The following is a 261,310-nucleotide window of genomic DNA, read 5'->3' on the forward strand; positions in this document are numbered from 1 at the left end:
CAGAGTAGGAATGAATTTCTCATGGAGAAGTGGATGGTTGTACCAGAAGATTTTAAGTCTTTTAGGTAAATATTAAAGCATTTCAAATATTGTAACTTTGTGCCTTCCATATGCTGGGATTTTTGCAGAGTCTACAGTGGAAATATTGTTTACCACCCTTCCCAAAACTGGCTTTGGATTCAGCTTTCTCTGATAAGCCAAATCATCTATATGATACGTAACTTTTTAAATTTTGTTGCTGTGCCACTTCTTCCACAGGCCTACCCCTAACATCAGGACTGAGGCAAGAGAACAAATAGAGGCCTACATACCACATGCCTAAATACTTAAAATTGAGTTAATAAAGTACTAAATAAAACGTGTTTTGTTTTTACCTTGAAAAATGTAACTTTGGGGACGCCCGGGTGGCTCAGGGGTTGAGCGTCTGCCTTCGGCTCAGGGTCCCAGGGTCCTGGGATCGAGTCCCACATTGGGCTCCCTGCAGGGAGCCTGCTTCTCCCTCTACCTGTGTCTCTGCCTCCCTCTGTGTGTCTCTCATGAATAAATAAAAATCATTTTTTAAAAAAAGAAAATAAAAATGTAGCAATGTAACAAAAAATAATGATCAAATCTGTAAAATGATTGTTTCAATGTGACTGAAACCTGGCAAAATGTTGAAGACAACTAGATTTAATTATTGCACAGGTCTGGGTGGGTCTGTTGATGGGTCAGTTCATATTAGTAATAAAATAGAGATATACATAAATGATAAGTTATTATATATTATATATAATTTTTCTGTCTTTTCAGAAAAATTACTAAATGCCATATAATAATCAAAAGTTTACATTATTAGTGTTCTATTGACAGGAGGGCCGAGTTAGATAATACTTCTTTTCTTTCTTTCTTTCTTAAAGCATTTACTTTGAGACATGATGGAAAAATCTTACAAGTACAAATGGAAAAGTAAAACATGATTATAGTTAATAGTGAAGACAATCTAACCAGGAAGCTTTAACGTCTGTCGGCTAATGTGGAAACTAAAATTCTGAGTGACATGCTGCAGGGCTGAAAGGAATGGTAATTCATACTCTTCTCCTTCTTCTTCTCCCTCTCCTTCAACAGAATCCATACAACCTCCTCATAACCTTCTCAAGGGCAGCCATGCCCTCATGGGCCTCAGAAAACTTTCCTTCTTCCATGCTCTCACCCACATACCAGTGAACAAAGACATGCGTGGCACACATCAGGTCAAACTTGTGGTCCAGGCAAGCCCAGGCCTCAGCAATGGCTGTGGTGTTGCTCAGCATGCACACAGCTCACCGTACTTTAGCCAGGTCTCCACCAGACACCACAGTGGGAGGCTGTAATGAATGCCAACTTTGAAGCCCATGGGGCACTGGTCCACAAACTGGATGGTACAGTTGATCTTGATGGTGGCAATGGCAGCATTGACATCTTTGGGAACCACATCACCACAGTGCAACAGGTAACAAGCCATGTGTTTACTGTGGTGAGGGTCACATTTCACCATCTGGTGGGCTCTCTCAAAGCATGCGTCGGCGATCTATACTACTGAAAGCTGTGCAGGGTAGCTTTCTCAGCAGAGATGACAGGTGCATATATGGCCAGAGGGAAGTGGATGTGGGGATAGGGCACCAGGTGGGTCTAGAATGCCATCAGATCAACATCCAGGGTTCCATCACACCTGAGGGAAGCAGTGGTGGAAGAAATATCTGGCTAATAAGGTGGTTAAGGTCAGTGTAGGTTGGGCATTCAACATCAGGGTTTCTATGACAGATGCCATAGATGCCTTCATTGTCTACCAGGAAGGCTCAATCAGTGTTGCAGGGTGGGCAGTAAGGAGTTGCAGGGCTCAACTACAGCTGTGCAAATCTGGGGAGCTGGGTAAATGGATACCTCCAGCTTGGACTACTTGCCATAATCGATAGAGAGATGTTCTATCAGCAGGGAGATGAACCTGGAACCAGTGTCCCCTCCAAAGCTGTGTAAAACCAAGAAGCCTTGAAGACCCACACACTGGTCAGCCAGTTTCTGAATTTGGTCCAAGACAAGGTCAATGATCTCCTTGCCAATGGTACAGTGCCCTCAGACATAGTTATTGGCAGCATCTTCCTTGCCTGTGATGAGATGCTCAGTGTGGAAAAGCTGGGAATCGGTGCTGGTGTGAACTTATCAATGACTATGGGTTCCAGGTCTATAAACACTGAAGAAGGCGTTGATGGTGTGCTTGCCAGCACCCATCTCACTGAAGAAGGTGTTGAAGGAGTCATCTCCTCCTTCAGTGGTCTTGTCACTTGGCATCTGGCCATTGGGTTGGATGTGTTCCAGGTACTAGAGTTCCCATTGGGCACTGCTGATCTGGAAACCAACCTGGCCAATGTAGATGGAGATGTGTTCATGTATAGTAGCTGCTTCATAGCAGGTGTCGTGACAGGAGCAGACACCAATCCCAGTTATCATCCCTGACAAGCTAAGAGTCACAGTAAGTAACACACTCAAGTTAGATCGTACTTCTTGAGTCATTGTAGAGTTTATATCGTGTTATTAATTTCTGTGTGGGCAATCTTGTGCTGTTTGTCAATACAACTCATAAAATTATACTTATATTCAGAAATGAATCATAAATTTTAAATATCATGTTCAAACATTGCATTTGGCTCCTATAAATCACCTATACTATGGACTTAGCTTTGGTTCCTGACAATGTAGCTTGACTCCAGACTGGACAAAAGATATGAAACAACTGTCTTCAAAATACTAGACAACAGACAGCACAGGCATGTGATACTTGAGAGAAGGAAAGAAAATGAGTTGAACCCTGTCCAGAGGTAATTTCTGAACTGTGATGGAAGAAAAAGGAAATCAGGCAGAGCCTAATGGTCTTGCTTAGTTGAGGAGGCTGAAATATGGTCTTGGAGACCAAACTGACTAGAATTTACAGAACAGAGTTCTAGTGAGGAGGAAGCTATGCAGAGAAAGAGCTCCAGAAATCTGCAGAGGGGTCTTCTCAAGTCTTTGATGGAATAAAATAAAACATCTTTATGTCATTTATAAGAAATGGGAAGACTCCTAACTCTGGGAAATGAACTGGGGGTGGTGGAAGGGGAGGAGGCTGGGGGGTGGGAGTGAGTGGGTGACGGGCACTGAGGGGGACACTTGACGGGATGAGCACTGGGTGTTATTCTGTATGTTGGTAAATTGAACACCAATAAAAATTATTTTATTAAAAAAAATAAAGAAATGGGTTTTTTTAAGATTTTATTTATTTATTAAAGAAAGAGGGTGTGTGAGTTGAAAGGAGAGAGAGAGAGAGAGAGAGAGAGAAACTAAAGCAGACTTTGCACTGAGCACAGGGCCCAATGTAGGGCCCAATCTCATGACAGTGAGATCATGCCCTGAGCCAAAACCCAGTCAGCTGCTCAACCAATTGAGCCACCCAGGAGCCCCATTTGTAAGAAAGGTTTTAAATATAAAGATAAGTTAAAGGTAACGGGATAGAAAAAGGCATAACATGTAAACTCTAGTAATAAAAGAACTGATTTTGCTATATTAATATCAGAAAAAGTAAATTCAAATAAAAAAGTATTACTAAAAATAAACAAGAACATTTAATAATGATTAAAGTGTCAATTCATGAAGAACATCTAACAATCCTACTTGTTTATGCATCTAATGACAAATCTTCAAAAATTCATTAATCGAAAACTGACATCATTGTATTTACAGACAAAGTCACAATTATAGGTGATTTTAACACTTCTTTCTCAGCAACTGATAGAACAAATGTAAAAAAAATAATAAAGTAGATTTTGAGCAACAAATTTAACCTGAATTTTATGTAACACTATACCCAACAACTGCAGAATATAAACTCTTTTAAATTTTACTTGGAACAAAAATAAATGAATAATTTAAATAAATAAATAAATAAATAAATAAATAAATTTTACTTGGAACATTCACCAAGATAGGCCATATGCTGTGCCAGAAGCCAAATCTCAATAAATTTCAGAGGTCTATCAGTATAAAGAATATATTCTGTGTTCAAAACAGAATTAAATTTAAAAAAAAATAGAATTAAATCATAAATCAAAAGAAGGATATCTGGAAAATATCTCCAAATATTTGGAAATCAAGAAACATACTCCTAAATTGTCCATGATCAAAGAAGAAATCACTAGGAAAGTTTTGAAAATACTTTGAACTAAATGATAAGAACACAACACATCAAAATTTGTTGTATACAGCTAAAACAGTATTTGAAGGCAAATTAGTTTTCAATGTTTGAATTAGAAGGAATAAAGATTTAAAATCAATGATCTATGTTTCCACCCTAGAAACTAGAAGAGTAGCAGTTAAAGTCAGTGTAAAAAGGAAAGAAGTAAAAATAAAATAATAAATATATATATTAAATACAATAAGAATACATCATCATAATAATAGCAGAAGCCAATGAAATTTTTAAAAATCCGTAAAGAAAATTAATAAAGGTAAGAGTTGGTTCTTAGAATAATTAATAAAATTGAAAATCTCCTAGGGGCTGAACTGGCTCAGTAGATAGAACATGTGACTCTTGATCTTAGGGTTTTAAGTTTGAGACTCACACTGGGTACAGAGATTACTTAAAAATAAAATCTTTAAAGAAAATTTAAAAATTATTGAAAATCTTCTAAATAGACTTGGAAGAGACTCCAAATTGAGAAAAAAATAAGGGATCACAAATTCTCAGCCTTAGACTTGGCCCAGCCCACCAGTGGGCCAGTTGGGGATTTTTCAATGTCTTTTTTCTGGGGGGGTGGTGGGGGGTGGTTACATAAACACCATGCTTTTTCTTGGGAATAAAAATCCCCCAAATTAATGTCACTCAACACAGTCTATGGTGCTGTAATAGCATAATATCCAAAATCATCTAGAAATAGGCCATATAAAGTTCTGCTAGGCAACATTTAAACTGAGAAAACAAGGATCCTAAATCAGTTTAAGTATTTTTTCCTGAGTGTTTTTCTCCTTATTTTCAGAAATGAAAAACAAGAATTACAGCAAAGTGCCTCCTACCTAAAATAGACCCAAGTAAGAAACTGGAATTCAATTCTTAGAAGAAATGATCTGGGTGGTACGTTTTTAGTGTTGTTGTTTTTGTTTTGTTTAAAAAAAAATGCAATCAGCAAATGGGTTAAGAGCATTAGTTAGCATCCCAGCTCCACCACTTGCCAGCTAGGTGTCCATAAACAAGTTAATTTTTATGCGCCTCTCTTTCCTTATCTCTAAAGTAGGGATTAATATTCGTATTGTATCAATCCATAATGATGATTCAAAAAGCAAATATTTATAAGTGCTTAGAATAGTGCTTGCTCACATAAATGCTCTATCACTGCTAAATCATAAATAATATTTTAGATCACATTTACTATCATCAACAATCATTTTTAATAAAGGCAAAACTTTCAAGCTTGATGTTCAAACAAAACGTTTAAATAGAAATCCAAGTTTTAAGCTTATTATCCAAATTTGGCATAAATCTCCCTCTCTTCCAACTTTCACCCATTCTCCCCATGCTATTTCTTCCCCATCAAGCCATCCACATGCAAAAGTGTGTGCCTTGTTTTGTTGAACTGACTGTTCTTAACTCTTCTTCATCAGCCTAGGAACAAGAAAAGCAAGATTGAGGCCGCTGCTATGAAACTCTTAGGTAATAAAGTTAATAGCACTGTTTATACATAGAGCAAAGGCAAGGTGAGCCGAGGAGAGACTTTTTTCTCCTTTGTTGAAGTCCCAGAGCACAGAGGCACCTCCTTCCTGCCAGGAAGGTTTTAGCAGGAATGATACCCATTTCGCTTTGCATAAGGACCTACTGCTTAAACTAACTAGTTGGTTAAGTTACTTAACCTTCCCTTTGCCTCTGATCCCTCATCTGCAAAAAGTAGCCATTTATAGACTAGATTGTGAGATTTAGGGTTAATACAAAGTGCCTACGTATGCATGGCAAGGCAAGAATACCAGAAATGTTAGCTATTACTGCTTTGTGGGAATAAGCCGTTTGAACTTGAGCATTGCCTCTGCTTTAGGATTTATTGCAAATAACTGCATGACTTCAAAAAAGGGAGTGCGGGGAGGTGTTGGGGGACGAGTTTGAAGCTGAGGGATCGCGGGGAGAATCTGATTGCAACAGGCGTGCAAAATCTGTTAAAAATAATAATAATCAATATTAGCATGGTACCCAGAGCAGAAAGCCAAAGGCCAGCCACGTACCTAACGTCCGCAGCAGGGCCTCGGCAAAACTTTTTTGGACCGCGGGAGAAGCTAGAAAGGGGCCGGGGCCCAGCCGGGGCCGCCCTAGAGGGAGGGAGAGTTGGCCCCGGGACCTCCGCGGCCCCAGCGCGTCTCCAGCCGGCCCCGCCCCCGCAGCCCTGCAGCCCCGCCCCGGCGCCCGGCCCCACCTCCCAGCCTCGGCCTCGGGGGCGGGGCTAGCGCGGAGGCCACACCCCATTGGCTGAGGCTGCCCGGGGGCGGGGCCAGCGCGCCCCAGTCGGGGCCCCTGCAGCTCCGCCCCCTCGCGGGGCCGCCGGCGGAGCAGCCCCGGGAGGAGGAGGCGGAGGAGGCGGAGGAGGCGGAGGAGGCGGAGGAGGCGGAGGAGGCGCAGGAGGAGGGAGCGTCTGCTGGGAGAAGCCCCGACTGGGGGCCATGGGGGGACAGGTGAGGCTGCCGCCTGGAGAGCCCTGCCGAGAGGGTGAGTGTCTGCCCCGAGCCCGGGGAGCCTGCATCTGGGTGGCGATGAGCCCGCGCGGGGCGGGGGGGGCGTCCCGGTACCTGCAGGGAAGGGAACGACTCCCCCGACTCCCCCGACTCGTAGCGCATCACCCGGCGGTGCCCACACGCAGGTGCCCCGCGCCGACAAGACCGACTTCCGCGGCTCCCGCTCTGGCCCAGGGGGTGGACCCTTCTAAGTGACAGCGTGCTGAGTGTCAGACGGGGAGACATCAGGGTGCTGAGGCGGATCCCCGAGACACGCCTGCCAAGGACGCTGGCTCCGGCCCCCCGCCCCCCGCCCCCCGCGGCGAGAAGTCACCGGCCGGCAGAGCGCGAGCCCCGGGGTCGGGGGGGGGGACGGTCCTCGGGGGGGGGGCGTGGGACCCGCATCCCTCCTGCGCCTCCAGACGCAAACCTTTGCAGCCCTGCTGGCCTCGCGTCTGACTCGCCGCGGAGTCACTTCTTGGCTCCTTAGGACGAGGGACCAAGCGGCGGGGGGACGGGGGATGGGGACGGGGGAGGAGGACGGGGGAGGAGGACGGGGACGGGGGATGGGCACTGGGGAGGAGGACGGGGGATGGGGACGGGGGACGCGGGAGGAGGACGGGGGACGGGGAATGGGGGACGGGGGATGGGGACGGGGGAGGGGTTCGGGGGAGGAGCAGGTCCGTTCCTGCCCGCGCGGCCGCGGCCGGGTCCTGAGAACTCGCTGGGCGAGGCCACCTGCCCTGCGCCAGGTGTTTACAACCCAGGCGGACTTTCTGGAGTCCCAGGGCAGAAGGCGCGCGGGGGCCAGAAGGAGCAGGGGCGGGAACCCCTGGGAGCCAGGAAGGTTGTGTCTCAGCCGAGGTGACAGTTTTCGCCGAGCCCGGGCGGGGGCGGATCTCAGATTTACCTGGTGCAGGACCAGGAGCGGGAGGGGTGAGGGGCGTGGCGAGAATGCCTTTCCCGAGTTGCTGGCAACTTCCCGGGTTTCCTCCCATCTTGGGCTTCTCCAGATTGTTCTTTAAAAAAAAAAAAAAAAAAAAAAAAAAAAAAAAGATTTTATTTATTTGTTCATAAGAGATACATAGAGAGAGAGAGAGGCAGAGACCCAGGCAGAGGAGGGAGAAGCAGGCTCCGCGCAGGGAGCACCACGCGGGACTCGATCCCGCGTCTCCGCGGTCACGCCCTGGGCTGCAGGCGGCGCTAGACCGCTGGGCCACCCGGGCTGCCCCAATTGTTCTTTGATGCCTAAAAAAAAAAAGGAGGCCAGAGAGTTGGGGGGCGGGGTGGCAGTGACCTAGTCAAAACTTTGGCAGCAAGGGCGGTGCGGGGGGTGGTGGGGGACACAGGGAGAAAATGCCTGGACAATTCAGGTGCCGCTCAAAAGCTGAGGTTTGGGAACTGGTTGCTAAAGCGGCTGGATCTGGAATTATTTCCTAGATAGGTTGCATGACCTTTGTCTAAATAATTCCTAAAGCAGCAAGTCAGACTGTGGTAGCCGTCCACCCTGTTTACCCAGGGATCTGTAAGTAAGGAGGCTTTGTGAATTACACTCGCTTATTCCAACTTCAGTGTTTTTCCTGCTTTACTCAATGCATTTAGTTCCAACAAGGTATACTCAGGCTCAGTGCTTAATACCTGTGATTAATTATAATTAATTGTGTGGGAAAGACAGTCCTTATCAACAGTGGGAAGAGATTAGGCTTTGGCATCGATCTCAGCTATGACTTAACCTTGGGCCTTCATCGAGATATGGGAGTAATTTGTACAGTTGTCAAATGACATGAAGCACATAGTTCAGAGCTTGACGTGGAGTAAAGCCTCGATTTTTTCATTTATTTGTTCAGATGACAGGAGTCTATGTGCCAGGCACTGACGTGCTTGCGGCTGTGGAGGGATCCTCAAGATAGTCTAGGCCTAGGCTCTAGTAAGCTTCCCATGCAGAAAGAAAGAGAGAGAAAGCATGAGCGGGGGGTGGAGGGAGCAGAGGGAGAGGTAGAAGCAGATCCTCACTAAGTGAGAAGCCCCACAAGGGGGCTCGATCCCACAACCCCATGATCATGACCTGAGCCAAAGAGAGATGCTTAACCGACTGAGCGCTAACCCCCCCCCCCCTCACCGCCCAGGCACTCCAAAAGTCTGTTTCTTGGTGTATCTCTCTTCTCTTTTTACCTCCTTTGCTTGTTTGTTTTGTTGCTTAAATTCTACATATGAGTGAAACCATATGCTATTTGCCTTTCTGCAACTGACTTATTTTGCTTAGCATTATGCTCTCTAGATCCATCTATGTCATTGGAAATGGCAAGATTGCATTCTTTGTTACGGCTGAGTAATATCCCATATATATACACACACACATATATGTATACCATATATATATATATATATATATATATATATATATATATATGCTCCATTTCTATCCATTCATCAATCAGTGGTCACTCATGCTGCTTCCATAATTTGGCTATTGTAAATAATGCTGCTATAAATATAGGGGTGTCTGTTTCCCTTTGAATTAGTGTATTTATATACTGGATTGTAGGGTAGCTCTATTTTTTACATTTTGAGGAACTTCCGTACTGTGTTCCACAGTGGCTGCACCAGTTTGCATTCCCACCAACAGCGCAAGAGGGTTCCCCTTTCTCCACATCCTGGCCAACACCTGTTGTTTCTTACGTTGTTAATTTTAGCCATTCTGACCGGCGTGTTATCTCGTAGTTTTGATTTGCATTTCCCTGATGATAAGTGATAATGAACGTCTTTTCATGTGTCTGCTGATTATCTCGATGTCCTCTTCAGAGAAATGTCTGTTCATGTCTTCTGCCTGTTTTTAACTGGATTATTTGTTTTGCAGGTGTTGAGTTTTATAAGTTCTTATCTATTTTATCTTTAACAATTGAATAACTTTAGTGATATTCAGATTGTAAAGTATGAAAAGAGCAGCAGTTTATGTAGGAAGTCTGATGGTCAGCAGTCCTAGAATACTTGGCTTCCAAACATGTTGATAGTGGTAAGACCTTGTTTATTTATTTTTTAAGATTTATTTGTTTGAGAGAGAGACTGCAAGTGCTGGCAGGGAGAGGCAACGGGAGAAGGAGAGAGAGAGAATCCTCAAGCAGACTAGGCTTTGAGTGTGGAGCCTGACAGGGGGCTCAATACTAGGACCCTGAGATCATGACCTGAGCTAAAATCAACAGTTGGTTGTTTAGCCAACTGAGCCACCCAGGTGCCTCAGGAAGTGACATTTTAAAGTGAGACTCATGGGACACCTGGGTGGCTCAGTATGTTAAGCATCTGCCTTTAGTTCAGGTCATGATCCTAGGGTCCTGGGATCGAGCCCCACTTTGGGTTCCCTGCTCACTGGAGAGCCTCCTTTCCCTCTCCCTCTGCTGTTCCTCCTGCTTGTGCTCTCTGGCTCACGCGCGCACGCTCTCTCTCTCTCTCTCTCTCTCTCTTAAATAAGTAAAATCTTTAAAAATAAATAAATAGAGACTCAATGAGGAGGGGTTAGCTCTGCCTGCAACAACCAAGGCTTTGAGGTGAGAAGGAATTTGGCCTATGAAAGGAACAGGGCAAATTAAAAAAAGAAAAACCCACAATTGTAGGGAATGTGGTTAGAGAGATACCTGGAGGCAGGATTCTGTAGGCCCTTTTTGATTGTAGTGGAGGTTTTAGATTTTTCCTAAATGAGAAGGGAAGCCATTGTAAAATTTTAGAGGGAGAAATGACAAGATTGGACCTACTAATCTAAAGATTCATTTCACCTGATCTTGCCTCCTGCTATACTTTGACCTCATCTCAGGCTATCACCCCAGTCAGCCTCAAGCACATTCTTGCCTCAGGGTTTTTGTTATACATAGCAGTGAGTTTGTCCATTTAATTAAAAAAAATTCTTTTATGCTACTTTTACTGCTTTCCATGGCACTCAACGTTTTATATAGTTATTAGTTCACTTGTTTATTTTGTTCCCCTCATTAGAATAAATATGAGAGCAGGAATTCTATTTTATTTACCATTGTATTCCCAGTTTCTAGAAAATGCCAGACAGTGCATACTCAATAATGGTTGAACTAGTGAGTAAGAAGACAGCTAATGTTATTTCAGAGAATGAGTGAGAAAGAGGTATCAATATGATGTCAGAGGTGAGCAAGCTTCAGCGCATGGAAAGCTTTTATTTATTTATTTATTTTTCATGGAAAGCTTTTAAAGAGGCCAGGATTAGTTTAGATTTTCTTATCATTGCAATGAAAAGAAACTAAGCAGAGGAGTGACATAATCTGATTCACACTGGCTGATGTTTGGAGAATACATTTCAGGAGATGTAAAGAGAGTCATTGATTTTTTTTCCCTATGCTAATGGGAATAGGCAGGTGTATCAGTCAGCTATAGCTACGTAATACACAGCCCCCAACTCAGTAGCTGAAAACAATCATATATTCTTGCCTATGAGTCTGTAGGTCAGCTGGTGGTTGAATGATCTAGCCTGGGTTCACCTGGGTGTCTCTGCATCGGGCTCCTTCGTGTGGGGTGAGCTTGGATCTGCTCCATGTGTTTCATTCTGGAGCTCAGGCTGAAGGGGCAGCAGCTCCTTAGGGAAGCTCTATTCCTGAGCTAGACAGAGGCACAAGAGAGTAAATATAAGTACATAAGTGCATGTGAAGCCTGTCCTCCTATCACCTCTGTGGCTGTCCCATTGGCCACCAACTCACTTTCAGCCTTGACATCAGGGGAAAGAATAGTCTGCCCACATCAGGAGGGGTAAGGGAGTAACTATTTGCTGAATAACAAATTAAACAAACACGTAAAATAGATGATGAGACAATGGTTTCCTCAAACTGGAAATATCTTGCAGTGGTTAAAAATGCAAGTTTATGCCATCATTGACTTCTTAGGAGTCAGCTTTCCTACCGTATGTAATAAACTGAAAAAAAATTATTATTCTCTCTCTATAGGCAAATCGTACTTGAAAAAAATTATTCAAAGTTTTTCATCTTTGTATAAACATTAGTAATGACTTTTAACTGACTTTATTTGTACTTTATGTTTTTACCTTTCTGACATAAAAAGAATACTGGCCTGGGAATTGGGTTGCTGCTTGGCTGTGATTTTGACAATTATAGGGCTTTGGCAAGTCACTTAATATCTTGGCATCAGTTTCTTTAAAACGTCTTTCAACTACAAGTGCCCATGAGTTTAAATCTGGTGTATCAGCAACATTTATGAGCCACTGGGATTGTAAGTAAATTACTCTGGGAACAGAGATAGCACATGATCAAATCACAGAATTATAGAAGGCATCAATGGAATCACTGAGTCAAACTCCCTTATTTCAGAGATGAGGAAACTGAAATCAAGAAGAAATATTCAACTTGTCCATGATTATAGATAGTAACAGAGCTCAAGGTGAGGCAAGGCCTTTTATATGGACGATATGTATTAAGTTCAAACGAAGCTACTGTTTTTATGGAGTCAAAAACTGTCAAGTATCATTAGTGCATGTGTTTCATCATAACGAAGAATGTTAGCAGTGCTCCTTGTGAGAATAAGAACATCGTATATTGCTCAGATATCCACCAATTGTAAAATAGGAAAATCAGTTGTGAGATCATCATCCAGTGGAGCTCTGTAGAACAGTGGGCAAAAACAAATCCTACAGCCACATGCATCAACAGTGATAAATCTCAAAAACAAGCAAGCCCCCCCCCCAAAGAATACATACTGTATAATTTACATTTTATAAAGTGCAGGAGCAAAACTAAACAATTATTTAAAGATATAGCCATAAAAGGGAAATCATTTTTTTTTAAGAAAAGGGATCTTATGCAGGAAATCAGGATAGTTATTACTTCTGAAAGGTAATATTTTATTTCTTAAACTAGGTGGTTGACACATTGGTGTATATTGAATTATGTTTCTTTATAACTGACACATACTTCCTAAATATTAATTACTCAATATTTTTTTAATTACTCAATATTTAGAAAAACTAATAATAACTATACCAAAGAAGTCATACTTGCTCCCTGGTGGCAGGAGTATAAGTTGGGACAGCCACTTGGAGGGCTATTATAGTGTCTATTAAAATAAAATATAGTGAATGTAAAAATATATATATAATGAATGTAATAGTAATAGATTTTCTCTATGTTGAATAAAGTTTAAACTCCCTGGATAATAACTTTGCTTACTAGAATCTTAAGAAGCCAACTCCACTATCTCCCAATTCCTCTGAAACCCTGTGCACACATTCTACTTCACCCATCGGTTTGTATCTGGCCTCCCATTCCACGGCCCCAACCCATCCTTGTCTCCCCCACTCCCTCCTTCAGTCACATCTGCTGTAGCACCACTCCTCAACAGTCACCCAGAACATAAAACAATTTAAGTTCTAAGGTCAAAAACTTGATACAATTTTTATTATTTTTCCTGCCATAAAACTTACAGCATTAATAGCTACTGTTTGCAATAGGAACTTACAAAATCCAACAAAGATTATTTGCTTTCCCTTATCACCCTCTGCCCCCACACCCCCTGAAAGGTTGGAAATAGTTTGCTATGTCAACAGCCTAGAAAGAATATTGTTCCACTGGAATGAGACCTTCCCACACTGTTTTCAGAGATGGAGTTTTGGAATGGTTATGTTAAATACATAATAAGTAACACCAGTGCAGTCATGGAATTCACTAGCAGGTCAAGTCAGATGTTTTCTCAGGAATGAATGTAATGGAAATTCTTACTATGAAAATCCATTCTTGGGTTTAGATGAGCTGGACAGTGACAGGAACACGATTGCTAAGGGCTGGCTTATTTGAAAATTTGCAGCAATTCTTATTAAAACAACCTGCCTGGAGATCCCTCAATGTTACTGAATATCCCTAAAGTCACATAATTCTCCTTGGAATATTTAGAAGTTTTGACTTAGAGTTTCTTCTGTACCTTTGAAACAAAGTTGATTCATTTTCAATTTATCGAAATAAGTGAAATAATAATCATGAAAAGCTTGAATTCAATTATTTTACCTTTTTAGGGACCTGAACTTTATCATTGTTTCTTAACTTTGTAAGTGGTAAATTCAGATAACTGCATAATATTTTGCCAGGGAGGCATAGGTCCAGTTACCAAAACTTTGTCCCTAAGATATCATTTGATCAAACTATCTTTTGTTGATCATATGCCTTCTTAGGATTTTTGAGATGTAAAACTAATTTTTTTCATTGCATTCTAAAATTGGAGTTGATTCATTATTCTTTGCCTTTTTTGTTTAGAATAATTCAGAGTGGGAAAATGTGCTTTTTCAAAGAAAAAATAAAACTAAAAAGAAAAAGAAAAAAATGAATTAATGTAACACGTATGTTAATTATACTTGAAATAAAATAATGGGACACCCAGGTAGTGCAGTTGGTTGAGCATCCAACAATTGATTTTGGCTCAGGTCATGATCTCAGGATCATGAGATTGAGCCTTGTGTTGGGCTTCATGCTGAGCTCGGAGTCTGCTTGAGAGTCTCTCTTCCTCTCTCTCTGCCCCTCCCACTCATGCTTTCTCTCTCTGTAAAATAAGTAAACAAATCTTTAAAAATAGAAAAGTAAAGGAAATGGATATTGGGACTTCATCAAGATAAAAAGCTTTTTGTACATCAAAGGAAACAGTTGATAAAGCCAAAAGAAAACCTACAGAATAGAAGAAGATATTTGCAAATGTTTTATCAGATAAAGGGCTAGTATCCAGATCTATAAAGCACTTATCAAGCTCAACCCCCCCAAAAACAAATAATCCAGTCAAGAAATGGGCAGAAGACATGAATAGACACTTCTCCAAAGAAGACATACAAATGGCCAACAGATACGTGAAAAAATGCTCAGCATCAGGGAAATATAGATCAAAACCAGAATGAGATACCACCTCACACCAGTGAGAATGGCTAAAATTAGCAAGTCAGGAAGCAACAAATGTTGGAGAGGATGCAAAGAAAGGGGAACCCTCGTACACTATTGGTGGGAATACAAACTGGTGCAGCCACTGTGGAAAACAGTATGGCCATTCCCCAAAGAGTTAAAAATAAATACCCTATGACCTAGCAATTGCACTACAAGGTATTTATCTAAATGATACAAATGTAGTGATCTGAAGGGTCACCTGCACCCCAATGTTCATAGCAGCAATGTCCACAGTAGCCAGACTATGGAAGGAGCCCAGATGTCCATCAACAGATGAATGGGTAAAGAAGATGTGGTGTCTATATATATACAAAAGAATATTACTCAGCCATTAAGAAAAATGAAATCTTACCATTGGCAACAACATGAATAGAACCAGAAAGTATTTGCTAAGTGAAATAAGTCAAACAGAAAGACAATTATCATATGATCTCACTCATATGTGGAGTTTAAGAAACAAAACAAAGGATCATAGGGGAAGGGAGGGAAAAATGAAATAAGACAAAACCAGAGAGAGAGACAATCCATAAGAGACTCTTAGCTATAGGAAACAAACTGGGGGTTGCTGGAGGGGAGGTAGAGGGAGGGATGGAGTAATTGGGTGATGGGCTTTAAGGAGGGCACTCCATGAAATGAGCACTGGGTGTTATATGCAACTGATGCGTCACTAAACTCTATCTCCAGAACCCATGATACACTATATGTTAATTAATTGAATTTAAACAAAACTTTAAAAAATAAAAGGGGAAGAAAAAAGTTGAGAAGAGGGTCAGAAAATCTAGTCACAATATCACCTTGTTGACAGCTACCTTTTCAAGTGGAGAACAGATTTAAAAGTTCCTTATATTGTCTACAGTGGGTTCATTTTGCGTTTTAGGGGTTTAGATGTAAAATTCCAAGGCCTTTATAATAATGGGTCTGGTTCAGTAGATTTATATGTTTATTTGAGTCTTGGTCTAAGAAAAGCCTACCGATGTTTAATTCTTTTTTTTTTTTTTTCTTTTTACTGGATTTTATTTTGTTTAGAAGGCAGATTTGGAAAGCTAAAAAAATCATTCTTTTCAGGGAAAGTGGTACGGAAACCAAACCCACTTTTTTTCCCCAAACCCCCTTTTAAACACATCTTCTGAAATGCACTATCACCCCACCAGATGGGTTAGCTAAATCTTCTGTTACATGCCCACCGGTGGATTGCCATGCCTGGCCCTACACTCAGGCATCACGAACACTACTTTCCTGGAGCTGTGCAGATCATGTGAAGGCCGGAGGTGGGTCTCGGGGGCTGTGATGAATTAGCTGAGCCCACTTCAGGTGTAGACAGCTACATGCTACTCTTGCTACTCTCATACGTTGCTGTTTTGCTGGAACAAAGAGTCAAGCAAGTAAGGCCAGATTCTCCAATTTATAAGAGGAAGGGAGACTTTCAGGTGAAATCTCTCATTTTGAAATGATGACAACTGAACAATTTCTCAAACGCTTTTAAGAACCTGTGTGAGGGGATCCCTGGGTGGCTCAGCGGTTTGGGGCCTGCCTTTGGCCCAGGGCGTGATCCTGGAGTCCCGGGATCAAGTCCCACGTCAGGCTCCCGGCATGGGGCCTGCTTCTCCCTCCTCCTGTGTCTCTGCCTCTTTCTCTCTCTCTCTGTGTCTATCATAAATAAAAATAAATAAATAAATCTTTAAAAAAAAAAAAAAGAACCTGTGTGAACCAAACTGGACATGTCCACAGGCGTGTGGACCGCTGGCTGAGAACTTTCCTCCACGTGGTTAAGCGGTGTCAGTACTGTCCACTCAGGTTTCTTTCTTGCAGAAAAGGAGTACATTCAGTGTATCTTTCTTTTGTGTTTGTTGATGTTTCCTTCTTTCCCTTTTTTCCAGGCTACGTGCTGTCTCTGGTCTGCCCCAACTCCTCCCAGGCCTGGTGTGAGATCACCAATGTGTCACAGCCGGTGGCTTCTCCCATCCTCTACGAGGACCTGAACTCCAGCATAAGCAACTTGGGCATTTCTGCAAAAGTAGAAAACAAGTACAGTCTGTATGTAGGCCTGGGGCTGGCAGTAAGTTCCAGTATTTTTATTGGCTCCAGCTTCATACTGAAAAAGAAGGGCCTTTTGCAACTGGCCAAGAAGGGCGTTACCAGAGCCGGTAAGAAACGGATGCAACTAGCCAAGTCAGGCCTCGGCAGCAACTGCACAAATAATCCTGTTGTGAGACCTCAGTGCTACCGTAATAATGCTTTACTGTCTCTCTCTCAGGCCTGTCTCTGTGCTTAGCAAATCTGCCCTGCAGCTTCCAGGATTGAGCCAGCTGGGGCTCCTTTCGGGTGAAACTGAAGTTCCTGTTTCCAGAGGTTTAGAGTGTGGTATGAGTTCTTCTTTCATAGCTTTTGCGTGCAGTTTTCAGTGTTCAAGGTCAGACGCTGCCTTCCTGCTTAAAACGTCGGTGGCTTTTCTTTGCACTCAGAATAAAACCCTAACAGCCTTCAACAGTCTGTGCAGCATGGCCCTTGCAACCTCTCCAGCTGTGTCCTCTGCTACCCTCCCTGTTACCTACTTTTCTGTGGTTCCTGGAGTAGACTGAGTTCTTTGTCGCCTCAAGGTCCTTTCCCTTTGTCTGGAACTCTCTTCTCCCTGCCTTCCTTTGGCTAACTCATCCTTCAGACTTCAGCTTAGGTATCATCACCTTCGCTGGTCTTCCTCTCTGGGGAGGTGCCCCTCACCACCATCCCCGTTACTCTCTATCATGGCTCTAGGGGTTTCCTTCATGGTACCCGAAATAACCTGTCACTGTACATTTATTATTTGTTTATTGATAGTAGATGCACAAGAGCAAGAACCTTTTCCATGGGACCCAATAAATATTTCTTAAATCAATAAATGGATAGCAATAGAATTAGGTTGCTATTTATAGTGACAGTTCACATGCTGCTGAGTAACTCAGTTTGACTCCCTTTCATTAACCATGAATTTCTACTCATTCTTTTTTTTCCATTTTATTAATGTATAGTCATAAATATTTCACATGTTTATCATATACAATTTGAGGAGCTTGGACATAAGGACATACCCATGATACCATCACCATAATCAAGATAATAAACATATATAACCTCTAAAAGTTTCCTTATCTCCCTTTTTTATTTTTTGTTCATCAGAATACTTAACATGAGGGCTACTCTCCTGTATTTTTTTCTCTTTCAGACATTTCTTTTTATTTACAGCTTATGTTCAATGCAAATCAATTGTATAACATGAAACATGAGAAGTTACAATGAATCAAAGCATAAATACACAAACACAATATACAATCCAAGATAGATATCCAGCATCCAGGTGTGAAACAAAACAGAATGTTCATTCACACACACAGTAGCTTGACATCTCTCCATAGGGTTGTTTTGGTGTAGGTTCCTAAGGTGGGAAAAAAATGACTTTGGCTATCAAGACCACTGTGGCCATATTAGATATTAGAACATCTAAGCATCAGTGCATGACCATGTAAACAAAAGTCCTTACTGTGTCTATTTTTTTTTAAAGATTTTATTTATTTATTCATGAAAGACACAGAGAGAGGCAGAGACACCGGCAGAGGGAGAAGCAGTCCCCCTCCCCCCACCCCGCCCCACCGTCCCATGCGGTACTCGATCCCAGGATCCCAGGATCATGACCGGAGCCAAAGGCAGATGCTCAACCACTGAGCCACCCAAGCACCCCCAGTGTCTATTTTTTAAAAAGCTTTCTGTGCATCAAGGCAAACATTCAAGAATAGTTAAGAGATGATTTCTTTAAACGTGGCTTAAGAAGTATGGACGTGTAAAGTTCCACCTTGAAAATGAGAATAGATTTTATCTTACCTAGATATAAAGGATGGGATGTGAACAGATTCATCAGTTTTCATTTGGTTCGTTAAATCCCTAAGGCCATGAAACAGGTAATACAAAAATCTTCCATGATTGTATTTATATGCACATTAGAAGGAACTTCCAGGTGTCACTGTAAATCTTCAGTGCGTTGTTTCCACAGTCCCACCTTAATGCATATGTATTCCAGATAAAGGTTTACTTTGTTAAGCTCTCACTGTTTCTTGGGAACTGAACTCTTTCCTCTGAGATTCTGTTCATTCTTTTCAAGAATATCATAAAAGAGCTAAGTATTATTCAAAGGTTCATATAGAAAAATGACTACAAGTTGCAAACAAATGTATAAAAGTACTATTGGAGGAGATTTGCACTATCAGAAATAAAACATACTATAATGCTATCTTAATTGAAACAGTTTGGTACTGGCACTAAAAAAGATAAACAAAATAGTGAAAGACAATTGCCAAGTATATATAACAATTTAATATGCAATTTTTGAAAGCGGCATTTCAATCCACTGGAGAAAGGATGGATTATTCAATCACAAGTGTTAAGACAATTGGCAAAAATTAGAGGAAAAAAATGTAAAGAGTTCTACTTCTTACCATTCAGGAACTTAAAATGAAATGATTTTTCTCAAAAAAACTAAAAGAAGGTCTTTCTAAGCATTCAGATAAAGGAAGAATCTATTCTGTATAAAGGAAGAGACTATCTGGATTGATAAAAAAAAAAATCCTACATGGAAACACCTTAACTGAAACCAAAAAGCAAATGACATATGATATATATGGGGGGGGGGGGTGTTTCCAAAATATATGACAAAGGATATTAAGACCCACAGCACAGCATATAAAGAGTGACCATAGTTGATAAGAAAAAGATTAGTACCCTAAGATAAAACAGGCAAATACATAAACAAGAAACCCACAAAATAAGAAATACAAGTGGCCAATAAACATATATAAATAATTGTTATTTTACTAGTACCAAAAAGACATACCGTCATATAACAATGAGCTCCTGGGGTTGTTGTCTACTATTTTTTTCTTTTTTTTCCTTTTTTCTTTTTCTTTTTCTTTTCTTTTTTTTTTTTTTAGGGAAAGTGAGGGCAGGGACAGAGGGAGAGAGAGAGAATCTTAAGCAGGCTTCACACCCAGCACAGAGCCGATCATGATCCTGAGATCGTGACCCCAGCTGAAATCAGGAGTCAGATGCTTGTACGCTTAACCAGCTCAGCCACTCAGGCACCCCTGTAGCCTACCATTTTCATAAAGTTTTGCTTTTTCTTTAAAAGGCCCTATATTGGTAAGGGACTTTGGGAAATAATTCGCCTTCCCAAACATTGCTGAAGGCAGTATAAATGGGTACAAACTTTCCTAAGAGCAATATGGTAAAGCTTAAAAATGTCAATGTCTTATAACCTACTAATTCCACTTCTGGAAATTTATCTTAAGATGTGAACAAGGATGCCACCTATAGTTACACACCAGAATATTTATTTAAGGTTTTTATATAACGAGAACAAATGTAGACAGTGTGCATGTGTGTGTATGTGTGTAGCTGCACACAGGTTAAGTAAATAATGATATACTAGATTTTGAAATAACATTCAACCATTAAGGACATGAGAAACTATTTATGATACATCAAGTTTTTTAAAGACAGATTGTGAAATTGTAATACTCATACTCCATTTTAATCATTTGCACATTCTGTAAGAAGAAAATCCTAAATAAACACTTTGCAAGATAATCTTCACCGCTAATACATCCTGTTTAGTTTAATTATAACAAAATCAGAGAGGTCAAATACATAGGATTGAGTGTATTAAAATTGGTGAGAAAATTCCATTTCCTATGGCAAACATAACAATGACTTTAGGTCACAGATTACAGTCCAGAGAATATAACTCTTTAAATACCTCAGGAAACCTTTTTGCCTTTTTGTCCTTGTCAGTGGATTAGAGAGAAACTCAATTTCATAATGCCAACCAAGGTAAGGAATAAGGAGAGTCCAGCTGGCTAAAGCTGGTTATTCTCTGGTTGACTATCCAAAATCTCAAGAGCTCTTATGTCAACTATCTTCTTCTTCCCTTTGAGGTCCTCATTAGGTACCGATATAATTTACAATTTATGGGTTTCTGTATTTAATTTTAACTGTAGCTGAAATAAAGTATGATATTCTGTGTCCACACCTGTGGCTGGCATAAATATGGTAAGCCTAGTGATTAAATAAAATTTTCTTGCAAATGAAAAAACTTAACTTTCTGTAGAAAGCAGTCCAAGATCTTTAGAAATGGCCAAGTAAGTAAGCTGAAGACTAGCTTTACTGAGTTGGCCTTAATGTGAGGTCTGAATGGCGTGTCTCTTGATCAGATGGGGGCCCCCAGATGTGGGGCAATGATAGGGTGGAAGCCAATGGTGTGGGAGGTGAAAGGATCCACCTGAAGCAGAACAAAGGAGACAGAAGTTTATTAAATACATCTCAAGGGAGCAGCGGGCAGGACAGCAGAGGAGAGGCTGTCTGCCATGAGGTAGTGGGGGGCGGGGAGAGGGCCTGTTTTTAAGGGGGGAAGATGAGAAGATATGGGGACGTGTGGAATTCTCTCGTTTTTGGTTAACTGTGCTTAGTTGTAAGTAGCCCAATGGTCACGTGGGGCCTGTGGATGTCCTGAGGTGGGTCACCTGATGGGCCTTTTCAGGCTCAACACTGCCTGAAAGTGGCTCCACATTTAAGTATTGGCTTCTCCAACCATATTCCAGGCCCTCTCCTAGTGATCAGTTTTGCGAGCATTCTCCCTCCAGTTTAGAATTTAATTGTAATTTTTATTATTTTCTTAGGACAAGGTGGACATTCTTACCTCAAGGAATGGCTCTGGTGGGCAGGATTACTCTCAAGTAAGTCCTTACTGGTGAGAATAGCATGTGCTTGGAAAATTGATACATAAATCACCCTGGATTGTTCAAGATTGATTATCTTCCTAGGAAGGATGGCATGAAAGTCTAGAAATTTTTGTGTGGGTATAATATCTTACATATAAAATAAGTCATATATTTTTAGAATTAATTCCTCCTCTTTTCTCGCTGCACCTCCATGTTCTCGACACTGCCTCGGAATGCAAGGGGAAAAGTTAACATTTAAAATATCTTATCACCCACTTCTCCTTCGGTCTTCCTCCCCAGAGCAATTGAGGAAAATGCCTTCTTCCCACATTTCCCTGCTCCTAATTCGAATCTGTGACTATTCTTGCTGCATGTCTTCTGAGGAGTGGGTACATTTTCCTGGTCAGGACCAAAACATGGGTATATTAAAGTCCCCTCTGGCTGCTTAGCTCCGAACAAATGGAGAGAAGATGAAGGTTGTCAGCGCTCCCTCCTCCCAGACTTGCCCTGAGGACTACATGAGACTGTTGGATGGAGACCACTCTATGAATGCTCAGATGGGGTGCAAAGGGAAGACAGTGTTCTCTCTCTCCCAGGCACTTTTGCAGATTTCTGTCTCCTCCCCTAACTCCCCTGATTTTTCTTAAATCCCAAAGACAGGAGCTCATAAACTATAGTTTAACCTCACCACCCACTACCTGACTCCCTCTGCAGCAAGAAGCCTTCCGACTCTCATTGATTCCCACACCAACTGAAACAGTTCAGGACTTGTGTGGTCCTCTTGTGCAACAGAATTGGATGACTTTAATGTTAGAATCTAAAAAAATGATAAATAAAAATATTTAGATTTAAACCTGTATAGCCCTTTCAGTTGTTTAGGTGTTTTCTGTTTTCTTATTTCATCGGAATAAAAATTGACAGGGAATGTACTGAGAAGATTCCCGATAGATATTTTGGATGATTTCTTTTTTCTCCTTTTCTCTCTCTCCTTGTGTCTCCCCACCCTCTACCCGCACAATAGGATGAAGATCTAAGGAGAATGTTATGTGGCTACATTTACAGTTTTATTCTCATCATGTACAAAGTTCATGCTAGTATTGAAGCGAGAAATAGCAAAAGTCTACGACATTAGAGATTTTGCCTAGTGACAAACATACAGCACTTCAATCCTGAAATTAATATTTTCCTGGAAAGCTGTCTGTAGAGATAAAAATATAAATAATATCAAGTATTCAAGATAGGTTCATATTTGAAGAAAATTGCCATGACTCGTCTTAGAAGAGCAGTCTCCCAATTGTTCTGTTCTGGAAGCTTCTATCTGTTTCATGATATTTTCCCTAAACCTGAGTACTCCTGCAGATTTGGCCGGGGGAGAGGGAAGGCTGGGGAGCATAGCAACCAGAGGGAAAAAGAAAAAATATTCTGGTGTCTTTTATCTGTCCCAGAAGCCCTCTCTACAATGTTAGTGTCTTCTTGGCATAGGTTGCCCTCATGAAATACTACATTCTGTGGGCAAATGTACAGTTGTGACCCATAAGAATAATTTAGCTCCAAGACAAGAATCCTGTCCTTGGAGTTTCCCTCTAGAAATCATCTCACCAAAGTCTAGAGTTCCTCAGAAAAGACAAAGATCGCAGGAGCTCATCCTTATGACTTTAAAACAGCCCTTTGGATCTCCTTGATACTTCTAAGCACACTAAGGTGCTTCTGGATCATCTACAGTTCAGAGGCGCTCGGCTGCCTGGGCCTGTGGTAGGCATTTCTGGCTATCCCCTGCCAGGTCAGTAGATCTGTGCAAAGCATTCTAATTTGCCAGCAGGTATGCTTGAGCAAATAGAATAGTTCTTTGCTTAGGCCCAAACTACCTCTAATTAGATTCTGTAGAAGTGACCAAATACGGTTTTGGTTGCGACATAACTAAATCTCTACTAGAAGTCACTTACAGCGTGTATTCATCTGTCACCCCTTTTTGCATCAGCTGAGTTCCTATCACCAGGTAATCACCGTTTAGCTACATCCCTTAGTGCCAATCCTCCCCTACCCTCCATGACAAACAACGTCAAATGGTTCCTTTTAGTGGCCCCGTCAGTATCTTTGGAACAGAAGTCCACCACTTTGCCTATGTCATTCATTTTTCTTTCCTGACAAGTCCATCTCTCACATGACTACCATGGCTTGCTTTCCAGTGGGAGCCGGAGAAGCGGCGAATTTTGCAGCTTATGCTTTTGCACCTGCCACCTTGGTCACCCCGCTGGGGGCTCTGAGTGTGCTCATAAGGTACGTGAGAAAAGAGCTCGGCTTCTGCAGAGATGTCAGGGCCATGATGAATTTAAACCACAAGAAATACGTTGCTGAGCGTATCTCAAAATATCATGCAACTCATTTGAGAAGACACAAGAAAGAGCGGTAGGAGCGGGGAATAAATTGTGTCATTGTTATTTAGAAAACCTATGAGAGTGGTCCTGGCTTCCTGCTAACATAAAGTAATCATGTGTTATGTTTGTGTTTATTCAACTAAGTCTAGTGGGTTTTTCTCTCTCTCTCATCTGAACACATGACCACAGTCCATTCAGTCCTTTCTGTCGTCATAGTGGTTAACGACCATAGTGATCAGAGGACTTTGAAAAGCATAGTGTTTGGGTTAAATTTCAACTTTCACTTAAAGTCTTTCATTATTTGCTGGATAGTTATGTTTGGAGACCTTTTCGTTTCTTTTAGCCCTGGAAACAGGAATAATTTTCATATTCATAGAGTGCAGATCCCATTTTTTTTAGTTGTCTTTATTATGATCCCAAATGAATGTGTTCAATGGGCACATGAACGCTTAGAACTGAGCGACTGTGTTATTCGTTGTGTTTTTCTATCTCTTTTGTCTTCATTCATTATCCACCTGTAGTAGAAAGCCTATGACCAGGCCAACCGTCTTCACCTTCTTTGTAGGACTCTTGTGAGAAGTAAATGAGTCAGCACACCTAGAACACTAGGTTCCACTAGCATAGCACTATGCGTGGAACCAGAACTCTTAGTAATAGCAGTGTTTTGGCTGAGGCTAGTGTCCTTACAAGTGGCCACATGAGGATGACTCTAAGAAGGTCCCAGGTAACGGACCACGGTCTCAGGTGCACATTGGCATAGGTAATACCCTGGTGGGAGTGCCAGGGCATCAAGGGAAGGAGGCTGGTGTGCGGGAGCCACAGCAAACCTATTTGGAAGAACAGCAGGATAGCATAGTCTGGAGTCCATGGTGGTGCCAACAGAACTTCCTGGGGCCATGGCACAGTAGTGGGGACTATTGGATAAATGTAGGTATCAGGGCAGTAGCAGCTGGTAAGGAAATACTTCAATATTTTGACAACCTGCATGGTAGTGCCTTACATACTAGCTAAAGATCAGCCCTGAACAGAGTGACTCTTCTTTAGACATGTATCTTCCTTTGAAGCTTTCATGAACACACAGATTCTCAGTCATGCCAGTAAGATGTAAAAGATCTTCCATTTTGCTTGGGTTTATGGGAGAAGATGGGGAAACTGGAAGTTAATTGAGTGGGACCTCTCTTGGGAAGATGCCATGGGTACAGAATGTCTGTTAAAACTCTTTTGATAGAAAAGCAATTAAGCAGATTTAATTGACCATTTCTGAGTATTAAGACTAATTAGGTTTTTCAGCATCCTGGGGCATATTCCGATCAGTTGATTGGCAACTGGGGTAGAGTGGCCAGTACCACAGTGTGACTTCCGAGCTGCTATGGAATCCAATGTTGATTAAATAAGAGTGATTTTATTTTCTTCTCCCAACAGTGCAATATTGTCTTCCTACTTTTTAAATGAGCACTTGAACATTCATGGGAAAATAGGCTGCATACTAAGTATATTGGGGTCAACTGTGATGGTTATCCATGCCCCACAAGAAGAGGAAGTCACTTCTTTGCATGAAATGGAAATGAAATTGAGAGACCCAGGTCTGTGATTCAACCAAAAGAAACACTCTGATTCTATTCCACTTTCTCTCCTCATCAAATGAATTTGTAATAATACTGTAAAAAGCTCTCTTCAGGCCCTGTTGTGGGTTGTGAGATGCAGTAAGGTTTGACTGGATTACAAGTCTTGTGTAAAGGTGACACACAACTTAGCATTCCATCCATGCGCGTCCTCTACACAATAAAAGGAGATGGGACTAGGAGAGGCAAAAGCATGTACTCCAACTCAAACTTTGGCCACTTTCCCCCTCTGAAAATAAAGTCATTCAGGGACACCTGGGTAGCTCAGTGGTTGAGCATCTGCCTTTGGCTCAGGTGGTGATCCCAGGGTCCTGGGATCCACCTGATCGGGTCCACATCAGGTTCCTCATGGGAAGCCTGCTTCTCCCTCTGCCTGTGTCTCTGCCTCTCTCTCTCTCTGGATCTCTCATAAATAAATAAATAAATAAATAAATAAATAAATAAATAAATAAAATCTTAAAAAAAAAGTCATTCGGATGATACCTGCCACGGTGTTATCTGTGAAATTCAAATGATATGTTTGTGAAAGTCCATTGTAAAATACAGAGAGCCATGCAGTAAAATGTTGTTTTGTTTTTGTTGTTCTAATTTAATCTCACTTCCCTTCCTGAAACACCTACGCTTCTAAACTCATGACTAACAAGATTTCTCAAAGATAGGATCCTATTAGCATTTTCTGAAGTCTAATTCTTTTCTCTTCCAAACAGGATTTATTTCCTTTGCTGTGATCATAACTGTGATTTCGTTAGTGCTGATTTTGATCGTGGCTCCCAAGAAGGGACAGACCAATATATTGGTCTACATTTCAATCTGTTCATTGATTGGAGCATTTTCAGTTTCTTCTGTCAAGGGCCTGGGAATTGCCATTAAGGAACTATTGGAATGGAAGCCAATTTACAAGCATCCTCTGGTCTTTGTTTTGCTGGCCGTACTTGTGCTTTCAGTGATGACACAGATTAACTATCTCAACAAGGCACTGGACACCTTTAATACAGCTCTTGTGACTCCCATTTATTACGTATTTTTCACATCCATGGTAGTAACTTGCTCTGTCATCTTATTCCAAGAATGGTACGGCATGAAAGCCGGAGATATCATCGGGACCCTGAGTGGATTCTTCACCATTATCAATGGCATCTTCCTTCTACATGCTTTTAAACACACTGACATTACCTGGAGTGACCTGACATCCACTACTCAGAAAGAAGTCCTTTCTCTGAATGGTAATGAAGACAAATATGTCTTACTAGAGAACACAGAATGTTCTACCCCAGGATTCAGTGATGACATTACCTTGTTTAGTAGGACTGATGATCAAAGTCTCTAGAAACCTTGAATTTGAACCAATATAAGATACTTGGAGAGAACAAGGAATATCTGATTTCTTGAAGAAATATTAGGAGAGCTGGCATTTTTAAAGTTCTAACTAATAATCTAGATGTGAACCCCCACCACCACCCCCAAAAATGCCTTCCTTTTTGGCCATCAAATTTCAAAATCAAGGTTTGGATCCTTCTCCAGAAGACCTCTACTGTTTCGCATGTCTACAAACCGGAAATATTCCCTAAGCACAAAAGAAGTTAAAGAGTTACAGGAGTCTCTGAGTAATCTCTTCTGGTCATAATATTTTAGCCTCTGCCAGGTGGCTCTTCATTTCTTTGGCTGCTATTCTTAGTAATTCATAGATAAACTTAACTGTGTGCTGATAAGTAGAGCATCAACCATCATTCTCTGATGAGTCATCGTCTCAAATTATTAAAACTGAGAAGTGAGATTATTGATGCTTCCCCCCCACCTTCTATAATGTCCTTCTTTCTAAACTAGATAGCTAAAGAGTAGATAGAGCATTAAAAAAAAAATTAGGCCTGCCTTGGAAATCTGCTCCTTGGTGGGCTAGAATGTGCAGGACACACAGCCCATGAAGGACTTATGAATTGTAATTTATTGCCATATGAGAAAAGTTTATTACCAATTCAAAAGAAAAGAGTGGAGGAGGGAGAGAAATAGTTAAATGAAACACAGTGGGGTTTTTTGTTGTTTTCACAAAAACAAAGGCAAATGGATTACATTCAAGGCTTCTTTTAACTCAGACCTGAGCAATGTAAGACAAAATTGAGTTTCTGGAGAAGTCCAAGTGATTTCATGTTTGGAGTTCCTTATATTCACTTTGTCCCTTTCTCTGTTATACCAAAGGCCATTTTTCCTGTTGACAGAGAGACTTTTGTAAAAATAACTGGCACATTACTTTAAGATTATATTGTACACTTCAATTTTTCTCAAATGTCTAATCCCCAAAGGGTTAAGTTTTTCACAGACTGTTTGGAAACAATTAGAAAAATCTTTGCCAAAACCTGAATGAGTTATCATAATTGTTCTCTTGGAATTTGGCACTTTTCACGTTTATTAAGGAAATTCTAGTTAGTCACTAACCTTTTTAAAATTATACATATCCTACCACAATAAGTGGAAGATTGTCTTTTTCTGTTGAATTTCATCCTGACTATATTCTCCATATGTTTTATTGATAAGCATTTTGGGAGAATAGGAAGGAATGTTTACTTCCTAGAATACAAAATATTGAGGCCTCAGGGAATGCTACAGGAAAATACCTTTCACATATAATTTTACCGTCTCCAAGTGCAGCAGGAATAACATTGTTGGCGGGCTTTAATGTTTGTGGACACTTACCACTCACTGATTTCATGAGAAAGAAATTACATATTTCCAGGCCAAACTTATTTCTGTTAAAACAAAAATCCTAGCCAAAAAGTTACAACATTAAGGCAAAAACAAAAACAAAAAACTCTTCAAGTTGATTTAATGTTTCTGTTCCAATATAAGATGTTATTAGTTTTGCTTGTTTGTAATCTAGCTCAAGTCCATTCCAGGTAATAATAGTAAATTCTATTATCAAGAATCCTGTTAAACTGACCTTAGCATTTCCCAGTTCTGTTGAGCTCTGACTGATGTTCCCAGGGATGTCCTGAGATGACCGTGAAGTTGCAAAGGGCTGTCAACGTCTCTTCCAGCACAGCTCAGTGTTGAGTGCACTTCAGTGCGTTCTCATTTTTGAAAATTGATAATCCATGAAAGATACATGGGTTGATACCTCAGGTCAAGTATGTGTTTACTCTGCTGATTGCCGTTTCACTTTAATTGTATATCAGATATATAAGCTATGAACTCAAGTTTGTAGGAAAAGTGTTTTTGGAAAAGGTAGTGTTTAAAAATGATAGGAATTCTTTTAAGTTTTTTTTTTTTTTCTATTGAAAACTTCTACTGATTCCTCCAGGACACTTTCATAGTGAGGAAATTAATGGCATCCAACCTGAGACTGTGGTGGTTCTCCACTCCAGGGAGATCCAGTGTCAGGTATTTCTTAAATGTCACCTATTACAAAGCTTTGCCCTTGGTATATTGAGCCCAGGCTAAAGGTTCGTGGAACACAAGAACTCATGTGTATCCTGGATTGGAAAATGAACCAGTGTTGACATATATGCCCAGGAGAAAGGCTGAGAAAGATTTAACAAGTTGAAACATGTTAGAGAAACAATGAAATATTTTTAAAAATCTAAAAATCCCTACTGGGTATATGCATTGAAAAGCCAAAGTGTTATCGTAAATCTAAAACTCATAATAAAAATAAATAAATAAATAAAACAATAATTTTTCCCAAATAGGAAGATATTATCTAAGGAGGAAGAAAATGCTGGATCCCTGTATTCAGACTATGTTAGTCTTAACTCACATAGATACGTCTTTATCTCACATAGATATCTTAAGATTTATTATGTGAATATCTGCATATGGGCTATTAGGGGTTACAAAGCTGTCTTCACACAGCCAGATTGAAAGCTTTCCCTAATTCTGTGAATATCATGGTTTTATTTTAATTTTCAACATTAGGTCAATGGTCATAATTTTATTCTTAGGTCAATGGTCACTTTTAGTTCAGATTGCAGAGAATGTTCTTAAAAGTCTTTAGATTTAGCAGCATGCAATTAACACCTTTAAGAGTACTAAATGACATACATGGAAGGTATCCTGTATCATGCTTGATGTGTGAGGCACTTAATAGAATTTAGTTCTCTTTGAATCAACATTTTGATTCTTATAGTCTTATTACTAGATAAACACCGTTAGTCGCCAATTTTCATACAGTCTTCATCTTAAGTCGTGTCACATTAGCTTGTTTTAAATAATCCAGGAGAATATGAACTCCATCATTGTAACTGTCTCAACACCAAAACAAAATGAATCCAACAAAAATATTTTTCCTTACAGCCCATAAAACTGAACTGAAAATGCAATTGTCACCTTCTAACAAAACTTTGTGGAAACGTGATTTGTAGGAATACATATGAAGATACGTACTTAAGAACACTTGACTGTTTTGAATAAACTCTATAGTCTTGCAATTTTCTATTTTTCAAATGTTTATACGTACTGTTCATTTTTAAAGGTTTATGAATTTTAAATAAATGTTTCTGTATTTTTTATTTGCAATAAAATGTGGTTTAATTATGCTTGTTGGAGTTCAAGGTTTCATTTATTGAAGTTAAGTATATGTAATGGCAAAAATATCCCCATTCAGATTTGAGATTCTTTTTAAGTTTTGAGGTTAAAAAAATAATCTGCACTTAGGTTAATTTTGCTGTCATTTTCCTTGAAATAGAAATCTGTCTTTTAGAAGGAGATTCTCTACAAAACCATTTCCTGTCTAATTGATTTGGCACCTGAACCAAAGGTAGGAGAAACGGTCTTATCTTTACATGATTATATTGAACAAGACAGGTGTTCAAAGCAGTCAGTATAACGAGATCTCTCAGTTCAGAAATTTAAAAGGAGAAAGCGTTATAAAACTACTTGGCACCATTGCATTCATATTAAAGTCATATTTGCAAACTCAGCAAATTGAAGAAGCAGAGGAAGAGGGAGAAGGCATTATAAAAATATTTGGTAGCATTGCATTACTTTAAAATTTACATTTACAAACCCTCAGTGAATTTCCCTCTAGCCCCACCCTAGGGAACGGACCCCCCCCACCCCCCCCCGGGGGGTGGTGTGTGGCTGGCTCAGTCCCAAGAACATGAGACTCTTGATCTCTATGCTGTGAGTTTGGACCCTGGGTTGGGGGTAGAGTTTACTCAAAAAAAAAAAAAAAAAAAACACCTTCACGTATGGACCACATCACTATGACTTTATCAATTTTCCCTATTTTGATTTGAGCTCATGTTTAAGAACAACTCTCTCAGTTGTTTCTATGGAAATGAATGGTCTGGGGTACAAAAGTCCTCTTTCTTACGGTCTCCCATGCTCCCTCTGTCCCACCATGGTATAAATAAAGAAGTAACACGCAATTCCTTAAATCACACAGTTCCTTAGGGCCAGAATGAGGACCAAAATGCAGGCTTGCCAACACCTCGACCAACTCCATCTACTGAATGTAAGCATCTCTAAGGAGGGCCTGCTGGAGTTGGCTGTGTAGAAACACTGCTCTCAGCAAAGGGTTCATCAAATGTTCATCAAACATTTCAGTACCTGGCTTCGGTGTACAGGAAGCCTCTCAGAGGTAAGCAGAGGTAAAAGAGTCTTAAATGTTATGTATTCCACCGGCCAACGTATTTTTCTCAACTGAAAGCTCTGATTGGTTGCAAAAAACAACAGAAAGCCTTTTGAGAGAGTTGGCGGCCTGAACCACCCTTTTACCCCTTCAGCTACAAATCATGAAAGACCTCGCTTCTGGAGGGAAAAGTGCATCCCTGTAAATGCCACGTGTATGGGAGAAAACCTTTGAGTGGGAAGGCAGTTTAGTTTCCATCTGTAGAACTGCCCCTGTGGCCCAGGGGAGAGTAGGGCCTCTGCAGGCCAAGCTCTCCCAGTCCTTGAAGACAAGTGTCACACCAGCTGTCTGTACTGGGGCACTCGGAAGACCCCGTCCTCCCTGCCACCCAGGCAGGAGTAGATCCCAGCAACTACTTGACTAGGGAGAAGCCGATGCACAGGGTTGGCAGCAGAGGTAACGGAGCCGCGCTCTGACTGCCGTGTCCCTAGAATCCGCTCCCATTTTCTGCTTCTGTGATCCAGCCAGGAACTCCTGAGTGCCAGTAAACAGCACCCACGCACCCTGGCTGGGGAACTCGTGCACTGCTTTGCATGGCTTCTCCAAGGACTCAGGGACCACAGAAAGCATATCTGAGGCCCTAGTCTCTAGGGAGAAAACCTGTGGATCTTCCCTAGAATGGATTCTAGGGGAGTCCTAGAATTGAGGCTACTCCTCATGACTTGAGGCTACTCCTTGAGTTCATTGCACCTAATAAACATCCAGACGGTACAGTCAAGGACATGCATGGTCTAAGCTCAACGAAACAGATTATTTCATAGACCACAAATGGGCAAAAGAGCCCTCTGTCTGGCCCAGGAAGCCCTCCCTGTCTCTCAATGAGCTTCTGTCTTTGTTTTCACCATTCACATCTCATCATATCACTAGAAGAGTTTTAAACAAAATACACTTGGATAAAGGAGATTTCTCTTCTCCTTAACTCACGGAACCAGAAAGCTGGGTTATAATGGGCGAGCCTTGGCGGAAGCAGACACAAAAATCCCTATCAGTAGAATCAGATTTTATTTACCCCGTTACCTGGATTGAACCTAATTCCTTCTGAGTAGTCTTGCGTGCACAGGGGCAAAAGGACAAGGCTTTCTACCAGTTTGGAGTCTAAGTTCAGGATCACAAGGTGCAGGCTTTGTAACGCAGCCGCTCAATCTTTCCAGCAGCGCTGAGGTGCACTGGCAGGACGGGGAACCAGCGTCTCCAGCTCCACGACCTGGTCTTACTGGGAGAACTGGTCCGGCTTAAGGAATCCAGCGCCATTCCAGGCTCACGGAGCAGGTCCCCTGCTGGGCAGGTGCCTGCAGATTGAAGATTAGCCCACGGCCAGAGGACAAATAAAAAGCGTGGAGGAACTGGTCAAACAAGGTCAAGTGGCACAGACGCCACAGGAGTGGCCGGGCCGCCCGTGACCGGCCTGCGGGCAGCCGGCGAGCCCAGGAGCGGAGAGCTCACTCGCCCACCCGTGGGGCCCGCATCTCGGACGGGCCATGACTTAGAAGCGTCGAGAAACACCAAGGATGAGCTCTGATACCTGTAGCTACGCAGAAACACGTTCGATTTTGTCACCGAGCGCACAAGACAGCGAGGCGCCCTTCGGAGTCCCAGGTGAGCTCAGCTCGCTTGCACCTGCACCAGCTGGACCGCACAGCGCATGGTCTCCTGTGAAAAGAGCTGTCCTCAGGTCCCCCGGAGCTCACATGCAGCGGGCTCCCCCGATGGGACAGAGGAGAGCCCACCCCTAACCTGCTTCTTTAAGTTCTCCTGCAGAGCCCCGACAGCAACGGGATCCTGTCCCCAGTGAGGGGACCCTGCAAGCTCCCCGCCTCTGTGTCTCAGGCTCTTTGCAGAAATGCATTGGGTTTCCTGGACCCCCAGCCCTGGTTGCACAGCCGCTCAGTGAGGGGACCCTGCAAGCTCCCCACCTCTGGGTCTCGGGCTCTTTGCAGAAACGCACTGGGTTTCCTGGACCCCCAGCCCCAGTTGCACAGCCGCTCAGTGAAGGGACGCGGGCGCAGGTGAGCGAAGGCCCATGTCACATCGGCAAGGGGACAGCGGCAAGGGGACAGCCTGTGGAACAGCCGTCTGCCAGCAGGCATCAAGGGGACCCCTCTCGTTCATTGTTCCACCCCTCAAAAGCCTTCGTAACAAGGCTTGACTCCGAGGAAACGCGTGCACCCACACATGAAGCATCTTACCAGGTGCGATGATTTTGGGGCCCGGCCTGCATAATTACTGACCCTGAGGAGGCTTTTAAAGATTACCCGGGACCTGGGCCCAGCCCCAGACCAATTAAATAAAACTTCTGGGGGAGGACACAGGCCACAGTGTTTGTTAAATGCTCCCCAGATTGTTTTAAAAAGCAAACAGGGCGGGGAACCACTTAGATTGAAATCTAAGACCCCACCTATTATTATTATAAGTCACATCCTGATTTCAAAGTTGTTGGGTTTTTTATTATTTATTTATTCTTCAAAGATTTTATCTATTTATACATGAGAGACACAGAGAGAGAGAGAGGCAGAGACACAGGCAGAGGGAGAAGCAGGCTCCACGCAGAGGCCCGATGCAGGACTCGATCCCAGGACCCCGGGGTCACGCCCTGAGCAGAAGGCAGACGCTCAACCACTGAGCCCCCCAGGTGTCCCCAAAGTTTTTTTTTAAGTGCTGAAATAGACCCCTATTCTATGGTTGTTTTCGATGTCTTGGGCTGATTTCAACAGTCTTTGGAGTCGGTACCTGTAGCAGGTGCGTAATCTGCACGGAGTCGGAGCGCGGAGGAGGAGCTGCCCACGGAGCCAGCTGAGCTGACCTTTCGGAATGGGCTTGGCTTTCGGTAACTGAGCACCAGGCTAGTCGTGGCTTAAAGAAATAAAGGTTCATTCGTGTCATCTAAGAAGTCTGGAGGTGGACAATTCAGAGCTGGAGCAGGGGCTCCTCCAACCCTAGGAGGGACCCAGGCTTTTCTTTCTGCGCCCCGGATGGGATTGCCAGATTTAACACAAACAACAAAAATGCAAAGACAAGCAGTTAAATTCGAATTCCAGACAAACAACAAACAAATTTAAGATGCATATGTCTCACATGAAATATTCGCGAGTACTTGCTGGGATGGCTTTCTGATGTCTGCTGACAGCTCTCGAGCCCCCCTACTCCCCTGGCCTCTTCCCCCCTCCACACCTGAGCAGGCCGACAGGCCAGGCCGGCTGCTCCCCAGCTTGGTACCAGCCGGAGGTTCGACCCACAGCACCTCCAAGCCCTTCAGCTCAGCCGCACCCCCATCACCAGGAAACTCCAAGGAGTTGCCCCATCCTGCGCCCCCAAGCTGGTCTTGGAGCTCCTGGGGATGTCCCAGCAGATGTCCCCGGCAACCTTCATCATGGGAGTCATTCACCTTTCATACCCTCTGGGTACAGGTATGGTGTCAACGGCCTCAACATCTGAACCGAATTTGGGATGGGAGGGGCCCACCCATGTCTGGGGCTGAACGTGACAGGAGAGGTAATCCCAGCATTCAGGGTTCAAAATTATCTGTTGTTGATCTGAAATTTAAGTTGGACCGGACATCCTGTATTTTATCAGGCAACCCCATCCACGGGCCCTCACCTTCACTCCTGTTTCCTCAGAGTCACTGTACCTTCAGGTCTCAAAGCCGTGCTCCAACAGGAAGGGACAAAATCTTTCCTTTCTGATGAGCCTTGGCTTTCTGTTTGGGAAGGGAGGGTCTCCCCGTGCTCCTGGCTGCATTTCATTATGTGAAGCTTGCCCGTGTAGGAACACCTGCTGCCAGAGAGCCTCGGAAGCTGCGTAATGTCCCTAACGGGCACAGTAAAGGGTTGAGGCTGGCTTTTGGAAGATAAGCCCACAGCACTACTGGGAAGTTGTCTGTTGCCATGTGTAATGGGTATATTGTCAAGACATCTTTACTTTTCCATAAGTCAGTGTCCCTCTCCCTGACTCCTGTTAGCCTGCAGGCTATGGGGGTGCAGAAGGATATGATCCAAGGAGCTGCACCTTTGACATTGGCTAGGAGCTTGTAAAAATGCAGGATTCAGGACACCCAGGTGGCTCAGCAGTTGAGCGTCTGCCTTCTGCTCAGGGCGTGACCCCGGGGTCCTGGGATCGAGTCCCGCATCGGGCTCACCGCAGGGAGCCTGCTTCTCCCTCTGCCTGTGTCTCTGCCTCTCTCTGTGTGTCTCTCGTGAATAAATGTCTTTTAAATCTGAGGTCCCACTGAATCAAAACCTGCATTTTAACAAAGTCTCCAGGTGGTTGTCTATAAAGTATAAAAACAGAGACAGAAGAACACTGCAGAAGTGAGGAAGAATGTTTTCTGAGCTATTCTCAGTCCCCCTGAGATGTGGATGGGACCCAGAAGCTTCCATATGTGCTCCAGGTGGGACTTGGAAAGCTCCTGAATTAAGACCCAGAAATGCTGTCGTGGCACCTGCCATACAAGGGAGACGACCTGCAGCCTCTGCTGCGGGCCCAGCAGCCCAGGCCCTGGGACCGTGGAAGCCACGGTGGAGCCCACGAGGGGCCACTGGGGCAGCAAGGCCGGGGGGAGGTCGAGTCAGCCAGGAAGGGCTTCTGGGCCCTGACCGCTCAGGAGAGACCACCCCGCAGGGCCACCAGCTTGGTCGCCAGTGCCAGCAGGGTGAGCAGCCAGCAGGTTGATGAGAAGGATTGTGGAGACCAGAGGGGCCAGGAGGCCCTGCTCCAATCCAAACAGGCCTCGCACCCACAGCACCAGCACAATGTCACCTTCCCGGGCTGAGAGCCCCAGTCTGCACCCAGTGGGCCGGACGGATGACTGGCGGACAGGGACCCTGACCGGCCTGGGCCTGGGCCAAATCAGTCGTTGAGTACTTTGCATATCGCCCCTGGACAAAGCCACCCCTCTGCCTTCTACACCCAGATACCACCTGGGCAGACCCAGAGGGAGGGAAAGGCAAAATCTGAGCCGCTACCCGATTCACTTATGGAGACCATTTCCATTGGCATGCCGGGCTGAAGCTAGGAGATGGAGCTGAATTGAATTTCCCCAGCATAACCCAGCACGCGGGGGAAACTGAGGCAAACCGGAGAGCTGCAGACACAATAAAGTAGCTACAGGTTGTCTGCATTTGGCAGTAGAGGGGGGGAAATTTCCATCGCCGCCAGGGACATGAGGATAATCGACTTCCTCTATTAAATACGTCTCTATCTCTATGAGTTTCTATTTTTCCGTGGACTTATTCACAGGTGTCCTTTTTCTCGAATAATCGGATGTCAATCCCTAACATAATGTATTTTGTGTTTTTCTGTACGTAAGGAGGGGGAAGGGGACGTAGAGAATTATGTGCAAGGTAGATTGTTCTGGAGAAGGACACAAGAAGAACGGGTGACTCCCTGAGGTTACCCGGTACAACCAGAGGGGAAAGCAGTCCCGGGCTGTGCGGAAATGTCCCCGAGCCCCCAGCTGCCCTGCCCGCGCGGGAAGAGCAATACACCAAAGACAGGCTTTGATTAGAAAGGCACTTAGCAAAAAAAATAAAAAAATAAAATAAAAAAAAAAAAGGCACTTAGCTGTTGGGGAGGCCACCTGGGGGAGAGGTGCAGCGCAGAGGGCGGTGCCGGCCCGGAGGACTTTAAAGGGGTGTAGTCAGTTAGGGGAGGACAGTGGTCCCCGACGCTTCTGGCTGCCGAGTGACTCGATGGCACCAGCCGCGGAGACTGCTCGGAGCCCCGAGGCCGGGCGAGGAGGCCTGGCCCCCCGGGCCCCGGGGCTGTGCACACCACTCCGTTCTGCGGAGGAGGCAAGGGCTGCCTGGGCAGGGCGCGGTCCGTAAAGTCGTCTGTGTGACCTGCGACAGGACAAGCATGTTGCTGGGGGATGGCCGGGCTCATCAGAAAGCTGCCAAGGTGGCTCGCAGGCCTCCGTGGCCCGGGAACGTTCGGGTCCTTTCCTCCCCAGGGCCAGTGGTGTGCAGATCCCAAAGAAAGCAAACGAGTTCCCTTACAGATCGAGGGCCTTAAGCCATGGAGCAAGGAGGGTGCTAACTTGAAGCGAGTGAGCCCTCCAGACCACGACGGGGCCGGGCTCCCCCAGAAGCCCCGAGGCCAGCGGCTTGTCAGACTCACCTCCATCTCTGGCAGATGAAGCTTCTGGAGAGGCAAGCTACTCTTCCCCCCCCCCCCCCCGGGTCATTCCATGAATATTTATTTAGCTTAACTCTGTGCTGGGCCCTGTTCTGGGACCCGGGGATGAAGCAGTGAATGAAACAGAAACACCTGACCCAGGCAGCCCCGTGGCTCAGTGGTTTAGTGTCACCTTCGGCCCCAGGCCTGATCCTGGAGACCCGGGATCGAGTCCCACGTCGGGGCCTGCTTCTCCCTCTGCCTGTGTCTCTGCCTCTCTCTCTCTCTCTCTCTCTCTCTCTCTCTGTGTGTGTCTCATGAATAAATAAATAAAATCTTAAAAAAAAAAAAAAAGAAACACCTGACCCCTGTTACCGCTGCCGAGGGTGGCGGGGGGGGGGGGGGGGAGAAGGAACAGACAATAGGCTAATTAAATAAGTAGAAATATATGGTTTGTTATGTAGCGTTCAGAAGAATAGAGAACAATTGTGCAGAAAAGGGGGACAGGGAATGTCCGCGGCAGAGTTATGATGTCAAATGGGGCGATTCGAGAAAGACTTGAAGGGAGGATAACATTTGAGCAACAGCCTGCAGACCTCGAGGACGCGAGGCGGGCGTGCACGTGGAAGGAGCACCCCTAGTAACGGGGCTAGCAGGTGCAAGGCCCGGGGGTGCCAGGCCGGGCACAGGTCGGGGACCAGGTCGGGGGGCCCCAACCAGGCAGCACCTTTGCCCACACTCTCCACCTTCCGGGCGACTGGTGGGACAGCAGAGGTCCCTGCCCGGCACCTGGCCCCACAGGAAAGCATCTGCGGGGGCTCTCCTGCTTCTTCCCGGGAGCGCCCCGCGTTGCTAAGCTCTGTCTCTAACCGTGAGAAAGCTTACTCGGGATCATTTCTAGAGGTTCAAGGCCTGGGGAAAACTCTTAGCATCAGCAAATTCCCCAGTTTTCTTTTGTTTTAAAGGATGTTATTTATTTATTCATGAGAGACACACAGAGAGAGAGAGACAGAGACACAGGCAGAGGGAGAAGCAGGCCCCATGCAGGGAGCCCGACGTGGGACTCGATCCCAGGACCCCAGGATCAGGCCCTGGGCTGGAGGCAGGTGCTCAACCGCTGAGCCCCCCCAGGCGTCCCTCCCCAGTTTTCTAACCATGTGGGAGCTGCTCTAGGTCTAAGAAACCCGGATCGTGGCAGGACGGCTCCAGGTGGCGACCAAGGCCGTCGGGCCACACGGTGCACGGCAGGAAGCGGAGCCTGGGCCATGCGCGACTTTCGTGCCAGCTCTGTCCACAGCCCCGCCGCCCCGCCTGCTCCAGAGCCCACAACGGCCACCTCCGAGTGGTGGCGGGCGAACAGATCCGTCCCTGGCCCTTGTGGGAGGCTGAGCCAGCCGAAGCATTCTACTCCTCGAGCTGCAGGGATTTGTTCCAGGAGGCGTGTGGCCCTGAGCCGGTGCGAGAGACCATCGGGCTCTGGTATAAATGCTGGACGAGGATGTGTTCTCCCTTTGGACCTTTGGATGCTCTTGGGGGTCAAGGCAAAGCATGTGGTTACAGCCGCCACTTTTCATCCGGGGGTGGAGAGGGGAGGCAGCCTAAGGACCAAGCAGGGGAGCTGGAAGTATGATGATGTGGTGACTTCTGCACCCCTGGACCTCACGTCAGATGGTCCGCTAACCCCCCACTCAACCCAGCACTATTGACCTGGGGCTGCATGATTCTTCTTTGTAAGGGAAGGTGCTGTGTCCTGGTGAATGCTCAGCAGCATCCCTGGTCTCTAGACGCCAGATGCCAGGAGCGCCTCCCTACCAGGGCTGATAGTCAAAAATGCCTATCTCTCTGGGATTGGGCTTTTATTTTCCCACCTCTTGTTTTGGAAGTAGAATGGAGCCACCCTGGCCTCCCGGGAGATGTGAGGCATTCACCTCTCTCCCTCCAGCTAGCGAGGTGTGGGAGCTCTGGAGGGGAAGAGAGCCTGAAATGCTCGCCTGGAGTTGGAGCCCATGGAGGTTGGAGGGGCCCGTTGCTGTCCAGCTTCCCTTTCTGTGGCCAAACGTGGGAGCGGTTGATACTCCACTCATCGGCCCCCATCACACTCATCATAGAAGTAGAAGGCAGGTGGAAGAGAGGTCGTGCAAACCAGAACTGAGGACCAGCCCTGACAATGCCTGGGGGAGGGGGACAGAGCCGGGTCTGAGGACGGAAGGCGCCCGGGGGGGAGGTGCACACTGGGGAATCAGCCCACAGCACCGGCCAAACTGAATCCTCAAGAGGCTTCTGTTAAAGCAACGATAAGCAGCTGGTCAGTTGTGTGTGGTCCAGCAAAGACCTTTCCAGATTCAGAGACTCAGTTCAATACAGGGGTTCTTAGCTTTTTTATGCTGCAGATCACTGTGGAAGCCTGGTGAAGCCTTTATACTCCTTCTCTGAACAAGGTCTCTAAATGCATAAAATAAAATTACATAAAATTAATAAGGGAACCAATTATATTGGAAACGTTATGAAAATATTTCCAAAACACATTTGTCCCTTAGTAATATGTCTTTTTTATTGTGTTAATTCACCAAAAGACATGTAGAACGATGGTCATAGCAGCACCTACCCTATTAGCCAAAGACTGGAAATAACCCAAATGTCCACCAAGAGTAGAAAAGATAAATGATCCGTGGTGTAATTATACAGTGGAAGACTAAACAGACATGGAATTGGTAAGATATAATCATGCAACATGGATGGATTAAACACATATTAAGTGAAAGAAGCCAGGCACTAAAGCGTGCATACCACAGGATTCCACTCACAGAACGTTCAAAAAAACCCCACACCAATTAATCCGTGGTGTTGGAAATTAGGATATTGGTTACTGTTGGATTAATGACTCGAAGAGGAAATGAGAATGGATTCTGAAACTCTGGAATGTACCATTTCCAGATCTGAGTGCTAGTTACGCCCATCTATTCGCTTTATGACAACTACGCCACATCCACGTGATTCGTGTACCTTATTACGAGCAAAGTGTTTGCAGCAGAACTGTATTCTTTTTCTCCCAGACCTAGGTCCACCCGGGAGGGTTTAAGGTTTGTCTTCTCCCAGCATTTGAATAGCACAGTCCCTTGACCATGTCCCAAGGTCAACCGGGAATGTTGGGTCCCAGGGCCAGGCACGTATGTTGAACACCGTGAAGATGTCTGATCTGTGAAACGGCACGTGGGCTGGGAGACCTGTGAATTGCAGGCCTGCACGACGGGTGGGAAAGCATCTTTGGTTAAAGATGAACTGCACACACCATCGCCTCGCACCAGCAGTCGTACACACTCTCTCTCGGGTGAGGAGGGACCCAAGCCTCTAGGCACATGGACAACTGGGTGGCTCCTTTGAATCTGAAGGGTGTGCATGCTCTTTCCTGTCCTGAACCCCTCTAACGAGCTGAGCAAACAGTGCTGGATCAGATGCTATCGTGTCATGTGAGTCAAATGTGTTGCCAGTGCGACCCGAGGGACCATGCATTGTACTGATAAAAAGTCTACTAAGGGGAAAAAAAATCCTATGACTGTTCTTGCCAAGTGGGTATTTACACTGAACATAGTTTATGCTTGGCTCCAAATCCTTTCCATTTTTCTGGGCTTCCCCTCTCTCCTTTGACCCCCCTGTCTTCTCTATTTCATGGCTCTCACTCACAATCAACCCCTAAGCTTCCTGCCCATTTCTTTTTTTTTTCTTTTAAGATTTTATTTATTTATTCATGAGAGACAGAGAGAGAGAGAGAGAGGCAGAGACACAGGCGGAGGGAGAAGCAGGCTCCATGCAGGGAGCCCAACGTGGGACTTGATCCAGGGTCTCCAGGATCACACCCTGGGCTGAAGGCAGCGCTAAACCGCTGAGCCACCCAGGGATCCCTTCCTGCCCATTTCTTATGCAGAGCTGTGTCTTGCACTCTCTCACCCCAAACCACGTAAACTATCCACAGAGAACGCCAGTTGATCAATAACTAATACGAAGATTGGTTGCAAAACGTAGTTCCCTCCCAGGAGAAGCTGTGTGAGTGCTTCTTTAAAAAAATTTTTTTTCTCATTTCCTCTTTAGTCTTTAAGAGATTTTTGTCTTTTGCCAAAGAACGCTGAATGTCTGTCTAGACAAAGACATTCCAAATTCACACATCATCTGGAGCCTCAGTTACGTACATGATGGCTCCAGTTACTCCTGCTTCTCGGTACCTCAAACTTTCTAGAAGTGTTACAACAGAAGGAAGAGAGCTTGACTACCGCCACAAACGTATGTGCGTGGACGTGCCAGCGGCTGTCACCGACCTCCAGGAGTGACTCATCTCTGGACTCATTCTTGGCCTGTACTCTGTCTCCCTGCATTGCCTTGAGGGCAGATGCTCTCTAGTTGACCCTAAGTTTCCAGTGTTTGGGTTCTCTGATTGTCATAGCATTTACCCTCCCCCGGCCTTGGCTTTTGCTGTTTGATATTCCCATGCCCTCTTGCACTAAACTTCTGCATATCTTACTCGATCTAAGGTCTCAGTCATAGGAGCCTTATCTCACCTCCCGTAGTCATGAGAGAAAGTGATATGATAGTCTCAGAAACACCACAGGGTCTCGTACAAATATTTCTGAGACCACTTCTTGCATTATCAAAAAGTTGAACATTCTCGTGCCTGGTGCTCATTATTTCAGTGCACATTGCCCAAGTACCACTGATAGTCAACAATCTCATTTTCGGAGTGGGGAAATATGACTTAAAAGCCACAACTACTACCGGCCAGTGACTTAGACCATGATGCAGGATGGATGGCATACAAACACGAGGCTGCCGTTGTGAAACCCGATGGTGAAAACATTTCTACTTTCTGCCACAACCTTCTTCCTCCAGCAATTCTGAAGCACTCACAACGATAGAGATAAATTTCCAGTCAGTCCTACAAATGATGCATGAGAAGTTAAGATTGAGTTATGACAACTGGGTATTTTATCTTGAATTCAAAACCCTGGACTTCAGAAATAATGGAATGTAGGTAATATTTGGATTTCTCGGTTTTTCCCTCACTCGTGGAAAAAAACAAGTCATCTTCTAGAAATTTACTAGACGTACTTTCTACAAGAAAAATGAGGCTTCTTACAAAATCAGACGCATAATTACAGAGAATGAACTGATGGTTTCCATAGGGAAGGGGAGGGAGGGATGGGCAAAATGGGTGAAGGGGAGTGGGAGATACAGGCTTCCAGTCTGGGAATAAATAAATCATGAGAATAAAAGGCACAGCATAGAGAACACAGACCATGATATTGTAACAGCATTCGTGGTACAGGGACAGCCGGTAGCTGCACTTGTGCTGAGCACAGCATAACATAGAGAGATGTTGAATCACTACATTGTACACCCAAAACTAATATCACATGTGTGTCAACTATACTCAAGAAAGTTTTTTAAGAATTTAACTTAAAAAAAGAGGAAACCTCCAAAATGTAGAACATTTCTTTACCTAACTGTGCAATAAGCATTCTTTTACACCATGAGAAAAACAAAAGATACACGACAGATGTTTTTTAAAAGGCTTCTGAAATTGTTCACCTCCACGGACACAAATTTTAGACTGAAATTCAGGTTCTGAACCAACCCTGACAATGGATATTACTGCAAATAGAAATGTCACCAGGGCCCGTTCAAAGAACTTTGCCTTCGCAACGCTTAAAACTGGAATGTGGTGGGGGCGCCTGGGTGGCTCAGTCCGCTAAGCATCCAACTCTCTATCTCAGCTCAGGCATTGATCTCAGGGTGAGGAGTTCAAGCCCCACGATGGGCTGGCTCCATGCCTACCTAAAACACAAAAACAAAAACAAAAAAACAAAAAACCCTGCAATACAAGAAGCTATCTCCAAAGGAATCCGGTATGGGTAAAACTGATTAGTTAAATAACATAGAGAAGATTATAAAAGACAGTTTAAGAATGTTCACATTCATGTGGTTTGTAAAGGTGCATTTTCCATAAGGATCTGTACAGCTCAAAAGCATTAAATTCTTCAGGGGAGGTTCCTTTATTTCAGGAATTAGCTGAATTTCTTTATTTCAGCAAGTCGCTGAAGTAACGAATATCACTCCTCTTCAAAAAAGAAATGTCTTCAGCCCTGTAATGGGTCAGGTCTTCATTTACCCTCAGGGGCTCTCAGGGCTATTGTCACAAAGAGCACTGAAGACTGTGATGAAGCATTTTTCCCTTTTTCGCCTTTGGGACATGAAGAACATTACAGAAAAACCAGAGTTTAGAAGCCCCTCTCAAACACCTGTGCAGAAAAATTACTGCCAGACTCATCTTAAGCCTTAAAGTTTGAAAAGTCTGTGATCTCTGCACTGTTTCCAAGAGTCAGCAGCTCTAAAGGAAGGTGTTCACCATCAGTGACCCCACACAGGATTTCCTCTTGTGATAATTTTGCAAGATGACCCTCCGGGTGGGCATTCCATTCAGGTCACCAGGTTTCTGCGATCTCCGTGAGAACCTGCAGTAGCTCAGCAAATGTGGGGCGGCTTTTAGGTTTCTGGAAAAGGGAAATAGAGATGGTTAGCTCAGCCTGAAGCTCACTCAGGAATCAGCTCTGGAATTTGCAGGCAGGGACCTGGATCAGGCTGGTTCTCCACAAAGGGAAGAGGAAGAAACCTGGGCTGACCCATGGGGTGTGATTGGTAGTTGAGTGAAAAATTCTAAGAGTAGAGAGTGCTGCCAAAATAAAATAACTTGAGCTGCAAACCCAAGCCGCCTGTGGCCATTTAAATTTAAATTAATGAAAATCACATACATTTTTAAGTTCAGTTCTCAGTCACACTAGGCACTTTTCAAACCTTCAGTAGCCAGGCATGAGCACCATAATGGATGCCACATTTCCATCATCACAGAACATTCCATTGGACCACACTGCCCTAGGGATCTAGGTGGGTGACTTGATATGCATGGGGTAAAAAGGAAGAGCTGGGAGAGAATGGACCCCCAGAGTTGCAGGCTCTCAGGCTCTGCCCACTTATTTGCTGGACTTGATCCCCTGTAGAAAGAAGGATTTCAGTCAGAAAGCAAAAGGTGTGTTTTCATAAGGGACTTTGCAGGTCCTGGAGCACACACTGTGCTGTCTTAAAGGCTCAGTCAACAAAATCCCTGGTCACGGAGACAAGGATTGGAACATTTTTCCTATTTCACCATGGGATGTGGTTTGGCTCCATGAGGAAGAAAAGATGACACTGTTGGCATCTTTAAAATCCATGGGAAATAGGGCACCTGGGTGGCTCAGTGGTCATGATCCCAGAGCCCTGGGATCGAGTCCCACGTGGGGCTCCCCGCAGGGAGCCTGCTTCTCCCTCTGCCTGTGTCTCTCCCTCTCTCTGTGTGTCTCCATGAATAAATAAAAGAAAATTTAAAAAAATAAAATCCTCAGGAAATAGGACCACTTTCGTAGCCACATTCTCACAAAGATTACTGGCAGCAGGGTTTGTGGGGAAACACCACCCCCAGTGGTTTATAAACAGAGGGCATCACAGTGAAACGCCGGGACACCTGCACCCCGATGTTCATAGCAGCAATGTCCACAACAGCCAAACTGTGGAAGGGGCCTCGGTGTCCATCGACAGATGATGGATAAAGAAGCTGTGGTCTATGTGTACAGTGGAATATTCCTCAGCCATTAGAAGCAATACCCACCATTTGCTTCAATGTGGGTGGACCTGGAGGATATTGTGCTGAGTGAAATAAGTCAATCGGAAAAGAACAAACTTATATGGTCTCATTCGTTTGGGGAATAGAAAAATTAGTGAAAGGGAATGAAGGGAAAGGAGAGAAAATGAGTGAAAATAACAGTGAGGGTGACAAAGCATGAGAGACACCTAACTCTGGGAAATGAACAAGGAGTGGTGGAAAGGGAGGTGGGTGGAGGGGTTGGCACTGGGTGACGGGCACTGAGGGGGGCACTTGCTGGGATGAGCCCTGGGTATTATGTTAAATGTTGGCAAATTGAACTCCAATAAAAAAATTAAAAATAAATAAAAATAAAATAAACCAAAAATAAAAATAAAAAATAAGCAGAGGGCATCAATAAAAAGGTCCGAGCAGAAGGGTGTGTAAGCACACATTGGAGTTCTTGAGATCCCAGGAATAATTTCTGGAATTTTTTGAGGAAGCTCATGTTCTGCAGGTAGTAGAGCCTATGAGACACTATGTGTGTATCAGTGTGTGTGTGTGTGTGTGTGTGTGTGTGAGAGAGAGAGAGAGAGAGAGAGAGAGAGAGATAATATAATCACATTTGAATGTAAAGGTGCTTAAGCACCTAGGGTATTTAGATCACCTTCAAAAGTTGTAGCAAATCACCTTTTGCAAACAAATATATCAGCATAACCAAAAACAATGTTTTAATCAATGCTCTGACTACAATTTGAGACTCGACATCATTTACTCTGCCCTCCTGCCAGCCACCCATTTGCTCCCTTTTCTGTTTCCTCTCCACAGATAAATAAAATCTCAAAAAGTATTGTGTTTTGTGCACATGGACATGGATGCTGTTCCACATGCAATATATATTTCTGAGCCACTGCGTTGTTATTGCGGAGAAGCTCTCAGGACAGCCGTTTGCTACTAATGGCTCACTTGACACTTGCCTATGTTTTCAAGGCCCCTTACAGAGCAGTTCATCACACGTAAGATATTTTCATACATCAAGGATCTTTATAAGATTAATACTTCTCCGTAATGTGAACAACTACATTGCTCCTGAAATATTGAGGTTTTCAGGGTTCATGGGTTGTGGATCAAGTGACTTCTTTTTCAGCCAGGAGGAAACTCCTCACCCAGGTGTGGGTTTTCTGGACAGATACTGTCAGCTAGAAAGAGAAAGCTGTCAGAAATCACAGAGGAGTCTGATACGAAGGGGAGAGGTGTGTTGAGTCTGTGCCCAGAAAAGACAGGACACATCTGACTTTATTTTTAAGCTTGGCATTTCAAGAGGAAGAAAAACTAAACAGACACCCTTCCCTCCCCAGAGAGAATTTCCTGAGTACAAGCTCCTGGCACACTTTCTGCCTTTATTCCTAATCTATCAGGAGTCTTGAGTGCCAAAAAAAGAGATGAAACCCATTACTGTTAGCCTTGGGAAAGCAAGACAAAATACAGAGGAGTCAAGTAAATAAAAACAACACCTTTCTCTTTCAATGTGGAAGTTTACCAAACCTGATTCTACCCTTAGTGTCCACCCACCAGTTTTCAAGGGGAGTAAAACATCTCATCACTGAGGCTCCACTAACATCAAGAGTTTCCGCAAGAGCCAGTCTCAGAAAAATAAGACTTGAAAAATGTGCTGAAAAAAAAAAGAAAGAAAAAAAAAAAGAAAGATGTGCTGAATTCCTCAGATGAAAGGAAAACAAAATGGGTTCATGACTTTGTAGTGTGAGTGTCAGATAGAAATAGCACTTCTGACCCTTAGTGGTCACTCTTCAGAAACAGACCCCTTTTCCTGCCGTGATGGAGACCTGGGGTCACATTTGACCCTCAGGTCTGTTCTCAGTTGCTGGGACTGCCAACCTACCCAGGAAAGTAGGGGACACTCACCTCATGCCAGCAGCTGTACATGACTTCATATATGGACATTGGCGCCAGTTGAGGACGGTAGAGCCTGAAGCCTTTGGAAATGGCTTCCACAACTTGCAGATTCGACTTATTTTCAAACGGCATTTTTCCTTCTGTAAAAACTTCCCACATCAAAACTCCTACACACGAAATGCATGCAAACAAGAGGTTGCTTGAAAGAACGGTTTCAAACCACAAGGCCTTATTTTCCTCTTCCAGCCTTTGAATTATAATCATCCAGAATGAGAGCAGCTCTATCTAGGAATCAGACCATGTGCGTCTCCATTTGTGAACAGGCCTGACATCTGAAAATACTCCAAGTGAAAACAAGGCCTTTCTTTTCCAGGCCTTAACTGCCTCCCCATAGAAAGAAAATGCTGCCAGTGTTTTCATTTCTAAGTATGTTCGTGTCTTCGCACCCTGAGATCAACAAGCCTCTCTTCCATCCCATAGAAAACGATGGAATTGTGCGAGCGAGCCTCTGATGCCTGCCCAGGCCAAGAGTTTACCAGCCAGTAGATGGCACTTGTTCCCCTCTTCCCACTGAAAGGTTAGACAGCTGGGTAGAGCAGACTACCTAGCAGGAGCTCCGGACCCATGTAGGTGTTCTAAAATCACTGATAGGTTGATTAGTGAGACTTCCTCAAACTCCCATTTGGACTTCATTTCATTATTCACTTATTCTAAGATGTATTACATATTGATTAGAGGTCAAGCATATGCCAGAGCCAGAAGATTCTAAGAAAGAGGCCGGTCCCTGTGCTCAGGAAGCTCACTGTCCAGAGGGAGATGGAGACAAGTGGTCAGATAAAACTCAGAAATTCTAAATTGTTCTGCAACCACTTGATGAGGTCCCTGTGTTGCTACATGTTAGTCTGATTTAACTGCTCTCCTGTAGAGCTTAAAAATCTCACCTGTCAAAACCACCAAAAGGCAGGGGAGAGCTAAAGGGATCAATAATACACACTTAACCTTATGTGGACAATAAAAAATATTCGCGCCCTTTTGAGGGTGCAGAGCTCTCTCCAAACCAAAGAAGCCATCCAGGGAGGTCTGGGCTAAAGAGAATAGATAGCTTATTGAACATTTACTGCCACCTTTTTGAAAATCAATTCAAAGAATGAACTCCGCTGGACATAGGTCTACAACATCTCTTTCTCAGTGAAGAACATTACACAATATAAACTCCAACTGACAGTTCCCAAGGAGGCCGACAACTAAATTCCACAAAATTTAAAGGTAATGAAGCAAATGCAGTTGGTGCTGCTCAGTAGTTAGAAATGAAGTTTATTAATGACATGTGAAATTCAGTGACACCTTAAGATCTATTTTTCTTGCAAGTCTCTGTGGTGTATAAAAGGTGGCTGCACCTTTTGCTAGATCAGTAGACTCTATGTTATGGCTTTACTGCCATACGTAAGTTCATTGGGAAAGGTAAGATCCAAAAGGCAGACTTATATAAGAAGGTGTCTGACACCAGTTGCCAAAGACAGCCTGGGTATGTTTAGAACACCTTAGACAGTTACATGAAGACCTTTCTAGAATGCCGCATCATGCTAAAAAATCAAAGCTTAAAAAAGATTGTCTTTTTCTTAAATCAATCTCCAACAAATGAACATCAAATTTACTCACCAAATGACCAGACATCAGATTTGCTGCTGTACTTGTTGAAATGGAAAACTTCAGGAGGGGACCACTTGATTGGGAACTTGGCTCCAGAAGAACTGATATATTCATCATCCAAAACGTACCTGAGGTCATGAGATTCAAAGCACATTGTGCTAATTCCCTCCAAATTCTACTTCATTCCAACTTCCTTCATCTACTATAAGTTCTAAAAGAGAAAGCAGGGGATGCCTGGGTGGCATCTGCCTTTGGCTCAGGACGTGATCCTGGAGTTCCAGGATCGACTCCCGCTTCGGGCTCCCACATGGAACCTGCCTCTGCCTCTGCCTATGTCTCTGCCTCTCTCTGTGTCTCTCATGAATAAATAAATAAAATCTTTAAAAATAAAATAAAAGAGAAAGCAGGGTTCCCGGGTGACGCTATTGGTGAAGTGGTCAGCTCTTGACTTTGGCTCAGGTCATGGTCTCTGGGTCATGGGATCAAGCCCCCTGTCGGGCTCCATGCTCAGTGAGGGAGTTAGCTTGAGGATTCTCTCTTCCTCTCCCTCTGTTCTTCCCCAACTCACTCAATTTCTCTCTCTCTCTCTCTCTCTCTCTCTCTCTCTCAAATAAACTCTCAAATAAATAAATGAATCTTTAAAACAGAAAGCATTTTTACCCCTGAAAATTTCTCTTCTGTTACCAAAATGGGAAAATATCATATATAGTGATTCCTCCCCAAACCAAGCCTCATTTGGGTTTGAGTCTCAGAAAACTAGAACAATTCTTCAATCCAAATCAATTTGAGTCAAGAACCCACTGATTATGTTAGTTTACAAATTCTTAATTCTCAAAGGAGCATGCTGAGTAGTCTAACAACCAGTGTCGTAAAAAGTACATAAGAGATAAATATATATGGCAAAGAATAAAGTCAAAGTTGGATGCCTTATTTTTTTCTTCATGCATATGTGTTTTATTAGGCAGAGAAATGAGAGTATTGAACATAATACATTTAATATGAAAAATGTTCAATGCATTACCATGGCCCTATATGAAATCAGGAATAACTACCACCTCCTTTTAAAAACTACAACAATATTAAACCTCTCTCTTTTGAGAATTGTAGGCAGGAACATCAAGTATGAGATCTAGAGAGAAGAGAGCCTGGAGTGTGCAGTCTGGTATTTTTGAATTATTTATTAGTGCTTCCTCACACCCTCTTTTTTTTCCCACATCCCCTACCTCACACCACCTTTAAGTGCTTTCTTGAGCCAGAAGCCATCCTACTAAGGGGGAAAAGTAAGTAATAGAAAACAAAAGGGAAAGAGCTATTTTTCATAGCTTTTGAGTTTCAAAAGTCTAGGCTTTCCAGAGAAGGAGGAGGATGGAGCTCTTAATAAACTATTTGAGAGAATGGCTCATAAAATAAGAGTAATATCACCCCCCCACACACACTCCTGACCACCACCATTCATCCCCCTAGAAAATGACCTCTGGAGCTGGGAGGTGGGAGAGGATAAAGGAAAGGCGGAGGAGTGTTAGACATCTGTGGGTGGCTGAGGCAGGGTCTTATATAGTCTTCACTCTACCAGCACTGCCCGGCTAGCATGGCAGGCAAAGAAGTCCCCACTACAGATTGCTGGGATTTAAGAGCAAAACAGAGCCTATGCCTCTTCCCCAGGTCAAGCCCCTGGAAAAGCAAAAAAGATTCCAGAAAACAAATAGTTGCAGATGTGCCTAAGGCAACAGGGCCTTGGATATCTCCAGGCATTTTCCTAATCATGGAGAATGATGCCAGTGCAACAGCATCTTGCAGACAGAAATTGGAGATGAGTCAGCAGCCACCTATGCAGATGTTCAGCCAAGGACAAAACAGGAAGATGGTGCCCGCAGGCTACCAGTTGTCAATGGGTAACAACAAGGACCAGACATGCCATCTCCAGTACGTGGCCCCATTAGACATACAGAATCTGAATTTGACCCTAAAATGAGTCAGAGAGAAACCCTGGGTTCACGGGCACTGAATTTTTAGCAGCCTGAAGGAAAGGGCATTGCATTGAGTTGCAGAGAATGAGGTTAGATTCTCCACACTTGAGTTGTCATCTTAAAGTCAACTGTTACCCTTGATAATAGAGTATGAAGATGACATAGAACAATCAGAGCTAAACCAATTTATTTTTTTTAATCTTTCAGAAATACACATATGTCAGAAAAGCTTTTCTCCTCAATCTTATGCATATGATGAGTAGATCGAGACATTTCTAAAAATGTTATGACTGAGAATGACCTTTTGAAAAAAGATAAGAGTTGTCTCAAGTGTCCATTTGCCTCACAGCTAACATGGGTTTGTGTCAAATTCAAAGCAGGGCAACACACCAAGCAACCACATCAACATTTTCCTCACAGGATTAAAAAAAAAAAAAGAAAAAAGAAAGAAAGCAATGCTATCAACATCTTAAATCTGTTAGGAGACAGATCTAAGATTCCCTCTTATGAGTAAACAGGAAATATTTATATATTATACCTCGTCATTCCAAAGTCCGATATTTTTACTATACTTGCAGCACTGACCAGACAATTCCTTGCTGCCTATAAAAAAAGAGAGAGAGAGAGAGAGAGAAGAATCCATATTTGAATATAGTTTTCTTTCAAGAGTTTCTACTCTCCTTTTCCTCAGTTTACCTGGACCCCCACACTACTTCTCTGTGTGAGCAGACATGTTTCCTTGGTAATACCCATCATGCTATATATGATCAATATATCTGCCCTCATGATGGATTGTATTGATTCTTCAAAGAAATAACAAAAAAAGTAAAAAGCAATTTTAATACTTTTCCTTTTAAAAGTTTTTTAAACCCTCTCAAGAAGGATCTTCAATAAATTGGAAGACTACAGCAAAGAGATGTTAAACTATGAATCCTGAAATTTAAAAGTGTGCATTTTTAAATATGCGGAGACCATGTATTTGATGCCAAAATAATCCATTTTCAGAGACCTTCGTCAAAGAAAATCATTGATTTGGTTATTAAGCCCTATGTAAGCCAATAGTTTTATAGATTCTGTTCTCTTCTAAGATGATATGTGCTTCAGTTAGTCCAAAAACAAAAGCAAAGAACTTAAAAATGGTAAGCCAGGAGTCAGTTTAGAAGATTTTGACAAATGCTAGCAAGGGTTTCAAAACCAAACCAAGAGCTAAGCCCTTGACAGGGGAAAGGCTCATGCTTAGCTGATATATTTTAAATGGCATGAAGGTGGATAAAATAGAACACAAAAGAAAGCAATCAAGGAAGAAACCAAGGGTAGGAGGATCTGAGAGAAGCCACTTGGAACAAATAGAATGACCAGAATTATCACTCAACTAGGTTTTGAATTCTAATCCCTGTCAGGAAATACTGACCTGCAGGGACCAGGAAAGTAAGCTAGGTGGGATTGATGCCACATTCATCCATTCAAAAATGTGTTCGATAGCTAAGATTGGGAGATTGGGAAATGTGGAGATTGGAGATTGGGAAATGTGCCTTGACGGATACAGAACAATGGTCTCAACAGCTGTGGAAAGGTCTCAATGGCTGTGGAACGGTCTCAGTGGCTGTGGAATGGTCTCAATGGCTGTGGAACAGTCTCAATGGCTGCGGAATGGTCTCAATGGCTGTGGAGTGGTCTCAACGGCTGTGGAATGGTCTCAATGGTTGTGGAATGGCTATTGCTGTGAAATACAGACTATTACTATTCCATAGCAATAGTTAGCATTGCTGAGCTCTTCTATATGCCAGGTGCAATTGTAAGTACTTACACCTGTTTATTCATGTGATCCTCCCAACAAGCCCACAGGAGGAAGGTGCTGTAATTGGTGCCACTGTACTAGTTAGTGAGCTTGCCCAACATCCCACAGCTAGTAAGAAATAAAGGCAAGATTTCAACCCAGCCAGTCTACTTCTAGAGCAGTGGTTCTGAGTCGTGGCTGCCTATTGAACTCTCCAGGGCATTTGGGCTAAGACAAGCCTTAATTTTTTTTTTCTTAGGATGTAACATCCTGAGCATTTCAGAACACAATGATTTAACATTTCCAGTTCTCCTCAGGAATGCCAGGAATGCCGCTGTGATACTATTGCAACCAAATCACCTCCACATGAAAGTAGTTTCATCCCTGGATGGGAGCCAGTAGAGCTATCCTTTACTCCTGTCATCTCCAGCTCCTGGCAAGAGTGCTTGGCATGTACTGGCATTCAATATGTATTCGATTATTGGTTGAAAGGAAGAAAAGTAGAAGTTAATGAAAGAAGAGAGGGAAGGTGAGAGGAAAGAAAAGTAAATTAGTTTTGGTTAGTTGGTTATCATAGTAGTTAATTAGTTCAAGGCGTATTTCGGGTAATACCTTATTTGGCCACAGCATCAATGGGCAATTAAAAATAAAGCTACATTTCCCAGAGAATCACATGAATAGGAAAGTGGTCAGAAATTAAGCCAAAGAGGGGCGCCTGGATGACTCGTTTGGTTAAGCGTGTGCCTTTGGCTCAGGTCATAGTCCTGGTGTCCTGGTATCCAGAATCGGCATGGATGGAGCCCCCATCAGGTTCCCTGCTCAGTGGAGAGCCTGCTTCTCCCTCTGGTCCTCGTCCCTCCCCTATTGTGTTCTCTCTCTCTTTCTCAAATAAATAAAAATCTTTAAAAAAATTAAGCCAAAGATATTTTATTTTAAACACTGAAAGTCCTCAACTGTCATATTCCTCTGAATATAATGAATAAAATAATCAGTGAATTTGTATCATACTTACTAAATCCCTATGAATAAAGCAGTTCCTCTCCAGATACTCCATCCCTTCACAGATGTCCTGGCACATGCTCAGCAGCATCTCCCTCTTAAGCGCTCCCCTCCTGTCTCTGAGATAGTTCAGCAGGCAGCCGTTCTCCATAAACTCCGTCACAATGTACAGGGGCTTCTGCTGTATGCACACCCCATAGAGCTGGACTAGCCTTGAATGAGATAATTTCCTGTGGAGGAAAAAAACACACCAGTGAGCAGGTTGGCTTTTCTGCACTTTCAAGTGCTCAGACTCAATGGGTGATATTCACAAACTCTATGTAATTTTCAACATCAAGATATGATAAAAATTAACCCAACCACAGAGAAAGTAGGACTGTTTCCTTTCCACTCTAGGCACTGAACAAGCGGGGTCACAGAGTTCAAGCAGTAGTTCCCAAGTCACTGCAGATAAAGAATATTACGTGCTCTGTATTCTATTTTTTCTGTTTGTCATCCTTGTAAGTAAGCCTTTTGCTTCCTTATTGTGCCTTCTTGCTCAGGTCTTAACAGAGCTCCTGATCCTTGAGTTTCAACTTTCCTAACTGCAGCTGCTCAGACCAAAATTCAGGACAGATTGAAGGGAAGAAACCGTGATTGGTGTATGAAGGAAAGGAAAGGAAAGGAAAGGAAAGGAAAGGAAAGGAAAGGAAAGGAAAGGAAAGGAAAGGAAGAAAGAAAATGAAAATTAAATTCTAAAAAATAAAGGCATTAAAAAAGAAATATTTAGATAAAGTTGGAGACTGAAAAACACTGGCCAACTTGAAACCCTGCTCTGTATTTAGCAATCACACACACACACACACACACACACATGCCCTTGAATATTATCTATTAAAATACACATGGAACTTTTAGTCATCTAAAATTCCAAAGTTTATTGTTCCTTCTGAAGTATAGCATTCAGTCCCTAAAGGCCTGTTATGCCAACTAGGCATCATGGAAAACAATATTCAAGTTAGTGTTTGTAATTTTTGAAGATGTATAATAAGCCAATTTCTGTTAGTCAAAAGTAACTTGAAATGTCACCTCTTTTCATTCATAGAGGCAAAATAAAAATCAATGACTCAGGGAGATTATTTATCTTAAAATAATGTATATGAGTGATCAATTGACATATTACCATATAGTTAGCATGCAAAAACACTACCAGTTTGTGGGAAAGAGGAGTTCAGAGAATCTATACATGATTTTAATCTGTAGACATATATCTTGTGTATTTTATCTGATTTATCTCTCTAGTGTATAAAGATATTTTATAAATTCGAAATTTATAAAGAAAAATTTATTTTCAGTTAAGAGAGACAATTCATATGTATACAGAATAATGGCAGGGAAATCACTCTTAACATAGAATATTGATTTGCCATGAGAAAACCATAACACTGATACCCACGCATAAACATCTGAGAACTGAAACATTACACTGTGTTTGCTTAGCAGTATCACGGGAGTAGTGACAAGGACGGCGAAGGAACTAACAAGTACAGTGAAGGTAAGACAGTGTGACCCAATTGGGTATTCTTGGCAGATGGAGCTCAGTGTGTGTCAGCTAGGTAATTTTGTAAAGATGAATGGATTTGCAACAGGGAGTTAGAAGGAAATCCTTCTGCCTCACTTTCAAAAAACAAAAAAAAATCAGCAAAAAATAGACTGTGTTCAAACCTAAGAACACAGAATGTCTATCTGAACTGACTTAAAAATAAGCCATTAGCTTCATTCTTGCCTCTGTAAACATCCAGGAGCCAATGATACTTCCACATTCTGCACGTCTTCCACCATCCTCAAAATACCATCCCTGGAAAACTGTGCCCCCAAATGCCCAATAAGGCTTGATCCTTTCAGGAATCCTCTCACCGTAACATCGGACATCTCCAATTCTTTTTTGTTTCATAGAAATTCCAGTATGGCTTCAACTTTCTTTGAAGCACATTCTTATAACACCTATCTAATCAACACAGGAATATAATGATTTGTCTCTCCTTTAGATGTAGGAAAACTAGGGTCTGATGCAGGTGGTATCAAGGAATATAGGCCAGGGGCCACCTAGGGGCACGAGATCATCTTTGGGAAGCTGATATCACTGGAAAATTGTGTTTAGCATAACTTCCCTTGAAGCTCATTTTGTTGTAACTGACTGGAAAGGGTATTTAAATAGTACATTTGGGGTACAGGTTGAGAGTCCCAAGAGATAGCATTGCTCTGCTGTTAAAGGAGAATGGGTCCAGTTAATCCCTTCTAGTTTTTTGGTTTGTCTGTTCGTTGGTTTGCTTGTTTAGTTGACATCTGTATTTTTAGAACAGAACTAAATTTCTTTGGATAACAGAATCTAGGTAATGCCATCTGGGGTTCTCGTTTTTCACCACATTGCTGCTCCTTTAAGTGTTGAACAAATACTTAAAGAAATTTGATGGCTTTTATCTGTACCAAATTGTTGACTTGTCCTGATCCAGCCCAGATTATAGACATACACCACGGCCACATATTCAGCTGAGTCGAATATGTTGATCTGGGAAATCACAGAAGTGATCCCATAGGAGCGGCGTCCAAAGGGCCACAGAAGTGACTGTTAGAACTCGGGATTCTTAAATTTTCTGAAAGCAAATGCTTTATCCTTATATCACTATTTGGACAGAATCAACATTTTTGCTTCCAGGAAAAGCCAAAGAAGGAGGAGGAGGAGGAGGAGGAGGAGGAGGAGGAGGAGGAGGAGGAGAGGAAGAGGCAGGGAAAGGGGAACAAGAAGGGGAAGAGGGGAAAGGGAAGAGGGGGAAGGAGAAGGGAAAGGGGAGGAAGGAGAAGGACAAGGACAAGGCGAAGGAAGGAAGGAGCCCTGAAAAGAACATGCAGGCTTGTCACTTTCGTGAATTATCTCATTTAATTCACACGCTGATGCAGTGACAAGGTTACCATTATCTCCATTTTGTGGGTAAAGAAATCGAGGCTTGGCAAGGTGAAATAACTCACCCAGGTCACGCAGAGGTCAAATAATTTGCCCAGGTCACACCACTAGCTTGGACAGAGTTGTGACAGAAATCCAAGTGTGACTGCCCCAAAATCCATGTTCTTTCCATGACACCCCAATGTTGTCTGCTATTTATCTGGGTATTGCTTATACTTACATCATCACTTTAGCCTCTTCGATGAAATCCTCCTCGGACATGGAGCCTTCGCTGATGGCCTTGATAGCTACCCGGATGTGCGCTCGCCATTCACCTAAATGGACCACCCCAAACTGACCGCTTCCAATCTCCTTTACAAAAGCCAACTCAGTGGGATCTATCTCCCACTTTTCTAGAAAAGTAAAACATCCATGTTACAAAGTAGGGAAAACTTTCAGAGCTAGAACAGATTCAGGAATTATCTAGACCTACTCTCTTCTTTTATACAGAGGTTAAAATTTTTATAAATGTAAAGGGGGCGGGGAACTGTAACCATTTTCAATACTCTCATGGTGGAATTCCGTGTGCAATTCCAGAATTCAGGTTTAAAGATACAAACTTGACTTGCTTGGAGAGGAAATTATGGATATCAGAACATTCTTGCTCTTTCCAGAGACCCCACATGAAAGGCCTTTCGAAACTAAACCTACCTACCAGAACTAGACCTGGCCCCTTTCGTCTGTATGTCCCCATCGGTTTTTGTCCCGCCAAGTAAACTTGTGAGGCAGGAACATATGGCCCTGCTTCCCCATTTCACTTCCTTCTATGCTCCTCTGCCCATTCCCACAGCTAAGGGGCTTTTCTTGCCTTAGTAGGGTCTTCTCCTTGGGGAAAAGTCTAACAAATTCATCTAATAACTATGACCAACGCTAGGGTTCTAACTTGCATGTATCTACATGTACGTTTGAAGTGAAATTTGTGTTATGGTATATATTTCCTGGAAACCAAAAGAACTTTTAAAATAACCCTCTTGGAAACACTTGTGAAGGAGCAGATCTTTCCTCTTGTAGTATGTCTTTTTCTACAGCAACATTGCCATCTGCTGGAACTTTAAATAATGCGTTTAAAAGAATTGGGACACCTGGGGGTCTCAGGGGTGGAGTGCCTGCCTTGGGCTCAGGGTGTGACCCCTAGGGTCCAGGGATGGATTCCCGCATCAGGCTCCCCCTGGGGTGCCTGTTTCTCCTTCTGCCTATGTCTCTGCCTCTCTGTGTGTGTCTCTCATGAATAAATAAAATCTCAAAAATAAATAAATAAATAAATAAATAAATAAATAAATAAATAAATAAATTGCAAAGGCTAATGACCTTCAAGCCAGCTTTGCAAAGGGCTCCCTCTCCCAATAATAGGTATGTTTTTAAAGGAACATGGGAAAATATATTCATGACTTTGATATTGGCATAAATTTATTCAGCAGAATACAACCATAAAGGAAAATATTGACAAGTGACGCTCCATCAAAATCCTGTTTGTCAAATATGCCCCATTAAGAGAGGGGAAAGGTAAGCTGCAGATTGGGCAAAGATATTTCTGAAACATGTAACCAGTAAAGCATTCCTATTCAAAATATGAAAAAAAAAAACTAGAAAAGGGCAGATTATATTTTTAAGGGTTACAAAACGTGAATATTTTTTCACAAAAGAGAATATCCAAATAGCCACAAAACCTATAAAAAGTTCATCATAATTATTAGTCACCAGGGATATGCAAATTCCAACCACAGAGAGATACTACTATTACACACATCAGATTGCCTAAAGTGAAAACCAAAGAAAAGAACCCATGAGAATACTAAATATTGGCCAAGGCAAAGGCGTGGGGCAGCGGGAACTCCCACATGCTATTGATTGAAGTGTAATTTGGTACAAGCTTTTTTGAAAACTAAATCTGAGTGTGTACGCACTCTGTGACCTAACAATTCTACTCTCAGGTGTGTGTCCAGCATTCCTGGAGCTTAAACGTGTACTGAACTTCATCAAAAGACATGTAGGAATGTCCATAATGATATTAATTATGAGGTAAAAATTGGTTACAACCCAAATGGCCACCTAACGAAGGATGGGTAAACGGTGGCATTGTCAGGCAGTGTCGCACTACACCACAGTGGAGATGAAGCAACCACACCAACAACCATGGGTGAAGCAGAAGAAGCCAGATACAAATGCATGCTGTCTTATTCATTTCTATTAAATAGTCAAAACCAGGCAAAACTAACTGAGTTGCAGGGTTATGAGTTGTATGCCATTCTACATGTTAAAAATTGAGACGTTTATTTTTTAAAAATTTGAACAGGACCACATGTAACTTAAATAAATTGTTAATGGCAGAATTTTATTATCCACATTGTCTTTAGGGACAGAGGAATAACCCAGGACCCATAATATCCTGAATCATTCTCCCATTCCAATTAAAATAGAGCCCCTGGTGTCCTGGCACAACATAACTATGTTATCATTTTCTCAGGATTTTCTGATTCTCATTAATGAAAGAAATTTAAGGGAATCGGGTGTCCTCAAATCACAAAACAGAATTCCTTGGCTCTTATTTGTTCTCACAGTTTGCAGGTATACATCTGCTAGAAGATAGTTCGGATTAAACCTTCTACAAGTTCTATTTTCAAAAGGAGAGGACGACACTTTTAGCAGCTCTTTAAAGCAGGTTCTCCTGGAGGGCGGTCATTTCCCAGCCACCTTTGTACCGGGAGAGCAACAGCTCAAACACCCAAATAAAAATGAACTAGGGGTGGTGGAAGGGGAGGAGGGTGGGGGGTGGGGGTGAATGGGTGACAGGCACTGAGGGGGGCACTTGACGGTATGACACTGGGTGTATGTTGGCAAATTGAACACCAATAAAAAATAAATTTATTATTTAAAAAAAAGAATCCTAATTTATCAAAAGAGCTCCTGCTAACGAACAAAGGGTAGTGGATGGGGAGGTGGGCGGAGGGATGGGATGACTGGGTGGCAGGCACTGAGGGGGGCACTTGACGGGATGAGCACTATATGTTGGCAAATTGAATTCCAAATAAACATATATATTTAAAAAAAGAGCTCCTGCTAATGTGTAAGGAAATTTGAAGTCAAATTGAAACATTTCTTTCCAAAGTTGAAATTGCTGTTGCGAGATGAATGTACTTAAGTATTTCAGAAAGAGGATTTAAACTTTGAGAGGAAACCTGTCTAGGCATCTCAGAAAAGCGAAGGAGTTAAAGAATGTAGAGGGAAGTTGGGACAGGTTCTTTACGGGATTTGACATTGTACTTGGGTACGTGTGCATACATTACCATAGCTAAAACCAGCTGTGGCTGGCAAACAGCTGCCCATCAGTCCAACTGGGTAGCGGAGACGGGTCATGAGACCTGGGGAGGGAGAGAAATCAGCATTTCAAGTCTACTAATTAACATAAAAGAAAAAAAACAAATATACTAGAAGACAGTGCCAGGCTTCAAATAAATTAGGCAGAAAAATATTCTACAGTATTCTATTTACCTATTTTCCCCACTTTGCATAAAGCAACATTTGCTTATTGGACATACATTTTAAAATCCAAGAAAATTTAAAGACAAAGTAAAGACCTCACAAAATCTCAGCAGCCAGAGATGCACTGTTATCATTTTGGTGAACACCTTTGCAAAAATCTCTATATAAGTGTTTGAAAGCATATACACACCCAATGAGCTTTCACAGAAAAGTAAATGTTTTGCTGTAAACTTTTTATACTCAGTATGTCATTGATATATGTTAGTGACTATCAATAGAGCTTTAAGTTATTTCTAAGATTTCACTACTGTAAAATATGCTGTATGTTCTTGAACATAAATCTTTATGTACCTCTCAAATTACTCTCTCAGAATAAATTAAAATGTGATTTCTTGAGCAGAGCATGTATAGAAAAATTGTACTAATTCATTCAACCACCAACAGTGTTTAAGTGTACTCGTTTCATTACCCTATTTTTTGAGAGTAGTTTTGTTTAGTTTTGCTTTGTTTTATTATTATTTTTTTAATAGCGTGGTAGTGGGAAGCCTGGGTGGCTCAGCATTTGAGCGTCTGCTTTCAGCTCAGGTCATGATCCCGGAGTCCCAGGATCCAGTCCCACATCGGGCTCCCTGCAGGGAGCCTGCTTCTCCCTCTGCCTGTGTCTCTGCCTCTCTCTGTGTGTCTCATGTGAATAAAAATAAAAATAAAATAAAATAGAATGGTAGAGTAAATGAGACTTCTTTTGATTGGATCAACATGTAGTATTTTGTTACATCAATTTCAATTTAGTTCAACAAGCTTTTACTATTTATTTCTTCAACTAATGTTGATTAGGGGCCCGCTTTGTGCCGAGCACTATCTAGATGGTAGGAGACAGCAATGAAGCAGTGAATAGGACAGTGACAGTCCCTGCTCCCATAGAGCTTACATTGTAGCAGGGGAAGAGAAAATAAGTGCACACACACACACGCACACACACACAAGAAGAAGCAGAAGATGATGAGTTGCAAGCAGAGTAGATAAAATATAGCTTCCAGAGAGTGGGTGCTCAGGGAAGGCCTTTCGGACAAGATGACAGCTCTGCAGACATTAACTGACAAGGAGCCATCCTACAGAGGTCAGGAGGAAGAGCATTCTGAGCAGATGGAACAGAAAGTGCAAAGGCTGGAAGACAGAAGCAAACTTGGCCAGTATAAGAACAGAAAGAGGCATCATTAAGTGCCTATTGTGTGCAAGCCACTCTTCTAGGTAGATCTCAAATATTCTGAAGGACTAAAGATGAATAAGGTGAGGACTCTGCACACAGGGGCTCCATCTCAGTGAGAGAAGACAGGCAGAGAAAGGCAACTGCAATATAGAAGGAATAAGTCCTGTGCTGGAGATACACAAGATGCTCCAGGACATAGCACCTTACACACTTTTGGATTCAAAGTAGTCTTCTAGAAGGAAATGATATCTGAGATGAATGTGACAAATGAAGTTAAGCCCTGAAGAGAATCTATGGAAAGCACTCTAGACAGAGGTAACAGATGAGATGATACCTAGAGGTAGGAAGCAGGATGGGCTATTTAAGCAAAAGGTAAGAGATAGAAGAGGCCAGAAATTATCCTTGAGAGGTAGGTTGTATTCTGGTTACGATAGGCCTTCTAAGCCATTTTAGGGAACATTACACCATCCTGCAGGTAAGAAGGAGCCATTGAAAGTCCCCAATATAGAAGTGACATCATCAGGTTTACATTTTTGGTAGATCATTCTGGCATCAGCATAGAGGATGGATTGAAGGGAAGTCAACACTGAAGATAAGACTAGTTAAGAGGCCATTACAATTGTCCGAGTGAACAATGATTAGAACAGCACTAGGAGACAGAGGCAGGAACCTATATGAGGCATACTTGGGATATGAAACTCTTTGCACTTGATAATGAACCAGAAGTTCTAGAACAAATAGTACTAAAATTTGTCTGGAATCACAAAAGGGCCTGAATAACCAAAGCAATCTTGAGAGAGAAAAACAAAGCTGAGGTAGCACACTCCCTGACTTCCAATTATATTACAAAGCTATAGTAATGAAAACAGTATGACATTGGCACAACAACAGATTGATAGATCAATGGAACAGAATAGGAAGTCCAGAAACAAACCCAAGCTTATAGGATCAATTAATCTTTGATAAAGAAGGCAAACACCTACAATGAGGAAAAGATGGTCTCTTCAATAAATGGTGCTGGGAAAACTGGACAACTATACTGCTTTTTTTACACCATGTACACATACACACAAAATGGATTCAAGATTTAAACGTAAGACCAAAAAACATCAAACTCCTAGAATAAAACATAGGTAGTAAGTTCTTGGACATCAGTCTAAGCAATATTTTTTTCATCTGTCTCATCAGGCAAGGTCAACAAAAGCAAAAATAGACAAACAGGACTATATCAAACTAAAATGCTTTTGCACAGTGAAGAAAACTCCCAATAAAACAAAAGGCAACCTACTTGAATGGGAGAAGATATTGGCGAATGCTATAACCAAAAAGGGGTTAATACCCAAAATACATAAATAATTCATACAACTCAATATAAAAAAATTTGAGTTTTTAAAATGGGCAGAGGACCCAAAGAGACATTTCCCCAAAGAAGATATACAGATGGTCAACAGACACATGAAACCTACTCAGCATCACTAATCATCCAATGAGATCTCACCTCACACCTATCAGAATGGCTAATATCAAGCGGACAAAAATTAACAAGTATTGACAAGGATGCATAGCAAAGACAACCCTCCCCACTGTTGGTGGGAATGCAAAATGGTGAGCCACCATGGAAAACAGGGTGGAGGTTCCTCAAAAAAATAAAAATAAAACTACCATACAATCCAAGAATTCCACTTCTGGGTATTTCTCACCAAAAAAAAAAAAGTTTGAAAAAAAACCCCACTAATTTGAAAAGACATATGCACCCCTATGTTCATTGCTGCATTATTTAAGCAGCCAAAACACAGAAGCAAACTAAGTGTCCACTGATAGACGAAGGGATAAAGAAAATGTGGCGGGAATAATAAAATATTCTTCAGCCATAAGAAAGAATAAAGTCTTGCTGTTTACAACAATGTGGGTGGACCTGGAGGGTATTATACTAAGTGAAAAAATCCGGGAAAGAAAGACAAATACTGTATGAATTCACTTATATGTGGAATCTAAAAAAAAATGAAGCAAGCAACCAAAACAAAACTGAAACTTACTCATAGAAGCAGAACAGTCTGATGGTTGCCAAAGTGAGGCGGTTAGGGGGTGGTAGGATGGGCAAGATAGGGAAAAGGGTTTAAAAGGGACACACCTTTTAGTAGGACATACAATTTTCTTGTAGGAGATAAAACGCATAGCATAGGGAATATAGATAATAATCTGTAACGACTTTGTATGGCAAGAGATGGTAGCTAGAGTTCTCCTGGTGACCCCTCTGTGACGTATATACATGTTCAATCACTATGTTATACACCTGAATGTACTATTGTATGGCAACCACACTTCAATTAAAAAAAAAAAAAGTTTTCAATAACTAAAGAAGGAGGAGAAGGAGGAGGGCAAGGGGAAGAGCAGGAAAGGAAGGGAGGTGAAGGGTGGGGAAGGGCAGGAGAGGAGAGGGGGGCAGAGGAGGGGAAAGACATTATCCTTTAGGAAGAGTGGAATTGTCTCTTGTGACTCCTATGTTTCCAGCCCCTGTAGCCAGCAGGATGGTGACACTCTTATCTGAGATGGGCAACAGGAAGAACAGGGAGCAGGCTGGGAGGGAAGGCAGCGGTTAAGATGAAGAATTCCATTTCATCGCTGCGGTTCAGGGCCTGTGGGACTGCAAGTGCCTGGGACTCCCAGATGGAAGAGTCCTGCAAAGGGAAATGTCTAGGGCGAGGAGAGAAGAGATCGGGGACAGATTCCTGCAGCATGCCAACGTCTAAGAGTAGAAGTGAGACCCGTTGGGAAGAACTTCGAGGAATGATCTGAGTTCAAGAACAAGAAAAGGCAGTGTCAAAACATCTGGAAAGCAGGGAGCTTCAAGGGGTGACACTGCAAATAGAGCAGAGAGGGCTGAAAATACAAGAACTCAAAAGCATCACCCTGTAGGTCAATTCGGGGGCCACCCGTAAAACAGTGGGCGATGGAGGCAGAAGCCAGGTGCAGACGTTTAAAAAGCAAATGGAAAGTGAGCAAGTGGAGAAAGGGGATGTGGACACATTTTTCCAAAAGTGTCACTTGGAAGAACAATGTCTAAAGGAAGAAAGGAGGGCTTTGTGGGTTTGTTGGGCTTTGGGTTTGTTGGGGTATTTTGTTGTTGTTGTTTGTTGTTTGTTTTGTTTTGTTTTTTGGCTTTTCTAATAAGAAAGTCTTAAGCATATTTACAGGGTAAAGGGAGAAGGTAAGAAGAAATGGACAAGCTACAGGAGAGAAAGGGTGTTGGGTGGTCTCAGCAGCAGAGGAGTGGAGGGAGCAGGGGCCTAGGCTCGTCCTGGCTACTACTGGAAGGAGGGAGGTGAGGCTGAGAGCTTGGCAGTGGGAAGACAAGGTTGAGGGAGCTCATGTCAGGTGACTTCAAATTTCTTAATAAGGTGGATGGCAAGGGGTTTGCTGATAGGGACAGTGAACAACACTGGAAGTGGGGTCTTGAGGAGAATGGTGAATGTCTGAAGAGAAAATAGGAAAAGCTACTTCACTAGTGACTCTGAAGACTTAGCTGAGGTTGGAGCCCTCATCGAGTTGGGATCCTATAATGCATGATCCAAACGAAGAACAAAATGAGGAATTTCTTTAAGACCCTGATACTTTCTTCTAATTTTCCAAGTTCTTGTTTGCTCAACATTTTTATTCTGTGATTCTCTACCAGTGGTTTAATGAGAGTCTATCTCTCTGATAGAAGGAAGCCTGTCACCCTCTTGGCATTGTCCTTACTTCCGGGAAAGAGATGGATTGTCATGAGCTAAATAGACCAGAAGTCAAAAAGTAGACAGGATAGTCATGGGCTCTGATTCACAGCCTCCTCTGAAACTGGACCTTCCCAAGTACCATCTAATGATAGGATGTGTCTCTTTCTGGAGGCTACAGCAGCCATTGAGTGCAGACTCTGGCGCCAGTGGGTTCAATGGCTCCAATGGTCTCAAAGAGTCCTTGAGTTCCAATCTCAGCACAAACACTTTTTAACTGTGTAATTGTGAGTACCAATCATGCCTCAGTTTCTTCATCTGTAAGATGGAAATACCAACAGCACCTACTTCATAGGATCGTTCTGAAGATTAAATAAATAAATAGACATAAAAGCACTCAGAACAGGGTCTGGCCCAAAGTAAGTCTTCACTAAGCATCCACTATTTTGGGGTCCCATTCCTTTCCTCTTATCATCTTTCTTTCTCATTTTCTTCTATTTTTTTTTATTTTCTTTTCTCCCTAATAAAGAGCAATTAGAGTTGGAAGGTTTTCTTCTGTTGTTATTTTGTTTTATCCAGCTTTTTCTTTTCTTCTTCTTCTTCTTCTTCTTCTTCTTCTTCTTCTTCTTCTTCTTCTTCTTCTTCTTCTTCTTCTTTTTTTGTATATAATAACCTCACACTGTCTTCTTCTTCTTTTTTTTTTTTTAGATTTTATTTATTTATTGGACAGAGAAAGAGAGAACACCTGCAGAGGGAGGAGAAGCAGCTGAGCAAGGAGCACCAATGCAGGGCTCAATCCCATGACCCTGGGAGATGCTTAACCAACTGAGCCACCCAGATATCCCTGATCCAGTTTTATTTTTTAAGTGATCTATATGGTATTTTATACATTATAAGAATAATCATGTATGCTGTAACAAAAAATATCAAACCCTAAAGCAATCTTATAAGGCAGAATATATAATCTTCCCTTACCCCAGTGTCATTCTCCAGAGGTAAACATTAAGTTTGTAGTATGTTATAATCTTATTAGTTTGAAAATTATTACCTATACTTTAAACAAAATTTCTCTACACACACGTGTGTGTATTTTTGTTTATAAAAGTGGGACTATATTCTGAGATATTGCTTTGCACTTTTTTCTCTTTACTGAACAACTTATCATTACCATCTTCTCATGTCAGCACATCTTGATCTACGTTAGTAATTTTTTTTTAACCACACTAGCATAACCACTCTGTTTCTCAAATTTTTTCTTTGAAGGGAAGGAAAAGAGGACTGTAGAGAAAAAAAATTCAGGACTGATCTGATTCTATTTCTATCTCTAGACACAAATATGTCCTCTCTGGCCCCACTCAGACTCACTGCTACTTCCTCTCTAACCAAACTCCCAGTGACCATCTGGAATATCTATGCAGATTCATCCCATAAATGTAGAAAAACTTCCTTCGATTTACTCTTGATATTTAGAACCTGTGTAGTGGAAAAGTAGCCACTTTCCAAAAGGATTTTTTTGTAAACAACTTTTCATGAGAGAAATCTAAAAAAGTACTGTATGGCAAGAAGTCAAATAATATGAAAAGTTACAGTAGGTTTCAAATTCTATAATGTCGCAGTTAGAAGATTCCCCGATGGCTTCAAAGTGGTCAAGGACAGGTTGAGTGAGGGCTGAAGGCTAAAGCTGTGATGGTCATTGTGGTGAAACTTTCTAGAATCCTAGATCTTTCCATAGATGATACATTTGCAAAATTATTGCTAAAGTATTGCAAACACTTGGGGAAGAGGTCAAATGATGATGCCTCTGCTTTATTTAAGTCAAATTCTGACTGTGAAAGGCTGTGTCCTCTACAGCTTTTTGTGTTCACCAAACAAGAAAGAACAGAGAAGGAGATATTTTTTTAAAAATATTTTTAATTTTTTTTCAATTTATTTATTTATGATAGTCACACACACACAGAGAGAGAGAGAGAGGCAGAGACAGAGGCAGAGGGAGAAGCAGGCTCCATGCAACGGGAACCTGATGTGGGATTCGATCCCAGGTCTCCAGGATCGCGCCCTGGGCCAAAGGCAGGCGCCAAACCGCTGTGCCACCCAGGGATCCCCGAGAAGGAGATATGTAAGGGTAATTTTCCTACAATTGAAGTAGAGAGCAAATTTTGGGGAGCAAAGATAAGGAGGCATGATTATTTAGGACACTTGAAATTCCATTACACTTCACCCTACATAAATTTCAAGAACTAATGCATTGATGATTACATTGCCTTTTGCTTTTCTGCCAGCTATCATTTTTCTAACCTGACAGAAATGTAAAAATCAACTTACCTCTTGTCCCCTGACTAGAAAAACAAAGAAGCATCAGTGAGGAGACCTGTTCAGAACACAAGTTGTATTTCAGGCTCTTATGCATTTCTGCAGGGGGTGGGGTATTTGCTCCTGTTCAGTGTTTGACACCAAAGATGCATTGCCTGTCTGGGGCCTGGCTCCCTGCCTCCCTTCACCTGAAGCTCCTGACTTACCTGCTGCATTGTGCTGGTGATACCAGATTAGCTCAGGGATTGATGGAAAGAGGTGTCTTTCAGCCACGTACCACTGTCCCGAGTCATTCTTTTTAATCTGATAATGTTTGATGGTAGCCTCCATATTTCTACAATCAATAAAATGTGAATTAGTAAACAAGCAAAAGATCACTCTGGAACTAAGTCAATTCGTTGAGCAATAGGATTCCACCTTTAAAACTTTTTATTCCAGTGACACTACACACTGCAGAGTGGGTTAGATTCAACTGGTGCCTCACAGCCCCTGGGTAAATTCCTTAGTTATCTTATTGGGTCCATAGATTTGAACATAACTTCAGCCAAAGTTGTCTAGCTGACAATTCCAGTGTCCAAAAATGTAGAGCCCATTAGGGACACGTATAAGCATTTGAGGAATGCCAATATCAGTTCAATGAGTGAATAAATGCACCGCAAGGGGTGTAAGGAGAAATCAAACAAAGAGGAAAACTGATAGAGGGTATATGGATGAGCAGGTTTGCTATGAACTACCAGGGCTCTAGGAAGACACAAGAGACTGTGGAACACATCTGAGAATTGTCCCACTAAAGTGCAAAGGAGCTGAGGGGTAGATCTTCTATTCCTCATTGATGGAGAGCTGCTCCTAGGGTGCTGACTCTCAGGCACTCCCAGTCTACCCAGGGGGACCATGAGTTCCCACAGCCAGAGAACATCCTCCAGCAGAAAGGCACAGAAGCTTCCTGAGTGCAGGAGAACTCTCTGCAGGAAAACCCCAAGGTAAGCCAAGGAACGTGAGGAAAGCACCGCCACTGTCTACAACTAAGCCAACTTCCTCATGGTTAGGAAAAGGAGACGGCAAAGTCACTGCCCACACACAGAGCTGGTTAGGGATACAACTTGAGAGGATCAGATGTACTAACTTCCAGGCCAGCAACCTTCCATGCTAAGATCTCTCTTTCTCTACGTGATGGTGTCTCTGTAAGAAAGACTGTCCCAAGGAGTGTTACCTCTAAAGTGATCAAAATCATAATTGCTTACCTTCTAGCTTTTATAAACACAGAAATTGTGTAGGATCCCAAATGTCTTGAATCTCTGACAATAAATGCACCTTCTTTAGACTGCAAAAAACAATTCATTGTACACATTTATTCCTTATTAGGAAGAAAGACAAATCTACATCTCAGGAATGAAAACCAAACCGTTACTAACTTACTATATGTGAATGAGACTGTTTTCACAAATATAGGCAATCTTATCTCCCTTATACATTAAGAAGTCACACCTCTAAAAATACATAATTGGGACAAGAATTTGTAATATATGAGTATTTTTAAAACCTCGTTCCTGGGAAGCCTGGGTGGTTCAGCAGTTGAGCACCTGACTTTGGCTCAGGGCCTGATCCCGGATTCCCAAGATCAAGTCCCACATTGGGCTCCCTGCGTGGAGCCTGCTTCTCCCTCTGCCTGTGTCTCTACCTCTCTCTCTCTGTGTCTCTCATGAATAAATAAATGAAATCTCAAAAATAAATAAATAAATAAAACCTCGTTCTTGATTTTTCTAAAAATAATCTGCATTTTACAATCGTGTACCCCACCATTTATTTTGGTTATTTTTAATTTTTTAAATATTTTTTTATTTATTCACGAGACACAGAAAGAGAGGCTGAGACACAGGCAGAGGGAGAAGCAGGCTTCCCACAGGGAACCCAATGTGGGACTCGATCCTGGGACCCCAGATCACACCCTGAGCCAAAGGCAGATGCTAAACCACTGAGCCACCCAGGCGTCCTCATTATTTTTGTTATATTGATCAAGATAATAGATAAACATAGCTAATGAATAGGAAGCACTCTGAGACAGATTGGCAGGTTGTATTGTGGAAGAAAAACAACACAGAAGGTAGAGTGAGGGAGGCAAGGAAAAACATATCTGGAAAAGCAGGAAGTGGGGAAAGTGAGCAGAATCCATGCTAGGGATGGAGAGAGAAGCTTTGAGAAAGTTTGGAGAGAAGAGCATTGGGAATCATCTTAGTTTCTCCAGAGTATAGGAGAGACAGGAAGAGAATTGCAGGACAGAAGAATATTATATGTTTGGTGTTAGGTTATGAGTTGGATTCCCATTGACATCCTCTGGGAAATTCCAAGAAAACTGTGGATTGTTTTCAAAGGGCGTTGAATGTTTGGTTTGTGTTAGTTGTTGATACTGTAAGAAGTTTTCATCTTTACTGAATATGTTTACACTTGTGGAGAGTGAAACACCTCAGAAGCTTGCCGAATGTGTGAAAGTTGACACTTAAGAAGTGCCAAGAAGTTAAGAACTGTCCAAACCAAACACCATGATGTGACCCTTAAAATGAACACCATACATTAAGCAGAGTCTTCTCTTTCTTCTAGATGTTCACCAAGGAACAAACCTCATTTTCCAACCAAACTTTTAAGCCAAAAAACCTCTTATAACCATTTAAAATAATAAAAATCTAGCTTTTATTGAATTCCTACCATGCACAAGGATTGTGTTATATACCATAGAGGACACAAGATGTAAAATACTAAGATATATAAAGCAAAGTTTTATGTACAGTATATAGTATGTACTGTATATACATAGACACATATGCATCATGCATTTAGTCAAGTTGTATAAGTAGTGACCTTCTCTTCAAAGTGGAAAAAGTACAAATAGTCATGATCACAAAGCAATAAAAATGGAAATTAATAACAATCCCCAAAGGAAAAAGCTACTACTACCTGTATATTTTTAAGTTCTCTTTTATATAATTCAAGGAAATTCAAATAAAAATGAAAACATCTAGAAAATAATAAGGAAATGCCATATATTGGAAACTCTGCTATTCAGTCTTATTACTTGCATCAATAAACAAAGGAGATGCAAAGTAAATGTATCTACCTCAAGAAGTTAGGACAAAAACCAAGTCAAGTAGAAGAAAGAAATGAAAAAAGACAAAAGCAAAATAACAAATTATAAATACAAAAATATAATAGAGCTGGTAATTAAAATCAAAATCTTTTATAAAGGGAAAACAAGGAAATAGGTAAATTGCTGACCAATCTAACCAATAAATAATGTGGCTTCAAAAAGTAAGCGACAAGGATCCAGAGAAAAAATGAAAGCATCACCTTGACTCTACACGTTTGAAAACTTGAACGAAATGAGTGATTAAGTAGCAAAACATAAATTTTATCAAAATTGATTCCAGAAGATCTAGAAATGTTAATGGATCTACTACATGGGAAAATGGATACGGTTTTAAAAGAGCTACAACATTAAAAACACCACAGAGACATACTGTAATGTTGCATAATTCCAGAGCATGTGAAATAAAGAGAAGCTTCTAAATTTTTACATAAAGTGGGTTTACTATCAATACCAACAACACAGCAAAGATTGTGCACAAAACGGAAATCTACTAACAAGTTTCATGTCTGCTCAAAAATCCTAACTAAATATTAACAAACTGAATCCAGTAGCACAGCGGAAAAACAATATACTATGATCAAAAGGGATTGCAAACAAGAATACAAGAGTAATTCAATATTAGGGATTTTATTATTAGAATTCCTTCTATTAATTGATCTGAGGAGAAAAATCCCATGAACATCACATAGACATTGTAAAGGCATTGAAAAATTTCAACTTCTAGAATCAGTTTTCTTTACATTCTCAGTAAAATAGTAATATATACAACAGCCCTAATTTACATTTATTCCCCAAGTCCAGCATTATGCTTTCTGTGGCACCATTCCAACTAAAATCAGGAAAAAGAAATGCCCACTGCCAGCACTGGTATTTAATACTGTTCTGAGATACCAGCTCATGCAATTAAATGAGAGGCAAAAAAATAAAAGAAAGAAAGAAAGAAACACACCAAGAAATATTGTATTAAATTGTAAACAAAAAAAAAAAAGCAGTTGAAATCATACTGTTTGCTGTTGATAAAATTCTACCTGAAACCCATGAGAATCAACTGAAAGACTACTAAAAAAAACTGTGAGTTCACCAAAGTCGTCAATTACAAAATTAATTCACAGAACTCAAGAGCTTTCATAAGTAAAAAAAGATATACCCATTTATAATAGCAACAACAACAAAATATGTTAAAATAAACTTACAAATAAATGTGCAAGAGCTATACGAAGAAAGCTATAAAATGCTCCTAACAGGGCACCGGGGTGGCACAATCAGTTGGGTGAACACACACTCTTGGTTTCAGCTCAAGTCATGATCTCAGAGACTTGAGATCGAGCCCTGTGCTGAGCTCCATGCTCCTCCCAGAGTCTGCTTAGAGTTCTTCTCTTCCTCTCCCTCTGCTCCTCCTGCTCCTCACCTACCACATGCTCTCTCTCAAATAAATAAATAAATCTTAATAAATAAAGTGCTCCTAAAAAATACAAAGATATTTGCGTTTCTCATTAGGTTTTCAGTCTATCCAAGATTTATTTTTGCTTGAAGTAGGGACCTAATTTTAATTTTTTCCATATAAATAATTAATATATGGGTTAAATAATTAATATATGGGTTCCAGAACAAATTGGTCCCAAAACCCCACTAATTTTTTAATGTCCAAACAATTTCCCCTAGGTTATTCTGTAAATTTAAAGGACCAGCGAGAAGCTTTTTAAAACTAGGCAAAGTAATTGTGAGATCTGCATGTATAAAATACATCTCCAGAGTATTTCTGAAAAAGAAGAGTGAGGGAGGCTAGCTGTACAAAAGAAGCCTCAGTATTTGAAATATTATAAAGGCATCACCAAAATGCACGAGCTGATTAATGAAACCAAGTAGTGAGGCCGGATGTAGTCCAACACGGGAGCTGCATTTATGATGAAAGTGGCACCTCAAATCAAATATGGAAAACATAGACACTTGGTAACCATCTAGAAAAACAATAAATCAGATCCATACCTCACTCTGCATCATGAATAATTACAAATGAATCAAATATGTATATGTAAAAAATAAAACCACTAAAGTAATAAAAAAAAATAGGAATTTTTTTTCATCAGCTCAGGATGGGTAAGACAATTCTAACCTGACACAAACCCTAAAGCTTTACAAAAATTTGTATGATAAATTCAAACATATAAAACTCAAGCACTATTCACAGCAAAAAAAATAATAAATAATAAAATAAAATAATATATATATGACAGTTGAAAAACTGGGAAGAGTATTGCTACATATCACAAAGAGCTAACATCCTTAATGTCACTACGTAGTCCTACAAATTGTGAGGAAAGCATTTAAACAGAAAATTTGCAAAGGATATGAATAGACAGCTTACAGAAAAAGATAAAAATATATAAACTTTCCTATGCACAGAGATGCTTAGCACTCCTGCGAAAAGAGATGTAAATGAAACCCACACTGAGGCGAGATGTCAGAGAGCAAAGTGCCACACGTTTCATTAAATACTTGCTGGACAGGTTGTGAGGAAATGAGCTCTCTTACACTTTTAGGAGGGATGTAAATTGTACAACTCCTATAGATGGCATTTTAACACCTACCAAAATTAGAAATGTACATTCCCTTCCACCCAAAATTTCTACCTTGGGGAATTTATCCTACATATATACTCACATAAATGGGAAAAGCTGTGTAGATAGGTTACTGATGGCAGCACTGTTTTAATAGCAAAAGAGTATATACCATATAAATTCCCATGAAATTTCTTTTTTTTTTTTGAAATTTCTTTTTTTAAAAAGATTTTATTTATTCTAGAGTGAGAAAGAGAGAGAGCACAAGAGGTGGGAGGGGATGAAGAGGAGGGTGAGAGAATCCCAAGCAGCCTCCGGGCCAAGTGCAGAGTCCCACACAGGCGATCCCAAGACCCCATGATTAAAACTAATTGGAAACCAAGAGTCCAACACTCAATGACTGAGCCACCCAAGCCCCTGTCCATTAAATTTCTTAAATAAACTGTGATATGTCCAAAGTAAGAAATACTATGCAGATGTAGACACTTTCTGTGTACTGACATGAAAAGTTTCCTTTCCAATACATGTTGCTAAGTGAAAAAAGTAATGCACACAAGAATATATATAATATGTTACCATTTGTGTAAAAATAATGATATAAGAAAATATATTTCTATTTGTGTGTGTATAAAACATCTCTGAAAGGGCACAAAATAAACTAATAATAGAAGTTTGTCTCTGGGGAAAGGAATTGGTGTCTTGGGGACAAGGATGGAAGAAAGCTCCAAAATTTTTTTATTTCTTTTTTTTAAGATTTTATTTATTTATTCATAGACACAGAGAGAGAGAGAGGCAGAGACACAGGAAGAGGGGGAAGCCGTCTCCATGCAGGGAGCCTGATGTGGGACTGGATCCTGAGTCTCCAGGATCACACCCAAGGCTGCAGGCAGCACCAAAGGCTGCCCAATTTTTTGATTTTTAAACTCTATGAACATACTGTTGAAATATGAATTCAGGGCAGCCTGGGTGGCTCAGCAGTTTAAGTGCCTGCCTTCAGCCAGGGTGTGATCCTGGAATCCTGGGATCAAGTCCCACGTCGGGCTCCCTGCATGGAGCCTGCTTCTCCCTCTGCCTGTGTCTCTGCCTCTCTCTCTCTCCCTGTGTCTATCATGAATAAATAAATAAAATCTTAAAAAAAAGAAATATGAATTAAATTAATTTATAAGATACTTCTATAAAAATTAATGCAATAAATTTGAAAATAACTATAAAGTAGGCAATTCTTCACATAAACTATCAAACATCTCAAGAAGAGAAGAAAATTAAATCAGTAGTCAAATATCTATTTGAAAAAGCAGCATGTCCATACTCTTTTTATGAGAGATATATATTACTTCAAGGAGCAAATAACTTCTATTCAATATAAACTATTTTAAATATTGGAAAAAGAGACAAAACTTCATGTCAAAAACAAAAACAAAAAACAAAAAGCTTCATGTCCCAACTCATTTTACGATGCTAATATAGCCTTTATACTAAAACTAAACAAAGAGTGTAGGAAATTAGAAGCCAGGCCTCCTTGTGAGCATAATAGGACAAATGCTAAATAAAGTATTAGAAAACTCAAACTATCAATATATATGTTTTAAATGCCTCATGAACAAGTAGGGTTCAATCCAGATATTTCTCAAAAAATAGAAAAAAAATAGAAAATACATAAATTACAAAAATATGTGAAGATATATACAGGAAAAATATGCATATTTTTTTAAAAATCCCAACACATAACACACATACACACTTTAGACAGATTAAGACCTAAATATGAAAAGCAAATCTTTAACCATTTAAAAGAAAATACAAACTTCCTTCATTACTTCAGGAGAGAGAAAAATTTATTATACTAAAAGAGGAAAAAAAGAGAGATCACAAAAATTGAGACATTTGACATTAACATATTTCAAAATTTAAAATAAGAGCAGAAAAAAAAATTTAGGGTCAAAACTCAGAAGAATATCCTGGTACATGTAACTGACAAAAGATTCAGGATATACTTTAAAAATACATATTAACCAGTTACAAACGCAAGCACGCTGTAGAAGAATGAGCAAAGGGTGTCAGCAGAGGAAGCCCGACGGCCAACACACATATGCGAGGTCACTCGACTGAATGGTTAATCAAGGAAAGTGCACATTTTTATATATTTTTATAAATATATAAAATATATTTACAGCGTCTCTGAGAATCAAAGAAAAGTATGAAGCTACCAACTGTTGGCAGGAGAGTAGGGGACCAGTCTTCCCTTTCCTTGTATGAGTACAAATTAGCACAAGTACTTTGAATCACGATTTCAAAATATCTAGTAATGTCAGATCTACGTGTAGTTTCCGACCAGGTCGTTTCTGGGCCTAAGCAGAAGAAATCCTGGCCCCTGTGTACAAGAGGACGTGTGCAAGAACGTTCTCGGCAGTGTTGCTCGTAAGGCGAAGCGGTGAGCAACAATCCGAATGTTTATCAACCAGACCTGGTTTACTCCTGTAATCAAACACGGCAGCTAAAGCAATGGGTTGGCTCCAGGTGTATCCATGGCAATTAAATGGAAGTACAATGCTTCAATCAAAATCGACACACCAAAAAAAGAAAAAAGAAAAAAAAATCGACACACCTATGATCGACCTCATGTTAGAGGTTAAAACACACAACCCCGTAGGTGGCTCACGCACCTCTGCATGAGAAAAGTATAAGCACCTGGCCATCTCACCTGTCACTAGCTTGCTCACCAGGCACCTAGTGGAGAACTTCCCTTCTCTAGCTCTGCCTCCTTGGCACAACCTCTTTGTCCGTTCCAGGCCTACTAGCGTCACTTTACAGAAGCCCACCTGCTGGCACCGTGCCAGGCGGGCCCACCTTTCCCCCCAGGCAGGTGAGATTGGCTCTGGGTCTCCCTGACTCCATGTGACCAACATACTTGCCGCGCACTGACCTCCCCCGGTGTCTTGAGCCATTACTGGCATTGACTTCTTAGCTACAGAAGCGATTCTCACTCATATTTCTAGATTTCCTCAACATCCGACGGCAGTGCAAAACGACACACATACGGCTTACCTAGTTTCTAGGTTTGACTCTACGTTTACCCACAGATCATATTTACCGGCCGTTGGAAACTGTATGCAGTTTTGTTTTGTTCTGACCTAAAAGAGCAGTTTTGATCTGAGTTTGATATGCTGGCTACCCTACTGTTCCTTTGGTTTCCAAAGAACAAAGAAAGCGCAGCCCTGGGCTTGGGTCTGTATCTGTGTCCCTTAGCCCAGGTCATGAAGACAGAGTGCAGACTGTATGGTCTGTGATGCAAGGTGCACGGGCCGGTCCCCCGCTGACTCGACTGCAAAGTGCACTTTGGGGGCACGGGGAGTTTCGGTAGGTTGGATCTGAAACCGGTTCAGGAAAAGCGCGCCTCTGAAGTTACAATGAAAGTCAGTGAAAAACACGATCTGATACTAATACATCTGGTTTACAACTTCTCGGAAAATGTGCGGTACAGAGAAAGTTGTGATCGTATTTTAGGACTGAAAAGAACAGGAAGTAATAAACCTTTTCAGTTTGGTCGTATCTTTACAATGCATATCTCTGGGAAATTTCGAAAATACACGCAGGATATTCGTGAACAAACTGAATTACCTCTTGTCTCAAAACACGTTCTGCTTGATTTCTGGTAATGTTTCTGTGGTACCACCTGCGAAAGCCGTAAAAAGTCATTTTAAAAATTTATATTCCATTTTTTCCCCAAGAAAAAAAAACCCTTGCTTTCATTTCCTTCATTTGTAAGAACTTTACTCCAGAACTGATTTCAGAAAGTTTAGTGTTTTTTAATTCTGATAGACAACAAATGTATTATTCTGTGTCATTAATTCTGCATCATACAGTTTAATTAACTATAAGCCCAATACCTTATTTATTCTATTATATCTGAATTCAACTTTCTGACACATACTTAGCATATGATTTGGAGTGGTTTGATCCCCTAAAAATTTTCATAAAAGGTATGTGGTTAAGAAGTCATCATCTTCAAAAAAAGAATTCATCATCTTCAATAAACATTTGCCGAGGTTTGGTAGACAAACCAAAAATGGGTGAAAATTGGGTTAAAAAATGGGTATAAAATACCCATTTCTTTCTTTGCTCTCAGGAATTTCCTATCTGCATGCTTTTATATGTGCTGTGTTACCTTTCCAAAATTAAAACCCACTCCGACCCATCTAACTCCCCCAAGAATGTCACCTTGTAGTAAAGTTAGTGGTTTAATAACTAGCATACACCTTGCTCCCAACACCCTCTTATCCTTCTGCTTGTTCATCCCTCGTTGCTAAGCTCCAGCCACACTGGAGTTTTCCTTCCTCAAATTCACCGAGCCGCTTTCTGCCTCCTCTCTTGCTGTTTCCTCTGCAGGAAACATATCATTAAATGACTTCAGAATATCAGAACCACGTATGGTAAACATAATTAAATGAGTATAATTGAAGCCTATAGTTTGGTCGGACAAGATCTAGTCAGTAAGCAAATATTGTACAGGAAAGAGAGAGGAAATGATAGAACAAAGGGGACAGAAGACAAATGGAAAAGCTTTCATTTCAAAATAAGATTTTAAAAAGGAGTTAATGTAATATTACCAGAAATGCTATTTTTGTGAACAGTGAAAGGAAAAATGCATATATAACCATACGTTGAGGTCACAGTGGGTAGGCCAGAGAGCGGCTACATGAAACTCCTACATCTGCCTCTGAGGATGGAATCTATCATATCTTGTGGATTTCGCCTTCAGTAGTAAAAGGCTGCCACTAAATTAGAATGGTCAGGTATTAAAAACACTAATGGCCTCAAGTTAAAAATGAACTTTTAAAAAGATAAGCATAGAGGATGATTATAGGTGATTCTAGATGAAGTAATTGGACTACCCATCACTGGTGGGAACAGGACTTAATTGTGATGTTGGACTGTGAATATCAGTATTTTTTAATGAATGTTCACATTGAGGGAGGGACTTTCAGAATGAGTCTGAGACCTCTTGTAGAAAGAAGAAATTCTTTCAAAATAAATGAGACAGTTAAAGACATGGGGTACTAGTTTATTTATTTATTTTTAAGATTTTATTTATTTATTCATGAGAGACACAGAGACACAAACAGAGGGAGAAGCAGGCTCCCTGTAGGGAGCCCAATACGGGACTCAATCCCGGGACCCCAGGGTCATGACCTGAGCCAAAGGCAGATGCTCAACCGCTGAGCCACCCAGCTGCCCCAAAGGGACTAGTTTAAAGATGCTCCCACTCGCCAAGTTGTGAAATGTAGGTGCTAAAAGGAAAATAATGATTACCTCTCACTAAAATATACAACAGGCTGTGAAAAGCTTAGACTGCATAATGATACTCAGAAAGTTCATATATGAGGCACCTGGGTGGCTCGGCCTGTTGAGCGTCCAACTGTTGGTTTCGGGTCAGGTCATGATCTTGTGGATCTGCGAGATTGAGCCCCATGTGGGGCTCCGTGCTCGGCAGGGAACCTGCTTGAGATTCTCTCTATATACCCTTCCCCCTACTCATGCTCTCTCTCTCTCTCTCTCAAATAAATAAATAAAATATTTTTTTAAAAAAGAAGTTCAAAAAAAATAAAAATAAAAAAGAAGTTCACTTAAATTGTTTTTCTCTAAATGTTTCTCACCTGCACTCACACTGGTGTTAATTGTGTTGTTTCGTACTTATTTACTGTCATGATACATAATACAAGCAAATATATTAGTTTTGCCTAAATGTAAGTTAAAAATACATCCATATGTGGATGCCATTAGAACGACTTCAAAGTAGTAAGAGGAGAACCAGAGACAAGTATATGATGAATTTAATATCCTTTAAAATAATGCAGAATTTCAACAGGCAGAAAAAAGAATAGAGGGATATGATATAGGAGAGATGGGAGCATGGTGTTTCAGAATTTCATCCGGATAAATCAGATAGTGAAAGAAGAATTTTGTGGGGTTTTTCAGTAGGTAAGGCTGCAACTCTTAGACCTAGACGACACTGATAGTAAAGCCCATACTGAATGATGTGGACAGAGGGCCTGGGGCAGGGCTGCTACTGGCTTATAAAACCATCCAGTATGTAAGGAGAGTACAAATGTCTTGTATACACGTGGGCCTCAGGTTCCCAGTCTGTCTTAGGATCAACAAGTAACAGTACCGTGGCCTTGAGACTTCAACCGAGAAACCCTATTAGATCTAAAACAGTAAATCTGTGTCTCTTTAGTCATTTTCTAATCCTGAGAAGATGGAGTCAGTATAGACATAATACAATAAATCAGGCTCAGACTTCTGTAAAATTCAGCATAAGCAATATGTTTGATATTTAAAGTATTTTTTGGAATGCCTGGGTGGCTCTATCTGTTGAGCATCTGCCTTCAGCTCGGGTCCTGATCCCGGGGTGCTGGGATGGAGGTGTCAGGCTCCCTGTTTAGAGGGGTGTCTGCTTCTCCCTCCCCCTCTGCAACTCCCCCTGCTTGTGCACTCTCTCTCACTCTTTCTCTCAAAAAAAATCTTTAAAAAAATAAAATATTATTTTAAGAGAATCTGACATATTAGGTTTTTGCCTCTGATTTTAAATGCATAATTAATTTTAAACTTATAATTGGAAGTTTAAGGGAATTTGACTTTTAAAATATTTGTATGATTAAGAGAATTTGCTTACCACATTTAAGTTTAATTTATTAGATTTCCGGGATCACATGTGGACTTACAAAAGGCTATTGAAATTGTAAATTTGCCCTGCCAGGCATGTAAAATATTTAAACAGAAAATTGAATTCATTGAGTTTATTGATGCAAGTGAAATGTTTCAGGAAATTTAATTAACTGAGCTTATAAATAGGACTGATTGTTTAAGGACACTGTCAAGTTTGAATTAAAGTGACTGTTCTTATTTTTTTAGGTTTATAAACAGACTATCAAGATTTGAAGACTTACTGAAAACCAGATTTTCATGTCGTAATGTTGATAATTTGGATATTAATTTAAAACCAAAGTAGCTGGGATGCCTGGCTCAGTAGTTGAGCACCTGCCTTCAGCTCAGGGTGTGATTCCGGGGTCTTGGGATCGAGTCTCCTCGGGCTCCCTGCATGGAGCCTGCTTCTCCCTCTGCCTATGTCTCTGCCTCTCTCTCTCTCTCTCTCTCTCTCTCTCTTTGTGTGTGTGTGTGTGTCTCTCATGAATAAATAAATAAAATATTTTTTAAAAATATAATAAAACCAAAGTAGCCATAAATATTTCCAAATATAAAGGTTCCCCTGAGTGGTCAGAAGCCTATGCTAGGACACAGCATTCCCTCCCCATTGACCCCCTGACTACCTCCTACTACCTTTAGGCCTCAAGTCACTTCCTCAGGTCTTCCCCATCCCAACATCCTCACCTCTGAGCCTTCCCCATTGATTTCTCCTAGTGTCCCATCCTGTTCCTTTATAACACCACAATTTAAAATTTTACATTTATTTGTGAATTTGAGGTTAATATTTAAAGTCTATTTCCCCATGAAGCAGAAAGTTCCATGAAAACAGGGAGTGCTTCTATGCATTCCATGTTGTATCCCGAGTACCTAGAACAGCTAATACCTGGTACACCATAAGTGGACAAGAAATACAGACTGAACAGATGAAGTGACGTGGGCTGAAGTAACTATGAAATGTGGTACATCTGTAACAGCAGGAAAACTGGAAGTGCCCTTCCTGTTAGCTTCACAGTTCTAGAATGCATCAAATATTTACTACGTCCTATATGAGATGGGTATCATAGTTCCCAGTTTTCATATCATTTACAGGTTTGTAGATATTTGGTAATTTTGCCCAGAGCCCAATACTGGTCAATGGTGATATCAGAATTTGAACCCAGATTTCCCCAATTTCTAAGCCACATTCTAGTATTTCAGTGGAGGGCAGTAATTTCTACACAGTCATTAGAATGGTGCTTGGAACATAGCAGGGGTTGATATATTTTAGTGATTTATATTGATAATTGTTATATCTATATTTTAATGAACCCCTTTAAAAAGAAACAGAAATAAAAATTAATTTTCTCACCATTAGATAATTTTAAAAGATGACTTTTACAAACAGTCAAGAAAATGAGATGATTGTTCTAAATTCAGGGTAGTTTCATTCAAACTACCCAGTATCTACAGTATGAACAAGCTCTTAAGGGCAGACTACAAGCCTCATCTAAACTAAGGAAGCAGCAAGCAAATTAATTGATAATGAAAGGAAAGAAAGTCACATTGTTGATTAGTGAGCAGAGAAAGAGACAGAGACACAGGCAGAGGGAGAAGCAGACTCCCTACAGGGAGCCCGATGCGGGACTTGATCCTAGGACCCCGGGATCATGTCCTGAGCTGAAGGCAGACTCTCAACCACTGAGCCATCCGGGTGCCCCTTAATGGGAGATTTTCAAACCAAACTTCTCCAGACAGGCCTTCAGAGAGACCTATTGTGTTGTGCAGCTTCAGTTGGGGGCAGTGGTGAGCCCTCCAAGGGGTACGCTGAAGTCACAGTAGATAATCGCGAAACTTTTCTCAGGATGGTGTGTTTGGCCACAAGGGCCTTCGTCCTACTGAGCGGAGACTAGAATTTGGGGGCAGCTGAGCTAAATGACTCAGGTCAAGAGAGGGGACATGACAAGCTGAGTGCAGGAGGAAAAAAGGGTACTGAGGAGAGAGCTTTGGGACAAGGTACAGAGTGGCTAATAGAGAGGCCTGGCAAAGTCATGTGGAGGTGTCATAGGTCCTGTAGTCATCCCTTTGCCCTCTTCAATAAAGTCTACATTATTCACCAATGCTTTTAAAGATTTATTTGAGAGAAAGAGAGGGCATGTGTGTGCATGTGAGCCGGGGGCAAAGGGGAGGGAGAGAACCCCAAGCCTACTCCCACTCAGGGCTCCATTGCACAACCTGTTAGATCATGACCTGAGCCAAAACCAAGAGTCAGGTGCTCAATGGCCTGAACCACGCAGGTGCCCCTCACCAACACTTTTAGAATTGGATTTGCTTTAGGGGAGGGATAGGCTGAGTCTGGCCACCAGGTGGGGCTTAAATTAGTGGCAAAGGCAGACAGACACCTCGGGGCTAGGAGGAAAGGGTTGGTTCTCATTCAATTGCTATTTGCAGCCTGGTTCTCTGATGTTTTAATGTTTTAATGTTTTAATGTTTCAACCCGCATCACCTACCTCCTCACGCTGGAAGCCCGTGCTAGTTGCAAAGCAAGGACCTAAATTGGGGGAGGAGGCCCTCAAGTGCTCAAACAGCAAACCTGAATTTATAAGAGACTGGGCCCACTCCCAGCTTTGGCACTCTCTACATGCAAATTATCCTCACAACCTCAGTTTCTGATCAGCAGAATGAGGGGGCTAGAGGAGGCACTGCTAAGATCTCCATCTTCCAGACCTATCATTGTAACCAAAAATAGGTTTCTAAGCAGAACCTAAGCAGGGGATGCTGAAGTGAACACTCCAAAAGCTCCCCCAACTAACTACAATCATTAGCCTACTTCTCATCTTCAGCTATTTCTAAAACATTTCAAAATATGAGCCAAAATAGTTGTGTGTCTCTATTTGCTACTCGTTAAAAAACTAAGGTCATTTTTGAAATAATTATTTCTCCATTTAGGACATAGAGTCAAACAAAAGCAAATGAGTGTTTTGTTTCCATGTGGCACTGTTAAACCAAAAAAAAAAAAAAAAAAAAAAAAAAAAAAAAGTGGTCATACAAAACAAAAACAAAAGGAAGTTTAAGAAAAAGAAGTTTCTGAATCAACCATCCAAAGGATCAAAGATCTCTTGAACTCAAGCAGCCAAATGTGTTACTTTCTTTTCCTTTTGTAGACCCATACCAGCTTCTATATACATCAGCTGCCCAAATGTACCTGATTTTCATAGATTAACCATAGAGCATATTTCGGAGGAGACTTACTCATATATTTCTAAATTGGTTAGTTTGTTTTCAGTGACATAGTTGCTGGGGATTAAGCCTTCATTCCTACAACAAAAGACAAAGCAAAAATCAAAATGCTTGGCACATTTGCGGCATCATCGTGACAACAATCCTTTTAAAACCCCAAGGACATAGGGGGGAAGCAAATTCGTTTCACTGATTTAATTGCTAAAAAAAATAAAAATAAAATAAAATAAAAGAAGCAAAAGGGTTTTTCATTTCCATATTTAACCAGAATCTCTGTATGATAAATACTAAGATTCCAACTTACAATGGAAGTAATCTAGGATGTTTTGTGACGTCAAAATTCTTCAGAGAGGAAAGGTGGCACTTATGAGATCACAGAGGTGTCATAGTAACTGGATGAAAAAGCGCAGCAATTACAAAGACATCAACTTCATTCTTTGTAATTGCTGCAAATAGAATAGATACTTGAGTTTAGCCATGTCCCTATTATAGCAATGCTGTACAGAAATACATGAACATGCTTTCCTGGGCACAGAGAGAAGTATTTCTCTAAGACAGATACCAAGCAGGGAAATTGCTGGGTCACTAAATATGTGCCTCCCCCAGGAGATGCAGCAAATTGCCACTGAAGGGAAATATATCAATTTACACACCTGTCAGTAGGGCAGGGGTTTCTCTTTTTCTATACCTTCACCAATGAAATTTGAAATTATAAAATAACAAAAAGATCTCCATGACATTATTTGAGAAATCCAAGCAAGTTTCGGGACAGTGCATAAATCATGGTAAGAATCAGGTAAGCTAAATCTGCAAACAATAACGTATATATCAATATGTGCATGAAAGCGCACTGAAGATTTTCCAGAAGGGTACTCACTCAGTAAGTGAGTAACGGTGCTTGGGTTTGGAGGCATTATTTATCATGGTTGCATATTATAAAAAATGATACTTACTAATTTTGAAATGAAAATTAATCAGTTTTTTTTTTTTTTAAGTCTGAGCAATACCAACATCCACCTGCAGGAGGACAAATTACATGGTCCTGAACTACTCATACCTCTTTGCCCACTCAACAGTCTCCATCATGTTAAGTCCAAACTAAAAACTGGTAAAAGAGACAAATCAGCAGGAAAATATAACTAAAGAAAGATATTTAATCTAGATCCTTCTAATATTTAGATACTTCTAATCTCCAAATCATCACAAAGAATAGAAATCAAATGCCAGCGTTCTCTCCCAGGCAGCCCAGATCCCCCTCAGGATTGTCTACCTCGGACTCCAGTCAGGTGCTACAATCTGTTGTCAACAATGACAATCTATTGCCCCTGACATGATGAAGTCTGTTTGCATCCCAAGGTATTCTTTTACCTTTGGCAAGGACTGCAATGTTTACCTCCAAAACTAGTTACTGCAGAAATACAAAAGTTAGCGAGATACTCTTTCTATTCCCATCTTAGAACTTAACCAAAAAAAAAAAAAAAAAGAAGAAGAAAAAGAAAAAGAAGAAAAAGCCGAATACTCAAAGAAAGTATCAATCAGAAAAAAGAAAAAAAAAACAAAACCCTATATGGTAGAAATTTTTATCCCCAATTTACAAATAAAGAAGCAAAAACTCATTAAAAATAGAACTACCAGGGATCCCTGGGTGGCTCAGCGGTTTAGTGTCTGCCTTTGGGCATGATCCTGGAGTCCTGGGATCGAGTCCCTTATCGGGCTCCCTGCATGGAGCCTGCTTCTCCCTCTGCCTGTGTCTCTGTCTCTCTCTCTCTCTCTGTGTCTCTCATGAATAAATAAATAAAATCTTTTAAAAAAAATAGAACTACCATATGATCCTGCAATTCCACTTCTGCTATTTATCTAAAGAAAATGAAAACACTAACTCAAAAAGATGTGTGCACTCCCCATGCTCATTGCAGCATTATTTATAGTAGCCAAGATATGGAAACAACTTGTGTCCATTGATGGATGAATGAATAAAAGATATATACATATATATTATATATATATATATATATATAATCAGAATATTAGTCCTAAAACAGGAGAAAATCTTGCTATTTGCAACAATATGGTGGACCTCAAGGGCATTATGCTAAGGGGAATAAAATCAGACAAGATAAAGGCAAATACTGTATGATCTCATATATGGAATCTTAAAATTTTTTAATTAAAAAAAAATCCCAAGGGATCCCTGGGTGGCACAGCGGTTTGGCGCCTGCCTTTGGCCCAGGGCGTGATCCTGGAGACCCGGGATGGAATCCCACGTCGGGCTCCCGGTGCATGGAGCCTGCTTCTCCCTCTGCCTGTGTCTCTGCCTCTCTCTCTCTCTCTCTCTCTCTCTCTCTGTGTGTGACTGTCATAAATAAATAAAAAATTTAAAAAAAAAGAAATATAAACATTAAAAAAAAAAAAAATCCCAAGCTCAGAGATACAGAGCGCAGACTGGTGGTTGCCAGAGGCAGGGAGGGGAGGGTGGGTGAAATAGGTGAAGGGGGTCAAAGGTACAAAGTTTCAGATATAAAATAAGTCATGGGGATGTCATGGACCCCAGGGTGACTAGAGTCAATGACACTATATTGCATAATCAAACATTTCTAAGAGAGTAAATTGCAAAAGTTGTCATCACAAGAAAAACTTTTTGTGACTATGGGTAGTGATGGAAGTTGACTACACATATTGCGGTGATCGTTCCCTAATCTATATAAATAGCAAATGATGATGATGCATGCCTGAAACCAACATAATGTTACATGTAGGTTATACCTCAATTTAAAAAAAAAAAAAAAAGAAGGAAGGAAGGAAGGAAAACTCAGGGCAAGTGGCTTGCAGAAGGACACACCACAGCAAGTAAGGGCACTGAGATGTGAAGCCAGGTGGGTGCAGCTCTGTGACTGCTGAAATCAGGGTGCTGGGATGCTCTCACACATAGGAGGTGTGGGGACAGCTTCTCCTCTGTGCAGGGGGAGGGATGACAAACCGAGAGAAGTCGGGCCAAAAAAACAGATTTTATGCTTCAGGAGTCCTCAGAGGATAAAAGAAGGGGGATTTGGTGAGGACTGTGGCACCAGGCTTACCCCAAACGGTCTCTCGCCTTCCACCAGTGCGGGTTATACTTCTCCAGTATCAGGTACTCCTCTGCTCTCTTCAAAGCTAAATCACATGGCTCTCTGGGCACAAAATCATAGAGCGCCTTTACTTGGATCTTCTCTTCGGTGACCTCAGAGAGTGGGAGGGGAGGCAGAGGCTTGCGTTTGGATGGCTGCGTGTGGCCTCTGTTGGACTGCAAAAACCAAGGAGTGGTTTGTGGTACTGATGTTCTAGTAATCTGCACGAAAACAGACTAGGGACACAGTACATTTCCCTGCTGCCCCAATTCTCCCCTCACCCCACCCCGCCCCCCAGCTGCACCAAAGCAAAAACCAGAGTAGGATCAACATAGGAAATGACTACAAAACAGCTTTTGAATCCAGCAACACACTCATCATTTTGTATGTTTTCAAGATCGCAAATTGTCTTGCCAACATTGCGTTGCATTCTTTAAAAACATTTTTTTTTTAATTTAAAAAAAAATTTTTAAAAAGCTCTATGCTCAATATGGGGCTTGAACGCATGACCCTGAGATCAAGAGTCTCAGGTTCCACCGACGGAGCTAGCCAGGGGCCTCCTGAATGTTTTTTAAGCCACGATTCTTAAAATTTGATTTCCACTCCAAGAGTTTCACTTTGTTTTATGAGTTTTTCTCTCTTGAGAAAAGAAAAAGAGCCCTTCCCTTTCACAGGCTGCAAACTTGTGTTTGGGTTTATCGCGCTTCTTAAGAGCAATGTTGCCTCCAACACTGAACTGAAAATGAATCCTGGGTTCAAAGTGGCAGTAGCCAGAGTACATTTTCCCCCCATTCACTGTCTAGTTTCAAGTTCTGCCGAAACATCGCCCAGTTGGCTATTGTAACTGGTCTTTTTCTCTTGGGCTTTCCTCTAAGGCATTTATTCACGACGTGTTTATTAAGCACTTGTTACCTGCTGAGCAGGACACTAGATTCTGGGTTTGGCAGCAAACAGTACCCCGAGGAGGGCAGACCCTAAACACACAAGTCTCCTCTGTTCCTTCTCCCCCATCAAGACGATACTCACTCGCTTCTTACTTGGCAATTCCCTGAACCACAGCCTGCGATGCGGAGTGTATTTTTCTGAAAATTCTTCATCTTTGCTCAGGCTTATTTGTGTTCTTACTTGTCTGAGATTGAAAAACAACCATGTTACCAGCAATTATCTGAATTCAGGGTATCCACACGTTCACCACATTGTCATGAATCTAGTCATGAAAGCTCCTGGTGTCTTTCTAACTTTTTTCTTACTCAGGAGACCTTCCATGGGCAACTTACCACCTGGAACTGCGTTTTCCTTATTGAGGAGCTAGAGGTGCTAAGAGCATGTGGAGTTGTTATGGGATAAAATTAGGAAAACATATGTCCCATGCCCACACCAAACCTGGTGCATATTGAAGTCATAAAATGATGATCATGATCATGGAAAACTCACTCGGCAGCATGCACAGCGTTGATCATTTTACATGCATGACCTCAAATGAGATATTTGATGGTATCCATTATTAGAAGGAGACATGGGGTCGCGATTAAGAACATAAGTTTGAATCTCTGTTCTACCATTTCAAAGTGTGGCCTAGGGGAAGCAATTAGAACCTCTCTAGGCCTCTATTCCCTTGTCTGTAAAATGGAGATTATAAAAACCATAGGTGTTTTTGAGACTTTGAGACTTACTTGAGCTCAAAAATGCAAATCTTTGAGCACAGTCTTACACAGAGGACACTCCCATTAAATGCTAGCTGTCCCTATTATCACAGTACATTGCATTTATTCTATACAATGGTTTGCTAGGCGTCGAAGTGCAAGAGACCCTGATCACCTGAGGGAGACAGTCAAATGAATAAGACAGGATTCTCACCCTTAAAGGGTAAAAATTATTGAGCAGAACACAGATAGACAAAGAGCACACACAAAATAATATATTAAATACAGACCCAAGCCACATGCTGGGGGAAGGCAATGGAAGGAGCAACTCATGCCAAAGGGATCCAGGATGGGTAGGGGAAGACTTACGAAATTTGACTTATGCCTTTAGATCAGTGGGCGCTCGGCAGGGAGGACACGGGAGAGGGGTTTTCTGTGCAAAGGGAACAGGAGATCCAAAGAGACACGGAGACTCAATAGGCAATGAAGAAACTGGAGGAGTTGATTTCCAGGAAGTTGCCCTGGGAAGTAGACTTACCGCTTCTGCAAGGAACAACAGCAACAGCAACAGAAAATGGACTGGATGGTGTTATCTGAAAAGCAGATCATTGCGAGAGGCCTGTAAGTCCATGACATTGGCTAGATGAGGCTGGTGGTGCTACCCCAAAGGAGGAAATTCCCAAGGGAAATTCCCAAGGAGTGTTGGGAATTATGAAGCAGAGGCTAGGTCTTGACTCTGCCCTCCTTTACTCCAGTGGCAGATGAGAAACTGTCACAAAAGCAAAAAGAAGTTACTGGTACCCTGGCTGGTGTGGTTTCCCTTCGCAGACTCCTCTAGCCGGGTCTGGTTATGCATTTCCTCTGTCTGTGAATGGCAAGTGACCACTGTATTCGACTCTACCGTGATCACAGCTAATGTCAGCTAATAAATGTGCCAAAATATAGGATTCCGAAAGCAATGTTCTCCCGGGAAATCTGTTAGGGATTTTGAGTTAGGTCCGTCACATTTCTTTTAAAAAATATTTTTAAATATTTTGTGAGTTAATATGTTGTGTTCCTTAGGACCTGGATTTCCCAGTCAGCTCTTTCTCATAAAGACGGCTGACAATGACGCAGTAAGGACGCAGAGTAGGTTAGACACGAGTTCTGAGGTTAGACAGACCTAGCTTTGGATCCTCATGGTGCTGGTTACTATATCTGGGACGAGCCCCTTTACTTCTGTAAGTCTTTCTCTTCCTGCCTGCAAAAATAGGACAATCAGATCTAACCTCTTCTAAGAGAAGCCTGAGGGAGTAGAGGTTAATCTCTAACTTTGTGGGTTTGAGGAAGTTACTGAACTGTTCTGTGTTTAAGTTTCCTTGTCTGTAAAATGGGAATAATTGGATACTTAGCCCAAAAGGCTACTGGGTGGATTAACTGAATCAATTCTTGGAAAGCACCTAGAATGATGCCAGGTATAGGGAGGAAGGTAATCGAGAAGACCTGTTATTCGTCTAGGGTTGATGAGAAGATTAAATTTGACATCATTTCAAATGTCCCAGGAAAATAGAAGAGAGTTGCAAACAGAAGACGCGCAGTACAGTCTACTCCCAAGCATCTACCCTGTGCCCCCAGAACAGGGGACCAACGGAGTTTCATCAGCCGTCATGTCAGCACCCGGTGATGTACTGCCATCTGAAGCTTAGTGCATTAACCATTAGGATACTTTAAGTAAGGTTAAGGGGCCCCGGAGGGGCTCAGTGGTTGAGCGTCTGCTTCGGCTCAGGTCGTGACCCGGGGTCCTGGGGTCAAGTCCCAGGAGCCTGCTTCTCCCTCTGCCTGTGTCTCTGCCTCTCTCTCCATGTCTCTCATGAATAAATAAATAAATAATCTTAAAAAAAAAAAAAAGGTAAGGTAGGGAAGGAAATAAAGAGAAAAGAAGAGTACATAAAACATAGCTGCTACAATCCCCACATCTACAGCTGTCCCGAGTCCTAAGCTGGTGATCACAGATGCCTCTGTCACTATCCAGCCCATGTTCCCCTTCGCCTTTGCCAACAAAGGTAAAGAAGAAGGTGCTCTATCTGGTAGAATAATGTGCGTTCCTGTGGGATCCTTGTTTTTGGTCTTGTTTTCATGAGGCTTTTATAATTTTCCACTGGCCGGGACTATTTTGAATATTTGGAAATACAGCTGGTAAATTCTTGGAGCTCCAAAGTCCTCTTTGTCCTCTCTGTGAGGAACAAACCCAGTTCCTTCCCGGTAATCAGGATACTCATCCCAGCTGCACTGACCCCTTTCTGGTCCTATCAATTTAATGATACAAGGAATCCCAAAATGGCCAAAGGGCAGTCTCAACTTCCAGTATTCCCTAAGAAAGGGATCCTTCTCCAAACCCACCGAACCCAAGGTCACAGATAAAAAGATCAAGAGTATTCCAGTGGGTTATTAGATGAAGTGGTGAGGGGGCCACTCCTTAGTTCCCCAACTCACACACGCTGGCTACACATGTGCTGCTAGTTTAAGACATTTATTGCATCTGGGGGCACCTGGGTGGCTCAGTGGGTGATCCCAGAGTCCTGGGATCGAGTCCCACATCTGAGTCTCTGTTCAGTGGGAGCCTGCTTCTCCCTCTGCCTATGTCTCTGCCTCTCTCTCTGCCTCTCTCTGTGTGTCTCTCATAAAAAAATGAATAAATGAATGAATAAATAATAAAAATTTTTAAAAAGACATTTATTGCATCCTATAGAATACCACTCCAACAGTGCAAGATGTTACCTCCCAGATGTTATAGTAATAACCGGGCCTTTAGCAGACTCTCTGTCCTCTATCCTATTAAGCCAACTGCTTCTGAATTATGCAACATCATGGTTAAGAGTATTCAGAGAACCACCGAAGAACAAATGAAACTGAGAAAAGGCTAACAGAATGGATCCTTGTGTAGACTTCAGATTTTTATCTTCCCATTCTGTCCCCATTCCAAGGGTTTCAGCCATACCTCTCCCCGGATCTTGTCACAAATCCCCTAACCTTGTACTTTCCATGTTCCCAACTAGCAAACCAGCTTTTGTTTTTTTTGCCATTGCCCATTAGTTGTTATAGATCAGTATCTCAGACTATCTTTTCCTAACGAAGTATAAACAAACTAAGGCATGTTTTGAAGTGCTGGGAAGATTTTATTTCAGCACCGTCTTCCAGGAGACCTATGAATGTGGCCTAGCACAATGGCTGTTTATTTCCCATTCACATGTGCTCAGGATGCAGATCTGTCTACACATCAGGCTTGTTGAGGAACTCCTCTTGCAGCCTCTTGTGTGAGTTGAAGAAGAAGCAGAAAGAACAGGTACTATGTGAAGATAAGTCACCTGCTCAAGAACTATCTTGAGCCCTCTGGATCTCCTGGGGCCCACTTTCAAATATACTGCTTCCCTATTGTAACGGATTACTGCTGTTCGTGGCTAATTTAATGGTTCATTGAATCAGATAACATTCTGTTTATGATAGGTGGTTTGAATTCCATAAATGTTTCATGATCCGTGGTTGACCATTCAGTCTTCACCAGTAGCAAGCCAGCACCTACTTTTCTAATTAAAAATAATTGTCAGCACAGTGTCAAGGCATTACTCCTAATTCCTGGGGATTGTGCTATGATTTTCATCCTGAGACTTTACAGAAGCTCCACACAGCTAGCGTTTTGCCCTTCATTCCAGGCTGCGACCAATGATAATTCCAGTAATTGACAATTGAGTTATCTTCCACAACAATGAGGTTTCCTCTAAATATGACCAAATAAATCTGAGATCCAATTTTGACTCGTTTTCCTGGGGCCACTTCTGATGCCAATTACTGTATCAGTCAGGGTTCCAATATGACACGTGACATATTTAAATTAGAATAATTTTTAAAGGGTTCATACACAGAGGAACTAATAACAAAGGTGTCGATGGGGGTAAGGGAACCACAAAGGATTATAGGAAACTGGGTCTAACAGTAGTGGAATTGTCACCATCCCTCGGTCCAAAAAAGACCAGGAAAGTGAGAGAGAGTGAAGTAGATCCAAGACCTCTTTGATAGGAGCAATGATCTGTTGGTGAGGGACACAGCCAACTCAAGGCAGCCTCACCATAACTTCCTTCCAGGACTCCCCATTAGTGTAATCCAACCAGAAGCCAGGGCTTGGAAGCATATTGATCCAACCTTTCCAAATTAAGTTCTCCAGGTGGAGAAGAAGGAATACCAAGAGACTGGGCTCACTGAGCCATCTTGGAAGCTAGCCACATATTTAATCCCTGTGGATCATCTTTCCAGGGTAATAGGATAGAAAAGAATAAAGATATTTAACACTATAATAAGTGTATGTTAGCTCCATTTCCTTTCACAGAATTTGACCTTCCAAATCTAGATCCATGCATTAGTTACTTGCCTTTCTCTGATTTGGGCTACAGAAACAGTGGTGGTCCAGTGGTAAATGTCTCATTTCACTGTGGAGACATAGTTTCAGTGCAAGCCCAGATAAAGACTCATCTCTCCTCCCACTGCTTGCTTATCACTCACCCCTGACTTCATAACTTTCTCACTTCTTTTGCCTGCACCCAGAAATCACCCATTTTCTAAGGATCATTCCAAGGTTTCTAGACATGAAAATAAAAAAAAATGACTGAGCTCCCCAAATCTGCATTATATTGTGTATTATTAGGTTTGGGGATTTCAACTGCTTCTGTCAGTTTTCTGGTAGTGTCTGCCAAATGGCCAAATGGCCAAAACGCTCCAGAAAAAGAGGGTACATTAGCCCTAAGGGGCTCTATTTTGGTAGGACTGGGTCTAATTTACATTCTGGTCAGTTGATTCCAGTATTGTTTTAGAGCCCCGTATAGATCTGTATCTAGCCAGGCCAAGAGTTGCAAAGTCAAATGTAGGTTACACAAATGAGTGAAGTGGGTCAGAGTATGGTTTAGAATGTGGCAAAAATCGCCTCTCGGCCTCTTGTCTAAGATCAAGTGTAGAATGTGGCAAAAACACTGTGGCCTCACATAGAGGTATTCACATTCAAAGTTTTAAAAAATACTTCTCCCCTCTCTGGTACCACCATTCCCCTCTCCACTGCATTCTTGCCATCAGCATATGCATATGCTGTGACTTCCCTCATTAAAAAACAAAAGAAACTACTCTTGATCTTATTTCCTTGATCATGTTTGCTCCCCATTGACAGTAAATTCTAGAAATGAGTAGTCTTTACTTGCTGCTTCCAACTTCCAGTTCTTCTCTCATTTTCTCTTAACCCATTCCAGTCAAGCTTTTGGGCCTCCCACTTCCCCCAAACTGCTGTCGTTAGGGTCACCGGTGACCTATGCACCACTCTATCCCATGGTTAATTCTTTGTCCTCAATCTTACTTGACCTCTCAGCAGCACTCGACACTCTTCTTCTCTTGATTTTCTCTTTTCTTGGTCTCTTTTGCCGCTTTCTTCTCTTCCTTCCTACCTTCTCGGCCTGCCTCAAAGCTTTTGATCTCTTCTTTTCTCTGTCATTCACTTCTTTGATTATCTCATCCCTGTCTGTGTCTTAAAAACCATCTGTCTGCTGATGCATCCAAAAGCATACCCAGTTCCACAACATTCCAGCCTTGCGTACTCAAATGCAGTCTCGTTTTCTGCACTTGGATGAGTAGTGGACACCTCCAATTCACACGAAGAAATCTGAGCTCTTTCTCTTCCTTCCTTCCCAGACTGGCTCCACCCATCCTCTCCATTTTGTCAAGAGCAATTCCATTTTTCCAGTTGCTCAGGTCAATAATCTTGGAGTCGTCCTCGACTCTTCTCTTTCTCTCAACCCTAGTCCAATCTGTCAGCAACATGTTGACTCTGCCTTAAAAAAGTATCCAAGAGTTTCTGTTTGGGATGATGAAAATGTTCTGGAGATGGATAGGGGGATGGTTGCATGATAATTCAAACGTACTTAATGCCACTGGACTGTACACTTACAAATAGTTAAAATAGTAAATTCTGTGTTATGTATATTTCACCATGGTTTAAATCTCAATCTCTCTCTCTCTCTCTCTTTCACACACACACACACACACACACACACACACACACACACACACACACAGAATTTTACTGCTTCTCCCACCCTTCTGTTCCTACTATGGTCTAAGCCATCATTCATCTGGATGATACCAAGAGCCTCCTGACTTCTTCCTGCTTCTGACCTAAACTCCCTATGGTTTCTTCTCAGCATAGCGGCCAAAGTAATTAATTTAAAATCTAAGCCGGATAGTGTTGCTCCCTGTCTCCAAATCCCACAGTGACGCCTCATTTCACTGACAGTTACAGCCAAATTTCTCACACTAGCCTATAAAACCGTCTGTGATCTAGACTCTGGTTGCCTCTCATTTCTGTCCAATATGCCCTTGCTCACGTCACCCAGCCACACTGCCCTCCTCACTGCTTCTGAGGCACGCCAGGCCTGCTGTCCCCACATTCTTTGCTTTTGACCACTTTCCCTTCCAGGCGTCAACCTTCTTTTTTTAAGATATTTTTTAAATTGAAGTATAGGTGACATAAAATATTGTATTAGTTTCAGGTGTGCACCACATTGATTCAACAATAACATACATTATGTAATGTTCATCACAGTAAGTGTAGTCACCATCTGTCACTATACAGAGTCACTACAATATTATTGACTATATTCCCTATGCTGTACTTTTCATCCTTGTAACTTATAACAGAAGGTTTGTACCTCTTAACCCCTTTCACCTATTTTGCCTATGCCCCCATCTCCCTCTCTTTCTGGCAACTACTAGTTTGTTCTCTGTATTTATGAGTCTTGCTGTTTTTGTTTGTTCATTTGTTATGTTTTTTAGATTCTACATGTACGTGAAATCACATGGTATTTGTCTTTTCTGTTTTGTTTCACTTAGCATAATACTCTCTAGGTCCCCTCATGTTGTCATGTTGCCATGAACAGCAAGATTGCATTCTTTCTCATGGCTGAGTCATATCCCATTATATATATTTACCACATCTGCTCTATCCAGTTACCTATCAATGGACACTTGGGCTGCTTCCATATCTTGGCTGTTATAAATAATTTTACAATAAACATAGGGATGCATATATCTTTTCAAATCAGTGGCTGTTTTCTTCAGGTAAATATCCAGAAGTGGAATTCCTGGATCATATGGTATCAGGAAAGGACCAAAAAAAAAAAAAAAAAAGAAAAAAAGGAAATCACTGGGACTACATCAAACTAAAGAACTTCTGCACACCAAAGGAAACCATCAACAAAATAAAAAGGCAGCCTACCAAATGGGAGAAGATATTTGTAAATGATTCATTGGATAAGGCGTTAATACCCAAAATATATAAAGAACTCATGTAACTCAAATCAAAAAAAACTCACATAATCCGATTTAAAAATTGGCAGAGGATCTGAATAGGTATTTTTCCAGAGACCCATGAAAAGATGCTCTCAACATCACTAACCCCAGGGAAGTGCAGATCAACACTACAATGAAATGTCATGTCACACCCATCAGAAGGGCTATTATCAGAAAGACAAGAAATAATAAGTGTTATAGAGGATGTGGAGAAAAGGGAACCCTGGGCACCATCGGTGGGAATGTGAATTGGTGCAGCTTTCATGGAAAACAGTATGGAGACTCCCCAAAAATTAAAAATAGAAATACCATCCAACTTTCTTAACTCTCTCCACTCCTATCTTCTCAATGAAGAGTAGGTACCTTGACTGATTATGGCTGCCACCTGCACTCCCTGACTTGGCTATTCCTTACTTGGCTCTACTTTTTCTTTTCTTTCTTTCTTTCTTCTTTCTCTTTCTTTCTTTCATGGCATTTCTTACCTTCCAACATACTATGCAATTTATTTATTTATTTATTTATTTATTTATTTATTTATTTATTTATTTATTTAACTATCTGTCTCCTCTACTGGAATGTAAATGGGGATCTTTATCTATTTTGTTCAGTTATGTCTCAGGAGGCTAGAACAGTTGTTGACATATAATATATATCCAGCAAATATTTGTAGAGTAAATGGATACATTTAAAAATTCGTTTGAAGGAGCATAAAATTACACACCTTTTCAGAACCCCCGCCCATCTTGATTCAGTCCCAATGAGAAAATGAAAACTGTATTTGAGGACAGAATAAGCAGGTACAATAGGAAGCAGTGAACAGTTAAGAGGGGTGATGTACGATTAGATCATGAAAGTCCTTGAAATAAGGGAGGATAAGACCCCAGGTGCCCTGAGTAGGAAGTCTTTTTAGATACTGAAGATGAGAACAATTTAGCCACGGGCCAGAGCAGAATAAACTCTGTACTCCATCTATAAACCTTTGTAAGATGGTCCAGCAGGGCGAGCGATGACTATCTATGGCCTCATGCTCTAATATAAAGTAAAACCATTTAGTATTGTCAAGGCCAGGAAGGGTCTATAATGGTCACTTTACTCCTTGAATAGTCACTAGCATGCTATAGTATTCTCTTTATTTGTCCAAATGCTCGAAATATCTCAAAACTAAAATTTATAGATTAAAAAAAATTATAGAAAATCAGATAGGTCTGTGGTTCAATAGTCAAGTGCCTATTTCAGGACTGAGAACTTTTTACATGTACATGATTTTTAATGATAGTTGAAAGTCTTATTTCTCTAATTCAGCCACTGACTCACCGTTTGCATAACCCGAATTCTCATCCTCCCCACGAACTCCAATAAGGAATCTATCCTCCCCACTCCCCGTGCCCCCGTCTCTCTTCTCTGCACTGGGAACTGCTCTCCTGCCACAGCCCCTCATCTCCCGAAGATCCCCTCTTAGATGTTGAGCCGGTCAGTGTCCACAGTGGTGCTAAAACCACCAGAGACGCTGATAAATGAGGGTGTCAGCAGCCTGTCAGCCCCACGTCACCTGGCCTCACTTATTCCCAGCCACAGCTTCTGAACCAGTGCCATTTCAAGGGACACTGATAAAGCAGCCAAGTCCATGGGGGCTGGTGGGGCTGTGGTAGGAGTGACGGGCTCTAGGACTGGTATTGGGCCTGTGTTTGACGGCTTCACATTGGTCATGCCAAGAACCCCCTCTGGAGCAACAACTCTTCTACCCCATTCTGGGCTCTGTCCTCTTGGCGGTCATGGGGCTCCTTTGCTTGATGGTGGCCTTTCTCATCCTCTTTGCCATGTGACAGAGCCGTCTCCACCTCCCCATAGGTCTTTTTCCTGTGTCTCATCTGCCCTATATATCCCATTTCCTATACTTCTCCAGGCAAGCTGGGGAAAGTGGTTGGCTCAGGGTTTGACAGAGAGAAGACAAATAAATACTGTATTAATAGGGAAAGAGAGAAAGAAAGAAGAAAGAAAGAAAGAAAGAAAGAAAGAAAGAAAGAAAGAAAGAAAGAAAGAAAGAAAACTACACTATTGATTCTCCTTTCTAATCTTCCCAAGTCTGAGTATGATTCCGCCACACAAATCTTGAATTATTCCTAGCCCCATCCCTTATATCCAATCTGCCACAAATCTCTTCAAATTGTTTGGTTGTTTACTTCTTCTCTCCCCCGCTACCAGTCTGGTGCAAGCCCTCATCGACCCACACCTGCATTTCTGTGAGAACTCACTTAATCCTCATTTAACCCTGTGAAGTAGGTGCCACTTAACAGATGAAGAATCTGAACCACAGAGGGGATCCTCCCTGCCGAGAGCCAAAGCGCTTTCACGTTGACAGCCAGGATGGGACCCAGGCAGCCCGACTCCAGGGACTCTGCTCTCAACCTCTGGGCACCGTGTTAGCTCCATGACTGAATGAATGAAAGTCCCTGCCTCTGAGCCCTGCTCTTGAGTGTTCTCTCCTTCACTCCACCCTCTGAGTTCATTTCCCTAAAACTCTGTCTCAGCCAACTGCTCTCCATCCTCAGCTCCTAAAAAGACTCTCAACTACACATGGCATCAAGATTACACCTTCCTCTATGTCCCTTATGTCCATTGCCTGCCATGACCTGGCCAACTTCCCTCTGACTCTCCATGTTCACTGTTCCTCTTGCACCAGCTTCCTCCACTTGCTCTGTTCTCACAAACATCTTGAATAGTTGTGCCTCCAGCCTGAAAAGGACTTCCACTGCAATGCACTCCCATCTCACGGCCCTCTGGGCTCCCAGAGCACAAGCGATCGGTCCTGCCCTGTGGCTTGTAATTGGGCGCCATGTTAGATGGCCATTTAAATGACCGTCTTTGTGTAGGCTCCATCTCTCATTGGGTTTCTCAACCACACCACAATTGACATTTTAGATTGGATGGTTCTTGGGGGGTTGGGGGATGCTGTTAGTTGTAGGATGTTTAGCAGCACCTCTATGCACTAGGTGTCAACAGCAACCCCTCTCACCCTTTTCACACCCACCCACCCCCCTTCTCAGTTGTGAAAACCCAAAAAACTCCTAGGCATTGTCAAATGTCCTCCTGGGGCGAGGGAGGTAGCAAATTCCTTTGATTCTGAGAACCACTGAGCTACGCTGTAAGCAATTTGATTTCAGTGCTTCCCCAGAGCATCCAGCATTGGTGCCTGGCCACACAGCAAGAACTCAAAGAACAGGCCTCACCAATACCTACACCACCACATGACACCTCTACTTTTCAGTAGCTCCTTCTACCACAGGACATCTCATGGCTCGATGCCGGCCACAGAACAGGCTAGGTTGACCACAACCTTTTGACTAAGTAGAACAGCAAAGTTGAAGAAAACAACTTCCGGAGCTCTGGCTAGTACTTGTAGGTCATAAGTCCGACGTGCTGCCCCAGAAACATTAAATTAAAGAAGTAACTTAACCAAAATCAAGCACCCATCCCTGAGATGAGAAATGAAAGAGCGAAAACCCCTCTGGTGTTCAACTGTTTTTTCCATATTAGGACAGCGCATGGGGTGGAGTGGATTTTAGGGTCAGACCACCCTGCAGTCAAATCATGGCTCCATTCTTTTTGTGGCCACAGTGTGATTCCTGGGCCATCACTCAGCAGCCTTATCTGAAAAATATAGGGATGAGACCTATCTCCTAGGAAAGGCAGTTCCCCAACACAGCCCTTACTGTAAGCAGGCGCCCTACTAAGATCTCACCATACTAACTCAGGCCCTGAGGTGAAGGCAGACGCTCAACCACTCAGCCACCCAGGTGCCCAGAAACTTATTCTTGGTAAGGTAAAAATGACATCATAAACAGATATAATAGTAAACAGGTTGTACTACCTTGTGCTTCTTTTAAAGGCATTTTCGTGTTTGTAAGCATAGCACCTGTGTTAGGGGGAACGGAGAGGTTCATTTGCAAGGGATTGGTCCACATGACTGTGGGGACTGGCAAGTGCAAAATGCAACGGGGTGGGCCAGCAGGCTGGAGACTCCACGAAGAACTGGGTTTGGGGCTAAAAAGGCACCGCTGTCAGAGTTCCTTCTGCTCAGGAGAGGTCAAGCTTTGTTCTTCAACTGATGAGATAAAGCCCACCCACACTGTGGAGAGGAATCTGTTTTACTCAAAGACCACTGGTTTAAGCCTCGACTTAACTCTTCATCCCCCAAACACCTTCACAGAAGCATCCAGAATAATGTTGACCCACCATCGGGGCCACATGACTCAGACAAGTTGACCCATAAAATTCCCTGTCTTGATACTTCCCATCTAAATACAGAGAACCTTCCCGGAGGAACTGCGGGTGTCAGTCCACGGGTAGGAAAGCTACCTGGGCACTAGGATAAGGCCTTCCCCTACTCCCTGGAAGGACTACATGCCCGCAGGGTGGATTATGAACCCCACAACATCCCCAGGGTTACTTGTGCTCTCTTCTGCAGTCTGGGATTTTCAAAAATACTTCATTTTCCAGATTCAGTGGCGAAGACAGTTCCCTTCAACTAAAGGTGCAGACCCTCTGCCGCCACTGATTTAAGTATGAGAAGGTTCTTCTTCTCCCCTCATAGACCAAGAGCCGCTGTGGCGGGAAGGCCAGCCCTGCCTGGGTTCCGCTCCAGCCTCCTGCCCAGCTCAGCTGCTGTCCAAGACAATTGTTGAGCAAATGAAAAAACAAATCGTGACCCCTGAGCGGCTCCCCGGTGGCCTCTCGTTTGGCACGACTTTCCAAGCCCCTAGGCATCTTTACTTATAGATTGAAATACCGATGCCCTCCAAAGCAGGCATCCACCGTAGGAGACTCGCAGGCGTCTTCAGTTTGCAACAGGACACAGGTCTTGAGGTCTGTGAACACGCAGGGCCCCCTCGGCCCCCCTGATGACAGAAACCCCAGCGAGCAGGCCGCCTGCAGGGAGAGAACCCCTCGGTGCCCTTGGAAGACGCCCAGGTTAGGCGGGAGCTCCTGATGTCCCAGGCCTCTGCGAGACTAAGATGCCCCAGGGACAGGCTGAGGCTGAGGATTACCTCGGGAGGCAGCGTTGCCGCCTCTCTCCATCTGCGCGGACCTTTCTCACCTGCTCCGTATTCCCCAGCAGGTAGCTCTAATTGCACATCGGTATGGCCAAGGCAGGAAAAGGGCACTGCATCCTGGCCTAATCCCTGTGACCTTTCTGGACGCTGGCTCTGTTTCTCGCGCCCCTGCAAGGTGCGGCTCCCCACCTCCCCTGGGGGCTGGGGGGAGGGGGGGTGGGAGGGTTAGGCTGTAGGAGAACGGGCTTCCAGCAGGGGGCAGTGGAAGGGAGCAGCTGAGAGCAGCTCCACCTGTCAGGACAGCTCTGCGGGAGGACGCCTGTCCCTGCCTGGCACCCACACCTGTCCTGCGCACCAGCACCTGTCCTGCTTACCAGTACCTGTCCTGCACACCAGCACCTGTCAGGCACCAGCACCTGTCCTGCGCACCAACACCTGTCGGGCACCAGCAACTGTTCTGCTCACCAGCACCTGTCCTGCGCACCAGCACCTGTCCTGCTCACCAGTACCTGTCCTGCACACCAGCACCTGTCAGGCACCAGCACCTGTCCTGTGCACCAGCACCTGTTGGGCACCAGCAACTGTTCTGCCCACCAGAATCTGTTCTGCTCACCAGCACCTATTGGGCACCAGCACCTGTCGGGCACCAACACCTGTTCTGCACACTAGTGCCTGTCGGGCACCAGCACCTGTCCTGCACACCAGCACTTGTCGGGCACCAGCACCTGTCGGGCACCAGCACCTGTCCTGTGCCCCAGCACCTCTTGGGCACCAGTACCTGTTGTGCACCAGCACCTGTCCTGTGCCCCAGCACCTGTCGGGCACCAGCACCTGTTGTGCACCAGCACCTGTCCTGTGCCCCAGCACCTGTCGGGCACCAGCACCTGTTGTGCACCAGCACCTGTCCTGTGCCCCAGCACCTGTCGGGCACCAGCACCTGTTGTGCACCAGCACCTGTCCTGTGCCCCAGCACCTGTCGGGCACCAGCACCTGTTGTGCACCAGCACCTGTCCTGTGCACCAGCACCTGTCGGGCACCAGCACCTGTTGTGCACCAGCACCTGTCCTGTGCACCAGCACCTGTCAGGCACCAGCACCCATTGGAGGAAAGCTGTGACCCCGCCGTCTGCGAAGCAGCGCCGGCGCCTTCCCTCCGTTTCTAAGGCTTGAGGTTTACACCAGCGTCACGGCGCCCTCCTCCCCCGGCCTCTCCGACGTCACTGTTGCGTTTTGAGCCAGAGCCTCAAGTGAAATTCAGTCCCCCCGAGTTTGGTCATAACCGGCAGGTGGCTGCCGACCTTTATTCGAGAACGTGACTAAGTGGCTGGGCTTCAAGAGCTGCCTGAACCAGGGACCAGGCTGGCGGCCCGACGCACACGGCCGGCCGTGGTGTTCAGGCAGGAATGGGGGCGCCCGCGGCCCTCCGCTCGGCCGGGAGAGGGAGCCTGTGGCTGTGGGCGCGCACCGGGCCTCCACCTGCCCTTCAGGACGTGCGCCGCCGTTGCCAGAAGGAGAAGGCCAAACTCCGGACGATCACAAATCCCCACCAGGAGATCTGTTTCTTAAGGACCTTTTAAAGTCAGACACATTGTGGGGCTTTTGGGGGACCCTGCGGTTGAGTGTCTACCTTGGGCCCAGGGTGTGACCCCGGGGTCCCAGGATCGAGTCCCACGTCGGGCTCCTGCATGGAGCCTGCGTCTCCCTCTGCCTGGGTCTCCACCTCTCTCTCTCTGTGTGTGTCTCTCATGAATAAATACATTTAAAAAATAATTTTATCAGACACATTTGAATTGACTGAAGTGACGTCATCTGGGAGGTGTGACACCAGCTAGCTTTTCCTTAGCGTGAAGTTCCACCTCTGATCAGTTACCAGAAAAGGTTTTCCAGATGCCAAACCAAGAACCCACACCAATGAGGGAGAGGGAGGGAGGGGGGGGGAGGGAAGGAAGGAAAGGACAGGGAAAGGACAGACAAACGGACGGGCAGGAGGGAGGGAGGGAAGAAGTAAGACACCGAGAATTTCATAGAGATGATTATTCGATTTAGAAATCGATCCTTTATCCTGGGTGTACACTTAATATACCTGAGGTGTCAGATTATGCCTGTTTTGTGCATACACTTCCTCTTGATATATTTTTTTAAGGTTTTATTTATTTATTCATGAGACACAGAGAGAGAGAGAGGCAGAGACACGGGCAGAGGGAGAAGCGGGCTCCACGCAGGGAGCCCGACACAGGACTTGATCCTGGGACCCCGGGGTCACGACCTGGGCCCAAGGCAGGCACTAAACCGCGGATCCCCCAGGTGCCCCTCTTCTCGATATTAAAAAGAGGCCCCTTCTAGGACAAATCCTCTAAGAACACTCCAGTGTGTTGCCTTTGGACATTAAATTGTCCCTGCTCCTAAGAAATGAGGGTCACCAGAGAGATCAGCGCTTTTGAATGTATTGACAAAACAAGTTAACAACCCTACGTGAACCCCCAAACCAGTGGTTTGACATCATCTCGGCCCGACCTTGAAGGAGGACAAGTAACCACTCGAGGGGGTTCATCGGTCACTAATAGTTAGTGGGTTCGGAGCTCATGGGACCCTAAACTGGTCAATCTGGTGGAAGACAGAAGGGGCCCTCGGCCCGGCGGGGGAGGAGGTGCTGGCGCGGGCGAGGCCTGAGGAGACCGTGGAGGCCTGAGACGCTGGGTGGGGGCTGTGAGGGAAGGCAGCGCCCCGAAGGCCGCCCGGCTGCCCCCCAGCCCGGCCTCCCTGCGTCCTCTGTGCAGGAACACCCAGCTCTCCCCGGAACGGGCTGACGTGAGGCCGGCCCTCGTGCACAGGGCCCCTCCCGGCCCCCACATCCCAGAGCACTTTCTGGAAGACTCACGTCTGTGACCTCCAAACTCATGGCGAGCTCACAAACCCCGAGCCAGCTTGTGGGGCGCCGTGTTGAGCCCCCAGGCCCCGGCAGGGTGGCCCGGCGCGGGGGGCAGGAAGGGGCAGCAGGGCGGTGGCCGCACGAGGACGACGCGGGGACCCGAGCGAGGCCGTGGGGGCGGCGACGCCCTTGGCACCTGGACCCGCTCTCCGCAGGTGCGGGGCAGGAGCGCGACGACTCACCAGCCCAGAGGCCCCCGGAGTGTCCGTGATGAAGGCGAAGCGGCTCTGTTCCCAGGGGACCGGCCGCCGCCTGAAGCGCTGTCGAAGCGGCCACGTTTGACTGTGGCCCGTGGCCCTCGTCCCTCTGCCTCGGCACCCCGCCCTGGCGGCGGGGACAGACCACTGGTACCCCCGGTCCCCGGGGCCGCAGTGAAGGCGGGAGGTTCCTGAAGGCCGCGGCGCGGCCCATCCACGTCCTCGCTCGCGGGCAGCGCGGGCAGGCCTGGGGGCCGAGGGCCTGGCGGAGTCTCGCAGGCCGCGGGGCCCCAAGGCCCGGAGCTGCCAGCCGAGCCGCGGCCCTGCTCCCCTGCGCTCTCCTCTTGAGAAGGGGGCTCAGCCCAGAGACTCGGGGACACGGGCTGCCCAAGGCAGCAGCGCTGGGGCCTTCTCGGGGAGGCCAGGCAGCTGCCCCCCGTCTTCATGCTAATAAGAAGGTAAGGACAGAAGACGGCGGCTTGTAGGGTTGGTGTGGAAATCGCATACAAGGAGGAAGGAGAGAGGGCTTTACAAATAGGGGCCCTACATGGGGCACCCGGGGCGCTCAGCGGTGGAGCATCTGCCTTGGGCCCAGGGCGTGACCCCGGAGTCCGGGGATCGAGTCCCACACGTCGGGCTCCCTGCATGGGGCCTGCTCCTCCCTCTGCCTGTGTCTCTGCCTGTCTCATGAATAAATAAGTACAATCTTAAAAAAAAAAAAATAGGGTCCCTAGAAAGGCAATCAGGGGTGCTTACCTCACCCCCAGATCGAACCATGGAGGGGAGTCTGGAAACCGGCGTTTTATTGGGATGCGTGCACCCTCCAGGCACGCTCAGACTTAAGAATCACTGATACACATCATTATCTTTTTTTTTTTCCCCTTCTACTTCATAAACAGAGAAGAAAAGATAGGCAAGGAAATTAGGTGAAGGGGAAGGAAGCCGTGAGTCTTCGAAGCCCCAGTTCTTCTCCCTGGGCTTGGTCTTCCAGATAACTGTGCTGGGCGGGATCTGTCCTCAGGGCCGCCGTCGGGGGGTAGAAACCTTGACCGTACCCCACTATGCTTCACCAACTGAACTTCTCCGGCGCAGGCCCCCGAGGGCTCGCTCGGGCTCTCCCACCACTCAGGAGGGCAGCATCTCACCTCGCCCACCGTCTCCTCCCGCCTACTGCAGCCTGTCAGGCCAGGCTCCTGGGGCCGCTCTTTTTTTATTTTTTTTTATTTTTATTTTTTTTAGGGCCGCTCTTAAAACAGCAAACACGTTCGCCAAATGACCCTGGCCTGGCAAACACACACAGACCTTTGCTGATTAGCAGTAATACACCTGGAAGCATCTCTTGGCTTTCCCTTATCAACGGGAAACACTTAGTGTCTGACCCAGAAGCAAGTAGGGCCACGTCTCTGTGTGGTTCACGGCAGGAATGCAAAAACGATTCTCACATCGAACAACTTACCAGAAGCTGGAAGGAATGGTGAACATTCATCAAACCATGCCCTTCCAGGCCAGCCAGAATGATCCTCAAAACTGTCTCACCAATAGGCAGGCTCCTATTTAATTCCCTGGGCCAAGCAATCCTGTCCCAACCCTCACCATCATTTATTTTACGTATAACCAAATCTTTCCTGTTAAAATTAACAGCCTTTTCTCTAGTTCTGACCTCAGGAGAAATGAAGAACAGATGCTCACATAGCTTTTAATAAAAAGGTTATGAAGTCACTGCTCACCTTTGTTCTACCATTGGAGGCGGTAGGGACACAAACTGTCGCTCCTTAGCTCTGTTTGCTTGGCTGTGGTTCACCGTATTTCTTTTTCTTTCTTTTTTATTTTATAAGATTTTATTTATTTATTCATGAGAGACAGAGAGAGAGAGAGGCAGAGACACAGGCAGAGGGAGAAGCACGCTCTATGCGGGAAGCCCGATGCAGGACTCGATCCTGGGACCCTGGGATCACGCCCTGGGCTGAAGGCAGATGCTCAACTGCTGGACCACCCAGACGTCCCAGGTCACCGCATTTCTGATAACAGGCAGCCCCATTTTGTCTTTGAGTGGATCAAAACTGTAAGTTATACTCAGGTCAGCACAGCTGCAAGAGTCTGCTTTATTTTTTTTACAAATTCTACCAACAAGTGTTGGGTCCCCTGAGGTGATGTGGCTTAAACAGATGACATTTAAAAAACTGCCATCAGTTTCTCCTATTGCCTCTTTAAAGATCAGAAATGTAAAAACTTTGCGAGCTGGTCCCTGATTGCTTTTATCTGGTATGGCCGAGCTTCGTTAAAACTGGGTGCTATAGTCCTTCAGAGCTAAAAGCAAAGACAGTATTTTCCTTCCTTATTTTGTTAAAGGATTTTTTTTTTTGCACCTTAAGGCCCTCATACAGAGCTAAATTAATAAGCATTTTCAAAATTGCACATGGAACTGAACAGTCTTCCAAAGCAACTCCAAAATTACACTCAGGAAGGATGCGTCATTTTTTAGCTCCTGTTTATGGTACCTTGTTGGGAGGTGGGCAGAAAGAGGGCACCACTTTACAGATAAGGACTCGATAGGAGAAGTTGCCAAAGGTTGACCCAGCAAGGCGGCTGCAAATCCAGAAACTAAAACTTGGTCTCCCAGCCCTCAGCATCTGAGTTCTTTATGCACAATATCCCTCTAAAACCCAGCACTTTTCAAACTGCAGTTCCACGGAGAGATTTAAGAACACGGTTTTGTCTCCCTTTGCATTCTCAACGCTGAACACTATAACTGCCTCGCTGTGATGGTCATCTCGAACACAAAACCCCGTCACTGCATCTGGGAAAATTATCCGCAAGGCTCCACAAGCCTCAGCTCAAGAGTAAGTAACACCCCCAGAACCGGCCCTGAAGGTGCAGGACAAAGTCATCTTACTTACAGGTGGAAAGAATCATGGCTGGGCTTCTGCAGGGAGCAGACCAAACAGCCTTCAGTTCTCGAGCGGCGCTCCAGTCACAAAAACACATCTTTTAACTGAAATCATAGCTCGCCCGAGATGTTTCTCACAAGCAAAGTTAACCCCACCTATTTTCCTGTTCTGAAAACCTCAGAGAAGTGTGTGAATGACAACCCGATGGCCTATATAAGAAAAGCTCAATAATCTACATCCAGATCTGTGAGGGTAGTTGCGATGGGTTCCTCATTCCCAACTGTGTGGGTGACTCCAGCAAACAACATTTTCAAGAAATCACAAAAATATTCATGAAAGGGACCTTAAAAAATAAAAAATAAAAAAATAAATCAAATCCAACTGCCCTCTCTGGACCGAGAAGGAAATGGATACGCCAAGAGGATGAGGGACACAGTGGCAGAAACAGGACGAGATTCTAGGTATTGAAATCTAAAATCTAGAATGTTCTGTCCTCCCACTCAGTACTGACAGTTCAAGGACCGTATTATGAAACTTCTTTGTGTGCGTGTGCGTGTGTGAGGATGGAAAGCCAATGCAACAATACACCTAAAAGGGGAGTGAGCCATGGCTGGGAAATGCAAAAACAACATCGATAAAAATTGCACTTATGGGTTGCACTTCATCCCCTTGGAAAACACAACCAAAAATTGAAACTAAAGGGAACAATTCTAATGAGCGCGTAGCATCTTCGTATTGCTGCCCTTCCTATTTCCTGCTTTATAGATTAAGATCTCTTTAAGCATTCGGGGTGGATTCTTCTATTTTGACTTCGCTGTTTGCCTTTGTTGTGCCTTTATACAAAAACGGTTTTTAAGTCTTGGTGAAAAATGGAGAGAGTTTTGAGGACCACGTGTCCCAAATGTTGCCAGGTATTGTCCATCTCATGTCCACATCAGTAGTGTACGTAACAATTAGTACAAGGACTATCCTTTGGCCCCGCTTTCTCCAGTACCATCCGGCACTCTGAATGCAGCTCCTCCAGCTGAAAAGGGAAGTATGGGACTGGACAGGGATGTGTGGGAGGAGGCAGGATGAAGGAGAAGAGGAGGAGAAAGACATCATAGACGGTACTGAGACTCCAGGCTAACGAGACTGACCAACTCCAACGAGTCAGTTAAAAGGTGCGTATGTTTTTGCGATGGGGGTACAGCTACACAGGAAGGTGAGGAGGAAGGTGGCAAACAGACTGTAAAAAGCCCTAAGATAATTTTTTTTTTCCATTATAGGGAGGTTAAGGAAGGGTAGACAATAGTTCTCGGTGGATGGGCAGGCCAGGAGGGGAAGAGATGGGTCTCCAGGGTCGCAGGGAGACGCTGCTCAGAGCAGCCAGCAACAGCTCTACGTTCACACAACAGCTGTGCTACAGGGGACACCACGGCAGTCTCCAGAACAGTTCAAACTCCAGAAGAAAGGCCCTACATGTTGTGTGCACCTCGGCTTCCTACCCCCCAAATACCAAGAAAAATGTGTGGGGCCGTGCACGGCCTTGGCTACTGACGGCAGAGGCTGTTTCTTTCTCCTGGGCTCAGGGGGAGAAATGAAGGTTCCAGCTCAGCTGGTGTCTTCGTCAGTGACCGTAAGGGTAAGAAACCCACTCAAACTTGACCACAGGGTCTACCATGAGTCTCTAATAGGCCATCTCACGGATCCAGGAACCTAAGTCCATCCAGATCTCCCTAAAGCCGTCCAGGAGACAGCTCAATAAGCCATGCTCTCCATTTTCCTCTCTGCCACAATGGGAGCTTGCTCCTGGGTCTTGCTGGCAGTGGAGGCGGCTTTGTTGGGAACATCACCTCATCATGCTGCCCCAGAGCCCAGCACCTCCACTGATGGCATCTATGTCCTGGGGCAGATTCTTAAGATGTAGAAAGTCACTACTGGTTGGGATGCTTGGGGGGTCAACGGTTGAGTGTCTACCTTTGGCTCAGGTCATGATCCCGGGGTCCTGGGATCAAGTCCCGCATCGGGCTCCCCACAGGGAGCCTGCTTCTCCCTCTGCCTGTGTCTCTGCTTCTCTCTGTGTCTCTCATGAGTAAATAAATAAAATATTTAAATTAAAAAAAAAAAAGTAAGTCACTGATTGCCCTTCATTCAATTTTTTACCTAACTCCAATTAGTTATGTATACTAGGGGCAGGGTCACTCAGCCCAAACATGGGGCTGGTTGGGGACACCCCCAAACGTGTCTGCCTAAGTGGGGAGGAGGCACTAGTGTAGAAGGGTCCAGACTTCTTTCTCTTCAGTAAGGCATATTCGATCCCTGGGGGAAGAGAAATTGACAGCTGCAAGGCACAGCCCCTAATCCTAAAAAGGTAAACTCTTATGTTACAGAATTAGAATTTTTAATTAAAAGACAACTCATGTTTCTTATAAATATATATCTTTATATATTATATATATTTACAATATATACAGCATACAAATATTTTTTAACGTAATACTCATGGCAGTCTTGAAAACAGATGTTTTCAAAACAAAGGATGAGTTCTTATCCAAGGTGGGTTCCTGATTCACCCAGAACCCACATTCTAGACAATGCCTCAGGCCCAGATTTCTGTAGAAGTCGAAGGAAAGAGAAAGGCTGGTGGAATAAGATTCTAATTCCCTTTTCCTTCCCAAATAGCCTGACCTTCCAGTGTACCGGTGTACCAGCTAACGTGGCCCTCCATACACCCCTAAAATGGGCAAAGCGTGGGGCCCGGGCATAGTACCTAGCACACGGTGGGCACTCAAGTACTTGTGGGATGGATAAAAGCGAGTGTTCTTAATCACCCTCCCTAGGCAGCATTTCCATAGTTGGAAGGATTCAGTCCCAGAGCTCCCATTTGGGCTAGAAGCAAATGCTTTAGGTGTTTCCACTTTGTAAGTAAAACCATCTACATGTCCAAGTACTAAATAAATTAAAAGTTAGCCACAAAGGGCCATCTCTTCCTCATGCTTCGGAAGCTGGACGCCACGGATCACAACACCACTCATCGTCCAAAAGTTTCTTCGCACTCGACTAGTTCATCTATCGTGCGCAGCAAATCTTCAAAGGAAGGCCTTCCCTCTGGTTTCTATAATTAAAAATCAAAGAGAAGCTGTGGGTTCCAGAATTCATCCCCCAAATAATTTCTCACTGCTCAAACTCACGTCACATAGCACACATTGCTTCGGGTCTAGAGCACTCAGGTGTCTCCAAATGGGTCTACTCTACCCCGCACGTACTGTGGCGAGTGGCGAGACGAACCTTTCTATACGCTGCTTGTGGGTCTCCGTTCAAGGTCTGACAGAGCTCCTTACTGCCTGCAACACCAAGACCTGCTGACCTGCAGCGCCCCCTATAACTTGTCCCTCCTGCACCCTCTTGCTGCCCAATTTCATTTCCCACGAGAACCCTCATGTGGGCTCTCTGCTCACTCAGACCAATCTGTACACACCCTGCACTCACTACCACCATCTGACCTTTGCTCCCACCGTCCTCTCCCACCCCCAGCAACACTTCCTGCTCAGGTCTCTCCATCCCAATCAGTGTTCTTTGGAGACATTATAGCAAGAGTTCAAGAGCATGGGCTCTGCTTCTCTATAGCAAAGTGGCCTTGGGCAAGGGTCAGCTTCAGAAGCCCTGGTCTTCTCATCCACAAAGTGGTCACAGTAAAAATCTCTGCACCTCAAAAGGTTCTTCTGAGAATGAAATCTAAAGCACGTAGTACAGTGCCTAGCACACAATACATGTGAGCTGATATTATATAATCTTTCCAAAATCATTTTGGTGTCTCATCTATGAGGTGACGTTTCAAAACACCAGGAAGGAAAACTTCCAAAGGCTGTGAGGAAAGAGACCTGGGGGAAGTCGACGTTTGGTGAAAGAAACCCTCTCTGGTTGAAGAGTTTTATACTTCAAAAATCCAAGCAGTCCGGTGAAAGAAGAGCTACTTCTCCGGACTTATTCCCTGAGTCCCTAACTCGGGCAACTGTGACAGGATTTCCACTTGGGCGTGGGGAATTGTTGACTGAATGTCCACAGTTGACTGAATTTATGATCTTAATTATTATCGTTTTCCACTTCTTCACCACCTTCTTCTCGTTATTCAGAACTGACTTGAGAGGATTGGCTTTCGACCTAGAGTTTGAAACCATATACACCACGTACTAACTCACCAGGCTGCAAAGACTATACACTCTTAATCCACCAAGCCCAGATCCCTAAATGTTTTAGAGATTCAGAAAGAAAGCACAAAAATTTTTCTACCTCCTGCCAACATCTCAGCATCACCTCGTATACATATTTGGACGCCAGCTTCGGCCTGTAGAGTCGGTGGCCCCGGGTAACCATGGTTACCACTTCATAGTTGGTGTTTTTCTCAAAGGGCATCTTGCCTTCAGTGAATATTTCCCACATTAAAACACCTAGGAAAGGATAAGGATTACAAAGGATGCATCCACTGTCTCATCCGAGGAGAGCTGAGGAAAAATGAACCGTGTTCTTACCAAATGACCAGACGTCCGATTTGCTACTAAAGCGGCTGTAATTAAACACCTCGGGTGGACACCACTTCACTGGAAATTTTGCACCAGAAGAACTTGTGTATTGATCATCCAGGACATACCTAAAGTAAGACAAACCATAGGCTTACGCCTCTGAGTTACGAATTACATGTTGTACACGTTCTTTACATTTTTTTGTTCCTCTTAGAATCAAAAACACAGTTGACTGAAGTCCAAGAAGCATCCGGTTGAAGCTAAATGTTTGCCTCAGTGGCCACGCCTGGTGATTTCCATCTTCCTCTCAACCTCACTTATGTGCTTGAGATGGATGCCCTGTAACATCAGAATCTACACTTTCATTTTTCTGTGCGTTTTTCTTTTTTATAAGGCGATAGGGGCAGAACACATTTAAAGAGTTAGCAAAGTTTTTTGTTGTTTTTTTTTGGGGGGGAGGGGTTAAGCAATTTTGTTCTTTAAACAGAATTTAACCCAAAGGCCCCACATGTAAAACATCTAAAGCGGAGCTGCTCTAAAGGAAGTGGTGCAGGGCGTTTGGAGACACACGTGCTTTGGGCCCCCACGATTCCACAGAGTACAATTTACACCTACTGCAAATGAAAAAAGCAAATTGCAAAATGACATATGTCAATGGTGGCGTATATATTTATATACCATGACATCCCTCCCACACACGCACGCACACTCACACACTCACACTCTCACATACACTTTCAAAACAATACTCTGTGATCTTTGCTATGCAAGCACACTTACATCTTTCTGGAAGGACACACGCCACCTGCAAACTTCGGCTACCTCTGGGCAAGACCCGTGAGCAGGTGGGAGATACGGAGAACTCAGCCCTTCCTGTGATGTGCTCAGTATGTATTCACAAGAGGAATGCGTTTACGTAGGATTGGAATGTGTAAAGCTAATTTCTAAAACCTCCGTGAGAAAACATTCAAATAATGGCACAAACTTCCTTTGCTGCATGGTAACCACGCTGCCACGAGTTGGCTTAACTTGCCTGTCTGTCGGGGTGGGGGGCGGTTCTGAATTTAATGTCTAACGAGTGTTTTAGAGGGGCTGGTGCAAAAGCACACATTTTCTGAAAGCCAAACACATAAAAAAAAAAAAATCAAACGTGAAACTAGAGGACTGTCAGGAGCTAAACGTGGCCTGTGTGTCCTGGGGCCGACGTGCCTGGCCCTGGACCAGCCGCCCTGGCCCTCTCTCGGCTCCTTGAGTAGGCCACGCGGGCCCCAGATTTTAAGCTTTTATACTCGCTGTTTCCTCCACCTGGAAGAGTTTATCCTCAGATCTCCACCTAACTGGCTACTTCTGTCTTTTCGGTCTCTCTTCAAGCATCCCAGTCTCGAAGGGCCTCCCAGAGCTCCAGATCTGAAGCAGCTGCCACTACCCCGCCCTGCACCATCGCTCAGCACTGCACCCCCCCAGCCCCATGTGCCCCCTACCTTAGGGGTGAGAGCATTTTTTCTGTAAAGGGCCAGATGATGAATATTTCCTATTTCTCGGGCCATACAGTCTCTGTCACCGCTATCCAACTCTGCCTTTGTCGTGTGAAAGCAGCCACAGACAATACCCAACGAGCGGGGCTGGGTCCCAATAACATCTTATTTATGGACACTGACACCTGAATGTCATATGATTTTCAATGTGTCCAAAAATTCTTTTCATTGTTGCTGACCATTTAAAAATTGGCAAACCACTGTTCGCTCACAAGCTGACAACAACAAAAAAAAAAGGTGTTGGGTCACAACCTGGGCCAGAGGCCTTGGTACACTGACCCCTGCACCGGCACATCACTGTGTTTTTCCTCTCTTGGCCATCTCTCAGATCTTCTGTCTCTCTTTCTCCTCCTGAATATGAGCTGCATAGGGGCAGGGGCTCATATGCCTTATTCTCTGCTATGGGTCAGCCTAACACCTGGGTACATGGTAGGCACCTGATGTTCTTACAGAGGGATGTAGGGATGAGTGAATAGAGAGGAGGGAAAGGACAAACAATACTTTCTAAAGGTCTCTTCTAACACTCTTTTAAAAAATGACAAAAATTAAGAGAATGAAAACACAACAGACTTGGGGATTCTAAGGACGTTTACCTCTTAACACATTTCTGTGAAAAAAGACTAGGAACCCAACTCAGGTCAGGGAGAAATGAAAGTAGTATATTTACCAGGCTCTGCTACCACCTAGTGGAGAAAATTACTAACATCGCAATGTATATACGCCTTTTTTTTTTAAACAAATTTATGTATCTCGCAGCAGCTAACAAGATTTCCTTGCTACTTCATCAGTGCAGATTACCCCCCGGGTTTATTAATTCTACAAGCTAATGTGACTATTACCGGACGCCACATAATAAAGCATAAAGCAGTTATTATTTCTCAACAATTTGTTTACCTGAGAAGCAGCCCATGGTAACAGTCAAAACGGATACATTCAGCAAAGAAATTTTTCAAAATACAGATAATCTAATTTATTTTATTGCCCTACATCAAAAACACACGAAGAAGCAGAAAAGTCAATTAGTTTTCCCATGAAAATGACGGATCCTACAAATATTTTGCTAACAGAACAAAAGATGTGGTTTAAAAACAGCTCTTCGGCAGCCCTCAGAGAAAGAAGCTGACACAGTCAAACTCCCAAAAAAAAAAAAAAAAAAAAAAAGGTCAGGCTTTCTGTGCCTTCAAAGGTACGTATTAATTTAATCCAAAATTGACAGAAAATATTCACATAGACTCAGCCTTACCTGGCCATTCCAAAATCTGACACTTTCACAACTCCTGCCTCATTTACTAGACAATTTCTGGCAGCCTGGAAAGTAACATTTCAATGGTGTATTAGTTACAAAGCTTTACAGGGTAGAAAAATATAAATTCCATTTATATTAAATTTAGTACATCCCAGCCAACATGGACAGAAGGTGGAAATGTCTCTTGATAAATTGTATTTATCGCTATGGAAATGTCTTCAACATATATTTGAAACAATGGGTAGAAAAATCAGAAAGACATAAGTACGATAAGACTTGATTACATGACTTTACCAACTATCACACCTAAACGAAGACTAACCTGCTTTCCCCCCTCCCATTTCTCTTTTTACTAAATTGTTAGGTTTTCTTATTGATGATGACATCTCTTGAAGTCCTTGATCCAGGTTCTCACTAGGTGAGTTTAATAACACACAACAAAGTGATAGGTAACTGATCTTTTACCCAATAGGTTTTGCTCAGTGATTGATCATCCTGATTTCAGTCAAAAAAACAAAAACAAAACAAAACAAAACAAAAAAACGCCAGCCACATGTAACATAGTTGCCTTGTCATTAAATAATCCAGTATATTGTGATATGACATACGAAATTAGTCAAATGTAATTCTTGATTATTTAATGTATATTTTCTTACCCATTCTTTAAGGGTACAAGACTCAAGAAAACAGTTTGGTAAAAAGACATATTTCTCAGAAGGAAAATAATATCTTTAATGCCATAACCTGTGGACTAAGACACATTTTTATTCCTGACACTTCTAGCATTTTACTCTCTGTAGGTGGCAGTTCCACTTATATGAGATTATTCCTGCTGAATGTATTTTAAGAGTCTCTTCTCAAGTTCCCCAGATTTGCCCCCCGATCTTCCTATGGAGATACCTTATAATTACTTCACTTCATGGTCAACAGCATTCTTTGCCCAAAAGGAGCATCACAATCCTCCCCTCAAGGGTGATACAAACTTACTATTGTGATGTCAGTATAACGAGCGCAAAATTATCAGAACTGCTTCCACCAAGATATGATCTGTGTGGACAGATGCAGTCTGCCATATGCAGGTAGGCACTGGACTTTCAGTAGTTTTGAAAGTATAAAATAAAAGAGGAAGGTGCTCAGTTCACAACTTCATTATTTTTTTTTAAAGATTTTATTTATGTGACAGAGAGAGGAGAGAAAGAACAAGCAGGGGGAGTGGCAGAGGGAGAGGGAGAAGCAGGCTCCCCACTGAGCAGGACCCTGGGATCATGACCTGAGCGGAAGGCTAACACTTAACCGACTGAACTACCCAGGCGCCCCAGTTCACAACTTTCAATATGACAAAGAGACATTCTTTATCATCACTGAGCATAACAACAATAATGAATGTTATATATATCGCATCTGTTTTACAGACTCTTTGCCCCAATCACATAGTTCGATCTTTAAAACAGTCTTGTACGGGAAAAGCCCAGGGCCAGATAGCTTCACTGTTGAATTCTATGAAACATTTGGAGAAGAATTAATGCAAACCTTCTCAAGCTCTTCCAAAAAATTGAAGAGGAGAGATTATTGTCAATCTCATTTTGTGAGGTAAGCATTACCCTGACACTAGAACTAGATGAGGATACTACCAGAGAAGAAAAGTACAGGTCAATATCCCTGATGAACACAGATAAAAAGAAATCCTCAACAAAATATTTGCAAACGCAATTCAACAGCACATTAAAGGGACCATACATACCTCATGATCAAGTGGGACTCATCCCCAGGACACAAGGATGGTTCAACATATGCAGATCAATAAATGTGATATACATACCACATTAACAAAATGAAAGATAAAAATCATATGATCATCTCAATAGAAGCAGAAGAAGCATTTGAGAAAATTCGACATCCATTTATAGAAACTCTCAACAAGTCAGTATAGAAGGAATATACCTCGACAAACCAAATAAAGGTTATGTATGACAAACCCACACCTAATGTCATACTTAGAAGCTAAAACCCTTCCTCTAAGATCGAGAACAAAACAATGATGCCCACTTAACCACATCTATTCCACATCACTGAAAGACCTAGCCAGAGCTACTAAGCAAGAAATAGGAACGGCATCCAAATTGGAAAGCAAAATTCAAGTTTCTGTTTGCAGTTGACATGATCTTAGGTATTGAAAACTCTAAATACTCCACCAACAACAACAAAAAAAATAGAATAGATGATCTCAGTAAAGTTGCATGATACAAAATGAACACACAAAAATCAGTTGCATTTCTATACACTAACAATGAAATAGCTGAAAGAAATTAAGAAAACAAGTATACTTATGATAGCATCAAAAACAATAACATACTTAGGAATAAATTTAACCACAAAGGCAAAATCCAGACCCTGAAAACTATATGACTTCTGATGAAAAAACCTGAAGACAACACAAATAAATGGAAAGCTCCATGTTCATGGGTTGGGAAAATTGATATTAATTAAAAATCTGTACCACCCAAAGCCATCTACAGACTTGATGTAATCTCTTTCAAAAATCCTTTGGCATAGTTCACAGAAATAGAAAAAACAATCCTAAAATTTATATGTAACTACAAAAGACCTCAAGGAGCCAAAAACAATCTTGGGAAAGACTGAGAACAAAGCTAGAGGCATCACATGGTCTGATTTCAAACTGTATACAAAGGTATAGTAATCAAAACAGTATGGTACTAGCAGAAAAACAAATACAAACCATTGGAAAAGGATACAGAGTCCAGAAATAAATCCATGCATGCAACTAATCTTTGACAAAGAGGCCACAAACACACAGTGGGGAAAAGACAGTCTCTTCAACAGATGGTGCTGGCAAAACTGGATATTCACATGCAAAAGAATGAAATTGGATCTTGATCTTATACCACACAGAGAAATTAACTTGAAGTGGATTATAGACTTAAATGTAAGACCTGAAACTATAAAACTCCTAGAAGAAAACATGGAAAAAACTCCCAGACACGGTCTGGGCAATGAATTTTTGGCATGACACCAAAAGCACAAGCAACAAAAGCAAAAATAAATAAGTGGCCTACATCAAACTAAAAACCTTTGCACAGCAAAGGAAACCGTCAATGAAATAAAAGGGAAACTATGGAATGGGAAAACATATTTGCAGAACCATATATCTGATAAAGAGTTAATATATAAAATACACAAGGAACTCATACAACTCAAAAAAGTAAATAATCCAAGTTTTACAAGGAGCAAAGAGCCTGAATACACATTTTTCAGAAAAAAACCCACATATACAAATGGCCAAGAGGTACATGAGAAGGTGTTTAACATCATTAATTATCAGAGAAATGCAAATCAAAATCACAATGAGATACTATCTCACACCTGCAGGATGGCTATTATCAAAAAACGCAAGAGATAACAAAAGTTGGCAAGGAAGAAAAAATGGAGAAGGGGGAGCCCTTGCATACTATTTTCAGGAATGTAAACTGGCACAGCCATTATGGAAAACAGCATGGAGTCTATTAAAAAAAAATTGAAAGTATGATCCAGTAACTCCACCTCTGAATATATACCAAAGGAAATGAAATCAGAACCTCAGAGAGATCTCTGAACTCCCGTATTTATAGGAGCATTACAACAGCCAAGCCAGGAAATAATCTAACTGTCCATCAACTGATGAGTGAATAAAGATGTGGTATATCTATACAGTGGAATATTATTCAGCTAAAAAAAAAAACTTTAGGGCAACATGGATGAACCTGGAGGGCATTTGCTAAATGAAATAAGCCAGATAGAAAGGCAAATATCATATGATACCATTTATATGTGAGATCTTAAAAAAATGTAGAAGTCAATATGTTCTGAGGATCTAATGGATAGCATGATACCTATAATTCATAATACTTTATTGTTTACTTGTAATTTACTGAGAGTAAATCTTAAGCATTCTCACCATAGTGAGGTATGGATACAATAAATATGACTATGATAATCATTTTACAATGCATATATATAAATTGTTATTATGTTGTTTACTTTAAATATAAGCAATTTCATCAATTATATCTCAATAAAGCTGGGTGGGGAAACAGTCTTGTGAGCAAATGAATATTATAACCCACTCACAACTTATAAATACAGAAACAGATTCTAAGAGACATTCGGTAACTACACTACAACACATCAAGAAGTCAGGCCTTCTATTTACAAACTTTCAGCTCTTAATTATGCCCTAAGTTCAGAGAAGAAAAAGAGAGGAAAAAAAAAAAAAAGAATGGAGGACATAGGGAGAAAGAGTAGGAGAAAGGAAAGATTGTTTCCATCACCATATTTTAGAACCAATAATATTCCTTTCTCTAGTATTCTCAGGAGTTAACATGAGTTTCCATGTTTACCAAGTGATTTGAGAAATCAGAAAAATAAACCAAGGATTTCTGTTATAGCTTCTGCTTACACTGTGTAAGGTGGAAAAGAGGTCAGGATTTAGTGAAAGGATTTATACTCCCACATTTATCACCTTACACAAGTCATTTCACTTCTCTCAAGCTAATTTTCTTATCTGTGAAACAATGATGATCAGAAAGTCTGTTGCGACTATCACATGGGATTCTTTTGGAGACCAAATAGTTAATATATGTTTAAGTTGCTCAGGAACAGTGACCTATATAATTATGTATTCTTTATAAAACTGCCTATGTAATTATGTATTATATGTATTAGATTTAATCAAGATTTTTCTGTCAAAATTATGAGGCGAGTTAAATTTCCCAAGTTTAAAGATAATGGTAAAACAGTGTTGAAAACAATTGGAGGGGAGCCTGGGGTGGCTCAGCGGTTGAGCATCTGCCTTCAGCTCAAGTCATGATCCCGGGGTCCTGGGATCCAGTCCCAAATCGGGCTCCCTGAAGGGAGCCTGCTTCTCCCTCTGCCTGGGTCTCTGCCTCTCTCTCTGTGTCTCTCATGAATAAATAAATAAAATCTTAAAAAAAGAAAACAGAATATTGGATATTAACACGTCATTGCTCATTTGCTGCCCCAGTGTGACGAAGGACTTCGGCCAGGGATGAGAATACAGGTGGTTATGATTACCAGATCTCTGTGGATGAAGCTGTTTCTCTCCAGGTACTCCATCCCTTCACACACATCTTGACACATGCTCAGCAGCATATCTCTACTCAAATGACCTTGTCTCTGTCGGAGGAAATTCAGAAGACAGCCCCTTTCCATGAACTCAGTGACGATGTAAATTGGTTTCTGCTGGGTGCACACACCGTAAAGCTGCACTAGCTTCGGGTGTGTCAGCTTCCTGGGAGGGAAGTCATGCATACATACCATTAACTATAGGAAAAGAAAACCGCAGGCCTATTAGGCTGGTGAGGGGCTACTTTCTGATGCAAAAAGAGGAATCAGAAAGCACGTGGTCACTTACATCATCACTTTAGCTTCTTCTATAAAGTCTTCCTCACACATGGCACCTTCCTTGATAGCTTTGATCGCCACCTTGTACTGGGCTCTCCACTTGCCGAGCCTCACCACTCCGAACAGTCCGCTCCCCAGTTCCCTCATAAAGGTCAGCTCTGAAGGGTTGATCTCCCATTTTTCTGTCAGACAGAGGGGGAAGGTGATAACGTTTAATAAGGAGAACACAGCGTGAATCAGCGGGAAGCAAAGAAACTACAACCAAGGGCCATGTCAAAGTTACAGGATAATGCAATTAGCAGTAAAACATAGACTTGCAACCTGCATCTAAACTACAGAAGGTGGCTTTCCACCCCCTGGGGAGGATGCGTCCTTCAAAGCTGTCACAGTGCAAGTAAAACAAACAGGAGAAGGCAAAAGATGCTGAGTAATAGGCTAATAATAATAGAGCTTAAAGGTACTTAGGAATAAACCTAAAATCAAATACTACCTTCTTACCATTCTTCCCCCACCCCCACCCCCATGACATCAGCTTGGAAAGAATTTAATCTTCTGTTTAAAAGGCTTTTTGCTAGAAGCAGCAAAGACAATCAAGCTGGATGCCTTCTTTATTACCTTGATCCTTACTTTCCTGTGAGTAACCAATCAAGCTGGTGAGAACCACAAAAGGATTTGATTTATTTTAGAAATGACATGGTAATGCTTATTCTTCACCCAGAGGAAGTTTTCTGCTGCATTATGAATAATGATGAAAACAGAAAACCTAGGGTTACCATAGCTACTAGTATAATCCCCTAAAAACCCGTATTATAAAACTATAAAAGCAGTTTCACTTATGTGGAATTCTAAACCTCTAAACTGGTCTTGTGGTAATGGTTTTTTTTTCCTCCAAGGAAAATGCAACTAAAAAATGAGTTACCATAGCTGAATCCTGCAGTGGTTGGTGCATTCTTCTCCTTCGTACTAACTGGGTACCGCAGCCTCGTGACAAGTCCTGGAAGTCAGAGAAAGCACTGTGATTGAATTCATTCTAAATCATTCTGCATGGAAATGCACAAACTTAGATGCTCATGTATAAAAGTCGTTCATTTATTCACTTAGTGCTCATCCACTGTGTGTACACGCAGCACTCTGCTATATGCTAACAAAATATGAAAAGAGCAGAAGGCAGGCACAAAGATGATCCTGTTCTTTGAACTGACAATTTCATATTTTTATGGAACATAAAAAACTTTTTAAAATACATTTTTATTCACCCAACAAACATGGCCTTTTCAATACTAAGTGTTTATCGAACACTCTGCTAGCATATTCTCAAACATTTTAAAATTCTTTCATGTTCTTTTCCAATGTGATCTAAACTATGAAAGGGAATTACAGTAGTCTCAAAAATTAACATGAGTCACCGTGAGTAACTCAACACTAGCAATCTTATCATAAATATGGAGCTCTAAGATATCAACAGCAGGGACCCCAAGTCGCCAAAGTAATGCTGAAAAAGAAAAGCAAAGCTGGAGACATCACGATTCCACGCTTACAAGCTATATTACAAAGCTATAATCATCAAGACAGTATGGTACTGGCACAAAAACCAACACACAGATCAGTGGAACAGAACAGAAAACCCAGAAATGAACCCACAACCATATGGTCAACTCATCTTCAACAAAACAGGGAATAATATCCAGTGGAAAAAAGACAGTCTCTTCAACAAGTGGTGTTGGGAAAACTGGACAGTCACATGCAGAAGAATGAAATTGGACCATTTCCTCATACCGTACACAAAAATAAATTCAAAATGGATAAAAGACCTAAATGCAAGACAGGAAACCATTAAAATCCCAGAGGAGAACACAGGCAGCAACCTCTTTGACCTCGGCTGTAGCAACTTCTTATTAGACATGTCTCTGGAGGCAAGGGAAACAAAAGTAAAAGTGAACTACTGGGACTTCATCAAGATAAAAACTTCTGCACAGCACAGGAGACAATCAACAAAACTAAAAGGCAATCTATGGAATGGGAGAAGATATTTGCAAATGACATTATCTGGTAAAGAGTTAGTATGCAAAATTTATGAAGAATTTATCAAACACATAATCTAGCAAAGAAATGGGCAGAAGACATGAATAGACATTTCTCCAAAGAAGACATCCAGACGGCCAACAGACACATGATAAGATGCTCAACATCACTCATCAACAGGGAAATACAAATCAAAACCACAATGAGATCACACCTCACACCAGTCAAAATGGCTAAAATTAACAACTCAGGAAACAACAGATGTTGGCGAAGATGTGGAGAAAGGGGAACCCTCTTGTACTGTTGGGGAGAAAGCAAACTGGTGCAGCCACTCTGGAGAACAGTAGGAAGTTTCCCTGAAAAGTTAAAAATAGAGCTACCCTATGACCCAGCCATTGCACTATTAGGCATTTACACAAAGGACACAAAAATACTGACTCAAAGGGGTACATGCACCCTGATGTTTATAGCAGCATTATTAACAACAGCCAAACTATGGAAAAATCCCAAATGTCCACTGACTGATAAACAGATAAAGAAGATGGGGCGTATATATACAATGGACTATTAGCCATCAAAAAGAATGAAATCTTACCATTGGCAATGACATAGATGGAGCCAGAAGGTATTATGTCAAGCCAAATAAGTCATTTGTCAAGACAAATACCACATGATCTCATTCATATGTGGTATTTAAGAAACAAAACAGATGAACACATGGGAGGGAGGAAAAAGAGAGAAGGAAACAAACCATAAGAGACTTAACAATAGAGAACAAACTGAGGGTTGATGGAGGGGGTGAGTGGGGGGAATGGGCTATATGGGTGATGGGTATTAAGGAGGGCACTTGTTGTGATGAGCACTGGGTGTTGTATGTAAGAGACAAACCACTTAATTCTACTCCTCAAACCAATACTGTATGTTAACTAAGCAGGATCAAATTAAAATTTGGGGAAAAAAAAGGATATAAAATATCAACAACTGGGAACACCAACTACTGGAAATCAGTGAGGTAGGTTAGACACACAGCACTAAACATGAAGAAATGGCAGGTATCTCTCCTATAAACACCCAGAGCACTCTGTATATTTTCGGTTACGACATATCTCACAGTAACTTTAAATTGTTCTATATTTCTGTGTCTCCCTCACCAGATGGTAAGATGAGAGACAGGATCAGTGACTCCACCATAATCTCCCTAGAGCCAGGCAACAGTTCCTGGCATGTAATGGGCACTCGATACATGTTTGCTAAATGAGTGAATTTAGATAATGGTGAAGAATAAAATTTATACAGACACATAAAGAAATAAGGGAATGTGAACAGTAAAAAAAGAAAATAACAGAAAAAGAGATCACAAAAAGTTCTTTGGGGGGATAAATTGATATATAAGTAGCTCCCCACATGTTAAACACAGAATTAACACATAACCCAGCAAAATCACTCGTAGGTAAGCCACCAAGAGAAGTGAATGCAAAAACTTGTACACAAATGTTCACAGCAGCATTATTCAGAACAGCCAAAATGTGGAAACACCCCAGATGTCCACCAACTGATGAATGATGACAAAATGGATAAACGAAATTAACACAGTGGATTCTTATTTTTCAATAAAAAGGAATGGAGCACGTACAGAGGCTACAATATAGACAAGTGTCAGAAACATCACGTGAAGTCACACAAGCCAGTCACAACAGACCACATATTGTATGATTCCATCTATATGAAATGTCCAGAATTGGCAAATCTGCAGAGACGGCAGGTAGATTACCGGTTACCAGGGGCTAGATGAATGAAAGGGGGACAAGGGGTGACAGGTGATGGGTACAAGATTTCTCTTGGGGATGACAAAAATGTTCTTAGATTACGGTGGTAGTTGGCACCACTCTAAATCTACTAATGACCATTGACCTGTATAGTTTAAATGGGTATATTTTATGATATTTAAATTATGCCCCAATGAACTAGTCCTATCATTAGCTAAGGAAATGGGTACCAATGCGGCTTCTGTTTTTGGTGTTTGGTTTTTTCCCGTTCTGGTAGTGAGTATAGCAGAGATTCAAGGAGATGGAAAACTTCATGTCCAGGACATGATGACTCCAGTCTTTGGAAGCCAATAGCATAACCCTAAACCCTGAGCTTGTCTGGCAGCTTCGGTAACAACTCTAACATGGACATACCTTGGGTGTTCATTTCATACCGCTGAAGAAAGGAAACTAGTCAACGACACTTCTATAGGCGGTAAGGCACATTTTATTCAGGACCACTGTGATTGGAATATGGACCACTGCAATGGGGTTTTAGAGCTTGAGAGAGATTGGGCTCAACTCCAAAGCATGGACAAATGGGAATTTATAGCCAAGGAGCAGAGTAGGAGTCAGTGAATGGAAAATTACTAAGAGAAATGTTGGGCAGTAGGGGTTTCTGGGATACACCAATCTAACAGGATCTTGCTGAAGACAAGCCAGGGTGACCAGACATCACCTGGTGGAAAATAAGGAACCTGATCAGATATTGACAATGAGCGGACATCAGATGTCAAGGTGGGAGTTCTGGTTCAACGGACTTAGCAGAGTTATTTTGAAAAACTGGATTTTACAAGAAAGCGCACAAATGGGTCAGGCAAAGAGCCTTTGTCAGCACCAAGGGTATAAATCACAGAAATGTGAACATTTATCATATATAACAAGAATAACTCATGTCATAAGGTCAAGACAGCTTTTTATGGGATTTAATATTACTTCTATTTTTCTTTGTGTGTTGAGATATATATATATATATATATATGCACTTCCTTAATATGCAATGATTTTTAATCACATTCTAAAATTAACTATAAACTGAAACTGCTCAAGGCAGAGTTCATCACAGTGTCTGTTCATTTTAATCACTACCCTCTATTTGAAAAATGTTTTAATAGATCACTTACCTGCTGCGTTGTGCTTATGATATTCAATAATCTCGGGAATTGAACCAAAAGCATGTTTTTCGGCCAGATAATACTTCTTTGGGGATGTTGTTGTTTCCTTTATATGATAATGCCTGAAACCTGATGAGCCCTCCCTGAAACGGAAATCCAAATGTGTTAGCACCAAGCTGGAATCACGTAACTTCATTCTTAAGATATTTTCCACCAGGCAGCCACAGGTCCCTACACAGAGTCCCTTCTATTCTCTGTACGACTTTATTTTTCCCCACATTCTTCTTAGCTTCACCTTTCACATTAACAGGTGGAAGTTTTTAAAGTGGTCACTGATAGTGTACTTGGCCCTTGCGTGAGATTATGAAAGAAAAGATTTACCAATTCCATTTACCAACAGTTAAAAGTCTTAAAGTCGCTATATTAGCTGGCTACTGTTCTTTGCCTTTGCTATTTTTTAAAAGATTTTATTTATTTATTTGAGAGAGAGAGAGTGCACGAGTGGGGAGAAGGGCAGAGAAGCAGAGAGAAGCAGACTCCCCACTGGGCAGGGAGTCCAACCCGGAGCCGGATTTCAGGACCCCGGGATCATCACCTCAGTGGAAGGCAGCCACTTAACCAACTGAGCCACCCAGGTGCCCCTGTCCCTGCTATGGAGGCAAACCTGCAAACATCTAGAAGACCTATACCTCTAAAAGTGAAAAAACAGACTTATAAAAAGTGTACAAATTCTATTTTAGAAAGCTTTCTAGAACACAGATCAAGTCATCCCTGGCCAAAAATCCTTTCAAGAGAACTGCCTCTGCTCTTAAAATAAAGCTTCTTGACATTGACGTGACCTGACCTCTACTTTTATCTCTTAGGGTTCTCTTTCCTCCCTACCCCACCCCTCCCATTCTGGCTATAATATGTTTTTGTCAGTTCCTGGAACTCACCATATTCTCACTCAATTCTGGGTCCAAGCAGTTTCCTAAATCAGAAACACTCTTTCCCCTCCCTCCGACTTCTGCCTGCATCACCCATCAGGTCTGGCTAGATGTCTTCAGACAGCATTGGCGACTGACTGGGATACCTCTGGGCTATGGTACCCCAACCCCCTCCTGCCGCCATATACACACATTCTCTCCAAGCATAGGACTTTATGTACTACCTTAAGTGCCTGTTTGCTTGTCTGAATCCCTCACTAAGCTATTGGAGGGCAGGGTCTTGTGTCTACTTTGTTCACTGTGGTATATTTAGTGCTTAGTGCAGCACACGGTAATTATTTCTTGAATGTTGCTAAAGTTTCTGTAGACATTCTCAACAGATATGAATGGAAAACCATAAGAAAATTACCAGGTATAGGAAATATGGATATAAGGAAATATGAATATAAAAAATAGGGCAGACTTTAGAAACCAAGTTTAGGGGATCCCTGGGTGGCGCAGCGGTTTGGCGCCTGCCTTTGGCCCAGGGCGCGATCCTGGAGACCCAGGATCAAATCCCACATCAGGCTCCCGGTGCATGGAGCCTGCTTCTCCCTCTGCCTGTGTCTCTGCCTCTCTCTCTCTCTCTGTGACTATCATAAATAAAAAAAAAAAAAAAAGAAAAAAGAAACCAAGTTTAGATTTCCTTGTTTAATGCTGAAATGCAGCATATTTTTTAAAAATTAGGAATGCATACAAACTATATAGGAACTTCATACAAAAACACTTAGAGAGAGATGATTGATTGATTGATTGATCACTTACCCTCCAAACTTTGTATAAAGGGAGACGGTGTACATGCCTGGTTGACTGGAATCCCTTACCATAAAACCACCTTCTTTATCCTAAAATCCAAGTCAAAAAATTTTTTTCAACCCAATAACAAGTATCAATGCCATAGAGAAGATTCAAGAAACCAATCTTACAATTTCACGATTATTCTTTGCCTAGAAAATCTGCTTTGGAGAAGCACAATTTACAAACAGGGTGCATCTGCATGACTTTCCCCTTCACGTTACTGTGCTACGAGATTAGCTAAAGAATATACTCTCCCAATTCCCCACAATCACAAATCTTCACATACACCAGCATGAGACATTTCATCAATAGATCTCTCAGGGACCTTCCAGAACCAATAGACAAGATTTCGCAATTCCTTTAAGTTGTGGACATGTGGGGAAACATTTACTAAAAAATGCATTTCTTAATAACAGGGTTTCATTTCATATACTTTTCATGTTTGCTATAAGCTTTGAATCCTCACTCAATATCATCTTCTATCCACATAGCATTTTCCCTGTAAATATCTCAGTGCTCTTTATAAGAACATTTTTAAAAAATCCCTAATTCCCCTGGAAATCAATGTTAAATATCACTGTTCGGAAAAGGAGAGATGGAAGCACAAGTAAATCAAGCAGAAAAAGCCAAAAGCCAAAACAACATGGAATGACTAAAAGATAAGTCCTCATCAGGTTTGAAGCCAAAGAACAAGAAGCAGAAGCTAGGAACCTCCCATAGCTCTCCACCAATAACACCACAATCAGTCTCCAGCTCTGCAATTGCTTTAAGATGAGAGTGTGTTTAATAGTTGAAAAACAAAATAAATTTTATCATTCAAAGGAAAGACAATGAATTAAAGCCCCACAAATAAATCTGATGAAAACAATTAGGTGCAATTAATGATCATAATAGTTTACCGATCAGTAAAAAAGCATAATAGCTACCATATATTTATTGAGAGCTTACTATGCTTTGGTGTATGTTCTAATATGTGGATCTATTTAATCCTCATAAATGTCCTATGAGACAGGTATTACTATTAACCCTGCTTTACTTCACAGGTAGGGAAATGGGGCACAGAGAGACTGGATACCTTGCCCCAGATCACACGGCTAGTAGGTAGCAGAGCCAAAATCTGGACCCTAGGCTTTTTGCCACCCACCCACCTACAGCTGCCTCTCATTGCGAGGGGTCACAGGCAGGCATATAAGGGGAGTAGGTATGATAACATATCATTTGAATCAAGTAGTCACCTGCTTTTGCTCTCTCTCTCTCTTTTTTTCTTTAAAGATTTTATTTTTATTTATCCGAGAGACACACAGAGAGAGGCAGAGACACAGGCAGAGGGAGAGGCAGGCTCCCTGCAGGGAGTCCAACCTGGAACTTGATCCCAGGACCCCGGAATCATGACCTGAGTCAAAGGCGGATGCTCAACCACTGAGCCACCCCTGCTTTTGCTTTCTTAACATAAACTACAGATATAAGTGTCTAGCAAAACCCTGACTGGTGGTAATAAGCAGGAGATAAAAAGAGAGCATGGGTTTAAAAAAATTGAGAATTACTAAGTAGAATAACAAGATCATAAATGCAGATAATTATACAGATCATCATCTAATCCAACCTCCTTATCTTACAGATGGGCAAAAGAGACTAGAAAAGTCACAGCTAGACTCAGGTCTCCTGACTTGGTCCACTGTAGCTTCCTCTATACTATATCTTATCCTTTCATTTATTTATTTTTAAAGTGTAAGAATATTAAAACACTTATTATTATTATTATTAGGCATATTTATCTCTAAAGGTAACTCAATACTTATTAAAACTTTATTTATAAAAGATATCAGGTAATACTGATGTAAATTTTTTTTAAAAAGTAACTTCAAACAAAAGGGAAAAACACATTTAAGTACTAACATCAAGGTAGCAAATAATAAATCAGTGAGAAGGTAAGTAATGAAAATGTTACCAATGTATTAGCTGGTACCTATTTTTCAAATGTTGGTCATTAAGCTTTAATTAATTAGCCCAAATATATTAATTCAATTAACCTACTAGGTATAACGGTATGGGTTCATTTCCCCCTCAAAAGAGGTACACTGGAGCCCTAACCCCTAGTACTTCAGAATGTGACCTAATTTGGAGATTTACAGAGGGAATAGGGCTGAAATGAGATCTTTAGGCTGGGCCCTAATTCAATGGTGGGATCCTTAAATGAAAGGGAAATCTGGACACAGAGACAGACCTGCATGGAGGGATGAAATACAGGGGAAAAGGCAAGAAGCCTAAAACAGATCCCTCCCTCACAGCCCTCAGACGGAGGAACCCTTCTGGCATCCTGATTGCAGACTTCCATCTAACTCTAGAACCATGCAACAATACATGTCTGTTGCTTAAGCCACTCAGTTTGTGGCTCCTTGCTTTGGCGGCCCCAGAAAACTAACACTACACCGATCCTCCATTTTAAATGATTAAAAAGAACCACTTACATCACAGTGTTTTTTAGACTAGACAAACAGTTGTGTGAAATCATTTCTCAGAGATTTGTCATAATTATTTTGTGCTGAAACCAAACCCACAAAACAAGTACAAAACACTTACTTCACTTCTGAGAAGCTGCTCTGCTTTGCTTCTGTTCGTGTTTCTGCAATACCACCTGAACAGAAAAAGGATGTTGAAAACCTCGGGTTTTTAAAATTATTTTTTATTCTTTGTAGGATTAACAAGGTAATACTGCTCATCAACAACAAATAAAATTAATAAGAACAGAATGTTACTCACAAGCTCAATAATATAAGCAACCGCTAGTAACATTTGGATACATATGCTTTCAGACTTCTTCTACCCACCTCTTTTTATGAGGATACACACACATGCCAACATTTGTATTTTTTTATTAAAGTGGGATCAAATGATACTTGCTATATCATAACCAGAATTTTTTTAATATAACAGTATATGAGACATTGTTGGAAAGCAATCTAGTTTTCTACATCATGGTATGGATATGCCATAACTTATTTAAGCTATTCTTTATTATTTAAAACAAAAATCATTTCCAATTTTTCACTATGGTAGGGATAACAAGAACAAATTTCACTGCACAAATTCCAACATGTAGGAAACATTGCCTTCCTTTCATTATTGTATTTAATTCAAAGTAAATCTTACCCAAGCCCCCATCTCACCAATAGGCTGTAGATTTCATCTCAAGTCTAAACGGAGGCTCCTCCATTGAATTTCACAAAGGTCCCAAGTGCCAAAAGAAGCAGAGCAAAATAGAAGAGTAGGCTTCCTGGGTCTTCTAGACTTACTAGTTGCAACACACCTCCCACCCCTCGGAGGACATCCGAGGCTCTACTGTAGGGATCGTGCCATAGCCACGCAGCAATGCCTGCCCTCTCGCCAGTCCTGCCACCACTCCATGCTACAACCCCAAACCCTTGCAGCTCAAAGCTCCTTCTTAATCCTTGGGAAATCTTTTCCAAGGAAAGGTGGAAACTGCCATGGCCCACCTCATCCTCAGAGACGCTCGGCCCTCTCCCTGCTTCCCCAGCCCAGTCTTTCCATGATATTATAAGTCGGCCAAAGAACATGAACTCAGACCGTCTTCTTTGACTTTCTGTTTTAAACTTTTTATTGTTGTTTGTTTTGGTCGGCTTGCTTTAGATGTCCTTTAGTGAGCAGAGAACCTTCCACCACAGTCCAATTTCTTGAGGCTTCCAATGTTATGAAACCAGAGTGACCCCTCTGGACATTTTTGTTTCCCATCACTGGTTCAGCCTTTTATAAAAGAACCAGCACCTGTCTTTGACCCAGCAAGCACCCTGAGACAAGCGAAAATAAAGGCCTTCCCTGATTGTGGAAGGGAAAATACAAAGAACAAAATATAAGATCTTTTTTTGGCCTAGATTCTTTATGCACTTGTAGCAGTCAAGCTACAATCTCAATACAGTAACTCTTATTTTATTTGGAGCCTGAGGTGATTAACTGGAGTTGTGGGCATTAAGATCTCCTTGCGGTGGACCCCACTTTATGAACTGAGACCGAGTTTAACAAAAGTGCAGCTGTAATCAATCAATTTCTGGATGCAACAGAGATACAGTAAATGAGGAGAATGGAATGGATTCTGTCCCTAAGCTTTTCCACTGATACAAGACACATTTGTCAGAATGTCAAAAAAGTCATAAAAATTAATTAAGGAAAGGCAACTAGAGCTCTCACGGTGTATTGTAAACCAGCAGGACCTGAAAGACTGGGGGGAAAATTATCTTTATAAATAACAAAGACCCAACCCCGTATCTTCACAGCAAGAGTAAGCAATGGAGGTTTAGGGTTTAGTCTCGCATTCAGATGGAAGAAATCAGCAAGGCTATCTCAAGAGGAAATTATATTTAAGATATTCAGAGACAGAAGGAGGTCCTTTCCCATCTAGTACATTCAGCTCTTGGGAAGGACAAGGGAATATAAGAAAGAAAAGGAGAGACACCTGGGTGGCTCAGTCGTTGAGCGATTGCCTTTGGCTCAGGTCGTGATCCTGGGGTCCTGGGATTGAAACCCACATAGGGCTCCCTGATGGGAACTGCTTCTCCCTCTGCCTGTGCCTCTACCTCTCTCTGTCTCTCATGAGTAAATAAATAAAAATCTTAAAAAAAAAAAAAATGGGAAGAAAGAAAAGGAATCCATGCCACAAAAGGCAGGTAGGCTTTTTAAAATCCTAAATAGGATCATTCTTTATGGCATTTGCAGATTCCCTGGAAAGGATATTTTTCCCTTCCTAGGCTATAAAACCAGACCTTTGAGAATATGTTGAAGGAAGGAAAGGAGGAAGGAGTGATAAACAAAGAGATGAATCAATTCATGGTGTTTCCCAATGGCCTGTTGTGAATTCCCTCCCTCCTCTGTGATACTTCTCACTAGGGGAGAAGGGAGGGACAGTGGTGCCTCTGCAGCACTCATCCTGGCAAGAAGAACTCTACTCAGAGGTAATGGTGAGGGAGCCCACCTGGTGAGCAGGAGCCTTGGCGCAGATGCCAGCCCACCTCCATCTCTCCTTGCCCGTCGCAGAGACACCTCTTTGAGAGAGAGTGTAGTGAGCTCCCCCTGATGAAGGAACTCACTCTACACCTAGAAAGAATAGCCTAGGATCTGTAAATAACTTGTCAGTGCATCTGTCCCTAGATATCAAAACCCGATGTGAATGAGGTTTTTAGATTGGCTAGTCATTTCAAAAACATTCTAGAGGATCAGGACTTCACAGTGGTGTCCGAATAGAAAAGGAGATGTGGGGACACTCTGTGTTTTCTGGGAAGTTCGGATGCTTGGCAAGCTTCTTGGGGAGGATGTGTTGAATAAATCACAAAAGGAAGACAACCAGTTTAAATGAGGGAAAAACAGAAACCAACAAACCAACCAACCAACCAGCTATAAACCTTTGCTGGTTCTCTAATTTGACCCTTTCCTCCTGAGCCACCCGCTCAAAAGCCTTATCCTAGACTTTGCCCTGTTCTAAGGCCCTTTCCTGTCTGTCACCTCCTGCCTTTAACATCTTTCCATCAAGAACATGTCATGACCATCACCAAGATCCCACTTTGTCTCCTGCAGCAGCTCCTCTGACCCTCTGCTCTTCAAACAGGAGGAGCCTGGGTGTTGCCTCGGTGTGGAGATCAGAACTAGATTCGGATAGCCCTGGGAGCCTCGGGCCTGGCAGTCCTGTGTCCAGCCCTGTGGACAGTCTGTTGCCTGGGACTCCCAGGCCCAAACAAACAGCAGAAGAACTCTTGATTCAATAGCTGGCAAAAGGTTTTTAACCCTGGGGACATTCAAGACGTGTTACAGCAGGGGCTGTAGCAAAGAACAACACAAATCTTGGCATGGGAAGAGAGTGAGAGAAGACGGGGGATCTCCGATGTTCCACTCTGAGAGGAGGTTTCATCTTTCTCATTGAGCGAGGCACGGCACATGCCATGTGGAATTCCTGACCCTGGGTGGAGGGCTGCGGGTATTCCCACGCCAGACCCTACACAGCAAATTCACTTAGTCACACTGAGGAAGAGGGGAGTCCCTTAGAAGAGAGGAAATTTCCAAACTAAGATAAATCCAAAAAACTCATGGCGATGAATCATAACCTCCATAAAATCCTTATTTGTAATCCCATGAGTCCAGGGAGTTCTCAGTTAGATAAGGATTATGTGGCTTCCAAGCACAGCCCAGAAACATTATTTATTTTACATATTTTTGTGCTGTTACCTATTTCTTAAACAACTTCAGGGGAATCACATCACTGCGTGCTATTCATCTTTTTCTAGATTTTAAGGTACACTCACATTACAGAAAGTGCTATGGACGGAAGACACAGCTTTTTAGTGCTGGTGGTGGTGGTGGTATTTTTTTTTTAAAGATTTTATTTATTTATTCATGAGAAACAGAGAGAAAGAGGTAGAGACACAGGCAGAGGGAGGAGCAGGCTCCCTGCATGGAGCCCGACATGGGACTCGATCTGGGGACTCCAGGATCATGCCCTGGGCCAAAGTTGGTGCTAAACTGCTGAGCCACCCAGGCTGCCCGGTGGTAGCATTTTTAAATAAGTGAATGAAGCATCAGAATGACCACAAAAGTCTATCTGGTGTATATTAGCCTCTTCTCATGCACTACTAGTGGGTATAGAAATAGTATGCCCATTGCTTTCTCTGGAAAGTAACTGGACAGCAAGTATTAGGAATCTTTTTTTTTTTAATATTTTATTTATTTATTCATGAGAGACAAGGAGGCAGAGACATAGCAGAGGGAGAAGTAAGCTCCTTGCGGAGAACCTGATGTGGGACTTGAGCCCAGGACCTTGGGATCACGACCTGAGTCAAAGGCAGACGCTCAACTGCTGAGCCACCCAGGCATCCCAATGCATTAGGAGTCTTAACAAGTTCATAACTAGCCTTTAGCCCAATCCATGTTTTTAGAGATCAATTTAAAACAATAAGCAGAAAGAGGTTATCCTGGTTATTATTACATAGCAAAGATGCCAAACACCACAATACCGTACAAATAAGGAAATGGTTACACAAATTATTGCACATCCATGTGCCATGTGCACATCCATGTGCCATGTTCCTGGTTTTATCTGCTAAGTCCTAGCACAGTGCCTCAGACATCCTAAGACCTCAGTAAATACTTGATGAATTTATGACTGAATGAAATATAATGCAGTTACGAAAATATTTTTGAAGACTATCTAATGGCATGAGGAAAATTCACATTCTATATACTGTGAAGTAGAATAAAGGTGATAGGACACATACACAGCATGATTCCATGCTGTAAAAAAATTGAAATGAAATTCTCATGTTAACAGAGGTCAACTCTAGAGGTCAATACACCCTTGAGTTAGGGGTAATTTTTCTTATTGACATTTTTCATATTTTGAAACAATTTTAAAAACAGTACTCATATATTGCTATTATAGTTAGAAAAAAAGCAACAAACATTTTTTTTAAAGATTTTTTTAGTAATCTCTATACCTAATGTGGGGCTCAAACTCATAATGCCAAGATCAAGAGTCACATGTTCTACTGACTGATTCAGCCAGATGCCCCCAAAACATGTTTTTTTTAAAGGCTACTCTTGGAAACTGTATTCTGATTTCTTGAATGAACAACAATCTGTATTTCAAAGTCAGCTAAACTTGATTTGTTTACAATCAGTTCAATTGTATTTGCCCGTGTAACTCCATTCATACACAGTTCCTTCAGGTAACATGTATTGCAGGAACTAATTCTCACATCTTTTACCACTCTAGAAAACTGAGTTAATGGAAACTATCCATTAATCTCCCAAATGCCTTAAATAACTAGGAAAATGAAAACATTTTTTGGTTCTCCACATTCACAAAACAACCATTTACTTACTCATATTGGTCTAAGTTGTTTGATTTCTTTCCTGTTACATAATTACTTGGGATATATCCTTCACTCCTGGAAAAAAGGAAAATGCTTTAGGTAAAGTGAAACTATTTTACTGAGAGGTTATTAAAAGAAAAAATATTGCTCTTACGAAACAATTAGAGCATTATATTGCTTAAAGCTTTAAGTAAAACTAGTCAATTCCCAAGAATTCAATATATCTATAGCATTTGATGCTTTACAAAGTATTTCCTCATTTGACCTTCCCTACAATTCTGAGGTAGGCAGGCACTACTGTCCCCACTTCCTGGTGGCCAAATCAAGGCTTAGAAAGATTAAGGGACTTTCTCCAGGTCCCAAAGCTAGCCAGTAATAGGGCCAGAACTTAAAATCTGAACTTGTGACTAGGTACGGAGCTCTTCTGAATATTCCATGATGCTTCTCTGGAATTTACAATCTCTTGGGATGTTTGAAAGAAATCACTATTTTAGAAACATTGAAGTGTCAGAAAAACACCCATTTTGCCAATACTCCAACAAGTGCATGTAGAACACTATTTCATAGAGGGTAGTCCCTGGCCTCTACATCAGCATCATTTGGGACACTTGCTAAAAAGACAATTCTTGAGTCACACCCTAAGAAAATTGAATGAGAAGGTCAAGGAAACTTCAGTTTTACCCCAGATGACTATTACACACGTTAGAGTTGAAGAAGCCCTCATACTTGAAACTTGCTAGAGAAAAATCTCAAATGCTCAAATGAGGGCTCTTTTCACTTGATTGTGCAAATCATTTCGCAATGCATACATACATCAAAATGTCATGTTGTACACCTTAAATACATGTAATTTTTATTTGTCAATCTTACTTCAATAAAACATAACATTTTAAAAAATTAAAAAAGAAGCAATCATAATAGGTAGAATCTTGGTTAGCAGTCAAGATTTGTAGTGTAAAAGACATACATGTATAAAATTTTAAAACTGAGTAAAATCCTTGTAATCTTAAATTTGAATTGGAACTATTAGTAAGAACTCATAATACACAAACACACACACACACAAGTACATATATGTAGCTCTGTTGTACTGAGAAAGGCCTAGAAACAATGACATTCTAGGAGTAATTAGAATCCTAGCAATCCAATTGTTGTCCAAACACTATCTCACTAAAGAAAAGCCAGGATTCCTTGGGAAAATGGCACATTGAAGGTCTGGCCAGGCAAAATACAAGATGAACTTGAGCTGTTTCATTTTACCCAGAAAGCAAGGAAGCTAAGAAAGATCAAAGGGGTCCCAACTAAAACCAGCTATCACTGACCTAAGATAGGTCAATTCAAGCAAAAAAGAATAACGACCACAATGGTTGCAATATGCATCCATAATAATCTTTAAAACAATTATTGGTTACCACTGTTATCACTAGAGGAGGCTCAGTCATCAACCGATTATCATTCTGAAAATTGGTAAAAGGAAAAAAATCAAACATTTTTCTTGCCTTTGTTGTATAAACTAAATAAACTGGTTGATGAGGCAGTTCTTTAGAGAGTCAATAAATGCAGACAGAATGACAGAGTTAGAAAATTACCATTTTACAACCCCTAATGAAATAATGGATCTAAGCACTAATCACTAATGAATGCCAAAATCATTAGATGAAACCCTGATGAAGAACTTTATCATCACCTGGACCACTGAGTCATCTTCACCTCATTAGAAGTGGGACAACCAGATATCAACTTCTAATGATCAAGCCTCTAGATTACAAGTTATAGGAAATAGAGGCAGAGACATAGTAAATGACACCATGTGAAAGCAATTAGCTTAATCTAGATTGTGGCTCATTTTGTGGGGTAAATGACCTGGTTTCATCAATAAGTCAAAAATGGGGGGAAAAAAAGGATGACCAGAAGGTCCCCTGCCATGACCTCACACTTTCAAGAGATGCTAAAGTCTGTGTTCTCTCAGCCCTCTTCTAGATCATCATCTGGGTAACGAAGACCCCCAAATTCTCTGTCCATTGCTAAGGCCAAAGCAGACCTTTCCACCTTTCATACTCTGAAAAGCAAATTATGCTGGTTATGTGCAACTCCATCTAGCCCAAGTCCAAGGAGTGATCAAGCTGGGAAGTGGATTCTACAAGAGTTGTGGACAGAGCTTGGACATATGGCTGGGAGATCCACATGGTGCATGTGGGTAGGTGCTGGGGAAGAAGGGAACAGGGAAGGAAAGCACCCCAGAGAGCCAGCCCTCCATGCACAGTCACATTCAGGCATGGGACTCTAATTCAAACCTTGCTTCCTTGTCATTTGGAAGGTATATTTGTCAAGTGAAAGGATAAATATTATTTTATTTACCAGTTTGTTAGCCTGACTTAGGGTTTCAAAATATTTAGATATATGACATGCAGACTTTCATTTGTATTCTTCCCCCAGTCCTGAAAATGTTAGGGGAAAATCTACAGGTGGTATTTATTTGATTATTATTAAGTATGATAATGACATAGCAGTTATTTAAAAACATCTTTAGTAGTTAGACTTAGGGGTGAAATGACAGAATGATTTGAATTTACTTTTAAATACTCTAAAAAAAAATCACCAAAAAACAATTGGGAGGATTGGGAAATAAGTCCAGAAGTGAAGTGAGGAATAGAGAATTATAATTGGGGGATGAAGCAAGGAGGTGAGAAAGCAGATTTGGAGGGAGGGTATGCTCTGGCCAGGACAAAAAAAATTCCTCCTTTTTTCATCCATAAGAACTCAGAATTTAAACAGGATTATATTTCAGAGATAGGCACAGGATATTGTTTCTTTAATGAAGCCTAAAAGATACCCCTCTCCTACATTTACCCATATTTACTCATCACTTACCAATGCTAAGGTTGAAACGACTATTCCCTTAAATCCAAAATTATCTTGTACAAATAATGCTTGTTTTTAAGCATTTCTTTCTCTTTTTTAGATTTTTAAATTTATTTTAGAGAAAGCAAGGAGAGGGAAGAGCAGAGGGAGGGGAAAGAAACTCAGACTTCACGCTCAGTACAGATCCTGATGCAGGGCTTGATTCCACCACCCTGAGATCATGACCTGAGCTGAAATCAAAAGTCAGACACTCAACAGACTGAGCCACCCAGAAGGCCCATTTTTAAGTGTCTTGCTTATATGTGTATATATGTATTTTATACAAACACACACATGCACGTATGTGCACATACATATACACATATACACATTCTCTATCTCAGAAAAATGTAAGATTACTTACCTCAGGTGAGAAAAACCTACAATGTCACTCCTCCAGGATCAAAATAATCGATTAAACATATAATGAATGAGAAAGAGACAAATGTAATACATTCTAATTTCTAGAAAGAAGTGGCTGATCCATTTACATTTATTGAGTCATGACTAAGAATACGTTGTGTTACTGCAAAGTAATAACGTGTACTTTCATTTACCTTTGGCTGAACTAGTCTCATTACATAATAGTTACAGATGATCCTTTTCTCACTCAGCACTTAACTTCCAACCCAACCCACCCACTGCGTGTCATACACAGAGAGGAAACCCTTACCCGTATTTATCTCTTGCTCTCCACCAATGAACATCATTCTTTTCTAATATAATATACTCTTGTCCTCTCTCTAATCTGAGATCATGTGCCTCTGTTGCTTGGAAATCGTACATGGCTACAACGATTTCTTCACTATTATCCTCTTCTTCAGGTGGAATTGGTGGGGGAGGCCTTCGCTAAGGAAAGACAACAACATATGAAAATTTAGTCATTCTGTTTGAAACTGGGTGTGAAGTAAAACATTAAATGACTCACACACCACCAGAGAATAAAGCAGAAACTTCAAGTCTACCTAATACAATTTGGGGAACCCTCTCGTGACTTTGATGATATGGGTGCTACTGGGTTTCAGAATACAAGACATGAGTAAAAACCCTCTTTAAACATTAGAAAGCCTTTGTTCGGTGTCAGGGTAGCCCTCCCAGGACAGCAATGCACAGTATGTGAGTAGAAACCAGAGGACTGGGCAGCCCCAGTGGCTCAGTGGTTTAGCATGGCCTTCAGCCCAGGGTGTGATCCTGGAGACCTGGGATCGAGTCCCACATTGAGCTCCCTGCATGGAGCCTGAGCCTGTGTCTCTGCCTCTCTCTCTCTCTCTGTGTCTCTCATGAATAAATAAATAAAATCTTAAAAAAAAAAAAAAGAAAAAGAAAAGAAAAGAAACCAGAGGACTAAAGGTAGACCCACCATTCAAATGGCCTGCAAAGAGGAAAAGGTACACTGGAAAATGAGTCTTTCATCAGGTCTCCTCTCAATCAGAGCAATCTGCATTTCTTTGTGCCTACTATGTGCAAGACATGCACTTAGTACCTAAGACACTTTTTCTCATTTATTCTTAATATTGATCCTACGAAACAGAGCATATAATTCCCATTTTACAACTGAGGAAATAGTGGTTTAAGTAATCCACCCAGAGTCACTCATACCACATCACATTGGATCAGGTGCTATCTGGGTCCCAAGTACATGTGTTTCCAACCCTCCCCCACTCTTCAAAGGCATATCATTAAATCACTGAAGTCACTTCTTTGTCATAATACTGTGGTCTTAAGACTGAAATATTCCTTTGAAGTCCCACACTTACAATTCCTGAGGCCAAAATACAAGCAAAATGCCAGATGAAGAGAGGGCTCCAATGATAATCTCTGATATAATTAAGTTAATATTATTTGATACCAAAAAAAAAATCAACAAATCCTTAGTATATCTGTTTCTGATATGATATGTGGGGAAAAAGGGGCAGAATCATGTGAATGAGCATAAACTTAATTTATTCAAGCTGCAAATACTTCCGAAAGGTAAAGACCACCTACCTTCTTTGTTTCTGGTGCTGGAGGTAGTGCTTTTTTTATACCTGAAAATGACAACAACAAAAGTAGGTTAAAATGCCAGCTACCAATGACTGAGAGTTTTAACAAAAAATGAAAATGAACACATAGACAAGAAATCGACTTGGAATCTCTCACTCTGGTGCACGTTGCTTGTATCACTATTTCAGAGAAGAATTTAAAATGCTATAAGCTTGTCTGTTTTTTGCCTTCCTGAATGGGCTAAATGCCAGAGGGATCAGGGCACCATTCTATTCTTGGTAAACAAGTGAGACTGCGACAAACTAAAAAGCTTCTACTCGGCAAAGGAAACCATCAACAAAATGAAAAGGCAGCCTACAGAGGAAGAGAAAATACTTGTAAACCACATATCTGATATGGGGTTAATATCCAAAATATACAAGGAACTCATGTAACTCAAGAGCCAGAAAACTCAAATAACTCAATTAAAAATGTTGCAAAGGGCCTGAATAGCTATTTTTCCAAAGAAGACATTCAGATGGCCAAGAGGTACAGTAAGAGGTGCTCATTGTCATTCATCATCAGGGAAATGCAAATCAAAACCACAATGAAATGTCACCTCAAACCTATCAAAACAACTACTATCAAAAACACAGGAGGTAACAATTGCTAGGAAGGTGTGGAGAAAAGGGAAGCCTCGTGCACTTTTGCTAGAATGCAACCACTATGGAATACAGTATGGTGGCACCTCAAGAAATTAAAAATAGAGTATCATATGACTCAGCAATCCCACTCTGGGTATATACACAAAGCGAAGGAAAGCAGTAACTTGAAAAGATATTTGCATTTCCATATTCATAGTAGCATTATTCACAATAGCCAAGGTATGAAAACAACCTAAATGTCCAACAACAGATGAATGGATAAAGAAAATGTGTGTGTGTGTGTATGTGTGTGTGTGTGTGTGTGTGTGATGGAATGCTGCCCAGCCTTTAAAAAGAAGGAGCAACAGCACGGAGGGCATATATTAAATGGATAAGCCAAACAGAAAAAAAAAAAAAAAAAGACAAATATTATATGGTATCACTTACATGTGGGATTAAAAAAAAAAAAGTCAAACTCATAGTAACAGAGAGTAGAAAAAGTGGTTGCCAGGAGATTGGCAGTGACGGGAGGGAAATAGAGATGTTGGGAGAGGGCACAAAGTTTCACTTTTAAGTTGAATCAGGTCTGAGGGTCTAATGCATAACTTGGTGACTCGAGTTGACAACACTGTAATGTGTAACTGAAATGTACTAAGAGAGTAGAACTTAAATATTCTCGCACATACACATAAAAAGGTAAAAACATGTAAGGTAATGGATGTCGTAACTCCAAGGAAGAGTTCTTTCATGACACATAAGTATACCAAATCATCACACTGTACACTTTAAATAGCTTGTAATTTTATTTGCCAATTAGACCTTAATAAAGCTGGGGGGGGGGGAAAGCTGCTGATGGTGCCACACTAGGTTCACACTTGAATAGGGTCGCTTTGAGCAGGCTTCCATATTGTGATAAAAGCTCTAGGGGCACCTGGGTGGCTCCGTCGATGAAGGGGCTGCCTTCAGCTTAGGTCATGATCCCAGGGTCCTGGAGTCAAGCCCTGCACTGGGGCTCAGCAGGGAGCCTGCTTCTCCCTCTCCCCCTACTTGTGTTCTCGCTCACTCTGCACACTCTCCAATCAATCAATCTCTTGAAAACAGACCTTTTTATTCCATGGAGACAGCCCCACTGCTAAATAAACATAATTATTCATACAAAATACACCCACTGGGGATCCCTAGGTGGCTCAGAGATTTAGCACCTGCCTTTGGCCCAGGGTGTGATCCTGGAGACCCAGGATTGAATCCCACGTCAGGCTCCCCACATGAAGCCAGCTTCTCCTTCTACCTGTCTCTGCTTCTCTCTCTCTCTCTCTGTATCTCTCATGAATAAATAAATAAAATCTTTAAAAAAAAAAAAAACACCCACCCTACACTTACATGGTGCTATAAGGTGTAAAGGTCATAGTTAACCAACATCAAAATCAAAACCAAGCCACTTTCACGCTATACCAATGGTATGTATATCCTGCACACATATAATTACAAAATAAAATAAATACTTACTACTCTCAAAAAGATTATATTTTTCACATCCAGGGGCTAATTTTTCAGTTTGTCTGCAACACTGATAACTTCCGTCTGCCCAGAATTTAGGATGATATTTAATCATGATATTATTGTTGTTCTTTATTTCTGTAATTCACAGACACATTAAATGATTAGTGATGTAAAAACAGAAATGACAGAGTGTTTTGTACATAACACTGTCAATCATTCTCGATTTCTCAGATGCTACATTTATTAGGAAAACAGCTCATAACATTATACAGCCTCGCATGCAGAAAATCTCTATGCTTCTCTTTGACCTTCTTATTTTCACAAAGCCCCCTGTTAGCAGAAGCGACCTCTGCTCTACCATGATGGATAAACACAAAAGTCAGCCTACACCATTCTGTTCAGCAGAAGAAGGGATGGGACCGGCCCGGTGCAAATCACCCATTTAGACACTCTACACGCAAGTCAATTCATCCACACTAAACACTGACTACATAGACAATTTCTTAGAAAATAAAATCCTATTATCTTAAAAGCCCAGGGCTTTCTCATCTTCAAATGTATTAGACATTAAATGAAAGCAGGCATTTTTTGGAAGCGATGTGTATACCCCTAGAAAGAACCAGATTATAAAAAAAGGAGGTGGTCTTCAACATGGATCAAAGTTGCAGGATGTCCTTAAGAGAAACACTTATCATGGATTAAAAGATTATAAATGTAAGATACATTAGCTGTATTTCTCTTTTAGTGGTAACAATGTTATATCCTAAAATTATGTGCAGTTAATATTTCATTATGAGTTTTACCTTCTTTTAACTTCTTCACCCACCGGTCCCTGCTTTGTGCACTAGGTGCAAAAACATAGAGTGTGTTGGCATCGTGAACCACCTAAAATAAAACAAACGATGGGATAGGTGAGAAATACTTCGACACAGCACTACTATCTAGCGCAGAGCCCTTGGAACCAAAGGCATCCATAAATGATTCTGAAGTGATCAAATACAAGTGACTTACCTCGGATCCAGAGAACCTACATTCCTTTCTTACGAAAGCTCTATTCTTCGTGTCTAGATCAAGTGGGAAACACATTTTGCAAGGGACTGTGTTTTTATAGAAAAATAAATACACAGAGGCCAAGAAGCTTCACTAATCTTATTTCTTACAATCTAATTAACTGAAGATCCTTGTTTGATGTAGCCTGGCATTATTCTAATCTTGTATTTTTCTGAATAATATTTTACACGAATGGACTACTCTTTCAGCGTCACTGCTATACCTCCCTTTTGCCACTATAAATAATGGCAGTAGCTAATTTTACTAAACACTATCCCGACTCTATACTATGTGCTTTATAGGCATTAATGCAATTAATCCTACCAGTGAGGCATCAGTATTTACATTTTACAGAGGAGGAGACTAAAGCTGCCCCCCAGACCTTCCACTGCTGTCTAAATCCAGGCACCATTCATGTACAATACACTGCACAGGGTGCTCCCTAATGTTGTGCTACTTAACCTGGTCCATCTCATCTGGCTAGTAATCCAGAAAACCAGGATCCTGACTGCACAGCCCACTCTGTGAACCACAGTACCTCTTTTAGAGGTAACTCCTGATGCGAAAGTCAAGTCTTATTCTTAATATATATTTTTTTAATATTAGTAATAAAATTCAGCCTGGGAAACTAACCCCCACATTTTTCTTTGGTCTGTCACTTTACGCTTGATCACAGTCACAAGGCAGGAGCACCCTGACTGGCTAACAAGAAATACAAGGCTAGAAACCCCCTCCCTTCTGACACAGAAGGACAAATACTACATGATCTCACTCTAGGTGGAATCTAAAATAGTCAAATTCATAGACGCAGAGTAGTGGTTTTCAGGGACGGGGAGGAGGGGTAAATAGGGAGATGTTGGCCAGAGCATACAAAGTTCCAGTTAAGCAACACGAATGAGTTCTAGAAATCTAATGTACAGCATGGTGACTACCGTGAACGGTACTGTATTGCATATCTGGAATCTGCTAAGAGGGTAGGTCTTAAGTGCTCACACAGTAAAGGAAGGAAGGAAGGAAGGAAGGAAGGAAGGAAGGAAGGAAGGAAGGAAGGAAGGAAGGAAGGAAGGAAGGAAGGGTAATTATGTAAAGTGATGGATATGTTAATTAGCTCAACTGTGATCATTTCACAATGGATACATATATCAAAACATCAAGTTGTACACCTTAAATATATACAATTCCTATCTGTCAATTGTACCTCACTAAAGGTGAAAAAAAATTTTTTTTAATCAACCAACAAAGCAATGGCAGGAAACTATAATGTCAAATAGTAAGCATGACTTAAAGCCCAGAGTTACACTGTGGCAAAAAAAAAAAATTAAAAAAAAATAACATGTCAGCTCACCTGAAATGGGTATTTATTTTGGCAGGGAATAACAACATCATCATTCTTCACTATTTCCACACACTTGATTTTTGAAACATCAATAAATCCCTTCCTGTATTTTTTCTGTTAAAAGAAAAAAAAAAAAAAGAACTATTGCAATCATAACATCTAAGAAAAAATATTAATAGAAATGTTTGTTAATGAAATCATGGATTCAAAATATTACAATTTTCTCAATAATTATTACCTAAATCATGTCTCCATTTATTGTCAAAACTGTTCAAAATACTAACATTGTCAGAACTGTAATAAAAGAGATTATTTTTTTTAAAAAAAGCGATTATTTTCATTTATTTCTAAAGATTAAATTTTCCTATCCTTGCCCCCCAAACACTCTAGAACACAGGAATGGACTCCTTTTTGTCACCTTCCCCTCTTAATTCAATGCCTTGATGACAGCACTCCATCCCCACTCCCCCACGCCCAACACTGAAGACCAAACCAAGCAAAACTCCAGGTACTTGCAGGGGCGCCTGGGTGGCTCAGTTGGTTGCTACCTGACTCTCGGTTTTGGCTCAGGTAGAGATCTCATGGGTGTGATCTCAGGACTGTGAGGTCAGGCCCTACCCTTGGGCTCCATGTGCAGTGTGGAGTCTACATGAGAGTCTCTCTCTCTCCCTCTGCCGCTCCCCCCGCAACCCACGTTCTCTCTCTCTCTCTCTCTCTCGCTTGCTCTCTCTCAAATAAATAAATTAAAATAATAGGGATGCCTGGGTGGCTCAGTGGTTGAACATCTGCCTTTGGCTCAGGGTGTGATCCCGGGGTCCTGGGATCGAGTCCCACATCAGACTCCTCGTAGGGAGCCTGCTTCTCCCTCTGTCTGTCTCTCTCTCTCTCTGTCTCTGTGTGTGTGTGTGTATCTCTCATGAATACATAAAATCTAAATTAATTAATTAATTAACATAATACTAAATCTTAAAGAAAAAAAAAAAACTCAGGAGGATGTGAGGTGGACCTGGGGTATTCACATAGAACTTCCATTCAGATTCTATTGTTGGATGTTCTACTTTACTTCTCTATTGCCCTCTTTCTGCTCACTGCAATTCTACCTGCATCAAATAACTAAGGACATATCAAGACCTCCCTCCACCCTTAAGCATAGTAATTTCACACCAGAGAATTTATCAAAGGGAAAAAAATCCATAAGGATACATAGTAGCATGTGCAAACATAAGTTGATAAAATACACCCATTAAAATCCCATTACAAACACAATGTAGAAATAAAAAATGTTTACTGCACAATAGTAACTGATATATTCCACACACACACACACACACACACACACACACACACACAAACTGTATAAAGACTAAAGTTACCTTTGGGAAGAGGGCAGTAGATATTCACATGATAAAGAATAGAAGGAAAAGTAGAGAAAGGAAGATCCCTGTAATATTTGGGGTAACCCAGCCACCCCCTGGCACTAGTCATTCAAAATTGCTTCACTGAATATTCTAAAATTGTCCTCTGGTCACAACCTTTGGGCCCCCTATCTGGCTCCCAGGAGCCTGCTCTGGGAGGTCACCCTAAGACTTTCAGAGCTTCCCACTCTCCCAGACCACCAGCTCCCATCTGACTGACTAGACGATTCCAGAGGTCATTTCATCATTTCATCTTTCTCTCTCTTTCCTCCCTCCCCCACTCCCTGCACAAATCCCATATATCCCTTGACTATTTTGTCAGTGCCTAGTTCTACCCACACCGTCCTTATTCCTTCACACCTGATTGCAGAAGGTCAATGATAATCCTAATTTTCTTTTCTATGCTTACCCAGGCCCTCAGTGCTGCTCCTCATCTCCTTTGTCTATCTCTAGCGGAGAGAACCTGGTGGCCTCCATGGAGAACACCAGTCTTATCAGAACTACAAACCCTTCCCATTCCCTTTGTCCCAGCAGATGAACTCCCTCACTGCTTTATGGGGAAGAGAGCAGCCATCCCACAAGCACATCCTCCAACTTCTTTCATCTGGAGATCAAAAGCATTCTAAGATTTATCTTTTTTTTTCTCTCTCTCTCTCTTCTCTTTTATCCTGTCTCTTGGAGTAGTTAAGGAAACTGCAGCTCAGACCAACTAAATATATTACCCAAGAACCCCAGCGGACTCCAAAGCCTACTGGACCCTAGCATATCCCAACTGCAAACAAGTAACAGCACGAATGGAGCCAAGTCCCCAGGGAAGGGCAACAAGGATTCTGAGCATGGACCAAGCTTCAGTCAGGGTAGAGAGAGGAACATTCTCCCCAGCTGTGCTTTTCTGAGGAATTTCCTTCTACCTATAGACACATTTGGGCCTCCCATCCATACCAAGAACCCTTCTTCTGGTCCTGCTATCGCCCTCACTTTTCTCTTCCCTTCCTGAAATAGAAGACGACTACACCCTTAGCCTTCATTTCCTTCCTGCCCACTCCTCCTCCTTAGCCACTCACAATCTACCTCCCACATCACCACAGCCTGCTAAGCCGGTCTCAAACACATCACCAGTGATCAAACCCAAAAGCCTTTGCTTGACTGTCACCCACTCACATGAGGTCTTTGAAAGTGCCACCACTCTATTCTCCCTGAGTGGCCTTGACTTTGAGTCATCCTAGGTTTTCCTACTCTCTCTTTCCTTCTGTTTCCCACATGACAATACCTGTCCTGTGTCAGCAACCGTGTCAAGGAATACACAGCCTGAGGGGAGCTCACTTCCTGGGCCTGTAGCTCAAATATTATGCCATTTAGTCCTCACAAACTCTGTGAGGGAACTATTACTAGACGCATTTTACAGAGGGAAGGAACTAAAATGAAGGAACTTGCCCAAGAAAGACAGTATTGAGTATACCATGTTGTAAGTACTATATATAAAAATGATGCACAAAAAAAGAAAAAAAAAAAAGATGCACATGGACACAGAGGAGCTGGAGCTGAAAGGCCAATTCTGGAAGAGAAATGCTGATACGACAGGGAGGGACTGAACAGCACAAGACAAGGAAGGAGTAAACAGCACCTACGAAGAAAAACATAATCCAGAGTGACCTTGGCTGCCTCATATGGAAAACAGGAATAATAGCAGCTAAGAGAATTAAATGACTTAGTATTTACCAAGTGCATAGAATAGTGTCTGGCTTAGAATATGATGTCTGTAAGTTTGCTACAGGAAATAAGTAAGTAGCAAAAAAAGGCCAGCGTGGCTGAAGTACAGGGTGCATGAGGCAGCATGGAAAGGTGAGCAGGCCTGAAATACCTGAGACATGGCGTTAAGAGGTCTGGTCAGACACCTGACCCACCCTGCTCCTGGGGCCTGTGCCGGGCAATGGGGTGGAAGAAATTGCCAGAGCATCATCCTCCTATTAACAAATCACATGTGTTCACTGTAGAAACCTTAGAAAATACTAACAGCCTGAAGAAAATCAAACGGCCTTTAGTCTCCCAACCCTGGAGAAAATCACTGTTGACATCATGGTGTTTTTCCCGACATTGCTCTCAGGGGTCATTTATCACCTGACAGCCTCTTCACCCTTGAGCAGCAGGCTATATATGGTCTGTTTCTGAGATACTCATCTCTACCCACCACCTGCCCTTGCAACTAAACACAGTCGTTAAATGCAGATCAATCTATACCAGAAAATTTAGGATGGCCTGTATATTGGGTTGACTTATGCCCCCTAAATTCATGTTCTGTGATATACAATCTATTCATGTACTGTACTAATATTGGGATTTGCAGATAAAGGTTCAAATGTAAGCTGCTCATCCATGTTTTTAACTACCGCTCCAGCAAACCCTGATCACACACCAAGCATGACATTGTGTGCTGGAGCTTCAAAGTTACAGAAGGGGGTTGAGGGTCTCTCTAAGAGGGGTTTACAATAATATACTGGGTGAAAGGAGAAGAGACAAATGATTCATATCAAATAATGACAAACCCATGTGAACTCATGTGTTATGGAGTGGGCCAGTGATTGGGCCAAGAGAAGGTGGAGAAGTTTCAGGGGGGAAGTATCACTTTGATTTGGTTTCTAAAGGATAAGTAGGAATTTTCCTGTAGAGAAAGTAGAGGGGAAAAAACAAAAACAAAAAAAAACTTCAGGCAGAAGCAAAAAAGCACTCATTTAGGGAACAGAAAAAAATTCATCGTGGCTCAGGGTGGTTGAGGGGAAGTGTAGGAAACGACACCAAAAAGATTATTTAAGACCAAATTAGGAAGATGCCGACATGACCAGCCAGATTTAGGAGTTTGGAATGAAGAATGCTGTGCTGAGGTTTGTTTTTGAAATGGAAACGTTAATGGCAAGGTGACAAATGGATGGAGACAGGGAGGCTAGCCAGGAGCCTGCTGTGGCAGTTCAGGTGACGGATGATGAGGTCACGAACCCAGTCAATGGTAATAAATCGGGTGAGGAAAGCAGGGTCACCCGAGCATTAGAAGAGAGAGTCCACGAAACTCTGGCATCAATTAGGTGTGGAGATTAAGTGAGACGAAGGAGGCAGGAAACCTCAGGGATTTTGAGCCCGAGTGACCAGTAGACACCAACACCATGAACCACCACAAGGAACACAGAAGAGTCAGATTTGAGACAACGTTGGGACATGTTGTCTGAGTTGACTATTGGACAGCCCACTGGAAATGTTTGGAGGGAATTGAAAATATGAGGCTCGTACTCAGTAATGCTTATCAAAATCTCTACAGTAAAGAGAATTCTCAACACATATGTTGTATATATAGCAGAACCTTTTTCTAGTCATACCTCAGGCAACCCTGGGAAGTTAGGTAAGGTTGAGGAAGAAAAGGTTTGGAAGGATTAGGAGACCTGCCTTAGGGAACCCTAAGAGTTAATGAAAGAGCCATGTGCCTGCCCTCTTAACACCTGGTCTTCACACTCTGGTGAACCAGAGTTTACACTGAGAAGAGACATATAACAGATTTTTTTCTCCATTCAGACTATTTATCACTGCTTCGTGATTACTGAAGTATGCTATACAGTACTGTTACTATTGTGGCCCAAGGAGAAATACCCAAGGTCGTTACAAGTTTCGTGAGAAGTTTCCCTTTTATTTCTATACCCTCATTGCTGCCCAGATTGAAAATCACGATTAAGCCAACACGTCACCTTACTCATGTTTGAATCACGCAAGCTGAAAAATCTATCTGGCACTTAGCAGATGTTCATTAAACGTGTGTGCTGAGCTAGCGTGCAAAGAAGTCTGCGTGACACTGTGTGTGTGTGTGTGTGTGTGTATAACACAGGAGATATATATCTCCTCTCTTGCATGCATATCCTCTATATACTTTACCAAGCTTGAAAACGAGTTATGTAATAGCCATTTTACACATTTCTAAACTAGCACAAGTGGGGAAACTAGATCTAGAGATGAACTATAACTTGCTTCAAACTATGCATCAACTGAATGCCAGAACTAGGAGGTAAATGCAAGAGATCCTGTCCCCCAGCAAGTCTTAAAGGTATTCTGTTTCCCTTTAATTTCCAGAACACTAGTATTTTAAGAATATCAATCCTAACTTAATGAAATGACATTTTTTTTAATGTATGCAAGCATCCAGGGCTGGCTCCAGGTAAATTTGGGAAGTCAGCCATTTATCTTCAGGACACCCTTTGTCCTCCCTACTCCCCAGGCATTCGAGTCCCCATTAGGCACAGTGAAATACCCAACCAAAAATGTCCTCCCATCTTACAAATGATCCCTCCTCTTTTCCCATCACAGCTTTTATTCCTAATGGGGCTATTCTCAGCTGCATGCCACAGAAGAAATGTGCTGGATGAATCACTCTTACATTGCCATGGGATCTCAGGAAGAGGGCACGAGCTATGGAAACAGGGAGACCCTGAGAGCGGGCTCTGCTTTGCCACTTAGAAGCCGTATGGCCTAGGGCAAACTCTGTCCCTCTCTCTCAGTTCCCCTGTCTGTAGGAAGAGGACACTACTATTCACTTTGCTAAGCTTTTAGCAGGAATAAAGTTAATGCACATAGGTGCTTAGTACAGAGTATGGCATATGAAGTCATTCCCCTAAATGCAGCATTTACTATTAATTAGTTTTCACAACAACTCTGGGAAGTTGTTATGAAACTATGAGCAGTTACAAGATTGGCTAAGAGGTGAGCCACAACTGAACCTAGAGCTCTCAAAAACAAGAATGCGTTTACTTGACTCCAGGTCTCTCAAGCTAGAATATTTTTCGACTCTTATGATAAAAATTAAAATTATGTCAAAATCTAACAATTGTGGAGCACTCACTATGAATCAGGCACTTGTTAACCTCTTCACAGCGATGATTCAATGAATTTTCACAGCATTATTTGAGAACTGTTGTCACCGCACTTAACAGATGAAGAAATCAAGATTTAAAGGGCATAATTGCCAAAAGTCACACAATGAACCAGGATTTGAACTCTTGTTTAATTTCTCATCTTGTCACACACACTTGAGTAACTTGATATCACTTTACTAACTACACACATAAAATAAGTGGAAATTTCTTATGCTTATGGCTCTTAATGCCTTTAAGACCAAAGCTAGTTCATAAATTAAATACAAACAAAACTACACAAAAAATAAGATTTAAATTACCATTACTTGAATGTGATGCATGGATGTTTGCTGGAGTTGAATTTCTGTCCCAAAGCCAGTTCTTTTGGCATCTACAAGCTTGTATTACTATAGCCTGTGTGACAACCACCTCCACCCTTTCTCTCAATTTCAATACGGGAACCTCTGCTTATACACACACTGCCATCCTGGCATTAGGCCTCCATTTGGCACTACTAAATTGCTTAGTGTTCAATCAGCCACTGTTTCTTTCTCAATAGACCACAACAATTAAAACATCATAAATACAAACCCAAAGATGGGCTGCTGACATGGCATATTCAGTGACAAGGAACTACCCAAAAAATACAGACAAAAAAATGTAGACAAAATACAGACAAAAAAAATTTTTATACATGTGTGTGTGTGTGTATATATATATGTATATATATACACACACACACACACACGCACACACACCTATTATATTGCTGGGGGAGTTGTATAAAATATTGCCATCAAATTAAGAAAACAAAATTTTAAATTCCTAGAACCTGCGGTCCTCAGCAGATAGGTAGCACAAAAGCTGCTGTTAGCACTCACTGCATTCCATCAGGAGGGTGCTTTCATTTAGCCACATTCATCAAAGACAGGTTTGGCTTCCCCCTACCACCCGCAAGGCACAGATACCAAAGAACCATGATGGAGATGAACAAGTACAGAATCTCTTGGTTTTAAGGCATTTACAATCAGACATTTGCTAAAGGTCAAGGAGAAGAACAACAGTCGTTCACAATGAAAGTCCAGATGAGTCAATACGACATAGCTAAACAATTCCTGTCAACTCTTAAAAAGGAAAGGAACAGGGCGCCTGGGTGGCTCAGTCGGTTAAGGGGCTCCCTTTGGCTCGGGTCATGATCCCGGGGTCCTGGGATGGAGCCCCATAGTAGGTGCCCTGCTTAGCAGAGAGTCTGCTTCTCTCTCTACCCCTCCCCACTGCTTGTGCTCTCTCTCTCTCTCTCTCTCTCAAATAAATAAAATCTTTAAGAAAAAAAAAAAAGGAATGAAAATGACGTAGTCTACAAAAAATCTCCAATGAGCAAGGCCCATTTTATTCATGAGGGTAGTTCTTTTCCCTTTCCCCTCAGGACACAGTTCAAAGAATGGGCCTAAGAGCAGCAGGACACATTAATCATGAGAAACAAAGAAAACCTCAGGATAGATTTGACTTTTGTGTGTATGTGTGTGGATACTGAGAACAATTTGAAGTAGATCTCTATGGCATCAGGAGAAGTAAAATAAATAAAATTTATGGCATTTCTGACTTGATGGCTGTATGATAAAATGCCTCCTTCTTTACCAAGGGCTGAATTCTATTGAAAAATGAAAAAAAAAGTAAAAATGAAAACTTGGCATCCTTTTTTCCCCTCCCTTTTAAACAACTTATAATAGCAATTGACCTAAGTGCCTCACATTTTGTAGAGTGCTTTTAAACACACACACAACAAAACAAAACAACAACAACAAAAACCCACAAGGTTTCTGGAGATACTATTTTTACCGTATTTAAAAAGTTTTTTTCTTTTCTTTTCTTTTTTAAGATTTTATTTGTGAGCCTGATGTGAGACTCGATCCCAGGACCCAGGACCCCAGGATCACGACCTGAGACAAAGGCAGACGCTCAACCACTGAGTCACCCAGATGCCCCCCAAAAGTTTTTTTTCTTGAATAGCCATTCCCTCTTAGGACTTTTCTATACTTCTGGCAACCCCCTTCCCAAATAACTTTTGTGACCCAAAAACATTTCTAAAAACTATTACCAGCTAAGTTTATTACAGTTGAAAGCAAAACTTATTAACATGTGTGTTTTGAAATAATTCTAAAAGTGATTTTACTAGTTTAATTTTTTCAATAGACAAAAATTAGAATGAGTTAGGTAGAAACCAATACATATGGATCCTTTAGTTCATAAATTTCCTCTTAACAGACTTCAGAATTCAAGGAATTCCAGACTTACTAATTCAATCCAAAGATTATAAACCCCTGGGAGCAGAGACGATGCCAATGATCTCAGGTCGCCACATTTTCTTCTTTCTGGGTGCCCAGCTCTACTGCATTTTCTCATCATCATGCATTTAGGTGAGGGCATAGAACTGAACTCTAGCCAGGGGAGTGCACGTGGAAGTGATCACTACCTGTCCTTTAAAACCCTGCATACCATCCTTCATGTTTTATCACCTCCTTTGTGATCCAGTTGGATGAGAAAATCCAGTGGAAGATTCAGGGGACCACAAGACAATGGAGTGCTGACAGGCATAAAACTTCTTTTTAAGAGGCGTGTGCCTGGGTGGCTCAGTCAGGTCAGCATCTGACTCTTGATTTCAGCATAGGTCATGATCTCAGGGTCCTGGAATCCAGCCCTGTGTCTAGCTCCATGTTCAGCCAGCAGTCTGCTTGAGATTCTCTCTCTCTCTCTCCTTCTCCCGTTGCCCCTCACCCTAGGCACACGCACGCTCTCAGCTCTCTCTCTCTCTCTAAAATAAATAAATAAGCCTCAGCTACCTCTCTCCTCAAAGATACACATTCCTACACAATTCCCAATGCCTACTTGTTCCTATTCCACCGAGTTTCAATAGTCCTTACTGATAAGATCCAGAAAATGCAGAAAATAAAGAATAGGTTTTTACAGCAACATTTGAATCGTGGGGCAGTTCTCTTGTTCAGACACATTTACTGCTGAGACTTGTGCACAGGTATATCTTTTAGTGGGAAGTAAGAACTTATCTGAAACTCGGTGTTAGGATTTGGGTTCTGAACCTGACAGCATAGGTGTGAAATGATGAGACGCCCTGGGTGAATAATTGCATAATAAACACAATAATAGGTTATTTGAATAATAAACATATTTGAAAAATGCAATAATAGGTTGACATGCAGAACTATGTGCCAGCGACTGTCCTATGAATTGATAAAGGCAAACTCAGTTAAGCTTTCTAATAACCATTAGAATAACCATTATTATTATTGTTGTTATTGTTGTTATTGTTATTAACCATTATACTACTCCATCTCTCCAAAAATGTCAAGAGCAGAACACTGGAAAATCTGCAACCGGGCCACAGAGGCAGAAAGGGCTCCCACATAGCAGAGTGGTCAGAAAGGACAGCCCAAAAAAAAAGAAAGGACAGCCCATAGCCAGTACCTAATATATGAAATACCATATGTTTGGCGTGCTGATCTAGATACCATGGGATTCAGGATGCTTACCACTGCCCAACGCAAGTGATGAGGAGTATAAAAAGTGACTTTAAATATAAAGTCAGAAGTTATGGGGCACCTGAGGAACTCAGCGGGATCAGCATCTGCCTTTGGCTCAGGTCAGGATCCCAGGTTCCCAGGATTGAGTCCAGCATGGGGCACCCTGCTCAGTGGGGAGTCTGCTTCTCCCTCTCCCTCTCCTCCTCCTCCTGCTCATGCACTCACTAGCTCGCTCTCTCTTAGTCCCTCTTCCTCTCTCTCTACCTCTCAAATAAACTTTAAAAAAAAGAAAAGGAAGCATCCAACTCTTGATTTCAGCTCAGGTCATGATCTCAGGGTCATGAGATGGAGCCCTGCTGTGTATCTGGCTCCAGGCTTAGCAAGGAGTTTAAACGTTTAGTTTAAATGCCAGCTCTAAGGCTCCATGCAAATGAATTAACCTCTTTTAGTTTCCATTTCCTCATCTGTCAAATGGGGATATTAAAATGACCCAACCTAAACGAACTAGGGGTGGTAGAAGGGGAGGAGGGCGGGGGGTGGGAGTGAATGGGTGACGGGCACTGGGGGTTATTCTGTATGTTAGTAAATTGAACACCAATAAAAAATAAATTAAAATAAATAAATAAATAAAATGACCCAACCTACATTATCACAAGGACAAACTGTGATATGCTCATAAAGCACTCAGCATAATATCCAGCCTGTCATAATCATTAATAAAGTTTATTTTGGGGCAGCCCCGGTGACCCAGCAGTTTGGCGCCACCTTCGGCCTGGGGTGTGATCCTGGAGACCTGGGATTGAGTCCCACGTCAGGCTCCCTGCATGGAGCCTGCTTCTCTCTCTCCTTCTTCCTGTATCTCTGCCTCTCTCTCTCTCTCTCTCTCTCTCTCTCTGTCTGCCATGAATAAATAAATAAAAAATCTTTTAAAAAAAAGTAAAAAAATTTTCTTAGGTTTATTTTTACATAATTATTTTTTGCCTTTAAAAGTAAGATTTCTAAAAAAAATTTAAAATTCAAAAAAAATAATAAAAATTAGATTTCTAAAAATTTTCAGCATTGAAATTCTTTTTTCCCCCAAAGATAGTCTCTATTTTTGTTACAGATTTCAATAAGAAAAAAAAAGATTTAATGGAGATCTTTTGAATATTTTACTAGCTTTTACATTATTTCTTTGGGTAACATACCAATATTTCTTCACTTTCTCCATTGAGGAATTCAGTGAATTCAAAAAAACTTTGAAAGAACTTCAAAAAAAATTTAGGAGTAGACAATTAAGCTTGACTCTAGTGTATAAAATACCACAGAACATACTAGGGAAACAGGACAATAGCAGAACTACTCTTTCTCTTGAAACAAAGCAATATTTTAGGTAGTAATTTTTAAAAGTGCGTGAGTCTTAACCTATCAATTACCACAGAAAAGTAGGAAAAATCCAGCAAACTCTTAGGACAACATTTGCTGGTATCTACTAGATGCTAGATAATGTGCTAAGCACAAGAGATATGGAGATTAATACAATACAGTCATTGTATTAACTCAAGATAAATGAAGGCATCTGAGCGCACAAAGATATGCACAAGAATATTCATAGCAGCTTATTTCTAATAGCTGAAAACTGGAAACAATCCAAATGCCCATCAACGGATGAATGGATACACAAATAGTGTTACATCCATACCGTGGAATATGACTCAGTAATAAAAAATATAATATTGACATAACAAAATAGATGTATTTCAAATTAATCTGCTGAATGAAAGAAGCTAGTTTAAAAAGAGTACATGGTAAATGACTTTATTTATTATAGAATACTTGTACATGCAAACATGCTAATCTATAGTGTCAAAAATCAGATCTGCAATACCTAGGGAAAGTGGGACTACAAGGAGAGGTAATGAATTACAGAGGGGCACGAAGAAGCTTTTGGGGATGATGGATGTGTCCATTATTTTATTACAGTGATGGCTTCACAGGTGTGTACATATATCAAAACTCATCAGATAATACAATTCAGGGATGTGTGGGTGGCTCAAGTCAGTTAAGCGTCTGACTTCGGCTCAGGTCATGATCCTAAGAGTCCTGGGATCGAGCCCCATGTCGGGCTCCCTGCTCCAGAGGGAGTCTGCTTCTCCCTCTCCTTCTGCCGCTTTCCCCTGCTTGTGTTCACTGTCTCGCTTGTCTCTCTCAAACAAAATCTTTTTTCTTTTTTCAAATAAAATCTTTAAAAAATAGATAAATAAAAAAAAAGAAAAACCAACAAATTCAACAAGAGAGAAAAAGAGAGGTGTCAAGATGAAGCAAAACAACCTCACTTTGGCATTTATTCCAATTTGCAAACAACTCATCTGCCCGTCTAATTCATCCAGCATTAAATGAATTCCTGATGGAGAAGTAGGATTGATTTTACATCTTCCCCAAAAGTTGGTACCTGGCCCTACCACTTTTTTTCTTCTTTCTTTCTTTCTTCTTTCTTTCTTCTTTCTTTCTTTCTTCTTTCTTTCTTTCTTTCTTTCTTTCTTTCTTTCTTTCTTTCTTCTTCTTTCTCTTTCTTTTCTCCTTCTTTCCTTCCTTCCTTCCTTCCTTCCTTCCTTCCTTCCTTCCTTCCTTCCTTCCTTCCTTCCTTCCTCTTTCTCTCTCTCTCTCTCATTACTCCCCTCTTTGAGGCAGGCATGGTGAAGGCTACCAACCGGAAGCTCAGAAGGGACAGGCACCCTGCCCCGCAGCACCTACACGATGCTGGCCTATGAGCCTGGCGCGGGTCAGGTGCTCACTGACCCCGGTCGAGCAAGTCATGAGCCAGTGAGGACACACATGAACAGAAGGGCTGCAGTCCTAAGCAGGACTTCCTTGGATTGAACTTGCATTATTCAGCCAGAACCACTACCGGACTCTCCGAGTTCACAGGACAGTTGGGCTGCCTGTCTTTTTGCCACAGCTCTCTCGGGAGCCGGCCAGGCAGCCGGTCGCAGGTGCCCTGCTCCCTCGGCCCCTTGCCCAGCCCAGCGAACGCTGCACCAGTGAACACCCAGTGCACAGTGAAGGTCCCGTCACCACCGTCAGAGGCACTCGTCTACTGTCAAGGGATCCGTCCTCGACCACGGATGGTGATCACTGGCTACGTCACTGCAAATCTCTCTGCTGTCGGTTCTTGTGTCTTGGGGGTTAACACCGACCAGCAGCACTTGGTGTCAGGACTAGGGATGCTGAGAGCCGTGTGTACGTGCGTGTGTGTGCGTGTGTGCACACGCACGAGGCTCTCCAGCAGACACGTCACATGTGCAGGCTTTTTTTAGTGACACTTTTATCTATCTTTATGACAGCGGAAATACCTAGAATCACACAAACATGATCTCTTGTTAAAAGGCACTTGCGAGAGGGAAGCTTTGGGAGCTTCACACGGGGGAGGGTCAGGGAGCCGACAGGGCAGGACAGAAAGTGCAATTTCCGGGATAGGTGGCGGGTGGTGGTGGCGACTGGCAGACACGCAGTGGCACCTCTGTGGCCTCTGCCTGCAGCACGAGCGGCACGATGCCCACCCGACCCCGCACCCCCGTCACGGCCCAGTGGGCTGATGAAAGCCAAGAGCGGAGAAGGGCAGCCCTGGACGTGGGAAAGCCCTTGGCGGCCGCCCCACAGCCGCACCCGAGGCCACGCTGGGCCTGAGACACAGCACCGTGTTTCTGCACAGGTGCAAAGTGGGGAGGCCCCCCAGGACGCTCCTTCCTCACTGCCCACACCCGAGCAGTTCCTCCACTAAGAGCCCCCCCCCCAACATGAGCAGGGAGGGCAGAGCTGCCTGCACACCCTTAGGAAGTGGAAATGCGAATTATTTAAAACTGAACTAAGCTTTGCTAGGATCCCCCCAAAACAGAACATTAACTTGGTCTTTAAATCAACTTCTCTACACTTCTCTAGTTCTCTCGAGTGTTAAGAGGATCACTCTGCAGTTTGTTTTCTAAATCTCTCAAATGTTAAGCTGCACATATTGGCAGCTTCTCTACACAGGGCCAGTCCCATTTCTTCCTTTTTTTTTTTTTTTTTTTTTTTTTTAAATCTCAGTGAAGACAATCAGCCACGTTGGGAACAATACCTTCCTTTTGCTTCTACCCAAGCCTGGGGGGTGGGGATGGGAGAGAGGAGAGGGTGAGGGGAGGAAGGAAGATGGGGAGGGAGGTGTGGAGAAGAAATCACCACAAGAACAAGGGCAAGAAAGACAAAACATCAGTCTTAGTCTGAGGTCTCTAGTAAGAGAAGAACTGCGACTCTCCCCTCTGAGAGATACTCAAAGGAAAATGCAGAATGGCCTCACTATGGGTTTCTGTGGGCCTAATGGGTACTAATCGTTCCTTTACTATGGTTTCTATAGGAATATTCACTTTGTGTTGCAAATAATTTGCAGAAAACTTTTGTAATACAACCTCTCGACTGGGAACCCTCTATAGATAAAATTATTTTTTAAATAATTTCTTCCGATGACTGGGTGCATAACGCCATCAAGGAAGCTCTGTTGATTATGTTTTGGGGTGAGAGTATTATAAGTTTCTATGTAAGATGGATGCTGCCTATCTTCTAGAGATGGGTACTGAAGCATCTGTAGAAGAAATGACATGACTTCTACAAGGTAATGGGAGCGGTGGGATTTGCTACAAGGCAATGAGGGTGGAGTGAAGTGTGAGTCAGGGCTAAGGTGGCTGGGTGCTGGTACATGGGGGTCACTGTGCCACTCTGCCTATTCGAGTACATTTGAAACGTTCTGTGATAAAAGGCAAAAAAATACTTTATTCCATCACATTTTTCTTAAAAGCCTTTTTGAAAAAAAAAAAAAAAAAAGGAAGCTCCACACAGGGCTTAAACTCATGACCTTGAGATTAAGGCCTGAGCTGAAATCAAGAGGCAGATGCTTAACCAGCAAAGCCACCCAGGCACCCCTACATTTTTGAAAATCATGATCAAAGTTGTAGGATCTTCTAATGAAAAAATTTTTTGTGAGAACACAAGCAGCACCCATTACGAATCGGTAAAAAGGCAGAGATCATCACATCATTTCGTCGCCACTAATAAAGCCTGGGCTACATTTGTGGTAATGGGTACACTGGGATTCAGAAGTGGAAACAATCCCAGATGTTCACACAACTGCTCTCGAGGTCACAGGTACACAGCTTCCTGCATCCATCAATCTGAAAGGGCTCAGCAATTAGTTCTAGAACTGCTGACCCTGCTGCAGTAATGAGTTATTTAGCCATCTGCTTTTTGCAATGGAGTAAATAAGGCACTAAGGTCAAACAACTGACCAAGGGCAAATGGAGACACAGAAGTCCAGGTTGCTCCACCAGGCCCTTCGTGGCTATCACAGCTGGGGGCCATCGTTACACTATTCACCCCTTCCTACTTCGCTATTGCTAATGCAATCAGCTCTCGAATACTCTGGCAAAAGTTCATTCGTGTCGCCGAATGCATTCTAAGAGATTCTCCCAATGCCAAATACAGGATCCCCGTGGCCCAAGTAGCCAGTCCACTCTCTGCGAGTCCACCAGCACCTGCAATGGGGACGATATCTGCTTGGTTTTCTCTTCTTCATTCCCTTATCTCCCTTCTGGAAGGACAGAAGCACATCACACCACCCAGACACCAACCAGCCTAGGGAGGCTTTCCAGGAATGCGTAGGAGTCTAACTACAGTAACTCCAGTGAGTAGATCTGAAACCTCCATATTACCATGCACGGGCTTTTAAGTGGATTCAGAAAGAGAGGTGGCATTTCTCATCAATTCACTAAGGTAATATATCAAACCATAAGAAACTGCCAGTCCAAAACGATCAGAGTGGTGTTTCCTGATTGTTCAACTTAATTACATTTCACATATTTAATACACTTTGGTCCTACTCACACACCTCACACTCTGAAATACAAACTGTTTGTACTGTTCCTAATTTCTACTTAATCATAATGGTAGTTACGATGTGTGGGGCTCTCAGTAGGTACCCGATGCCCATAACAGACCGAGCAATGCATGAGAATGGGAACAGTGCCCCCCTGTAGTGATCACCACCAGCACTCAGCGCAGTCAGAACCCAGTCAATAATTCATACTGACGACCCAGGAAAATGCTGGAATTTGAATTAGGTTTAAGTTAGACAAATTTTAAAAATCAGTTCATCTAGAATAACAGCAGTTCTTCTAAGTCATACACTATTTTGATCACCAACTTGATAGGTCTTTCACCGTTGCGTGTATCATGGCTACCGCGACTATGAACTTTGCAGTTTGCAAACTTTTTATTTGTTTTTTAGATTTTATTTATTTATTCATGAGAGACACAGAGAGAGGCAGAGACACAGGCAGAGGAAGATGCAGGCTCCCCGCAGGGAGCCCAATACAGGATTCGATCCCAGGATCCAAAGATCACAACTTGAGCCAAAGACAGATGCTCCACACTGAGCCACCCAGGTGTCCAATGTGCAAACTTTTTATTCCCAGTTACGGATGGAAGCAGGTCACACTGAATAGTTTATGTCCCCAAATCAAATATCTTATATGGCCCATAGACAAGATAATAAGTAAAGTCAGAAACTAACTGAAATAGTCTCACGCCTTCTATTGTCTCCCTGATGCTGCCACCTTGCCCTTTTCATTCTTCTGGACAACATTTATGTAGCATCTGCTGCTCTCGCCCTAAGGAATTTCCAGTGACTGGGAAGAAATGATTACTCATAAGGAAATGAAGAAGACGTTAATTCCTCCAGAACAAGAGTCAGAGAAGGCTGCATCAGAAGGTGCCTCTTTGAGCAGAGCCTTGAATCACAAATAAGAGTTTTCTCAGCAAAGAAAGGAGAGAAGATTGTACAAAAAAGAGCATCACAAGCAAAGGCCTGTAGTTGCAAAAGAGCGTGGCAGGTTTGAGGACTGCAAGCATGTCAGGGTGTGGTGTGTTGAGATGCACTGAGGGGCAGGCCGGAGAGGCAGGAGAAGAAATCGAGAGGCTGAATCGGGATCATCTTATGAATGGCTCTGCATGTGGTGCTAAGGAGTTGCATTATTAATCTTCCAGGCAATGAGGAACTGTGGCCTCATGTGATTATATTTTAACTACTGCCAAAGAAGGAAAGCTAAGCCTGGCTCTGTTATTTGGGGTGCTGCTATTCTTCAGAGAGAAGAAAAACTGGGTAGCTTGTTGACAAAATTAAAGGATGAACCACTTTACTTTGTCTTACATATCCTATTATTTCCTTAGACTAAGAACCAGCAGGATTCTGCAACAGAGCTCTTAACTGCTTAAGGGCAAAAACTCTGTGGCCAGACAGCTTGAGTTTACATCCTGACTCCTCTGCCACTTATTTACTTGCTGTGTCTCCTCAAACAGGTTACTTCACTTTTTTTTTTTTTTTTTTTACTTCCCTTCTTTTTGCTTCAGTTTCCTTAGCTACGCAATGGGAAGGAATGATAGCAAATAACTTCATGCATTTGTCATAAGAATTTAAGAAGTCACGTCATGTTCAGCTCTTGGAACAAAATGGACAAATGGTTAAGTGCTCAATAAATTTAGCTATTAGAATATTTTTTAAATTTCTTTTTAAAGATTTTATTTATTTATTCATGAGAGACAGAGAGAGGCAGAGACACAGGCAGGGGGAGAAGCAGGGTCCATGCAGGGAGCCCAATGCAGGACTCGATCCCAGGACTCCAGGATCACGCTCTGGGCTGAAGGCAGGCGCTAAACTGCTGAGCCACCCAGGCTGACCATAGAGTATTTTTTTCAAACCATATTAACCATAGGGAAAATAAAGGCAAAAGCCACTAGTTTTGTTTAAGGCAAGTCCCTCATACCCACCTTCTAGGCTCCAAGAAAGATCTTCTGGGAATGATATCAAATTTGACTTATAAAATAAAATGAGTATGAATGAGATTATTCCTTGGGCTTTGACAAATATCAGTACCCTAAAATGACAGGACACAATAGAACCGACCAGTATCTATCAATATCTACTCTTTCCAACCAGGAAAAAAAAAAAAAAAGAGAGAGAGAGAGAGAGAGAGAGAGAGAGAGTAACCTTTACGGTTTTACAATTCTGTTTTTAAGAAGGACGGTTGATGCTTCATGTGACTGTGCTATTTTTACTCTTTGAAGCTGTTATTTTAGTTCTGTCTTACAGTATGAAACCAATACTGAATCAGCAAGCGACTTATATTGGCACTTCCTTTTTACGTTAGAAACAGTTAATCTCTGGTAACTCACAGCCTTAACACACAACAGCAGAGAGCACATCTGGTCAAAATTTGGTCAAAGTTTCTCTTCCTACAGAACGTAATAGTAGTTTTATAAAAACACACCTTTCCCAGTCATCAGGTTTCCCTAGAGGCTAATTCATGGTCTAATGACTATAAAGATTAATATGGGTCTGATCCTTACGTAAATACACATTAAGCTAGCCAGAAAGTCACAGAATTAACCCAGAAGCAGTGCAGTGTAATAGTTCAGAGTCTGAGAATCAGACAGCCTGGGCTGGGCTCATAGTAGCTGCTGTGAAATCTGGAGCAAGGTGTTGGACCTCTCAGGACTTCAGTTTCCTGAGCTATAAAATGGGAATGACAACTGTATCTTCCTGACAAAGTTAAAAGGATCACAGTTAATGACTAGGAGGCCCACAGACCCTGCAGGATACGTGGTAAGCACTATGGAAGATCTTGTAAATTAAAAAAAAAAAAAAAAAAAACAGTGAAAAAAAATTTAATTTAATTTAATTTAATTTAATTTAATTAAAAAAAAAAAAGGCTTACAAAAATCTCCAAATCCCTCTCCTCCCAAGACCAAACAGCAATCTTTTATGTTCGCAATGCAAAAGGATGTATGCTCTGGAGGACCAGAAAGTGACAGAAGGAATGTTCTCATTGTCTCTGCTTTTAAAATAGGAATATCTTCCTTCTTAAGGTTGGTGGGTTTTGGTTTTTTTTTTTTAACCAATCAGACAGAAAAATTTGCAATATTGCCACCTGCCAGATACTCACATACAAATGACCTTGCAGGCCAGGTATTTTCTCCAATGGTAGACAAAGAAAATGAGACTCAGAGGGTTTTATCAACCGTCCCATGTCACAGCTGGTAAAGGACAGATCAGGTTCGGAGATCTGTCTGGCTTCAAAGCCCACTGCACGTCCCATCAGGAAGCTGCCTCCTTGTGGGACAAAGGGCACTAAGCGGACTAGATCTGACGATTTCAGATTTATTTCTCGAATCCCAGCTTCTCACTTGCGCCTGATTCTGAGCATCTGACTCCATAGCAGATACCTGTCCTTCGGTCGTTCTCTTCCCTCTCTGTAGCGCGATTCAAAATAAACCTGATATATACATCCTTGAACCTAAATCCCACTCAGTCACTCAACAACCAGTGATTACTCGCCACAGGTTGCTACGCAATGCCCCCCCCCCACCTGCCCTGTGAAGTTTACAGATTACAGAGAGACTGAAAACAATTTTTTTTTATGTAGAAAGAGGTGATAACAAAGTAAAAGTGAAAGATGAAATTCTACAGGGAAAACGGATCTAAACTGGAAGATCAGAAAGACTGTACGGAGGAAGTGATATTTAAGTTGAAACCCGAGGATGTCAGCCAGTGGAGGGAGGGGAAGCGTGCGTTCTCGACGGAGGACACAGCAAATGTACATGCTGTGAGGATGGAAAGGAGCAGGATGCCTTCCAGGAACAGAGGCACTGGTGAGCTGGCAGGCTGCAGCGAGGAGCAGAAGGGACAGCTGATGACCACCGACAGGCGGGCAAGCCGCTGGACCACAGGCCATGTTGAGGACTTTCAAGATTTGACCTGGGGAAATGAGAAGCTCCCAAAGGGCTTTAAAAGCAGGGGAAGGACATGATCATATTTGTGTTTTTTAAAGATTACTATGGCCTCTGGGTACAACAGACCAGAGAGGGCACGCACGAAGAGAGGGGCCTTTTAGGACATGACGGAGATTCCCAGTTGCCTGCCCCCAGTACCCCCTTCTCATCGATAATGGAACCCCGACTTTTTGTTGGGTACGCTGATACTGAGACTAAAAGATACTGACACTGTTTCTCAGCTGCCTTTGCAGCCAGGTACGGGCCATGCGGTTACACCGTGGTCACTGAGCTCTAGGTGGAAGTCCTGTGTGCGGCACGAAGCTGGTAAAAAGGGACTTCACTCAGAAGGGAAGAGTCCTTTCTTGCTTTTCCATTCCTCCTTCCTCCAGCCTGCAATACAGTCGAGATGGCTGGAACTCCGGCAGTCATCTCGAGCCAAAATAAAATCTATAAGCTAGAGATGATGGAAGGGAGAGGCAGGATCCAAGATCCCTGGGTTAGAGCCGCCACAGGAGAGCCTGCTTCCAGCGTTCCCACCAACAGCAACAATCCCCCACCCCACCAATATTGAAAAAGAAAAAAAAAATCTGTTTTGTTTAGGCTACTATAATCTAGGGGTCCTATGTGCTCTCTAACCTCAATCAAAACTAACCAACACAGAGGCTGCTGTGTTCACTCAAGAGGAGGCAGTGGCAGCTTGGATCGCGGTGGTAAAGAGATGAAGAGAAGGGCCAAAGTGAGATATATTTGGGAGATAGAATCGGCAAAGCCTGTCGAGGGTCCAGACATGAGAGAGGCGGAGGGAGAAGGGTCAGTTCAGACCAACTCCCAGGCTTCCGGCACGAGCGACTGGGTGGACAGGGTACAGTCACTGAGCTGGAGACGGCGGGGACAGCTTGAATTTCTTTTCAGATATTTCGAATTATTTGAGATGCGAAGGAAAAAAAAAACCACCAACCTCTTAGACCACAGAATAGCTATCAGGCTGGGAGATGCGGACTGGAGAAGTCATCAGCACACACTGGCCGTCCCCAAAGCCACCGGAAGGGATGATGACACCCAAAGCGAGTCCAGAGCGAGAGAAAAGGCCATGGAAATGGACCCTCGAGGGAGGCCAACTCCCGAAGGAGACAAGAACGAGCAGCCAGAAAGGAAGCCCGCATTAGGAAAGAAAGGCCAGCTCCCCGTGGCACGAGCAAGAGGGCTTGGGGCTCTCACAGGGGCAGGGGATCACTTCCACCTGCGGCCCTAAGAGCGCGTCAGCAGGATCTAGGAGACACAGGGAGCCGGAGGAAGGAAAAGGAAAGAGGGGAAAGGAACAGGGGGCACCCGGGTGGCCCAGGGGTTGAGCGTCTGGCTTTGGCTCAGGGCGTGATCCCGGGGTCCTGGGATCGAATCCTGCATCGGGCTCCCCCACGGAGCCTGCTTCTCCCCCTGCTTGTGTCTCTGTCTCTCCTGAATAAATAAATAAATCATCTTGGGAATCCCTGGGCGGCTCAGCGGTTCAGCGCCTGCCTTCAGCCCAGGGCGTGACCCTGGAGTCCCGGGATCGAGTCCCACGTCGGGCTCCCTGCATGGAGCCTGCTTCTCCCTCTGCCTGTGTCTCTGCCTCTCTCTCTCTCTGTCTATCATGAATAAATAAATAAAATCTTAAAAAAAATAAAAGTTTAAAAATAAATAAATAAATAAATCATCTTATTTTAAGGAAGGAAGGAAGGAAGGAAGGAAGGAAGGAAGGAAGGAAGGAAGGAAGGAAGGGAAGGAAGGAAGGAAGGAAGGATGTTCTGAGTCTGGCCTGGCAGGAGGGGGCTCGGAGACTCGAGACTGGGAGCGGGTGGCACCGCTGGGAAAGGGGTGGAGAAGTGGCCTCCTTTCTCCGCCAGAAAACCAGGAGCCCAGTCAGGGGCTGCCCAGCTCCCAGGGCAGAGCCGCAGGCGCCGTCCTGGCCTGGCCGGTTCCAGCACACGGTGGCTGGTTGTCAGGTGAGCGCACGAGAGCTTCTTTCAAACAACAATCTTAGGGTTTCCGTGGTTAATTCCATAAAGTTTTAAAGGAGTGTGGGGCCCAGGGTAAGGGATTCAATGCACTCAAAGCAGCAGAAGCAGTCAAAAAGAGCAGATTTTTACATTCCCCGAGGGTCTAACCCTAACAGCACCGTCACCAACTTTTCTTCCAGGCCCACCCCAGCAGGTTCTGTTTTACATTCCTTTAGTGCAGGTTTTAGATGCATATCTCAACTGAGTCCCCTAACAGCCCTAGGAGGTGGTAACCACTAGGGTCCCCATGTCACAGAGGAAACTGGGGTGCAAAGTACTGAAGGTTCCCTTTAATCTTGACATATACACTAGTGAGTGTCAGAGCCTGGGATTTGGACACCAACGGGCTAACATCAGAACCAATGTTTCTGGTTTTACTCAGAAAACTCACTTCTCATGGGCCCCCCAGGGGGGCTCAGAGGTTGAGTGTCTGCCTTCAGCTCAGGGCGTGACCCTGGGGTCTTGGGATCAGCCTGCTTCACCCTATGCCTGGGTTTCTGCCTCTCTCTGTGTCTCTCATGAATAAAGAAATAAAATCTTTAAAAAAAGAAAGAAAAGAAGAAAGAAAGAAAGAAAGAAAGAAAGAAAGAAAGAAAGAAAGAAAGAAAGAAAGAAAATTTGCTTTTCTTAACTCTTAAAAAAGAACATTTCCAGCCATTATATTAAAGAAGTTAGTGGAAAAATAATTATGCAAAACCATTGGCAAGAAAATAATTTCTACTTCACTTGAAAACTGAGATAACTGGCCAAAGAGAAGGTAAGTTGTTTTTCTTTTCTTTAATCGGTCTGTCTGGTAACCCAGAAAAAAAAGGGAACCCAGGTCTTAGTCAGCTCATGGTATCCTGGTCTGCTCTTCCCCAGATCTGTTCCTCCAGAGCAAAGCCCCCCCTGGAGGTGCCTGTGACAACCGGGGACCGTGCACACAATTCGGTCACCCCCCGCCCGTGGGAACAGGAACGTGTGAGCCCATCGCGGGACCCAGACGCGGAGGAGGCGGCCAGGTGCAGGAAACCGTTCCACTTTTAGCCAAAGTACACCGATGTAAAAGTGAGTCTGAAGCAGTGTGTCTGGGGCACTGGAACAAAAGAAACGATGTTTCCACCGGAGACCCAAATCGCAAGGCTCGGTGTGTCGAACCAAGGCCTCCATCTCGGGGCAGAAGAGTCGCTGAGAGCTCAGAGTCGGGTCACCAGGCCACAGTGCGATGCCGGGGCTACACGGTCATAACTGGGCATGATCTGGGTCAAGACAGAGAAATTTGCAGGCAGCACCCACACGTGCACACACACACACAGAAGCAGAGTATCAGACTGAGGACGTGCACAGCTCCGTGAGCCATTAGTAGAAACCCACCACACGTCGAGTTGTACGCAGGCGCTGGGAGGGGGGAGGCAGAGGCAACAAGACACAAACAGGCCCAGTCTCTGGACTTTTCTCAATCTTCTGTTTTTGCATTTAGTTAACGTGCTGAGAAGAGTTAACGGTGCAGGCTTGAGCAAGACTGCTACTCTTAGAAAGGCCTCCTTGCGTTGCGACAGCAGGCCCTTGGTTGGCATCGGGGGACGCAGGCCCTGAGAAGCTCCCACCATTCCCAGCACTGGGAGCACAGCTCACTGTGCCTAAATCGATGCTACAGACAATGTGGCTTATGCTGAGCACCTGCTTGGCCTTTGGGACTCTGGAATTTTGGTACACGCTAGACAGGGGGTGCCCCTATCCCCAACTAGTCCCCAGTAAAAAAAAACCTTGGGCACTGAGGGAGTCTCCAATGAGCTTTCTTGATAGACAATATTTCGCACATTGTCACAGTTCCCTGCTGGAGGTTTTAAGCATGTCCTATGTGACTCCACTGAGGAAGGGCTCTCGCAGGCTTGCATCTGGTCTCCTCTGGACTTGACCCCCTGTGCCTGTTCCCTTTGCTGATTTTGTGTTTGCTGTAATAAATGATAGTAATACAGGGAGTCCTGTGAGTCCCCCCAGCAATGAATGGAACCTGAGAGTGGTCTTGGAGACACCCCCTCCATCCCTCTGAAGCCGTTGACGAACTGGTGTAAGTTTTAGAGTAAGAAAGACCTGATTTAAATCCCAACTTTGGGGGCACCTGGGTGGCTCAGTCGGTTGGGTGTCTGCCTTTGGCTCGAGTCATGATCCCAGGGCCTGTGATGGAGGCCTGCATCGGGCTCTCTGCTCAGTGAGGAGCCTGCTTCTCCCCCTGCCCCCGCCTGCCGCTCCCCCCTGCTTGTGTACTCTCTCCCTCTCTCTCCCCCTCTCTCTCTCTTTCTCTGTCAAATAAATAGATAAAATCTTTACTTAAGGAAACAAGATCCCCCAGGGTGATGGGTGTTAAGGAGGCAAATTGAATTTAAATTAAAAAAATAAATAAATCTTTAAAATAAATAAATCGATCTTTAAAATAAATAAATGAATAAATGAAGAACATCCCAACTTTGATGCTTATTCAGTTGTGAATCATGAGTTAATCAACATGTTCTCTAACCCTTGGATTTCTCTGACAGTAAGATAGTAAAATCTGCTTCAAAAGACTGTGGTGGGGATCCCTGGGTGGCACAGCGGTTTGGCGCCTGCCTTTGGCCCAGGGCGCGATCCTGGAGACCCGGGATCGAATCCCATGTCAGGCTCCAGGTGCATGGAGCCTGCTTCTCCCTCTGCCTGTGTCTCTGCCTCTCTCTCTCTCTCTCTCTGTGTGACTATCATAAATAAATAAAAATTAAAAAAAAAACACTGTGGTGAACATTAAATATGTGGTAGATGGTCTATGTATACAATGGAATATTACTCATCCGTTAGAAACGACAAATACCCACCATTTGCTTCGACATGGATGGAACTGGAGGGTATTATGCTGAGTGAAATAAGTCAATCGGAGAAGGACAAACATTATATGGTCTCATTCATTTGGGGAATATAAATAATAGTGAAAGAGAATAAAGGGGAAAGGAGAGAAAATGAGTGGGAAATATCAGAAAGGGAGACAGAACATGGAAGACTCCTGACTCTGGGAAACGAACTAGGGGTGGTGGAAAGGGAGGTGGGCGGGGGGTGGGGGTGACTGGGTGACGGGCACTGAGGGGGGCACTCGATGGGATGAGCACTGGGTGTTATGCTATATGTTGGCAAATTGAACTCCAATTTAAAAAAAACATGAAAAATTAAAAAAAATCTACGTGGTAGACACTCAATGATATTATATCCTTTCCTCTTGAGACTAATGTGAATGGCAGCCCTACAGTTGGGCAGTGCCCACCCTGCACAATACCAGGGAGCCCTAAGGAGGCTCACTTTGCTCCACTGATGCACTAGTCAGCTCATGCCAGCTCATGAGAGCCTACTGTGCATACCACTCCCCTGTTCCACTCTCAATGTCCTGTTGGTGGCTGGCAATCTGCCATGGTGGGAGCATAGTCTCTGGACTATACTATTTTCAGCAAACGCTGAAAATCAGAGCTTCTCCCTCAACTATCATTGCTAAACATTTACTAGGACACCACTGTGCCCTTCGTTCCTCTCAGATAGGTGGTTGTGTGTGTGTGTGTGTGTGTATGTGTGTGTATTTTTTTGGGGAGGGGGGGCTAACCAAAGATGGCAAGTATATATGCATTTTTAAAAGAAATAGGCTGCATGAAAAGATGTTCAACACAATTAGCCATAAAGGAAATGCAAATCAAAACCACAACAAGCTACCACTTCACACCAAGTAGGATGGCTAGAATCAACAAGACCGATAATAACAAGTATCTCACCGAGGATGTACAGAAATTGGAACCCTGATACATGCCTGGGGGGGAATAGAAAATATTGCAGCCCCTTTGAAAAACAGCCTAGCATTTCCTCAAAATGTCACACATAGTTAGCCAATGGCCCAGCAAAGGAAATGAAAACATAGGTCCACGCAAGAATGTGTACATGGATATGCAGAGCAGCTCTAGTCACAACAGCCGAAAGGTGAAAACAATCTGAATACCCATCAATGGATGAATGAAAACATGACAGAATATTATTTAGTCATAAGAAGGAAAGGGGCACTAATACATGCTACAATATGAATGAACCTTGACAGCATTATGCCAAGTGAAAGGAGCCAGACACAAAAAGTACCATATGAGTCTATTTATATGAAATATTCAGAAGAGGTAAATCCATAAGGACAGGAGGCAGACCAGTGCCAGGGGCCGGGAGGAGGGGGAAATAGGGACTGACGGCTTGACACATATGATCGAGCTTTCTTTCTTTTTTCTCTTTTCCTTTCCTCCTTTCTGTCTTTCACTTCTTTCTTTTCTTTCTTTTCTTCCTTTCTTCTTCTTAATCCATTGCTTTCCTCTCCTGGCCCTCATTGTATCATCTTTAGGATTCTATAATATTTAGTATATGTGTTTACATGGGCAGCTCTTCCCTTTGAATATTTTAGTCACCTTCTAGATAGCTTCCAGCTGTTTTCTTTCTTTCTTTTTCTTTTCTTTCTTTCTTTCTTTCTTTCTTTCTTTCTTTCTTTCTTTCTTTCTTCCTTCCTTCCTTCCTTCCTTCCTTCCTTCCTTCCTTCCTTCCTTCTTTCTTTCTTTCCTTCCTTCCTTCCTTCCTTCCTTCCTTCCTTCCTTCCTTCCTTTGTTTTGAGTAATGATCAAAGCTATACGTAGTTTTTTTTCAAGTGTTAATTATGTAATTTTGTGCCATCTGGATTTACATGATCTAATATTTTCTGACTTTTCAGATGATTGATAGATAATGGCAATCAAATGAGCATTAATAAAACTTTTTTTTAAGATGCAAAATATTCTCATCAATGTTTTTTAATACGATTTTCACAACTGTGTGAAATAGGTAAGGCATATGTTACTCCCCCTGCCCCTGCTCTTTAGGTACAAATGATTGAGGTTCAGAGTAATCATGTGACTCCCTGGTCCCAAAGACCAAACCAGCATGAGACCTCAAGTTAGCTGACTCCTGATTCTTAAAATTGATAATCATAAAGACTCTCAAAAGCTAGAGGTAAAAGGGCAGAATGTTATAAGTAGAGCTTAATAATTTAAATTGAGGGACTAGAAATAATTAGCAAGAGTCTATACCTCTTTCTAAATAAAAACAAAAAATATTTCTGGTGATGGGCAGGTATCCCGATAAAGGTGAAAGCTACATGTTGACATGCTCAGGAAGCCTCATTTACTCTTGTGCAATGTTTGTGAATCTTAGTGCTGAGAGAATTTTACTGCAATTTAGGAACCAATGGATCATCTCACAGAATGTATGGGAAGCGGCTCGTTTTTACTTTCAAAAGATGCTTTAATGAATTTTTTATGTAAAACAAGAGAAACTATGAATTCTAAGTGTGGGTGTGAATTTTTTTGCTCCCGATCACTTTATTTAAATGATTTTAAATATCTCACCTCCTGCTGTCCTTCACCATTTCTCCCACCCCAAACTCCCACCTTGGGCAACCACCAATCTGTCCTCTGTAGCCATAAGCTTGGTTTTCTTGTCACTGTTGGGTTTTGGGTTTTATTTTTAGATTCCACATATAAAAGAACTCATACAGCATTTGTCTTGCTTTATTTCACTTAGCACAAAGCCCTTGAGCTCCATCCATGCTGTCACAAATAGTAAGATTTCATTCTTTTTATGGCTGAAATACTCCACTATATATACATACCACATCCTCTTTAGCCATTCATCCATTGATGACTACTTAGGTTGTTTCTTTACCTTAGCTATTGTAAATAATGCTGCAATGAACATGGGGGTGCCTATGCCTTTTTGAGTTAGTGTTTTTTCCTTCAGGTAAATACCCTGGAATTGCTGGGTTATATGGTAGTTCTATTTTTAATTTTTAAAGGAACTTCCATATTTGTTTCATAGTGTCTGCACCAATTCACATTCCCACCAACAAAGCACAAAAGTTCCCATTTCTCCACATCCTCATTAACACCTGTTACTTCTTGTTTTTGTGATAATAGCCATTCTAACAGGTGTGAAGTGATATCTCATTGTGATTTTGGTTTGCATTTCCCGATGGTGAGCATCTTTTTCATGTACCTGTTGGCCATTTGTATGTTTACTTTGGAAAAATACATTTTCAGATCTTCTGCCTATTTTTTTAAAAATCAGATTGGTTTTTCTGCTACTGACTTGTATTTATATATTTTGGATATTAACCCTTTATTATCTACATGACTTGCAAATATTTTCTCCTATTCAGTAGATTGCCTTTTCATTTTATTGATGGTTTCCTTTGATGTGCAGAAGATTTTTAGTTTGATGTAGTCCCCTTTAGTTTTGATTTTGTTGCCTTTACCTGTGGTGTCATATCCAAAAAATCATTGCCAAGACTATATCAAGGATTACTACCTATGTTTTCTTCTAGGAGTTTTATGGTTTCAGGTTTTATGTTCAAGTCTTTACCTATTTCGAGTTAATTTTTGTGTATAGTATAAGAAAGTGATCCAATATCATTCTGTTGCATGTGGCTGTCCAATTTTCTAAGCACCATTTATTAAAGAGACTATCCTTTCCCCGCTGTATATTCTTGCTCCTCTTCATAAATTAATTCACCACATATGCTTAGGTATATTTCAGGGATCCTATTCCCTATTAATCTGTATGTCTATTTTTATGCTGTACCATACTGTTTTGATTACTATAGCTTTATAATATAGTTTGGAATCAGAGAGGGTGATGCCTCCAGCTATGTTCCTCTTTCTCAAGATTCCTTTGGCTATTTGGAGTCTTTTGCGTTTCCATACAAATTTTAGGATTGTTCCATTTCTTGAAGAATACCATTGGAATTTTGATAGGAGTTGCACTGAGTCTGTAAATCACTTTGGGTAGTATAGACATTTTAAAAATATCAATTCCTCCAATTCATGAAGATGGAATATCTTTCCATTTATCTGTATCTTCTTCAACTTTCTCCATTAATGACTTATAGTTTTCAGCAAATAGGTCTTTTACCTCCTTAATAAAATTGATTTCTAGGAATTTTATTCTTTTTGCTGTAATTTAAATAGGATTGTTTTCTTAATGTCTCTAATAGTTTGTTATTAGTTTGTAGAAATGCAACAGATATTTTTATTGACCTTATGTCCTGCAACTTTGCTGAATTCATTTATCAGTTCTAACAGTTTTTTCATGTACTCTTTAGAGTCTTTTACACATAATGTCATGTCATCTGCAAATACTGATAGTTTTACTTGTTCCTTTCCAAGTAGCATGTCTTTTATTTCCTTTTCTTGCTAATTGTTCTGGCCAGGACTTCCAATACTATGTTGAGCAATATTGGTGAAAGTGGACATCCTTGCCTTGTTCCTCATCTTAGACGAAAAGCTTTCAGCTTTTCACTACTGAGTATGATGTTACCTGTAGGTTTGTTATATATGGCCTTTATTATGTTGAGATATGTTCCCCCTATATCTGCTTTATTGAGAGGTGTGGGTTTTTTTAAGATTTTATTTATTTATTTGAGAGAGTGTGTGCATACACACACGACTGGGGGTAGAGGGAGAGGGAGAAGGAGACCCCCCAGTTGAGCAGAGAGCCTGATGTAGGGCATGATCCCAGGACCCCGAGATGGTGATCTGAGCCAAAGGCAGACTCTTCACTGACTGAGCCACCCAGGCACCCTGTTGAGAGTTTTTATCACAAATGGATGTTGAATTTTGTCAATGCTTTTTCTGCATCTACTGAGATGATCAAAGATTTTTATCCATCATTTTGTTAATGTGGCATATCACATTGACTGATTTGAAGATGTTGAACCATCTTTGAGTCCCTGGAATACATTCCACTTGATCATGGCATATAATACTATAAATATACAGCTAAATCAGTGTACTGATATTTGGTTGAGGATTTTTACGTGTATGTGCATAGGGATATTGCTCTGTAATTTTCTTTTCTTGTGACATTCTTGTCCAGTTTCAGTATTAGGGTAATGCAGGCCTCATAAAATGAGTTTGGAAGAGTTCCTTCCTCTTCTACTTCTTGGAAGACTGAGAAGGCAGTTTAGCGCCGCCTTCAGCCCAGGATGTGATCCTGGAGACCCAGGATCGAGTCCCACGTCGGGCTCCCTGCGAGGAGCCTACTTCTCCCTCTGCCTGTTTCTCTGCCTCTGTGTGTGTGTGTGTGTGTGTGTGTCCCTTATGAATAAAAAAATAAAATCTTTTTTAAAAAATTGATAGTATATAATTGTTCATAGTAGTTTCTTAATATTCTCTGTATTTCTGTTTTTACTTATTAATAGCACTTTTGTTTCTCATTTTATTTCTTTGAGATTTCTTTTTTCCTGATGAGTTTAGCTAAAGCTTTGTTGATTTTATGTTTTCAAAGAACCAGCTCTTCACTGATCTTTTCTATTGCTTTTTGAGTCCTTATTTCCTTTATTTCTGTTCTAATCTTTGTTATTTCCTTCCTCCTAACTTTAGGCTTCATTTGTTCTTCTTTTTTTAGTTCCTTAACGTATAAAGTTAAGTTGTTTGTTTCAAACTTTTCTCATTCTTGAGTTAGACATTTATCACTATGTATTCCCTCTCAGAACTTTTTTGTTGCATTCCATAAATTTTGGTATATTTTTATTTTCATTCATCTCAACATATTTTTTATTTCTCTTCTCATTTCTTCATTGATCCATTAGTAGTTCAGTAGTATTTGTTTAATCTCCTTATATTTGTGCCTTTTCCAGTTTTCTTTACGTAACTGATCACTACTTTCATACCACTCTGGTCAGATGCCTGATACGATTTTAATTCTCTTAAATTTATTTAGACTTGTTTCAGCAGTTTGCAGTTCATAAGAGAGTGACACGATAAAATCAAAGAGCTGAAAGAAAAAAACTTCCAACCAAGAATATTCTACCCAACAAAGTTTCTCAGAATCTTTGGAAAAGCCAAAGGAGTTCATCATCACTAAACTGGCCTCAAGAAATGTGGGTTTGTTTGTTTGTTTTTTCAAGATTTTTTTTTTTTTTAGATTTTATTTATTTATTCATAGAGATGCAGAGAGAGACAGAGAGAGAGAGGCAGAGACACAGGCAGAGGGAGAAGCAGGCTCCACACAGAGAGCCTGACGTGGGACTCGATCCAGGGTCTCCAGATCACGCCCTGGGCTGCAGGCGGCGCTAAACCGCTGTGCCACCGGGGTTGCCCTGTTTTTTCAAGATTTAATTATTTATTTGAGAGAGAGTGAAAGTAAGAGCAGAGGAAGAGGGAGAGAAAGAGAAAGAGAAAATTTCAAGCAGATTCCTCCACTAAGTACACAGCCCAATATGGTACTTGAGCCCAGAACTCTAGATCATGACCTGAGCTGAAATCAAAAGTTGCTGCTCAACTGACTGTGCCACCCAAGCACCACATGGCCTTACAAGAAATGTTAAAGGAACATCTTTGAGCCACAAAGAAAGGGTACTAATGAAGAACAAGAAAATATATGAAAGAATAAATCTCACTGGAAAGGTACATATATATTAAAAGTAATGGGTTAATTATTTACAAAGGTAGTATGAAGGTGAAAAGACAGGAGTATTAAAAATAACTACTTAATTGTAATAATTGATTACAATTACTAGTAAGGGATACATAAGATTAAAAGAGTAAAAGGTGACCTCAAAAACATGAAGCATGGGGGAGAGTAAAAATGTAGAGTTTTAGAATGTGATCAAACTTAAATTGTTATCAACTAAAAATATATAAGTTGTCATATGTAAGCCTTGTGATAATCACAATGCAAAAACCTACAGTAAATACATAAAAGATAGAAAGGAACATAAGTATACAATTAAAGAAAGTCATCAAACAACAGAGAGAAAAGAAAAAAAAAAAAAAGGAACAGAAAAGGAACTACAAAAACAGCCAGAAGACAATTAACAAAATGGCAATAAGTACACACCTATCAATAATTACTTTGAATGTAAATGAACTAAATTCTCCAATCAAAAGACACAGAGTGGCTATTTGGATTTAAAAAAAACAAAAAAAAAAACAAAAAGAAAAAAACAAGACCTATATATATGCTGCCTACAAGAGATTCACATTTTTTTTCTTGGCTCTTTTCTGTTTATTGCATGAAGGAGTTACACCATTCCAAGTTAAAAGCAGATCCCAAATGGTAAGAGTCTAAAAGCTGTGAAGTTTTTAAACTTGTGACAAGAGACAGAAGGGAAATTTGACCCATTTCAAGGAAATCCTCACTTAAGCTTCAGTGAGCCAAAAGCACTTAAAACCATGAAGCTTCAGCTGGTTGTCCTCAGCAAGTCCAATCTCTGTGAATTAGCATATGTTCTTGTGCATTGATCATCTTGGAGCTGAATTACTTCTCCATATTCTGGATGCTCAATTACAGTACCATTACAAGCAAATTTCTTCTTAAACACCTTTTTATGGTAATCATAATGGATCCCTTGGACAGTAGTAAGGGTCTTCCTGCCGTTTCTCTGTTGAATTCGTATATGGATATAGTCCTCAGTGTCAGCAGGAAGCAGATCATCACCCTTAACTTGAATCAGAAAAGAGGTCAAGAGAGTGGAGAGTCCAGATAGCAGACATAAGATATGACTAATTTTTCTGGATAGAAATGGCCTGCAGAAGGTGGTGGCAGGAGAAAGCCAGCATGGGGGAAGAAGCATCAAGAAGCAAGAAAGCTCAAGTGGGAGGCTGCTGAGTCCTTGGAAGTGGCTCAGTGACTGGGGCCAAGAGACTCACTTCAGATGTAAAGAAACAGACTGAAAGTGAAGATATGGGGGACACCTGGGTGGCTCAGTGGTTGAGTGTCTGCCTTCAGCTCAGGGCATGATCCTGGGGTCCTGGGATCAAATTCCTCATCGTGCTCCCCGCAGGGAGTCTGCTTCTCCTTCTGCCTACATCTCTGCCTCTCTCTCTGTGTCTCTCATGAATAAATAAATAAAATCTCAAAAAAAAAAAAAAAAAAAGAAGAAGAAATGGAAAAAGATATCCATGCAAATAGGAACCAAAAGAGTGTTGGGCTAACTATACTTATATCAGAAAAAAGACTTTAAAACAAAGACTGTAATAAGAATCAAAGAAGGCCATTACATAATGATAAAAGGGTCATTCCAACAAGAGGATATGATATTTGTAAATATTCATGCACCCAACATCGGAGCACCAAAATACATAAAGCTCCTACAAAATCCAAATACAAAATACATACTAATCGACTTAAAGGTAGAAATACAGTAATAGTAGGAGTCTTGAATACCCCACTTGCATCAATGGATAGAGCATCTAGACAGAAAATCAATAAGCAAATGTCAGCTGTAAATGACATGTCAGACCAGATGGACTTAAGAGATATTTACAGAACCCTCCACCCAAAAGCACCAGAATACACACTCTTCTCAAGTGCACACAGAACTTTCTCAAGGTTTCTGTTTGGGGTGATGAAAAGCTTTGGAACTAGAGAGTGGTGATTATCACACAACATGATGAATGCACTTGCTGCCACTGAAGTCAAAAACGGTTACAATGGTAAATTTTATCTGTATTGTACCGCAATAAGCCAAAAAAAAAAAAAAAAGGCAGTAGGAGACTTCAAACACAAGCCACAAAGTGGAAATAAGTATTTGCAAAGCATATATGGGCAAGGAGAAAATAAAGAAGAAAAAGTAGAAAGTCTAATTGAAAAAAGGAGGAAAAATACCTAAATGGGCACTTCAAAAGAGAGTACATACCAATGGACACTGAAAATATGCAGACTTGCTCATCCTCTGAAGTAATCAGAGAAATGCAGGTAGAAAAGACAGTGAAACACCACTGTACACACACCCACACATGGCGGCTCAGAGGCAGGGGTGAGGCTCAGGGCTGAGAGCAGGGAAGTTCCAAAGTCTGAGCAGAAAGTAGGTCTTCTATTCCCCATAGCCAATAACTACTGCCAATATGGTGGACACTTAATAGCTATTTAAAGATCTGAGAATCATATTTGGCCATGAAAAAGATTCTGGTGAACTATTTGCATAATCCAGAATCCTTATTTTAAGGTAGAAACTGGGGCACTGAGTGGATTAATGACCTCCCCCAGGTCAAATTGGCTAGCAGAGCTGAAACTAAGCCTCAAACCTTCTCACTGCCAATTCATCTCCCCCTGTGCCACAGAGTCTTGATGTGCAAGGGCCAAATTTTGTCACTCCCCACTCATAACCCTCTAAAATCTTCCTATCACATTAAAAAAGAAAAAAACCCAAAGTTTTTTCCGTGCCCACAAAGCCATTCATGCGTGGGGTGTGGTGACTGGGGGCCTCCTCCCCAACACATCCCACCCCACCCCTGTTCCACTTCAGGCTCTCTGCAGTTCCTTGAGCAAGGAAGCACCTGCTGACCCTCTTGAGGTCTTGCATTCCTGGCTTCCCCTCCCCCAGGGCTTCCATGTGGCCTGCCTTGCTCTTTTTAAGATCTCCATTCCTCCCACCATCACCTACAAAAACAAAAACAAAAAAAAAACAAAAAAACACACATGCATGCAAGGCTCCACCTCTCCTATCCTGCTTTGCTTTACATCATGGCAGGAGATATTTATTGGCTTCTTTTGTGCTACCTTTCTCCTCTAAAATTTAAGTCCAGGAGAACAGGACATATGTCTTATCTACTCCTTTGTGGTCTCACAGCCTAGAGCAGTACCTGCCACAAAAGAGGCATTTAAAATATTTTTGTTAATTTAATTTTTTCAAGTAAGAAGTTTTGCTGTTGTGGTTGCTGCTTTTAGCTAGAAAATTAGGGTAGAGGTGTCTGGGGAAATGGCCCAGGTTTGAATCTTATTACCCCACTAATTGGTAGTGATTATGAATTACAAATCTAGATTTCTCTGCCTTTACATTTTATATTTCAGTCGATTCAGAAAATTTGCAGATATCGGTTATGTACATTCTTCCACCATCCCCCATCAATCTTTCCCTCCAGCATACACCATTTATAGCTTGCTCAGCAAAGAAATATTTAATCCCACCCACCCTTTTGAATATTTGTACTTGGAATTTAAGATGCTTTTATTTTTGTTAACTTTTTAAAAACTGTTTTCTTCTCATTATTTGGATTAAATGTAACAGAAAATAACCCTTTTCTTTTCAAAAGATTTTATTTATTTATTCATGAGAGACACACAGAGAGAGGCAGAGACACAGGCAGAGAGAGAAGCAGGGTCCTTGCAGGGAGCCCGATGCGGGACTCGATCCCAGGACCCCGGGGTCAGGACCTGAGCTGAAGGCAGATGCTCAACCGCTAAGCCACCCAGGTGCCCCAGAAAATAACCCTTTTATAGCAAAATTGGCAATAGAAAATTGTGCCTCTATGTCATATTTAGAAATAGCACAGTATACTGGTTAATTACACAATAGATTTATAAAGATCCAGAGCTTGATTATATGTTCACAATACCTAATTCAAACATTCTATGAAGACCTATAACCATAAACACTCAGGAATTCATTTAACAAGAAAAGTACGGTACTTTAAAAAAACAACTCTGAAAATATTAAAGAGAAATAAATGTAAGAGAGGTGGACATATATCACTCTGCTCTTGAAAGGAAGACTTTTAAGAACATAAGCTAATTAGAAATGTGCTTGATTCCTTAGTGATCGTACAGCAGAGACGCCTGCAAGTATTTCACTGACAGAATTTGTAGACACGGTCAGATATTAGAGCAAATAAAGCCTTCTCTGCTCTGCAGAAACAGATCCAGGGTTTGTTATTTAAAAAAAAATTTTTTTATTGAAGTTCGATTTAGATCCAGATTTCGAGTGGCCTGATGCTTATACAGGTTAAGTAGAAGGCTCTCTTTTTTTCAAGTGCAAAATTATGAGTAGAAAATTGCTAGGATCTTTCCAGGACCCTGAAAAAGGGTTCTGGAATTAAGCCTCTAAGGCTTGCTTTTCTCTAACTTCATAGTAGATCCACCTGCGGTATATGAAAATGTCAGACTGAAGGAACAGTACGTCTCTCACGAGCACTACGCTGTCACGTGCTCCACCAACACACACACCCAGGGGAAAACATTCAGAGCAGACGGTCCCCAATGAGAGTCCTACCAACACAGGCCCCGAGATGCCTGGAACGTGAAGTAGCCCTGCTCTGCGTATGCATTTCCACCAGTTACCCCAGTCCCAAAATGCAACTGAGATCAATGGGAAGAGTGGACCCCCTGCGACACCAGGAGAACGGCACAGCTATACTTATTGCAAAAATGTCTGGATCTGGGAAAAGTCAGATTCAAGAACAAAAACCCTGAAATGCATTCCAAAAAAGGACAAAAGCGAGTGACCGGGCAACCTGTCTTGTGTGTATAGCTATTACAGCAACTGCAGGTGATTATATGGCACTTGCTGTATGCCAGGAGCTGTCCTGACCATTTCACTTGTAGTGACCCATTCACTCATCAAAACCTGGGATGGGGTACTACTTTCTCCCCAGTTTGAAGATGAGAAAAGTGAGGCATTGACCTTAAGTAACTTGTCCAATTATACAAGCTCAAAAGTAAGAAATTTAGGATTTCAATCCAGGTAATTTGGCTCCAAAGTCCATGGTAATAATCTCTCACTTGCAAACACAAAGAAATTCTTGTTAACTTGGAAATGGGCTGCAGACCACTACTGAAGTTCCCTATTATTAAGAGGGAACAGAAAACTGCTGATAGCAGCTGATTCCAGAACCTCAGGAAATATACTATTTCATCCACTGGATGTTGGTTTTGTTTCCTGTAGATATTTCAGTCACAACCTCTATCCTTAGAAAGTGATTAAATGTGACATGTGAAAATAATGACCCTGTTAAAAAGAAATTCTGAATTACATATTTGACCTTTAGCATAAAGCTACTCATTCTTTTTCCAAAAAAATTCAAATCTCTACCATTTATTTTGATGATGTACTATAATCAATCCTAGTCAGGACTGAACTAACCCCAAAATCTGCTTACTCTTGTAAAAAAATGTTAAACTTAATAATCTATTATAGAAGATTTAGAGAAGGTCCTTCTCAGTGGTGACACTGTTCTCTCCTGTTAGGGTTGACTATGAACGTGAATACATTCATACTGAATTGAGTTACTTGAAGAACAGCTTTAAGTATTTCTGCAATGAACTATTTAACCAAATCCACTTTAAAGTTCTTAAGAGTTACCATCTGAGTATAACCCTTTTTTTAAAAAAAATTTCATTTATTTATTCATGAGAGATACAGAGGCAGAGACACAGGCAGAGGGAGAAGCAGGCTCCCCGCGGGGAACCCGATGTGGGACTCGATCCCAGGACCCTGGGATCATGCCCTGAGCCAAAGGCAGATGCTTACCCAGTGAACCACCCAGGTGCCCCTAAGTATAACCCTTTTCAACTTCTTTCATATAACCATTCCCAGAAATATTTTCTTCCTTCTCTTCCACAAACTCCAATTTACTTGCCTGCATAGACTCCCACCACCTCACAGTGGAACAGTGACGAAAGAAGAAACACAAACCAACAATATTAAAAGAACTCCCTTTTCAAGGGCTGATACATAAAGCCAAAGCAGGGAAGGAGGAAGGAAACTATGTATACAGGTGGTCAGTGGAGTTATGTTTAAGGAAGTCCCCCTTTGCGGTCAGTAGCACAATGTGGTTTAACAGATAGCACATTAGCCAGAAAGATAAGACATGTTGGTTCACCTACTCAAGTGGGATGTCGATTCAGAGAAGCTGACCTGACTTTGTCCCCCAGTTTCTTCACTTATAAAATAAGTGGTGGGTAAATGGGTTGGTTATCTACAGATACACTTAATGGGGAGGCTACAGAGAACACAGCATTGCAAGCATGCATGCAAAACCCTTGTACTTTTGTGAAATCTACAGAAAAATGGAAAAACAGAAGGAAACCCTGAAATCCTGTATGTGTAACTACTCCATTTACACCTGGAAACCCAAGGGCAAGTGAAGTGAAAAGTCATAGGCCAAGGCAAACAATAGGTGGAGCAGAAGGATGAGAACTCCAGCTCCAAAGTAGAGCAGATACAGCATAAGAAAGTTGGTCAGGGGGCACCTGGGGGTGCTCAGCGGTTGAGCGCCTGCCTTAGGCTCAGGTCATGATCCTGAGGTCCCGGGATCGAGTCCCGCATCAGGCTCCCCACAGAGCCTGCTTCTCCCTCTGCCTATGTCTCTGCCTCTTTCTGTGTCTCTCATAAATAAATAAATAAAATCTTAAAAAACAAAAAAGTCAGTCATTATGAGCCTATAAAAGTAGAGCTATCTCTTACCCAGACTGTAAGCTTAACAAAGCCAGAATCATGCATCTTTTAATTCCCCAGTCCCTAGCATACTATACATAGTAAATCTTTGTTGTACCACTAATGAATAAACTAAAACAAATAAGGTGAGTCCCACATAACAAACAAAAGTGTATGGACTTATGGCCTCTCTTCTGCCACAAAATATACAAATAAAAAACATATTAATATATATTTAAATAAATATATTTAATAAATATATAATTCTTTGATATATAAGTTCTGTAACTTATAAGTACACAATTCTATATATAATTTATAAATATACAATTATATATGTAACTTACATATCCCTCTAAAATAAGAAAAATTCAGGGGATCCCGGGGTGGCTCAGCAGTTGAGCGCCTGCCTTTGGCCCAGGGTGTGATCCTAGAGACCCGAGATTGAGTCCCACATCGGGCTCCCAGCGTGGAGCCTGCTTCTCTCTTTGCCTGTGTCTCTGCCTCTCTCTCTCTCTCTTTCATAAATGAATTAAAAAAATCTTTAAAAAAATAAAAAATAAAAAATAAAAATAAAAAATAGATAAACTTAAATAAATAAAAATTAAAAAAAAAATAAATTTAAAAAAAAAAGGGATCCCTGGGTGGCGCAGCGGTTTGGCGCCTGCCTTTGGCCCAGGGCGCGATCCTGGAGACCCGGGATCGAATCCCACGTCGGGCTCCCTGCATGGAGCCTGCTTCTCCCTCTGCCTATGTCTCTGCCTCTCTCTCTCTCTGTGACTATCATAAATAAATAAAAATTAAAAAAAAAAATAAATTTAAAAAATAGATAAACTAAAATAAGAAAAATTCACATTACAATCTCATGAGCCAGGAATTATACCCATTCATGTTCCTTTTTTATGGCAAATAAAATTAAGGCACAGCTGTACCTATGTGGTTATGTGGAATCAAGATAGAATGGAAAAACATTTTCTCATACAACTAGGATAATGAGGGGGAGGGGATAATTTTTAATCTATTAAAAATCTTGAGAGATTTAAGTCTCTTACACATTTAATTTTATTTAGCAAGCAACTACATTCGGTACAATTTTTCATTTTAGGTGTTTAGTAGTGTGGAATCATGTAAGCATTATAGACAATTCTCTATGATTAAAAATTTTTAAAGTAAATGGCTTTAGTAATAAGACAATATCAATGTTTTTAACTATCTCAAGTAGTAATTATCAAACTTCAATATTTTATCTGAGAAGAACACTGTATTCACAAAACCTAAATGCCAACAATGGCAGGAGTTCTCCTATTAGTCAGAATTAATTGCTGAATAACACAGGTGTTTCTAAGCTCCCTTCTGCAGATAATCCTCTACAGGCACCTGACCAGCATCGACCAATGGCTAAGACTTAGCATGTCCTGACAGCCCAGAAACAACTCAACAAGCAGTTTCACTTTCTTAAATTGCTGGGTGATTTCTTCTGACAGTTGAGACTCTGGTTGTTTAAAATAATGTCCACATTTCCATTTGGGGGAGAGGATAACACTAATAAATACCAAATTAAGAAAGAAGTTTTGTTTCTACACTTAAATAATGCATCTCCTAACTAAAACAACAACAACAAAATTGCATGAGAAATAACTATCACAACGTCTTTAAAGATCTCTTTGCTCCTCAGAACACTAACGGACCACCACCATCATAATTATTGCCAACAAAGACTTTTTTGAGACCCCAATGGGTACAAGGCATTGTGTGATATGTTTCAATTATGAGGCAACAACCTTTGCCCTTGAGAAGATTATTATGTAGTTCATGAGGGGGGAAAAGGCTATAATAATAAAAATATAAAGAAATTTAACAATAATTTTAAAAGGGCAAGACACTTTCGACTGATGGGGGTGGTACTACAGTTACAGGGAAGAAAACTATTACGTGCAGCAAGAGCCTTTGCTCTTTCTCTGCAAAGGCAGAGAAGTGATCAGTATTTTTAAGCAAAGGTACCTGAAGAATCACTGGATAGTGTCTAGTCTGTGAATGACCATATTTTACCATCTGTGTAAGTGCTCTCACCTACTTGGGCAACCCAAACACATCCCTTCCCGAACTAAGGCAGTACAATCAGAGGCTAACTCAGGAACATTCAGATCCGGGTCTTGGTCCAGGCTTAGCAATCAGCTTACTGGGTGAACTCGAGCAGATCACTTCCTTAACCTCAGTTCTCACAAGTGAAAAATTTGAGGGTCATTCTTTAAAATACCTTCAAGCTCTAAAATTATATAATTATTACTAACAAACCAACTATCCCCTTGTATGGGCAACTGTTACAGAAATCTATATAGTTCTAGAACAGAGCAGTTCCACAAACATACCAAATCCCCTTCTACCCCATGGCCTTTGCACATGCTGCTCCCCCTGCATGGAATAGGCACTCCCTGGCCAACATTGCTCATACTCCAACCCTTGGCCAAGTAGAGGCCTCCAACCCTTCCCCAACCTCCGCCACCCCCTAAAATCTACATTTCTGCCACCTCCACACATATAATTTAATAATTTAATAATATAATTTAATAATCCACCTTCAGCTTCCTCCACACATATAATTTATTTGGCCTCTTCTTTGTCCCTCAGGATAAGTGTCATCATACTTATCTTCATCAACAAACACTAGAAACTACTAATTACAGAAGTAGCTTCAAAGACTTCTAAGAATCCCCAGCCCAGTAGTTCATGATGCAACAGGGAAAAAATAAAACTCATATGTTACAAAATTCATGATGTCAAATATAGTTTTGTTTTGTTTTTTGTTTTTTTCAAAAACTGCAACAAGTTTGACACACTTCCAATGAAGAGAAGTTTCTTTCAAGATAGGCAGGTGGGAAACCAGAGGTGAGAAGAAACACTATGTTTATTTCTTCAACAGTGATGCCATTTCCAAACATTCTGGGACTTGGTCTTTTCCCAACTGCCTTCAGTGCCTATGGCACAAGTCTTTTAAATACATTCAGTGGGAAAGTCGCTAAATAAAACTTTGAGGGAAATCTGATTTTTTGATATCACTAAAAAATGCTGAGAGCTAAGTCTTTCTTGAAAGATTTATTTATTTATTTTAAAGAGAGAGTGAGAGTGTGTGCACACGCGCACATGTCGGAGAGGGACAGGGAGAGACGGAGAGAATCTCCAGTAGACGCCACACTGAGCGCAGAACCAGATGCGGAGCTTGATCCCACGACCCCAAGATCATAACCTGAGACAAAACCAAGAGTTGGACACTTAACCAACTGTGCCCCTCAGGCACTCCGCTGAGAGCTAAGTCTTACGAATAAAATAAACTAGGTAATAGCCTATCTGAACAAAAATACTGATTTTCCTTATACTCTGTCTCAAATAATCAATGAATAAAATACGGTGAGGATAGCCAGATCCAAGAATGTTTTGCAAAATGTGAACTATTTTTATTATTTCTACTTTTAAGTAGCACAAGCACCAAACCTCTGATTAAACTCCTACTTCATTGACTAATAATTATTAATACTATACGGTCCTTCATAATATGCCTTATGTGCCTAACAACTGTTTTAAGATGGTGGAATAAAAACTTAAAACTGAAGGTGGGAGGAACATATGGAAACAAGAATAAGTCATTTTTACTCATCCTAATGGACCAGGCTAAAATAATCTCTTTGTCAGGAGGGGGATCTTCATCTCCTAATGATGACCATGAGAATGAGAGAAGAACAGACTATAACGGTGTTTAGATCTGATTTCATGTTTATGGACGTTCACACACAAAAAACCTGATTTCATGTTTATGGACGCTCACACATAATCACTGAGTATTTGTAAGATAGCTGGCATTCCATAGTATGTAACCAAAAAACAGCATTTCTTCTATACAACTCTTCTCCTTGCACCACGGACATTTAAAAACTTTGTCTTGACCAACAAAATGCAATATGTAAACTGGTATTGGATCTTGAACTTGGCAAGGGGAGGAGGTTGAGAAATAGCTATGAAGTCATTAGTGGCATGATGAAGGAAATTTGACCACAGACTCTGGATTTGATCAAAGTGTTATATCAGTGTTAAAAGTCTTGACTTTGATCATCATACTGCGGTTATAAAAAAGAATGGCTGTGTTCCTAGACAAAACACAAAGACCCTTTCAGTGGTAAAAGGGGCAATGTCTACAACTTTCTCTCAAATGGTTCAGAAAACAACACACAAAGAGAAAGAGACCAAGGGAACGAGAGAGCAAATGGGGCAACTGAGATTCATGAATCTCAGTAAAGGATACTTGAGAATTCCTTGCACTATTCTTCCAATTTTTCTTTAAGTTGAAACTACAGCAAAATAAAAAGTTACCCAAACAATTTCACGAGTGGCATTTTCCCCCTCTTCTGTCTTAAATAAGTTTCAGGATGCGTGGGTGGCTCAGCGGTTGAGCATTTGCCGTCGGCTCAGGGCGTGATCCCGGAGTTATGGGATCGAGTCCTGCGTTGGTCTCCCTGAGAGGAGCCTGCTTCTCCCTCTGCCTGTGTCTCTGCCTCTCTCTCTCTCTCTCTCTCTCTCTCTCTCTCTGTCTCTCATTAATAAATAAATGAAATCTTAAAAAAAAAAGTATTATATAAGTTTCCACTTCCTAGAGAAAAAAATAGTAACTTATGACATAAAAATAGATTAATTTGGCAAATTAAGGAGGTAAAGGACTTCAGACCTGCATCTTCCCCCTTTAACATGACTAATGATGAGGAAACTCAGATCCAAGTCAGTAGAATATAAAACAGATACAACCGAGAAGTAGGAGAAGAGACACAAGAAAGGAAACTGAGACACAAGACATGGAACTGCTACAACCTAATTTCAGAAACAAGGAAGCTCAACTGCCAATAAGAAAATGAGTTTTCATGGGATAACATAGCTGAGAATTTCCAAAGCCAAAAAAAAAAAAACCCTAGTACACTATTATATTGTCTGTGGAGTATTTAGAGCTATCCCATTTTTTACAAGCTGGTTGAACTACCTAGTAACCTCTAAGTCTGATGCAAATGCTTCCAATTGACCTGTAAAAGAAATGATTTTCCCCACTCCACACCCACTCCCCAGAATCCTAAAGAAATGCTAGAAGTCATACATGTTCAGATAGTCATTAGAAGGGCCCTGTAATGCTATGCTTCCCACTGGGAGGTCTACCTCGCTTAAGATAATAAATAACTAAAAAGGAAACATCACATCATCTCAGAACCTTAATAGGCTCTTATCTCTATATCACTAAGAGTCTCCAGGTTCCCAGGCTTGGTCAAGAGAACAACCCTATATGACCCAAAAGACAGAAATATGGGCGGTTGACCAGGGTATTCAAGGAACGTGTGTCATTGTAATTATATAACTCATTGCCTCTACCATCCTAACAGTTAACCTGTGTAAAAGATTAAAATTTCAATAATCTCATTACAAAGGGTACGTGAATAAAGCACGGGAAGCACCTGTGCATTATAGGAGAGCCTCAAATCCTGTCTCTTCTACATATGAGCAGTGTGACAACCTTTCTGGTTGATCATGACGTATGTTTAAGATAAACCTGTCCTGCCTGCTTCTAAAGGATGAGGCTTGCCCATTCCTCCTTTGATCCATCCAGCCATCCATCATGTACTTAGTAGTCAGCTCTACACTAGACTCTCAGAAATACAAAGATGGAAAAGCTACTAGCCCTGCCCTCAAAGAGCTTCAAGTCCAATGGGAGACACAGATATGTAAATAAAGTCAGGTAACCAAGATGCCAACAACAAAAGTATGTACACACAGGGTGCAGAGAGCTGAGGTGGGCAGAAGGGATTCCCCCTTTGGTGAGAGGGATACAGGAAAGGCTTCAGAGAAGATAGGCACTGAGGTGAGTCAGAAAAGATGAGCATTTGCTAGGCACTCAACACATTTCTGATGGATAAAATAGATAATGGGATGGACAGATGGATCCTCACAGGCTGGTACAGAAATACATCACTCCAAGTACACTGAAAAATATTAACAAAGGTATATTGAGAAAGAGAAACTGTAGGTAGAAGACACAATAGGAGGTGGAGAATGGAAAGAGGGAAGACATGGAAAACTGGTATCAAGTACTCTGTTCTCCAAGCTAAGGAGTTTTTACTTGAATCTAGGAGATGAAAAGCTACAGGTTTTAAAAATCCCAATGATGGCTGCATAAATAAAATATTAAGGTCTAAGAGGAGAATCAAATAGGGAAGTAATCCAACAAGAGAATGGAGTTGGGAATGGCTATAAGGTTGTAGCTAAAGGAGGGTGAATTCATGGCAGTAGGTTAAAGATCAGATGTGTGTTGTGTTGAAATAGAAATGACAAAGGAGGAGTTGAGAGTGTAAAGAGATATATGGGTTGAAGAATATTATTTATAAAGTCCAATTAGATAGTGGCAGAGCCAGGACAAAAACCTTGCCTAGCAGTGATTTTCTTCAACCAAAAAGAAGTTTTTTTTAAAATTATAACCAAAAGTAGTAAATAAAAATATTCTCAGGGCACCTGGGTGGCTCAGTCGGTTAAGTATCTGACTCTTGATTTCAGCTCAGGTCATGACCTCAGTCATAAGATCAAGCCTCACATCAGGCTCCGCACTCAGTGTGGAGTCTGTTTGAGATTCTCGCTTTCCCTCTCCCTCTATCCCTCGTCCCACTCGCTCTAAACAAACAAATAAATCTTTTTTAAAAATTCTCAAAAGCTTTAAAATAAAGCTTATCTGTGTTACAGAGAAACCTAATAGATTTTTTTTCTTATTTTCCCCAGAGTATCACGGTTGTTTCAAAGATAGACTTTAAAAACATATCCCTGCAATTCACTAGTGAATGACCTTGTACAAGTTTTTAAATTTTCTAAGCCTTGGTGCATTCATTTTTTTTTTAAGTGGGAGCACTGATAAGATGCTTGTTTTGGAGAATAAATGAAATAATGTATATAAAGTACTTAGCAACTGGTCTATATGTGATACTCAATAATTTGTGTCACTATTACTACTAATGTGCAGACAATGATCCTAAGAGACTGCTACCTGAGAAAGGCCTGCTTATCAAGTTGGCCCTTGACTGACATCTGGTAACCTGGACTTTGAGAGGGTCCTACTACTCCCAGCACTGATAAAAAGAGCTCAATGTGCCTATGCTGCTTGTACAAATAATATGGTTTATGCTGAACACCTATTTCCCTTCTGGAGTCTAGAATTTCAGCACATGATAGAGACAGGGTGCCTATGTGACCAGCCTCCAACAAAAACCTTGGATGCGGAGTCTCTAATGTGTCTCCCTGGTAGCCAACATTTTATAATTGTCACAATTCAATGCCAGAAGATCTCTGCACACCCTTTGACAACTCCACTGAGAAAAGACTCTTGCGAGGCTGTGCCTGGTTTCCTATAGATTTGCCCCATGTGCCTTTTTCATTTGCTAATTTAGCTCTATCTCCTCCCATAGTCACAAATTCTAGCCATAGCGACAACTATATGCCAAGTACTGTGAGTTCTGGTGAATTAGGGATCCCCAAGCCTTTCCCTGACAAAACCAGTCTCCCTACTCCTCAACTTTATGAATTATTTGCCAATTTCCATACTGGGGAAGTATTACAGACAACAAACCAATGAAATTAGTAGTACCAAAGTCCAATTATAAAAATTTCCTGGGGCACCTGGGTGGCTCAATGGTTGAGCGTCTGCCTTTGGCTCAGGTCGTGATCCTGGGTCCTGGGATCAAGTCCTGCATTGGACTCCCCTCAAGGAGCCTGTTTCTCCTTCTGCCTGTGTCTCTGCCTCTCTCTCTCTCTCATGAATAAATAAATAAAATCATTAAAAAATAAAATAAAATAAATTAAAAGTTCCCGATTTCTTAGCTAATGATAATTGATTTACACACCACTTGAATTTTTTTATTCCAAATCTCAACACCTAGAAATCTCTCCACCCCTTGTTTTCTCACCATTGTTTGTTTATTTTACCATTGTTTAATATACCTTTTTCCTGATTAAGCTCCAGCCCTGCTCTTCCCTGAATTCCATCTCAACTCCACATGGAGGTTCCCCTACCATGTCAGGGGGTCTAACCCATGTGTCATTTAGTTCCCTGGCCAGAGAATAAGATCACTTACAAAACCCCTAAACTTACTCATAATAACAGCTCTGGGTATTATGAGTAAGATCAAACAGCATTAATGCCAAGAAGATCTCTTATCGGTTCATTAAAAAATGCAGAAACATGAGCTAATTGAGGGCAGTAAGGGCAAGGAGAGAAAACCAAGAACAGCCCACAGCAGAAACACAACTTTGCCAATATCTGACTTGGAAGAAACAGCTTGGCTGAATTTCTCATCATTTAGCACAGAATTCCTTAGCATACTTTGAAAAGCACAATAAAATATATTTAATAGGAAGAAAAGCTTGTTGCCATCATGTTGGAGGAGCTGGGTTCAGAGAACCAGGGGAGCATGGATGTCTGAGTCACAGTATGATTAACTGAGAGTTTTCATAAAGCATTAATGGCACTTAATTGCCACGAAGACACTAGGAATCATAGTGACTAGATCAATCAAGAGCCTACCACTATTTTTCTTTTAAAAACAGAACCATGAACAACTAAAACATCTCTAGGGCTATTTATCCTCACCCCTGAATGACACCCAGGGGTTTTTTTTTGGGGGGGGGGGAGTTAAGATTTTATTTATTTGACAGAGAGCGCACAAGCAGGGGGAGCAGCAGGCAGAGGGAGAGGGAGAAGCAAACTCCTCGCTGAGCAGAGAGCCTGCTGCAGGGCTCAATCTAGGGACTCCAAGATCATGACCTGAGCCAAAGGTGACACTTAACCGACTGAGCCCCCCAGGTGCCCCTCCCATGGTTTTTCTAATCTACCTCTAGTCTTACATGTTTCAAATACCTATGATTCTTACATGAGTTACCTACATCACAGCCCCTTTTGGGTCAGAGCTTCTAGGGCTGGGAAGATGGAAACCGGAACATTCGTCCATGGAGGATGAATGAGAAAGAAAGAAAGAGAAGACATTAACTGCAACCGGGAAGAAACACGACAATGGAGCACTAGGGGGCTTACCCAGAAGCCAGGCCAAGAGAGTTGTCATGCAGGAACTCAGCCCACTTTTGTCAGACTTTTATCTTTACAAAAATTTGAATACTTATCTTAAAATCCCTTACCTTTTTAATATGGACAATGATGGGCAGCCCAGGTGGCTCAGTGGGTTGGCGCCTGCCTTGGGCCTAGGGCATGATCCTGGAGACCCGGGATCAAGTCCCATGTCAGGCTCCCTGCATGGAGCCTGCTTCTCCCTCTGCCTGTGTCTCTGCCTCTCTCTCTGTCTCTCATGAATAAATAAAATAAAATCTTCTTAAAAAAAAAATATGGACAATGATTTGTTTTTAACTGTGAGAGGCAAACAAATCTGCAACCCCGTTTCAAGCTGAAAGTCCTAAATATATTAGTGACCTGAGAAAAAGTAATTCAGGCGGGATCATGGGATGAGAAAGGGTTAAAACAGGACTAGACTCCCTGGGCTAATCAGGTCAGAAAGGAGGTGGATCCTGATGCTAGGTGTCAGGAGCGGGGTATTGTGACAACTTCCTCCTCCTGTCCTTTCTGATTCTCTTAGTGGCTAAGGTTGCTCCCAGGCAAGACAGTGGGCCAGGTTCTGAAATAAAAAAAAGGTTCCACTGTTCTCTTTATTCCACTTAATCTAAAACAATTAGGGCACTTTTAATTTCATATATTTACCATTTTCAAAGTGACCTAACAATTGAAACATCTCAAACGTATCAGTCCATATTTCTAAGCAGGTAATATTGGCTTCTGAGGTTTTTTGGTTAAGAAACTATTAGGCTTTACCACTTCCATAGTTATATTTCTATTCTTTTCTTAGACTTGGTACATTAAATTCAAATTATAACAAATAATTGTCATACAGTAAAAACATTATTTTCCCTGAAAATCTAAACTAGATTTTAAAATAATTTTATTTCTGTTCTTATATGAAACCCTTTTGGAACTCTGAATTTTTCAGATTTAATAAATGAAATATAGCACAAAGGGGCACCCGGGTGGCTCAGTGGTTGAGCATCTGCCTTTAGCTCAGGACGTGACCCCAAGGTCCTGGGATCGAGTCCCGCATAGGAATCCCCCTGGGGAGCCTGCTTCTCCCTCTGCCTGTGTCTCTGCCTCTCTCTGTGTCTCTCACAAATAAATAAATAAATAAAATCTTAAAAGAAAAAAAAAAGAAAAGAACTATAGCACATATACAATATACATATACTTCCAGTGGGGACTGGGATAGCCCCACATAAACAAACACATTAATATTTCTGCATACATACGTGCAAAAACACCCAAAAAGTCCCGGTGACTAGGATAAATTAAGACCAAAAATAGTTTTACAACTAAAAGAGTTTTTCCAAGTTTGTGTCTTCAGCATTTCAGGGATTTAGGAAGTTTCATAATTATATGAACCTACAGAATTCCACAAGTTGGAATGACAAGCCGCAGCAGAAATTAATTTCAGGACAACCAGAAAGAAGCAGATGCCATTCTCCCTGAAGTAGGAGAACATAAATACAGAGAAATCAGTGGGAGTTAAAACAAACAAACAAACAAAAAAACAAACAACGAAAAAGCAAATCATTTTCTGAGGAAGGCACTCTTAGGTTTAAAAAAAAAAAAAAATCAGAATTAAATAAAACCAAAGAATAGGATCACCAAAAATCCGCTGTAACCAACTAGACAATAGCATGTGGTGAACGAGGACAACACATTCTCAGTCATTCCCTGGAATCCAAGAATATTTGTGGTAGGGAGGAGCATGGCTGGACTTGTGGTCCTAGATGCTGCACTCCCAAGATGTCAGGAGAAAAAAAAAGGTTGGCCAGAGGCAACTATACATTCACATGCCTCCTCTAGTGGTAAAACCAGAGGCTAAAACAACTAAAAAGCAAGGAGCTGAGTGACAACTTGCCCTCACTATGCCACATGCTCACTGATTAGGCTTTCAGCAAGCCACTTCTCCTTCTCCCATAAAAGGTACTTTGTGGTAGCTGCTTATCACACACAAACACACACACACACACACACACACACAAAGCAGTTCTGCTTTAGCTCAACCTCAGTAATGTGCTGGATCCACCTAATCACTAACCAGTTTTAAATAATTTCCACTTAATAATGAAGAACCGTTCATATAAAGTAATGGACACAGACACAGTGTATATGTACTAAAGAAGACTTTGATACCAAATACAGTCATTTATGGGAAGGAGCCACGTGTATACAATATATTTAATGAATTCCACGAGGATCTAAAACCAATACGGAAATCTGTATCCTTGAACAGATTAATTCAGTAGGCTGATATAAAATGTAGACCTATAACTACTAAACCGTAAAAAGAGACTTAGGAATAATTTCTCGCCACACTCTAAGTTCTAAGCTTTATCATTCAGATCCAAATGATAACAAATTATTACCTTAACTTCTTTTACTTACAGCTTATTCCATAAGATTTGGGGGGAAGGGGGAGATATGATAAAATATTACCCACATAGAAAGCCGCAAAGTAAATTTTTATTGTCTCCTACCTCTGCTCGACCCTCATAGTAGGTTAACATGGACTTTGTTAGCACAAAAAGTCTCTCTTTGTAGTTTAAGGGCGATGTCTTCTTTTTCTGCTGTGACCTTTTAATAAGAATCTCTTCTAGAATAGTGTTAAAATTCATCTCGGTCTTCTGATCACTCTGTCTCCTGCCATTGAAGATCCCAGTATTCTAAAGTGAGAAAATAAACAGTTGAAATAAAATGCAACATCTTAATTTTCCAAAGCTGTTCTCATCCCAAATTACCAAACTAGAATTTACCCTCACCGCAGCTGGAGCTAGTGAATGTTAGTCTACGAACCAGGACTAAAACTGCCCAGGGCACAAAAGCTCAACCTCCTCTTCATCCCCAGGCTTATCCTGTTCTTCCATATCCAAGCATCTCACAAGAAAATCAAATCACGGATTGCCGTGATGATGAGTCACTCCTTTGTACCTTCCCAGCATCCCTTAGGTTTCTGGCACATTCTTCTGCTATCTGACTGCAAGGAAACAAGCATCTCGGATGAAAAAGTACATTTCATCACCTGCTCAGCTGATTTAGGCTGGTATTTAAATTCCCTCAGGATCCTGGTACACAAAACAGATGAGCACACAGACCCAGTGGACGTGTGAACACAGTGAATTTCCACAGTGGTGGATATGAGTCAATCTCCAGCTCTGATAAGAATGTAATCTTGATCAAACATCCTAGTTGCCAGAGCCATGAGAATGTTCTCTAGTGTCTACACCATGCTCCATAGTTCTCCTTCCTATGGCTCCTGTCTCAATCACAAGAGAAAAGGAAATCCACCTGGTCACAGCTAACCTACTCAGAGAAGAACCTATCTGGACAAGGTCCTCAGCCCTATATTTGGATCCCCACACGCCGATGAAGCCTTTTAAATTCAACAAAATTTAGGTATCTGAAAAACCCAAAAATACTCAGAAAAAATACATTAAGATTCTTATTTGGTAGAAATTGAATTGACAACAGCCTTTCTTTTCTTCCTTTCACCACACATTAGAGTCACTGTACATCAAACCATACAGGTAATAGGAGTCACGCGAAGAACACAAACACAGGTTTACCTGGGAGCACAGCCAGAGCCTTGACACCGAGTTAGCCACTAGAAATGCTACCATCTCCACATCCAACCTGATGCCTTGGAAGAACCCTGCAACTCCCTATTCCCAATCTCTCATATCCAGTCAGGACCCCCATTTCTATAAGGTTACTTCACAACAGTTTAACCTCTGTAAGAAAGAACTTGATTATAATGAAAACTCTATACAACTGTTTACTATAATTGTTATTTTTTTTAATTCCACTACCTTTTTCCTAGCTCAGAGCATTATAGTCTGGACCACGGTAGCAGCTTTCCAACTGGTCTTTCTTTTCACAAGCTCTTGCCTCATTTTGTTCAAATGATTATACCCCTCATTCCCATTGGATCAATCTTCAAAGACACTGCTTGCACCATGCCAGTTCATTCACCAGAAATCCTCAGTGCCTCCTCAGAAGCCTCCCTACCACCTGTAGGATTAAGTTAAAATTCCCATACTGACACAGACAATCACAATCTGTCTACAACCTATCATCCAATCTTTTCTTCCACTGCTCTTCAAACAGTTCCACACCCAGTCAAAATAGTTGGCATGAAAAGTCCACTAGCTCAAAACTCACTTCCTCGATGAAGGGTTTCCTGATGACTCCAATTAATTAAATGCCTTCCAATTCATGCACCCATGATCTCTGTATCACTTATCATAGAGCTCATTATAGTCTTCCATATTCTACAGCAATTAATGTACAGTTTTTAACTTTCACCTAGATTTAAAGCTCCTAAGAAAATAATTCTCAACCTTAAGTGCACATTAATATCACCTAGGGAGGGGCATCTGGGTGGCAGAGTCAATTAAGCATCCAACTCTTGGGATTCAGCAATTCGGTTCAGGTCATGATCTCAGGGTTGTGAGATTGAGCCCTGGGGTGGCCTACACACTCAACACGGAGTCTGCTTAAGACTCTCTCTCCCTCTCTCTGTGCCCCGCCCTTGACCTCGAGCACACTCTCTCACTCTCTCAAATAAATAAATCTTAAATAAATAAATCACCTAAGGAGATGTTTTGAAATGTTCAGGCCCCACCCCAGATATTTTTATTCAATTGGCCTGGGGTGGGGCCCAGGATATTATGATTTAATGTACAGGTGGATAGGAGAGCCACTATCTTAAAGGAAGAGATTGGGCTCTCGAACTAACTATATATTTATAAAAAGCACTGTTTGTATTTATGGTAGCCTCTCAGTAAGCAGCTGGATAATGGACCAAGGAAGCCATCATTATTCTAAGAAGTCATAGAAAAGCTCTTGCTTCAGAGAAAAGCTGTGTTCTTTTGCATCTCAGTTGATCCTCCTTATTCTAAATTAAAATTTTAGTACTCTTTGTTTTTTTTTTTCTGAGACACTGGTTGACATGTAAATACCACTTCAGAAATCACCTTTTCATCTTTGTACAACACATTTTTAATGCAGGTTGAAAACGACAATTCAAAGAATGGATTGTAAGCGAAAAGCAGGCTATGCCCTGGAAAACAGGCCATATGCAGACATGTAGTTCCTAGGCCAGCGAGTAATACCAGAGTTACCAAATAGAAGGTAGATTTTTGGAAGGCAGTCATAGGGTGTGGTTCATCTGGAGTTTTAGAAGCAAAAGATCTCAACATCCAGGAGCAGGAGAAAATACATCATGTTAAATGCATTGAAAAAAAAAAAAAAAAAGCCCCTTATCTGACTTATAGGAGATATTAGTAGTCTTACAAAGAACACAGTTTGAGTTGAAATAAGTGTTAGCCATCATCTAGCTTACTCATTTTGCAAATTAAGAAGCTGAGGTTTAGAAAAGTTTAGCAACTTGCCCAAAGTCACACAAACCAAGACTAAAAGAAAAGTCTGGGCAGCCCGGGTGGCTCAGCAGTTTAGCACCACTTCAGCCCAGGGCCTGATCCTGGAGACCTGGGATCGAGTCCCACGTCGGGCTCCCTGCATGGAGCCTGCTTCTCCCTCTGCTTGTGTCTCTGCCTCTCTCTTTCTGTGTCTCTCATGAATAAAATAAATAAATAAAATCTTTTTTAAAAAAAAGAAAGAAAGAAAGAAAGAAAGAAAGAAAGAAAGAAAGAAAGAAAGAAGAAAGAAAGAAAGAAAGAAAGAAAGAAAGAAAGAAAGAAAGAAAGAAAGAAAAGTCTCCTGGCTCCAAGTGAAGGGCTCTCTCCACCATTTGATACCATACAATTAAAAGCTCACTGTTGTTTTAATAATTCATTGTTTAATGGTAAATCCTGGCTAAAGGAAATTATTGAGGTCCACAGAGGTAAAAACAAAGGAAAATTCTCCTCATGTAGACTTCCAGCTAAAGACAGAGGGTTGTATGTGCACAGTAGCATTAGCTCCCTTCTGAAATCCCATTAAATCAGTCCTTTGTTGTTGTTGCTGTTGTTGTTCTTGTTGTTGTTGTCATGAAGAAATTAATTCTTGTGGAAATAGAAAACAGGACAGGAGATAACAACAAAGTTTGGGAAACTGATAAGCAAATAAACATGTGGTAGTTCCCAGCTGCAAGGAAGCCTAGAAACAACCCAACTTATGCTGCAAAACCTCCAAATAATTCAAGAATCAGTAGAACTTGGTATGTCTGTAAGTGGTGGTGAAGAAGACTTTAAACAAAAGGATTGTTTTCAGGTCTGTATAAGAAACAGGCTCCCCTCTCCCATGCCACATTACAGCTAGGTGACTAATCCTCCCCAATCCTAGGAGAAAATTGCAGGGTTATTTTCTGAAGGCCATAAAACAGAAGGTCTCTATCCTGGGAGAAACTACAGTTGAGGTGGTACCTCATACTGCAAAGGGGGGCTTAAGGAAACCTGTACAATCATATATAGTCAATGTTGAGACCACTCAGCTCTCTTCTTCCACCTGACTCCACAATACTGGATAAGGACCAGACTAAGAGGAAAGCCCTACCGATACAGACACAGGAGAGCTCCTGTGGCCAGAAATGGCCCAGCCAGATCACCCTATAGGAAGTCAGCAAGTGCCACCCACAGCACAAAGCTTCCAATAGACTTTTGGAGCTCAATTCTTGAATGAGAGAAGGCCAAGAATTACCAAACTAAGGAAAGATTCTAATATGAATTCAAGCTCAAACAATAAAAGGTGGGGGGAGCAACTTGTAGGAAACAAAGACTGCAGAGAAAAGAAAATGATTTAAAAAAGAAAAGTAATAGGGGCAGCCCAGGTGGCTCACCGGTTTAGTGCTACCTTCAGCCCAGGGTGTGATCCTGGAGACCTGGGATTGAGTCCCATGTCAGGTTCCCTGCATGGAGCCTGCTTCTCCCTCTGCCTGTGTCTCTGCCTCTCTCTCTCTCTCTGTCTGTCTCTCATGAATAAATAAATAAGATCTTTTAAAAAAAAAGTAATAAGAGTTAAGGGAAGATACTGTGTACATGAAATGAAGCGAGGATACAGCTAGAATAAAGAACAGAGAACCAAAAAAGAGGAGCATTGGCAAAAAATAAAATAAAAAGCTCAATAGAAGGAGAATATAAGCTGAGCAAATCTCCCAAGAAATAAAACTAAAAGCAAAAATATATATATACAAAACTGGAGAGGGGATATAATAAAATTAGAGGACCCATCCAGAAAGTTCAGCAATTGAAAAATAAAATAAAAAGGAGTTCCAGAAAGAGAAAGCAGTGAAAACTAATCAGAGAAGAAATTTAGGAAAATTTCCCCACAGAGAAGGTTATTTTCAAATTAAAATAGAACCAATTCAAGGCACAACTCAAAAAAATTTCAAAATCATGGAGACAAACAGAAGATTCAGCAGGCTTAAATGTAGGTTTCATGGAAAGGCTCACACTTCAGAATGGCAATCATCAGGCAACATTGGAAGCTAGAAGATAACAGAGAAAAATGCCCCTCCAAATTCGATCTCTAACCTAAAATTCTATGCTCAGCTAAACTATCAATGTGGTAATAGGAGAGAAAAGACACTTTACAAATATGCAAGGCTTTACAAAATTTCTCTCTTTTTACCCTTTTTAAAAAGCGACTTGAGGGGTGCCTCTGTGGCTCAGTCGGTTAAGTGTCTGCCTTTGGCTCAGGTCACAGTCCTCGGCTTCCCCTGCTCGTGCCCTCTCTCTGTCAAATAAATAAATACACTCTTTAAAAAAAAAAAGCTACTTGAGAATGTAGTCTACCAAAATAAAAAGTAAACCACAAAATACCTGGAATCCAGGAAACAAAGGGTTCCAGCACAAAAGAGAGGTTAAGGAGGGGGCACCTGGGTGGTTCAGCCAGTTAAGTGTCTGCCTTCAGGTCAGGTCATGATCTCAGGGTCCTGGGATTCAGCCCTGCATTGGGCTCCCTGTTCAGCTGGGAGTCTGCTTCTATCTCTCTACTCATGCTCTCTCTCTCTCTCTCTCTCAAATAAATAAATAAATAAAATCTTAAAAATTTTTTTTTTAAAAAGAAGAAAGGTAAGAAGAATCTCCTGGATGATGGTGAAGGGACATCCTAGGATGACATTCAGCTGCAGGCCAACAGAACACTCAGGCCACACTAGATCAAGTTAGAAGGTTCTCGAAAAAAATTCTTCCAGGATATGAACTTGAAAGCACTGGGAGAAGATCTGTAATGAATTAGTAAAACTTAGCCAACTTAGGAACACCTGGGTGGCTCAGTGATTGAGCATCTGCCTTCAGCTCACAGAGTGACCCTAAGGTTCCGGGATCGAGTCCCTCATTGGACTCCCTGCAGGGAGCCTGCTGAGTCTCCCTCTGCCTGTGTCTCTGCCTCTCTCTGTGTGTCTCTCATGAATAAATAAATAAAATCTTAAAAAAAAAAAAAGCTTTGCCAACTTAAAAAAATAAAATCAATGCATCCCAGTGAAAACAAAATACTGTGCAGAAATGGAAAAATAATCATTCTCCAGGGTTCATAATAATGTAAATAATAAATAATATTCTTCTTACTGGTATAAATATATTGAGGGTAAGTGAGTGCAGGAAATGTGCTCGTGTGTGGGTGGGAGGGTAACTATGAAAGAGCTGTATTCTCCATGGTACTAGTAGGAAGTCAATAGATCATACCTCAAACAGAAAAAGCAAGAAGTAGCAACTTACATATGTTACTTAGAGATGGACAGTACAAAAATATTATTAAAAAATAAGAGTGATTGCCTCTTAGAATGATTGGAAGATGGCAGTGTAAAGGCATGTGTTCTCTACTCTCTTCCCCTAAAAAAACTCTATTAAAACAATAAAACATGAAAACCAGAGGAAAATAATCCCATCGTCCAATGAACAGAAAGATGGTCTTAACTCCAAACTTCAAACTGTGAATACATATTCCTGAAATACTCTGAAAAGTGGACAAAATTGGGAAGACAGCTATATAAATTTCCCTAAAAATAAACATCACTGTCCTAAAAGGTCAATCTAATGAAATTTTCACAAGATCAGTGAAATCCAGAGAGATAAGCAGATCATGGGAAAATTAGGAAGTATCCCTACAGAATGACTATTTATACAGAAAAATAAATAAAAATTATTATAATCACCATTATCAAGCAAAATAGTATTTTGCCATGTGTTAGTACTATTCCAAGCACTAAGCATTTGTGATGGATTAAGTCACTTAATTCTCTCAACAAACCTTCTCCAGTAGGTACTATTGCTATTTCTATTTTACAAGTCACATTGTAAGAATAAGAGCCAGGTTTTAATACAGCCAGTCTAACCACGGAGACTACTATTAACAGAAGGAGAGGGAGAACCCAAGGAAAGAACATAGTTAACAAGTCACTTCTAGCCTCCTAGTTTAGAGAGATTGCTAAAAGCAAATTACTTCAACAGAAATAATTTATGACTTCCAAGGCATCACTAAGAGAGAGTGCACCATCCACTCAATTCCAAAAACTGAAGGGAAATGTTCTGAGTGAAGGAAATAATTGGTTTGATAGTCTAAATTAGAAAGCAAAGATGAAACAAAATTTCAGAGTTCCCCAGCTTACTCTCCCAGCTATTCTCCACAAGACAAAGAGCTGACCCACTCAGAAGTAAGAATCACGGGGTGCGTGGGTGGCTCAGTCAGTTAAGTGTCTGCCCTCAGCGCAGGTCATGATCCTAAGGTCCTGGGATTGAGCCCCACGACGCCACCACCACCACCACCACCACCACCACCACCACCACCACCACCGGGTTTCCTGCTCAGCAGGGAGTCTGCTTCTCCCTGTGCCTCTCCCCCACATTTGTGCATGTGTGTGCACATACTCTCTCTCCCCCAAATAAATAAATCTTTTAAGAAAAAAAAAAGAAGAAGAATCACAAAGGAACCAACGCTAGGTTACAAATATCTGCTTAAATACAAGGCAAGGCAGAGCTGCAACATAAGACCCTTGTATCTGTCCCATTGGAGATGAACAGAAGAATGCTATTCTCTTTACCCTGGGTGCTAATGATTAAAAGTTTAGAAGACTTAAAGAACAATTCTAAAATCTCTGTGGAACCATAAAAGACCACACATAGCAGAAGCAATCTTAAGAAGAACAAAACTGGACTCATCACACTCCTTGATTCCAAACTGTATCGCAAAGCTGTAGAAATCCAAACAGCATGGTATTGGCACAGAAATAGACACAAAGATCACTGAAACAGAATAAAGAGCCCAGCAATAAACTTACACAAATATGGTCAATTAATTTACAACAAAGAAGCCAAAAATATACAAAGTGGAAAGGACAGTCTCTTCAACAAATAAATGGTGTTGGGAAAACTGAAAGGCCAGATGCAAAAGAATGAGATTGGACCACTGCCTTATACATACACAAAAACTAACTCAAAATGGATGGAAAACTTCCACATAAGATCTGAAACCATAAAACGCCTCATAGAAAACACAGGCCCTAAGCTCCTTGACACAGGTCTTGGTGATTTTTTGGATCTGACAAAAGCAAAAGCAATAAAAGCAAAAATAAACAACCAAGACCACATTGAACTAAAAAGCTTCTGCACAAAAAAAAAGGAAACCTTATCAACCAAAGGAAAGGGCAACCTATTGAATGGGAGATAATATTTTGCAAATTGTAATTCCAATAAGGGGTTAACATCAAAAATATATAAGGAACTCCTACAACTCGGTAGGAGAAAATCTGATTAAAAGCATGGGCAGAAGATCTGAATAAACATTTTTACAAAGAATACATACAGATGACCAAGGGGTACATGAAAAGGTGGTGTTCAACACCACCAATCATCAGGAAAATGCAAATCAAAATTGCAATGAAATATCACTTCACACCTGTTAGAATGGCTATTATAAAAAAAATGAAAATAACAAGTACTGGCAAGGACATGGAGAAAAGAAAACTATTGTGTAGGAATGTGAATTGGTTCACCCACTATGGAAAACAGAATGGTGGTTCCTCTAAAAATTAAAAACAGAACTACCACATGATCCAGCAATTCCATTTTTGGGTATTTATCTAAAGAAAACAAAAAACACTAACTCAAGAAGATATATGCACCCCCATGTTCACTTCAGCATTATTTACAATAGCTAAGACACCAAAACACCTAAGTGTTCACCAAATGATGAAGAGATAAAGCTGTGGCGTATGTATATATACAGTGGAATATCACCCAGTCATAAAAAGGAATGAAATCTTGCTACTTGCAACCACAAGGATGGACCTCAAGAGCATTATGCTAAGTGAAATCAGGCAGAAAGAGAAAGATAAATATTATATGATCTCATTTATATGTAGAATCTTAAAAAAAAAAGAAGAAAGAAAAGAAAAGAAAAGAAAAGGAAAGGAAAGGAAAGGAAAGGAAAGGAAAGGAAAGGAAAGGAAAGGAAAGAAAAGAAAAGAAAAGAAAAGAAAAAAGAAAGAAAAGAAAAGAAAGAAAAGAAAAGAAAAGAAAAGAAAAGAAAAGAAAAGAAAAGAAAAGAAAAGAAAAGAAAAGAAAAGAAAAGAAACCCATCCCAAGCCCGTAGATACAGAGAACCCACTGGTGGGGGATGAGTGTGGGCAAAATAGGTGAAGCGAATCAAAAGCTACAAAGTTTCAGTTATAAAATAAATTAGTCCTCAGGATATAATGTACAGCATGATGACTATAGTTAATAATGCTCTATTACATATTTAAAAGTTGCTAGAGAATAGATCTTAAAAGTTTCCATCGGGGGGGAAAAAATGTGTAACCATGAATAGTGATGGATGTTAGCTAGACTTATTATGGTGATCATTTTACAATGTGTACAAATACTGAATCATTATGTGGTACAGCTAAAACTAACAAAATGTAATGTACTCATTACACTTCAATTTAAAAATTTTTAGATAAGTATATTTTTAAAGTTTGGAAAACTTAACACATCACTCATTGAAGACCAATATTCCAAAGTAGACAACAGGACCTGTCACTGTTTCACAAATGAGAAACCCAAGCCACCAAGAAGTTATATTTTTTTGTCCAGTGTTATAAATCTGAGTACCAGACTAATGGCTCTCAATTTCATGGTCTGGTAATTCCAGCCAAAAGATCTTAGAACCTTTTTCCATCATGAAAGATTCTGTCTGAGAAAAAAAGGATTTTTTTTTAATTTAAGTAAGAATGTACTAGGACTGGCCATCCTAATCCATACAACTTTTCATAATATTTTTAATCAAAGAACAGAGCTGCTAACCCAGAAAGGTAGTCAGAGACAGACGAAAACAAAGGTGATTATGAGTTATCAAATGATAGGATGGTAAAGAGCCCAGGAAACAGGAAACAAATAGCCTAGTTACCAGAGGAGGGAAAGGATGCACTCCTTACAGGGAAAAGCAAAGAGTGACTTAAGGTCATTGAAATTCTCATCTTATTAGGTTGAATCATGAAATGGTCAGTATCCAGCAGTATTTCATCTACAAAATCATCAATATGATGCAATTCAATCTAATACTCGCTGATGCCCTAAGGTTAGTAGAGCACTAACCCCCCGGTTTCAGAACTTCATCAGAACACATTGCCTATTACACATCTCCTCGTAGGTTTGTGACAAGGTTTCTATTTGTGATTTTGGGAAAGCAGCATGAATACACATCAGAACACATCCATCTGAGAAATCAAATACTCTGCGCCTGCCAACAGGATCTGTAGGTTTTATTTCAGTTACAAAGTACCTAAAATAGGTAGCTATTATACAAGAACCGGTGTAACCATGTTCTCTCCTGCAAGGTTTCATCTCAGCATAAGCCCCGATTTCCTTTTGTAAAAGGAGGAATAAGTAGAAGTAATACAAGCAGAAGGAAAAAAAAAAATATTAGGGACGCCTGGTGGTTCAGCAGTTGAGCATCTGCCTTTGGCTCAGGGCATGATCCCAATTCGGGGATCGAGCCCCACTCTGGGCTCCCTGCAGGAAGCCTGCTTCTCCCTCAGTTTCTGTGCCTCTCTCTCTCTGTGTCTCTCATGAATAAATAAATAAAATCTTAAAAAAAAGAAAAACATGTTAGGATGACTTCAATCAGAATAAAGAGTACATTCTCGGCTCCCCATTTAACAAGACAAATTGGATCTATTCCTAGATTAGGCAACACTTGAGCTCTCAGAAGAAAGCAACCCTCTGTCTTCCTAATCTATTAAAAGAAGGCCCCCAGACAACCTGTATGTTCTTAAAATCTTAACTATTCTCCCTTTCAGCCATCTGACATGTAGTAGACTACACAGTTTTGAGTACTTGACCTACTGAAGCTGAACCAGTGAGGAGGAATCCAACCATCAAGACATCTAGCAGGGGTGTCTGGGTGGCTCAGTCTGACTCTTGATTTTGGCTCAGGTCATCGTCTGAATGAAGGTCATGAGATGGAGCCCCCATTGGGCTCCACACCAGGGGTCGTACCTGCTCAAGATTCTAGCTCTCCCTCTCCAACCCCTCCCTTCCTACGTTCACACTCTCTCACTAAAAAAACAAAACAAAACTAGTAAAGCCATAATCACTTAGTATTAACAACATCTAAAAACAAGGTAAGAGGAGACTCGATGGGTGAAAAGGCAAGAGGCCAGCTGACTTGCCTCATCTCTCCTGGCAATCCCACCCCAGCCCACTGCCATGTGGTGGATGATTAAGGCACCAGACTGGGGCAAGGGAACCCAGAAATAGACTAAACAGGGCCACACTAAGGACAGATCTTGCGCTCTGTCCATATCACACTGATATACACATTGATCTAACACACACTCCTTAAGAGAGGTTTGGATCTCACGTTGTAGTTTCCTCTTGTGGTCTTTGGCTGTAATGGGGTGGGGAGCCTCCCCACTGGAAATAAAGAAGGAAAAAAAAAAGAGATAAAAGGAGTAATGAATAGAGAAAGATGTCTTGAGAAAAGAAACCATGTGTGATACCTCTATGCACTGAGAAATATAATTACTACACAGGAGATTCATAGTTAAGTGGTTCTAGAGAGAAGGAGAAATTGTCGGCACATGAAAATATTCATTAATCAGCTTGCCCATGGGCCTCAATCAAATAGTCCTTCCATGGTACCAGGTTCTGCTTCTTTGCTGGTCATTCTGTCTCACTGAATGAGGAACTGCAACAGTCAATAATATCAAATATTCAAAAGATAGGGGTCAATATGGGAGTGATGGTGGAGAATTGCTTTTTTTTTTAAAGATGTTTTTATTTATTTATTCATGAGAGACACAGAGATATAGGCAGAGGGAGAAAGAGGCTCCCCGCTGAGCAGGGAGCCCAATGTGGGACTTGATCCCACGACCCCAGGATCATGACCTGAGCAGAAGGCAGATGCTCAACTCCTGAGCCACCCAGGTGTCCCAGTGGAAAATTGCTTTAAACATACTCAATGCCACTGGCAAATGAGGACCTTGCAGTTATAGTTAACTTGTAAAAATAATGAAATAATGAAATGAAATGAAATGAAATGAAATGAAATGAAATGAAATGAAATGAAATGAAATGAAATAAAACAAAACAACAGAAGTACCAAAACATGATTTAAAACTAAAATGCTAAGATACACCATGACAGGCTATCTCTTGCATCCTCTCTGCCCTACTCCCTCGCCCCCTCCATTCCATCCTTCCTGGACAGATGGGCTAGAGGTATTTCCCAGCCTTCTCTGTAGTCAGGTGCGGCCATCTAAGTTACAGCCAAAGGGATGTGTGCAGAAGTGGTAAGTGGGCCATCTTCAATTTAAACACAAGCTACTTTCCCTGGATTTGGAGCATTCTCTACCTTCTCACAAGCTGGCACATGCACTTAACAAACTCAACTCTCCTGAGGCATTCAAGACATTTTGCAGGTCCTTAAATGACTCCATGGAGCAGCGCTGTCCCACCAACCTAGATTCACTAACCTACTTTGGAAAAGAGGAATATACTTCTATTTTATCTTAGAAACTACATATAACGGTTTCTCTGTTATGGTGGCTTAACTTTGATTCTACTCCACAGGTATACCTTTGTAAAAGCCAATAAAGCTTTCTAATGCTTTTTTTTTGGGGGGGGAGGGGACGCCCTCCTTAGAACTGTGCTGATGAATTCAAATATTAAGTGGTCAAATTTTTGGCTGTGCATTTTCATCGGATAAATTATCTCAAGGAAACAACTAATACTTGATTCACACTTTGTTCTAAGAGTTAGCAATTATAATCTAAATGGTGCCACATAATATGCTTTCATTTGTGAAATGAAATGAAGGAAAAAGTCTGAATCATAACAGTTTTTTTTTCTTTTACTACTTACTATGTTATGTAACTAGTAGATTCACTATAAGCGACAATACTCTGGCACTGATTCTCCTCCCATGAGGCATTTGCTGATACCCAACACATGTTTCTCTTTCTGCTTCTTGCTGCTTCAGAGGGAAATAATCACCAGTAGAAACAAGCCATAAAATAGGTAGATGATTTTTAGCACCTTTTACTAGGAGAAAATGTGAGAATTCTTTTAAAAAGTAATTTGGAAGTTATATATAAATACTCAAATACCAATATGTGTTCCCTGGTTGTGGTATCCTAAATTGTTTTTGCTATGAAGCATTCATCTGTGTCAATTTATTCTTTTCTTATTGCATTCAATGTTTTTACAGAGTGAGAACGTTTCTTAACAGAAAGTTTCATGGGGGCACCTGGGTGGCTCAATGGTTGAGCATCTGCCTTTGGCTCAGGGCGTGATCCCGGGGTCCTGGGATCGAGTCCCACACTGGGCTCCCCACTGAGAGCCTACTTCTCCCTCTGCCTGTGTCTCTCATGAATAAACAAAGTCTTAAAAAAAAAGTTTCATGAACAAAAGCAGAGAGAGATAAAGGAGGACCCAGGAGATTTTAAAAATCTTCGGAGACATCTTAGCCAGCTGAAATGTAAAGGATGACTGTGGCAATGGTGAAATGAAGCTTTGCTGGTAAGATCTGTCTGGTGGCATTAGGAGTTGATAATATTAAGATAGTTAGGTTGTTTTAGAGTTTTCTGAAGTGTGGTAATGGTATTGCAATTGTATTTTTAAGAGTTCTTATCTTTAAGAGACACATACTAAAAAATTTGCAGATAAAATAATGTCTGTGACTTGCTTCATAATCGAAGGGGAATCCCAGGGTGTAGACAAAATAAAATTGCTCATGAGTTGCTAACTATTGAAGCTGAGTGAGACATACGGAGTTCATTATGCTATCCTATTTTTGTTTGTGTTTGAAATTTTCCACCATAAGACGTTTCTAAAATATTCTTAAGGAAATAGCCCGGTTTTCCATGTGCCTGTTATTCAACGCTTTGCAACCGGGTAAGAAAGAGAAGAGAAAAAGGTAAAAAGAGGAAGAGAAGGAAGAGAAGGGAAGGAGGGGGGAGAAAAATAAGAACCGAACAGACAAATAGAAGCAGAAAAAGGTGAGTGGGCTCTTCTTCCTCTAAGATGTTATTACTTCCTATAGGTAGCTCATCACAAAAGCTCTTCCACTGATTCCTTGAGTCAGCAGGGCCCCACGATAGTATAACGTGATACCATTTCTTCTCTGAAAAACAGGAATATGTGGTCTGCAGCAGCCAAACATAAAACCACAGTCCACGCAACATTTGTCTTTGTTATAACTCCTCTCTCTTCTATTTCCATTCCTTTCCCCTGTTCAAATTTTTTTTTTTTTTTTTAGTGGTATCTCGTTATTTTTTCCCCCTGTTCAAATTTCATGGAGGCAGAAGTTAGCTTTCCAAGTCTACTGCATGGTAAGAGGAAAATCCTGTACAAATTAATGAAGTACCAAAGCACAGCGAGCAGTCAGGTGAGTAAACTCAAATTGCAGCCTTTTTGTAAAAGAATCCTCAGAGGGGCACTGGTGTGGCTCAGCCAGTTAAGCGGTTAAGCGACTGCTTTCAGCTCTGGTCCGTGATCCCAGGGTCTGGGATGGGGCTCCACGTAGGGCTCCCTCCTCATCAGGGAGTCTTCTTCTCCCTCTCCCTGCTGCTCCCCCTGCTTATGCTCTCTCTGTCTCTGCCAAATAAATAAATAAAATCTTCAAAAAAATTATTAGAAAGATCACGACAGTATCACAACTGAAACACAGAGCACACTAAAGGAAGAAGACAAATTTGACCAGAGAAATATCTACCCTTGGGGGGTTGGGGTGACTGGGTGATGGGCACTGAGGGGGGCACTTGATGGGATGAGCACTGGGTGTTATGCTATATGTTGGCAAATTGAACTCCAATAAAAAGAAATTAAAAAAAATAAGAAGAAAAAAGAAATATCTACCCTTGCTTCTAAAGCTTGTGGGGCTCAGTTAATGGGGAATTCCCAAAACTGAAATGCCAAGTACTCTACACTTGATCTCTACAAGGAAAATTAGTAAACCGATAAAAATGCTAATTTCAAAGAAAATATTTTCATACATCACTTGTAACAAATAAAAATTATAAACCACATTCAAAAAGTATCGTGAATATAAGTCATGTTCTAATGATTGTTTGAAAAATGTCCAATGACCGTTTTCATATGTCCTATCTCTAATAAATTGATCACTGATAATATACTTTCCTGTTCTTTGCTTTATCCAACGTCATCATCATCTGGCCCATTTGTGATATTGTAATGAGGCAGTTTTAGAAACAGATGCAAATTCATTGACACTCCTCCCATTGAGAGTCAGGGTCTACATCTCTTCCCCTTGAATCTGAGTGGGCCTTTGACTAATATAGGACAGCAGACAGGATACAATACGATCCCTGAGGCTGGGCCAGAAAAGGCCAAGTACCCCGTCTGGCTCTTTTGGACTTCTTACTCTGGACAGTTCATCTTGGAATGTAGCCACCATACTGAGAGAAGCCCCTGCCAAGTGAAGAAGCCACACGTAGGCGTTCTAGTGCTTAATTCCCACTGAGCCCAGTCTTCTAATCATCCTAGCCCAGGAGCCAGGCAAATGAGAGACATAACTCTCAGATGATTCCAGCTCCAAATGGTCCAAATCATCCCCAGCTTTCAAGTTTTCCAAGAAAAGAGATATTATGGGGTAGACCCAAGACATTCCCACTGCACTATCCAATTCTTAACCTACAGAATCCACCCATGTGATGAAACGGTGGTGGTTGTGTGTCTGTACAGTTCAAGTGGTTTGTTATATAGCAACAGTTAACTGGGACATATATATACCATATCATTCTTGACTAGCCCATTCCCTCATTCCATTCATCTCTAATCTGTCAGCCTTCTTCCTTCCCTTAGCATGTTTCCTCTTCCTCACTCATCCTCTTTTTACCATTCTCGGTTCATGAGCTAATTTGTCCACAGGAACAGTTTTAGACATTCATGTAATCATGCATTCTGATCTGACATTTATAGCACAGTCATAATGTATGAGGAACTATGCATTACAAAGATGAACAAGACATGATCTTTGCTCTAGGGAGGCAGGCATAGGAACAAGTGACTTGAAAACAAAAAGCCACAATATAGTCTGTTAAAGGCTAGAAAAGTGGTATGGGCAAAGAGTTTCAGGACACAGCCCCCAGAAATCGCTAATACATGATCACTGAAGGGGAAACCATTACCCCTCTTCTAAGTATTGTGGATCACTTCAATAAAGAAATGACATACGAACAGGATTTTGACAGTTGGCTAGAGATACATCAAACATATGAATAGAAGTAGATACTAATGTTTGGCCTTTATGATGACTTTCACATATAAAGCATATAAAGATTCTTTCCTAAAAATAGTTTGACGTTAGGGGTGCCTGGCTGGCTGAGTCAGTAGAGCATGAGATTCCTGATCTCGAGGTTTTAAGTTCAAGCCTCATATTGGGTGTAGACATTACTTAAAAAATCTTTTTAAAAAGTTGTTTGATTTTGATAACAACTATTAAGAGGAAATACAAGTTAAAAATGGCGAGTGTATGGGTGGCTCAGTCAGTTAAGCATCTGACTTTTGATCTCAGCTCAGGTCTGCATCTCAGGGTCATGGAGTTCAAGCCCAGTGCTGGGCCCCATACTGCATGTGGAGCCTACTTAAAAAAATTTAAGGGACGCCTGGGTGGCTCAGTGGTTGAGAGTCTGCCTTCCGCTCAGGGCATAATCCCAGGGTCCTGAGATTAAGTCCCACATCGGGCTCCCCTCGGGGAGCCTCCTTCTCCCTCTGTGTCTATGCCTCTCTGGGAAATAAATAAATAAATAAATAAATAAATAAATAAATAAATAAAATCTTTTTAAAAGATGTTTTAAAGTTAAAAATGGCACGTGTTCACTATGTCATACTCAAGTTTTATAGTGGCTCTCCACCATGAGTTTTAATTTGGAGTATTTTGTTAATGTAGAAAAGAAAGAGAAAATAGCCCTAGTTATGGAAGAATGACTTTTTTTGAGTATAGATGGAATGCAATGTTATACTAGTTTTAGGTGTTAAACATAGTGATTTGACAAGTTTATACATTATGCTACGTAAGTACAGCTATCATCTGTCACCCCACATCACTATTACAATATCATTGACTATATTCCTTATTCCTATGACTATTCACTCCATAAGCAGAAGCCTATATCTCCCACTCCTGACTTCACCCATTTTGCCCAAACCTTCATTTCTCTCCCCTCTGGCAACCATCAGTTTGTTCTCTGTATGTTCAGGTCTGATTCACCTTTGGTTTGCTTATTCATTTTTTTAAAAGATTTTATTTTTGTTAAGTAATCTCTATACCTGACGTAGGCCGCAAACTCACAACCCCAAGATCAAGAGTTGAATGCTGTACCAACCGCTCCGGCCAGGTACTCCCATTTTTGGGGGTTTTTTGTTTGTTTATTTGTTTGTTTGTTTTGTTTTGTTTTTTGGTACTCCCATTTTTATTTTAGATTCCACTTATGAAATTATATGGTATTTGTCTCTCTCAGTCTGACTTCTATCACTTAATATAACATCCTCTAGGCCTGTCCATGTTGTTTCAAATGGCACAATCTCATCCTTTTTTATGACTGATAAGGAATGACTCTTAATTATACAGATTCTTCACTTAAGAGACCAGATGCCTTCCAAATACATGGCTGAAAGATTAAAATAAAATTTAACTAGAATAATTTTCCTATTTGGATTCAACTACATTCCCATAGGAAAAAACATTTATTCAGTACACATGATAGAAACCTTCAGAAAGAGTAAATAATGTTGGAATCCAGGCCATCTGCATGTTAGAGAATTGAGGAATGGTTTCAGAGAACTTCCAGGATTTGTCAAAGGCTTAAACTGAAATCTAGTATTTTACAGAACTTTCACTTCATCATCATCTGACTACTTTCTACTACATTCTCCAGAACAAATATTTCTCACTCATAAATATCACGTAACCATACAAAGATTTTCAAGCTAAATACTTTTTTAGGGTGATATCTGAGTATTAAATCTCAATCTTACGTTTTGCCAACAGAGGATCACATATTTCAGTGAGCCTGGAAATTTCGATTATTTGGGAAGCCATCTTCTATTAAAAAAAAATTAATGCCCAATTTTTTCCAGTGTGAGATGAAATTCTGAAAATCAAATTTACCTAAATAAGAAGAAATGTGTGGGAAATATCAGAAAGGGAGACAGAACGTAAAGACTGCTAACTCTAGGAAACGAACTAGGGGTGGTAGAAGGGGAGGAGGGCGGGGGGTGGGAGTGAATGGGTGACGGGCACTGGGGGTTATTCTGTATGTTAGTAAATTGAACACCAATAAAAAATAAAAATAAATAAATAATTAATTAATTAATTAAAAAAAATAAGCAGCACAGATAGCCCCACAACACAACTTATTAACACAGGTTAATACCTGCATATACATATGTGTATACCTGCATTACATACACATATAAATCATTGCTTCACAGAAATTTCTCAAAAACATATTTCCAAATTGTTTTTCCCCTCTGAATACTCTTACACAAATCAAACACAGGAAAATATAATAGTTGGCATGATCTAGCAACCAGTTCACTACCTGAAACACAGCATATATTCAGTAGGTACTGGAGGACTTAATGATGTCGCTTTATTTACGCCTCGATGGTATTTACTTCAGAAGCCAAACCTCAAAGGCAACGGAAGGATCTACTTCAGACCCTTCACTATTTTTAGTTGCTCTTATTGTCACTGGACAGACTTAAAAGAAAAACTTCATATCAAAAGTATATCCATCTGCATTTTAAATCAGCAGGGTCGTAGAATCACAAATGATCAAACAATAAACAGGATCCTTTTCCACTCAGACAGGCTCCTGAGGATGAATTCTGTCCCAGGCAAGAGGTTCTCTTTTCCGAAGGGGCTGACAGCTTCGAGCTCACACGTCACAGAGGCCCAGGCCTGAGTCCCCTCCATCTCCCACGTGTCAAGTGGCAGTGTGTCCATCAAGCTTTTCTGCTCTCATCTCCTGAATGTGACAGGTCTTTGTCCAGCCCTATTCCAAATCCCCTGTTAAAATGTAAGAGTACGCCTCATGGTGTAGAGGAAACTTCTCTGCCCTCAACTGAAAATGCAATCGAGAGCAACCGCACAAACTGGGAGGGCCCTGCGATGTCATCTGGGAGATTAATGCCCTGAAGCTGATATCTCTAACAGAGTTTCTGGGCCCTAGACATTCTAGAAATCCACCTGTTCCCCATACTACTACTACTCTCTGAAAAACAGAAAATTCGACCATTTAGAAGACAGGTCTATAACCTTTCAAAATAATGAACTATCCAAATTTTAATTAATTCACCTGATAGAGCTGGAAATACAAAAACAGTGGTTCTATCAACATGACCCTAAAGATGTCTTTCCCTTTGTCACCCTCCATGATCTTATTTCACCAATTACTTATGTTGGAACTCCTGGCTGAACAGCAATGAGTTAGTGGAAGGAACCTGAAGAACCTGACAGCCTGACCGACCTGGCTCTAAATTGTAGCTTTGCCATTTATTAGCTGTTTAACACTATGCAAGTTACTTAACCCCTCTGAGATTATTTCCTTATCTGTAAAATGAGGACAGTGGTACCAACCCTAAAGGAGCATCAAGAGGTGTAAATTAGAAAACTCACTTAAGGCTTCCTACCCAGGGCAAACACTCAGGAAAGCTGCTGGCCAGTTAGTGATTGCCTTACCTTTGTTCTGAACTCGTACACATTTACACATTCAGCAACTATCAACTGAGAATCTGTTGAGTGCCAGACATGTTATCAGGCTCTGGGGCACAGAACGAAGCATGAGATGCCCACAGCCTAGGAGAGGAACAGATATGACAAAGCTAACAATTTGTTACCATGTAATAAATGCTGTATCATAGATGCATAAAGCTTCAACTCTGTCTGGAGATGGGAGATGGTTAAGATCATCAGAGAAGATGATGTCCAAGTTGGGCTAAAAAGCTGAGGTAGCCATCACCCGTGGAAGATGGTGAGGCAAGGGCACATCACAGACTAAGGGCCTAGCGTCACGAAATGCAAGGTGAGTTTAAAGACAAACAGTAAAAACAGCTTCTATTAATTGAAGTTTATCCTATTTCAATAATCCTTCCTCTTTCCCACACCCACCCAAAGACACACAGATACTCTCAAAGGAAAGAATGCTTGTTTCACTATTAAAAAGAAATAAATAAATAAATAGTTGCCCAAAGGTTAACATATAACCCAAAATTATTCATTTCCAGCCTTGTGTTTATCTGTTCATTCATTTTTTTATGTTTATTTATAATCTACTCAGTATCAAGCACTGTGGCGGGGATACAATGGTGTAAAGGAAAACACAGGCCCTGCCTTTGTGGAGCTTATGCTCCAATGGGGTTTCAATCTGATGTCTTAAAGAGCCTTCCCCTGCAACATGCTTCTTCTCAACTCCCACACAGAGGATAGGGGAATGTATCAAATCCAGGTCATTTGATTACAGAAAATGAAGTTGAGGCACTCTAATAACCAGAGATCACTGCTCCAAACCTCTCAATTGAGAGAAAAATTAAAGTCCAGAAAAGGTGATTGGATAAATACTACCTCCCACTCTTTGTTCATTAATACTATTATCAATATCTTACTTTTTAAAGATTAATTGTTCACCATTGCTATTTTTTGAGAACCCTGGGTTAAAATTATGTTTTTTCTCCCAAAGGTCACTCAAAAGGTAAGGTTTCACAGACACACACACACACACACACACACACAAACCACACAGTCCTTTAACTTTTAAAACTATACCCACTCAGTATTTAATTTTATTAAATAAGTTAATAAACATAAAGCACTCAGAATAGTACCTGGCACATAAGGCACATCTGCTATCAGCCTTATCGTTTTAATTTCCATATTATCACTACCAATCACTAACAAATTAAAATCTGAAGGAATAGATGATACCTTGGCAGGTACCATTTCATAAATGAATAAATAAAAACAAAGAGATTGTAACTGAAATAATAATAAAACCTTTGAGACCAGAAATCTAGTATCTTTACTCCCAGATTTCTGGAATAAAAGTCTGGCTACATTAAATAGCTGAAGAGTTACACACACACACACACACACACACACACACACGAACATTTTTATTGAAATCTAATTGTACCTTGTATACATCCAGAGATAAATTGAAATACTTTACAATAAAAATACATGAACAAAATTTAACCAAGAAAGTGCAAGACTTGTGCATTGAAAACTATAAAACATTGCTGAAAGAAAATAAATAAGACCCAAATAAGTGGAAAGATATCCACATTCATGGATTGAAAGATTTAATATTGCTAAAATGGTAATCTTTTCCAAATGGATTTACAGATTGAGTGCAATCTCTATCAAAATTCCAATGCCTTTTTTTCTGCAGAAATGGACAAGCTGATCCCAAAACTCATACAATAATGCTGAACTGTCAAATAAATCTTGAAAAAAAAGAACAAAATCAAAGGACTAACCCCCCCACTTTCAAAACTTAGAACATTACAGTAATTCAAACAGCATGGTCCTACATAAGGATAGATGTAGAGGCCAACAATATAGAACTGAGAGTTCAGAAATAAACCCATGCATCTATGCTCAGTTGATTTTTGACAGGGGTACCAAGACCATTCAATGAGGAAAGAATAGTCTTTTAGACAAATGGTGCCGGGACAAGAAGATGTGAATGACTCTGGACCCCTACTTTATACCATATACAAAAATGATCTCAAAATGGATCAAAGACTTAATATAAGAACTGAAATTATAAAACTCTTAGAAGGAAACATAGCTGTAAATTTTCATGACCTTAGATTAGGGAATGGTTTCTTAAACATGACATCAAGAGCATAAGCAAGAAAAAAAATAGATAAATTGGACTTCATCAACTTAAAAAGCTTTGTATGTCAAAGGACATGATCAAAGAAGTGAAAGACAACCCACAGGATGGGCATCTGTCTTGAGCTCAGGTCATGATCCTGGGGTCCTGGGATTGAGCCCCACACTGGGCTCCCTGCTCAGCATAGAGCCTGCTTCCTCCTCTCCCTCTGCTGCTCCCCCTGTTTCTGCTCTCTCTCACTCTCTCTCTCTGTCAAACAAATAAATATAATCTTTTATAAAAAAATAAAAATAAAAATGGGAAAGAACTTAAATAGACATTTCTTCAAAGAAGATGTACAAATGGCCAATAAACACACGAAAAGATGCTCAACATCATTAGTCATTAGGGAAATGTAAATCAAAACCACATGAGATACTACTTCACACACACTAGAAGTTCTGTAATTTTTTTTAAGGGGAAAATAAGAAGTACCGGTAAGAATGTAGAGAAAACTCATACATTGGTGGGAATGTAAAATGGTATAGCCACCGTGAAAAATAGTTTGGTAGTTGCTCAAAGGTTAACATATAACCCAGCATTTCTACTCCTAAGTATAAACTCAAGAGAACCGAAAACCTATTTTCACACAAAAACTCATACATGAATGCTCATAGTGGCATTACTCATAATAGTCAAAAAGTGGAAACAACCCAAATGTCCACCAACTGGTGAAGATATATATATATATAGATATATAGATATATATATATATAGATATATATATCCCTACAGTGTAATGTTACTCTACCATAAAAAGGAATCAGGTTCTGGTACATTATACAATGTGGATGAACTCTGAAAACATTATGCTAAGTAAAAGGATCCAGACACAAAAGGCCACAGATAGTGTTAATTCCACATGTATGAAATGTCCAGAATAGGCAAATCCACACAGACACAAAGTACATAACTGGATGGGAGGAGGGGAGAACTGGGTATGTAGGGTTTCTTTTTTGGAGTGAGAGAAATCTTCTGGAATTAGTGGTGATGGTTGCACAACATTGTAAATCTAAAAACCACTGTGTTGTACTCTTTAAAAGTGGTTTAAATAGTGATTTTTATTCTCGATAAAAAAAAAAAAAATTTAAGGGGACACCTGGGTGGCTCAGCAGTTGAGTGGCTGCCTTTGGCTCAGGGCGTGATCCTGGATTCCCAGGATCGAGTCCTGCATTAGACTCCTCATAGGGAGCCTGCTTCTCCCTCTACCTATGTCTATGCCTCTCTCTGTGTGTGTCTCTCATAAATAAAGAAATAAAGTCTTAAAAAAGAAAAAGAAAAAGAAAGAAAGAAATTTAAGAAAAAAAATGCACTACAACATGTCAACAATATACAGATTAAGAATTAAAAGCAAAAGGACAAACCAGAAACCAAAAGGCAGGAAGACACCAGAGTGGAAGCCAAGCTCATGTGGGAGTTGATTCTTGCATAAACACATATGGCAAAAACTGAATACAGTCAGAATTAGCCTTGACTATTTCCCAGAAGATAGCCACACTGGAGACTGACACGTGGTCTCTGCAGATGTCCAAGAGCATCAGCAGAAATGTCTACTAGGACTGGAAGTTATATCAGCATTGGCTTTTGAGAAGAACAACTGCCCAAAAACCCCATTCCATAATTAGTAGCACAAAAACAATAAAAAGGTCTCATTTCTCATGATCCTATAGGTTGGAGGGGCAATTCTAACCTAGCTGTCTAGAATGGTCTCACTCCCATTTCTGATACTTGCAGGCTATTGGCCAGGGCACTTCAGTTCCCATCTATTTGGCTTTTCAACAGGACAACTTGGGTTGTTTTTCTTATAGTTCTCAGGATCCCGTGAGCAGTAAGAGGGAGCAAGTCCAGTGCATGACAAATTTCACATCTCCGAATGCTTTGCCTTTGCTACTGTCTCTTTGGCTAAGCCCAGGGTCAGTATTAGAGGTGACCACTCAAGATGGAGTAGATATGGGGTGGGGAATTATGGAGGCCTTTTTGCAAACAATCTAGCACAGAGAAAAGTAGATTTGGGGGCTTGGGGTTTGCATTGGAGAAATTAGTTGGCTTGAACTTAGGGAAGAGTTGGCGTGAAAAGGTACTTATGTCTAATTACTGAAATCACGTTCAGCACTGTGAGATGCTCATAGAAAAACCTTTGCAAATTATGACCGAGAAGGGAGAAGTAAGCGTATACATCTTTCAATGCTCGCTGAGTAAAACAGACTCATCCATCCTCTTTCAATTGTTTCTTTGCTCTCTTTCCTTTGTCGACCCACACAAAGTTGAATTCTCTTAAATCAAATGTACATGTCCTAACAATTCTGCTAAACACACTGATATCTGGAAGTCTGAGACATGTAATGCAATTGTGCATTAAATTTGGAGCTTCTCAAAATCCAGGAAGCAAAGGATAATATAGAGCCACAAAGAATTGTAATTTTTTTATAAGAGATACTGTCCAAAAGAAAATTTTTTCCTGTGATTAAATTCTAAGAAGACACAAGTTTGTGGGATCGTAAAATGAAAGATAATACATGCTACATCTTCAATAAGTTTGGGCAGAAATGATAATATTCCTCACCTGGTTATTTCTAATATTAACACTTGATAATAGCTTAATAAATAAATCCTTGTAAAAGCATTTCTTTGTGGGCCAAGCTAGCTAGGTTATGCCCTTATTAACTCAAGAAATAGGAATAAAGTATAGAAATAGGTAAATAAGTAATATGATCCTTGGCCTCTATCTGTTATGTATTATCTTGAATGGAATTCAGTTTATTTGTTCTCCAATATGTGACAGAAATTTTAATATTATGTCAAGAATAGATAAAAATAGCATATTTATTGTGAAATGTTTTAAAGACTAATATGTATCTTGCCACGTATTTTCAGATGTGCGCTTCTGAACAACCCGTTATAATAGAAAACGCCAACAGTTCCAAAGATCTATAGCTTCACACGAGAAGCATTTACATTTTAAGATTCTGATTTTATCTGATTTAAGCCCTGCTTCTTGACTCCATGGTATTTCTATGAACACTGAGCCAACACTCGTCAGACTGCTATATATAAGAATTATTAAGACTCTGGCAGGTGTCCTTTTCGGTATTATTTCTGCCAAGTCAGAAAGCTCTAAAAGGCAGAGTGGCAACAGATGTGGTTCTCAGTTCACAATATGAATTGCACAAGTGGATACTAATATTTTAAATGAGTGAAAGAGCAAAGCAGACTCGAAGCAATTGAACAAAAATCCTCCAAAGCTGTCAAAACAACTCTAAGATAGGGTACTGCATTTTTTCACACCACCATCCTCACCCACTAAACACAGGCCACATACCCCAGGAGGGTTGATGAAAATAGTTCCTTAAATACCACCAAATGTATTCTTGAACTTACACAAAATACATTTTATTTTTTATTTTTTATTTTACAAAATATGTTTTAAATTACCACTTCCTTAACACATTTGCTTTACATGACCCCCCCCCTTTTTTTTTTTAGATTTTATTTATTTATTCATGAGGGCCACAGAGAGAGAGAGAGAGGTAGAGACCCAGGCAGAGGGAGAAGCAGGCTCCATGCAGGGAGCCTAACGTGGGACTCGATCCTGGGTCTCCAGGATCATGCCCTGGGCTGAAGGCGGCGCTAAACCGCTGGGCCACCCGGGCTGCCCTACATGACCCTTTATTTTTTTTTTTTTTTCATGACCCTTTAAAATTGAGTTTACACAGCTTAAAAAACATAAAAAGCAACATTTCTATCACTCAGCTAGAATTCCAGAAGGCATGCCTTATCTAGGATCTACCGAATGGCATTAGCCAATCACCCTAAAGTCTGCTAGTTTATCCATTAATGGTAATACCTATATTGCTGGGTGTAATTGGTTCTTATACCAGTATTCCTGGACAAGGAAATGGCTTGTTAATTTACATTCCCTTCTGAGCTCTGCCCGGGACCTGCCTAACTTGCTACCCATCTCAAAATCTAAGAAACTGAATTGATGGGTTTCACTATCATTATAAGAAACATTGAGCACCACCTACAGAGACAGAATGATTCCAAGGAGGTCTCTCCTCTACAACGGTACCTGAGTGAACCTGATACAGAAATATTCAATCTGCCCAGTATGACAATAGAACTCATACTTCCCGACCTTGGCTGATGGCTGGAAGGATTCCAATAGTGGATATACCCTTCCGTCCCAAAATTAGAAATAGAAAATGGAACCCAAATATCCCTTGAAGAAGGTAACACACGGACTCAAGTTCATTATAATTCTCAATCCCATCCTCTCTTGCCATCTCAAACACTTCTGGGCTGCAGTTACCCCATCCCTACAGTGAACAGGATCCCCTCTTGGGTCACCCCCTTTGGCATAGTTGACATCACTTATGTTCCCGAACAGAAGCTAATCTCTTGACCCACATTATCCTCCAACAACCACATCGCTTCTGAGTCTCTATAGCAGAAATTCTTGAAAGACAATATTAGGGTTACTCTCACCCCATGTGCTTTCCTCAAATCACTCCTGTTGGGCTTCTGTCTCCATTATTCTACTAAGACTGCATTTGTCAAGGTCACCAAGGACTTCGTTGTTGCCAAACTCAGGGGTCACCTCTCACTTATCTTACCTCCCAGGAGTGTTGAACATAGCTGACCATTCTCTCCTTGAAATGCTTAGTTTCTCTTGGTTCTCTATGAAACCAATAGAGACTTTGGACTTTTTTTTTTTTCCCCAATCTTAAAGGCTGCACCTTCTTAGTCTCTTTTGCCAGCTTCTTTTTTTCCATTTTACTTGTAAACACTGTTATGTACCAGAGCTCTATCCTGAGCTTGCTCGCCTTCTTCATCCATTCTCCTCAGGGGTGGTTGCATCCAGTTGCATAGCTTGAAAGGCCATCTACATGTTGCTAACTCCAGAATCTACAACTTTAACCCTGTCCCCAGGAACCTCAGATTCATTTATCCAACTGCAAACCTGACATCTTCATTTGAATATCTAACAGGTATCTCAAACACAACACATCTAAAACAGAATTCTAGATACTCCCCTAAAACTTGCTCTTTACCTAGTCTTCAACATCTAAGAAAATGGCTTCCCCATCTCCCCAGCTACTAAGCCAAAAATCTGAGTTATCTTTGATTCATTCCTCTGTCTCACACCTCAAAATTAATTCATGACCATGTTCTTTGGACTGTACCTCCAAAATATCCTAAATCTGAATATTCAAGTCTTTACTTTTCTCCTCATTCATGCACTCTATTGCACTAATGGCCCTGATTATTCATACCTCTTGGTACCTTTTCACACCTCTCGGATCCTTGTCCCTTTGACAACGTCCTCCCACACTAGCTTTGGGTGCACCCACAAAACTTGCCTTGACCAATGGAACAGTAGCAAGCTTGACACAAGCTAAAGTGTTAAAATCTGCTTGCTTGTTTCTACTCCCTTCTGCTTCTTTGTAATCACTATGAGATTATGACTGGGCCAGCCTGAGAATAAGCCCAGGCTACCCTACACAGCTGGCAGTCTGATAGCCCTCACAAACACACCAGAGAACCAAGGCAATATTGCAGAGCTCCCTAGCTGACTCAGCAATCAGCTGAGCCTGACCCTGAGCCATATCAGAACTACCCAGTTATTCCATCACCTCCTTACTCCTGTACCCCATTGAGTTTATGGGATGTTTGTTACATGGGATTACTGTGGCAATACCTGATAGAGCCACCATCATCCCTTGTCGAGACGACTGCGATATCCTAATAGATCCCCTATTTTCTGGTATGCCAGGGTGGTGCCATCGGTTAAGTGCTCCGCTCTTGGTTTCGGCTCAGGTCACAATCTCAGGATCATGAGACTGAGAACTGCATCGTGCTCCACGCTCGGAGCAGAGTCTGCTTCAGATTTTCTCTCCCTCTGCCCCTGCCACTCATGCTCTTTCTCTCTCTAAAATAAATAAATAAATCTTTAAAAAGGAAATGGATCCACTACTTCCTTCCATATTTTCTTATAATCCTTTCTCCACATAGCAATCAATGCAAATGTTGAAAAAAATTAAAAGATAAAAAGCATAAATCAGCTCATGTCCCTCAGGACTTTTTTTTTTAAGATTTTATTTATTCATGAGAGATACACACAGAGAGAGAGAGAGAGATAGGCAGAGGGAGAAGCAGGCTCCCTATGGGGAGCCCGATATAGAACTCGCTCCCAGGACCCTGGGATCATGACTTGAGCCAAAGGCAGATGCTCAACCACTGAGCCACTCAGGTGCCCCCTTCAGTCCTACTTAAATCCTCCAATAGTTTCCCCACCCTTAGGCCAAAACCCTGTCTCCTTAACCCAACGTACCACTTACTTGTCCAGCTGTATCTGGTACCACTCTCCCCTGACCCACTATTATTTAACCACATGAGCCTTCTTCTTGCTCTTCAAACACAGCAAAGTCATGGCATGGTGGTATCTTTGTACATGATGCTCCCTCCACCCAGAAAATCATTCCACCTGCCCTCTGTTGCTCTCTCCCTAGTTAACAACTTCCTGTAACTCCCCTATCAGCTTAAATGTCACTTTTTCCAAAAAAGACCTTCCCTTGACAACCCAATCTAAAGTAGATAACCAGTCACTTTCAGGTCTCTATTCTAATGATTTTAACGATACTGATCATGTCAACTGTACTCAAACAAATGAGAGAATAAACAAATGAAACTTATATCTACATGATATTTTTCTTGATTATTTAAAATCGTGTGCTCTCCCCACTGATTGTTAAGTTCCACACAAGCAGAAACCTAGTCAGTGTATTCATCACTGGATCCTCACTATCTAAAATAGTTCCCTCACATAGTAGGTACTCATTAAATATCTGCTGAATGCTACCTGACTTATGGAATAAATGAATGATCAGATCCTTTCTGAGATTAGGTGTTAATAAGGGAGAAGGAGCGAGGTAAGTTGAAATATAGAAAATGAAGGTAAGAGTTTGGACTCTGGGCATCTGGGTGGCTCAGTTAGTTAAGCATCTGCCTTCAGCTCAGGATATGATTCCAGGGTCCTGATACTGAGCTCTGCATGGGGCAGGCAGGGGGCGAGAGGGGGGGTTGTCTTGCACCACGGGAGTCTGCTTCTCCCTCTCCTGAGTGCTTTCCCAAGTAAATAATTATTTTTTAATCTTTAAAAAAAAAAAAAAAAGAGTTTGGACTCTGAAAATAGCCTAGTATGGAAGTTTGGCTCTGTTCCTTTGTAGCTGTGTGAACATGGACACCCTACTCCCCAATCTGAGCTTGTGTCTTCATCTATTAAATGGGGTAATAATTGCTACTGGATTGATATAAAAATTAAATAATAAAAAATATATAAAATGCTTAGTATGATACATGGATCATGACAATTACTCAATATTAGTGATAAAAATGGCGGTAGTAGTGGTAGTGATACTTAAGTCAGCCCTACCATTATTGATTAACTTGGCATCATTGATGGCATCTCACTTAACCTGTTCAGTCTATCGAATTTTTTTTCAATTTTCAGGCATTTCAAATTGTTCCTTTCACCAAGATTGGAAGGAGCATAGAACCTAGAGCCACAGAGCTGGGTCCTGGTCCTTGTTCTGCCGCTTACTAGCTGGATGACCTCGGCAAGTCACCAACTTCTGAGACCTGAAAGTGACTTTGTCATCAGCTCTGTCCATGCCCAAGGCAGGAGATGCAGGAAACATTCTGTGGAGAGGTGAAGGAACTGGTGTAACACAGAGACATGGAGGCAGAGGGACAAGCAGGCAGCCAATCACTCCAGTCCGTTCCACAGCACGAACAGGAATACATAAGCATCTTAACTCCAGGCTTCCCAAACTGTATTTCTCAGAACACTAGGACCTATCAGGTTACACCAGACCATAACCTCACAATAGTAGGGACACTGGCTCATCTTATCCTCTGCCACAGGACAAATGGCAGTGCCCAGAGCATACTACCATATGGCCAAGACACATGAAAGATATTCAACATCACTAATCATCAGGGAAATGCAAATCAAAATGACAGTGAGATATCACCTCATACCTTGTCAGAATGGCTAAAATCAAAAAGACAAGGAATAACAAGTGTTACTGAGGATGTAGAGAAAAGGGAACCCTCCTGCACTCCTGGTGAGAGTGTAAACTGGCGCAGCTGTTGTAGAACAATATGGAGGGCCCTCAAAAAATTAAAAATAGAACTACCACACAATCCAGTAATTCCACTACTGGGTATTAATCCAAAGAAAGCAAAAATACAAATTTGAAAAGATATCTATACCCCTGTGCTAACTGTAGTATTATTTACAATAGATAAGATATGGAAGCAACCTGACAGATGAACAGATGAAGATAGGGTATATATACATATCAGTGGAACATTACTCAGCCATTAAAAAAAAAGAATGAGGGGATCCTTGGGTGGCTTAGCGGTTTGGCGCCTGTCTTCAGCCCAGGGCGTGATCCTGGAGTCCAGAGATCAAGTCCCACATTGGGCTCCCTGCGTGGAGCCTGCTTCTCGCTCTGCCTGTGTCTCTGCCTGTCTCTCTCAATCTCTGTGTGTTTCTCATGAATAAATAAATAAAATCTTTGAAAAAAAAAAGACTTAAATAAAAATAGAAAAAAAATTTAAAAAGAATGAAATCTTGCCATGTGTGACAACGTGGGTGGACCTAGAGGGTATCATGCTAAGTAAAATAAGTCAGACAGAGAAAGGCAAAGGCCATATGATTTCACACATATAAAAATTTTAAAAAATAAATAAATAAAACAAATGAACAAACAAAAAAAAGTAGAAGAAGACCCCCTCCCCCCATAAAGAGAACAAACTGGCAGCTGCCAGAGGGGAGGGAGATTGGGAGGATGGGGAAAATGGGTGAAAGAGAGATGGACATACAGGCTTCCAGGTATGGAATTAATAAGTCACAGGAATGAAAGGTACAGCATACAACGGTGTTGTAAAAGCGTCGCATGCGGACAGATGGCAGCTATTCCCGTGGCGAGCACAGCCTAACACAGAGATGTCAAACCCCTGGATTACACACCTGAAGCTAATGCGACATTGTGTGTCAACTACACTATAATTAAAAATAAATAAATAAAAATGAGGTTTTTCTTATTTATAAATAAATAAATAAATAAATAAATAAATAAAATATTTAAACCAAACCAAAACACGCTATCATAAGATGTGCTTACCGCAGGCCTGTTGAATGAATGGACAAATATATTCGGGCAAAGCTGTATTACACAATGTCGAACTGGTTTCTTTCTTTCTTTTTTTTTTTTTCCGAACTGGTTTCTTAACGTGCGTTCCTCGTGGCCTTTTCTACACCAACAGGCTCCGTGAACCACAGAGAATGCAGCCTTCCCAGCCCTACTTGATCACAGAACTCACTCTCCATCCCTTAAACCTCATTAACAGCTCCCAGAGTTGTAGTATTCCATAAAACAGTTTGAGAAACACGTTAAGCCTACATAATTTCAGTCATTTTCGCCATCGTAAAACATACAAGTTCTCTCACTCTTTACACACAGCAATCAAAGGCCAGCTGATCTGACTCAGATCTGGTCTGAGCTGTTTCCTCGACCTTCCAATCTCGCGCCGCCCCGCAGGGCCTCCACGCCGCTGCCCCTGACGCGGCACGTGGCCTGCCCGGTTTCTCTGCCCTGTTGTAACCAGTCTGCTCTGCAAATCCTTCCACTTTTTTCTTTCACTATCCCTCCTCTCTACATCCCCAGACTTCTTATGAACTTTCTTAAACTGCTTTCAATTTACTCTTCTCTTTTTCCAATCAGCCCAATGTCTCAACCTTGTAATTTAGAGTATCATTCCACCTCTGCAACTTCTCCAAGTACTTCTTCCTTTTAGAATAAAGGCTGTTCCTTCCCTTGCATTCTCTACATTGGACTCTTTTCAGGGCCATTCCTTAATCTTAAGTAAACGTAATCATGTCAGATCCAGCCTGGGTTCCCCCCTTCCTTTCCTACCATTTATTTCCAAGAGTTTGAGAAAGCAAATGCACTAGGCCTTTTCACATCTCCATGCTTCTTTGCTTGAGTTATTTGACCTGCTGAAATGCTATTCATTTTTTTAAGGCCCTGATCACAGGTAGTCTCTTTCATGAAGTGTCCCTTATTTTCCACTCATGCCATAATTAGCTATTCCCTCTAACCAGACCAAAGGCAACTGGATAACTCATCACAGACATATCAAGCGAGTTGTGTAGATGAATGCAGAGATGGCAGTTTGGAAAGATCATGAACCAAGAGTCTATCAAGAGGTTGGTGGCAAAAGGAGAGACCATGAGGGTGTCTGCATGAAGGACTCTACCTCTAAAAGGGAAAGCAGCAAAGGGACACCAGAAGGCTACAGCAGAGAGAGCTACAGAGAAGGGAGTGTTCTCATCATGTGAGGAGGCTGGGGTGTGGGAGCGTTGATTCACAATGGAACAATGCCCTCGGAGGCCGGGAGGAAAGATTGGGAAGGAAGCCAGCAGAAGAATAGAAGTTCAGAATCATAGGGAAGTTGAGAGTATTTAGGAGAGAGCTGATCAGAAAGGCTAGGAGCCAAAGAAACTGGGGTTAAGAAGCAGAGCCTAGGCCTAAGCTGGCTGAGATCCCAGATAATGTCAGAGGCCAGATGAGTTAAGCATTCAACAGTCTTTGATCAGCATTCAAAAGTAGGTTGATGAGTAATTTTGTAATGTCTACAAAAAACAGATTTCTCCAATGATATACCCATGGCATAATACTTATCCCTGTGTGTGGGCTCTGTTAAGGGGGGGTAAGAGGTGAGGGGAAAGGGGTGAGAAGGGGGTGGGTGTGGTATCTCTCTTCCTTAGGGCAGAGCTCAGAGACCTAAAAGGGAAAAACCAAGATAAATACTCAGAGTCTCCAGGGATCAAAGGACTCCAGGCGAGGTACAGGCTACAGTAGGCACCAAGGCCCAAGAAGCAGGGGGCTCATCCAAAGAGTAGATCAAGAATGACAATGAGGAAAGAATCTATTTATCTTCTGGAGAGTCTGTACATTAGGCAGGGCTTTGTCAATTGTAAATAACTTGATTTAAGTAGACAGCAACTAAAAAGGAATGTACTGGCTCACAAAACCAAGCAGTCTTGGGACACTTCAGGCACATCTGAATTCTGGGTTGGTTTTTTCCTTTTTTCTTTTCTTTTTTTTCTTTTCTTTTCTTTTCTTTTCTTTTCTTTTCTTTTGAGAGAGAAAGAGAGCACCAGGCAGTGGGAGAGGGGGCACAGAGGTAGAGAGAATTTTAAGTAGGCTCCATGCTCAGCACTGAGGCCAGTAAGAGGCTCAATCTCACAACCCTGAGATCATGACCTGAGCCAAAAATCAAGAGTCCAACGCTTAACCAACTGAGCCACCCAGGAGCCCCTGAATCCTGGGGTTTAAACAGTGCTTTCCAGCACTACTGGGTATTACTCCAAAGATACATTTGCAGTGAAATTCCGGGACACCTGCACCCCAATGTTCATAGCAGCAATGTCCACAACAGCCAAACTGCGGGAGGAGCCACGATGTCCTTTGACAGATGAATGGATAGAGAAGATGTGGTCTATACAGACAGTCGAACATTACCCAGCCATCAGAAAGAATAAATATCTCCATTTACATTAGCATAGATAGAACTGGAGGGTATTATGCTGAATGAAATAAGTCAATGAGAGAAAGACTACTATCACTTCGTTTCACTCACATGTGGAATCTAAGAAATAGTGAAAGGGACCATAAGGGAAGGGGGGAAACTGAGTAGCAAAAAATTAGAGAGGAAGACAAACCATGAAAAACTCCTAACTCTGGGAAACAAAAGGTTGTAGAAGGGGAGGGGAGGAGGGTGGGAGGATGGAGTAACTGGGTGACAGGTGTTAAGGAGGGCACATGATGAGATGAGCACTGGGTGTTATACTACATGCTGGCAAATCGAATTTTAAAAAAATAAAAAAATAAAAATAAATGGCACTATCTGTGCTCCCACCACTGCTCAGTGCTACGCCTCACTGCATGCCCGCCTCATTCATTCTCTATTACTTCAAACAGCTTTCCCCAAAGAGCAGGCAAAGATGGCCAGCAGGAGCTCCAAGTCAAATCACTCTAGTAGGTGGAAAAAAAAATCCCAGAGGAAAAGAATGTCTCTCTTCCTAGCAGAGCAGAAATGGAGCTTCACTGAGCAAGGCTGGGTCATGTGCTAACCTCTGAACCAATCACTTGGTCAGGTGCAGGCTCTTCTCAGATAGGCCAAAACGAAGTCACATGGCCACCCCTGGGGTCCACCCCACCCAAACCATGTGAACTATGGACGGAGAAATTCCCCCAAAGGAAGGAAGTCCGGGCAAACAAGTCCACCAAGGTGGAGTCACTTGTGAGTCAGGCCCCAGATAACAAAAGAGATGCACAGTCTTGCTACTTCAAGCATAAAAGGATGCGGGGAACAAAGGCAAAAATAAATGTAGATAAAATTAAATGTCCTTAGAACCTGCAACTCTGACAAATACTGGAGGCTGGCCCAGTACAGCATTCCTCCAGGAACTCCCAATCTTAATGGGAATGCCTTGCTAGAGGCAAAAACAACCTCAGCTGGACAATAGCTAGGCCTCCAAGATCCCATGTCTTCTTCAGCCTGTGAAAGTCATTCTGGAAACTTCCCTTTGTCTTTACCTGCTCTGACTCCATAGTGTAAAATCAATGACATTCCTCACATTCCACGGGCAGCCCTTTCTACCCAAGGGTCCTGTCCCCAGGCTTTAATAACAATCACTTTTTTTGGCACAGAAGACATCTCAAGAATCCTTTCTTGGCCCTCTGCTCTGAACCCTAACATTTCCACATCAGAAGGGCTTTGAAGTCAGACAGAACTGGTTTTACATTTCAGCTTTGACACTTACTAGCTGTGTGACCTCGAGTAAATGACTTAATTTCTCAGTGTCTCAGTTTCCTCCTTATAAAATGGGAATAATGAGAGTACCTACCTCCTAGAGATGTTTGGAAAGAGTAAATGGAACAATGCACATAAACTGCTGGATACAACGCTTGACACAAAGTGATCAATAAATGGTCGCTATTATTAGTAATAATAACAATAATGACAGTTATTGCTTAGAACCAGGGTACCACATGAAGGGTGAGCTGTGACTCGGCGAAGAGAGAGCCATGTCAGCACCTGGAAAATCAGCCCTGGGTCAAGTTTCATTAAGAGCAACTCAGGACACAAGATAGGGGCCTGAGTGACACTGGGAGAACCACTGAAATCACTAAATGTGTTGAGCACCCACTGTGTGCCAGGCATTGTGGACACAATCATAAATAAGACACACAGGGCTCGGAGGTAAACTACCTCGAAGACTGCAACTTGGTGACATTACTGGGGGAAGGCAGGTGGGAGAGGCCCACCTCATTGCTTTCAGCCACAGGCTGTGGGCACTGGAAAAGTGCTCAGCACACAACGGAGCAATGCCTGGGCCCAACTGTTGGAATGCTAAGAAGGAATGACGTGAGTGACAAACAAAGGCAGAAGAAAAATGATTAAATTAAAATTTCTTTACTACTTACGACCCATTGACAAATCCTTGAAACAGGAAGAGTGACCTTCCTCTGGGATCTCAGCTGCCCCCATGTGAACACTTGCCGAGGGCAAAAGGCAAAAATAGGCTGACCTCCAGGATCCTGTAAGTCTACTTAACATACAAAAATTCCTTTGGAAGCTTCCTTTATCTCTACCCCCCAAGGTACATATTGGCGATCATCCCTCAAGCACATGACCCACCGATATATATCTGAAGAGTCTCGTGACTGAGTTTTTTACTAAACAGTAATAAATGACCTTTTCCTAACAATAGCTAGGCCCCCTCCAGGTCCTGGAAACCTTGTTTCCAAAATATCTGGGAGGCTCATGCTATCCCTAACCCTCTACCAACTTGAAAGTATATCATGGGCCACTCCTCATGACCCCACTGCAGCTCTTTCTGTCCGCAGGTCCTGTTCCTGTAGCTTTAATAAAGCCACCTTTACACACCAAAGATATCTCTGGAATTCTTTCTTGGCCATCAGCTTCTAGCCCTAGCATCTTTCCTACATCAGGAAATAAGAACTACAATTACCTCCCCACCAAAAAATGCCTTTGCATGAATTAGAAAAACTATCTCTTCCTTTAAAAACTTTACTTCCATCTTCCAATAACCTGTCACAGTAAATAAATCTCCTACATCTGCAATGCGAATGACACCCCAGAGTTTTACAGTGCATAACCTGCACAACTGTACATGGTGGCCCTGGGCAGAGGCAAGCAAGTTGAGCTGGGGACTGAGAGGGGTCAGGGCACAGGGGTGGGGATGGAGTATCTGGCAGTCTTGGGGCCTTTGAAAAGAATAGGGGCCTTTGAAAAGAGAATAACTTTGCTGCACCAATCACTAGGGTAGCCACTTGCCACAAACAGCTACTGAGCCCTTGAAATGTGGCTAGTGCAAACGAGGAGCTACATTTTGAATTTTATTTAGCTTTAATTAACTTTAATTTAAAATTTAAAACTGAAGCAGTATGAAATGTTTCTCTCTTAACCGCAGCTTTATTGTTTGGTAGGACAACATTTTACATTATCCACTGCACTGTACGAGACACTGTCTTGCACTGCATTGTACTGCTCATAAGCAAGCCCCCGAGTTGTTTCTGGCATCTCATTAATAATCACTGTATGATTAAACCGTGAAATTAGAATGTTTCTTAGCTATTGAGCTACACAAAATATCCTATTAAAGTGAACTTCACCTAGTGTGTTTGGTTTGTTTCATGTGGCTGGTAGGAGCTTTCAAATCACAGAGTATTTCCATTCAGCAGTGCTGCTATGAAGACATCTCAGAATCTTCAGGGTTAAGGGGCTTGGAGGGATACCCAGAGGACCTGGTTGCTTTTGCTTTGTTTGATGTAGGCTTTTGTATTTTCTTCTAGAAAATTCTGTTTTGTTAATGTTTCCATGGCGGGAAATCACAAGAGGAGAGGAGGGTCGCTCAGCGCAGATCCTCAGTAGAGCTATAAAAGGACCCTCTGGAGTCAGACTGTACTGTTGTCGGGCTCCACCGCTAGGCCACATTTCCCGGAATCTCCAAGCTTCACGCTCTTCATCTGTAGGATGCTGAAAATAATCTTGCCCACTTCGTTGGATTATAGGGTGGGTTAAATGCGCTAATCCATGTAACGAGCCCCACGTGGAGGCTGGCACATCTTACGTGCTCAGAAACAGTAACTACGGGGGAACCCTGGGTGGCTCAGCGGTTTGGCATCTGCCTTCAGCCCAGGGCGTGACCCTGGGGTCCCAGGATCGAGTCCTGCATGGAGCCTGCTTCTCCCTCTGCCTGTGTCTCTGCCTCTCTCTGTCTCTCTCATTAGTAAATAAATAAAATCTTTAAAAAAAAAATAACTATGGGTGGCAGGTGGTATATTATTTGGGACTAAAGAAGGTGCAAATGAATGGTCTCCCTGTATCACCGAGCTCTGCTTGCCGTGGTACAAGAAGGCACGCCCTGTCCCTATGTCTCCTACCCATTTATGCTTCTGGACCGAAGAATTCAATGGGAGTATTTTACTCAATCTTCTCTGCCACTGATAGATACGTTTGCTTTTCTCAGAGTCTATTATGACTTTAAGGTACACTGATGAAAAGATCTTAAATGCTGAAACATGAAAATGGGTAGAATGAATTATTTGTAACAACATCCATGATTTAATTAGTGTTTTTTTTTCTTTTTTGCTCCAAGTCATACACTTAGTGAATCTCTTCAGTTAAGAGCTCACAGTCATAGTGAATCTCTTTTCTTGCGTAAAAAACTGGAATGTCCATTTGCATAAATAGATGGATTCATTTGACCTAAATGCATTCTTCACCACTGCAACACCTGAGACCAGCAGTCTGGCTTTTGGGTGCCCCAATATGTCCATGTTGACTGTCAACTTGGGAGTTTACACTGTGTACTCCCCCTTCTACATCTTTTTTTTTTTTAATAATAATGAGACTAGTTTATTCACATTTGTGTTCTAGGAAATGTCCATCTATGCCTACCCTTTGTGATATCCTTGCCCCCCAACCTCCATTCCTGATTTATAAAAACATTTTTCAACTACTCCTACTGACTCAATTTATTTAACAGCCTTTGTGTCCATCGAGTCTTTTCAAAGTTACTTTGAAAATCGCAGTTTATCTCTAGTTTCCAAAATTATCTAATGCCCTTTAAGAACTCCAGTGGATGTGTCAAACAGGATCCCCCCTTACAAAGGAGTAGCCTATGCTTATCCCCGCAGAAGGTTGTACTTGCTTAAAAAGTGCAAAATCCACTTTCCCAACACATACACACGCACTTACGCAGAACTTATTTTAGATTCCACTTGTTCCACAAAGGTCAAGAAAAATTTCATAGACAGTACATGAAAGTTGCCCTCTGGTTCTCAGCAAGCTATTACCCTCTCAGGCTCACTTTTCTCCTCTGTAAAATGGACAGACTATCGATGCCCTCTGCTAAACAGAGCAAGTCATCTCATTATTCATAAATGTATATGAAACACTCTGAGAAACTCAAAGTCCTTTACAAGCATTAGGCCATGAATCTTTCTGAAGTGGACTGTTAATTAGGTGTCATTATGCTTTGTTTAATAGGTGGAAACCCTGAGGCATGGGAACATAATACCAGTTAATAGCCAACTTAGAAATCTAACCCAAGCTTTAAACATTACACAGGAAGATATCAAGGGAAAAATCTGAATAGGAATCTACTCTGCTCTGGTTCTTTATCAAGAAAGGACATTAATGCAAAATTCCCTAAAGTTGCTGGCTGACCTGTTCCTCCTACTTCCTCTTACAGTCCAAGAATGGGGAAATGGGTGGGAGGGCTGACGTTCCTGTAGGCATATAACGCCTTCCCCTGCTTACACAAAGGTTCATGAACCCTAGGCCAGGTACTGAGGTCAAATGCTGTTTCACAGATACCATAACAACCTCTCCACCTTTTGTTACTGATCCCTGGAAACTTTTCCTACCACATCCAACAAAATGAAATGCTATAGACATGACGAATCAGAACACAGCCTCTGCAAAGGGACATGTTGGGTTACTCCGACTTTTTTATCTGGCCTACAACCTAGTCTATAACACGGTCTGAGTAGCTCCAGCTACACTGTATTTCTTCAACAAAGTAGATACTGTTGATCTAAAAGGCCAAAAAAGAGGATAATGGAACTTTAGATAACTTGACATACCTAGTCAAGGTACCTAGCTTTTTCAAATTATTATTTTGTGTCCTTCTGACAATGATTAATAGAAACTAGAAATCCTTAATCCCAGAGTAGTATTTTGAGAAAAACTCAGCAAGAAAATAACCCCCCAAGGGGAAAAAGGGATATCAACACTACTCACTTAAAAAAGAGAGAGAAAGAAAGAAAGAAAAAAGCAAAGAACCTCAATTGTCCAACAATTGAGGAATGGTTCAAAATACCATTGTACATTAACAAGACAGTCACCTAGCTATTAAAAATGATCATTATTGCTACAAGAAAATGCCTATATGATATACTGTTAGCCAAAGAACCTTATGCCAGAACTGATTATAATCTCAAAAAGTACCTGCAAAAAAAATTAAAAGTTAAATAAAAAAGTAACTGCATATATAGAAATAAATATATACACAAAGTATAATATATATATTTTTTATATATTGCATATATATAAAGATGATGGAATTCAGTTACATTAACAGCTGCACACAATACTCCTTAAGCTAATTAGTTTCTAGAAAGTTGTGGAAGATTTTTAACAAGTCATATGATGATAGAGATGACTGAGAGGGGTTCACCAAGATTCTCTCTGAAATGGTTTGGGGTTGTTTTAATTTCTTCGTAGGCTTCAGCACTGTTTAAAATTTTTAACATTGAGTATATATAAGACAATATTTTTGGGTGGCACCAGGGTGGCTCAGTCAGTTAAGTGTTTGCCTTCAGCTCAGGTCATGATCACAGGGTCCTGGGATCGAGCCCCACACTGGGCTCCACGCTCCGTGGGGAGTCTGCTTCTCCCTCTCCTTCTCACTCTCCCTCTGTGCGTGCACGCTCTCTCTCTCTCTCTCTCTTCTCTCAAATAAATAAATAAAATCTTTATATAACTAAATAAATATTTTTAAGTGATGGAAGAGAGAATCCACAGAGCATGCTGAGAGCTGAGGAATTTCTGAGGCATCCAGGGATTTATCCGTAGTCTAGGTGAGGCAGGAGGGATGTGTCACCAGCTCTGAACCCAAAGCCCTTTCAGCTACGACTCCAGAACCTGTGAACAAGGATTCTTTAAGGCAGTGCTTCTATAACTGGTTTAAATGTCTAACAAATTAAGATGACAATCCTCTAAAAAACAAAATTAAAAAGCATTCATACCTAAATTTACATATCTTTTTCATTCATAACTCAGTTAAGTTGTATTTCTGCTTATCTACATGGCTACAAGATCACGCATTTTTACCAGTCAAGGTGGGAAAATAAGAAAGCTAACCATCTTCTATGAAACAAAATAACCCCAATGGTATAAACCAACTCGATGCACACTTAAATTATGCTCACGGAAAAATAAACTTTGAAATCACTCCTTTGTAAGGAAACAAAAAAAAAAAAAAAAGCATGATTTCAGGGACCCTGGGTGGCTCTGTCGGTTGAGTGTCAGACTCTTAATTTCAGCTCAGGTCCTGATCTCAGGGTGGACAGTGTCCCATGTTGGGCTCCTACTCAAAGGGGAGTCTGCTTCTCTCCCCCTCGGCTCCCTCTGCTCCTCCCCCCACTCATGCACCTCTCCCTCCTTCTAAGATAAATAAATAAATCTTTAAACACACACACACACAATTTCATTTTGGGATTTTGGGGGAAGTCCTGTGGAGAGTCTACATGTTCTGGTTGGAATATAATATTGGGGGGGACATGAGGACATGAGAGTTTCTAAGGAAATAGTAACAGAAAGAATTTGTTGGAACTCTATTCAGGACAAAGAGAAGTTAAAATCTTTTCTTATAAAATCAGGCTAGAATGGAGTAGGATATTCGACAGAGAGTTCTACATTAGAAGTATCTTATGTAGTAAAAGACAAATTAAAATCTGTTACTTTGGGGGCACCTGGGTGGCTCAGCAGTTGAGCATCTGCCTTTGGCTCAGGTCATGATCCTGGGTCCTGGGATCTAGTCCCCCATAGAGCTCCCTGCGGGGAGCCTGCTTCTCCCTCTGCCTATGTCTCTGCCTCTCTCTCTATATCTCTCATAAATAAATAAGTAAAATCATAAATAAATAAATAAATAAATAAATAAATAAATAAATAAATACATCTGTCACTTTGATACTCTGTAGCCAATCATTTCAAAAGCTTTTAACCTTCAAAAATAAATGACATGTGGGATCCCTGGGTGGCGCAGCGGTTTGGCGCCCGCCTTTGGCCCAGGGTGCGATTCTGGAGACCCGGGATCGAATCCCACATCGGGCTCCCAGTGCATGGAGCCTGCTTCTCCCTCTGCCTGTGTCTCTGCCTCTCTCTCTCTCTGTGTGACTATCATAAATAAATAAAAATTAAAAAAATAAAAAAATAAAAAAAAATAAATGACATGTAGTTACAAAAGGATATATCTATACACTGCTGAAATCCAAAGAGATCTTCCTCCTTTAAAAATGTTAAAATTCACCAGTCTAAACAAGCTAATCAGCATGTATTCCCTCCCTCCTCCAAAAGCCACTCTTCTTAGCAATAAGAACCAAGACAACCATAATGCTATGCTAAGAGAAAATACACAGGTGAGAAAAAAAGTAGTAGTAGTAGTAGTAGTAGTAGTAGTAGTAGTAATAGTAATCCGTGTTGTCCTTTTAAGAATGTTTTCAAAAAAAATAAAAAAAAAAAATAAAAAAAAAAAAAAAAAAAAAAAAAAAAAAAAAAAAAAAAAAAAAAAAGAATGTTTTCAATGAGGGGTGCCTGGCTGGTTCAGTCAGTGAAACATGAGACTCGAGATTGTGAGTTCAAGCCCCACACTGGGCATCGACATTACATAAAAAATAAAATCTTAAAAAAAAAAAAAAAGACTGTTATCAGTGAGAACTATTTCTAAGGAATACAAGAAACAATCCACATGAGAAAACCTATACTGAATGTTCTATGTTTCAGTCTATACAGCAAAAATGAAGTGAAAGTCTAATCCAAAATTTAATGAATTTAGGCTATTGGGTCCAACTTCGATCAAGTATCTTTTTTCTCCTAACGGCCAAGTGTCCACAATTATCTGGAAAAGTCATTCAGTGCATTCACTCGGTATTTATTAGGCGGTCTCCTCTCCTAACTGTCTCCTAGGACAGTTTACAATCCTGCTGAGAAGAATTTAGGGGAAGCACTTAGCACAACAGAGAAAAATATACCGCATGGAAAGAGAGGTTGCAATGGTTTCAAAGGTTCTATTAGAAAAGGGAAGGGAGCTCCGAGGGAAGAATGAGCACTTGCAGGTATTTCCCCAGGGGCCAAGTTTCCGTTCATCATGGTACCTAGCGGGCTCCAGCATTTCTAACCATCTTATTATTTGCTGTCACCCCCCAGAGAGCAAGTCACTTCTACACTCACTCTAAGGTAGTGACTGCCAGCCCTGGTGCTCTGTATTCCCAGTGCATACGCATCACCTTGGAGCTAGAGCTTTGCTTTCTCTGCACAGATAAGATGGTTTGAGAACAATGCTCCTCCGACAGTGGAAGGTGACCCTCATCATTCCTCCGCATGTGAGCATCAAGTCAGGTGGATGTTGCCAATCTACCTGCAAGATCACACTGAGTTACAGACGCCTAAGGAGTGATTCACTCAGTAAAATGGGGTTGGGAAAGTTGTGATCATCCACGAGGCACTGGAGAGAACAGTCACCGCTGGTCAGCCCAGCCAGAAACAGGAACTGGGTGCACATTCCAAGAAAGACATGAGCTTTGAAACAGGAAGTGAGGATGCTTCTGCTGGTTAAGGCAGTGGTGTGATAAACTGGCCTCCAGAAGGAAACGATGATAACTTCCACTGAGGCCATGCGGCCACCAACGACACCCACACCCGGCCTGCCTTTCAGATTAAGGTATGAGACCTACTGACGACAAGTTTCACCAAAAGGTAAGACAGTCAGAGGTCAAGGTGACAGAAGGAGTCCTCCCAGACTCGGTGGACTGGAGAAATAGGAACAGGGAAGGGCTCGATGGCCAGAGAGCTATAGATGGTCCACCCGAGGTCTAGAGGCTTGCCTCCCATGACGACTGGAATTTGCTGGAAGCGGATGCTTAAAGTGGTAGAAGAAGAAATCTGAGGTCCAACCTGGTCAGAGCGTGCTTACTGCTGGTAAAGGCAGGCAAAGAGCAGCACAGCGCTGAGCCACACACATCTCCCAGCCAAGGCTGGTTAAGGCCCCAATGGCAGATTGAACAAAACCTTTCTCTCCCTCCTGAAAGCCCAATAAAATGACAACAAAGGAATCTTTTTTTCCCCCCTCTAATGTCTAAACCCACAAGGATGGAGGAAATGGAAGAAGAGAAAATAGTAAAACATCTTGGTGGGGAGATAGCCCCCCTGCCTATCCTTGCAAAAACACCTGGAGTTTCTTCCCCACCTGCTCTCCCAGAGAGGGTCCTGGAACCGGGTACAACAGGCACAGCTCAGGGGCTCAACTGGAAACACCGTGGAGGGGTTGCCTGAACATGTGGATGCTGAGACTTCCAGCCTTCTTCTCCACCTAGTTCCCAGATCACTGGCAGCCAGGCTCCCTTGCCACCACCCAGGAAAAAAGAGTGGAAGAGCGTTTTCTGAGGACTCTCACAGTTTCTCCAAATAAAAGCCCCAGCCATATCACCAGACAGTGACGTTCCCAGCCAACAAGCCCATATACACATCTTCAGCTTTTAAACCCCCACTGAAATGTGAGCAGACCCCACAGGGTGTTAGAAATATGAAGCAAACCTCTAACATGAAAGATAGAGACCTAAACAAATAAACAGACAAAAGCAACTTGGGGAAAATGAGTCTGCGAAGGAAGAAAAAAAACTTTCAAAAAAATGAGACTCCTCAGAGAGATAAGACAGATAAGATACTGAAACCATAAAACAAAAGCAAGAAATAGATATTGATGGGGCCAAGGGCAGGCCACCTCAAAATGCATCACTTTGACATGCTGATTATTTTTTCTTTTAATATTTTATTTATTTATTCAGAGAGACACAAAGAGAGAGGCAGAGACACAAGCAGAGGGAGAAGCAGGCTCCATGCAGGGAGCCCGATGCGGGACTCGATCCCAGGACTCCAAGATCACGCCCTGGGCCAAAGGCAGACATTCAACCACTGAGCCACCGAGGTGCCCAGCATGTTGATTATTTCAAATAAAAGTTACTAAGAGACAGCCAATGCAAGAAGAACACTCAGACCCTCCTCTGTCTCCTGAAAGCAGGAAATAAATCTCCCATGTGAAAGGTGCCCTCCCTGTACCAGGAGGTAAAAAGACATCCTTATCGCCAGAGATGGGAAATTTAGGGCTGAGAAGGTTGTATAAAGAACCCTTGTTACTTTTTACTCTTTTACTACCACAGCCCAAATTCTGTTCAGAATTCTTTACTAATTGAAGCTCCCAAATTTTTCTTTGTCCTGTTAATTCCCCAAGATTTCTTGTTTCTTTCTCCAATCTATATAAAAACTGCCTGCTTTAGTTATTTCCTTAGGTCTCAATTTCATAATTGGGCCTCTGTGCCCTTAGAATAAAACTAGGTTTTTCCTCTGTTAATCTGTCTCACTTAAATTTAATTCTTAGTCCAGCTAGAAGATCTTGAGGGTAGAGGAGAATTATTCCTTTCCTTTAGCACACCACACACAAACACACACACACACACACACACACAAAACAAAAAAAGCTTTTAATTTAAAATATTGAAAATGTGATTATACTTATTAAAAACTCAGTGGGAGGACTGGATAATAAAATTAAGACAATCTTCCCAAAAGCAGAACCAAGATACAGAGAGAGGAAAGAAAATATAAGAAAATTAGAATATAAGAAATATAAGAAATATTACAAAAGAAATACAAGAAAATATAAGAAAATATCTAATACATGAACAGAAGAGTTTCTGAAAGAAACATCATAGAAAGTGGAAAGGAGGAAATCATCAATGAGTAATTTCAAGAAAATTTCCCAAACTGAAGGATATAGGTTTCAGGATCCAAAGAGCCCAGAGCAGTAAAAGAAAGTAGATCCATACCAAGGTACAGCATCATGAAATTTCAGAATTATGGAGACCAAGAGAAAATTCTATAAACTTCCATAAAAGACTCAGAAGCCTTGTAAACTGTACACAAAACACAGGCAAAATTTGAGGAATCAGGACAGTTCTGAATTTCTCAACAGCAACACAACCTGAAGGCAAGGAAGCAATGCCTCCCAGATTTCCATTCTAAAATTCTAAACTGTACATTGTCTGGTCGAAAGCAACTACTTCCAGGCATATGCTGTCTCAAAAAAATTCATATCCTATGCATCTTTTCTGAAAAGCTCCCTGAAGTTGTGCTCCACCAAACAAGGGAATCCACACCAAGATAGAGGAAGACATGTGCTTAACAAGAGATCCAACACAGGAGAGAAATGATGGGGATCTTCAAGATGATGATGGACGTCTTCAGGGTGACCGCTGGGCCCCACGTGTAGAGGGCAACTGTTCCAGATTAGGGCAAGCCAGGAGACTCACCGACAACCTTTCCAGGACAATGAAATTGATGATACCTGATGCATATGAAGCAAGTTTCAGAAATCTGGCCAAGAGTTTTGGGCCAAATTAATAAGGACATACGAAACTAAATAAATGAACAAACAAAGCAATTATTAACTCCAAAGAAGACAAAAAGTTGTGCTTGGCTTAGCTATGAATATTGATCTAACCAAAATTACTGTTTAACTACTGTAAGGATGGGAAAATAAGGAAGCTGTGGTCAAGATGGGGGCGAGAGGAATAAAGGCAGCCACGTCATCATCTTCCACGGTGGGAAGTCAACAGATAATACTTCAAACTGCAAAACTCAAGAAGTAAGAACTGCAAGCAACAGATACCAAAATAACCAGCTCAAAGAATTACAAGTGGTTGTTTCCAGAGAGAGAGCAATGTAATTTAGATTAAAAGTTTATAATTTTTTTAAAAAAAACTATATTGACTTCTGTGCCCAGGCAGTTTTACATTTATTTGCTTTCACTTTGTCTCCCTAATAGCAATTTGGCAAAATTCCATCCTCGTTTTTCCCAACAAAAGAAAATGTAATTCTCTACATCTAGCCCACAGCAGCTATTGTCATCTGAGCTCTGAGCAGTCAAATGTGGTGGGAAAGGCAATAGTTCTAATCCAACCCAAGGAAGGACTGGTTGAGCTAAGGCAGAAACACAAAGACAAGTCCAGGTCAAGACAACTAAGCCCCTCTCTTCTGGGGTTCTTTTCAACAAAGCTATTCTCATGGCATAATCACGTGGTACAGGATAATCTTACAATTGCCAACCACCATGAGCCAATTTCACTCCTATCTAATGGATTCAAATGTCCCCCTTTATGACACTAATCCAACCAAGGCAGCTGGCCCCTAAACCAACTGATCTGAGTTCAACTTCACTCCTCTTTACCTCTGTAGTCTGAATAACAAGAGAGAATAAGGGGCACTTTCCTCAACAGACATTTACTAAAGCATCCACGGGGGACCCAGCACCAGGCTGGATCAACATCCCTGAGTCAACTATGCAGATCTCATCTCTCTGTCCTGAAAAATAAGTTGCTTCTCCCTAAGGGTGGGAATCCAGGGAAGGGTGGAGCCGGGGTGGAAGCCACAAAACTGGAAGAGCTGGGGCAGGGAGAGGAGGTATCAGCTGGCCAACCTGGAGTAACCTGTAAGCAGAGGTGTGCTTGGAGGCCCAGGACTCAGGCTCCTACTACTTTGGATATGCAGAGGAAGGCAGGGAGTCCCACAATTCTTCCCCAAGCATAAAAGTAGACACAACCCTTCCAACCACCCTATCAACGGTCAACTTTCCAGAGTGAAGGTTACCATTCTCTGAGCTTTACCATGCTTTGATAAAATATAGCCCCTGCCCTGAGTATCTAGCTGCTGAGAAAACACGCTTAGTACAGAATAATTAAACAGGTTGAAAGTGCTAGAGCATACATTTATATTCCATATTCTTTTCTATTTGGGAAGATGTGAAATTTTTAGTTCAAGGACCAATGTGAAGCTAAGGTTTTGCCAACTACAGCAGGGCACTGATGTGCATGAGTCTACAACACCTGCCCTGTACAGTTCCAAAAACTGAAACATATTCACACCCTTGTGGGAAGAATCAAACTTAAAAAAAAACAAAACAAAACAAAAAAAAGAATCAAACTCATTAGCATAAATACACTGCAGTCAGCATCATGAATTGGCAGGACGAGTAATATATTGATCAGATTAATTGGAGTACAGGGAAAGTATAGGTCTTTCCTAAACACTGAAAACGAAACTGAACTAAAAAATGCTTTCAGGGACACCTGGGTGGCTCAGTGGTTGAGCATCTGCCTTAGGCTCAGGTCATGACCCCGGGCCCTGGGATCAAGTCCCAATTCAGGCTCCTCACGAGAAGCCTGCTTCTCCCTCTGCCTGCGTCTCTGCCTCTTTGTCTCTCATGAATAAATACATAAAATCTTAAAAAAAATAAATACTTTCCAATACACAATAGGAGGAAAATTTCAACATACTTTCTTTTTCTCCGTGTAAGTCATGATATTCCATACCACATGTGACTCCTGCTGGCTGAGCTACCAATGTCACAAACCGATCTGTTTAAACCTAAACTTAATTGAGAAAACCACTGGTTTGTTAAGGTTGTTTTTTCCTCCTCAGCCTTTTAGGGCAGAACCATCTCAAAGAGAGTAAATTCTCAGAATTTCCTAAGAGGAAAATGGGCACTCATTGGAAAAATACAGGGTATAGCTTAACGATTTTGGATAACCTTCAAACCCACTTAGCCACCAGCCCATCCTGTTGTTCCCAACCCTTCTAATCAAATATTCCAGTTTCCAAAGAATGGCAATAGACGAGGCTGTTTCCGAACCTGGTGCAGAGAAATGTGTTATTATTCTTTCTTGGGGCGGGGTGGGGGGGTGGCGGTGGGAATCAGATCAAAAAGCAAATTTAGGATCCAAAGAAAAGTGCACACTCCGGTCAAGGTCCTAGTGTTTCCAATGCATACATTCACCGACTCCTATTTTCAAGATTCAAACTATTTCCCAGATTTAAAAAAAAAAAAAAAAAACCACCTGTGAGGTTGGTGGGGTGAGGCCCTCGGGCACGTACGACTGTGGAATGTCTCTGCGGACTGTGCCAACTTTCAGCGGAGCCTGCGCGGCCGCCCAACCGGAGGGGGGGACCCCAACTGGCCGCGCCGCCGGGAGGTGACCCCAACGCCGAAACCCGCGCCAGGTGGCCTCGGCCCCGGACCCGAAGGAAAAGGAGGCGGGTGCTCCCCGGGAGAGGCCAGCGCCCGAGCCCAGAGGCGGGCGGCGGGGAGGCGGCGGCCGCGGGAGCGCGCACCTGTCCCTTCCTCCGGGACCCGAGGGCCCGGGTGCCTCACCTGGCGTGCCGACCCCGTGCGCGCCGCGCTGGGGAGAAAACCTTCCTCCTCCCGGGAGGGTCGGCTCCGGGCTCGTGGCAGCCGCCTCTCGCCTCGCGTCCGTCCTGCCCGGCCCTGCCCGCATTTCCGCAGTCCCCGGCCGCCCCTGCGGACCCGCCGCATCCTTACCTGGCGGGAGCGCGCGGGCTGCGCCGAGCCGCGGACCCTGCGAAGTCCCGAGGGCCCCGCCGCGTCCGCAGCCTGGAGCCCGCAGGCCCCGCCCCCGCCCCGCAGGCCCCGCCCCCGCCCCGCCCCGCAGGCCCCGCTCCGCCCCCGGCACGCAGGCCCCGCCACGCCCCTGCCACGCCCCCGCCACGCAGGCCCCGCCCCCGCCCCGCAGGCCCCACTCCGAGCCCGCCCCTCCCAGCAGGCCCCGCCCCGCCCCGCAGGCCCCGCCCCGCAGGCGCCGCTCCGAGTACGTCCCGCCCCCGCAGGCCCCGCCCCCGCCACGCCCCGCAGGCCCCTCTCTGCCCCCGCCCCGCAGGCCCGCTCTGAGCCCGCCCCTCCCGGCAGGCCCCGCCCCCTCAGGCCCCGCCCCCGCCCGCGGCCACAGGTTCCCACGAGCCCTGCCGAGGTTTTGAGCCCGGAGGCGGGAGTGTCGGGTAAGTGGGGAGCGTCCCTTGTGCTCCCGAACGCGGCGCTGGGACTCCCTAGGCCTAGGCTTCCTGCCCCAGGAGGACCGCCCCGCGGGCTTTGGGACCACCCCGGCCCGGGAGAGCCCCGAGCAGTGCCACCTGTGGGTGACTGGGGACTCGGTCGGAATCAGGGGCCGCACCTCCCCTTCCGCTAAGGGAAGCGGGCCAGGCGGGTGACACGGTGCAGTGGAGCGAAGCCACTGCACGAAGTTTTACGAAAAGAAAAAGTCTTTTTCTGTCAAGCCTAAGGCATCGGAGCGTATCTGATACACCTATAGGGTCAGGTGCACTCCCTATTAATATATTAATACTTCGTTCACCCACTGATGAGTGGCAAACAGGACTTGTATAAGACTAGGTGCCCCGCACTGTTTCCATACTTTACAGGTATTCACATTTCTGCAAAGTGTACATCAGAATCCCCCATTTTACATGTGAAAGTGAGGCACAGAGAAGCTGAATAACCAACCTCATGACACCCGACTTAGTAACCTTGAAAGCTGGTATTTCAGTCCGGGTCGTCCTCCCCGGGAGTCTGCCCTCTGAACCACTGCTACCCGGACTCACCAAAATCTGAGCGTGCACCAGGCCTGGTGAACAGTTACAGGCCTGGGGGACACAAGGGCTCTGTCCTCCAAGGGCTTTTTATTCTAGTCTGGGGAGAAAGACAGTAAGCAAGTACAAAATGGAACCACTGCACCTACGAGAAGTGTTTCGACTATAATGGATAGTGATGGGGAGAGAGAGGCTACCTTACACCTAGTGTCCTGGAGACTTCCCTGAGAAGGTGACAGCAGCGCTCAGCACTGAAGGAGAGGACAGTCCACCTGAAGATGAAGCTAAGGGAGTGGCAAGTACATTAATAGTTATTATAGCTCATGCTTGTTTGGGACTTTAAAACATATATTATCTCTCCTTTGACCATGCAATCACCTTGAGAAGCAGTCTGACAAGATTCATTTTACAGGGGGAAAAAAAAAAAACCATAAACCTAAGGGTTGGGAAGTTTAATGACTTGCCTAAGTTATTAGTTAGGAAAAGGGGGTGGGGGTGGGAAGAGGGCGCATATTTGAACCAAGGCCTGATGCCAAATCTTTTCTCACTCTGGTGGAGTCCTTGAGTATAATGACCTGTACTTGGGATCTACTGTCTCTTGCCAGCCCCATCTCTCCTGCCTCTTATCCCATCCAGAAACTACTGTTGACTCATTGACATAATTTCCCCCAGGGCAGGTGTTCTTTGAGGGAGCAGAGGTGAAACTATAGGCAAAAAAAAAGAAAAAAAAAGAAAAAAGAAATAAAATTGTGTGTATGTAGAGAGAGAGAGTTATAATTATTTATTATGGTGATAAAGTTGGTTTTCTCCCAAGAAAAATGCTCATAAACATATAAGTGAGAGGACTTAACACTTCCATCAAATTGATCCCAAAAAGGTAGCAGAGCCACTGTCTTAAAGGGTTAGTTGATATTGTGGTGATTAAAAGTTCTCCAGAAAACCAGAGACAACTGATCTGTAAACAAAATATCTAGATAACAGAATTCATTATCAGTGATAGTTGAGGTAGTTTCCATGATGTTATACTGTTTCCTGAAGAAGACATTCATCATATTATCAGCGTAGGTAGGTGGTTGCCACAGGTGTATCATGCCCAAAGCATGCAGTATAGAGTACTGGCAATTGTTTTCAGCAGAAGGTTGATAAGAAGAGAAACAGAGATAAAGACAACAGGAGAAACTTTTACAGAATTTCAGCTACACCAGTGAAAAGGTGTAAAACTGAACTCAGGATGTGGTGGGCTACAAAAACCATTTAATCTTTATTATTTCTTATGTGGCAAGTTCAGTGGCTTTAATAGAAAATGGAATACAGTTTAGGCCCATATAACTCAACTTTTACACTGGGCCCTCATGGAAAGAAGGAATCTGGTCGTGCCAGACTTTAAAAGACTTCTTCTGCCATCAAAGAGAAGATTCCAACAATATCATTACTGTCTTCTTTATTTTAAAATAACATTGAGGAACAGGAAAAAAGGCATTAATGTAGACTTCTTGGAGGCGGGGACTCGCTTCTTACAAGTTATCGCTGTGGCTTCTATAAAATTTGTATGTTAAGATGAGCAGTATCAGGTTGACATCATTTTGAGTGAAGTTCATCATTCTTTGAGTGAAGAAAATGTCTCCTTTTAACTTGCACACGGATTCCACATTGTGCATTAAAAGACACAATCAATGTGGAAGGTTTATAAATAAAATGATGTTTGTATTTGGAGCTCATCACACTTTTTTTGTCTTTCTTTTATAATTTTCTTCCTACCCGAAAAAGACCTGACCCACCCTGCATGAATAATTCATGTTTGTTGAATGAATGAATGATGATGACAATGATGAAAGTAGTATAGACCTTATCAGTCTTTTATCAACAGTCTGTTCCTAGGAGAAAATGATGACTTCACTGTCATGGTATGATATGTCTGCTTCTCTTTCCATCATGTACTGAAAATACTTGTTTCTTTGAAACTACATAGAAGGAAAGAAAGTTTTTTTGGTTGTTTGTTTGCTTTTTTAAAGTAAGCTCCCCACCCAACATGAGGCTTGAACTCACAGCCCTGAGATCAAGAGCTGTACATTCTACCCACTGAGCCAGCCAGGCACCCCCTGTAGGAAGTTATTTTTTAAGATTTTATTTATTTATTTATTTATTTATTCATTCACTCATTCATTCATTTGAGAGAGAGCAAGCACAAGAGCGGGGAGAGGGGCAGAGGGAGAGGAAGAGAGAGAATCTCAAGCAGACTCCCTGCTGAGCATGGAGCCTGATGTGGGGCTTGATCCCAGGATGCTGAGATCATGACCTGGGCCAAAATCAAGAGTCAGGCACTTAACTGACTGCACCATCCAGGTGCCCCAGGAAGGAGTTTTAAATGTTGGGTGCAAAATCAAGAATTATACTCCTGCAAACAGTTGCTAAATAAATCATTCAAAAGAAAGTAAAAGCATCAGATACAAAGTATGTTTATAAGATCATCACTAAAAAAAAAAAAAAAATCATCACTAATAATGAGGCAATAATTAAATGCTCAATAACAAGGCAATATTTAAACAAAACTTATCAATAGTATAGTATGTCAAGCTGTCACTAAAAATAGTATCTAGGTTAATAAAATAGAAATGAAGAGAAAAACATGAACATTAAGTGAAAAAAAAAGTAGAACACAATGCTTTATGTATCCTGTGATTGCAACTGAATAAAAAATCATGTGGGAAGAAAATCGTTGGGTGGAAAATAAGAATAATGATGAATAGTTATTGAGCGGGTTGCAGTGTGCCAGCCTCTGTTTTCAGTACATTAGATTAATTCGTCTAATTTTCACAACAGCTGTGTGAGGAAGGTACAGTTGTTATTTTTGTTTTACTGATGAGGAAACTGAAACAGGAAGATCTGAGTAATTTGACCAAAGTCACACAGTTAGTAAGTGGCAAAGCTAGGATATGAATATAAAGCAATATGACTCTAAAGCTTTCACGCTTATCCAGGCAAATCTGGCAGAGAAAATAATGTTTGAATCATGGATCATGAGTTGTGGGGTGTTTTTTTTTAAAGATGTATTTATTTATTTTAGAAAGCATGTGTGCAATCATGCACCCATAAGGTGGGGATGGGCAGAGGAAAAGGGAAAGAGAATCTTGAACAGACTTCTTGCTGAGTGTGGAGCCTGTTGTGGCCCTGAGATCATGACCTAAGCCCAAATCAACAGACTTAACCAACTAAGCCACCCAGGTGCCCCAGATCATGGTTTTGTTGTTGTTGTTGTTGTTGTTGTTGTTGTTGTTGTTGTTTTAATATTTCCTTGTATAATATTTTTATGTTGATTCAATCGTAAGCAAAAACTTTAAATTGCAGAGTCAGAAAACAAAGCATAGAGGCTAGACCAGATTACACTCAGAAGAGAGATTCAAAGGTAAAGATGAGAAACATACTGAGTGAAACCCTCTGGGTTGGGCCAGTTTATGTTTTGGATTAGGATCTAAATAGTGTTTTCAAATGGGTACAATATATCAATGACTTGATAGTTTATGAGAATTGAGATAAAATGAGCTATGAGACAACAAATGTTATATGCATTATTATTGGTATGAATAAAAAGTATATGCTGGCCTGATGTTGTACTTGCTTTTCTTTCTGCCTAGGATGCTCTACACTCCGGACTTTTTGAAGCTACCTTCTCAACAGTGACAGTCATGAAAATGTGACCATCACTGCATTAGCAGAAAACTGAGAAAACCCTGCTGAACAATCCTGAAAAAAAAATCCCTATTATGGTGGAGTGTACATTCTAGGGAAAGGTCAGTCATTTAAAAATTGATTTACAGAGCACCTGGGTGGCTCAGTTGGTTAAGCATCTGCCTTCAGCTCAGGACATGATCCCGGGATCCTGGGATCGAGCCCCAGATCAGGCTCCCTGCTGAGCGGGGATTTAGTTGCAAGTAAATGATTTCCCCTCTGGTAGGTGAATAATGGCCTCCAAAGATATCCACATCTTAAATCCCTGGAACCTAGGAATATGTTAATTTACATGATAAAATGAACTTTGTAGATGTAAGTAAGTGAATTATCTTCAGATGGGGAGATTATTTGGGGCTATCCAGGTGAGCCTAATGTAACCACAAGAGGGAGGCAGGAGCTTCAGAGCCAGAGAAGGAAATATGATAAGAGAAGCAGAACACAGAGAGCAAGAAAGAGATTTGAAGATGCTACACTGCTTGCTTTGAAGATGAAAGGACCACAAGCCAAGGAATGGGGGCAGCTTCTAGAAGCTGGCGAAGGCAAGAAAATAGATTCTGTCCTAGAGCCTCTGGAGTCAACCAGCCCTGCTGACAACTGGATGCTAGCCCAGTAAAATTGATTTTGGACTTCTGACCTGAAGAACTGTAAAAGAACACATTTGTGTTGTTGTAAGCTAGTAAGTTTGTGGTAATATGTTCCCATAGCAGTAGGAAACTAATAAAACCCTTAGTAGGAGTTTATTTTTCTTTTATCTATAAGAAATCTATGTCAGACTGGCATGATGTCCATAGTGTCAGGGCCCCAGCTCTTTCTGTCTTTTCATGTAGGTGAGAAAACATGGACGGAAATATGAATATCTCCAGAGACTCATGATTTGGGGATCAGACCTTGTAGTTACCCACATCAGTGTTTCTCAAACTGGTATATGGTATAAAGACCTCTAAAAAAAAAGAGAATTATTGACTTTAGAGAGATAGAACATGAGCAGGAGGGGCAGAGGGAAAAGAAGAGAGAGAAACTCCAGCAGACTATGCTGAGCACACAGCCCAACACCAAGCTCCATCTCACAACTCTGAGATCACAACTTGAGCCAAAACCAAAAGTATAAAGCCCTTTTAAATAAAAACATTTTCATTTTTAGTCAGTTAACTATATGTAAATATAAAACTAGTCATGCATTACTTATGTTTATAGCATTTTATACGTACTTAAAACCAAAATAGATTTACACAATAAATTCAAACAAGAATGCAAAACCAATTATTGAGGCCACCCACATTCCCACGCTGTAGTCACTGGAATTCACATAAGGAGCACTAACAAGAAGTTCCTATCCCTCTCAGCCAGGGAGGCATGACTGAAAACCTAAGAAAGAGCTGGAACTCCCAACCCCATTAACAGAAATGGGGAGTACCTCCCTTGATTGTCAATGAAGGAAAAATGAAAGTGGGAAACCTGAACTTCTAATTCCAACTGGCCTCTCACCTTCCTCTGCCAAAGCAGTGTGAGAAGAAGCCGGTTACAACAAAGGCTTAAATCTAATCCAGAATATCATAACACAATTCCCCAAATGTCCTGGTTTCAATTGGAAATAACTTGCTATATTAATAAACAAGATCTCAAACTGAATGAAAAAAAGATAATTAATAGACACCAACACCAAGATCACAGAGAAGTTAGAATCTTGTGACAAAGATTTTAAAGCAGGGGCTCCTGGGTGGCTCAGTGGTTAAGCATCTGCCTTTGGTTCAGGTTGTGATCCTGGGGTCCTGGGATTGAGTCCCACATCAGCTCACTTCAGGGAGCCTGCTTCTCCCTCTGCCTGTGTCTCTGCCTCTTTTTCTGTGTCTTTCATGAATAAATTTTTTTAAAAAATCTTAAAGAAAAAATAAAAAGATTTTAAAGCAGCCATCATTAAACCAATTCAATGAGCAGTTACCAACATGTTTGAGCTAATTTTTTTAAAATAGAAAAATCTCAGCAAGGAAATAGAAAGTCTCAAAAAAGAAATAGAAGACCTAAAAGTTGACCAAATAGAAATTTTAGAACTGAAAATACAAAAACTAAAAATTTGTAATGCCATGGATAGGCTTCAGCAGAATGCATGAGATATAGGAAATTAGTGAACTAGAGGGAGCAATACAAGTTATTCAATCTGAACAAACAGAAACAAAACAAAGCAAATCTGTGAACAGTCCTATGAGACTCTAACAAAGAATTTTGCATTTTTATCTTCAGAGTATAAGAAGAAGAGAAAGAATGGGGCTGAAAAAGTACTCAAAAAATAATAGCTGAAAACTCCATATTTTACCAAATCTATAAACTTACAGATCAAGAAGTTAAGCAAACTTCATGTAGGATAAAGGCAAAGAAATCCATACTAAGCCACATAGATCATTATCAAACTTCTTAAAACTAAAGAAAAAGAAAAAAATCTTTAAAACAGTGGGAGCGTCATAACATCTTACCTATGGAAGGAATATAATTCAAATTCAGAAACCATGCAGAAGGAAGTGGCACAACAGTTTTGAGTGCTAACATAAAATAATGGCCAGTCAGCCCACAGTCCTATACCCAGCAAAAATATCCCTTAAAAATGAAGGAGAAATCAACTCATTCTCAGATAATGGAAAATAAAGCCAACCTACCCTAAAAGAATGGCTAAAGGAAGTTCTCCGAACAGAAAGGAATTGGAAAAAGAAGGAATTTTGGAATATCAATGAAGAGAGAGCACAGTAAGTAAAAATATTTGTAAGTGCAATAGACTTTCCCTATTCTCTTCCTTTTTCTAAATTATAATGGATGGTTGAAGCAAAGATTATAACATTGTTCAAGTGGTTCTAAAAGTATGTGGAAGAAATATTTAGGACAATTGTAAATAAAAGAGGATAAATATATGTAAAGGGAGTTAAAGTTTCTACATTCTCTTCAAACTGGTAACACAATGACATCGGTAGAAGTTGTGTATATATGATGTATAACCTAGAGCACCCACTAAAAAGCTCTACAAAAAGATAAATACTCAATATTTAAATTGAAATGGAATTGTAAAGATTCTACTTTCTTAATAGTTGATAGAACAAACAGACAGAAAACTAGCAAGGATGTAGAAAAACTCCCAATACCACCATCAACTGAGAGATTCTAATTGTTACTTGCAGGATGCTCCACTCAATAGTGGAATACACATCCTTTTTAAGGGTCCATGGAACATATACCAAGATAGATTATATCCTGAACCATAAAACAAACTATAACAAATTTAAAATAATTGAATTCATACGGAATATGTTCTCTGATCACAATAAAATTAAACCAGAAATCAGTATCAGAAAGATATCAGGCAAATCTCCAAACAAATGCTTGGGAATTAAACAATGTATTTGTGAATAATTCATGTATCAAAGAGAAAAGTAAAAGGGAAAATAAAAAATAAGTGGAATAAAAATGAACAATGTATCAAAATTTGTAGGATACAGCTAAATAGTGTTGAGAGAAATTTATAGCAATAAATGAATACATTAGAGGAGGATAATTCTCAAATTTAAGCTCCCTTTTTAAGAACCTAGAAAAAGAAGAGTAATATAAATCCAAAGCAAACAGAAGGAAACAAATAAAACTAAAAGCATAAATCAATGCAATTGAAAACCACAAAACAATAGAGAAAATCAATGGCAGAGCTGGTTCTTTAGAAAGATTAATAAAAATGATAAAACACCTAGGAAGACTCAAAGATAAAAAGAAAGAAAATCCAAGTTATCAGGAATGAAATGGAAGTATCATTACAGACCACTCCAACATCAAAAAGATGATAAAGAAATATGACAAAAAACTCTATACATATAATTTTTAAGTGAAATATAATTGATATTTAACATTATATTGGTTTCAGGTATACAACATAATGACTCAGTATTTGTATATATTGTGAAATGATCACCAAAAGTCTAATTAATGTCCATCACCATTACATAATTACAATTTTTTGACAAACATAAATTTGACAATTTAGATGAAATAGACCAGTCATTAAAAAGTACAAATTATGGGATCCCTGGGTGGCGCAGAGGTTTGGTGCCTGCCTTTGGCCCAGGGCGCGATCCTGGAGACCTGGGATCGAATCCCACGTCGGGCTCCTGGTGCATGGAGCCTGCTTCTCCCTCTGCCTGTGTCTCTGCCGTTCTCTCTCCCTCTCTGTGTGACTATCATAAATAAATTTAAAAAAAATTTTTTTAAAAAAAGTACAAATTATGGGATGCCTGGGTGGCTCAGTAGTTGAGCATCTGCCTTTGGCTCAGGTCATGACATCACGGTCCTAGGATCAAGTCTGGTAGCAGGCTCCCTCTGGCTATGTTTCTGCCTCTCTGAGTCTCTCATGAATAAATAAATTAAATCTTTTTTTTTTAAGTGCAATTTACTACAAATAACCTAAAAGAAAATAAGTGGGGAAACCTATTAGGAAACCTATTAGGGATTGAAGATATCATTTTAAAGCTCCCCAAAAGAAATCTTCAGGCCAAATGGTTTTGCTGGAAAATTCTAACCAATATTTAAAGAATCAACACTAATTCTTCATAATCTCTACCAGAAAATAGAAGAAAGAACAATTCCTTGTTAGTTTTATATAAAGCAAGCATTACCCTAATGCCAAAACTAGAGAAAAACAGTACCAAAAAGAGAAACTGAAGACCAATATCGCTCATAAATATAGGCATAAAAACTTTTAACAAAATAGCAAAGAGAACTCAGTTAAAAAGAGTTATACACGATGACCAAGTGTGATTTGTTCCGGAAATTCAAAATCGCTTTAGTATTTGAAAAACAAAAACAGAAACAAAAACTTTTACGCCCTGGAAAACATTTTGCAGTTTGTCAAAAAGTTAAACAGATAATTATGATAAGACCCAGGAAAAAAAAAAAAAAAAAGACCCAGCAATTTCTTCCTAGATATCTCAGAGAACTGAGAACAGGTTCCCAAGTAAATGCTTATCTGCAAATTTTCATAGCAGCCTTATTCAAAAAAGTGAAGACCACGAAAATGTCCATCAGTTGATGAATGGATGAACAAAATCTCATACATATACCATGGACTATTATTATTCCACCATTAAAAGAAATGAAGTACTGATACGTGCTACAACATAGATGGACCTTGAAAACATGTTAACTGAAAGAAGCCAGACACAAAAGGCCACATGCTGTACTCATTTCATTTATAGGAAATGTCCAGCATAGGAAAATCTATAGAGACAGGAAACAGATTACTGGTTGCCAAGGGATAGAGGTAGGGAGGGAATTTAGGACAAACTGCTAATAGGTATGGGGTTTCTTTTGGGGGTGATGGAAATGTTGAGGAATTAGGTAGCTCTGATGGTTGTACGATAGTGTATAAAATTTAAAAGACAACCTGAAATCTACATTTTAAAATGGTGAATTTTGAGTTATGCAAATTAGATCTCAATTAAATAAAACTTGGGCTTTGTGGAAGTCCCTGTTAAGAGGCTGAAAAGACAAGCTACACACTAGGAGAAACTGTGTGCCAACTGTATATCTGATAAAGACTAGTATCTAGGCTATATACAGAGCTCTAAAGACTCAACAGCAAAAAAAACCCCAAACAACCCAATTAGAAAACTTTCTGGGCAACCAAAGACTTGAAGCGACATTTCACCAAAGAGCACACACAGATAGCAAATCAACACATGAAAAGATTTTCAACATGATTAAATGCTTGGTAAATGCAAATTAAAATTATAATGAGGTATCACTAAACAACTATCAGAATGGCTGAGATAAAACATACGACACCAAATGCAAGCAGGATGTGGGACATTGCTGGTGGGAATGTTCAATGATACGGCTCCTCAGGAAAATGGTTTGGCAGTTTCTTGAAAAACCAAACATCTTAGTATCATACGACCCAGCAATTGCACTTAGGCATTTGTCCCGGAGAAACAAAAGCTTAAGTTCACATAAAAACCTATATTCAAAGTTTATAGTAGTTTCTTTATAATAGTCAAAACTTAGAAAAACCTGCCTGTCCTTCAATGGGTGAATAGTTAAACTGTAAACTGTATATTATACCAACTGGTCAGCAATGAAAAGAAACAAATTATACGCTCGTTTGACACACTCAGCCAATCTGGGAAAATCTCCAGCACTGTTATGCTGAGTGAAAAGAGCCAATAAAAATGATTACATACTATATGATCCCGTTTATATAACATTCTAGAAATAACAAAGTTATAGAAATGGAGAACAGATCAGTGGTTACTAGGTATTATAAGGAAGTGGGGGAGGAACAACACGAGTTTGGGTAGAAAAGGGCAATACTAAGGATCTTCCTGGAGATGGGAATGTTACTGTGACTTTATAAATATCAAAATCCTGCTTGTGATATTGTAGAGAAACTGGGAACTGTGAGACCGCTCTATAGTTTTGTCTTATAACTACGTGTGAATCTATAATTAACTCAAAATGAAAAGTTGAATTAAAATCTTAATTAACAGCTGATAATGACAGTAGCCAACAATTACTGAGTATTTAATACTAAGTGTGGTTCTAAGCACTTGATCCTTCCCAGAAACCCAACAATATAAACATTTTGGCTAAACTTGTCTCAAGAAAAGCCAGTAACTCAAGAGGGTCTGGAAAAGAGAAGGGGAGAAATTTATTTAGGGTGCCAGGGAGCCGAGGGAGGTGGCTGATTCAAGCCTTGACAACTGACTTCTCTGCCTGCACGATGGACACCTAGAGTTTTATAGGGGGAGGTTCAAGGGGTACGTGCAAGAGAACACAGGGAAAGCAGGTGCTCATGGGTGGGGAGTCTTAGTGCTCAGCAAGGATCATGGGCAGGGAAGGGCATACGTGCTCTTCTAAGGTGTTCTGTTGCTATCAGGGCCTTTCTGGCCAGGCGGTTGGAATGTTCCAGTCATGGCCAAACACCTTCAGCAAAGTATGATGAGAAATAAGAAAGATGGGCTTAAAAAAAAAGAAAGAAAGAAGAAAGAAAGAAAGAAAGAAAGAAGAAAGAAAGAAAGAAAGAAAGAAAGAAAGAAAGATGGGCTTTAATTAGAGAGGGGTTTAAGCAGTCTTGTCAATGTCTAGTTTTCGGTGTTGGGTTCTGACACAAGGACAATCCTTAGCCCCACTCACAAGGTGAGAAAACTGAGGGTCAGAGCATAGCTAAGTAACTTGCCCCAGGTCGCATGGTTAAGAACGGGTAGGAATGTGATTCAACTTCAGGCCCCCCTGGCTCCTGAGTCTGTGATCTTAACCACCCCTCTAATAATCAGGCAACTTGGCATTCTCAGGCTTCGCAGCTTTCCTGGAAATCATATCCTCCTTCCTACTGCGACAGGTGCCTGAGGATCAGTAGCTGCTGCCCCCTTCAGGCAGAACATTGTTGCACATTTGTCACAATGCCCCTACCCTACTCAATAGAGTCCGTTTTGTTACTCTCAGTTCACTTCGCCCATGGGCGTTACCACCAAGTCCTGCAGACATTTAAGTTTTATCCCTGGCATACATTACCTTGCGCCTGCAAAGTGGAAAAATCCACGGAGAGGGGGAAATATATATATATTTAAATTACACTGATTTAAACCTAACAAAGGAGCACCATTAGAATAATATGAAGTTTGAATTATAGGATATTTTTTAAACAACTGTGATAAAACAGATGCAGATAGGTACTGCTAATATTGGAGCGTAAGTTTGATTTGTTAAAAATAAGGGTCTCCTGGATGGCTCCGTTGGTTAAACTTCCAACTCAGGTTCGCCTCAGGTCACGATCTCAGGGTCGTGAGATCCAGCCCTGCATGGGGCTGCACGCTGAGCATGGAGCCTACCTAAGAGCCTACCTAAGATTCTCTCTCCCTCTTCTGCTGCCCCCTCCCCATCTTAAAAAAATAAATATATATATATGTATATATATATATATATATATATATATATTAAAATAAAACAAAATCTGAGATCCCTGGGTGACTCAGCAGTTGAGCACCTGCCTTCGCCCCAGGGCGTGATCCTGGAGTCCCGGGATCGAGTCCCACATCGGGCTCCCCGCGTGGTATTTACCCTCTAGTTCTCACCCATCACTGGCTGGTGGCAGCTACCTAAGGATATTCACTGGTCCTGGCATTTCTGGCCTGCTACCTCTAGAGGAGCCAAGAGAAGGTTTTCAGGCAGAAGGTGCTTGAGAATGATCTTGTCCCTCCAGGGGAAAGGTGAATGCCCAGGGGATATATGTGGGACACTGACAACTACTACAGTGGGGTAAGGAAGGGAAGAGAGAGTAACAGACGTTAGTTTGGAAGAGGGACGAACTAAGTAATTAAAAGCATGAGGAGAACAGGCCCAGAGAAAGATTTTGTTTTGTTTTATTTTTTTAAAGATTTTATTTATTTATTCATGAGAGACACAGAGAGAGAGGCAGAGACACAGGCAGAGGGAGAAGCAGGCTCCCTGCAGGGAGCCTGATGTGGGACTCGATCCCAGGACCCCGAGATCACCCCCTGAGCCAAAGGCAGGTTCTCAACCACTGAGCCACCCAGGTGTCCAACCTGGTTGGTTTTAGATGGAGAGATAAGCTTTGACTTAAGGAAGAAGGTGAAACAGAAACATCTGAAATCCTAGTTCATACCCTTTCCTCCTTACCTCTGAATTCATCTAGTCTGAATTTCCAGTCACTTTACACAAACAAGTCTGCCCTGGGGCTCCAGTTACTCCTTTAAGGACAACTGTTACAGGTTGAATTGTGTCTTCTCTCTCCCCCCAAATTCGGAGACTGAAGTCCTAACCCCCAATGTGACTGTATTTGCAGAGAGAGCCTATAAGGAAGTAATAAAGTTTTAGTCATAAAAGTACAGTCTTAATCCAATAGGACTGGTGTCCTTCTAAAGAAGAGGAGGAAACACCAGAAGGATGTGTGCACAGAGAGTAGACCAGTGAAGACACAGCAAGAGGGTGACCGTGTATAAGTCAAGGAGAGCCTGCAGGAGAAACCAAGCTAGCTAGCACCTGGATGTTAGACTTCCAGCTACCAGAGCTGTGAGAAAATATAACTCTATAGTTTAAGCCATTCAGACTGTGGTATTTTTGTGTCATCCCAAGTTGACTAATATAGCAACCTTCAACAAATGGGGGATAATATTTGATGTACATATACATTTTTCTACCTCCAGCCCTTTGAACCAACAATGGGAAGGAAGTCAACGTCTGAGGAGTAAATTTTGGCCCCCTCTCCAAGCCCTTAGGATAGTGTAAACCTGTGGTTCTAGTATGATTCTGTGGAAAGGAGGACAGGGGCTTAAATAATAACTGAGATTTGATTTTCTGCCAGGTAAATGGGTGAGGGCTCAAAGCTGATGACATTTGGTTTAGAAAAATAAGGACTATGAGTCAACAAAACCAAAAGGCAACCAACAGAATGGGAGAAGATATTTGCAAATGTCTTATCAGATAAAGAGCTAGTATCCAAAATCTATAAAGAACTTACCAAACTCAACACCCAAAGAACAAGTAATCCAATCAAGAAATGGGCAGAAGACACGAACAGACATTTCTCCAAAGATGACATACACATGGCCAACAGACACATGAAAAAATGCTCCAAATCACTTGGCATCAGGGAAATACAAATCAGAACCACAATGAGATACCACTTCACACTGGTCAGAATGGCTAAAATGAACAAATCCAGGAACAACATATGTTGGAGAGGATGTAGAGAAAGGGGAGCCCTCTTATACTGTTGGTGGAAATGTAAACTGGTGCAGCCTCTCTGGAGAACAGTATGGAGTTTCCTCAAAAAGTTGAAAATAGAGCTACCCTATGATCCAGCAATGACACTATTTGCATAGTAGGTATTTAACCCAAAGATAAAAGTGTAGTGATCTGAAGGGGCACCTGTCCTCCAATGTTTATAGCAGCAACGTTCACAGGAGCCAAACTATGGAAGGGGCCCAGATGTCCATCGACAGATGAATGAATAAAGAAAATGTGGTCTAGATACACAACGGAATATTACTCAGCCATCAAAAAAATGAAATCTTGCCATTTGCAATGATGTGGATGGAACTAGAGGGTATTATGCTAAGTGAAATAGGTCAAGCAGAGAAAGACAATCATCATATGATCTCACTCACATGTGGAATTTAAGAGACAAAACAGAGGATCGTGGGAGAAGGGAGGGAAGATTAAAACAAGACATAATCAGAGAGGGAGGCAAACAGCAAGAGACTCCTAATCCTAGGAAACAAACTGAGGGTTGCCAGAGGGGAGAGGTGTGGGGAGATAGAATAACTGGGTGGTGGGCATGAAGGAGGGCATGTGATATAATGAGGGCTGGGTGTTATATAAGACTGATGAATCACTGAGCTCTGCCTCTGAAACTAATGATACACTATCTGTTAATTAATTGAATTTAAAACTTTAAAAAGAAGAAAAAGAAGGACTATGATGTCTTATGCCCTTGGTGTCATGGACTCATTAATAGCTATAACTGGTGAGGTGCCTGGGTGGCTCAGTTGGTTAAGTGTCTGCCTTGGGCTCAGATCATGATCCCAAGGTCCTGAGATCAAGCCCCGAATTTGGAGGGGGGGGCAGTCCCTGGTGAGCAGGGAGTCTGCTTCTCCCCTCTCCCTCTGCCCTCCCCCTGCCACTTATGCACGCACTCTCTCTCAAATAAATATATAATATCTTTTAAAAAATAGCTGCAATTGGTTGTATAAGAAACTGAGATCAAGGAGTGCCTGGGTGGCTCAGTCACTTAAGCGTCTGCCATTGGCTCAGGTCATGATCCCAGGATCCTGGGATCGGTTGCTCATCAGGCTCCCTGTTCAGCAGAGAGTCTGCTTCACCCTCTATCCCTCCCCCTACTTGTGCACTTGCTCTCTCTCTCAAATAAATAAATTTTAAAATAATAAGAAGAAAAAGAAAAAAAAAAGAAACTGAGATCAAGGCATGTTCTCCATCTCCCATAGGTTTCCACCCAGAGGTACTCAGCCAAATTAGCTCCAAATTAAGGAGATTTTGTACTACATGTATTCATAAAATAGGAGAAACATGTTTGCCTCTTCTGTTCCCTTTTCCCCAAGGACTAATTTAAATACAGAAGAAATAAAGCAGTTGTGAAGAACCCCCTCTTTCTGTACTTTGTTTTTCTAACATTGTTTGTTATTTCATAACATTGATAACACAATATGATGACCAAAAACAAGCTGGGCTTTTTCAGTTCAACTTCATTCTTGGCTTCTGAACAATAGTGGGAACAAAGCCCATAGAGAAATTTGGCCAGGCAGGCACATTGTTGTCACTTATTAAGGAGTCTGTTAGAATTGATAGCAGACCTCTTGATCTTTTTTAAGAGGTAAAAACAAACGCCTTTCTCTTTTAAAAGAAATTTCTCCTCCTGTTTGCTAATTTTCAGTTTCTCCATTTTTGAAATTTTCAGATACACACTCTAAAAATTGTCCTCTGTGAGATTTCCTCTTCTTTTTTTTTCCCCCTTAGGGGTTATAATTAACATATAACATTTTACCGAGGTTTCTTCTCAACTGCCTGCAAGATTTCATGAAATTAGCACCTACTGTATACCTTCACCTTGCACCTAGCCGGGGAACTCTTTTCAAATTGCAGAACGAGTGAATAAATAAATTTCTCTTTGTGGAAGAAGAACTCAACTAAATGAACTCAACTCTGTTTTCAAAATTGCCTTCATCCTACGGCTGTTTTTCTGCCCTTTATAATTTTCTGCATTGTGAACTTTAACAGGAAAAAAAATGTTTTCAGTAGAATTCTTGTACCCTATTTAAACAGAAAGTGCTGGAACATCTTTACATAATAATGCAACCGGAGTCCTCAGGGACTGATAGAAACTTTCAAAAGGACAGCTAAGCAGATTACCAACTCCTCTCACAGGTCCTAAGTGTGGGCACTTTGATTAAGTACCAATAGCAATGCAGTGTGAGAAAATGACTGCTGTATAGACAATGTTAGGGAAGAAAGAGTGTGGGCAGCCTGGTTAGTTTCTCTCCTTCCTTGGATGGCCAAAAAGTTGGCTATCCCCTGATGTGATGGAGAAAATGAACCCCAGGCCCTAAGAAATAGAAAACTTAAAGGGCAGCCCAGGTGGCTCAGCGGTTTAGCACCGCCTTCAGCCCAGGGCCTGATCCTGGAGTCCCAGGATCGAGTCCCACGTCGGGCTCCCTGCATGGAGCCTGCTTCTCCCTCTGCCTGTGTCTCTGCCTCTCTCTCTGTGTCTCTCATGAATAAATAAATAAAATCTTAAAAAAAATAAAAGAAATAGAAAACTTAAGAATTTGCAGTAAAAACTAGCAAATAATATTATAATACATATTATATATATCAATGGTTTTATTCAAAGAATCTGAAGGAAACAATCACTTTGATGTAGAAATAACAAACCTCAGTTGCCATATACACACATCCACAGACCTAACTGTACTAATATGTTTTTTAATTTGGTCACTTAGATAAATCTACTTAAGAAAACAAAATGCAGAAAACAGTGTGGAGGTTCCTCAAAAAGTTAAAAATAGAGCTGCCCTACGACCCAGCAATTGCACTACTGGATATTTACCCCAAAGATACTGATGTAGTGAAACACGGGGACACCTGCACCCCGATGTTTATAGCAGCAGTGTCCACAACAGCCAAACTATGGAAGGAGCCTCAGTGTCCATCGAAAGATGAATGGATAAAGAAGATGTGGTCTGTATAGACAAGGGAATATTACTCAGCCATCAGAAAGGACAGATACCCACCACTTGCTTCAGGTATGGGGGATCCCTGGGTGGCTCAGCAGTTTAGCACCTGCCTTTGGCCCAGGGCATGATCCTGAGGTCCCAGGATTGAGTCCCATGTCTGGCTCCCTGCGTGGGGCCTGCTTATGTCTCTGCCTCTGTCTCTCTCTCGCTCTCTCATTAATAAATAAGTAAAATCTTTTAAAAAAACTGGAGGGTATTATGCTGAGTGAAGTAAGTCAATCAGAGAAGGACAATCATCATATGGTTTCACTCATATGGAGAATATAAGAGATAGTGAAAAGGATTATAAGGGAAGGAGGGGAACTGAGTGGGAAAATTAGAGTGAGTGACAAACCATGAGAGACTCCTGACTGGGAAACGAACAAAGGGTTGCAGAAGGGGAAGAGGTTGGGGGGATGGGGTGACTGGGTGACAGGCACTAAGGAGGGCACTTGATGGGATGAGCACTGAGGGTTATACTATATGGTGGCAAATTGAACTTAAATAAAAACAAATTTTTTAAAAAGGAAACAAAATACAAAGATCTGCTCTCTCCTCCTTCTATTTTATCTACTCTCAGCTTCACACTGAACTCCAGCACCCTGCACTGAGCTCCCCACACAGCCCCAGCTATTGGCCATCAGAAAGATCCTCTTCATTTGCCTGGGCCAGAGCCTTCCCTAGTGGTCCCAGGTACAACTCCCAGCATGGTGTGAGAGTGGAGTGTTGGGATGGACAAGAGTTTTTTCAGGTGCCACCTGTCCAGAGCAGCACTGTTGAGTAGAAATACAATGTATCCCGCAAATAAATGCAGTTCATGCATAATGGAAAATGTTCTGGGCAGCCCGGTGGCTCAGCAGTTTAGCGCCACCTTCAGCCCAGGGCATGATCCTGGAGTCCCGGGATCGAGTCCCACGTCAGGCTCCCTGCATGGAGCCTGCTTCTCCCTCTGCCTGTGTCTCTGCCTCTCTCTCTCTCTCTGTGTGTGTCTCTCATGAGTAAATAAAATCTTAAAAAAAAAAAAAGGAAAAAAAATGTTCTAATAGCCACTCTGAAAAAAAAAGGAAAAAGAAACAGGCAAAATTAATGTTAATATATCTTATTTCTTTATTGAAGTGTAATTAATATACACTGTCACCATAAGTTTCAGGTGTACCACATATTGATTTGACATTTCTGTATTTCACTCAGTGCTCACCATGATAAGTGTAGACACCATCTGTCACCATGTGACATTATTACAGTATTATTGATTATATTCCCTATGCTGTACTTTTCATCTTGGTGACTTGTTTATTTTATAACAGGAAGATTGTACCTCTTACTTCCCTTTTTCTATTTTGCCCATCCTCTTCATCTCCCCTTTGACAACCACCAGTTTGTTTTCCGTTCTTAAGAGTCTGTTTTTTGTCTGTTCATTTGTTTTGTTTTTTAGATTCCACATATAAGTGAAATCATATGCTATTTGTCTTTCTCTGCCTAACTCATTTCACTTAGCATAATATCCTCTAGCTCTGTCCATGTTGTCACAAAGGGCAAGATCTCATTTTTTTTTTGTGGCTAAGTAATATTCTTGTGTGTGTGTGTGTGTGTGTGTGTGTGTGAATCTTATTTAACTCAGTTTGTCCAAAATATGATCTTTTATACACATAATACAAAAATTACTAGTGAGATATGTTATATTTTTTCTCTTTTTATACTAAGCTTTTGAAATTTGGTATCTATTTTACACCTACAGTACACCTCATTTTGCATTAGCCACTTTCAGGTATTCAATAGCCATATGTACCCAATGGCCCTATATTGGAGAGTATGGGCCCAGAGCACACCATGGTCGTACATTCACAGAGGGGTAGGCAGGGAAAATGACATTACCTTAAACACACTAGCCATCACACTTGGGGAAACACTGCCACTGGGTTTTCCACAGTCTGAGTTCATAATATTAAGGGATCTCTCTAGACTGAATAAGATTCTGTAGTTGACCCCTAAAATCACCCACAACCTCCTCAAGGATGTTTCAGGAACTCCAGACTAGGGCTTGATTACCCCATTTTAGAACAGGTACTTCAAACCAGAACAGTCCTGGTGGGATTCACTTTCATCTAAATTGCTACTCCTTTGTGTCATTGCTGAAACTACACAAAATTCTGGGCTAGAGGTTGAAGAGCACTTTGTTAAATGATGGATTTTATATTTTCCTCTCTCTCCAGGCAAATTTTGTGATTTTACAATCCAAGCTTTCAAAGTAGTTGATTGTCAACGAGCTGCCCCTGTAGTATTTCTACCATACTCTAATTCTATTTAATTCAAGCCATGTGCACAGTCAATATGGAGTGTGAAAAGACTGTTTAAAGCATAAAGCCATTTTTTAAAAAAAATGATCCTTACTACATGTAAAAATAGCCCACATTCTGTCATCTTGAGTGAGAAAGCTCTGCTGTCTGAATCTACTCAGCTCTGTTTCCATTGACAATAAAGGGCTGGCCTAACTATGCCAGGTTTGTGGGGGTTTTTAAATATTTTTCTTAAAATAAAGGAAACAAAATTTAAATATGAAAAATAACTAGTTTTGAATATTTGGGCATTTGTAGTCATTGAACTACATATGTCATAAAATGTTGGATTACATATTTTCATAGATGGGGAAAAGCCATCCAGGCAAAACCCTTTATATTGTAGATGCAGATAATTTTCCTTAAGATATTTAAAAGTCTTGGGGCACCTGGGTGGCTCAGTGGGTTAAGCATCCCATTCTTGATCTCAGCAATAATTATAATAATGTAGCAAAAGACATTTAATGACAATAGAAGGAAGACTTCTAACCAAGAAGGTTACTAAAACACTACCATGGCTTACCACAGGAGAATGGGATCTTTATGTATACATAGAGGTTATTTCTTTATCCTTCAAGGTCCATTCAAGGAAATGTACCTGTAAGCAATGAAACTTGTTCTAGTAAATTTATTTTCTCCTATTTATGAAAGTAGTTACAAGCATTTTGGACAATGTAGAGATAATATCTCAAGCATAATCCCACAGCTCTAAAAGTACCAAGATTAGCAATTTAGTATTCCTCATCTCTGTCTTATTTCCTACATAGACATTTTCATTTCATATGGCTTTAGTCACGGTATAAATACATTTTCCTATTATTTTCACTTATTACAACATAACTGTTTCCTCCTGTAAAATATAATATTCATGAGCTCTGTAGTGGGATTGTTCTGTGAGGGGTTAGTCCATGTATTTTATTCCCCACACTATTGCCTACAACCTCTCTCTTCTTTGGGCAGCAAGACA

The 261,310-nt window shown here is 41.6% G+C and overlaps 3 protein-coding genes, 2 long non-coding RNA genes and 1 pseudogene across 10 annotated transcripts; 2 read left to right on the forward strand and 4 right to left on the reverse strand.

Moving 5' to 3' along the window:
- Positions 1-4,920: 4,920 nt before the first annotated feature.
- LOC118352673 (uncharacterized) lies at positions 4,921-7,262 on the reverse strand. Its single transcript, XR_004810206.2, has 3 exons — positions 7,166-7,262; positions 6,811-6,958; positions 4,921-5,644 (listed from the first exon to the last, which is right to left on the reverse strand). It is a non-coding gene; the product is annotated as an uncharacterized LOC118352673 (long non-coding RNA).
- On the forward strand, positions 6,589-29,938 carry NIPAL1 (NIPA like domain containing 1). Its single transcript, XM_025435692.3, has 6 exons — positions 6,589-6,730; positions 16,553-16,819; positions 21,374-21,430; positions 23,602-23,692; positions 25,213-25,373; positions 26,120-29,938. The coding sequence occupies exons 1-6, from the start codon at positions 6,685-6,687 to the stop codon at positions 26,737-26,739; spliced, it is 1,242 nt and encodes a 413-aa protein (XP_025291477.1). The 5' UTR covers positions 6,589-6,684; the 3' UTR covers positions 26,740-29,938.
- Positions 29,939-30,591: 653 nt separating this feature from the next.
- Positions 30,592-36,232, forward strand: LOC125752356 (uncharacterized). Its single transcript, XR_007401666.1, has 2 exons — positions 30,592-30,984; positions 32,187-36,232. It is a non-coding gene; the product is annotated as an uncharacterized LOC125752356 (long non-coding RNA).
- Positions 36,233-42,094: 5,862 nt separating this feature from the next.
- Positions 42,095-105,699, reverse strand: TXK (TXK tyrosine kinase). Of its 3 annotated transcripts, none has more exons than XM_025435748.3 (15): positions 105,595-105,699; positions 87,701-87,755; positions 86,546-86,648; positions 85,490-85,695; positions 82,428-82,493; positions 76,113-76,167; positions 68,039-68,118; positions 67,004-67,131; positions 59,375-59,449; positions 56,272-56,443; positions 53,124-53,340; positions 50,873-50,937; positions 48,377-48,495; positions 46,727-46,884; positions 42,095-43,682 (listed from the first exon to the last, which is right to left on the reverse strand). In XM_025435748.3, exons 1-15 carry the CDS (start codon positions 105,680-105,682, stop codon positions 43,614-43,616), a joined length of 1,656 nt encoding a protein of 551 aa, XP_025291533.1. In that variant the 5' UTR covers positions 105,683-105,699; the 3' UTR covers positions 42,095-43,613. The 3 variants fall into 3 exon arrangements, with proteins under 3 accessions (XP_025291533.1, XP_048948897.1, XP_025291534.2); XM_049092940.1 differs by lacking the exon at positions 105,595-105,699 and adding an exon at positions 102,683-102,926; XM_025435749.3 differs by lacking the exon at positions 105,595-105,699 and having other exon boundaries at positions 87,701-87,973.
- Positions 105,700-107,989: 2,290 nt separating this feature from the next.
- On the reverse strand, positions 107,990-240,537 carry TEC (tec protein tyrosine kinase). Of its 4 annotated transcripts, XM_025435683.3 has the most exons (19): positions 240,448-240,529; positions 211,433-211,549; positions 191,789-191,974; positions 142,265-142,369; positions 140,673-140,754; positions 139,876-140,004; positions 137,750-137,790; positions 136,437-136,612; positions 132,872-132,937; positions 127,572-127,626; positions 124,959-125,038; positions 123,238-123,371; positions 119,206-119,280; positions 118,297-118,468; positions 117,957-118,173; positions 112,866-112,930; positions 110,097-110,215; positions 109,858-110,015; positions 107,990-108,682 (listed from the first exon to the last, which is right to left on the reverse strand). In XM_025435683.3, exons 3-19 carry the CDS (start codon positions 191,924-191,926, stop codon positions 108,599-108,601), a joined length of 1,896 nt encoding a protein of 631 aa, XP_025291468.1. In that variant the 5' UTR covers positions 191,927-191,974; positions 211,433-211,549; positions 240,448-240,529; the 3' UTR covers positions 107,990-108,598. The 4 variants fall into 4 exon arrangements, with proteins under 4 accessions (XP_025291468.1, XP_025291467.1, XP_035560169.2 ...); XM_025435682.3 differs by lacking the exon at positions 211,433-211,549 and having other exon boundaries at positions 240,448-240,537; XM_035704276.2 differs by lacking the exon at positions 211,433-211,549 and having other exon boundaries at positions 240,280-240,537.
- Positions 174,153-174,506, reverse strand: LOC112652146 (eukaryotic translation initiation factor 1-like; annotated as a pseudogene).
- Positions 240,538-261,310: the final 20,773 nt, after the last annotated feature.

Source organism: Canis lupus, chromosome 13 (assembly GCF_003254725.2).
Source record: "Canis lupus dingo isolate Sandy chromosome 13, ASM325472v2, whole genome shotgun sequence".
Taxonomy (NCBI): Eukaryota; Metazoa; Chordata; class Mammalia; order Carnivora; family Canidae; genus Canis; species Canis lupus.

Bases quoted from the DNA above. Each gene is read 5' to 3' on its own strand.
- NIPAL1 (XM_025435692.3), top strand. From the start codon at position 6,685: ATGGGGGGACAGGTGAGGCTGCCGCCTGGAGAGCCCTGCCGAGAGG. The intron at 23,693-25,212 runs GTACGTGAGAAA...TTCTCCCAACAG, and splicing joins GCTCTGAGTGTGCTCATAAG to TGCAATATTGTCTTCCTACT. The intron at 25,374-26,119 runs GTCTGTGATTCA...TCTTCCAAACAG, and splicing joins AATGAAATTGAGAGACCCAG to GATTTATTTCCTTTGCTGTG.
- TEC (XM_035704276.2), bottom strand. From the start codon at position 240,441: ATGCGGCGGGTCCGCAGGGGCGGCCGGGGACTGCGGAAATGCGGGCAG. The intron at 140,755-142,264 runs GTGAGCTGACAT...GTTTTATTTTAG, and splicing joins AAAATAAATACCCATTTCAG to GTGGTTCACGATGCCAACAC. The intron at 136,613-137,749 runs GTAGGTGGTCTT...GTCTTTCCTTAG, and splicing joins CAGCACCAGAAACAAAGAAG to CGAAGGCCTCCCCCACCAAT.
- TXK (XM_049092940.1), bottom strand. From the start codon at position 102,911: ATGGGCCGCGCCGCGGCCTTCAGGAACCTCCCGCCTTCACTGCGGCCC. The intron at 82,494-85,489 runs GTAAGCCTGGTG...CTTTTGTTGTAG, and splicing joins AAGGCGAGAGACCGTTTGGG to GAATGAAGGCTTAATCCCCA. The intron at 48,496-50,872 runs GTATAATATATA...TCATGACCTCAG, and splicing joins TCGGACTTTGGAATGACGAG to GTACGTTTTGGATGATGAAT.